The sequence below is a fragment of the Vombatus ursinus genome, unplaced genomic scaffold (assembly GCF_900497805.2).
Source record: "Vombatus ursinus unplaced genomic scaffold, bare-nosed wombat genome assembly UNPS02009770.1, whole genome shotgun sequence".
NCBI classification, from domain to species: Eukaryota; Metazoa; Chordata; class Mammalia; order Diprotodontia; family Vombatidae; genus Vombatus; species Vombatus ursinus.
Genome location: NW_020949548.1, coordinates 13,646,789 through 13,868,071, shown reverse-complemented (window position 1 = coordinate 13,868,071; position 221,283 = coordinate 13,646,789). Strand labels below are relative to the sequence as shown.

Below are 221,283 nucleotides of genomic sequence, written 5' to 3'. Positions count from 1 at the left end.
GATAGATAGATAGATAGATAGATAGATAGATAGATAGGAAGATAATGGTAATTTTTAAGCAACTGCTATGGGTTAGGCACTGTTCTCAGTGCTGAGGACACAAATACCAGGAAGCAAGATTGTCCCTGTCTTCAAAAAGCTTATATTCTATTGGGGAAAGACAACACAAAAAGGTGAGCTAAAAAGGGTTGGGGGAAGGCAGCACAGTATGGGGAAAGCACATGGAAGTTAAATTACCTGCCCAAAGTCACAATACCAGTATGTATCTGAGATGGAACTTAAATACCCCATTTTCTTGTCTTCAGATGCATCTCTTAATCTTCTGTGGCACCCTGCAGATAAAGAGGTCAATTCAATTCAGGAGACATTTATTGAGTGCCTTCTGCTCAATTTGACAAACATTTATGAAAATTATGAAAAGAGAATTAACAGCTTGGTAAAAAATGTAAAAAAAAAAAAGAAGAAGAAGAAAATAATATCTGAAAAAATAGAACTGGCCAAATGGTGAAAGAGGCACAAAAATCCACTGAAGGGAACTCCTTAAAAAGCAGAATTGGCCAATTGGAAAAGGAGATACAAAAATTCACTGAATAAAAGAACTCCTTAAAAAGTAGAATTGGCCAAATGGAAAAAGAAGTACAAAAATCTCACTGAAGAAAATAATTCTTTAAAAATTAGAACTGGGCAAGTGGAAACTAATGACTCCATGAGACATGAGGAAACAATAAAAAAACTCAAAAGAATGAAAAAATAGAAGAAAACATGAAATATCTCATCAGAAAAACAGATAGAAATATAAAGAAAATAGATTGAGAGATAAATTAAGAATTATTGGACTACCTGAAAGTCATAAACAAAGAAAGAACCTAACCATCATATTTCAAGAAATTACCAAAGAAAACTGCCATGATATCTTAGATCCAGAGGATGAAATAGAAATTGAAAGAATCCACTGATCACTTAGAAAGCAAAATGAAAACTCCCAGGAATATTAGAGCCAAATTCCAGAACTCCCAGGTCAAAAAGCAAATACTTCAAGCAGCCATAAAGAAACAATTCAAATATCATGAAGCCAGATCAGGACAACACAAGATTTAGCAGCTTCCACATTAAAGAAGCAGAGGGCGTGGAATATTCCAGAAGACAAAGTAGAGAAGATTACAACCAAAATTACCCAACAAAACTGAGTGTAACCCTTAAAGGGGGAAAAAAATGGATATGTAATGGAAATAGAGGACTTTCAGGCATTGCTGATGAAAAGACCAGAGGTGAAGAGAAAATCTGACATTCAAATACAAGACTCAGGAGAAGCATATAAAGGTAAACACGAAAGAGTATTCATAAGGCACTCAAAGTTAAACGGTTTACATTCCTACATGGGAAGCTGATCTGTGTAATTCTTAGGAATTTTATCATTATTAGGACAGTTAAAATGAGTTCACACAGAAAGAGGGTACAAGTGTGAGTTGACTCTTTTAGAATAATTTCCAAAAGAAAAAAAAATGAAGGGGTAAGAAAGAGGAATGTACTGAGAGAAAGGGGAAGGGAGAGATAGAATGGGAAAAATTTACTCACATAAAAACATACACGGAAGAGATTTTACAATGGAGAGGAAAATGGGAGTTGGTGGTCAATGCTTGACCTTCCCTTTCTTCAGAATTGGTTTAAAGATAGAAGAATATAACTACGTGTGTGTGTGTGTGTATACATCCTAAAAGGAAAAATGGAAATTGGTAAAGCCTGTAGGTGATGTTTGTGAACTGGTCCAGCCATTCTGGAAAGCAATTTGGAACTACACACTAAAAGGTCACTAAGATGCAAATACCCCATCACTAGACCTATACCCCAAAGATATCAGATAAAAAGGAAAAGGACCCATATGTACAAAAACATTTATACTAGCCATTTTTGTTGCAGCAAAGAACTAGAAACTAAGGGGGTATTCATCAATTGCAGAATTGCTAATCAAATTATGGAACAGGAATAATAATGGAATATTGTTATACCACGAGAAATAATGAAAGGGACAGTTTCAGAGACACCTGGGAGGACTTGTATGAATGAATGCAGAGTGAAATGAACAGAAGCAGGAGAACAATTTACACAATCACAATATTGTAAAGACAAATGACTCTGAAAGGCTTAAGAACTCTGATCCATGCAATGACCAACTAGGATTCCACAAGACTGATGATAAAACATGGTTACTCTCTTTCTGGCAGAAAGATGATTGACTTAGGATGCCAAATAAGAAATACATTTTCAGACAAGGCCAATTTCGGAATTTATTTTGCTTGACTATGTATATTTGCTACAAAGACTTTTCTTTTTCCCAATTTGGGGCTGAACGGGAGGGAAAGGGGGAGGGGGGAAGAGGGTAGTTGAAATATTTTTTTTAAATGACAGAAGAGAACAGAAAGAAAACCAGAAAGAATCACAGACAAGCAGGATAGCCTTGGAAGTTAAATGATGTATTTATTATATGTTTAAAAAGAAAAGCAGGCTGTATACAATAGAGATCCACATTATCATTATAATTCTCTTTTTCTGCTCTATTTAATATATGGAAATGCCCATTTTATTTGATGTTTGTTTAGTATAGAATTAAAAAAAATTTTTTTTAACAAATATGGACTTCTCCAAGTATGAGGGCAGAGGAAAACAGCAGACAGGTCCTCCATAAGAAAGGAAGAAGGCTAAAAAAAAAAAAAAAAAAAAAAGAAAGGAAGAAGGCTGACCTGGAGCTGGTAAAATCACTTTACCTCCATGCACCTCAGTTTACTCATCCATAAACCAGGATTTGGTCAGAGATCACATATTTAAAGCCGGAAGAGACTACAGAGGCCATGCGGTCTACTCCCCTCCATTTACTGGTGAGAAGACTGAGGCTGTGGGAGGTGAAGGGGCTCCCCTAAGTTGGAAGAGGTAAGAAGTATCAGGCACGGATTGGACCCCGAGTTCCTCCCTCACCTTAAAGTCTGTGTTCATCTAACTGTTCTGCTACATGAAGGCTTGCGGGGCGGGACGGTTTGGAGGTGTAGGGGGATGGTCTAGAAGAAGTGGGGAAACCAGGAGTAAGTGGACTCCTCCCCCAGGCTGTAGAAGGCCAGGAGTAAGCGGGGAAAGGTCCAGGAGAACCTCTTTGGGTTTCAGGGATGCCGTGCTCTCCTTAGGTTCCTTCTACTCCCTCTACGTGCTCCATTTCTGCCTCCTCTGTTTCTCTCTCTCCTCATCATCTTAACCTTGAAATCTCAGGGCGAGGTTCTTTTTTCTCCTCTTTCTGTAATCTCTCCCTTAGCAATGTCATTCACTCCCACAGCCAGATCCACATCTCAGCACTAGAAGGGACCCAGAGCCTTAGGCAGGCAGCACCCTCTGAACAATGACCACATTATCTGTTCTACCAGCTTGAGGCCTCCCATTGTTTGATGTTGGCTGATGCACGCTTGTCTTATCTCTGCAACTGTCTTGTTCTTTTGGAATTTCATAACATCACCCGTATGGTGCTGGAACAGGCCTCGAGGTGATTTAGTCAAACCTCTCCCCCACCCCTCCTCATTTTACAGATGAGGAAACTGAGACTCAACTAGGTTAAGTGACTTTACTCTTTCCCCTGCTGTGCTGTTCTCTCATGCGCACGCGCACACACACACACGCCAGAAGACCTACGCATGTGTCTGAGTCCCAACCCCCCCCTTCTCCCCTCCCCCAGCTTTGCCTCTTTCAGTTTAGACAAACAAATAGGTATCTACTTTCTGGCACCCACACGGCCCCCTCTCCGCACCCTCCACCTGTGACATTTCCGTTCTGTGAGGGCAGGGACTGTGACACCTTTTACACTGACTTTTGTAACCTCAGCTCCTCACATACACCATGCCTTTCATACAGCATACTTAAATGCTCACCGAAGTGGATTGAGTTGAGGAAATGAAAGCTCTTCAAAAATCTGGCTGCGTTTTGCTTTCTCCAGGTATGTTTCTTTGTCCTCTCCTTATGATGCTCATCTTCCAGCTCACCAAATTCAACATCACATCTGCCTACGTGCCTCTGCTCATGCGTGAAATGCATTTCTCTGTTTCACCCGGACGGGCTCCAGCTTGTCCACGACGTCCTTCCTAAAATGTGGTCCCCAAGAGTTAACATAAGAGTCCGGATGTGGTCCAGCTGGGTTAGGTTGCATAGAAGGGAAGGGGAAAGGAATGAGTCATTTATTGAGTACCTACTACGTGCTAGACACTGTGCTAAGCCCTTTACAAATATTATCTCATTGCATCCTCATAACAACCTTGGGGAGTAGATGCTATTATCATCCTCATTTTACAGTTGAAGAAACTGAGCTAGAGAGAAGTTAAGTGACTTGCCCAGGGTCACACAGCTAGTAAGTGTCTGAGGTTGGATTTTAAATCAGGTCTTCTTGACTCCAGGCCCAATGCTCTCTACCCACTGTGCTACCTACCTGCCTTCTTTCACAGGTTTTTTAAATATGCCTCAGTGGATGGGCACCCACTCTTTGCTACCACAAAGAGTAGCTGTTGTCAGTAATGGTCAATAAACATTTATTAAGCTCCTCCTATGTGGCAGGCACTGTGTACTGGGGGCACAAATATGAAAAAGAAAGACAGTCCCTTCCCTCAGGGAGCTTACAATCTAATGAGGGAAGACAACATGTGAAAGAAAGCTAAAAAGGAGGAGGGAGTAAGGTACTGAGAAGATGTCTGTCCTGTTCCCCTCCTTAGATGGAGGAGTAAAATGGCTCCACCCTCCAATCAGAGGGGCAGAGGCTGATTGGATGTTTCAAGATGTTGAGAGTTTCCAATGGTGAGTTTACTGGGGGTATGGTGGAGATATCTGAAATGTCCAATAGACTTCTAATGATGTAAGACTGGAGGTCAGAAGACAGAAGAGCGGGTAGGGATGGACAAATAAGTCTGAGAATTATTTGCATAGAGATAATAACAGTTGAAACCATGGGAGCTAAGACTTCTGTAATACTGAAAGGAAGTTGAGAGTTAAGTATGTTGGGTCACTTTGCCACATAGAAAGCGACCTAGCTTTAATTAAATATTTATTGAGAGACAGATCTGTGTAATAGGTTTAACCAGGGTTGGGAGGAATACAAAGATGGTGAATAGCAATGACTTGTATCTTGGACCACTTTTCTCACCATAAGCCCTTGAGGTGGCTTTTGCTGTTCAATCACTTTCCAGCCACATCCAACTCTTCATGACTCCATTTGATGTTTTTGTGATTTGTCCAGTGGTATAGTTAGTACTGTTTTTTTTGGCAAACACACTGGTGTTTTACCTTCTCCAGTGGATTAAGGCAAACAGAGGTTATATGACTATGGGGTGTCCAAGGAGGACTAGCACCTCTGATGTTCATCCAGCTTTGGTGTCCACCTGTCACCCAACTCTTACCTGTGGCTCTATGAAGCTGTAGCGTGGGCGGTGGCCACACCCTGGTAAAACCATCTCAGCAGACAGGCTAAACCAGGCTGAGGGTAAACAACAGGGGGATGTCTGCCCCAGCATGTGAAGACTTCCCCTGGCCGAATGGGGAATCTCAATCAACAGCCGTGAAGGTGGCTAAAGCAGGCATTGTGGAATGCTTAGAGCTTGGTCAGACATCAAAGATGCCCAGGTCATCCACTGTGTCCCCAGGCCAAGGTTGGTTGTCCTGACTTTTGTCTTGCCATTGCACTCTGATGACTCAGGAAAAGAGAGTGAGGCTAACAGCTTTGAGCAGCTCTGCATCACTTAAATCCAATTCACCCGAGAGTCAAGATATCACCCTGTGATGTCACTGGTCCTCTTCCAACATGAAGGAAAAACAAGAAAAAGAACAAGAACTATTAGAAATCAGGGAGGAATCACTTTCTGATCTGGAGATTAAGAAAAGCACAGAGGAAGTGGTATCCTAGCTGGGCCTTGAAGGATAGGTAAGAATTCAATAGGTAAAGGCAGTGACAAGATGAAAGGCAGAACATGGTTGGAGGCATGACCTTAAGTGGGGATAGATTTGGCTTGGATTTCAGATAAGTGAGGGGGAGTCTTGTGAGATAAGATCAGAGAGTTAGGTTGCAGCCAGACTGTGGATAACCTTGACTGTTGTTGTTTTCAGTTGTGTCCAACTCATAGTGACCTCTTTTGGGGTTTTCTTGGGAAAGGTTTGCCATCTTCTTTAGCTCATTTTACAGATGGAGAAACTGAGGCAAACAGGGTCAAGTGCCCTGCCCAGGGTCACATAGCTAGTAAGTGTCTGAGGCCACATTTGAACTCAGGTCTTTCTGACTCCAGGCCTGGCAAGCTATCCACTGTGCCACCTAGTCCTTGAATATTAGACCAACACATTTGGATTTTATCTTCTAGGCAACAAGAAGTCATTGTTTGTTTTCTTTCTTTTTTATAATTTTTTTCTAATTACACGTAAAAAACAAATTTTAACATTTTTTTAAAAAAATATTGAGTTTCAAATTCTCTCCCTGTTTCTCCTTTCCCCTCCCTGAGATGGCAAGCAATTTGATATAGGTTATATGTTGTAATCATGCAAAATATATTTCCATATTAGTCACATTGTTTGTTTTCAGCCGGAGTGACACTATCAGAATTGTGCATTAAAGTAGATCAATCTGGTAAGATGTGTAATGGGTATAATGGATTAGAAGAGAGAAGAGAGGACAGGAAGGGAGGGAGAGAAGTTGGAACTCAAAATTTAAAAAAAAAAGAATGTTAAAACTGTTTTTACATGAAATCAGGGGAAAATGAAATACTAAATTAATAATTTTTAAAAGTAATGGTTTGGGGGACAGCTAAATGGCGCAGTGAATAGAGCTCTGGCCTTGGAGTCAGGAGGACCTGAGCTCAAATCCAGTCTCAGACAATTAACACTTACTAGCTGTGTGACCCTGGGCAAGTCACTTAACCCCGATTGCCTCACCAAAAAGCAAAAAAAAAAAGGAATGGTTTGGAAGAAAGATGGAAGTCAGAGAGAGTGGTCAGATGGTGTTTCCAAGAGTCCAGATGGAGGACCTGAACCAATCAGCGTTTGAACTACAGTGGTAGAAGTGGGGATGTAGGGGGGTATAAAGAGGCTTTGTGGCTAGACAATCAATAGGATCTGGTGAATGGTGTTTTTTAAACTGATTTTGACGCAGAGAAAGAGGAGTAGAAAAGTTAAAGATGACATAGTATTGGACTTCTCTTCCTCACTAGCTACTTTCTCACCCTGCAGAGGCCTCCACCTTGAGGCCCACTCTACTGAAGGGTTAAGTCCTTAGCCTGGACTACCATGAAGGGCCCTAACCATGATCCCTCTACTCCTGGCTTGACTCACTCTATGGACTTCAGCACTTCACCAGACTCCCCAGACCAGATGTCTATCCTTCCTCCCCACCCCACCACTCCTACCCAGTTTCAGCTCTCCTGGAACCTGGAAAGTTATTCTACCCCTTCCTTCGTTCCTGGAAGTTTGCAAGCTGTCTCTCCTCATAACAATGTAAGTTCTTTAAGGCAGAGGTTGTCTTGTGCTTAGCAAAATGCCTGGCACATAGTAAATGGAAAATGATCATTCTATTTATCTATCTATCTAACCATTCAATAGCTCTTCAGCTACAACTTTCAAGGATTCTTCTTTCAGCCTGGTAGAAAGGGAACTCATGAGATACTTCTGTTGATTGAATTACCATATTTTTTCCTTCTCTCAGTCTGATCATTACCCTATTCTAGTCAAGGTATGGAGAAATTGGGTACTGCTCCTATGCAGTTAGAGGTCCCCTGCCCTTGTCTAGTCACTAACTTGAGACCTGGGAAAGACCTTAGCTTAAAAAGGCCTAGGTCTCCCACTGCATACTTCGCCATCACCAGTTGTCTTGACTTACATCTTACCACTGGACTCTGATGACTCTGGAGGAGAGAATGAGGCTGATGACTTTACTTAGCTCTGCCTCACTTAAACCCAATTCACGAGTCAAGACATCGCCCTCGTCATTGATCCTCTTTGAGAATGAAAGACAAACAAGAAGATATCATCTACATACCTAGTTAAAGTTATTAGGGATGAATGAGATTACCAGGGGAGAGATCAGAAAGAGAAGTGGGCCAAGGACAGAGTTTTAGGGGATCCCTACATTTAGTGGGTGACAGGAGAAACAGAAACTACCGAAGAAGGCAGAGAAGAGATAGAAGAAAAGACAGGAGAGTGCTGTTTTTCTGGAGCCTTCTCCAGTCCATCTCCTACTCAGCTATCAAGCTGACCTTCCTAAAGCACATCTGCCCCTGTCACTTCCTGCCTTCCCCATTCAATAAACTCCAGTTGCTTCCTATCACCTCCTCCAAGATTAAATATAAAAGCCTCTGTTTGGCATTCAAAGCCCTTAATCTGGCCTCGTCTTAGCTCTCCAGTCTTCTTATACCTTATGCATGCCCATTATGTACTCTTCCATCCCTGGCCTCTTTGCTGTTCCCCACACAAGACGGTCAGATCTCCCAACCCTGGTCTCCCATTTCTGTAAATCTCCCTCCTCATCTCTGTCTCTTGACTCCGCTAAAATCCCACCTTCTGCAAGAAGCCCTTCTACATTCCCCCTTAAGGCTACAGCCTTCCCTCTATTGATTATCTCTAATCTATTCATTCTAAAGCTTGTTTGTATATAGTTGTTTGTGTGTTATCTCTTCCATTAGACTGTGAGCTCCTTAAGGGCAGGAACCTTTTTTTTTCTTTTTCTTTCTTTTCCTTTCTTTTTTGCTTTTGGTATCCCTAGCATTTAGCACAATGTCTGGCACATAACAGGGACTTAATAAATGTTTGTTGACTGACTAAAGCCAAAAGAAAGGAGACTTTTAAGATTAACAATGTCAAACGACTGCAGAAGGTCAAAAGGGGGCCTTGTTTGAAGGGTACTTATGAATGTGGAGATACTAATTTTGGCCAAGTAGTTAAGGAGATTAAGCAAAGTTAGTAGTTAAGCAAACTTGCAAGAGAATGGAGAAGAAAGTTGATTCAGAAAAGTAGATGTTTCTAGCAGAGGTGACTCTTTCTCAAGGTCAGGCAATTGAAGAGAAAGAGGGAGATAGGCAGGTAGCTTGGGAGGGCAGGGGAGGGTTCTAGGGAAGGATTTTTTATTCGGTTAGGAAAAGGGAACCCTTATCCTAAAGTTTAAGGAGCCTGAAGGAAGGGAGAGGTTGAACATTCCTTAAAAGAAAGAGACAACTGATTGGGCTAACTCCTGGAGGAGGAAGGAAGGAGGCTCAAAGATACAAGAGGAGACACATTCCATTTGACTCCAGGACCCAGCACAGTCACTCAAATCCATTTGGAAAATGAAGCATTTCTTTATGGAAAATGTCTTTTCCCATCACTCACTGAAGGACTCAATGGATGGTTTTAATTTATGGGTCCTGGGACTATTTCCTCCATGTTTTGAGCATCCGGGCTAGAATGATGTTCAAATTCCAGAACGGCAAAGATACTTCTCATTCAAGCTTAATGCCACTCCTTCATATGACTTGGTTGTGGCTGGAGGAAGGCTTGAATGGCCAGCCACCTGTAAGAAGGGGGATTTCTGTACTGGACAGGAGGTTAGACTATCTGACCTATGAGGTCTTGCTGGCTCTGAGATTCTAGGATCCCATGAGAATGGACATGGCCCTTCCCCAATCTTACTGCCTTTCTGATGACTCATTGAAGGAGCAATTTTTTCCACATACTTTCCCAACCTTCACTGTGGAAACCCCCTAGCTGGGCCAGAAGTCCTTTTACAATCACACTAGAAGCAACTGTATTATTCTTTCCTTGAGAAATTCCTCCCAGAAACCCTGAGGTTCTTCCCTTCCCAAATTGATTTTTTTTTGACTAGGTAAAAGAGGTCATTCTCTGCCTCATTTCTTACCTAGCCTTAATCACTGAATGGGTGTTACCTCAGTCAAACTGAGACCTGGGAAAGACTTTAGCCTAAAAAGGTTAAGGCCTCCTACTACATCTGGGGCCCCCTCTAGTTGTCCTGATCTATATCTTGTCGCTGGGTCCAAATGGCTTTGGAGGAAAGAGTGAGGCTAATTAATGACTTTGCACAGCTCTCCCTCACTTAAATTCAATTCACTTGCAAGTCATGGCATCACCTTGCTGATGTCATTGGTCCTCTTGTAGAACTCAGGACAAACAACAACTTCCCAGTAACCAGTACAGACCTACTCTGATGAATATAAGCAACTAAATTCACATTTGGTTACTGCCAAGAGGATGGTGGTCTGGCTAATCGTTTCGGTTACCTTCTGGGTTTGGTAGGGCAAAAGTACCACCATTTCCACAAAATACATCAGACTAGCTCCCATAGGATTTCATAGGATAACAACAGCTTTTTGTTGTTAGTCGTTTCAGCTGTGTCTGACTCTCCCTGACCCCTTTTGGGGTTTTCTTGGCAAAGATACTGGAGTGGTTTGACATTTCCTTCTCCAGTTCATTTTACAGATGAGGAAACTGAGAGAAACAGGGTGAAGTGATTCGTCCAGTGGTACAGCTAGTACTGAATCTACCTCTAAACTGCATCAAAGCCAGATTTGAACTTAGATTTTACTCCAGGCCCAGTGCTCTACCCACTGAATCATTTGGCTGCTCTAATGAAGCTAGCATTTATATAGCACCTACTATGTGTCAGGCACTGTGCTGAGCACTTTACAAATATTATGTTATTTGATCCTCACAACAAATCTGGGAGGTAACTGCCATTATTATTTCCATTTTACAAATGAAGAAACTGAGGCAGACATTAAATGACTTGCCCAAAGTCATATTGTTGAGGTTTAGGGGTGCTGGGACCCCAAAATAGTGAGAGCAAGAGACTCTTGATTCTGCCCAAATGAATTCGACCCAAGCCTTCTTTCAGTCAAAGACAAGGTTTATTAGAACACTGATTGGGAGGGGCAGCTAGGAGGCGCAGTGGATACAGCACCGACCCTAGAGTCAGGAGGACTTGAGTTCAAATTCTGCTTCAGACACATGATACTCACTAGCTGTGTGACCCTGGGCAAGTCACTTAACCCTATTGCCTAGCAAAACAAACAAAAACAAAAAAGAGAACACTGATTGGGATGAACGAGATTCCTGGAGATTCTATGCTATTGGTCAGATTTTAAGAATTTGAGCACCTTAATGGAGACAAGATGGATCTTAGATATGGAAAGACTGTGGGAGGGACCTAGGAGTAGCCAAGTAGTTTGGGGTGACTGGAGGAGGGGTCTGAGAGAAGGGGTCTAGGGAGGATCTTGATGAGAGAGACTAGGAGGTAGCATGAGGTCTTCATAGGATCAAGGGTGGTAGCTGGAGGTGATTGGGAGGTAACAGACAATGAAGGTTGGGGCAGGGTCAAAGCCACCAATGCCAGGACAGTGCAAATGCCAGGGACCTGGGCCTGCTGGGAAAGTCCAGGGCTTTTCCTTTTTTGGGGTCCAGATCCCAAAGACATGGTCTTTTTCTTTCAGGGGTTCAGATTACATCCCCCTCATTATAGCATCTATGTGCCTACGGGCCAGATTTGGACCCAGGCCTTCCTGACTCCACAACCCCATCTAGCTAGAACTGAGCTAGGAATGAGTCTCAGGGGGTCATCTAGTCCAATTTCCTTTAACAGATGAGGAAACAATCTCAGAAAGGTGAAGTTACTCACCTAGATACAAGACACAGATGCTTTCCTGTCAATTGATCCATAAATCAACAAGCATTTATTATGCACCTGACGCATTCTCAGGACTATTCTAGGTGCTGGGACTATAAGAGTAAGAAGCTGAAACAGTCCCTGCTTTTTAAGGAGTTTATACTCTAAGGAGGTAAGACAAGGTACATCAAACGTCTTTGGCAGAGGCCGAACTGCAGCAGGGCCAGAGCCAGGCTGGGCTCCTTGGCTATTCCTGAATGACCAGAGGAGAAGCACAGCCTCTGGCCTGGTTTGCCAGAGCATGCTGCCTTTGAGGGAATACTTCTGACAGGGCAAATGCTGACGTAGAGAAATGCTCCCTGCAGAACCCCACTAAGTGCTTCAGGTTTTAATATTTTAAGGGTCACCCTCCTGGGAGGGTATAATAGAACTTCTAAGTTATGGCCTTTGTGAACGGGTGCTGGTCTTTTATGCTTTAAACATTTCTTTTGTATGGAAGAAATAAATAGCTGTTCTGAAATACCTGATCGTAGTTGTACACCGAGTACTTTTCTACTGCCTGTTTTCTGTGAAAACCTGAGACATGAGCCCAACTTGAGTTTGAAGTGATTTTTCTCCAGGGGTTCCAGAGTGGGAGTTTAAAGAGCTAGAAAATTTGAGAAAAAAGAACTTTACCCCTCCCTTTGTAGGGCAGACTCTCCCACGACTGAAATGGGTGCTCCCACAGGAGTTTAGAGCGAGGGGCCCTTTTAGAGGGAGAAGGCAAATATTTTACAGATTCCACCTGCCCAGCAACGGGTTTGTGGTGTTAAAGGGATGCAATTTGAGGAGGAAGTTACTAGCTGCTGGAGAGATCAGAAAAGACAAGGAATTTGAAGGAAAACAGGGAGAGAGAAAAAACCAGAAAAAATGGGGAGGAATGTCCTCCAATTTTCAATTATTTTTTTCCTAAGGGAGTTTCATATCTCTAGGGTTTCTCCCACCTGAGAAGTCCAAAGAGAATAGTTTTTCCTAAAACAAATACAGCCAGTAAATGATACAGCAGAATTGTTATAATTCATATTAATTAGTCTCTTGTCTCTTGTCTGACGCTTACTAGTAATGTTAACTACTGGCAAATCATTTTTATTCTTCACATGTCAGTTTTTTTCTCTGGACATAGTCATACTTTTATGTAGAAAGTAATCATTGTGCTTCTAGGTTTCTTGTTGTGAAACTGCCTATTGGACATGTCCAACCGGATATCTTATCCTTTGAAACATCTCCAACTCAAGGCATCTGAGACAGAACACATTATCCCACCTCTTCCTTCTTTCTATCTTCCTTATTTCTGAAAGCCAACACTTTCTTTCCCATCACCCAGGTTCACAATTTCCTCCCCTTCTCTTCTCCTTCACTCTTCACATCTAATCACCCTGTCCACTGATGTGTCAATTCTCCCTTCCCATCATATCACCCCACGCTAGCTCAAGCTCTCATCACCATTTGCAATAGCATTCTAGTTCTCTTCCTGACCCCAGCCTCTTCCTTCTCCAATCCATCCTCCACACAGCTACCAAACTGATTTCCCTAAAGCAAAAGTCCCTCTACTGCTCCCTAAGCTCCTGTGGCTAACTCTTATTTCTAAGAACAAGATTTGCTTGATTTTTAAATCCCTGCACAATCTACTCCCAGCCCACATTTCCAGGCTCATTGTACACTATTCTCCTTTAAGTATTCTATGTTGTAACCTGACTTGTCAACCTGCCCCATACATATTCTGTTGTCTGCCATCAAGCTATTCTCTAGGCTTTCCATTTTATCTCTATCTCTTAGAATTCTTTGCTTCTTCTAAAGCTTAGCTCAAATTCCAAGCTCCTTCAGGAAAACTATTCCTAGCTCCCACTTTGGCAATACACTCCGCGTGTGTGTGTGTGTGTGTGTGTGTGTGTGTGTGTGTGTGTTTTGTATTGAATTTTCTACTTACATCTTGTTTCTTCTCAAAGGAATGCAAGCTTCTGGAGGGGGCCATCTCCAATTGTCCTGGTCTATCTCTTGCCACTGAGGTCATTGGTCCTCTTCTAGAAGGAAGAACAAACAGTAACACCAAAAGCTTCCTGAGGTTCTGGGAAAGTTTTGCTTTGTCTTCCTATCCCCAACCCCTAGAAGAGGAAGATACAGAAGTAATGCTTAATAAATGATTGTCGATGGAAGCTATTCTCATGCTATTTCATTCAGATATTTCAACGTCCAGTTAACAAGCACTTAGTGGAGATGTGATTCTATTTACAGTTGTTTCCTTCACCTGAGCAAGTCAGTGTCTTTTCCCCGCTTTTCCATTTTCTAATATTTTCATCTATAATTTCCCCAAACATCTTCCACAGAGAATCCACACAAGGAACTTACAGGCCTTAGTATTGTTGAGGTGCTCTTAAAGATGAGTTATTATAGGGAGTCCAACAATGGTTGAGTGCTGATCTCCTTCTACCTGGAGGTGAGTCTTTTTTTCCTATATGAACAGAAGTTAAATATCTCTTTAAAAATTTTTGCTTGGCTGTCTGGAATTTCAAACTATACCAGGTGCTTTTGTGCCCTGATTTAAAAAAAAATTATCAGATTTGCTTCTGGTGTAGGGTAGACCCTTCTGGCTAATTGGGAAACTCTCGAGTGAGATAAAGGCAAAATGTCATAGTGTGGTCCATATTTATGGCTTGACCTAGGATGGTGGTTGTGTAAATGGACAGGACTGGTAGAACTGGTAAGACTTGAAACCTGATTGGAAGTGAGGGGTGGGAGGAAGTGAAGGGGATGGAGCTGTGAGCCTGGGTGACTGAGAGGAAGGTATTAGTTCTCAAAGAGAATAAAGTTTGGAAGAGGGGAGGGGAAAAGGATAAATGCCATCTATTTTGGACACCTTTAGCGTGAGATATCTATAGAAGATCCAGTTGGAGATGAGGAACAACAAACTTAAGAAGCTGGGTAGGAAGCATTGTCTCCACATAATAATAATATTATCTATAATTGTCAATGTAAAGATAATAATAATGATAGCATTGATGGAGTGGTTTAAGATTTGCAAAGTACTTGACGAACATTATTTCATTTGATCCTTACAACAACATTGGGAGGTAAGTGCTATTATTATTTCTAAATTACAGATGAGGAAACTGAGGCAGGCAAAGGTTAATCGACTTGCCCAGAGTTCGCACAGCTACACCGTGAGGCTACATTTGAACTCGGTTCTAAGTCTAGGTCCAGTACTCTCTCCATTTAGCCATTTAATTAAGAGGAGAATCAGGTATCTTTGAACACCCTATTATAGCCCGAAGGAAAAAGTGGGAGAGCGCGTGGCCTCCCCCATTATCCTCCAAGCAACCCTTCTTTCTCCGAGACAGGGCGCCCACCTACCCTAAAGGCGAGCTGCGCTCCTAAGCCACGTGGGTCGTCGCCTGGGGGAGCCGAGGGACTACAACTCCCAGGGCGCCGCGCGCGGGCGCGCCGAGCGGAAGTGGCCCGCGCGCCTCCCGCCTCCTCGCCTCGGAGAAGAGGCTCTATCCGGGGCCTTGGCGCTTCTCTTTCCTTTCGCGCCGGTTGCCCCTGCGGAGCGCGGCGGGTCCATGTGCGCAGCGAGCGGCGCTAGTCGCGGCCCAGCACGACCCCGAGCGCTCCCCCTGCCCCAGGCTCGCCGACCATGGACCCCAACACGATCATCGAGGCCCTGCGGGGCACCATGGACCCAGCCCTGCGGGAGGCCGCCGAGCGCCAGCTCAATGAGGTATGGAGCGGGCGGCCCCGCGGGGCCTGGCGGGGAGTCGGGCTGCGGGCTGCGGCCGAGGCACCGCCGGGAGGGCCGAGGGGGCGCCGGCGGCCCATGGCGGCGGCCGCAGGAGGGCCGAAGCCGGCGCGGACCGGAGAGGCGGCGCCTGGGCCCGCGCCGGGGCCTGGGGCCTGAGGCGGCGGCGGCGGCGGGGAGGCGGCCTCCGCGGGTAGGGCTCCCCCTGAGGCGGGGCCACTCGGGCCGCCGGACACATGGCCGGGACACTCCGAGGTCGGCCCGCGCCGGGCCTCGCCGCCCGCCGCCCCCGGCTCCTCCAGCCCGCCCGAGGTCCCGGGCCACGTTAGGCCACTTCTCCAGCGACGTCTCGGGGGAAGGGGTCGGGGCTGAGCAGGGGCACATTCCGCCCTGCCCCTGGCGGGGGATTGGGGCCGCCGAGACCCTGGCGGGCTGCATCCCTCCCCGGGATGCTTAGTAAGGATGGAGAGCGGGGCTAGGCACAGCCATCAGGCAGCAACTCTACAGGTGTGCGTTCTGTTGCTTCTGGATGGACCAGATGACCTCTGATCGGCCCTCCCCCCACCAGCTTCACCATCCTGGGATGCCGAGATGCGGGGCTTGGGAAACCTGGGTTCTGGTCATTAGCTCCACCATTGATTGGCTGCGTGACCTTGGGCAATGATTTTGTCTGTTTCTCCCATCAGTAGAATGGGGGTGATTCCTGCTTCACCTGATCTTCACGGTTGCTCGGGTCAAAGGGCTTTGAAAGATACTGCATTGGTTTTTTTGTCTCATAGACCCGTAGTTCCCTCTTTTGAAATGAATTAGCACCTGGAAATCATATTGGAGACATTCAGTAATACCTTTGTGTAGTACTAACGGGACCAGATTCGTGTGGCCAACCTTGTGAATTTTGATGCAACTGCTCTTAAATTGTACTCCTGTGGCTAAACTTCTGAACATTCTTAAACCAACATTTCTGTGTGTGGTGCATGTTTACTGTATTCGAAGAGTTTTATTTTGTTCTCTTTCACCCTTTATTTCAAAGGAATACTAAGTTAGATAGAATTTTTATTTTTACAATTGTATGGCCTTTGGTGAATCATTTGTACTGACTCCTCAGTGAGTACTGGAGTTTGAGATGACTATAGGACATCCAGTTGTAGATAACTAATAGGCAGCTGACAACAAACTTAGAAGGTAGGTGCACAGGTATTATCCTCACATAACAACAGGATTTTCAATATCTGTCAATGTTAATATGAGTCAAAGCATCTTTCAATCTCCTATTATACCCTGAAGAAATAAGACAGCAGCACTTCACATTGCCTTCCTTCAAACACATCTTTTTCTGAGGCAATGAATGCACTTGCCAACTCCAGAGGAAGCTGAGAGATTTATTGCATCTGTGATATACTAGATATCGGAGAGAACATTAGAGATTCTTGACCTCAAGAGGCATATCTTTCAAGCAAAGCATTTTAGTTTGCAGTGCTGAAGTAGTTTCTATTTTAATGTTAGATCCTAATGTTCATTTTCCAATCTTGTTAACTCGTGTGTATATGTTAGTTTGAATTAGACTGAATGCTGTCACACAAAGGCTCAGGATTGCTTCTTCATATTGAGTACCTCAAAGTCACCTTGGGCAAGCACAGATGTCACATGGAAGGAATTTTTGCTGTGAATATTATTATTAATTGATTTCCATTTTGTGATAATACAAATGCTGGGGTTAATATATTTCTTTTTCTACATCACCTTAGAGTACTATAAAAGTTTAAAGAACTGATTTTTCCCTTTAAAAAAACCCCTTTGGCTCAGTATTATACTATAATGGTTAAAAATCTACTTTGTTAGATCTACCAATTTAATAAGAAGATGGGGGAGGGGTAGACTAGATAGCCAATACAGTCTGTCAAATTTAATTTTTTTTTAACAGAAATATTGATTCCCTCAATCAGCCAACAAGCAGTAACCACACTCTGTGTCAGGCACTGAAGTATGCACTAGGCACAACAGGACAAGGAAAACGGTCCCTGCTTTCTATATATTGTTAGGGGAGACAACAAGCATATAGAGATGTATAAAACAAAGTAAATACAAAGTAACCTTGTGGGGGAAGGGAATAGCAATTGGAAGAACAGGGAAAGGCAACATGTAGAAGGTGGTGCTTGTGCAAGTTTTGGAAGAAACCAGAGATTTGAAGAGAAAGATGAGAGGGAGAGCATTCCAGGCATGGGGGGCAGCTAGTATGCAGATGTTTGGAGATAGCAGAACTGCAAGAAGGTAGGTATGACTGGATCTCAAAGAATGTGAATGGGGCTGGAAAGGTAGGCTGGAGCCAGCCTGTGAGGTAGACACTGAAGATGAAGTGGCACAGCAGACTGAGGGCTGGGTTTGAAGTCAGGTGACTCAGTTCAGATCATTTTGCTGTCCTCAGTTTCCTTATGTGTACAATAAAGGGGGTGAACTAGATGATCTTTGAGAGATCCTCTTTCAGCTCTAATTCTCTGGTCGGAGTAGAAGCTAACATTCCAGTTGTGTTTGGAAGTGAGGCAAATGATCTGCAGGAAAGCTTTATACAATGTAGTCATTCTGGCTGTTTTTTTTTATTAAGTGCCCACTAAGGGTCTGGCACTGAATTGGGGGTCAGGGATACTTGGACACAAATGGAAGTCTCTTGAGCTCCTCCTGGAGCTAACATTCTGTTGAACTCATAAATATTCAGTAAGATCCATTCACTTTTAGTTTGCACAAAACTCAGTCCTAGGAACTGCTGGCCAAACAAAGATAACTAACTGTGCTTAAGTGTAGTAATGACAACAGTTGACATTTACATGATACTTTGCAGTTTGTAAAGATTTTCTTCACATAATACTGTGAATGGGCAGGGGGGGTGGGGGGTGGGAGGGGAATTTGAAGGAGACCTCGGGGAGGCTAGTATAAAATTGGCTATAAAATGAGGAAATCTGAGGCTCCAGGAAGGGATTTGACTAGGATCATAGAACTGAGACCCTGGCCCTTTTTAAGTCTAGTCAGCTTTCCATTGTAATATGCTGCCTCTCAGTGGCTTTTGAATATTTTGAACACTGCTGAATCCTCATCTTTGTCAAAGAATTTTTGGCAGCCTGCCTGGATTTTGTGACCTAGTTGACATTTAAGGTTTGCATCTTTTTGAGAGTTTATGCCAATTTTTGCTTTTTTTTTTTTTTCACCTGGAAAACTTGGTAGAATGTGTTCTCTTATCTGTCAGAGCTTATCTACCAGTCCTACTCTTCAGCTTTTTAACCTTTTCTGGGCAGCTTCCCATGGTTTAGTTAATTAGTTCATCTACTGGAAAGATAATGATTTAGGAAGCACTTAGATAAATCTTAGAGGCTAGACTATAGTAAGAATGAGGAAGTGATATTTTGTTTTGGACAGATATGTTTTGGGAAAGGATAGAAACTGTCAACTGTAGCATAGTGTTAACATTCCATTGATGTCATTTTTCAATAATTTTGTTAAAAGAAAAAGGCAATTGCCATTTGACATTTTCTCTACAGGATAAAGCTATACTTAGTCATTGTCTATACCTATACTAAAATATTTTTAAAACCACTTTTACGATCATATATCTATTGGTGATAGAAGAGAACAAGACTGTAAGGCAGCAGTGGTTTGGTGGAAAGAACACTGAACAGGAAGCTGGTACATATAGGTTTCTAATCTCAGCCCTGCCTAATGCCTTACACCTAGTAAACACTTAATAAATATTTTTTTGGATTGAATTTTTAATTTGACGGTCTTTAAATCTGCCCCCAGACTGCCTGTCTTCTGATACCTCATCTCCCATCTCCATGCTTTGACTGGCTTTCTCCCCTGCCTGGAATGCACCTTCCCTTCACCACTCCCTTGTAAAATCCCTTGTTTCCTTCAAAATTCAGCTCCAGGAACACCTATTTCATGGAGCTTTATGTAATCTACCCCCTCCAGTTACTCTTTCCTAAAATACCTTGTGTTTCTTTTGTGTTTATTTATGTACATATGTACATTGTATGGTAAGCTTCTTGAGGACAGGGATAGTTTTGCTTTTATGTCTTTCTGTCCCCAGCATCTAGAAAATACCTGGCCAATAGTACTTAATAAATGTTTGTTGTCTGTGAGTCTACAAGAGGATTAAATAACTTTTGCATTTTTCCAAGTTAGTAGAAGGTTCAGTTAAACAGATTGATTTATTAAATACCTTCTTTGTGGAAGGCACTGCCCCCTCTTATAAAGCCAAAGTTCTAAGCCTTTTGGAACTTATCTGAAGGAATGAATGAAAATGCATTTGTTAAGCATTTACCAAAAAATTTCAAAATATCTTCATTTCACAGGTTAAGTGTAAAGAATAGATTTTGTTGTTGCTTAATTGTTTTCACTTGTCTGACTTCTTGACCCCGTTTGAAGTTTTCTTGGCAGAGATGCTGGATTGGTTTGCTATTTCCTTCTTCAGCTTATTTTACAGATGAGGTAAGCAAGGCAAAGAGTTAAGTGACTTTCCCAGGGTCACGCAGCTAGTAAGTGGCTGAGGCCAGATTTGAATTCAGGAAGGTGAGTCTTTGTGATTCCAGCCCTGGCACTCTATCCACTGCAACAACTAGCTGATTTTGTGAGCTCCTTAAAGGGCAGGGACTTTTTTATTTTTGTATCCCCTATGCCTAGCACATTTTCCCACACTTCACAGTGGCACTTAGTCGTTGAATGTTGCACTGTGCTAGTGTGATCAAATAGGAAGTGTTCTATTTGGTGTCCCAAAACTTGAGCTTAAATTCTGCTTTGATAGTTACGACTTTTGTGACCTGGGGCAAGTTACATAATCTCTGGGGTTCAGTTTCCTTATGTGTAAAATAAGAGGTCTGGACCACTTATCTGAGACTCCTTCTAGTTCTCAATCCTGTGATCCTTTGAAAGGCCAACTTAACAGCTGACTGGTTCATCATCTTAAGGTCTTTATTAATGTGCATGTAGTTTTCCTTTATAAGGACCAAATAGTAACATACTTAAATGCTAGCATATATAATGGTTTCTATATGCATACCTTAATATTTTTTGTTGTTGTTAGGTCATTGAGTTGTATCTGATTCTGTGACCCTGTGGACCATGCTGTCCAAGGGGTTTTCTTGGCAAAGATACTGGAATGGTTTCCTATTTCCTTCTCTAGTGGATTAAGGAAAATAGAAGTTAAGTGACTTGGCCAGGGTCACACAGCTAGTGAGTGTCTTGAGACCAAATTTGAACTCAGGTCTTCCTGACTCTAGGCCCAGCTCTCTATCTACTGAACCATTTAGCTGCTGACCTTGATATTTAAAAGTCCCTATTAATAAGCATTACATAAAGAACAGCTTTGTTTAAGTGGGAGTGATAAAAAGGGTAGGGGAAGAGGTTTACTGTCAGCTTTTTAATTCAGTCAGGTATAGGAGATACAAAAACAAAAATTAAATATTCCCTGCCCTTGAAGAGCTGATAGGTCTATTATTTACTCTTAGAAGAATAAGGAGGGTTAATCTGTGAAGTGACAATATTTTGCAACTTAGCCATCATCCCAAGTGCTGATGAAATCACAACTTAATGTGATTAGAAAGTAGGTGAGCATATCAGGAATTTTTTTCCTGCAGATTCTTATTTGGAGATACTGAAAAGCTGACATAGAGTGACTTGCTGGCTACTGTCTCTTGCACAGTGATGCTTTCTTCCTCCTTTAATGGTAATATTATGATGAGAGACAAATGTAGATATATTGTGGTAAACACTGGGTTCAGAAGGAAAGACCTACTAGACATTTAACTTCTGCACTTCAGGTTTTCCTTTCTTTCTCATATTGATGAAATCGCAGATTAAAAAAATTGGGCCAGTAATTGCATTATACCCATCTCACAGAACTCTTTGGTGAGGAGGGCTTTACAAGCATGAACTATTAAGTATACTTGCTGAGGGCAAGGCACTGTTTTTTTTTTTTTAATACAGAATTGAAGAAATTAATTTCTTCAGGGGATGGATAAAAAATTACTGATGTTTTAAAATAACATTCTTTGATCTCATTTGAACCTTAGAACAATCTTATGAGGTTGGTGGTATTATTATCGCCACTTTATAGAGGAAGAAACTGAAGCTCAGAGATTGTGAATAATCCATCGTCACATAACTAATATCAGAGGTGGCACTTGAATCCAGGTATTTTTGACTTCTGTGCCCAGCCTTCTAGCCACTCCTAACTGCCCTGAACCTTTTTGCCATCTATACGTTTAAGTAATTGATAAAAATGTTAAACAGGACAAGGCCAAACAAAGATCCCTGGGGCATTACACTCAAAGCAGTACAAGTTGAGATCTATCTGTCTATCCATAACCAGGAGGCAGCTTGGTCCAATGGAAGGAGCACTGGATTTGTGGTGAGGGGGCCTTGATTGAAAAGCCAAGGTCTTGTGTGCTGTTGGACACTTTCTGGGTCTCCTCAAGTTTTGTCATTTATAAAATAGGCTTGTACTAGATGCGTTCTGAGTTAACCTTACGATTCAGAATTTATGATTGGAGTTCAGCTATTTATTGGGTTCCAAATCCATGTAAATTACCCTACATCATAGAAGCAGCTAGGTGGCATAGTGGATAGAGTGCTGGATTTGGGAATCAGGAAAACCTAAATTCTCAACTTTGTCCCAGATGCTTATAAGCTGTGTATGGGTTGGTCACTAACCTTACAGTCTCAGTTTCTCCATGCGAAATGGGGATAATAATCTCACTGGTCGAGGAACAAATGAGGAGCAAGTTGAGAGTTTTGTTGTTGTTGTTGGTTGTTTTTTTTGGAGGGGGGAGGCAATTGGGGTTAAGTGACTTGTCCAAAGTCACACAGCTAGTAAGTAGTATGTGTCTGATGCCCAATTTGAACTTAAAGTGGTCCTCCTGACTACAGGGCCTGTGCTCTATCCATTGCACCATCTAGCTGCCCCAAATTTAGGTCTTAATAAAGCATTTGATCCCTGGTCAGAAAAACCTACCCTGATCCATTATCAAAAAATTAAATAAGTTTAGTATGTTCTGTTTTCAGTGAAGCTAGCAGAATGTCTGCTAAGTGCTTAATTTAATTTGAGTGTTTATTGATCAATTCCGTTGTCTTAAAACTTGAGGTGGTCTAGCTTATGCTCAATTTATCACCCAGTCTCTTTAGCACAATGCTAGTATGTATTTTGTAGGATTTGAAGCTGTAAGAAAACCCTTGGATCTTGTTTTCCGTCTCCCACATTTTACAGGGAGGGAACTAGGATCGGAAAGGACGTGCATGAGATTGTATAGCTAGTTAGTGGCAGAAGTAGAATTGGAACTCTGGGGTCCTCTAATTAAAGTGTTATTACTGAAAAATCTGCTGTAATTAAAAAAACCTAGGAACCCATATAAAATCACCCTCTCCCTGTCATTTTCTTCAATTAATGCATTTATATATATATGCATATATATATATATATATATATATATTTTTTTTTTTTAAGATAATTGGTATTAAGTGACTTGCCCAGAGTCACACAGCTAGTATGTGTCAAGTGTTTGGTCTGAGGCCGCATTTGAACTCAGGTGCTCCTGACTTCAGGGCCGGTGCTATATCCACTGTGCCTCCTAGCTGCCCCCAGTTAATGTATTAAAAGAGAATAATATTCTCCCACCCCAAAAAAAAAGGTAAACCAAAGAAGATAAAATGATAATTTCAAAGTGGAATTCATGGAGGTAATTATGACCTTTTATAAAAATTGTATCATAAACTTCTTAGCAGAGCTTTGTTTTGAATTAAACTTTTAATCTACACCCACCCCACCCTGGGACAGCATTTGGGTAATTTGACTTTGTGGTGCTAAATATTTACTAAGTAGTGTGATTTCTTCTGAAATAGACCAATTTTCTATTAGAAAAGCTAGTTTTATAGTAGGCTTGACTGGTGTTGGGTAAGGGGAGAATAATGAACATACCATGCATACTATAAAATGTTTTTGAAGGTAGAGTGTATTTTATAAGAAGAAAACATTCCTAATGTTGGAATATGGCATAGTGGATACTACTGAATTTGATAGATAAGCAAAGTCCTTGGATTCTTTGGCTGTTAAACAAAAAGGTCATCCGGTGACACAGCATGTTTAGGAGAATGCTTTGAGAAAGGTTTGCTTAAATACCAGATTAATATGCTCTAGAAAAAGAGGTGTTTCCAGTGTCATCGTGCCCCCTCACCCCCACCCTGTGGCAACAGGGTTTGGTGAAAAGATCATGGGGCTTGGAGTCACGCTTTGAGGTACAGTCTCAATTCTAACTTTGTAGTTACTTCAGGGCTAACATGGATAACCCTAACCTCCTTATCATATGTTAGCTTTGAGAATAAAATGAGATCAGATGTGAGAGTCTTTTGACAGAAAGTGCTGTGTAAATCTAAGGTCCTAATATTAGTTACAGTTCTCCCTTTCTAGTATTATGAGTTATGATTCTCTCTTGAAGGCTATGGTGACTTAAAGGCATTAGTTTTTTTCAGAGTTTTTGAATTAAATTTTAGCATGAAAAACTACTGCCTAAATAATTGATAAGAAACTCTCAATGGCTTGCACTTGATAAGATAATACCATGAAACAAAGAAATTCTGATAAAACATTAAAGATTTGTCCTTAGCAACTTGTAGTAGCTCTAGTTCATTTTTTATGTCCTGGGTTTTGTCATTCCCCTGAAGTAAATGGCTTGCTGAGTGTTTGGAGTTCTCCAGTCTTCTCCGCTTTTGAGGAGGGGGAGAAATCCTGATATTAAAAAAAGTGGTCTTTGAGAATCAGCTTCAAGGTGGCCAAGTCAGTTTTCTTTTCTCCCTCTAGTGCTTCATAGGATCATAGATTTAGAGCTGGAAGGGATGCCATCAAACCCAATTCTCTCATTTTACAAATGAAGAAAAAAGACTCAGATTGCTTAAGTGATTTTCCAGTGTCATACAGGTAGATTTTGTGGTGGAATTTTAACCCAGGCCTTCTTGACTCCCAGTCTAAATGCCCAGTTCACTCTTCGTCTTCATTTGAACCATTTATCTCGAGCTCTGAACACTCATCCTCCTATGACTCTGTGCAGTTCATTTGAACAAGTTCCTTATGTCCTTAGCAAACCTACTGCTTTCCCACCTTTCCTCCCCCTAGCTGAAATCTCAGGTGTTGTTGAACAAAACTGGATATGATGGCTGTGTCATTACAGATTTCTTATTTATCACCTAATACTCCAGCACAACAATCCTTTTATTATTCCCTGATTTCTCTTCAGTTACTCACTTTCTTGAAATGTCTCACACCATACTACCCCTTCCTAACCCACCCCCAACTAAAGACCTCACCTTATTCTTTACTGAGAAAATGGACATGATTCACTGTGAGCCCCCCCTTTTTTTTACCCTTTAACTCCCATGTGTTCCCTGATTTTCCCTACTTCTACTCCAGTCTAACATAAAGAGGTAACCCTTACTGCCAGGGTCTTCAATTTGCACATCTGATCCTATCCCCTGCTCTATCTTCAGTTTACACATCAGATCCCATCCCCTGCTCTTACCTTGTCCAGCAGATTTCCCCCATTATCATTTTATCAGTCTTTTTAATCATCTGGTCTTTTATGGACTAGTATCTTCCCTGATAGTTACAAAAGGGTCCCATTCTCGACCCTGTCATAACCCCAAGTTATCCTCTTATCTCACTTTCCTTTTTCTTTTTTCTTTTGGTAAATTTTTAAATTTTAAACTTAAATGAGGAAAGGGAAAAAAAGCATTGCCATGTACACAGCAGAACGGAAGAGAGGGTTCAATATAAAACAACAAATTTCCATTTCAAGAAAATCTATATAATAAATACTACATTGTTTTCAAAGCTACCCAGCTTGTCTTTGCTTCCTTGTTGGTTTTCGGTTGTTCTCTGCTGTGCACTTTTTACTTTATTTTTTTCCCTTCCTTCTTCCATCCTACCCTGAAGAAGGCTACAGTTAAGAGTGGATATATACATATATATTACATAGATACCTATAAACATATCCCTGTATACCCATATATACTCATCCATGTATGTAAGAGTGTGCTATGCTTATTTCCTCCTGTCCTCTATTTATCTGAATGTGGATAGCATCTTCCTTCACAAGTCCAAGTCATTCAGTGTTTTTCTGAATCATTCAGTTCATCATTTTCTAATTCCAACCCAATCATATCCTGTCTGAGATTATCTATGAAGGTTTTTTTCCCCCCAGTTTTCTGCATTTCTTCTGTTCTTGGCTATATAGATTTTATTTATACAAGAAATTTTTAGTTTAAAATAATCAAAATTATCCTTTTTACACTTCAACAATGCTCTTGCTTTATAATATAGTTTAAGGTCTGATACTGCTGAATCTACTTCCTTTACATCTTTTTTCTGTTTTCTTTGAAGTTCCTGACCTTTTGTTCTTCCATATGAATTTTTTTATTCTTTTTTTCTAACTCAGTAAAATAACTTTTTAGTAATTTAATTGGGATGACACTAAATAAACAGAATTAGGTAAAATTGTCATTTTAGAAATTATATTGGCGTTACCTACCCATGAACAGTAAATATTACTTCAATTATTTAGATCAGAATTTATTTGTATAAAAAGTGTTTTATGTTCCTGTGTCTCTTGTGGCAGGTGCTTGCTCAGGTTTGTTATACTGTCTAGGTATTTTAAATGATCTAAAACAGTATCAAATAATATTGCTGACATGTAGTGTAGTTTCTTTATTTTTCACTTTTGATTAAATCTCTTTTAACTTTGAGATCATGATTACTATCCCTTGTTTGTATTTTTTTTTTTTTTTACATACTAAATTCTACTCCTGGCCTTTATTTTATCTTTGTGTGTCTCTCATTTTTATAATGTTTCCTGAAAGCAAGATTGTTGAATTCAAATATTTAAATCTGTTATCTGTTTTATGGGTAAATTCATTCCATTCACATTCTAAGCTACAATTACTTGTTGTGTATGTTCCTCCTTCCTGTTTTTCCTAACCATCCTTATCACCCTATTTATCCTGTCCCTCCTCACTCCTCTACTTCACTCTACCTTGTCCTCCTATTCCTTAACCTACCTACCCCTCCAAGAGTCTCTCACTTATGCTCCCCCTCCTCTCCCCCCCATTCCCTTGCCCTCTTATTTTTTTCTGAATTTAGAAGACTTTTATACCCTTCTATATGTATCTATATCTGTCTATCTATTTCTCCCTCTTTAGCCCATTTCCAATGAGAGTAAGATTCCAGCCCTCCCCGCTCTCCTCCCTATTAGTTTCTTTTATGTCAGTTTTTCTTTTATGCCTTATTTGTATGACATTACTTTTTTATCTCTCCCTACAGTTTTATTTTTTTAGAATCACCCCATCTTACTTAGCTTAGCCCACACCTTTCTTTCAAACTACCCAAGTAATGATGACGATCATAAGAGTACTGCTAATATTTTCACATACGAAGTAAACAGTTTCCATATTGAGTCCTTATAATTGGCCTTTTATGTTTACCTCATATTTCTCTTGGATGTTATATATTGAATTTTCCCTTCAGTTCTGGGGTTTTTGTTACAAAAACCTGGAAGTCTTTGAGTTTGTTAAATGTCTTTTTTTTTTCTGTTCAGGATTATACTTTGCTGAGTAAGTTACCCTTGGTCATAACCCCAGCTGTTTTGCTCTATAAGGACCTACAGTCCTTCAATATAGTAGTTGCTAGGTCTTGTGTAATTCTTATTGTAGCTCCATGATATTTAAATTGTTATTTTTTTTCCTTTTTTGCTTGCAATATTTTTTCCTTAACCTAGGAGTTTTTTGGGCTATGGTTATTCCTGTAAGTTTTCCTTCTGGGATCTCTTTCAGGTGGTGATGAATGGATTTTTTTCTATTTCTACTTTGCCTTCTTGTTCTAGAACTTCAGGGCAATTTTCCTTGATAATTTCTTGTAATATTGTATCAAGATTCTTCTTTTATTGCAATTTTCAGGTAGTCTTGACTCCTTGATCTGTTCTCCAGATCAGTTTTTTGTTTTATGATTTATTGTCTTAATTTTGTTTTTTGGTGTCTTAGAATGTCATTAGCTTCCCTTGGCTAATTCTAGTTTTCAAGGACTTATTTTCTTACCTAAATTTTTGATTCTCTTATTTCCAGTTGGTTGACTTTCTTTTCATAATTTTCTTGATTTTCTTGAATTGCTTATTTTATTTTCCTAATTTTTTCTTGCTCTCTCTTATTTGATTTTGGGGGAGGGGGTAGGAAATGGGGTTAAGTGACTTGCCCAGGGTCACACAGCTAGTCAGTATCAAGTGTCTGAGGTCGGATTTAAACTCAGGTCCTCCTGACTCCCAGCTTGGCAGTGCTCTATTCACCGTGCCACCTAGCTACCCCTCTCATTGATTTTTAAAGTCCTCTTTAAGTTCTTCCAAGAACAACTTGCACCAAAATTATGAAGACCCAGAAAAGAAATTTCTTACCACCAAAGTCCTTGGTATTGTGAAATGATTTAACATGAGCAACTGATTACCAAGAGAAATTCATCTTTATTAAAGATGTTTTACCCTCTGCTTTGCTCATGGGACCTCTCCATCTGATGTGGAGCTAAAACCTTTTATACAAGTTATCTCTCCCCCATTAGAACATAAGATCCTTGAGGGCTTACTGACTTTTACTTTGCTATTTGTATTCTCAGTTTGTTACTTGTGCTTTACACATAGTAAGCCCTTAATCAATGCTCATTCATTCCTTTCAGCTTGTGCTCTATTTAATTAATTTAATATTTATATAGATATTTAATAATAATATGTTTGTTGCTGTTGATAGATGGAGATGGGAGGGAGTGAAAAAAATGATCCCTTGGTTTTATGCCTTTTACTGTTGGCAGAAATAGAGATAATTCAATAGGGAAGCTTGTTTGGGGGGAAAGACAGGTTGAATGTTAGGTATGGTTGCTTGAGAGGTGACTACCAGATTACCCTTAACTATTAGTTGAAGCTATGAGAATAGGGGAAAATAGTGACTGAACTTTGTGGGGGAACTGTGTATATTTTCCATTTTTAGGAGGTCTAAAGTAGAAATACAGCTAGCAATTTAAATGAATTTTTTTTTAAGGCAATTGGGGTTAAGTGACTTGCCCAGGGTCACACAGCTGGTAAGTGTCTGGATTTGAACCCAGGTCTTTCAGACTTCAGTGCCAGTGCCCTATCCACTGCACTGCCTAGCTGCCCCTCAGTGTTTTTGTTTTTGTTTTTTTACATGACACATATATATATATATATATATATATATATATAGCATAACCAATATTTATATGACTATTCCAGTATGTCCCTACTTACCCCCTCCATCCCAACATCCTTATAACAAAGAACAAAAGGGGATGGAGTTAAGCAAAACTAACCAACATATTGGAATGAAATAAAATACCTAGAGAACATTCAACCATTGACCACCCCTTGAGCTTCTCATTGAACCTTATTTTTGTTCTTGTATCTCTTTTTTGGGTCAAGTTTGGTTATTGTAATTTCACAGCATTTTGTTCAGATTTCTTCTAATTCTTTACATTTCTCTTTACTTGCTATATTCATTATATATGTTTTCCTGGTTCTGATCTCTTTGCATCATTTTGTGTAAGTCTTCCCATGCTTTTCTATATTCACCATATTCATCATTTGTTACAACACAATAAAATTTTGTTACATTTAATGTACCACAGCTTGTTTAGCCATTCCCCAGTCAGCAGGCATGTACTTTGTTTCCAGTTCTTTGCTACTGCAAAAAGTGCTGCAATAAGTATTTAAGTGTGGATAGGGCCTTTTTGTCATTTTTCCCCTTGTGATATTTTTGGTATTGGGAACTCTGGGTCAACACCTTAGTCACTTTAAACTAGCTTAATGGGAGAAATCTTAATGTTTTTGTGGGTAGAAGCTAAGTAAATATAAGAATGGGAGGAGGTTCATGAGCACATTTGGAGGCTTAGCCTTGGAAAGGAATATAGAAATTTTGAGGTGCTTAAAAAAGGTAAGGTGTTTTCCAAGTGGTAGATAGAGAGGGATTTGGGGCCTTGATTGTGGAAACCTTTATGGAGTGGCTGGGATGTAAGGAGTTGAAATGATTTTAAATTTAGCATGAATTTGTGACATGTTCCAGAAGTTCTCAAAGATCTGGGAGCAGAATTGATGAAGATAGATGACAGCTGACCCTGGGATTGGTGGAGCCAAAGGTCCAAAGTGTTGAAATGACTGACATAGAATTAAGTGAGTCAGGTAAAGCTAAGGGACTCTAGAAGTTGAGTGTTTTAATGGTAAGTGGTCTGATGAATGGGAGAAGTGGATGCTCTGGTGGCAATTGTTACTGAGCTGGAGCTCAGCTTTTGAAATGGAGTTAGAGTACTTTAAATGATGAGGAGAGCTTATGTAAATTAAAGATAAAAGTCTTTGCAGTTAATTGTGAGGCCAGGGTCTGGAACTGAAAGACATACTTAAGTCATCAGAATGGTTTCTTCCTTGATTTTCTCCACACTCCTGGCTGATTGGAAGGGATATCTGGCTTATTGGTAAGTGGTTCCAATGGAACGAAGGTCTTAAGACCTTAGTTCACACCTCACTTTTGCTGCCATTTATAAATCCCAGAGGACTGCTGGGCCTCTTTTATCTTATCTGTAAAATGAAAAGAGTTTGACTGGATGATCTTAACTCTAAAATCTATGTTCTGTTAAATACCTTGCTCAAGTATGCATTACCTTTGCCTTCCTCTCTGGCCTTGTATTTGGGAGCCAGTTTGAAGTGGGAACAGGACTTTATTCAGTGCCGTATTTGGAAGGGTATACTGAATCTAGTCTTAGACCTGCTGCTATGGCATGCTGCCATTATGACTTCCCTCGCTCGTAGCTACCATGATGTCTGGCTCCCAGTGACCTCCTCTTGAGGACATTGACCATATCCATATGAAATTTGCCTGCTTAAAAGAACATCTGAAAATATGCCTAATAAAGGAAGCAGTTTATTAATCTCTAAGTTTTGCTATTTAATTTTTTTAGTGCCCTCAGATGTAGGCTTATTTTTGTTTGAGTGGTGGAAATAGTGACATTAAGGAGGATTCAGTATGATGGATGATTTGGAAACTAAGACCTATGATCAGTATCCCCATTGGACTGAATGAGTTCTCTAGGACAAGTTGTGTTTATCTCTTTTGTTTTCAGATTTTCCACAAAGGGAATCTTGATATTGATAATCTATAATAAGATTTTAATAGGAGCAGGGGAAGTTAAACAGAAGTTTGCCTATTTACATTATTCTCTTATTACTGAATCCTTAGAGAATGAACCATTAACACTTTTCATTTCATTTGATTTCATTCATCTGGATATCTAAAGATTGCATCAATGTAGATTATTCATAAACATACAGGTCTCTTGAAATGTTTTTTTTTTCTTTTTAAATTGGCAATTCCATTTGGATGAATGGAAGTCTCAATTGCCTTTATGTATAGGTTGAAATTCATCACTAGGCTGTAGAGAGACCAACAATTTCCTGTCTCTGCTTTGCTAAAAATAGCATTCAGTTCAGACAGATCCAACTAAGAACTATGCCAGTACTGCAACTTTAAAACAGAATCATCCCCAAACCAGGACTCTAACCTTCACTGAATCTGGCATTTGCCAGTGGGTTTTAATCTGTCCCAGTTAGCTGGAGAAAGACTCTAGGTAATTGGTATTTTCAAAACAGCCACAGTAATCATAGAACAATTAACTAAAATACTTTTGTTTAAAATAAAGCTTCTAAGCTGGTGTTAGAAATATATAAAAACTCTTTTAAGATTTTCTTAGTTTCTCCTATGGTGCTTATAATTTTATTATCCAAAGTTTATGGCATTCTGTATACAGTGAGGCACAAGACCTCATTTGAATCAGCAATTAGGAGGATTTATTATTAATGATTTATCTTTTTAAAAAAGAAAACATTTCTTTTTTTGGGTGTAATGGGACTTAAGTCGTAGAGGAAATTTGAAAGTTAGGGGTGCCAAAGGCTTATTTCAATATCTATTTCTTATTTAATGTCAGGAACTTCCTTCTTCCTGCTATCAAAACTTTATCTAGGAAAGAATCTGTCCATTTTATGTGAATTGTGTAGGCACCTCACTTTTTGTCAAGGACATTTAAATTTTAAGCCTTCTTTCTAATTGTTTTCTGTTACAAAGACTTCAAGAATTAATGAGCAAGTTTGAAAGATAAATTTGTAGATTGCAGGAGACCCTTTGTCTAAAGTATATACACCTAAAACCCCACTGCCCCAAATAGTGGGCTTTGTAAGATACATTATAATTTAAAGTTGTGATATGTAGGTCACATGTAGAAATTTATCAGAACTTTTTGAATATTTTCCTGTACAAATTTTCTAATTCTGTTTGAGTTTATCATTTTATCAGATTCTTCTTGATCAACCCTACCCCTAATAACCCTACTAATATAGGAAGGAAGATGGATCAAGTGTTATTTTCTCATCTTAATGTATTAAAAATAATCCTTTCTGCTTAAGGAGAAAAACACCTTTTCTCCCAGCTCAGATAATTTGGATTCAGTGCTGCCCACCTCTCACTTATCAGTGTATGACTAGCCAAGTGATACAACTTCTGAGCCTCAATTTAATGCTTTTTAAAAGAAATCTTTTTTTTTTTTTTCCTTTTTTTGGAAGGCAATCAGGGTTAAGTGACTTGCCCAGGCTTAGACAGCCATAAAGTGTCTGAGGCCAGATTTGAACTCAGGTCCCCCAGACTCCTGGGCTGAAGTTCTATCCACTGTGCCACTTAGCTGCCCCATATGTTTTGTATTATAATTATAGAGCATTCAAGTTTTTATTGTTTTTTTTTTCTGTTTACATTGTGTGGTTTTTTTCCTGATTGTTCATTCTACATCAGTTCATATGTATTGTGCTTTTCTTTCAAAGCTGTTTTCATTATTGTAGTCCTTGTATGAGTTGCTCTCCTGGTTTTGCTCGCTTAGTTTTTCATTACTTCACATGTCTTTCCAGATTTCTCTGAATCCATGACTTTCATCATTGCTTAGAATAAGGAGATTCCAGTATAATTTGTATTTTATAATTTGTTCAGTCAATCCCTAATTGATGGACACCCACTTTGTTGCCAATTTTTTTGTTAAAACAACTGCTTCTATAAATATTTTTCCTCTTTGGGTTTTATACCTTACTGGGGGTGTGTGTGTGTGTGTGTGCTCGCGCGCGTGCATGCATGCATGTAGAGTACAGTTCCAGACTGTTTTCCAGAAGGGTCGAACCAGTTCATAGCTGCACCAGCAGTGCATTACTATGCCTGTCTCCTAGCCCTCCCAACAGCTTTTTCCTGTTTGATTATCTTTATCTGTCTGCTGGGTGATTAAGGCATAAAGCTTTTTTGTCATAACCATGCTATCAGTAATATTATCCCCATTTTATAGATGAAGAAGGTGAGGTACAGAGAAGTAATTTTCCTTTGGTTATTAAGTGAGTTTCAGAGCCAGGACTCGATTAGGTATCAGTCAGTAGTTATTTATCAAGTGCCTATTAGGCCAAAGGTGTTTGGTTTTTTGTTTTGTTTTTTTTTGTTTTTGTTTTTGTTTTGGCTAGGCAATGGGGTTAAGTGACTTGCCTAGGGTCACACAGCTAGTAAGTATCAAGTGTCTGAGGCCGGATTTGAACTCGGGTCCTCCTGACGCCAAGGCCAGAGCTCTATCTACTATGCCACCTAACTGCCCCTATGCCAAAGTCTTATGTGTGTTTCTTAAACCACCTATGCCTTTCATTACTACTGGAATCTGGGTGGGAAGGTGGGGGAGTGGATGCTCATTTTCACACATCTTTTTCATTTATATAGTATGTTACAGTTATAAAGCATTTTCGTGTGTTGGCAGGGGCTGGTAATTATACTGATTTTATAGCAAGAGAAGGCAGTAAGCATTTATATTTCCAGCTCAGCCTTTACAGTCATCCTTCCCAACTGCCGTATGCAGGGTGAGCTCACGGTACCCCAGGGGAGAGGTAGGAGGCAGCACGCACCAGTTGAATTCGATTATCATCTCCCCTCAGAACCCGATAAGGGCAGAGCTGGACCCTTAACTCAAGAACATTTGGAAAGGCAGTGCTTCTAACCCATTGTCAAATGGTTCAGTGTCAGAAACTGATAAATTTTATCTGTGGAAAGGACATTAAAGAAGAGATTCCCGTCTGCTTTCCGGATACACCCTGAGTACCATGAGAATTTCCCATCTTGACTTGCAGTGTAACCTTTCATATGTGTGTCGTCTCCCATATTAGAAGAGCTCCTTTTCAAATCCGGCCTCAGACATTTGACGCTTACCAGCTGTGTGACCCTTGGCAAGTCACTTAACCCCGATTGCCTCACAAAAAAGCAAAGTAGAGCTCTTTGACAGTAGGGACTGTCTTCATTTTCTGTTTGTGTACATGCTTTGCATGTAGTAAGTGCTTAATAAGTGCTTTATTCATTTATGAAGTAATTACTGTATTCCTGGCACTGTACTAAAGTATGGAGAGGGGAAAAGAACATAAGAAAAAGACAAGAGTCCTCTTCTCTTAAGGAACTTACACCCAAGGGAGCTGACGAACACGGTTGGGGAAGTGGAGGGAGAAGATACTTTCATGGGGACAGTTGTCTGGAAAGTCAGAAGCAGAGCTGGGACAAGGGAGTGAGGGACAGCTCGCCTGGGCGCCTCCCCTCATGGAAACTCTGCACCTCACTAGGAGGGAAAGATGCTGATATGGCAGGTTGTGTTTCCAGGATCGCTCCTTCAGGAGCCCCTGAAGACCTGGGGTGAAGCTCCGCACTCTGTGCCTTAGTTATTTCACAGCCACCAGGGCTCAGCTGTGACGCGCATGTAGATGGGTACCTAGGTAGAGAGGTAGGTTGCTTAGGTAGGTAAAGGCCCTGTTGGTATTTGGGCTGTAAGCTCTTCCAGTCTGTACTTATGGTGACTATTCCATTATGATTTCCTCCATGTATTTGAAGTGTACAGTACTACCAACAAAACACAAGGGGCATTCTGGTGGTTGGATAGAATGAACTGACAGTGACTGGGTTTCCCTGAGAAAAAGTCAATTAACTTCTCAGTACTTAGACTACAAATTATAGAAAATGTACTGACTTGCCTTGGTAGAAGAGTACTTACCTAGAGAGTTTCCTATACCAGTGAGATCACAATCTCTCTCCTTACTACCAATACAAGTCTAGGAGTTAACACCATAACTTGTACCAAAAATCCTTGATATATTTTGTTGGTGCATGTGGATGAAGTGCCTGGCTTGGAAATCTGAACTCAAATCTAGCTTCAGATGTTATTGAACTCTGACCCTGAACAAGTCATTTAACACATTTGCTTTGACTTCCTCATCTGTAAAATGGGGGTGATAATGATAGCGCTTACCTCCAAAGGTTGTTGTGAAGATTAAATTAAATTATTTTTAATATTCATTTTTAAAAATTGAGTTCTAAATTCTCTCTTTAGCCCCTTTCCCTCCACTGAGAAGGCAAGCTGTATCGATTATACATGTGAAATCATATAAAACATTTCTATATTAGCCATGTTACCCCCCCCCCAAAAAAAGGCAAGAAAAAGTGAAGATTATACTTCAATTTGCACTCATTTCATCAGTTCTCTCTAGAAGTGGATTGCTTTTTTTATCATGTGTTCTTTGGAGTTTTCTTGGATCATTGTCTTGATTAGAGTAGCTGCTTTTCATAGTTGATCGTTCTACGGTATTGCTGTTATTGTTTACAACGTTCTCTTGATTCTGTTTACTTCACTTTGTATCAGTTTGTATAAGTCTTCCCAGGTTTTCTAAAAATATTCCCCTCATTATAAAATAATACTTGTAAAAGCACTTGACACAGTGTCTGGCAAATAGTAAGAGCTATTTAAATTTTAGTTGTTACTGGTACTATTTTATATAACCTTCATTTCCCAGTCCCTTTTCTTCCTAGAAAACCATCCATGCTATGACAGAGGATGAAGAAAAAATAAATCATCAAAAATAACCAACATATCAATCAAATCCACTGATTTGTGTCCCACTCTCAAAATCTTATCACCTCTGCAAAGAAAGGAGGGAGAGGCCTTCTTACTCCACTCTTTTCCGGGGCCAGCTTAGTGTAATTTCACATCAGTCTTAGTGTTTTGTTGTTCTTTATGTTCACATTGATTTAGTCACACATTTTTCCTTGCTCTGCATCAGTTCAGTCTTCCTATGCCTCCTCATGTTCTTCATATTTCTTACATCAGTGCCATATTTTGCCACATTTATGTACCACAGTGTGTTTAGCTCTTCAACTGAAGGGCATCTACTTTGTTTCTAGTTCTTTGCCCCCCAAAAAAGGGTTAACTGTTTATTAGTTACATAATTAGTTATGTACATAATCATTCTTTCAATCCTCTGACTTTTTGCCTAGTAGCAGGGGATGTCCAGATAGATCAAAGGGTGCATAATAACTTTCAGACCATTCCTAACATTTTCCATATACTTTTTAATGGCTGTTAAATGTATCAGAATTTAATATCTAGAAAGTGATTACTTGTGTAACTGCTTTCGGTACAGCTTTCAATACAAACTGTAAATTAACTGTAAATGGTATGTGAGAGATGAACAGTTCCTTTCTGGGATCTCAGTTTAGGAATGTAAGACGTGGCCACATGTAAGTAGTATAGAAGTGCCAAAGGAACTAATTTTTCAGAGAAGGGAGAGATCATACCTGGATGGGTTCATCAAGGAAAGATCTAAGGAGTTTTTAAGCTGGGCCCTGAAACAAGCCATGCAGAGATTAGTGAGATAGATCCATTTTTGATGGAGCCAATGCTACGAGTAAATCATGAAGGTAGGAATACGTGAGGTGTGTTTTAAGATACAGTGAACACAACACAACAGCCCAGTTTGCCTTGAGTAGAGTGATGTTGGGAGAGGGAGAGGAGTGTTCTTTTCCAACAGTCTGGAAAGTGGGGTGCAGATTTTTAAAGGCTAAGAGTTACTTAATTGATGTTCCTTAACATTTATTTGGTTAAACTAACCACCATTAGTAGACTTAAATCTTACTCAGTTGTAGAAGCTTTAAAAATGTCATCATCTCCTTTGCTTTGTAGGCCCACAAGTCCGTGAACTTTGTTTCAACTCTGCTACAAATCACCATGTCCGAGCAGCTGGATTTACCAGTGAGACAGGCAGGCAAGTTTGCGGAGACCTTTTTCTTTTGAATGTGCAAATGTTATTTTAAATGTTCACAATTGAATTGATTTATCCAATGGCATGTCATTTAGTTGTTTTTCTGCCTATTGGACTAAGGTCCAATATCCTGGGTCATGAATGCCTATGTTATCAGGGGCCCAGTAGGAAGAACGTCACTTCAACTTAAATGTCTCAGTTTATGGCTAGAGACAATGGTCTAAAATTCCAAAAAATTAAAACATTTCCCCTTAGTAAAGATGAGCTTAAAATGTATTAATATAGTTTAGAAAGATGTGTCCAAGGAGTCTTTTCCTTTATATATGTTTTTGTTCTTGATTGCAGCCTGTGAAGGATGATTAATTTGAACATCCAAGGTTTAAGGACTAGACTGTTTACTTGTTGAAAAATATTTGGAGCTCTGAGTATAGAGTTTGCTGTTATTTTACCCATTTTTATTCTCAACTTTATTTTACAGATAAGAGCAGTTTAGAGTGGAAGAAGTATGAATTTGGTTCACAGTCTGTACATTTTCTTACAACATAAAGAATTGGAGCTTAGCCTTCTCAGCTGAGTTTTGGTGCTGCCTGTGGACTTTGTCACATTATTTATTCTTTTGCATGACTAATAAGGGTCATTTCAAATCCTAAGTAATGGAATGTAGGTCACAATTTTTGATGAAAGTAAGGATCTCCCTGGCTCTTCGGAAGATGTGACTAAATTTCAGAGACTTGAAACTACACTTGCAGCAAAATCTATTTATTTTATTTTATTATGAATCTATTTATGTCAGAAAATTAGTTTTAGGTGAAGGACACGAGAACACCTTGTCTGTTCTTTTTGACAGTTTGTTAAAATGTGCATAGTACTTGAGTTGCAAATAGAAGGAAAAGTAGCAATAATTAGCTTCAGTTGTATCACTTAGAATTAGAAGAATCAGAAGATGGTTTGGGTTTTGAATCTATTTTGAAACAGGTCAGGCCCCTGCATAAACACATTAATAAATTATAAATCATAGAACTAGTACTTTTCAGTAATCAGTATCTGATTCTTTTTTGCATTTGCAATAAAGGTCTTTTTTGCATGTCTTAAGAGCACCTCTAAGTCTCTATGTTCTGCTATATCGTCATTTTCAGTTAAGTTTGGTAACTGGCTGACAGGCAACTTCAGCATTCTGACTGCTAACAAGAAGGTGTGGTCTGTAATATACAGAATAGTGAAAACTACCCTTGAATCTGTTGGTATTCTAAGTGATGTTTGAACCAAGATTATACTTGGGATTGTAAAACATTATGGTGTAAAATGCTTTCTTAATGGGTTGAGTGAAATAATCTTGATTATCTAAGCCCTATGGCATGTGAAGTGATAGTTGTTTGGTACTGTGTTGTGTTGAAAGCATTGAAGAACACCTTATTTAACAAATTACCTATAATTTAGAGCAATCTTGCAAATTGCCATTTGCCCTTGGCAAGGAGAAATAATTTATTTTTTCTAATCCAGTACCTTGAAATCTTGATCTCCTTAAGAATTATGCATTCATAGCATTTTCTTTAGGCTATATCGTCAATATAGCAGAAAGTCAATATCTGAACTGTACTTAGTCAACTTCTGACATAGTGATAATAAGGCTTTTTTGTTCTTAAAAGGATCAGAGGTAGTCTGAAAGCACTTCTTTAGTTTCTTCATTGATATATAAACAACACATAAAGGGGCTGTTCGTGTACATAACTATCCTTTTTTCCAACTGTCCTGATATCTTTCAGGTGTTATCTATTTGAAAAATATGATAACTCAGTATTGGCCTGATAGGGACACCACACCAGGGGAAATACCTCCATATACAATTCCCGAGGAAGATCGACATTGTATCCGTGAAAATATTGTAGAAGCTATTATTCACTCTCCTGAACTTATCAGGTATTTTTAAAATGTTATTCATTGTTTCAGTAATATCATATTTGCTCTGTCTTGGTCTTTAAAAAAAAAAACCTTCGCATATTTTGACATTGAAGTAGCGGAGACCCTAGAAACCAGTACAGTGATAGTTCTTTTACTATTCAGCAAATGTATCTGTTAAATCATTCTTACTAAGAAATTCTGTGTATGGTCTTGTTTTCTCATCTTTAATGTTAGGTGGTTAATAGGTTTGGCGGGGATCGTTCTAAGGAATTATTAAGGAAGTTAACAGGTATCTGTTTCCCTTCACTGCCTCCATTGGAAAGAAAAAACTGCACAGCTTTGTAAAATAGGAGGGATCAAGCCAAACAGATTCTCAGGGTGTCAGTTAATTGTTTAGTGACAACTTCTTGATTGTAAAAGTATAGAGGAAGTCTGTACTATCCTGGGATGATCCTTCTCAGACACTAAGACCTATTAAGCACCACCAGGAAACCTAGTCCCACAGGTTCCATAATAAGAACACCTTTTTATAATGATTCTTTTCCTTGTACATTCCACTTAAGGATCCTAATGCTACTCCTTACTTTTCCTTTGCACTTAATCATGTTCTAAGTGTCTCTTTCCCTCAGTATTAGCTTTGAAGGTGAGGGATTGTGGCCTTTTACATCTTTGCATGCCTCAAAGTCTTACATGTACTTTCAGACATCACAGCATCCCTATGAAATAGTTTTATAGGCGAGGAAAGGGATTCCAAGAGTAGAAGTAACTTAGGTCAGACAGCTATTCCTTGATGGCCCAAGATTGTGACTGTCTTTGGCCCTGTCTCTATTTGCTGACTCATAAAAGGAAATGAGCTTTGGGTGACTGTTTCAGTTACCCACTGGATCTGCATCCCTCAAGACTTAATCATAATTTGAAATTACATATAAGTCAGATTAATAAAATGTATAATAATTGTATAATGCACTCTTCATAGCATTTTCCCTTATTTATGTATCTTATTTGACTTTTAGGGTACAGCTTACTACATGTATTCATCACATAATCAAACATGATTACCCAAGCCGCTGGACTGCAGTTGTAGACAAAATTGGTTTTTATCTCCAGTCTGATAACAGTGCTTGCTGGCTCGGAATCCTTCTGTGCCTATATCAGCTTGTGAAAAACTATGAGTAAGTATGTCATTCTCAAGTTGTGGGTATGTACTTGGAGAAAATCTGGGAGTATCTAGATAAGAGAATTCAAAGGGGAGATTTAAGCCTTAACAGCATTTCTTAAATACATTAAGACACATACTTTTGAATTACTGAATTAGGTGTTGAATGTGATTTAGCATTTTCCATTTGTAATCCTGTAACGCATAGCTCCTGATTCTTACCCCTTCCTTAGTAACTAAACTTGAACCTAGAACCATTTTGTTTGTTGTTGGCATTACTTCTATTCCACCTTTCAAACTATGACATAATCTTTTCCTCCTATTCCTATATTATTCAGTCCACCAGACTCCTTACTGTTCCTCCGGTGACACTTATCTCCTGTGTCCCTGCCTTTGCCCTACCTCCTCAGCATCACCTCTTAGAATCCTTGATTTCCTTTAAGACTTGCTCAGCTCAGTAGCCAACTTCAGTACAAACAAGCCCCCCTCCACCCACCCCCAAGCTGCTAAGGCTGTTCCCTCCCAGTATTTTTTCTGCCTAGATTCATACATATGTCTCCCCGTAGAATGTTCACTTTTGCTTTTGTGTCTCCAGTGCCTTGCACATAATAGCAATTTAATAAATTCAATTTGTGGTGTGAAGTTCAATTCCTAAGTGTGATAAGAGGTGAAAGAAGGCAGATACCAGTGTTGGATGAAGGGCTCATATAAAAATGGCCTCCAAAGAGAGATTCTCAGTAAATTATTGATTGATTGAAAAGGGGATAATATTTGATATTTAGATAAATAATACCAATCGGCACTGCCTGGCGGGAGAAATTGATAGTTGTATAGCAATGGGATAATTATTATATGTTTGTAAAATAGTTTATTATATGTTTGTAGGATAGTGAAAAAAAGGATTTAGTGATGAGTAGAGAAGCCTCTTATATTAGGAAAATTAGGGTTCAGATTATGGAGTCCCTTAAATGGAAAGAAGAGTAGGAGTCTGAAGAGGTTCACAGTTCTTAAAAATCACCTATAGTTTAGTTTAGGTCATGAGAATCAAACTATTCAAACAATTTGTTATTCATAAATTGTGAGCTTTCATAGAACTTAGAAATTTACAAGACTTGGAGGACATGTTTTCTGCTCTGAGTTAAAGAGAGCTTTATTTTATAGGCCCAAATGTATGACACAGTTACAGCATAGCATCTTGAAAACTATGTGAAATTTTACTAAAAATATTAGTATGTGACTATTAAAGTTATCCCTTCCACGTCACAGTGGTTAGGGGTGCAGTATGCAATCCCTGAGATCTGGAAAATCCACATAAAAATTTTCAGCCCTCCCTTCATACCGAGAAGAAGTATAAATTGTTCTTTTTCTTATATGGGGTATTTACAGTACCTTATTTTAAAATTTGGGGAAAATATTTAGTCATAAGCTCTGTATCATCTGCTGACTTTCAAGAGTCATCTTCAGCTTTCAAAATGCCCTCAAAATTCCCACTTAATTTCTTCTGCTGACTTGATCGAAGCCTTAATGGGGAAAAGTTGCTAGGTGAAAGGGATAACTGCATTTAAGTAACATAATTATTTACAAGTCATCTTATTAGCATAGGATACATCTTCATTGACTAGATTGTAAACATCAGTTCAATAATTTAATCAGTTTAAGGATTTCTCCATAGCCAGAATTTGCATTCGTGTAGTATAAAAAAGCAGCATCACCCAGAAATAGAAATGGCATCATTTTATAGGGCAGAGGAAATTTCAGTCCTTCATTGTGTTATAAGTTTTATCTGGTTTAAAGACTGATAATGTAGATCTATTTGTTATGTTCCTTTAGAATGTGAACTGTGAATTATAAAAATTGTATATTGACTTGGCAAAGAACGGTATTTTTCTGAGTAGTGTTGTCTCCAGGATCAACCTTACCGAATGTAATGAGGTGTACACATTAGCTAATTCAGTCTGCATACTTAAAATAGTCTCCATGCTGTTGGTCATGGCCCCAAGTTATTCCTCTTTACCAATTACCTTGATTTCAAAAATAACTTTCTTGAGTGCTGGTTTGGTAATCTTATGTACTAATTTTAATCTGTGTTTGGTACTGCCCAGAATTGTGTGGGATTTGTTTCAAAGCAGTTATCCTTAAATTAATTTTTTGAAAGAGAAGAACATAAGTACTTCTAGTGAGATAAGCCATCTAGTAACATGTGGCAATCACCAAATTTTATTAAAGTTCTTTTTTTTCTTTGTAAAGTTGAAAGATTGTATTTTACTGATGAGAAAGGGATTACCATGGCATTTTGGTGAACAGCTCTGAGTTTATGGTCAGAAGTGTTTTGAGATCTGGCTCTGCCAGATCCCTAGTCCTCCTTGGGCAGTCCCATTCACTTCTGGAGCCAGTGGTCTCATTTGGACAATAGAGTTGATGTCTCTATGTCTAAGGGTTTCTTCTAAGTGAGAACTTGTAACACCCAAATGACGTTGAATGAAATGTCTAAAGGGTAAAAATACACCCTAAATTTTTGTTTCACAGGTCAGCTACTATTGAAATTACATATCAGCATAGATGTGTCACTGCTGTTGCCCTTGTGTTTGAAATAACTTTGATTTTCCTTAGGCGTTCTCAAGGGTGGTGTTTCTATCTCATTGTATATGAAGTGTTTGTTGTTGTTGTTGTTTTTATATATAATTGTAACTTTGAATTGTTATGAATTCTTTTTGTATTTGAACCCAAAGATACAAGAAGCCAGAGGAACGGAGTCCATTGGTAGCAGCAATGCAGCACTTCCTACCAGTTTTGAAGGATCGTTTTATTCAACTTCTTCCTGATCAGTCTGATCAATCAGTCCTTATTCAGAAACAAATATTCAAGATCTTCTATGCCCTTGTTCAGGTACTCTGGACTCATTATTTCATGTCCTTCTTAGGTGGCTTGGCCATGATTTCCCATAAATCTTCTGTAAAGGATCTGTTCTTCCTTGGGCACCTTCTCAGGACCTGTTAGTACCTTGTTCACATTTTTATTCACAGAAAGACAGTCTGCAATCACTGTAAGAGCCACTTTCCCCAGATTAAGTTATGTGACAGGGCCAGTTACCTAAAATAAATTAGAAGATATGTCTTCTAATGAAACATGAACAAAGGTTGTTCTTGAGGTTTGTTTGTGTGTAATGAGAAGAAAAGATTGAGGTTGGTAATGAATGACTTTTTTTTTTTAAAGCTAGGCAGTGGGGTTAAATGACTTGCCCAGGGTCACACAGTTAGTGTTATGTGTCTGAGGCTGGATTTGAACTCAGGTCCTCCTGAATCCAGGGCCAGAGCTCTATTCACTGCCCCACCTAGCTGCCCCATGAATGACATTTTTACTAGTAGGAAGCAGAAAATACAGAAAAAGTAAAGTATTTTGATTGGTAATTGAACATTTTTGTGCAATTTAAAGAAAAGTTGGACTTTTTTTTTTCCTTTTAAAGTATACTCTTCCACTGGAGCTGATAAATCAAGCAAATTTGACTGAATGGATAGAAATTCTAAAGACGGTTGTGAACAGGGACGTCCCTCCTGTAAGTGTGTCTGTCTGGGGCATGGGGTGGGGAGCTGTCAGCTTGGGCTTTTGTTGGGGTTTGAACGCCAAGAAACATTCCATCAGCCTTTTCCCAAAATGCTCCCTAGGAAAGTTTGGAGCTGGGTGCTGTCCATATTGCTGGCATCTCTCTGCTTCATTGTGACTGGTTGAACCCTGAGATAGTAGTTTCTTTCCTCGTTGGTCTTGAGCCAGTTTAGGGCAATTAGGGGAAAGGAAGCTGGTTGGGCTCTGATTCAGATCTGTCCCCTTTCTATTGGTGGTTTCAACTTGATTAAATATTTTAATGTTCTGAATCAGCAATTAAGAGTATTTTTGTGGTCATTAACCACACACACCAGTTTTTTCCATCCCTCCACCTCATTAGTTTGTCACCAGCCACATGTGACATGTGAGAGAAGCTGTCTTAGAACCTAAGGTGTGTCCCATAGTCCTGTGTGACTCCAGGAAGTCATGCTAGTGGTTTTTCTTGTTGTTTCTTGGCTTTCCAGTGCTTTATGTGCTTGCTGCTCAATCTAGAAGATTAGACAAGAAATGTGCTCACAATTCTCAATATCAGACAAGTAAACTAGAGGTGATACCAGTGGGCATTGGTGGACCTCTGTCTTTACCTTTGTCAGGAGGGCCTCACTCTTATCTACTCATTCTAAGGAAAGGGGCATTTTGAGGAGAACTTGTAAAGGTCTTAGATTTTCATCAGTGTAGAGAACTCCTTATGGGGCTCACTGACAAAGATTCAAACGTCTGCCATTTTTCCTCTCAGAGGATTGTCTGGAGCACTAAGAAGTTAAGTGATTGTTTAGCTAGGATGTGTCTCAAGTGGGGCTTGATCAGGGCTTCCTAACTCTGAAGCAGCCTAGCCATCCTGTCCTTTTCAAGGAAAGGGCCCACAACATATTTTAGGTGGCGTATTTCTACAGTTATTGCTGTTTTGCTCTTTTGGTTCTGATATTTGCATGCTGTGGCAATTTGGATATTTTTAAAGAAGTAAAAATTCCAAGCATTATTTAAATTATTTATTGGTTTAATCAGAATTGGTTGAATTCAACCAATTGGTTCAATTAAATTGAATGGGTTAAATTGCATATGAAACCAAATGCAATTTCCAGTTTTAAACTGATTGTTAGTAATAGTTGGAGGGATGGTGTTTCTTCTTGGATTTACCTAAAGAGTAATTTTGACTCAAGCGGTCACCACCTTGTCTGTGAAAGTTTTATAGTACAAATCACTGTGATTTGCAAAAAGTATTGGAAATTTGTTCATATTGAAGATACTATTTATCATTCCTAGCTTGTTTTATTTAAATGAAAGATTTTTACATTGGGAGATCATTTTGGTTTCTACAGCTATGGTCATGGCGTAATAGAGCTTCTACTTAATGTAATTTCTAAAAAAATTATTATAGTCAATAAAATCTCTTCTAAAAGGAAACCCTTCAAGTTGAAGAGGATGATCGGCCAGAATTACCATGGTGGAAATGCAAGAAGTGGGCTTTACATATCTTGGCAAGGCTTTTTGAAAGGTAAGCTGCTTTCTTTGTGACCAGTAATTAAAAATGTTGTGCTGTCTCTGCCCTCCCCTGCCCCCCCCCCCCCAAGCTTCCTAAGATGGAACTATTTTAAAGCATAGCAAAAGATTATTGGAGATTCTTACTTTGTTTTAGGTATGGAAGCCCTGGCAATGTTTCCAAGGAGTATAATGAATTTGCTGAAGTCTTCCTAAAAGCATTTGCTGTTGGCGTCCAGCAGGTAAAAAGCCCTTGTGTTAGGTATTAGCAGAGTTAAACTATTCTGATGCCTCCTCATGGCATGATGGTGATCCCTAGATTTGAATGCAATGCTAACCAAGCTTCTGCTCTTGTGATAATTTGCAGGCTGGAAAGGCTTTGTGTTTGGACCTTGAAATAACAGTCTATCACTCAAACACTAATCTAATAAATATAGAGAGGTTCTGTAGTAGAAGGCTAGCCACCAGGTCTGACCAGGTCAGCCCTCTCCTTTGTACCCTTCAGGGCTTTCCTGTCACCTCAGATCAAATACAAGATGCTCTGTTTAGCATTCAGAGCCTTTCACAACCCAATCCCTCTTGCCTTTCCAGTCTTCTTCCACATTACTTACTACCATGTACTTTGTGATCTAGTGACACTGGTATCCTTACTATTCTTCACACAAGACAATCCAGCTCTTGATTCTGTGCATTTTTATTGACTATTCCCATACAGAGAACTCTTTCTCCTAATTTCTGTCTCCTGTCCTCCAAGTCCTAGCTAAAATCCCACCTTCTTTAAGATGCCTGTCCTGTTTCCTCTTTAATGATAATGCCTTCCTCTGTGGATTATCCTAATTTATCCAAGATGTAGCTTGATTGTACATAGTTGTTTGCATGTTGTCACTTCCTATGTAAGTGTGAGCTCCTTCAGAGTGGGGGCTATCTTTTTGTCTTTCTTTGTATCCCTGGAACTTGGCACAGTTCCTGGCACAGAGTAGGTAATTAATGACTGCTTCTTGACTACCAGGTCATGAATTCTTTTGGCCACAGCAGTTCATAGATATCATCCACTAAAGATTTGAAGGGGTTGCGTTGGTGAAGGGAATATTCACACTATGGAAATGAAGTATAGAAATATTTTGTAGTAGGAAATTCAGCATTTTTTGTAGTTTTATTTACATTATGCTTCTTTTAGTATTCTGATTTCCTTTGCTTAATTACCCCAATCTTGTTTTTAACCTTACTTTTCTCTAATTAATGTAATCACTTAAATATTTTACTTTGTTTATGTTTTGCAAACCAGTCTTTTGTTAACACTGTAGTGAAGAAATAAAAACTTTCCAGTAGCAGCCAGATTTAAACTTTATTCATAAATTTAGGCTCTGACTAATAAATGTTGTTTTTAAATAAAAGTATCTACTAAGCCCACTCTTTCCTCCTAACTTCATTATTTTTCTTTTTTTCTTTTAAATTTTTTAATCAACAGGAATTTTTTTCTCCTTACCTCTTCTGCTCTCCCAGTTGAGGGGGAAAAGTCCTTGAAAATATGCATCCAAACAAATTCCTTCTTTGGCTGCATCAAAATATATGTCTTCCTCTGAAAGATGTCATAATTTACGATATGAGGAATATCAGTATTTTAGCGTCTGTCTTTGGGGTTGTGCTTTTATTAGTAAATACTTCTGTCTTACTTGTTATCACATGTGTTGAGCTGTTAAATTATCACTCCATAGGTATTGCTGAAGGTGCTGTATCAATACAAAGAAAAACAATATATGGCTCCTCGAGTTCTACAGCAGACACTGAACTATATCAATCAAGGAGTGTCCCATGCTGTCACATGGAAGAACCTGAAACCTCATATACAAGTAAAGATTTCTCTTTCTGAAGAATGGCAGTTGTGGTTATTAGAAATATGAGGGGGGTGCTTGTGTGTTTGTGTATGCATATAGAAATAGAAAGGATACATATGGAGAAGGAAACAACAAAATAATCTGAGTATGGTTTTTTATTTGTTCAGCAATATTATGATTTAGTTACCTAGTTCTTGTGCTATGATGGAGATGGAAAACACGAATCTGATACCTAATCTGATGCCAAGATATACATGTCTTGAGTTGGGTTATTAAATTTTAGTTTTTATCTTACGAATACATTCTTCTCACTTAAAGTGGGAGGCAGTTGGGGATGGTGGAAAGCACTGGGATTAGAGAGCCTGAATTCAAAGCCTGCCTCTGATGATTCCGACTTGTATGACATTGAGAGTCCCATTAACTTCTCTAAGCTTCACCTCATCGGTAAAATCAAAGGGTTAGACTACATGGTTCCCAAGGTGTTCTCCAGCTTTGGATCTATGACCATAAGATGGTAACCAGTTATTTAATTATAATGACAGGAAATTAAGTATAATTTAATTATAATGCTGTAGGCAAAACTTCACATCAGATTAATTTCCCACTGTAATTGGCCAATATTTCTTTAACTAATCAGCTTGCTTTTGTATAGTACAACTCAAACTTGATGAATTTGGCTTAAAATTACACAGGAAAGTAGCACTGAGTTCTTGAAATATGCAATATATGCCTGCCACCCTCATAAATTCATAAGTTGAAGAAAGGATGAGGTTAAATAATTCATTGGGCAGATAACTAATGATTCATTGAGATAAATGCATTCTTTTTGTTTTTTTTTTTTTTTTGTTAGGCAGTAGGGTTATGTGACTTGCCCAGGGTCGCATAGCTAGTAAGTGTCAAGTGGTTGGTCTAAGACCGGATTTGAACTCAGGTCCTCCTGAATCCAGGGCCAGCACTCTATCCACCGTGCCACCTAGCTGCCCCTAAATGCATTCTTTTTAATAGTATTTACATATTATAGAGAGTTTAAAGAATAGTAGCCATAGAAGTCTAAAATGGTCACTTTTAACTTTTAAATTACAGGGCATTATCCAAGATGTTATTTTTCCATTGATGTGCTATACAGATGCTGATGAGGAGCTCTGGCAAGAAGATCCTTATGAATATATACGCATGAAGTTTGGTAAGGACTTGGATGTTTTTAAAAATTGCATTCCAGCTTTAGGTCAGTAGACTTGGAGTGTCAGATTTCTGCCTTTAGGTATGCTTTATTCCATGGGTTTGTCTCTCCTTTGAGCCTATATTAATTGCATATTTTATTTTGAACAAGCATGAATACATAATTAGTCATAAAGCACTACTAAGTGAATATGCTTGTACCTAGTGCAAAATCAGCATTATTTGAGGCCAATTCTGCTATCTTCACACGGTGCTCTTCTTGCACATGCTGTAGCATAAGCAATTGGCTCTTTTCCATAGAGCTGCACAGAAAGTTCAATGTCTGCATTTTAAGCTAGATCAGACATGTGAGGTTTCAGAAGAAGAAACCCTAGAACTGGGCCTCCAGGTCAGTGATAGGGTCATATTAATGGAAGAAATAAATTTAAAAGCTCCTAGGGTGCAATGGCAACATACTCTATGGCCAGGATTTTCTCAGCCAAGTATAGAGGTCCTTAGCTGAGAGGGTGGGGTAGGAAGAAGTATAGGAAGGTTAGAGAGGGAAGAGAAAATTGGGAGTAGATTCTGTGGGGAGTGAAATGTAGCAACATTTAAAGGGAAATAAAGGACTTCCTAGATGAAGTTTGATTAAAAAGGAATTCACAATGTGCCCAGTCAGTGAGACTGTGCCTCCACCTGTGTTCTTTTCCTGTGGGTAGGAGTAAAGATGGCAGTTGTTAGGATCACCGGGACAAGACAAAGGAGCAAGGAATTGGAGATTGGAGGATAGTGTAGCATTGAAATGCCTTCACTATTGGGTTGATTTGGCAGATAAAGAACAGGGAAAATGGCCTGAGAAACTCCTGAAGGTCACATGGAGGGTGACGAGCAGTTTTTGGAGGGAGGAGGAATAATCTGATTAGGGAAATAGAAAATTTTGGGGTAATGATGAACTCATTAACTCACGGTGTGACCATGCCTCTGGAGCAGAGGTGGAGTAAAGGAGTAGTTCATAGGATTGATTGAAGGAGGTTGAGGAATTGGTACATTTTAGAGTTTGGGGGAGCATCTATGTAGTATATCTGCTCTTATGTAGGTATAGAGAGAAATGGTAAACCAGGTTCTAAATTCAGTCATATTTTATAAAAGACATTCTTCATAAATTGTGTTAAATGCTGGGAATTATTGTAATTTAAGCTGTTCTTAGCCTTACAGTACCCTTTGTCCCATAGATGTGTTTGAAGACTTCATTTCCCCCACTACTGCTGCCCAGACACTCTTGTTTACAGCCTGTAGTAAGAGAAAAGAGGTAAGTTAATTCTTTGGGACAAAATACCCATTCACTACCATTGAATGATTGTTCTAAAATATGTCCAAAGACAACTGCTTTTCAAATTAAGTACTTTAAATCTGTTCCTGACTTATATTGTTGGTTGTCTATTGGATAGGTTAACATCATGAATTCTTTAAAATTTTTTCTGGTAGAAAATAAAGTCTTAGTTTTGAGTACTCAGCATGTTGGCCTTTGTTTTTAATCTAGGTCTTGCAGAAAACAATGGGATTTTGCTATCAGATTCTTACAGAGCCAAATGCTGATCCTCGGAAAAAAGATGGTGCTCTGCATATGATCGGTTCTTTGGCTGAAATCCTGCTAAAGGTATGGAGAGCTGGGGAGTGGGGGCAGGAACATGGCAGCTGTCTTCTTTGTGTGTCTAGTCATGCTGAATGATGTCTGGAACATCCACTTGATTTTAGTTAATTGATGCATCACGGACATATACATACGCCATTGGCATTCGAGGAAAATCAGACCTTTGTAACTGGTCCTGCTTTTAATTCAAACACAGAATAGCTGTGAGCTTACCAAACAGATATAAATTCCAGAGTGAATATTTGAATTACAAAATAATTCATTAAATTGTAAATTCTTCTGTGTTTAAAATGTTTTGATTTGAGAGAACACATTTTCATAGTAGACCTCTATTTTTTGTTGGGCCCATTTTACATCTTTTCTATTATGTTCTTAGAATATGTGGAATGAGAGTTAGCAGGATACTGATAAAAAGCAGGCCATGGAACAGGAGATTGGAGTTCATGCTAGCTGTGGACTTGTTGACCCTGAGCTTCTCAGTGCTGTTACTGGCTTGAAGCCTGTCTTTTCAGATAACCTCCTTCTGTGTATGGAGTTGCACATCTAGAGTTCTTTTCACAGATGAAATCAGAAGTCTTGACCAAAAAAATTTCAAAGTTAAACACTTAAAAGAAAAACACTCTTTGGTTTGCCTTAATAAGCCCAGGTAATTGATTTTGTGGGTGTACACACACACACCTACATATATACATATACATATGTAGAATACGTTTGGGTTTCAGGCTGTGGTTGGAGGAATGAGTTATCATAGGGTAAATGTTAACCCCAAGGAGTTAGATTTTAGTACCAAATCCAGTGGATGACTAGGAAGAGCAGTATAGGCTTTTTTCTGTCATGGTGATGTACAATTTTAGTTTTAGCCTTAGATTGGCTTTTTGAAAACAAAACAACTGATTAATTAAAGAGTAATGACTTCAGCAAGAAATAATCATCATTATGTATCAACAGAAAAAGATCTACAAAGATCAGATGGAGTTCATGTTGCAAAATCACGTATTCCCTCTCTTCAGCAGTGAACTGGGCTACATGAGAGCAAGGGTAAGGGTATTTTAAATCTTGCTTTTCTTCACATGCACTTTTGGCACTTAATTATGTGTTTTCTGTTTGGGTTTTCTGTTTAATATCGATTTCCTAAATGGCTGCAGCCTCGTGTGCATAGTTTCCATCTGTGTCTGGTAGCACTGTCTGTTTGCGTTTTGCATTCAGATGCTGCTGCCCACACATAATCCTTCAGCCAGAGAGAAACTTGGGATCATAGTACTGGCCTAGTGACGTCTTTTTGGACAAACCTACCACTGGTCAGCCTCCAAACTCCCAGACATATAAAACTTGGATGTTTAATAACACTTGATTATGATATGGCCTCTTTTTTTCCCCTTTCCTATTTATTGATAGAAAAAGAATCCTTCTGTATGGTTGAAATGAGGCATTTTTACTTGTTAACCACATATTTTAAAGGCTTGCTGGGTGCTTCATTATTTCTGCGAAGTGAAGTTTAAGAGTGACCAGAACCTGCAGACAGCTTTGGAACTGACCAGACGATGTCTGATTGATGACAGAGAGATGCCTGTGAAAGTGGAAGCTGCTATTGCCCTTCAAGTTCTGATTAGCAATCAGGAGAAAGGTAAAATCTTATCAAGTAAAATGTTGAAGAAATCTCTGCAAATTTAAATTTGTGCCTTAAATAATTTTTTATTGATACCTTTAAATGTGTATTTATTGCTTTAGTTTACATCCTCTTTATTTGACCTATACCCCCCCCCCCATCCCCAGAGGGTCATTCCTTTCTAGTACCAAAGTAAAAAAAGAAAGAGAATTTTAAAATTGTGTGAAACTAAATAGCACATTCGATGACATCTGATAGTCTCAGCCCCGTTCTACTTTCACAGTGTCTCCAGAGAAGAGAAGGTGCCTTTTCTTGTGTCCTTCTTAGGGGACAAGTTTGGTCATAAGTACACCTCAGTATTTCAGGGTTTTCTGTAGTTGTCCTTATATTTATCTTGTTGAAACTACACTTCATTTATGTTTTCCTTATTTGGTTTACCTCACTCCGTTTCATTTCATTCAGTTCTTACAGATCTTACTATACTTTTCTGTGTATGTCTATGTATAGGAAATTATACATAGAGATAGAGATGGAAGTCTTTGGTGCTTCCCTCCCAGGCATTCTAAAGCTAGGGCTCGAAGCCCTGGGGCCCCGAAGCAGGCTTCCGTTTGAAGGCTGCGTGCCGCGGTGGGAACGCCAGAGAGTTTGACATCAGTGAGCTGGGCAGCCCTTCCTCAGTGCCCCATCTTTAAGATAGCACTCCAAAAGTAGTGGGTAAGTAACGGCAACTTTTCTTCTTTATCTTGCAGCCAAGGAATATATTACGCCGTTCATTAGGCCTGTAATGCAGGCTCTTCTTCATATCATAAGGGAAACAGAAAATGACGATCTGACCAACGTGATTCAGAAAATGATTTGCGAGTACAGTGAAGAGGTTACCCCTATCGCTGTTGAAATGACACAACACTTGGTAAGTCATGCATTCTTGCATGCTTTAAACGTTTGGTCCAGCTTTGGTAGAAGATGAACTTGACTCAGTGATTCCCAAGAACCTTTCCACTTGTGAATTTCTCTGATTTTATTGTATATGGTGGTTACAGTTTGGGCATTTACCTGGAGATGTAAACTGTTGCCATAGGTATTATCTGCTATAGGGTTTCCCAACCATGTGTTTATAGGAAATCATACTTTTACAACCTAAGTAAGCTCCATACTTCAGAAAAGCTACAAATTAAAAACAAACAAAAAACCAACATGCCAAGATCCTTCTCCTTTTAACAATCTCTTCCTCGTTTTCCTAACCATGGACTTGTGTTTCTAAGAGCACTGATGTCCTGATATTTGCAAGGATAGAAGGATTTGCTTGGGAGAATTTAGATATTTGCCACTGAATATCTTACTGCTTAGTGGTGTTTTGAAACAGCAGTTCTTCAAATATTCTAGGCCTAGTAGCTGTTATTTGGTGTTAGGAGAGGAAATCTTATGTTTTTCAGATAGGAAGTAACTATGAATGTCTCCAAGTTGCAATATTTCAGTTACTGATAGTGATGACCATTAGTGACTTTTCTTTGAAAATGAATTTATCCTTCTCAAAATTCCCTATTGTTGGATGAATTAAGGCTGATTTCAAAAAGGTGTTTTGTTTTAATAGCCTTCCACAATTGAAGATATTATATCATTATGGGCAACTATTTTAGAAAGGTAATGTTGGTTAAGTTAATCAGACGTATTTTGCTCTTCCAGGCCATGACATTTAACCAGGTAATCCAGACTGGGCCAGATGAAGAAGGAAGTGATGATAAAGCAGTAACAGCTATGGGAATCTTAAATACAATCGATACACTTCTTAGTGTGGTGGAAGATCATAAAGAGGTAAGAAAACTGTTGTCCATGAGCACTTCTCCAAAGGTCACCATGTTCATCTTTCATGGTTTGAGAGAAAAGAATACGGGCAATTCTTCTAACTTTTCTGGTCTTTTACTTTTCCCCATTTATTTGTCCTTTTCTGGGATTTAGTTTATTTGGTCCACGCTCCTTGAATTTATCAAGCACAGTGTCTTCCTATATATGTTCCTATATGTAGAAGTCTCTACCAGCATTTAGGGAAGGAGCTAGTCTGACAAAACATTGAGAAGGAAAATAAACCAAGTAATATTCAATAGGTATCTGGATACCCAGAATGTTAAACATGAATCAGCAGCTTATGACAATGTGGTTTGTCATGTAGGTGCTTTTGTCCTGCTGGCAGATGCAGTTAGGAATCCTTCATATTATTATACCTAATGATGTGAACAGAGGTCTTGGGGCATCTCTTAAACTTCAACATTTGCAGACATTTTCTTTTCTCATTGTCTGTTAGGATTTAAATTTTAGACTGTGAAGTGGTGTAAAACTGAGTAGATATTTTCTAGTATTTTAAATATATTTCCTAATTCTGTGCTTATACGTTTTTACAATTTTTGGTGGTGTTCATATTACATTATACTTATGTATGTCACACATTCAGTCCCCTGTTGCAAAAGGTCATTGCTTATTGGGTGCAATCTCAGGATAAAGAGAGAATCTATTTGTTTTGAAATTGTGATATTCTAGATATTTTGGAGGCAGAAACTTAGTCATCTAGTGGGTTCTGATGTTGTAATTTCATCTATCTGTTCTCTTTCAGATCACGCAGCAGCTGGAGGGCATCTGTTTGCAAGTTATTGGTACTGTTTTACAACAGCATGTTTTAGGTACGTGTAACTATATATATGCCTTTGTATGGAGTAAGAGCTCTGATATCAGATAATTCCAATTTTACGTGAACAAAGACTAACACCTTCACAATTCACTCTATTTCAGAGTTTTATGAGGAAATCTTTTCCTTAGCTCACAGTTTGACCTGTCAGCAAGTGTCTCCACAAATGTGGCAGCTTTTGCCTCTTGTATTTGAAGTCTTTCAGCAGGATGGATTCGATTACTTTACAGGTAAGAAGTCAACTTTGAAATACTCTGCCTTTCTTGCTTCTTTGTAATATCAGTTGTCCCCAGCTCAGGTTTTCTTAGATGGGGAATACTGAGAAAAAAATGTATTATCTTCACTTAGAATCAGCACCCTGGGAAACTAAAATTTCTTTGTCCATGCATGCTTTGATTCCAATACATTTAGCCTGCTGGAGAATAGTTAATCCTAAGCAGAGTAACTTGGTTCAAGTAGTACATATTGCACAGGGTTGTTTTCATGAAATATTCCATTAGCATGAAGAGTTTTTATTAAACAAATTCCTCTAAGCTAGGCTGCTCTTGTTCCAACAGGGCTTAAGACTAAACCTTTGTACAGTGAAACAAATTACATGTATAACTGATGATCTTTATTTAACACAGATATGATGCCTCTTCTCCATAATTATGTCACCGTGGACACAGATACTCTTTTATCAGACACCAAATATCTTGAAATGATATATAGCATGTGCAAAAAGGTAGGTGTCCCTAACTTAGTGATAGTTGGTACCAGTTCACACAGAATCAGCGAAACAGTGCTTTGCTCTGGTCCTCCTTCATGATGAGCTGGTGTTCTGCATCATTCACTCATGATTCTATGGGACGTGGGTGGGCAGAGGTCTCAGCCCTTTAAGCTATTTCCTTTGAACTCTTGGAGTTGAGGCACATGGGACAAGTGCTAGGAGCATAGGTGTGGCATGAAGTGTTGGAAGAAAGCTGCTTGTTTACTGTTGGGTGCCCCGCCATTTTGAACCTCAGGTTCTTTAGTCATAAACGGAGAACAATAATATCTGCAGTGCCTACCACAGGATTGTTTAGGAAAATGCCTTTAAATTTTTAAAGGAGTTCCACACCTGTAGGTATTGGATATAGGAACATCAACTTCATAGTGACTCTTTTGAGAAGGTCTTTTTTTTTTTTTTTTTTTTTTTTGTGAGGCAATCAGGGGTTAAGTGACTTGCCCAGGGTCACACAGCTAGTAAGTGTTACGTGTCTGAGGCCGGATTTGAACTCAGGTCCTCCTGACTTCAATGCCGGTGCTTTATCCACTGCACCACCTAACTGCCCCCAAAGCTGTCTCTTTTCATGGAAAGAGTAATAAATGTGTAGTGGAGATCTTAAGCTTTCCAAGCATCTTGTGTGTCATATTGTGCTAGGCTCTAAATAACATCATTTTCAATTTTCTTGTGTAAAATTAGCAGGTGGGATTAGGTGACATTTGCCAAGTCTTTGATTGATTGATTGATTGATTGGCACCAGGTATAGGCACTGTCAAAAATCATTTCCCTGTTTATAGTGCAGGAAGGAACTTTTTAAACTGATACAGATACCTTTAGTATTCTAAATAGTATCTGATAACTAAATAGTACTGTCTTTTTCTGTGAATGTATTGCTAGTCTCCTTGGTTGCCCCAAGCCTTCACTCAGGGAAAGAGCAGCCACTAGGGCTGGGGGGAGTCCATCCAACTCTGACCTCATTTTAAGAAGCTTCATTCTAGTTTTATCTTGTTCTTTGATAGGTCTTGACAGGGGTAGCAGGAGAAGATGCAGAATGTCATGCAGCCAAGTTGTTGGAAGTGATCATTCTACAATGCAAAGGGCGTGGCATTGATCAGGTGAGTAATGTTATACCAACTGCAATTGGTTTTTGAGCATATCAGGGAGGAAATACCAGGCATATATTTACATTTTTGAAAAATTTCCATGCAATCACTCCCCCATCCTTTTGTAAAGTTTGAACATTATGTCAAGTCCAAAAAATTTTTTTCCCACCAAAATTGTTCCTTGCTTGTAGCACAATACTTCTGTCATTAATAGTGTGAGTTTTGGAACTCTTAGAATGTTGCAGGTTCCCTGTTAAAGACCTTACAAGATATGTCCTTATTAGGCATTGCCTTGAATATTGATATTCTCCTTATATTAATTGGGAACTGGTAAGGTGGGTAATTATTTTCCAAGTTAAAGTATCTAGTAAAAGTTGCAGGCAGTTAGCAAGGCATTGCATATAGTAAAATTTGGTCAGAAGCGTGTTACGTGAAATTGGTTTGGATGTGGTCCTTGCTGGCATTGTGAAATACATTGCTTTTTAATGCTTTGCAGTGTATTCCCTTGTTTGTGGAAGCTGCATTGGAGAGACTGACCAGAGAGGTCAAAACGAGCGAACTCAGAACAATGTGTCTTCAGGTTGCCATTGCAGCTCTTTATTATAATCCTCATCTGCTCCTCAACACCTTAGAAAACCTTCGGTTCCCCAACAATGTTGAACCTGTCACAAATCACTTTATTACACAGTGGCTTAATGATGTTGATTGCTTCTTGGGGTAAGTGACTTAATAAGGAGAATTGCATCTCATCTAAACTTTGTGAAGACCTTTTTCCCACTAAACTTCTGTTTTTGTTTTTAGGCTTCACGATAGAAAGATGTGTGTTCTAGGCTTGTGTGCTCTTATTGACTTGGAACAAATACCGCAAGTTTTAAATCAGGTTTCGGGACAAATTCTTCCAGCTTTTATCCTTTTATTTAATGGGTTAAAAAGAGCATATGCTTGTCATGCAGAGCATGAGAATGATAGTGATGAAGATGATGAAGCTGATGATGATGAAGAAACAGGTAAGGGGATTGAAATGGTGGAGTCCCCAACTTGCACCATGTTTACCTTATAGCAGGGAAAGAGTTGGAAATCAGAAGACCCAGGCTCCACATTCGGGCTGTCACATTTTTGTGTGGTCTAGTCTGTTAAATAATGGAAAGGGCACTGACAGTCACAGGTCCGGAACCTAACTCACTTATGACCTTTGAGTCCATATCCTGACCTCACCCTAACTTGTGGATGGAAATGTTCTCCAAGGTCACTTCCATCTTTAATGGTTTGTGGTTAATCACTCTGATGGGAAGATGATGGGCTTGGACAAAAGAGTCATAAATATATTTTTAGTGAATGGTTGTATAGCTTTAGGTTTCTGAGAAAATATGGCCCATATTTGGATCAATATAATATATTTTTTTTTAAAGGAGGAAGGTCAGAATATATTTTTGAGATGAAAATTAGGCACTTGGGGATTTAAATAAGCAAATTCAGTTACAAATAACCTAGCCAATTTTTACAAAATGAAATTTACAGTAAACTCTCTCTTATCTGGCATAGTTGGGTAGACTGGAATTTGGTTGTTTTCTCATTCATCAGATAGTCAGATAGATTAGCTGGGAGTTCTTCACATGCAGGGAAAGAATCTCCTTGGGCATATAAGGAGGCACTGGAAAGCTACCCCTTGCCATAGGATCATCATGCTCATGAACTTCCATAGTACTTGTCCTGAGCAAGGCCAGAAACACTAGTTGATATTTTTGATTCATCAAGTGCCGGATAACAGAGTATTTACTAAATGCATTTCCCTTCAGGTTGGATTAGTTGTAACAACCTCTCTCAGCAACCCTCCTCTATACTAACATTCCAGCACACCTGCCATGCAAAGGTAAATCAAGTGGACCATGGGTACTACTTTCCACCTCTTAGATGCACACATGTGCTGATAGTAGTATCCTGGATGGTGATAAAAGACTTACTGGAATTTTAGAAAAGACTATTTTAATGCCTCCATAAGGGAGGGACAGTAGGGGTCCTGCTTCAATAAAATGAGGGGCTTTACCTAGAACTGAGGTTCCTTATTTTTATTTAAATAAACTGTTGGCTCATCTTTTTTGTCAGATGTAAGTAAACTCCTTTTTTTTTTTTTTTTTTTTTTTTGATGAGCTGGATCTGCCACAGCCCACAAGCCTTAGTGATGAGATGTTAGCTTTTGTTCTCCCCATCCCTTGTGTCATTATAGGAATTTCTGAAGTACAACACTGAGTTAGGTGGTAATTTAGGGGAGGAAGAACGAGTAGGTTATAGAGAAGAAGTTATTTTTTGAAATTCAAATGTTTACAGAAGGAAGGGTTTTGTTTTGGGTTTTTTTTTTTTTGTTGTTTGTTTGTTTGTTTTTTTTTGTGGTAGTTGGGGAATTTTTGGCCTGGGAATAAAAATTTCCTGCTGGCTAATTCTGCTTCTTTGTATATCGGTGCTTGGGAAAACACTGCTTCCTGACCTCTTGTTGTTAATATCTGTGTGCCTTGGGTTTGTCACTTAATTTCTGACTCCTAATTTCCTCATTCGTAAAGATGACTTTATATGAGATCCTATATAACACTCCAATGTGCTATAACTATGATCTGAATGTCAGTTTTTGGCATAGTTATTTTTAGTTTCTAGTAATACTAGATAATACACAATATCATAGTGAAAAGAGTTGAATTTGAAATTAATGGTCTTTAACTATATAGTCTTTGTGTATGGGACCTTCCTTTACACTTGTTTTTTGGTTATTTTTTTTTTTTTGCTTTAATATAAAATGAAGGAAGAATCAAGAAGGGGTGTATGCGATGATCATTCAGTTCTAATAACCTGCTTCTAAAGTCTACTAAGTTTGCTTCTGAAATGGGCTTTCAGAACGATTAATGGTGCCATGAATACTCTTCCTGGAAATTCTTGAGTTGTGGAACTAACTGTATACTTATTACTGTGAACGTGTTGTCATTTTGTAATTTAAAATGATCTTCCCAAGTTTAAAAACATTCCTGTTCTTTGACAGAAGAGCTTGGAAGTGATGAAGATGATATTGATGAGGATGGGCAAGAATATTTAGAGATCCTGGCTAAGCAGGCAGGAGAAGATGGAGACGATGAAGAGTGGGAAGAAGATGATGCAGAAGAAACTGCCCTGGAAGGCTATTCCACAATCATTGATGATGAAGAGAACCCTGTTGATGAGTATCAGATATTTAAAGCTATATTTCAGAGTAAGTAATTGCAATATGACTCAAATTGTAACTTTTTAGATTTGTGCACACTGAGCATGCTTAATACATATCCTAAAAATCCATAAGTAACTAACCTAGAATTTCTGGACCTAACTGGAAATTTGTGAATTAGTTTTAAATTTTAATTAAACTTTTGGACTGTCTAGAGTTCAACAGGTATTTAATGTTTAGATAAATTTGGGCTTAATATAAAGACCTTTACTAGCTGTATGAAAATGTAATGGGCTTCCTCAGTAAGGTGTAACGTATATCATCACTGTGGGTGTTCAAGCAGATGGAAAATTGTTCCTGTTGAGCCAAAGCAGCTGAATCATAACTATTTCACTGAAATATAAATCACCATGTTCTGTACACGATACCAGTTATGCTGAAGGCTTAGAAAATACATGCCCAAAATCAGTATGTCCTGTGGTTTAAGGGAACAGGGGCCAGCGTGGCTTTTCCTTTTAATTACTCTCTGAAATGGTCTTTTATGTATTAATTACAGGTGACCATTCTGTATAGCTATGAATACTGAAGGTTTTATTGAAATGGGTTTTTTTTTGTTTTTGGAAGAGGAATGAGAAAAGTTATATAGGAGGAGCAAAATGGAACTCTTCCATCTTGCTCTCTTGAACAGCTCAGAACTTAATATTTTGAAAGCTTCCCCAAGATGAGGGCAGTTGTGAGAATTTTTTAATCTGCTACATGTAAAGCAGTTGGTAAAACTATACAGTAGTCTAAAAGAATCATCTCTACAGTATTTCCTGGAGAACAACAAGAATGCTTCAAACACTATGACTCCAACCTCAGTGCTTCTTGAAACCTCATTTAGTATGATTATGGTGATAATTTTTTATTTCTTTATCTTTTTTTTTTTTTTTGTTAGCTATTCAAAGTCGTAATCCTGTGTGGTACCAAGCTCTGACTCATGGACTTAATGAAGAGCAAAGGAAACAGTTACAAGACATAGCAACTCTGGCAGACCAGAGACGAGCAGCCCATGGTACTCCTATAAGTTTTATTCCTTTTTTAAGTGCCCGAGATAATTTTGCATATTTTTGAAGTTGAAAACCTGCTCCAAATGTGTAATTATGTTGTTTGTTACAGACCACATGGTCAATATAATTTATCACTGTTAATAGATTTGTAATGTTAAAGTAAATGTCCTTATCATTTCATTAGACATAGTTGAATTTACTGAGTTGTACAGTCACCAAATTGCTTTCTACTCATAGCTCTAAAGGGTGCCAAGTACAATCGTATGGAAGTGAACTATTAATTTTCAGTCACAGGCATAGGAGGATTGGTAGGACCTTGGGAAAATATATTAAAATCACAATATTAACATGTAACCTGATCCTATAATGACGACAATAGTAATAATAACAAATATACAGGCAACCTTTCAAATTTTACAAAGTATTTTGTTCACAGAAACCCTATATGGTAGATAATGCTATAATTATTTTGGTTTGTGCTATTCAGAATCTTTATCAGTACCCTTCTTCCCTCTCTCTCAAGATTGCCTCTGTCTCCTGTTTTAGTGAAATAATAGAGCCTCTCTGGTGGGTGCCTTCTCTCTTACTCTTCACCTCAGCTCCTCTGTATCTTCACCTAGCTTCTTCTGCCTTTCTTCCTATCTATGAAGTAGGCATTGCATGCCCTTCTTGCCAAGTTCAACTTCTTCACTTGGCCAAATTATTATTTCCTTTTATCTTCAGTCTCTACTGATTTTTCCCACTGGCTTCAGACAAACCTTTACCTAACTCAGAGAATTCCTATACTCACCCCACCACCACCCTCTCTTTTCTCATCCCTTCCAAATATGGCTTCTGAACTCACTGACAGTCAGCTATTTCCAAGGACTCCAGTGATCTCCTTATTGTTACATTAGGCACTTTCTGTGCAGTTGTCTTTGGTCTCTGCAACTTTTAATTATTATTCTTGTTCCATTGGCTTCTATGGATCCCACCTCCATGTTCCTCCTACCTGTTTGACCTTTCCTTTGAAGTCACGTTTACTTGCTTCACCTCCTGCCCCCTCATTTTGGATGTCCTCCAAAGACCTATCCTGGATATTTTCTTCTTTATATATACTTTTTTTCCTTTAAATATTTCTTCTGCTTCCATAGATTGAAAAAGTGTATCTATGGTGAAGAATTCCATATTTGTATTTATTTCCCTATTCTCTTTCTCCTGTATTCTAGTCATTGTCTCCTCTCTATCTCCTCTTCAGTGGCCCGTAAGAAAATCAAACTCACTATCCCCAAAACATAAGAAATTTTCTTATTCTTTAACCTCTGCCCCTCCTAAGTTTGTGCTTTTTTTGTTGAAGGGCATGCCCCTCCTCTCATTCACCAAGTTTTAAACCTTACAGTCACCTTGAATCCAGCTGCCCCTTCATCCCCAATATCTAAAATTGTACTGCTTCTGCCTCCACGTCTCTTCCATCTGTAACCTTTCTGCTTACACTGCCACTATCTTAGATTTAACAGCTTTGGCTCAGTCTATTGTAATAACCTTCTCATTGTGGTTTTTGCCTTTCTTCTCTAATGTATCTTATAAAATTTATTTTGATGCTTTTTGTTTTTCAACCAACTCCTTTTTTGTTCAGCTACCCGAGATAATTACTCTATCTTACGTTTCCTTCTCCTAAATTTATTAGTCAACATCTCTCCTTTCTTGAGGCTAGGAACTGTTCCATTTTTTCCTTGTGTCCCCAGTGCAAGGCAGCTAGATTTTGCTGTAATGCACAGAGCACTGGGCCTGGAGTCAGGAAGCCTCATCTTAGTTCAAATCTGGCCTCAAACACTTTATTAGCTTTGTGACCCTGGGCAAGTCATTTCACCCTGTTTGTCTCAGTTTCCTCATCTGTAAAATGAGCTGGAGAAGGAAATGGCAAACCACTCCAGTATCTTAGCCAAGAAAACCCCAAATAAGATCAGAAAGAGTTGGACATGACTGAAAAATGTCTGAACAACAACATCCCTAGAGCATCGGCATGGCACACTGAATGATTTGAACTTTTGCATAATTGAGTTGAACTAGTTGATTATGTATTTCCTGTTTGGTTTAGGGTGGTTAATACACTGGGTGAATGCCAGCCATGATTGGGCTCAGGTTCTAGAAGGCGGTTTCCAATTATGCCTGTAGCATTTTAATAATAGTCACTTAATTGTAGGCAAGTTGTCTCACCCCTCAAGGTTTTTGGAAAGGGAGTTTTCCCACAGCAATGACATCACTGGATAGGGCCTGAAATCAGTTATTAGTTGGTAGAGACACACTGGCATATTTCTGGAAGAGAACCAAAAAAGGGGGGGGAGTTTTGGCCCATCCCATTAAGTACAGACATTGAGTACTTACTGACAGTGGACTAGGGCAGTTAATTAAGAATCCTGAGGCCATGAGATGTCATACGATGATAAACGTCCCCCATTTTTATCAGAAATTACATCATTTGTTTCTAATGAAGAAAAAACCCTTTTTTCCGTCCTTCATACCACTTGCTCTACTTGGTATTTGCTACTGTAGGCTTTTATTGGGGTTATATGCTGTATGTTCCTTTTTCATACTAAGAAAGAAAGTTTTAAGATCTTATAAAAAGTAAAAACCAGAAAATCCAAAATAGGTTTTGAAGATCATTACCAACAAGATAAAGTACATAGAATTTAGCACAACCCTTTCATTTATTTATAGATGAGGAAACTGAGTCCCAGAGATTAGGTGTACCGTGTTCAAGGTTACACAGGCTGTAAGCAAGCATTTTCAACCAAGTGGCCTGTAACCCGAGGATGGCTGGAGCCAAGCAAAGCAGACTAGAGACAGGAGAGTCAGGAATCAAACAGAAGTGAAGGAAATGGCTTGCCAGCAAGGAAGCAGATTAGACACACGAGCCGGGGCCCTGCTCCTAGTGGGAGGACCTGAGGCAGTGTGGAGAGATCTCACTACTTACACCTCTGGCTCCACAGTGAGCTGTAGCCCTGACAATGAGGGGTAACAGCAGCAATGACACAAGTTTGATTCATACTTGACCAGAAACAATTCTGGAATTTTGCTGTGGCTGACATCATCCAGAGGGTGAGCACAAAGGATTGTTCTCAGGACACAACTTGCTCGCTAGGTCTTTGTGGTGTCTCCTGATACTTATAGCATCAGTATGTGCCCAGCTTTTGTGACTCTGTTGCCCTGTCTATTATGCCAAAGTGGCTTAAAATAAATTGGTTTTGTAATAGCACCAGCATGTTATGAGCTATGAGAAATATGTTGTCAAACTGAACGTACATATACATACACAATGTACGTATGTGCGTATGGTTGTATGTATTTGACAGCCAAAAGATAATTTTACTATATTGTCTCTGTATGTAGTAATGAATGCTTTCTTTTAAAAAATGTAGCCAAAGTAAATGTTTTGTCTTCCAGAATCCAAAATGATTGAGAAACATGGAGGATACAAATTCAACGCTCCAGTTGTGCCAAGTTCATTCAATTTTGGAGGTCCAGCCCCTGGGATGAATTGAATTATCCCTTTTTTTCCTGCTACCGTGTGATTGTAGTAAAGAGCTTGTGTTCCTCCCAGTAGTGGTTCCAGAACTGGTTTGTGTTCTCTACAGCTCACTCTAAACTAATTGATCAATAGATTGGACAGAAAACCCAGGAAGTGGGACCTGATCATGCAACCTGGCACTGGAAAGTAAACCAGAGGGATATTGGTTGGGGTGGGGGGGAGGGCTGGGTGGTTTTTGTTTTGTTTGGGGGTGGGAGGGTTGTTTCCTTTATTTTTTTTTTTTGGAAGAAAAGAAGAACCTGACTTTGGAGCTTCAAATGACACACTGTGGAGATCTGCAAACAAACGAGGGGATGTCATAAGGCAGCTTTTCTTTTTCTGAGGAAAAAATAGGCATGGGCTGCAGAACTATTTAAAATGTCTCATTTACAGTACAAGCTCAAAGGTAGATGTAATTTTTACACTTATGAATATTTTGCCCAGTTCCCTTTCCCATCCCCTCCCCCATTGGGTCTTTATTCTTTTAATGTAAATAAGGTAATCTGATAGCCTTACTTAATCTTCATCATTTCCATTTATCAAAGATTGTTCCTATATAGATTATTGGACACTTATTGTAGCACTACATAACTGATACAAATCTGTAAATGAATTAGCACTTTCATATTGAAACAAGCCTGCTAGCCTATGTATAAAATAGCAAAATGTTTGCTGTTTATAAAAAGAAGGGATGTAATGGGGCGGGGGGCTGGGGTAATTTCAAGTTATTAATTTAAAAATGAACTAGCAGTTTTGTACCTGGTGACTGTGGTGCACTCACCTCTGACAGTGACTTGAATTCGGTATGTAAAAAGGGGTTAGTGATACTTCATTGCTGCTAAAAAATGGCAACACCCTCTGTGTCCTTTGTTTTTTTCTTAAGGCTCTCAATGTACAAGTGGAAATTTGGATATAAGACCTTAATGTAAAAATGAGAAAGGTTATCTTCTCTGAAGCATGTAAATTGGACCTAAGTTCTGCTCTTAAAGAGTTGATTGAAGTGTGTGGATGAACATCTATATATGCAATCTATTAAAAGAACTTAATTCGGCTGATATGGCTTGATCTGATGCGGTTTTTTTCTAATTTCTAAAACTTCTGTTATATTGACTTAGTTTTCCCCCTGCACCTGGTAATAGTGCTAAGTGCTTGATTTCCTTTTGTTTTTGCATTTAAACTACCACGTGTGTCTCTGTGCCTATCACAGTATCTCTGTCTTTTAACTCAGTCAGTAGGCACAGCTCTCTCTGGGACCACTTTTGATACCACTCCCAAAACAAGCCAGCAGCAAGATGGTGCATAGAGGTTGGTTTGCCATCCCTCAACCTATTGACACCTCTAAAAGAAATCATTAGTTTCTTATCTTGAATTGATCTTAAATATTTGTCTAGTTAGTCATTGTTGATTTGGGTTGTTTTTATATATTAAATACACACACACATATTAACATGTATCAAAGTGTTGTGTTATTGAATTTTAAGCTATTTTAATTTAAATGCTGTTGGGTCTCAAAACAGTCTAGAGAATTGATTACATCTGTAAAAATGAAACCTGCACATATTGATACTCAAAATGCAAAACTTCGGAAAGTGATCTGTCTTTGTGTATTTCTTATATGTTAATAATTAAGTCAGCTTTTTGGAACATGTGGATTTCTTAAAGGGCAGGCAGTTAAACATTTATCCCCATGCATAGGTTGTCAGAAGACATCCCTAAATCCCGTTACTTACATTGGGGCATTTGACCTTCTAGTTTTTTGCCCAGGGTAAAAGACTCAGCTAGCCACCTAAAAATCAGTATAGTTGACACTGATTTATGTGTTTTCTCTTAATGTTTAAATCAAGTGTGTCACTATGCCACAGCTTTTATTTCTTATCAATTTGTATAGTTAACCATCCTCATGTGAATCTGGTAGCATCATCCAGGTGCTTGAATCTGTCATGGACCTATAATAGTTAAAATAAAACCTGAAACAGTTATATGTTTTTGGTGTTATATGTAGGAGTGGAAATACTTGAATGGGGTTATAGAAAAGCCACCTATTGCCACCTTATTCCCATCCCTCCAAATCTCCCCCCTCAATTCCAAATATTCTATTTTTGGCTTCCTGTTTTAGACTTCATTATTAAATAAATTGATAATTTTAATTTTCACATTACTAATCTGTCATTGGAAAAGGCCGTCTCTAATAAAGGTTTATTATTTTCATGTCATAGTATTAAAGTTCTCTTTTGCTAAGGTACTATAACTTGAAGAAATAAATGGGTGGTGTTTGAAAAATTGGGAAGCAAAGACGGAGACTTACTGTTAAATTCAGGGTAGTTTTTCAACACTAAACTGAACTTAAAATACAGTGTTATCCTATTCCCAGGGATTGTTTAGGAAGTAAATAGGAAGAGACATCATTTGGCAGTTTACTAAGACTGTATTTATTGTAAAATAGTGATGACCTCTAGTATTGTACTGAGTGAGTAGACATAGTTTACTTCAAGGAAAACTTCATTCTTAAGCATAACTATCACTAGTTTATATACCTTGTATCCATATTGCCATGTTTTTAAAAAGTTTGAGCCTTGTTTCTTAAAATCTTAAACTACAAATAGGTGGAATAACAGTTTTATTGTTATTTCATTTTTTTTTAATGGATGTACTAAAAATGTAGAGGCTTGACATTTTTATCTCGGATGGTATTAAATGTTCAGGCAGAAATACTACTCATACATCCTTGGGAACAAAAGTCATCCATTTTGTAGAAATGTATATTCCTAGTACTAAATAAAAGAAATAAATTTGTTTCTCTACAGGTTATAAATAAAATGTTGGCTGCTAATCTCCACAAGTTATCAAGATGGTGGCTTCTATGCTCACCTTATGAAGATCAGAACCCTAAAGCAATGGTGGCCAACTGTAGGCCTAGACATGGCTCTTTGGAGCTTCATGTGCTGGCCACCCATTGGAGCAAGCATGAAGAAAAGGCATTGGCAATTGTGTTTAATATTGAGGGTAAAAGAAATAATCATGTTCTCAGGAAGATACGGAAAAATGAATTATGTAAACATTTCTTGGTCTGTTCATTTAATTAGTTATTAAAAGTTTGGAGAAAAAAAATCCTATGACTCTTTGTTGATAAACCTGGTGAATTCTGGCTCCTACCCTTGCTATAGAGCTTCACTTGTTGGTAAAGGAGTCTTGAGTGCCAGGTAAGCTGTCCCTCTGTGACTCACCAAAGACTGACATTCCCTAAGGCCAGTCCCACCATCATCCTTGAGGGAATTTAAATAAACCAAGATATAGTTCTTATAATGTCTCCCTTGAACTTAAAGCTTGTTGTGTCTGCCCATAATCACAAACTTTTCCATTCTGTTTCTTCCAACAAGACAGTTTTAGGTGTGATTTGAATTCTTATAAAAGTTTACTTAAACCCATGGTACAGCCCAAGGATGCCCAGTGCCTCATTCTATTGTGGAGGCATCCCTTATCCTCTGACAATACAAATTCTGAGAGGTTCCAGCAAAAGGAACTTTTCAGATCAGATTGTTGCAGTTCTCTTATCCGCAGTCCAGCCAAGATCTGAGCAGGAAATGTAGAATTTTACTAGAACAGAACAGACCCATCTTACTAACAAGTTGTCATTGAATCAATTGCTCTTTTGAAGTCTAGCCCGACTGTTAAAAATTGGGGCCAAGAAAAAGCCATTCTTGGAATAATTAAAAACAATTTTTTTTGAATGCCAGAAATTGAGAAGAAAACATTTTAGAGGCAGTGTGGTATAATCAAGTGGAAGGAACACTGGCTTTGGAATCTGGACCTGTCATAACGTCAGTGACCCCAACTTCCTTCTTCTGAAAATTGAAGGTGTTAAGATTAGATGGCCCTTTGAAATCCATGAAATCTATGATCCTAAGCAAAATGGAGTAATAAAAGATAGTGATTGAATAGAAGACATTTTTTTCTGTGGAGTGCCATTTCTATCAAGAATGGTTTGTTATAAATGAAGTGACTAGTGGCACAGTGGAAAAAGTCAGAAAGACTTAATAAACTTATTAGCTGTGTAACAGTCAATTTGATCTCTCAGCTAAGAGGTACTTAACAGAGTTATGAGATTCAAATAAGGTACTGTGCTTTGCAAACTTTGCTTACCACATGACTGCCCCATTACCCCGACCTTCCCACACAACAAAGTACAAAAAATAACACACAACTGACTCATGATGAAACATGCTATCCATCTCCAGAAAGAGAACAGATGGACTTAGAGTGCACACTGAAGCATATTTTCTACTATTTTTCTTGGAATGTGGCTAATACAGAAATTTGTCCTGTATGTGTATATATACTTATAATGGGTTTTATTTTTCTTGCCTTCTCAGTGGGCTGGGATGGAGGGGATAACTTGGAATTGAAAATAAAATTGAATTTAAAAAATTAACATATTGCCGTCAAAACAACATGCCTCATTCCACACCAATGATATTTCTGACCCTCATCTTTATTCTGAGTTGAAGGAAGTTCCTGTTCATCATCAGTCCCTTGAGGTCAGTAGTCACTACATCACCCAGAGTTCTTTCAGTTTTCAAGTTTTCTTTCCAAGTTAGCACTGTGTAAATTGTTGTATTCCTGCTTATTTCACTGCCTTGGTTCACACACATCTAATGAACACCTATTACTGCATTTCTATGCCAGCTTATTTTTTCCCAATCCACTTTTCCAACTGTCTGCCACTCCAAAAAGTGATGCTATGGCTGCTTCAATGTTTGTATGAATTTTCCCTCTGCATATGACCTAATTGGAGTAAATACCTCCTAATTGTATAGCTGGGGTTAAGGGTATAATGTTGTTTTTTTTTAATTAATAAATTTATTTTTAGTTTTCTGTCACTGTGATAAGATTTTTCTCCCCATCTCCCCCTCCCCTCACCCCAAGATGGCATATGTAAATTAAAATAGGCTCAACATACAGATTCATATTACATCAATTTTCACATTAGTCATTCTGTAAAGAATTAGAATCAATGGGAGGAACCATGAGAAAGAAGGAAAAAAAGCAAATAATATGCTTCAATCTGCATTCAGACTTCATAGTTCTTTTTCTGGATGTGGACAGCATTTTCCATCATGAGTCTTTTGGAGCTGTCTTAAATCCTTGCATTGCTGAGAAGAGCTAAGTCTATCAAAGTTAGTCACCACTTAATGTGGCTGTTACTGTGTATACTGTTCTGGTTCTGCTCACTTCATTCAGCATCAGTTCATATAAGTCTTTACATATTTTTCTTAAGTCTACCTCCAATTTTTTGCCACTACAAAAAGAGCTGCTGTGAATATTTTTGTACATGTGGGTCCTTTTCCCATTTTTATGATCTTTTGGGAAACAGACCGAGGATTGGTATTGCTGGGTCAAGGGGTATGCACAGTCTTATAGTCCTTTGGGCATAGTTCCAAATGCATTAGTGTTCCAAATTTCCGACATCGTCTCCAACGTTTATCATTGTCCTGTTTTGTCATGTTAGCAGATCTGATAGGTGTGATGTGGTACCTCAGAGTTGTTTTGATTTGTATTTCTGTAATCTAGTGATTTAGAGCATTTTTTCATGACTATAGATAGCTTTAATTTCTTCCTCTGAAAACTGCCTGTTCATATCCTTTGACCATCTTATCAACTGGGGAATGACTTGTATTCTTACAAATTTGACTCAGTTATTTATATTTAGAAATGAGGCCTTCATCAGAGACATTGGCTGTAAAAATTCCTTCTCGGTTTTCTGCTTCCTTTCCAATCTTGGTTGCATTGGCCTTGTTTGCAAAAACTTTTCAATTTAATGTAATCAAAATTACCCATTTTGCATCCCATAATATTCTCTCATTTGGTCATAAATTCTTCCATTTTCCATAAATAGGACAGGTAAGCTATCCTTGTTCTCCCAGTTTGGTTATAGCATCAGTCTTTAGATAATAAATCATGTACATTTTTTGACTTTATTTTGGTATATGGCTAAATTGTTTTTTAGGACAGCTGTACCAGCATTCCATTAGTGTGCCTGCTACTCCCACAGTCTCTAAGACACACCCTTTCCTTGTCATCTGTCAATCCTGATGGAAATGAGATCAAATCTTAATGCTAATTGCAACTTTCATATAGCTTTTATTTGTATTTTGAAAATTGCATGTTCATATTCTTTGACCACTTTTCTCCTGGGTAATGTCTTTTTGCCCCTATTCTTTTTTATTTATTTTTATTCTGAACTTAAGCAGTTCCATAACAAAGTGGAATTGAAAAAAAAAAGATTGCATCAGAAACTACAGGTCTTATCATGTACAACTTGCTATTCCTTTTAAATTTACAAGAAAAATATCATTTAACTTCTTTCCCCTCCCTCCCACTCAGATTGCCACCATTAGACACAAATGTGTATATGTCAGTTCTTCCTTTAGATGCAGTTACTATCTTTATTCAGAAGACCTTTGATTTTGATTAATTTGGATATTTATAATAGAATGACTTAGTCACTCAAAGTTGTTCTTAAAACAATATTATTACTGTATACAGTGTTCTCTTAGTTCTGTTCATTTTGCTCTTCGATATTTTCAAGGTTTTTTTGAAATTGTCCTGGTTGTCATTTCTTATAGCAGAGTAGTATTCCATCACAGACATAATCCACAACTTGTTTCGCTGTTCCCCAATTAATGGGCATCCTCACAATTTCCAGTTCTTTGCCACCACAAATAGAGCTACAAATATTTTACAATATGTTTTTCTCCTTTTTGCCTAATCATCTTGTGAAATACACCTACTAGTGGCTGGGTCTATAGGCTGTTTAATAACTCTTTGGGCATAATTCCAAATCTCTTCAAAATTGCTGGATCACCTCACAGGTCCATCAACAATTATTGTCCCAATTTTTCCACATCCCTTCCAACATTTGTTGCATTCCCCTTCTACCATTTTAGCTAAGCTGATAGGTATAAAATGATATCTGAAGGTTGTTTTAGTTTGCATTTTTTCATTTGACTAAACTGTTTTGATTTCTTCATCAGAAAACTGCCTGTTTGTATCCTTTGACCATTTATCAATTGGGGAATGACTCAGATATAACAAAGTTCTTTATATATTTGAGATATGAGACCTTTATCTGAGGAACTACCTATAAAGCTTTCCGCCCAATTTTCTGCTCTCCTGATCCTGACTACATTTCATTTGTACAAAAACTTTTAATTTAATGTAATCAAAATTATCCATTTTATACCTTACAGTGCTCTATCTCATTTGTTCAAGGTATTTTTTTTTAATCACCTCTGTCTCTAATTGAGATTTCTACTGTTGGCCATAATTGAGATAGGCATCTCTGAACTTTCTCCATTCTGATGGGACATTTCAAAGTTACATGCATATTCATTTGTTACTTACTGTGGTGTGAATTGTCAAAAAATGGGGCTAAACCAGTTTTCTTCAAAATTCAGTTTTTCCTAGCAATTTCTGCTGAACAGGAAGTCTCAATACTTTTTGTTCTTGGCTTTATCGAGGTATAGTAGATAGAGCACCACGCCTTAAGTTAGGAAGATGACATCACATCCAGCCTTGGACATGAGCTTGGGGGACCCTGAGCAAATCACCAATCTGTTTGCCTCATTTCCTCATCTATAAAATGGGGTACCTGGAAAGGTGGTTGTGAGGATCAAATGAGAAAGAGGTGTTCTAGCATGTCCTTCCCTTTTTGTAAAACTGCAGGTTAGATGACTTTCTGGGAGGAATTTTTAGGTTACTGAAAGAGTTAAATATATTGGAAGAGGCTGAGAAAATGTTCGGATTAGGGGACAGTAGGCCAATCTAGCTTGAGCGACTGACTTATGTGGGGGATAAAAGTGGGATGTAGATAGGACCAGGTTTTAGAAGACCTGGACAGTAGGCCAAGCTGTTCAACTTAACTTTGAGGAAAAACTGGGACACTGAGTTAAGTCACCACATTTCAGTAGGGTTAGTATTTGAACCAGTGATAGCACTGTTAATTTGTGTAGAGGCCATTCTAAGAGCTGGGGATACAAAGAACGGCAAAAAAGAATGATTTTATGCTTTCAAACAGCTCACAGTCTAATGGGGGGGGCAAATAACGTGTAAACAAGATATTTAGAGGTTAAACTGAAAATAATCAACAGAGCATTAGGAGAAAAAAAGGTAAAAGGTGGAGTTTTAACTGCAGCTTGAAGAAAGTCAGGAAATAGGAATTTCAGGCATGGGGAGCAATGAAAATGCACAGCATCAGGAGTAGGGGTGGAGAGAAGCAAGAAGGCCATTTCTTCTGATTCTTTGCTTATCCTGTTCCACTGAACCTTTAAAAAAAATAAGCCAATAACTATCCTATATTTTCAGGTCTGGTAATGTTGTTATGACCTCTTTTTTTACTTTTTATTTCTTAAGATTCTATATTTTCTGTTCCTTCAAATGGATCTTACTATTTAGTCCACACTGTAGTATCCCCTGGTAATCTTATTTTTATAGTAGTAAATCTGTAAATTACTATTGGCATGGCCAAATCATAAACTATCTTTCCATTTATCTTTATTTCTGTTAATGAATGTTTTGTATTTGTGCTTATATAAATCTTACGTAGCCCTAGTAGGCAAAGTCCCAAATATTTTGCCCATTTTTAAAATATTGTATTAGAAATGCTTTTTGTGGATTTTGTATCCTGCTACTTGTTATTAATCATCTGCTCGATCCACCACCTTTTCCTCAATTAGATTTTAAAACTGCTCTACTTCTGCCTAACAATACCTTCATGTCTTCGTCCTAACTCCTTGACATAGATATTCTCCAAAGCAACACACTGTCCTAAGCCCTCCTCATGTGTCGCTTACTACCTCTCTGCAAACCTTTCTTTCCCTTGAGCCCTGATCTTTCTGCCAAACCTCAAATTCATACTTGCAGCTGCTCACTGGAGGGCAGCTGGCTGATGCAGTGGATTGAGCGTTGGCTCTGGTGTCAGGAGTCGTCATCTCCCTGAGTTCAAATCTGGCCTCAGACACTTGTAGCTGTGTGACCCGGAGTAAGTCACTTCACCCTATTTGTCTCAGTTTCCTCATCTGTAAAATGAGCTGGAGAAGGGAATGGCAAACCACTCTTTTGCCAAGAAAACCCCAAATGGGATCACAAAGGGTTGGATGCAACTGAAACGACTCAACTGCTTACGGGATAACTTCACTTTCGTGTCCTGGTGGTATCTTAAACTCAACATTTCCAATGCCAGATGTGAACATTTTCCTCCAAAAACGAGTTCTTGACTTCTCTATTTTTTCCATCAGTGGCATTACTATTCAGAGTCAAACCTGTTATCCTTTCCTTTTTCATCCTCCCTCCTTTTTTTGGGGGGGAGGGGGTGCTCGAGGCAATGAAGGTTAAGTGACATGCCCAGGGTCACACAGTTAAGTGTCTGAAGCTGGATTTGAACTCAGGTCTTCCTGATTCCAAGGCCTGTGTTCTATGCATTGCGCCACCCAACCTACTGATATCGTTGTTGCTCCATCATCTCTGATCCATGTTTGTTACTGTTTATCCTGCACCATTCCAGGTTCTCAGCATTTATTCCGACTGCCATCCCCTTCTAACTTTGTCTGATTTCTCCAACCCATCCTCCCTCAAGTCAGGACCTCTCCTCCTCTTCTTACCTCACCTGGTTTATTAGTTTGCTGGCCTCACCTCACCCTGCTCTGGTCCTTTCTCCAATTCTGCCAAAGCAACTTGTATTAGGCACAGATCTGACCTTGTCATACTGCCCTTCCTCAGTGAATTCCACTGCCAGGTCCTCCAATCTAAATTCCTCTTCTTAGAATCGGTTTTCCTTTGGACTTACGTTTGAGATGCCGTTAGGTAACGGACATCTTCAGAAGAGAAATTAGGATTGGAGCCCATGGGAAAGGAGCAGATCATCAACAGGGAGCCGAGTGAACAGAAGAGAGCTGGGGTGGGAGGCACCACGTGTGACACAAGTGGCAAGCGTGCTTTTGACCAAAGTCATTTCCAATGTAAGGTTTGTGCAAGACAATCCACTGAAGGAGAAAATAATTTCTATTTATATTCTTTTTACTTAAAACAAGAAAAACTGAGCAATACTTAGCATACAGGTCAACAATGGTACCTCCACTCTTTATGCTGGATGGTCACATCATGTATGTATAGTATGTGAGGTTCTCCAAGAGAAGAGTAGGGATTCCCTCAGGCAGGACAGTGTATGAATAGAGCCACGGACTGAAGAAAATTTGAGTATGATCCTTACCTTAGATACTAATTAGCTATGTGACCCTGGAGAAGTTACTTAACCCTTCTCAGCCTTGGTCTTCCCCTCTGTAAAATGGGGGGAATAGTACCTACATCATAAGGCTGTTGTGAAGCTCAAATGAGATATATATGTAACAAGTCTGCAAACAAGGCCCTATAATAAATGTAATTATTTGTCCACAACATAGATTGAAAATGGTACTCTAATTTGTTTTCAGTGTATCGTTAAGTATGTGTACATGTGCCCTGCTGATTTATGGATATTATTAAGTTTTAACTAAACTAAGTTACAAAATGAACAACTGGCTTATAAAGATTCATGCAAGAAATCACAAATTGAAGAAAATACTAATAAATGTGAATACAAATAAAAAAAGGTAGAGCTGGAAATTCTACTTTCAGTTTTTTGTCAACGACATTTTGGTAAGACAATTATAACTTACAAAAAGTTGGCCAAAAAAATTTAAATTATCAAGTAGCTTATTTTAATATGGATTTATCTTCATGAGTGCTGACAAACCTTACCCTCAGTGTATCTTGTACATTGGTGGTATTAGCTGATAGTATGAGGCAAAATATAATTTATAAGACACTTTCAAAATGTAGCTTTTATTGCCAAAAACAATGTGTCACCTATAAAAATCTCTTTATGCTTTAACTTTGGAAACAATTTCCCAGCTTGTTTAAAAAACTTCCAAGTTAAGCTTCAGTAGGTTTTGAACCATTTGTTCAAAATATAACAATACTTTTCAATTAGTATATAATAACTGATACCAAGTAAAATGCAACTTTATTAGACACATTTCAGTCAACATGTTGGTAAATGAATTTGAAAAATGAATACCAAGATTTATACGCAAAGTCAATAATGCACTTTTTCCACATGGAGCTACACATTAACCAACAAACATTTATTAAGGGCCTACTCTTCATGAGGCAATGTTCTGGGTACTGAGGATATTAAGACAATTCCTATTTTCAAGGAGCTTACAATCTACTGGTGGGGGTGGGGGTGGGGGTGGAGGAGGGGGAGACAACAAGCATAGATGAATGGTGGTACTGCAGCTCTAAGAGATGGTGGTGGGGAGACTGTGCATTCTGGGAATGGAGGATGGCCAGTACAAAGGCAGGTAGATGTATGTACCATGGGAAGGATAGTGGGGCAGCCAGTTTAGATGGACTCCAGAGTGTTTTGAGGAGGAATAATGCACAGTGAGGAGGAAAAGATCAGTTGAGGTCAAGCTGTGAGGGGTGTTAAAAGCTAGAGTTTATATTTGATCCTAGAGGCAACAGAGTTTATTGAGTAAGTAAGTGACTTGACCAAATCTATGTCTAAGGAAACTCACTTTGGCAAGCATGCAAGAGCAGGATGGATTGAAGTAAAGGCTAGGGGCACACTAATTAGTAAGCCATTGTAGCAATCTTTGCTACAGGTGATAAAGGACTGAACCAAGGTTTTACTTTGTTCCATCCAGTTGACATTAAGTATTTTTTTGTGATTTTTTTTTCAGCTATGGCAGTCATTAAAATACCAGAATAAGACCTCTGAATCAATGCATCACAGTATTAAAACAAGATTTCAAAAATAATGAAGCAATTAACTTGTTTTCACTAAAAATTATTGTAATGATAACTTAGTGAGTAAAAAGGTTTTTACACCATTGATGTACAAAATCACCTATTTTAAAAAAGATTCTTTTCAAATTTGTTTTATAGTGCACATATTAGTAGAGTGGTAAATGCATATAATTCATAAATTTTATACACACAGACATGCTCAAATAAAATAATGTCCTCCAACCTGCATAACAAAAATACAGGAGGTACCAATCTTAAGAGTCCTATCTGGAGTAGTGTTAGTTCACAGTCACATTATAGGAAGGGTAGTGACAAGTTGGAGTATGTCTCCAGGAAGGGGACCAGGGGAGCTGTGGGGCTACAGAATGACTTACGACTTACTGCTGAAGAGACTGAGAATATGTAGGTCTTATAAGAATGTGAAGGGCTCTTAATAGGCATTTATTAAGCTTCTATTTTCTTCATAGTTTGAGATGCTCAATTTCTAGAATTCATGCCCTAGGCATGAATATCCCCAACCACCAGGTAAGAGGGTGATAAATCAATATGATGCACCTGATCTTCCAAAACCCCACTGTTTTCCCTCTTCCTACTTTCAAGTCCTATCATCTTCATACATGCTTCCAAACCTCTGCAGGCACAAAGATTATTTCCCTTGTTTTAATTCCTGCATCACTGCAAGTCTTTTCACCAGGACCTCGCCCCTTTACATGGTTCTTCAACTGCTTCACGTATTAGTCTTCTCAACAAAGCTGTAAGCTGTTCCATTCAAGTTGGTCGCTGGGGACACAAAAAAGAACAAGATCTTGTCCCTGCCCTCCAGGAGCTGACATTCTAGTAAGAACTTCTCAGTCCAGTTACCTCTGGTTTCTCAAACATTCCACAGAACATACAGTGCAGAGGATTAAATACAACCATGGCGTACCTACACATTATGCCTGATTTGCCTAAAAAAATGAAGCCCTGGTGTACCATCTCTTCTTTTAAAGGCCAGTTTCTCCTTGTACAGGTAATTTAATGCTTTTTGTCTCAATGGAGATAAGGTGAGCCTCTCATTTAAGAAAATGGCATTTTCTCTAAGGTGGAATGCAGTCTGAAGGTTAACAAACCAGGATGTGTCCTGAATAACTTTTCCCCCGGAATAGTCAGCAGTTGATAATACTTGAAAGCTTGTGACTTACTTGAAGGTGAAGCAAAGTAACATTCCTCTAAATATTCAGGTATCTGTTGACATATATAGATCCTAAATGTCATTATTACTCAAAACTATTCCACTCCTGGAACTTACATTCTTTCCCGTTTAACCACAATTGCATTACTTTTCATTGATCATATTGCTTCACTCCTCTCTTCCCTCATCGCGACCATTTTTACTAGCCTTCTTCTAATTTTGTTTACCTTCCAGAATCCCTTTCACCTCTGACTTTTGCAGGAGTCTAGCTTACAAAACTTTGCTGGAGAAAGCCATACAATTGACAACATTTTTTGAATGACAAATCCATTCTATTTAATCTAAGCTATATCAACTGACTGTGGAGGCATAGTAAAAACCTCCCGTTTTATCTAAATTGGAAATATTAATAAATGTATTTCTCTAAAGACCCAGAAATTGGGATTACAGGTGGAAACCAAACTTTGAATAAAGAATACCCACTAGTCCAGTTAAGTGACTGGTCTGTAACCTACCCACCCACACTTTTTTTTGGTGAGGCAATCAGGGTTAAGTGACTTGCCCAAGATCACACAGCTAGTACCCGTCAAGTGTTTGGTCTGAGGCCAGATTTGAATTCAGGTCCTCCTGACTTAAGGGCCGGTGCTCTATCCACTGCACCACCTAGCTGCCCCTGTACCCACACTTTCATAGAGAAAAGATTAAGATATTGATCCTTTCAATACTCCAATTGAGTGATTCAGGAAGAAACTGAGTAGTTACCAGAAGATTAAATGGCCATCATTGTTAGACTGAGCTCCTCGAGGGCAGGGACTCTTGTCTTTCTTTCAGCTCTTAGCACAGTGCTTAGCACTGGCAGGAGCTTAAATGATTTAAATTTTACAAAATGTGAAAGGCTGTCAAAGGGAGGAAAGGATCACACTTGTTCTGTTTGGTCAAGGAGAGAATAACAAAGAGTAATGGGTACAAGTTGCAGAGCTCTGGCAGGTTCAAGGTGGATATAAAGAAAACTTAACAATTACCTATTAAAAAAATGCAATCAGATACATAAATTACCATAAGACCACCACTTTTAGTGGAGGTTGAATGACTCCACTGGTGTAAGAGTTCATTGATCGATGTTCTGGTGGGATTCAATGGCTTCTACGATCTCTTCCAACTCTGGGCTTCTGAGATCTTCTTAAATCTCAGACCTGTTCCCGGTTCTAGTTCTGACTTGACACAGTAACTGTTAAGTGACTTTAGGGAAATTACTTAACCCTTGAGCTTGTTTCCTTAACTACAAAACAGCTTCCCAATCACCAAAATGTCAGCTACCACAAGACTTTTTTTTTTTTTTAACCAATAGTCACTCCTGAAATGTGAAGAGCCATTTGTGGCATACCTGCAAATGAAAGTGGAGACCTTCAAAATAATCCTCCCTTCTACCAACTTTGGGGTTGAAGAGATGCAACAATTTAACATCAAACATCTTTGTCAAGTGCTTACGTAGGCTAGCAGAAGCACTAGGAAAGAGAAAAGTCCCTGCCCTCATGGAGCTTACAGTCTAACAGGCTATAATATATGCATGTAATATAAAAGTTATCAAGAGCAAAGTGCTATGTGAGGTCCTAGTATGGAAATGATATTACCAACTGGCAGGGGTCAGTAAAGACTTCCTGGAGAAGTGGATATGGGACCAAATGAGATCACATATCCAAAAAGGCTTTGTAAGCTGTACTGTTTTATAACTGGGTTAATTTCCCAAGTTATTTCTGAAAGTAAGTACCAAGTTTTACACTCCACCTTTCACAAATCCTTTAGCTGAAGTCATACTGCACAGTCCACAATGTCGTGCTTCTCTATCCCTACCATTCCCAGTTTCCTATGCCAGGATTATGTTCATCATCTGAAATCCTACATTCTCAGGGTCCACCTCAAATGCAACCTTCCCTTATCCTCAAGTACTCCTATCTTGATGGACTAAACTATAGGATACTTGGATTTAAAACTTTCTGTGTCACCCTAGGTGATTAACAAGGCCTCTTTAACAACTGTTTCCTTCTCTGTAAAACAGGGCAAAAAGGTACAACCTACCTCACAGAGTTGTACGGAAAAGGCTTGTAGACATTAAAATTCTAAAGAAATATAAGCCATTACTCTCTCAGACACCTTTCCTTCCTCTTGTGAATTCTCATAAAAACCCACTTTCCAAATATCCTTAAAAGTTCCCCCAAAACTCAGGTGTTATGTACCTTTGCTTCCTCTTGTGAGTTTTCCCAACAGTCCACTTTCTATACCCTATTAAAAGTTCCCAAAAGAACTTAGACACTTTTGCCTTCTTTAGTGAAGACTCATAATAGCTGACTTTCTATACCCACCTAAAAGTTCCAAAGAACTCAGAGAGACACCTTTGTTTGCTTCCTCTTGAGTTCTCAATAGTCCCTGTCCTATACCCTTTTAAGAGTTCCCAAAGCACTTTCCTAACACCCATCCCGGGAAGTAGGCAGGTCAAGCATCCTGTTTTACTTTTGGGTGTTTTTTTTGGTTCGTTTTTAGCAGAACAGCAAAGTAGGCTCAGGTTAAATGGCTCCCAAAGGAGCTCCTGATCCAAAGCATCAACTCCTGGCTCTCGCACCACAGAAGGGGATAATGCCATCAATAACATCAGAAACTGACATGATTTTATCAGAGGAAATGACATTAAAGAAGAGGCATTACCAAGGGGCTTTCTTAACTGACTCGAAGCTGAAACCTTGCCCAGGTGTGGTTTCCTCCATTAGACTGTGAATTCTACTAGCATCTCCAGTATTTTGGACAGTACTTTGCACCTAGTAAGCGCTTAATAAATGCTGCATTCATTCATTGTTCGTTCTTTGGCCTACCTCACAGGGGACCATGAGTAACTCAGGTAAAGGCCTTGAAGAATTTACAGACATTGACTAGGGCACTATTCCCCCCCCCCCCCCGGGGCCGCACGTTTGTGGACAGTCCCGCTCCTCGGGCTGCTACCTGGTTCGGTCACAGCCAACACTGTCCACCCCGCTGCCCCCAGCCTGGGGAAGGCGAACCCTCCTCCCTCCGGGTCACTGCCCCCCGCGGGGTCGCCTGGCGAGGGTCACCCACCGCTCGTGTCCAGAGGCAGGCGGTCCCGGGCCGAGACTCGAGCTCCGAGAAAAGCGGAGACGGGCCAGCGGGGAGGGAGCGGCCTCCGCTCAGCCAGGCTCGCCTCGGGCCAGAGCCCCCTGGGAGCTCCGGGGAGCTGTCGGCCCAGCTCCCCGCTCCTCTCCGCGCTCCGCTCGGCACGGTGCCATCTTCGCAAGAGCGCGGGCCCCTAGCGCTCAGCTCCCAAGAGGCAGAGAAGCCGCTCCCGGCAAGTCCACGGGGAAAATGGCGGCCGCCGCCGCTTCTCTCTTCCCCGCTAATCTCAAATGCCAGCCTCTCTCCCTCGCTACAAAATGGCGCCTCCCGCTGCGGCCCCAGAACCGGCATAATTCACACTCCGGAGAGGTGTAGTCCGACGGGAACAGACGGATCTCCCAGCCAATCAGCCTGTGGAGTCTGTGTTCCGCTCCGTTGGCCAGCCACTCATCGGCAAGCGCCCAAGCCTGGAAGTGTCTACGTCACGGGGAAGGGCACAGAAGAGGCCGCCTTCTTCCCGGTCCTAGGGGTTTTGGCCAATGACAATCACGAGTTGCTCCATGAATGACGAGGCGGTGACCCAATGGGGTTCGGGGGCGGGCCTCGGGGGCTCTATGCGTGTTGCGGGGCCCTGGGGCCGGGGCGGCTGTTTCCTGTCCTGGTGCATGGTGGTCGGACGAAGGAATTGTTGGAAAATTTTCTCGGAGGTTCGTATATAAATGTGTTTTTACCCAGTGTGCATTATTCTCCACCCGGCCGCCGCCCTCAGCGCAGTGCGCCGGCTAGGGCTCCGGCCTCGGCCCCCCGGCTCCGTAGCTGGGCCTTGGGGGCCGGGCGCTGAGGGCGGCGGCCTGGGGCAGAAGCGGAGTTTATTAATAACTCGCGGCGGCGGGTGCAGCTCGGTGGGACTCCCTCCTCGTCCACGGGCCGCTCTCTCGCCCTTCCCTTCGCCCCTCCCCCCGGCCTCGAGGGACGGCCGCCCGCCCGCCGGGGAGGGCGCGAGAGGGAGCGAGCGAGCGGGCGGGCGCGAGCCCCGGGGGGAGCCCGTGCCGAGCCGGAGCCGCGGAGCCGCAGCCGCCGCGGGAGCCCGAACGCCGCCCCGAGGCCTTTGGGCCGCGCTTCCCGCCCGCGGCGGCTGCCCATGCGGGCCGTGATCCCGGGCCTGCCGGCTCCGGGGCCCGGGCCCCCCGGTGGGTGGGGGGGCTTAGCCGCTGTCCGCAGTCGCTCTGCGCGCGCCCCGTGGGGCTGTTGATAATCACCGTCCTTACGGGGAGCGACACCGGGCGGGTGTCCCGGAGGCGTCAGCCGCCGGGCCCGCGGTTCTCTGGCCCCGGGAGCCGGGCCGGGTGCTCGGGGCGCCCTGCCGCCCCTCGCTGGGCTCTGCCCAAATAGCGTTTGCCAACTTTGCTGTGACCGTCCTGAGCCAGGGGTCGAGAGCCGGCCTCCGCCGAGCTCGCTTTTATTCCTGAACAAAAGGAACATTTGGAAGGAAGATGGGACACGAGGGTTGTCTTAAAACTTTACCCCTGCTCCGATGCTGCCGAGACTCGTTTTCTCAAATGTCGAGTAATTTGAAGTTTACGTTTTTGTTCTTAAGTTTGGAATACTTTGTTACATTTTAAAATAAGCTTTTCTTTTTGTGTGCTCGGCATTCGAGTTTGAAGTCTGGAGATGGTCTCGATGTTTTAACACAGTCGAGATCGTCAAAGTGAGAACATTTTGAAAAATCAATACACGTGGGAATAGGAGTCAGGCGATGAGGTCCCTTATTCCGGCTCGGCACCCTATCAGCTGTGTGATTTGGGGTCAGCCATTAACCACTCTCACCTTTTAGATTCTCATCAGAAGGTTTTTCCAGAAGCATAGTGTATATACCACAGGGCTGGAATTCAAGTCAGGATGCTTTGGTTCAGGTTCTCTTTTAGCTGTTTTTTTGTGGGCAATTTACTACTTTCTCTGTATTCTCATCTTTAAGATGGGCTTAATGTTATTTGGACTCCCTGCCTCAGGGTTTGCAAGGAAAACGATGTGAGTTTTTTTGGGAATGGTTAATATCCATGTGTTCCTACCTTTTGGTTGAGGTGAGGATCTAATGAGAACTATAAATGTGGATTATACTAGTCAACGTAAACCGCCTTGCATCTTACATTATACCTTTTGATCCTTACTACAACCCTGTGAGACGGGTAGTACCAAGCCTATCCCAGTTTTACAGATGTGGATAGACTCAAGTGGTTAGAATTGACCAGAGGTCGAAGCTAGTAATTAATCAAGTGGGACTCGACTCAAGTCTTCCATCTTCAAATCCACCACACCGCGGCAGCCTCTATAAAACTTTAAATGTGAGATATTTTATATTATGTAGTGATAATTTAATACTTGTATTGGGTACCTAGTATGTGTTAGATGCTGAGGGATTCAAAGATAGGAACTGGCTCTGGATAAGCTTATGTTCTAGTTAAAGGGATAGTACATGCACATAAGGAAAATCGTTATATAAGAGAGTGCAAAATGATACAGAAAAAAAATGGCTAAAGAGTTGACATTGATCCAGGGATTAGATTGTGAGCAGGGTTGTGACAAAAAAATGTAAAGGAGAAACGTTATACTAAGCTGGGAGAATAGGAAAGGTTAACTGTGATTGAAACAGAAAAACAGTAAAGAGCAAGGTAAGGGGCAGGACTGACAGATTTCAGTTGCAAGCCTACTAAAAATTTTGGACTTGGCTCCAATACTGTATCTTTTAAAAGGACTTTACTGATTCTCCAATTACCTCCAATTTATTTTTATTATGTATGTTTTTTGCATCGACCTATTCATCTGTGTATATAAAACTCCCTAAGTAAAATGTAAAGGAGGGTAGGAGTGTGTGTGGTTTTTTGATTTGTAAATGAGGATTGGGAGTGGTTTTTGGTTTTTTTTTTCCCTCTCCCTTTGTTTCGCCAGTGCTCTTGGCTCTTTTTGGGCTGGGGAAAGGGGTGTTTAAAACTGTGTTAATCAGATAAACATCTACTATGTGGGAAGAATGGGAATCATTCATCTTTGATAAGAACGGAAGAGTGGAGAACTAGAACCAGGGAGGCGGGTTAGGAAACCCAGTGGTACAAGAAAACAAAGTGTTTTCTTGTAAACAAGTAAACTGTTCTTGTAACAAGTAAACTGTTAGCCAGGAGTATGCTTTATTTAATGAAGGAAAAACCAAAACAGGAGAGGGAGGTTCTGATTTTTATTCTAAAGAGATGAAAGAATTTAGTAATCTTGAGGGTATAACATGGGACATCAGAGGATCAAGAAAACTTTGAAATTACAAAAGTTGGAAAGTTTTAGTAATCATCTAGTCCAATACCCTCCAAGTTTTAAATAACCTGGGGCCTAGAAAAATTATTGTCTTGCCAGAGACAGCATAGCTAGTTAGTGATATCAGAGACTAGACCCTGTCCAGATCCAATCCATTCATCCAAAGTGTTGCGGATGTAAAAACAGCATTTGGAGATGATGGGAGGGTGGAGGCTACCTGATCAAATAACATTGATTTGGCTTTTTCTTGTAAAGGTGACTTCACAGTGTCGCTACCAACTCTTGTTCCAGTGGTATTTCTTCATTGTATTTGTTTTTATAGTTTTATGTACATTGAAGAGTACCCTACAAATTTCCTATTTCCAATAAAATGTAAGCTCTTTGAGGATAGAAATTATCTTGGTTTTTTTTTCTTGATTTCCCTATATATAGCACAATGCCAGTGCTGTATATGTTCTGGGGATAGTATCCATGGATTCAATGTATAGAGAATCTATTTCTACCTTCCCTGCAACTTATAGAGAGTGATCTAGAGCAGTAGGGTCAAACTCAAATAAAACAGGAATTTGCTGGCCACATTAACTTAGAAAACTACAAATCAACATTATGTTGTTTTGTATTTTTGTTGATTTTTGCTAATTTTGTTGAATTTGCTAAAAATTTCCTAATTACTTTTTAATGTGATTTGAGGGCACACTCCTTAGTTTTGCTGGTGCCTGGGGGGAAGGGGCAAGTGTGGCAAGTGTGACACCTCTGGTCTACAGCACAGAGAAGTCAAGTGACTTGTCCAGGGTCATGTAGTAGAACTTGCATTTGGGTCTGCTCTCTCTGCCTACCATACCGTGCTGCTTCTCCAGTGAGACAGGAACCTGTCCAAGTCTACACCTGTGACTTCACTGGTATAGACGACTTTCGGTGAGAAAACTCCCATCACCAATGAAGATCAGCATTTGTTCCACAGCTTCTAGTCCTACAGAGTTGCCTGGGCACTGAGGTGAAACCACATGTCTCCTGTGTGTCAAGAGGCAAGACTTGGACCCAACTCTTCCCAGCATCTTGATCCAGGCCATCTCTCCACCATGCTTAGTGTTTCTTGAATTGAGCAGAATTTAATGTGAGCCATAGAAAGGTTTTTGTGTCAGCAGGATGGGCATTCTGTGGCCAAGCTATTTTTGAGAGTACTAACTTGGTGAGTTTTACAAGCAAGCAGATAAAGGCATTCATTTTCTCTTCTGGACAGTGATGGGCTTGGTTTGGATGACCAGAAAAAGGCCATTTCAGCTCCACACATCTGTGACTTGGGTTGTGATCTTATTGAAGGGCAGCATGTGCTAGATTACTTCTTCCCCAAAACTCAAAGACCTGATGCCCATGTATGGGCCACAGTCTTGAAGGCATTTGCCTTAATAGAATGAGAAGTCCCTGGACTGAGGAGTTGGGGAGCTCATGATTCTCATCCAAGCTCTGCTACTACGTTGCTGGGACTTTTGGACAGTTATTTCCATTCTCTACTGTTTTGCCTGTAAAAAAATAAGGTTGGATTACATTATCTTTGTGTTCCATGTTGATTGAAAAGACCCAAGGAAATGTGCTGAGAAATATATTATTTAATAACAACCTGTTTTTTAAAAATTCTTGTTGGAACAGTAAGGCTAAAATTAAAGGAGAAGCATTTTAATGAAGTCATTTTTTTTTTTACACGTCTGTAATGGAATCCCTAGCTCAGGGACCAGTTTATAGATTCAGGGTTACAGGAGGCTTGAGAAGCCATCTACTACAATGTGAACCTAACTTTTCCTCTACAACATCCCCCTGAAAGTGGACATTTGGCCTGCTCTTGAAGATCGCAAGTGAAGGGGCTACCAACTGCCTCCTAAGATAGCCCATTCCACTTTTGATAGCTCAAATTGGTACAAATTTTTTTTTTCGGGGGGGGGGGGGGAGATTTAGCCTAGATCTTTCTCTGCAACCTTTTTGCCCTTTGCTCAGTCTTATCCTTTGGGGCCAAGTGGAAAAATCTCATCCCTTTTCCTTGTGGCAGTTCTTCATATAATTAATGATTGTTGTTATGTCCTTTCTGTGGTTTCACTTCTCCAGGTTAACTACTGCCAGGGCCTTTAACTGTTTTTTGTATGACGTTGTCCAGGCCCTCTCATAATAGCCATCCTCCCGATGCTATCCATCTTGTCGATGACTTTCCTAAAGTGGGATGGCTATAATCAAGCACAAAAATACAGATGTAGTCCAACTGGGACTCTCACCTCCCTAGATCTGGAACCTGCCTCTTAGTAAAGCCCAATTATCTCATTAGCATTTTTGACCATCAGTTATTGACTCCTAGTAAACTTGCAGCACCCCAGGAGAAGGGGTCTGCTGATGACTTCAAGGCTCCTATTCCAGCATTTCCTCTTTCCCTTCTCAGGGAAAGCTTCAGCTTCGACCCCTCTAGGGATTGGATTTGGAACCCTCCTCCCCTGGAGTCTGCTGCCATCTGTGGAGGGATGTGGAGGGAGTACCTTCATTACCCTTGAGTGCCGTGATGGGTGGCAGTAGGCTACTCCATTTGTCTTTGGACCCTAATCTGCTGTAGAGCCTTCCTTTGCTATTATTAAAGAAAACAGTGCCTCAGACATCACTACTCTAATATTTGTAAGAAGACCTTAACTATTGCCATAGGACCCTGGAGGATGTAGTCAACTGCTAATTGTCATCGCATGGCTAGCAGATTTTATATTCATCTCATCTATTAGTCTTAGCTATTCAGTGGTTTTTTGCTGTCATGAGATATAAATTCCATTCTGCTACCAGGTACTTCTCTCTCATTCTCCATCCACTTAATCACTGTTCTGCCTTAGTCCCTGTCTTCCCTTCCATTTTGCTTTCTCATCTGTTACAAACTTCCTTTCACCCTAGATCTGATCCTCTCGTGCTTCCTTCGTCTTGCATTCACTTGACTTACTCTAGGAGATATTGTAGCCTTGGGTCACCTTCTGTAGTAACAGTGGGCCTCACACTGGATCAGGAGGAGGAGGAGCTTTACTCTTAATGTCACTGCACCCCTTCCTCTGCTGCTGTCACTCAAAATCCTCTGCTTTTGAGGTTCACTGTCATTCCTGAGGTTATTTTGGGAAGTTAATACCTTTATAAGTTTACCCTCATTGGGACTCAGTTTCCTTATCTAAGAAATGAGTTGGTTGGACTGGATAAACTCTGTGGTCCTTTCCAGTTCTGAAGTTGGTCTTAGGATTGATCCGTAAAGGAATTCAGTACAGTCTTCATCTCCATTCCAAAACCCCCCAGTATTGAGGTTGATGGTCTCCTGAACAACTGGCTGCCCAGTTAATTAGCAGCTGACTCCCATAACCTATTCATTTTCATTCTACCTCAGATACCCACAGACAGGGATGGTCGTACTTTGGATCTCATTACCACAAGTTGTGTTACTTTGGTGATGCTGAATTCTGAAATTCCCCTGTTGATCATAATTCCCTGTCATTCCATATCTCTGTTGTCTTCTAAAAATGCCCTTTGTCCTCACCTAGGTCCATCTACCCTGCCTTATGGTCCCAGGCCATACTCCCCATTTTGGCTTTATTTTCTTTAGGTTTGTACATTGGGAGGCAGTATGTACAGGGGAAAGAGCATTGACTGAAGTCAGATGATCTGCCTCTGTACAACCTTGGGCAAATCACTTCATTCCCCATCCAAGGCGTCCTGGTTATAGTTTTTCTTTTGATCTGAATCAATCAATAAGCTTTTATTAAGAGCCAGGCACCATGCTAAGTTTTGGGGATAGGAAGAAAAAACAAACAGTTCTTACTGTCGAGTTTATATTTTAACAGAGAAGACAACATTTATACATCAGAACATACAAGATTAGTATAGAGTAAATAATTATAATAAGCGTTTATATAGCACTTTAAGGTTTGCAAAGTACATAGGCTAAATTTATAGGTAACCTTGAGGGGGTGGCACTATTGGGAAGACCCGGAAAAGCTCTGCGGAGCAGATGGCATTTCAGTCAAGCCTCCAAGGAGGGCAGAGATTCTAAAAATCAGAGGTTAGGAGGGTGAGCATTCCAGACATAGGGAATAGTCCATGCAAAGACATGGATATCAGAGATGGAATGTGCTGTGCAAGAATAGCAAGTAGACCCATGTGACTGAATTGTAGAGTACATGTAGGGGAACAGAAGGTAAGATGACAAAGAAGTTTTGAGTGCCCCCAAAAGAAGGACTTTATATTTGATCCTGGAAGTAGTAGGGAGCCACTGGTGTCTATTGAGATGGGAAGGGATGACTTGATGGTTAGGCCATTGCCTTTGGCAGTGGAGGATGGATTGGAGAAAGGAGGGACTGGAGACAATTAGAAAGCCATTGTAGAAGTGTAGTATGGGTGAGAAGTGGTGCAACCTAAACTAGGGTGGCAGTTGTATGTACAAGTGTAGAGAAAGGAACTTAGGAGAGAAATGTAGAGAAAGAACTATAAGATTTGTCAGCTGATTGGATTTGTGGAGTGATCAAGAGTAATTGAGGCTGCCAACCTGCGTGACTGAAAGAATGGGGTCTTCTCAACAGTAATAGACTAGTTCAAAAGAGGGTAGGGTGTTGGGGGGGGGGAGGAATGTGTTTTAGACTTGTTGAGTTTGAGATGCCTGTGGGATATCCATTTCAAAATGTCCAAAAGTCATTTGGTGATATGGGACTGGCACTCAGAAGAGAGACTAAGGCTGGATATAAATACCAGAGAATCATCTGCTTAGAGATGATTGATAATTGAACCCATCGGAGCTGATGAGATTATCTAGTGAATAGAGAGAACTAGAGAGAAAAAAAGGGCTTAGGGCAAAGACTTTGGAGGCACCAATGGTTAGTGGGTGTGGCATGGATGGAAGACACTGGGAAAGAGCAATTAGACAAGTGGCAGGAGAATCAAGGAAAGAGTAAAGTCAATGAAAACCGAGAGGAGAGAATGTCCAGGAAGAGAAAGTGGTCAGTATTGTTATATGCTACAGAGAGATCAAGAAGAATGAAGATAAAGAGGAGGCCATAAGATTTGACAAGTAAGAGATTGTTGGCAACTTTGGACAGCACAGTTTCAGTTGAAGGATGAAGTTGGAAGCAAGGTTGTGAGGGTTAAAAGAGTGAGAGGAGAGGGAAGGGCAACACTGATTGAAAAGTGGAGACTTTTCAAGCAAAGAGTTTAGCTGAGAAGGGAGGACAAGGTATAGGACTAATAGCTGTTAGGCATGATAGGATCAAGAAAGATAATTAAGAATGGGCGATACAAGAGCATATTTATAAGTGGTAGGAAAGGAGCCAGTAGGCAGGGGAAAAAACTGAATTAGAGAATGAAGGAATGAATGAAGATGGGTGCAATCTACTAGAGAGGAAGAGATCAAGGGGACACATAAAGGGGTTGGCTTTGGCAAGCAGAAGATCAACCTTGTCATCAGAAACAGGAATGAAGGGATAGTGAAGGTTGAAGTCAGTGGAGAGAAGATGGAGCTTTTGGTGAATATGGCTTCAGTTTTTTCTGTAAAGGATGTGATAAAGTCTTCAGCAAAGTCAGCAAGCAGGGGAGTCTTAAGAGAAGGTTTGAAATATCTACCTAGGTGAGTGGGATAGAGGATCAGTGAGGAGTAGGATTGTCCATCCTATGCCAAAGTAATTTTCCTTATGTACAGATCTAACCATGCAGTTTCCCTATTCATCCGACTCTAGTGGGTTCCTGTTGCATCTGGGATCAAATATAAACTCCTTCATTCAGCTTTTAGAGCCCCATACAAACTGTCCCCAGCTTACCTTTCTAGGCATTACTCCCTCTCTGCCATTCCGCCAAATCTGACTTTCTCTGTGCCTTTCACTCATAGCACTCCATCTCCTAGCCAAACACCATGCCTCGAATGTACTTCTTCCTTACCTTCACCTCCAAGAGCACCGCTCTTAACCTTTAAGATGCAGCTCATCTTATGCATGAAGACTTCCCTGATTCCCAACTGCTATTGTTTTCCCTCCCAAACTACCTTATGTTTAACTACTTTGTATATATTATATTCACTATATATTTATGTTGCATGTATTTTTGTATATACTTGTCACCTCCATTAGAATGTAAGCTCTTCGTGAGCAGGGGTTGTTTCTTTCTTAGTACTTGTATCCCCAGCACCTGGCCCATAGGTGCTTACTAAGTGCTTATAGATTGATTGGTTAACTATAAGGAGTTATGTGGTGATTTAAGCTGTCACATAGCTCAGTTGAGATGAGCTCCCATATATGGTAGTATGTGCCAGACACTGACAAAAAGATCAAGAGGGTAGAGTTTGGGGGGGAGGGGGAATGTGTTTTAGTCTTGTCTCTGCCTTTAAGGAACTTGATGTTCTACATAGAGAAGTACATACCAAGTAAGCAGTAGGGTAGTTGGGAGAGTGGGTTCAGGAAGGGAGGTGGTCACTCAGTCACTAGCTTTATTTAAGCACCTACTCTGTTGGAAGCACTGTGCTGAGTGCCAAGAAAGTCAAAAGACAGTCACCTCTGCCCTCAAGGAGCTCACGATCTAATGGGGGAAACAGCATGCAAGCAAGTATGTACAGAAAAGCACTATACATGGGAAAGAATCACCAGAGGAGAAGTAAAAGGCACCTAGAGGGATTGGGACAGGCTTCCTGTGGAAGAGACGATTTTAGAGGGACCTTGACGTGGCACTTGAGCTAAGTCTGGAAGGGAGAGAGCTAGTTACCTCATCTACAAAATAGGAATAATAGTAATAATAAGTATTACCTAGCTCACAGGGTTGTCCTGAGGAAGCGCACATCGTAATTATTAAAGAATTGTGGAAATGTGAGTCATTAATACACATTTTATGTTTAAAAAAAAAAAGACCAATTACCACGTTGTCAGGTGTAGTTATCTACCATTATCTACCTTTCATTTAGAAATTCCTATTCTTCCTCCTTACCTCCCTTCTTTTTTGGGCAATGGGTCATTTTATCATTTACATTTTATCAACTCCTTTGAGCTTTGGAGCTAGCCTGCTGTGCTCTCCACCCACCCACCCACCCACCCATTTTAGTGATGGGGTTATTGTAGGTATCTGATCAGCATAGCCTGCTACAGCTTAGAACTTCAGAGCTCAAGAAATCCATCCCTTCAGCCTCCCAGGTAGCCGGGATTTACTGGCATGTTCCACCACACCCAACATTTTAAAATATCTTAGACTTCAAGTATCTTAGCACACGAACCTCCCTGTTTAAGGTCCTGTGTGAATACTGCTTTGAGGAGAATGAAGTATCTTAACTATTGGATACTAGGAGCTATGTGTAAAGTGCTGGGGAGAAGACCCTCTCCTCTGTTCCTTCCATTGTCAGTGTGCCCAGGGTTGGCCCCTGAGACAGAGTACAGTAGCACTGTTCCCAAAGCACGAAGCCCAGTGGGAACATTCATCGGAGCTGGAGAGTATCATGGATGACAAGGGTGATAATTAAAAAAAAAAAATTAACATATAACATGAAATGCCTTTTGGAGAAAGTAACACCTAAGCTTTGAATTTTCATTAAGACGTGAAATAGTGCACATTTAAATTGATGTGACCATCCTCTTCCTCCTCATCTCAATGAAAGAAAGCCAGAGCACATTACTTACCTTCACTCTCCTCTCTTGTCCTCCTCATTTTTCCTAATTCTGGTTTTTGACATATACTCACCAACTTGCTCATTATAGAATTTTGCCTTCAAAGCCCAGGGTTTCTTCTCTTGCCTTGTGGTCCAGGATATTCCTTTCTCACCCATCAGCAGTTGTCTTTAAGCTCCTTGATCCAAAATTGTTCCCCTGATGGGAGCTCGGAGCTCAGTCCCCAGGTGTCAGCTCCTCCCGCCACTTCTCCTCCCAGGCTGTCTTTCAGGTCCCAACTGCCATTCCCAGGCAGCAGATTTCAGCTTCCCATTTCTAACTGCCAGCTTGCGTCAAGCGTCCCATTTCTGAAGGGTCCTAGAATCTTACACAACCTTCTGGTTCTAATATTTCATTCTCCAGTTAAAGGGCCCCACCCCAGATAAATAAATAAACATGCTGTCTACCTGAAAATTAGATACATGGTTCTTTTCCTACAACTTATTCTCTGGTGTCAGAATCTAGTAAAGTCTATGGAAACTTTCTACTACTTCTGCTAATGTATTCTCCTTTGCTCCTTTGAGTTAAATTTCATCAGTGTGATGGAAGAACTTCCACTGTGTACCTGCATATATTTAAATGTACTTAAAGATTTTTCCTAACGCTGTCATGGGATCAGCAGTTGCTCCCAAATAAATGAATTTATCCTTGTCCTTGTTTCACCGTATTAAGAAACTGATTCCTCAGTTCCTGTGTAAGGAAAAACATCTGCAGTGCTGTACTCGCAATTAAATTATCACGATTAAGTTAAATAGAAGAGAGGATTTGCCAGTAGTACAAGCTGTAAAACATTGAAGTGAGTAACTAACAGGTTGTGGAAAGATGCACTCTGGCTCTCGACTGTGTGAGGTGGATAGCCAAGATGCCAGAGGACCAATGATGAAGCATTTCACCCATCTCTGCACCTACAAGTGATGCACTCAGGCTACAGAATGAGACATAGTTTTTTGGGGCTGTGACTGATGCAGAAATTTGTTTTGCTCAGCAATGTGTATTTGTTACAAAGGCTCGGGTACTTCTTTTTTCTTTTTTTTTTTTTTTTCTTTTTCAGCTGGGGAGTGGGTTGGAAATGAGAGAGAGAAAACAGATTTTTGTTCACTGAAAAAAATGAAATGAAAAAATTTTAATAGAACTGTTATAGAATTAAAATATGATTGTTAACATTTTTAAATTGTTGTTTAAAAAGTTGTTAAGCCTACCTGGTGTCGTGGATCTGCACATGACCCCTCAATATTTTTCTAATTTTATGAGTTAAGAAAGAGAGAGGACATGCACAAGAATGACCCAAGATGAGATGTTAGCCAGTTGTGATTCCTGTTTGAGAGGATGCCCTAGATGAGGTGGCAGAGTAGTGGCATGGAGAGACTTTTCATCCAAAGGAAGACCTTCCTTCAGGCTCTGGCTTTGCTGCTAATGAGATGAGTGATCTTTGGGTATTGCTCTGGATTCCCCTCTGAAAAAAGGATATGAATATTGACAGGGCTGTTAGGAGGAAGGCACTTTGTAAGTGGTCAGTCTATTTATAGACATAAGCTATTAATATATGTAACATATTGTAACAGAATAATACTGTAAGGGGGCCAAAGGCGCTGTTGGAATGGCCGGGATGCTAGCTGAGGATTTGTTAGTCATGCTTAACTGGCGGTGTTTTATCACCTTCATGAGGTTTATCAGAACTTCAAAATAATTTTTTATGGCAGACAAATGAAGAGGATCGTGTGTGTTTATCCCAAGCCTCAGAAAACCACAGCATGAGTTCTCAGAGGGAGGCAGGGAAATCATGAAAGTCCTTCCCCCTGACTCAGACTGGAGTAAGGGCTAGAGACTCTCCCTCCTGGCAGAGGGGTGAAGTTCTTCAGGCAAGCTCACTGTCTGTGGGGCCCTTCTGGGTCTGCTTGAAAAAGGCCCCAGATTGGAATGCTCCTCTGCCCATATCCCTAGCCTGGCTGCTCTAGCTCTACCCCTCCTGCAGGCTGGAGCCTGAGCTGCTTAGGCTTGGGAGTAACACCTGCTGGAGGCGGAGCCTGGCAGTGATGACAGAGGCCCAGGCCAGCTCTGCTGAAGGACACCTGAGGATAGGAGACAAGGGAGGCCTGTAGAAATACTCTAGTAGCAACATGGGGCAGCCCACCCTCCTTCCAGGGGCGGTCCTCAGAGCCTGGGAGTCAATAGTTTTCCATTGGTTTATGAGGGATTAAGAAAGATTTTTTCATGCCTTTCTGTTGTTTGGTTCAAGTAGGTGCTTTGTAACTGAATGCAAGTGGTTTGCCATGTCAGTACTACATGGGATCTTCAACCAAGAATGGCCTTTCCACAGACGTGTCAATCATCAGGGAGAAGTGAGAGGATCCGGGTTTTATAACAATAATTTAAAAATTATCTCAGTGAACCAATCACAGTGAAAATGAGTAGGACTCTGCTAGGAATCTACACTGGCAGTATTGGATTAACAGTAGGCCATAATAAGTCTCTCTTCGTAAACCAACACAGACCAAATAAAAATGATCACTTTCTCCGAAATAGTGTTTTCATCAATTAGATACTTAGATGCATGATCCCCCTACCTCCAGGAGCACAGATCAAAACTTTTATCCTTGCTCTTTCATCCTGTATGATTTTCTTCCGTCTTTGCATAAATTCTCCATAGGGAATTCCTCCATATCGACCTTAGTTATGTTTCTGCTTCAGGGGTAAGGCGCAGTCCTTAGCCATGTCCTCAGACTACAGGACGTTCATTTCTAGTCATGTGTGTCTATGATGATTTTATATTCCTAATAACGTTTAAAAGCAGAAATCCTTCCATTTTTATTTTCTATTATTCTGTTTTAGGAACAGTCTGTTTCCTAGTTCGCTTGAATTGAGTTGTTGGTCTGAACCATAAATTCTCTGGTACAAACCAAACCAAACTAACTTCATGAAGGAGTCATTGTTCTCTTGACTTTTCTCATCAGTCTTCATGCCAGTCCAGACAATACTTTGATAACAGTGTAGCTTAATATTGAGCTGTGGTTGGAGAGAGATGTTTCATCTATTAAATTAAAACCGTTACCATTTTTGCTATGGTTCAGTTACTAGGGATATAAACCAAATACTCCATTGGTGTGATTGCAGGCTAGTAGTTTTAGGACAATTTGCTGAAAATAACTGCAAATGAATTTGAAATTGATTTTAAAACCAGTGTTATAAACAATATTCTTAAAAGTCTAGTCATTTGATGGGGCAGCTAGGTGGCACAGTAGATAGAGCACTGACCCTGAAGTCAGGAGGACCTGAGTTCAAATCTAGACTCAGACCAAACACTTGACATTTACTAGCTGTGTGACCCTGGGCAAGTCACTTAACCCCAGTTGCCTAAAAAAACAAACAAAAAAAAAAAAGTCTATTTGGGATTGGGCCCTAGCAGCCATCCTGGCCACCAAATGGCTACCACAGATACTTTTTTTTGTGGGGTATATGTCCCTTAAAATACTCAAAATATATTTAAAATTGAAATGCATCAAATCTCACTGCAAATGAGCAATTTATTTTCTATAACTCATTGCTTAGATTTGCTCTAAAATAAAGGTTTAAGTAGAAATGTACTTGCTAGTAAATACCTCCACCTTATTTTTGTCTTCATCTCACTTCTGCCGCTTTTCCTACAAAAGTGAACACAAAGCCCCTCAAGAAGAGGAAAATTACTGGAAGTCACCAGATGTCTCCTCCCTGCCTTTCATTTTCCCCGACATTTGTTGGGAGAGAGCTTAAATCGGAGAATGTATGCTTGTTGAGGTTTCATACTAGATAGGACAGTCATACAAACAGTTGAGGTCTTGTGGCTGACAAGACATAAACAGTTGCACAATATTTCCATTTTAGCTTGTTTTTACTTAGTCGTTCATTCAACAAACATTTGCTGAGGCCTAGTACTTTGCTGTGGAAGGACTTGCCTTTTTTTTTTTTTTTTTTTAAGGTAGTTGGGGTTAAGTGACTTGCCCGCAGTCGCACAGTGTGCTAAGTGTCAAGTGTTTGGTCTGAGGCCGGATTTGAGCTCAGGTCCTCCTGACTTCAGGGCCAGTGTTCTATCCACTGCACCACCTAGCTACCCCTCTGCTTTTCAGTCTTGGCTCTGCTCCCTATTTCTTGCCAAGTTCTGGTGGGTGAGTGACTTAAACTTGCCTGAGCCTTACTTAGATAGTCTGTGACAAGGTCAGAGAGATGACCTCTGAGATCCATTTCATCTAAATTTGAAATCCTCCAATCGGTCAATTAATTTATTTTATTTAATTAATTTATTTAATTTTATTTATTTAATTTAGTTTTGTTTTTCCATTTATATTGTTGTACTTACTATGTTATCCTTCTGGCTTACTTGACTCAATTACTGCAATTTATTAAGCCCTGCCAGATACCAGGCTAAAGCTGGAGGGAGGGGAGGAAGAAAAGCATAAATAGTCTTTGCCCTCAAGGAGCTTACATTCCAAGGGGGAGATAAGTACGGGAAGAAGAACTTCAAGATATTTGTAGAATAGATAGGAAAAAACCTTAGCTGGAAGGCACTAGCACCTGGGGAGACTTGGAAAAGCTTTCCTGAAGAAGGTGGGGTTTGATTTGAGTCTTGAACACCAGGGATTCTGTGAGAAGAGAGGGCATTCCAGGCATGAGGTACAGCCAGGGCAAAGGTACAGAGATGGGAGATGAGGCATAGTGTGTGAGGAACAATAAGTAGGTCAGTATGGCTGGGCTTTGGAGGACAGTAACACGTAAGAAGCCTGGAAAGATAGGAATGGGCCACATTGTAAAGAGCTTTAAATGCCAAATAGAGTTTACATTTAATTCTTGAAATAATGAGCCTCTGGAGTTCACTGAGGATGAGAATGCCATGGTCAGAACTTTGGCAGCTTTGTGGAGGATGGACTGGAGTCGGGGGGAGACTTGAGGCAAGAGACCAACCAGAAGGCAATTGCACTACTCCCAGGTGTAAGGTAACAAGGGCTTGTACCAGAGGAGCACCTGAGTGAGTGGAGGGAAAGGGGCTCCCACTTGAGATGTTCTGGATAAAGAAACCACAAGAGTCGGCAACTAATGAATGTGGGGCATGAGGGGTATGTGGGCGAGGGTGCAGGCTGGCACTAAGGTTGTCTGATCAGGCTCAGTCCCACAGGGTGGTGGGGAGGGGTGGATCTGGAGATGGATGGATGGGTGGATGAATAGATAAATAGATAGATGAAAACAAGGTAAAATGGAGTAATTTCAAAGGATTGGTTCAAAGTACTGTTCAGAAGAGGAAAAGTTCACTTTTGGCTTGGAGTGAGGAAGGATGCCAGCAGGGAAAAGGATGCTTAAAAGAAGCATCTGAGATGAGTCTTGAAAGACAGGTAGAGTTTGAGCAGAATAGATGGGAGAAAGGCATTTTGATTGTGGGAACTGTATTCCCTTTCCTTTCCTTTATTTTTTTTTTCCTTCCCTTTACCATAAAAAGAATGTTTAACAGTTTTTAATTTTATTAAAAGGGTCAACTAGGTGGCACGATGCATCAAGTGTCCAGTCTGGAATCAGGAAGACCTAAGTTCAAATCTATCCTCAGACACTTTATTTGCAGAAAAAAACTGTGTGTGTGATTAGCTGTGTGACCCTGGGCAAGTCACTTAACCCTATTTGCCTCAGTTTCCACATATGCAAAATGAGCTGGAGAAGGAAATGGCAAAACTCTCCAGTATCTTTGTCTAGAGAATCAGACACAACTGAAACTACTGAAAAACAACAATCTTATTAAAATAAGTAGCTTCGGGGCAGCTAGATTGTGCAGTGGATAGAACACCGGCCTTGAAGTCAGGAGGACCTGAGTTCAAATTCAGCCTCAGACCAAACACTTGACATGTTCTAGCTGTGTGACCCTGGGCAAGTCACTTAACCCCAATTACCTAAAAAAAAGCCAAAAAAATAAAATAAGTAGCTTGTACTTGGTAAATACTCTTTTTTTTTTTTTTACTGTATTAAATAAATAAGTTAAGACACAGGCCTCCTCTTCACTGTCATGGAACTTTTCCAGTAACAAAGAAAAATAGTTAAAGCAAAACCAACCAGCAGAATAGCCACATTTGAGTGAAGGCAGTCAGCATTCTGTCCCCATAGTTCCCCTCCTTTCTCCTGAGAGGAGGAAGGTGTGATTCATTATCTGTCCTTTGAGATTAAATGAGGTTATTACAATTACTTAGAGTTTAGTTTAGTTTTGTTTTTCCATTTATATTTTTGTACTCACTATGTTATCCTTCTGGCTTACTTCACTCCACATTAGCTAATGGGATTGTCGGGTCATAGAGACCTCACATACAGGTCTTCTCATATTTCTTTGAGTTCCTCTTATTTCCTACAATCCAACAATAAGCATTATTAGATGCCTGTTCAGTACCAAGTACTGTTAGATACTATGGATGCAGAAACAAAAATGAAACCATCCCTGTTCACAGAAAGTTTTTATTGCATCGTGAAGACAGTGTTTAATAAGTATGTACAAAATAAATACAAGCCAACGTATATGGGGAGGGGAGGTACTAGAAGTTGGAGGAGGGAGGTTTAGGAAGGCTTCATGTAGACAGTGGAACTTGAGGTGAACTTGGAAGAAAACTGGTTTTAAGTGGTGGAGGTGAGGGAGGGAGTTCATTCCAAGGGTGAAGAGTAGACAGCCAACGAAAAGGTGGGAGATGGAGTGTCATCTGTGAGGAAGAATAGGAAAGCCAGTTTGGTCGAACTGGAGAATTCATGAAAGGGGGTGTAAGTAATAACCCTGGACATGTGAATTGGGACCAGTTGATGAAGAGGTTTGAATGCTAAACAGAGGAGTTTCTATTTGACTCTGGAGGTGACAGAAACCACTAGAGCCCATGGGCACACTCTGTGATGGGTGGATTGGAACAGAAAGAGACTTGATGATTGGGAAAGGCATCATGGAGGCGGACCCAACAGGTTCTGGAAAAGGAGAGAAGGGTTCAAGATGAGCCAGGGTTTCAGACCAGACTGGTCACCTAGGCGGGGCGGGTGCCATTAATGGAAATATGAGACTTGGGAAGTTTAGAGGAGAAATTCTGTTTTTGACCATTATGTTCAACATCATTGTTATTGTAATTGTTATTTACCATGATCCCTTCCAAGTTTCTTCTCCAGTTCTGGAGCTGCAGTAGTGGTAAGGAAGAGTGGAAAAGGTGGCCAGGCCCAGCAGCTCTGCCTCTCCTCAGACCCTAAGTTAGCCAGGTGCGCCAATCCTCTAAGCCAAGGGAGCACCGTCTGTTTGACCAAAGACCAGGGAAGCTTTTGGGGGATTCTTTAATTCTCTTAAGTGCATAGGAATGACTGATTCTACCAGGGTGAATCCAGGCATAGGAGCAGGCTGGCGAGGAAGATTTGGGGGGATAATTCTTGGGATCTCTCCAAGTCATCCTATAGAAGAGGATTCTGAAGACTTAGCCCTGGCTTGCTAACCTAGTGAGTGTGAAAGGGATGATGAAAATCTCTGTAAACTATTGTGTTTAGAATTTTATTTACAAGATCACTGGGTTTTGTTTGAATGCTCCAAAAGAACATGACTTGGGATTTGGGGCTCATCCACTTAGCTTTGCATATTAAGCAAAATTGTGAGTGAGGTAAGAATCTTCTTAGACTTTCCTTGACAGTTTTATAAATCTGGAGGAAAGACGTGTTAGTGTATATACTTTCCTCTCGTGTACTCTCCTTTTGTTTCTCAGGTGATTCTGTTTTTATTTCAGGGTAAACCATGTTATTAGCCCAGATAAATCGAGATTCTCAGGGAATGACTGAGTTTCCTGGAGGGGGAATGGAGGCTCAGCATGTCACTCTTTGCCTGACAGAGGCAGTAACTGTGGCAGGTGAGTAAGCTCACTATTTAACATCTAAAGCAGTTCAATAACACGGCCAGAAACGTAGACCTAGAGCAAAGGGATTTGCAGTTTGATCAGCAAAGCATAGAATAAGAATATGGAGAACTGAACACATTGCCAGATATAGTTGGGGTTTTTTTGGGGGGGGAGGGAAGGAAGATTCTGAATACTTACTCCAATACTTATTCTGAATTAGTTGTTTAAAATGTTATACACCTAGTCCTCAGCACCTCCAAGTTGCAGTGCGTTCTACGAGGCCCCCGATTGTTAGAGTGTTTTAAGTCATGTCCATGCAGCATTGCAGGTTGTTTAGGGGAGCTCTCCCCTGACTGTTGAGAGATACTTTTTTAAGTGGATGAAGATTGCAGAGTGTAATTTCTGGTCGGTCCTTACGTGAGAGCTGTCATTATTTACCCAGAGGTGTACAACTCGGTGGATCCTCAAGTTTCAGAGCAAACTTAAGCCTTTTAAAGTGATTTTCCGTGGTTCCAGACAGGAACATCCCAGGAATCTTCCTGGAGCTCTGCCCACTGTAATCAGACATTGAATTGAGCTCAACAGCCTGGGCCTGGTCCATTTAGTTTTTGTGTCCTTGGTGAGATCTGTAGACCTAGTTTTCCTGTTCTCCAAAATGAAATGACTGGATATTTTGGGGGTTTGTTTATTTTTTTAAAGAATTGTGGGGGGGGTTAAATTTTTTCTCAATTACATGTAAAAACTAATTTTTCACATTCATTTTTTATAATTATTGAGTTCTAAATTCTCTCCCTCACCCCTTTTTAAGATGGCAAGCACTTTGACATGGATGTTGTTTTTCATAGATGGGGACAATCTGGAAAACATGGAAGGTGTCAGCTTGCAAGCAGTGACCCTGGCAGATGGCTCCACAGCTTACATCCAGCACAATCCCAAAGGTAGGGACAGCCTCTGTGGCTGAGTAACCACCACTGCTGGTTGGCCTCTGTCAGGGAGTGCTGCTGCTCTCGTGGTTTCATTGCCCTTTTGGTGGGAGCTTGGTTTCTCAGAGGCAGCTAGAGAGCCCAGCGGCGAGAGTGCTGAACTAGCTTTGTGACCCTGGACAAGTCACTCACCTTCTGTCTGCCTCAGCTTCCACATCTGGAAAATGTATACAATAACACCACCTACCACAAAGGGTGATTTTTTTTTTGCAGATCAAATGTAATAATATGTAAAGTACTAAACAAATCTTAAATTATTATATAAACATTAGCTTTTATTGTTGTCATTGATGTTGTTATTAATATTTTCATGCACACATCTCTTGCTCCCCAGTGGTACTGCATGGCATATGCTTATGTTTTAAACTGAAGTGGATTAAAAATAAATTTTGTTTTGAGAAATGTTGTTACAACTTGAAGACATGCTGGGATATCACAAAACCAGATTTCAGGAACTCTTTGCCAGCTAGACATTTATGGAGGGTAAGGCAGGGTAATCTCTCAGGTCCCTTCCTACCCTCAAAGCCCTGGGTATCTCTCACATATCTCAGATTGTAGGATTTTTTTTTAAAGATTATCCCTAAAAATATGACAGGCAAACTTGAGCATAAAAGTATGTACTTTAATTTTTTTATGGTCCTGGAGACTAAAGGCGCTGTCTATTTTGTGCCTCCCAGATAGTGAGAGCCCAGCCCCTCTCAGATCCTCTATCCATGGAGGGAAGCTTCTTCAGCTTGTTACCTGTGGGTCGATAGTGTTCCGATAGCCCCAGCAGGGTCACTGGGGACTGGCTTCTTCCAGCCCAGGGGCTGCTCACAAGTGTAGTGGTTCCTGCCTCTGAAGGCCTCATGGAGCCACAGATTGGAGAAGAAGTGAATCAGTAGAGGAGAAGCTTGGTCCTTTCTGCCTTTCCACAAGCTTCATCACTTCTTTAAAATTTCATGTATTTCAATGAACAAAAATCCTTTTCTCTCCTTCCCACGTATTCCCCCCACATAGCCACACCCACTGAACAGAAAACAAACAAAAACAACAGACAGCATAGTCTAGCAAAGCAGATTACTGCTGTGGCCGTGTCCCCCAGTCTCTCATTCTGCACCCCCACCAAATGTATTGTGGACTGCCTCAGAACTGGGGAGAAGAATAGCTAGTGTATGGCCATATAAGTTTAGTGTGCATTTGTTTATTGGTATCTGAATCTTGTGTTTCAGATGGAAAACTCATGGATGGCCAGGTCATTCAACTAGAGGATGGTTCTGCTGCCTATGTCCAACATCTTCCCATACCTAAGGGTAGTAAGTGTTTAAAAAACAATCATGGGACTCTCCTGATGGTCAGATTACTCTTCTAGGCTCTCTCCTGCCGTGCCTGCATGAGCCAAGGTCACCCTGTCCTTATTGTTAACAAAAGGAGTAGGTGTGAATACCACGCCCATTGGGCAATCCCAGATTGGGACCTCCCTCATTGCTGGTTGAACAAAATAGATGGCACTTCCTGGCTCTGGAGAGAAAGTGAATAGCTGTTCTAAACACGTTTTGTCCAGAATAAAGGCTTAGATATTTGTCTGTTTCGGAGGGTTTCCATGACTTAGCCCCTACCATTGGGTGGATGGCTTTTGTGTAATTATGTCATGATGCCAATTTGCTTTAATTAATTCACCCTGACATTTACTAACATAATTTAAATATGAAAGGGCTTGCAAGTAGAGTGTGTTATTTGTTCAGGTTTTTAATGCCCCAGTGGGATTCTTTTCCGTTTTTTTTTTTAATTAATTTATTTTGATTTATCAATAATCATTTCCATATGCTTTTGAGTTTAAAATTTTTCTCCCCCTTCCTCCCCACCACCCTCCCCAAGATGGCGCACAATCTGATATAGGCTATACATTTACATTCATATTAAACATATTTTCACATTAGTGATGTTGTAAGTAGAAATTAAAACCAATAGGAAGAACCATCAGAAAGAGGAAACAAAACTCAACAGAAGAGAAAAAAATTAGCGATTCGGCTTCCATAGTTCTTTCTTTGGGTGTGGATAGCATTTTCCATCACAGGGCCTCTGGGGATCCTTGTCTTAGATCCTTGTATTGCCAGGAAGGGTTAAGTTTATCAATATTAGTCATCATGCAACGTGGCTGTTACTGTGTACAACGTTCTCTTGGTTCTTCTCACTTCACTCAGCATCAGACCATACAAGTCTTTCCAGTTTTTTCTGAAGTCAGCCTGTTCATCATTTCTTATAGCACAATAGTATTCCATCACATTCATATACCACAGCTTGCTCAGCTATTCCCCAGTTGATGGGCATTCTCTCAATTTCCAATTCTTTGCCACCACAAAAAGAGCTGCTATGAATATTTTTGTACATGTAGGTTCTTTTCCCATTTGTGTGATCTCTTTGGGATATAGCCCTAGAAGTGCTATTGCTGGGTGGGATTCTTTTCTCAAGAAGATTATCAGAATGGGAAAATTGAAATCTAACTTTAAATATTTCTTCTGGAGCAGGGGACAGTTTGCGTTTAGAAGATGGACAGGCAGTTCAGTTGGAAGATGGAACCACGGCTTTTATTCATCATACCTCCAAAGGTAAAATAGTTTTTGGAACATGTGGGGGATACAACTAAAGGAGAAGGGGAAACTTGGGATAGACTTAGTATTTGAGTGAATAATTTGAAGGGCTGTTGTATTGAAGGAGGCCAGCTCATTGTGTGCAGCTTCAGGGAATGGGCCTTAGAAAGGGGCGGGTTTCCATTCTGTGTAAGGAAGAACTTTTTTTAACAATCAGAGCTTTCCTGCAGTGGAATGGGCTGATGAGCTCAGGATCCCTAGAAGTGTTCAAGCAGAGGCTGAATGTGAAATAAGTCTGAAAAAACAGGTTGGCACTAGATGTTGGTGGCTCAGAATAAGGAGTTTGTGTTTTATCTTTATAAATAATTAAATGTGGGGATTCTCATCTCCAACCAAAAACTTGGCTCCTGCCCCCAAGAAACTTATATTCTACTGGGGAACAGTAGCAAATAGAAGAGAATTTGAAGAGAAGGAGAACAATAACAACTGGGGGGCTCAGGAATGCTTCCCATAGTTTGGGGCACCTAAGTTAAGTTTTGAAGAAAGCTAAGAGTTCCAAAGGTCGTTGGTAAGGAAGGACCTTCCAGGCACTCTATAGCGCCGCCAAAGGCGAGCTCCTAGAAGAGATGGGAGGAGACAAACACTGAGCTCGGAGAAGAGCTGGTAGTCTGCCTTCAGAGTGTAGCAAAGGTCATCTGGAGATTGTGAAAGCCAACCTAAGGAGTGTGCTCTTTATCCTAGAGGCACAGTGGGAGGTTTTGAGGGAGGCTTTTGAGCATAAGAGAACATGGCAGGCCTGTGCCTTGGCAGGGTTATTTCGGCATTGATATGGCTTTTAAAGCATTTGTTTGTCAATTAAACTTAAGAAATGTTCATTAATTACTTACAATGCGAAGGGCACCTGCTTAGTACTGGCAACACAAAAGAGAAAAACGTTCTAGCTCCTGCCATCAAGTAGCTTACAATCTGGTGATGTTCTAGTTTGTATAATAATTGTGTTCGGCAGGGACTCTGTATTAGACTGTAAGCAACATGAGAACACGATGGGCTCATCATTATGTACTCCAAAACACTTAAGCCAGTGCTATACACATAGTAGGTACTCACCAAACAGGATTGCAGAGTTATAAGAGCCTTATGGCCATTTAATTCTCATACCTGAAAAACAATCCCTACTGCAACGTACTCCATAAGGTCGTCCACCTTTTGTTTGAAGATATCCAAAGAGGGGAACCCAAACACCTCTTCAGGCAGAACACTTTGACTTTTGGGTAGCTCTAATTGGTAAGAATTTTTTTTTAATATCAAGCCTAAATTTGTCTGTATGTATATTCCTCCCATTGTCCTCTTTCTGGACTCTGGAGCCCAGGAGAACAAGCCTGATCCCACTTGCACATAAAAACCTTTCAAATACTCGAGGACAGTTATCCTGTCCCTGAGTCTTTCCCGGGTTTTTCATCCACTTTTTATATGACATAGAGTGGAGGCCTTTCACCGTGCTGCTTGCCTTGGACACTCTCCAGGTTATCAGTGTCCTCCCAAAACTGTGGTTCCCAGTACCTGAGCATAATGTTCCATATATGGCCTGACTGGGGCAGGGTACGGGGAGTCCCTTACCTCCTTGCTTGTTGAATGAATTAATGAATGGTTCGGAATTAAAGTTACCACATACCTTTTTAAAGATAGAAATTGTGATTTGAGAAATAACTTGATTTTTCCACTTTATCATCATTTTTTCCTCTATCTTTGCCACTTTTATAGTGTTCTCCCTTCATTTGAAATAAATTCAGTTATAAAACATAATTCTGGAAGGTCACTTAGGTATTGTGTAACCCAAAGGAATAGCTGAAATTATTTATGCCTGTGCATAAATTAAATAATGTTAGTAAGATTTGCTTGATTACAGGTAGAAAGGTCAACAGATTGTGTGTGTGTGTGTGTGTGTGTGTGTGTGTGTGTGTGTGTGTGTGTATTCTTTTAGTAGTAAAAGCTAGGTCCTCTCCATGTTATTGTGATCTGCGTGTTCACGTTCCATCACTGTCTTATGTTTCTCTAAGATGCAGTGGTTATCATTTATTGTTTGCCAGATTCTTGTCATCTCTTCTAACAGTATTTTAACCTTGTATCTCAGACAGTTATGACCAGAGTGCACTACAGGCTGTCCAGTTGGAGGACGGCACCACTGCCTATATTCACCACACTGTACAAGTTCCCCAATCGGATACCATCTTGGCTATTCAGTCAGATGGTACCGTGGCGGGCCTGCACACAGGGGACGCCACCATTGACCCTGATACCATAAGTGCTTTGGAACAGTATGCTGCAAAGGTATGGGATTGGTTTGAAATGTGGTGGCTGTCAACTTCATCACATTATTATTAGCACCTCTGAGTAACCCCTGCGCCCCTAAAATGAAATTCTTTGAGAAGAAAAAAAAATAAGAGCTTATACTGAAAATTAACACAGATTTATAGGCTGCTCTCAGGTTTTATACAAGCCAGATATGGGAGATGTGATCTATGCCAAGACTAGTAGGTTAGGAAAACTTGCTGTCTCCCCTTTTCAGGGTTTTTTATTTTGTTTTGTTTTCTAAATAAGAACCTGCCTCCACAAACCATGTCTGTGCTCCCATTCCAGCTTTATCTCGCCTCACCCTCCTCTCCACACTCTTATGTGTTATCCAAACAAGTCTCCAGACATACTGGGTTCACACTGTACCCTGTACCTGGAAAACCCTCCTTCACCACCTTCATCCAATGAATTCCTATTCATTCTTTAAAATCCAAATCACTACCTCAAGAAAAATTTCCCAGATGCCCCTTCAGGTTTCAAATAGTACTCCAATTTGTAACTTCTCTATCATCTGCTTACCTCCATTTTGTAACTCTTTCATTCACTTACTGTGATTAGGCAGGCTAGTTTTGTCAGTATTTTTTTTCCCTCTCTACTAGACAGTAAACTCCCTAAGGACCAAAAAGGCACTGGATTTAGATCCTGAGAATCTGGGTTCAGATTCTAGCTCTGATTTTCAACACTTGTGGGACTTTAGGATCTCTGCCCCATGAGCATATGACCATGTATAATCTCAGCTTTGTTGCTCTCCAGAATATAGGGCTCTGCACACCATAGATATTTAATAAGTATTTATTATATTTAACTATTTAAATTAAAAATCAATGTCCAAGGGACATCATTCGTAGTGACTAAATAAAATAAGTGAGTATGAGAATGATTAGAAAGAGGGTAAGCAGATAGGGATACACAGAGGGGAAACTTAAAATCCTTGCAGGACTCCAGTTTGGCCTTCCTTGATGCCTCTGTACTGAAGTGATTTTTCCCTTTTCTTCCCTCCATGGTGCTTTCTTCCTCTTGGGCATTTTATATTATATTTTAATACTTTATATTGTGTTCATTTATGCCTGTTCCATAAGCTTTGTAAGGTCAGGGACTATTTTATTTTATCTTGGGGTTTCACATACCTCCCAGAACAGGGCCTTACATGTAGTAGGAACTCAGTAAATACTTGCTTAATTGAGATAATATGATTTGAACCCTGTTATGGATTATGAAACATAGGACCCACAAAATGTGCATCTTAGAAGTTGCCTTGTTTTCTTTTTGGTGACGCAATTGGGGTTAAATGACTTGCCCAGGGTCACACAGTTAGTAAGTGTCAAGTGTCTGAGGCCGCATTTGAACTCAGGTCCTCCTGACTCCAAGGCCGGAACTGTACCCACTGTGCCACCTAGCTGCCCCTGCTTTGTTTTCTTAATTAAAAAACACCTATTTTCTTTCCTTTATTTCTAGGTGTCTATTGATGGAAGTGACAGTGTAACTGGTGCTGGGATAATTGGTGAAAATGAGCAGGAAAAGAAAATGCAGGTATGGAAATTTGCAGTGATCTTGGCTTGAGTTCTTTTGACCCCTCTTGCCAGTGTGCCCACTTCTTCTTGCCCTGCCCAGCGCTATGAAAAAGTGGTTTCTTTGTTTTTCCAAGGCTTTAGCGGGCCCTGTGAGTGCATGGAGAATGTCCCTGGTTAAATTGCAGAACTGGAACTTTTAGATTGATGATACACTTCTGGCCTGCCCTCATACCTTACAGGAGCTAGTCTATGACTGGGCCCAGCAATCACATTGAAGAAACTCTTAATTTCTTGGACCTTCCTGAAAGCGTTACTGTTTTTAGAACAGTTCCCCTTGTTAATGACTTCTACGATTGTCCTTTTTCTGTTTAGCATTATTTATCAGAGATACAAACCAAATGGCATACTTAACACATTTATACATCTCCCAAAGCTAGAAAGGACAGCTTAACGATCATATGACTGAGTTAGGATTTTGAAACATTTAGACAGGCTCTATAGAACATTGGGACAAATCAAGTCCAACAAAATTAAATAGATATAAATGTAAAGTCTTATGCTTAGGTTTAAAAAATCAACTTCACAAGTACTAGATGTGGGAAGCATAGCTGGAAAGCAGTTTATTCTGGGACTTTTAGTAGGCTGCAGATGCTATGATATTGGAGCTAAGAAATTTAGTTCAATCTTACACCACCATGAGAAAGACTTGGCATCTAGGATTATGGTATGAGGTAGTCCTCTCCCCAGTCAGACCACATTTGGAGTATTATTCTCAGTTCTAGATGCTACATTTTTAAAAGGACGTTGATAAGTCAGAAAGTCTGCAGAAGAAGGCAACTATTATGGTGAAGGGCCTCCAATTCATGCCATGTAAAAATCAGTCAAAGGAACTGGGGATATTTAGCCAGAGAAGAGATGAGTTACAGTGCCATGTATTGAATTATGTGTCTTCTAGTAATTCAAGGGCTCTCTAGGGTGGGAGGGTTCAGACTTGCTCCCCTTTGCCCCAGAGAGTAGAACCAGGAGTAAACCAGTAGAAGCTGCAGAGAAACAAATTTATGCTACACAGGAGGCAAAAAACTCACTAGCAGTTAGAGCTGTTTAAAAGTGGATTGGGCAGCTGGTCCCTCTCCATGGAGGTCCTCTAGCAAAGGCGCTTTGACTTCTGATGCAGCGTGTGACGTACAAGAACTGCCTGTCCAGAGGTGGGCTGGATTCATCCTTTCCAGCTAAGATGTTGTGAATATGTTGTGCCACCCTGGGCTCTTGGGTTTCAAGGCCTGGAATTTTTTCATTCCTCCAACACGTACAGAGGGTACAACTGTTTGTGGCTTTACACTGGATAAGAGAGAACAGATATTGCAAAGCTCAGTTTATCTTGGCCCCCTGAGATGTAGCCACCCCAAAGCCACCCACTTAAATATATCTGTATGCTCCAAGTGTTGGTGATAGATCGCAGGGGAGGAATTTTTAAAATTATTTTTTCACTTAAACTTCTTTTAAAGTAGAGGTTCATAATATAGCAAAGTATAATTGTTACTATACTATACAATACTATACTATGCCATACTATACAAAGTATAACCTGTTACCATCAGCATTTTTGGAGCATAGCGGGGAGTCGGCCACAGAAATTTTCCAAAAGTAGGCCTTACCAAGATTGGCTACTTTTTCCATGTTGATCTGAAAGTTGGTTTGCCTAATTTGGCTCATAAATATTAGAGTAGGGATATGGTTTCTGTGAATGAGGACCTTGACTCCTCAATGAATTAGAAGTCAATATACAGAATTGGGGTTGGACTAGAAGGCCTCTCAGTCTCCTTCCAGCTTTCCATGTACAAAAGGAAGAAAGAAGGAAGGAAAGAAACAAAAGAAAAGAGAGAAAAGAAAGAACAAAAGGAAAAGAGAGCATTTATTAGATACTTACTATGTGCCAGGTACTATGCTAAGCTCTACACGATACAAAAATTTATAAAGAGACAGTCCCAAGCCTCAAGTTGCTTATCATCTATTAAAGACAATACATATATTTCAGTTGTGACCAAGGAAGGGAGTTTTGTTTTGAGTAGGGACGAGAAGGGAAGGGAAGGGGATCTCCCTGGCCACTTATCTGGCCACCCTTGTGCCTGGTACCCCTGGGACCAATTGTAGAATTGTTAGCTTAAGACTGGGCCAAGGAATAGAGCAAAATCAAAGAGGCCGTAGGTGGATTGGATCCATTGCCTTCTCCTCCTTTGCACAGTGCTTTAACTAACAGAGCCTAACTAGTGAAAGGCAGTAGAGGATGAAGAGTTGGCCTTGGGACACCTGGTTCAGCTCCTTTCCCTGGCCCGAGCTGGCTGCGTGACCCCAAGCAGATCACTTACTCTCTCAGTGTGCCCAGCAGGTATCAGATTATAAGCAACAGATGAGCTGCCCATCTGGATGTGGGGGAGACCATTCCCTCCAGTGATGAAATCATGTGTTCAGACATCCCCCAAAATCTTAACATTAACTTTATTTATCGTGTGACTGAATCAGAATCTGAAGCCACTTTTTGTTTTTTACTTCAGAAATTGTTGCTTCAATCATTCCTGTGATGTCTTTTCCTCCAGATTGTGTTACACGGACATGGGACAAGAGTCACTGCTAAATCACAACAAAGTGGAGAAAAGGCCTTTCGGTGTAACTACGATGGGTGTGGAAAACTCTACACAACGGCTCATCACCTGAAGGTGACCTTGCCCTTGGCTTTCAGACTCTTCCCCTGATGTCCTTAGCTCTGATGGCATACCCAGTGGTGGCCCGCTGCCCAGCAGACCTCTCCCTTATAACGACGTTTAGTCCAGTCTCTGTCCCCACCCTTCGTAGGTGGCCACTTCTCGACCTGAGATGCTTCTGGCACCTTTCAGGGATGTTCTCCATTTTTGTGGTCGTGGCCCAAGTGGTTGTCCAGGTCCTCAGTTTGTGTGACTCTTTTCTAGTTGCCCGGAACCCTCCTTATTTGTTGTACCACCCTCCATAATTAAATCCGACTGTTCCATAATGGACTGGCACCTGCTGTCTCCACTTCTTGGCTCCCACAGAAAGGTGCTGCTGCTGTGCTTACTTTCTGCCTAGCAGCAGCATTTTGACTGGGTGCACGCATGTGTATTGCATAAAATAAAGACAGAGGCGCGATGGTGCCATAATCCTTGCAGATGCAAGATGGTCACGTTGCAGTTCACTTTTACTGTAGGAGACTTTGGGGATGACCCTTCTGACCTCATGTGGAGGGATCTTTCCTGAGTACATGTGAAGTCTCTACAAGTGGTTCTACCAGGGGATGAGTCTTTGTCAGCCACAGTAACTCATAGTGACCTGCAAAGGGGGAGAGGGCTTGTGGTCTCCACCAGTGTTGGGGAATACCCCCAGTGAAAAAAATCAGCACTATCAAGGTGGCACAGGAGATAGAACACCCCGACCTGGAGGCAGGAAGACCTGAATTAAAACACAGCCTCAGATACTTACTAGCTGTGGGACCCTGGGCAAGTCACTTAACCTCTGTTTGCCTGAGTTTCCTCATTGGTAAAATGGGGATAATAATAACATCTACCCCTCAGGGTTCTTGTAAGGACCAAATGAAATAATAGTTGTAAAACACTTACCACAGTGCCTGGCACATAGTAGGCTCTTTGTAAATGTTACTTATTATTATTAATTTGATTGTTATATTAATTTATTTTTATTATTATTATTATATATTTGATTATAAGTTATGTTCCTACCCAGAAACCTTCATTCGCACCTTGTCACCCATCTAATAAAGACCAAACCCAAGGTCCTGCACAATTTGGTGCCAATATTGCCCCAATCCTGTAGTGCTCCAACCAAACCAGACCCTTTGCCATCCCTGGATATGCCATGCACTTTCCCACCTCCTAGACTTTTTTTTTTTAAACTTTTTTTTTGGTGAGACAATCAGGGTTAAGTGACTTGCCCAGGGTCACACAGCTAATGTCAAGTGTCTGAGGCCAGATTTGAACTCAGGTCCTCCTGACTCCAAGGCTGGAGCTCTATCTACTGCGCCACCTAGCTGCTCCCCACCTCCTAGACTTGATGCTGTTCTCTATATCTGGCATGCCCTAGGCCCTCTCTTCCTGTCCCCCAGTTCTCTGCCCATTGAAACACCACCTGTCTTTGAAGGCCAAGGTCTGCAGCCTTGAGATTCTGCAGGCAGCAGTGATCTCGGCCTCCTGTGTTCTGGCTGCCCCATTTTTTCTTGTATTATTTGTGACTACATTTTATCTTCCCTAAGTTTGTGAACTCCAGGACTGCATCTTATCTGTATTTGCCCTTCCCCTGGGGTCCCCAGGAGGCACTTCAAGGCTTAAATGAAAAAATCAATCCCCCTCCAGAGCTCCCATTGATTCCATACTTTTCTTACTATTTTATCACATTCAGTCATACATTAGACTTGTCTTTTTTTGTTTTATCTCCCCCGATAACTTGTAAGGGCAAGGACTGAGCCTTAATGCATCTTTGTATCACCACCCCCCATAGTGCTTTGAGCCTGAAAACACACAGTATTTCTTGGGACGAATAGCAAAAACAGGATGAAAACTCATGCCGGGAACCTAAGTCAATGTGTGTTTCTTACTAGATGAATCGTGAAGTACATGTTGAGAGGTGTGGGGGCGAAGGGGTAGAGTGGTTTCTGTTTTTAAAAAAACCCAAATCTGAAGTGAGGGGAAATGCTGCTGGTTTCGTAGTGGGAATGTCCATGGGGACTGACAGCCCTATTTTAACAGGTCCATGAAAGGTCACACACAGGGGACCGGCCGTACCAGTGTGAACATCGTGGCTGTGGGAAGGCCTTTGCCACAGGTGAAAACACAACACTTTTTGTCATCCACCCACTTGTGTGGGCAGAGGCAGGCCTTGGGGCACCCAGCAGTTGTGCTTTTAATTTCTTCTACATAAAAGAGGAGTAAAAATCCTCATCTTAAGTGGCTGGTTGACCCCTCTGCCCTGTCCCGTTTCTCTGTCCCTTGTTCTCTTTAGCCCCTTCCCCCTGTTCCATTTTCTGCTGTCCTTCATTCCCCCATTGCTTTGCCTGCCTCCTCTTAGATAAGGAGAGAAAATGAAAACTTGAAAAAAAATTTTTTTTTACCCAACTCCTCTTCCTATATGCATGCACAAATGTCTCTTTCTTATCTGTGATGTGAGCTCTTTGAATGGGAAAGGTCACCTTGTGCTGTCACAAATAGAATCTAACACATTAAGAATGCTAATTTTAAAACTTTAAAATTTTCTATGAGAAGATTATTCCAGTAACCCTCTCTCAGTCAGATATGCATTTCAGGAGTCTATTGAGCTATTCACATGCTAATAAAAATTAAATGGCTTTACATCTGTTTTATTCAGTGATTGAATCCTGAAGGTTTGTGTTTAAATTTCTTTTTTTCAAGGTTACGGATTAAAAAGTCATTTCAGAACCCACACAGGAGAAAAGCCATATCGGTGTTCAGAAGATAATTGTACGAAGTCTTTTAAAACATCGGGCGACCTACAGAAACACATTCGAACTCATACAGGTACTGGCATTGTGGATAAGCTCATAGGATATTAGATCATAAAATCCAGCCCCTTCTTCTTATGCATGGGCAGACTTGGCCTTAGGTCAAACAGCTCATTAGTGCCAGGGGCACTAAACAGCCTGAACCACTTCAGATTCCAAACCTGTTCTCCTTCTACCTATACCCTGGTGCCTCTGCAGCGGATGGGAGGACTGGACAATACAGTGCCCCTTGGTTACCTCAGCTCTCCCTTCCTTCACCTTACCCACAGGGGCCTGTGCCTTACCCCCTCTCCTCCTCCTCACTCTTGATTTATCCTTCATCAACTTTGTTGAACCAGAAGTCAAAAGATAGCTGTTTACCCTGGGCCTCAGCTCCAGGAGTCTCAGAAGTTTCTGATAACTGGTGTTGTTATGAGCTGTTGCCTCAGTCACACAGTACAAGCCCTCATTTCATTTATACTGTGCATGTAAGCAGGGATGTTGTAAATACCATGTGACAGGTTTTGTTTTAATTTATTTATTTTTAGTTTTCAACATTCACTTCCACAAGATTTTGAGTTCCAAAGTTTCTCCCCATCTTGTCCCTCCCCCCACCCCAAGATGGCGTGTATTCTGAGTACCCCTTCTTCTAGTCTGCCCTCCCTTCTATCTCTCCCCCCCTTCTTTTATCCCGTTCCCCTTCAGTTTTCCTGTAGGGCAGGATAGATTTCTATATCCCATTTCCTGTATATCTTATTTCCCAGGTGCATGTGAAGACAATTTTTTTTTAACTTTTGTTTTTAAAATTTTGGGTTCCAAATTTTCTCCTTTCCTCCCACCCTCATTGAGAAGGCAAGCAACTCGATACAGGTTATACATGTACAGTTATACAAAACACTTTGTAGTAATCATGTTGTGAAAAACTAAGTATATTTCCCTTCATCCTATCCCGCTCCGATTTATTCTATTCTCTCTTTTGACCCTGTCCCTCCTTAGAAGTGTTTGCTTTTGATTACCCACTCCCCCAATCTGCCCTCCCCTCTATCATCCTCCTGCTCTCTTGTCCCCTTCCCCCCCTATTTTCCTGTAGGGTAAGATAGATTTCCATACCCAATTGAGTGTGTATGTTATTCTCTCCTTAAGCCAAATCCAATCAGAATAAGATTCACTCATTCCCTCTCACCTCCCCCCTTTCCCCTCCACTATAAAAGCCTTTTCTTGTTTGTTTTATGTGAGATAATATACCCCATTCTACCTCTCCCTTTCTCCTTCTCCCAGTCCCCTTAATTTTATTCTCCAGATATCACCCCTTCATCTTCAACTCACCCTATGCCCTCTATCTATCTATCTGTCTATCTATCTGTCTATATCTATCTGTCTATCTGTGTGTGTGTATATATATATATGTATATATATATATATATACACACACACATACATGGTAATTTTTTTTCCCTCCAGCTACTCTAATACTGACAAAGGACTCGTGAGTTACAAATGTCATCTTTCCATGCAGAATGTAAACAGTTCAACCTTAATAAGTCTCTTATGATTTCTCTTTCCTGTTTACCTCTTCATGCTTCTCTTGAGTCTTGTATCTGAAAGTCAAATTTTCTATTCAGCTCTGTCTTTTCATCAAGAATGCTTGAAAGTCCTCTATTTCACTGAATGTCCACTTTTACCCTGAAGGATTATGCTCAGTTTTGCTGGGTCATGTGACAGTTTTACCCACAGGCATTGAGATTTCCATTGCCTCTAATGGGTTTTCTAAAGTAGCTCAATAGAGGATTCACTGGCCATCAAAAATTGAATATTTCCCCTCAAGATAATCCCAGCTCTTTGAAGAGAACATGTGAGCCATCCTACCACTTAGTGTAATTTACTTAAGGGTTAACCTTTTTTTGGATCGTGGACTCTATGGGCGATCTGGGGAAGCCTATCCCTTCCCAGAGTAATATTTTTAAATGCATAAAACAAAATACATAGTATTACAAAGGAAACAAATTATATTGAAATACAGTTGAGGTAAGGTAAGGTTAATGTTTATGTGCACTCTCACTTGGAGGTCCCTGTGCCCACTGGCATGAATTTGCAGCCCCTGACCCTAAATGTATGACTCAGGAAAGCTATAACTCCCCCTTCTTCCTAAAAACCTTCATGGTTCACATGAAGATTTAAAATCTGAAAGGATTTTCGGTGTACATGAAGCTGTTTTCAGCCTCACAGAGGGCCTTAATTCCAATTCTCCAGGATGCTTTCTGAAATGTAGTGTAAATAGAGAAGCAGTGTCTTACTGTGGGGGAAAAGCCCCAGAGCTTAGAGCCAGAAGCCCTAGCCTGGAGTCCTGACCTTGTCAATTGCTTTTTAGGTGACTTTGGGCAAATCACTTCTCCTCTGAGTTTGCTCATCTCTAAAATGGGAATGATAATAATAATTCCAGGCCTGCTGAACTCATGGGTTATGAATGAGAAATGCACTTTGTAAATTGAAAGTGCTATATGAATGTGAACAACTGTTTTTATTATTACAAATGCAGTCAAGGTAATAGGTACACTATAAAGAAACCAGGCTCATGTAGTCAAACCCTAGATGTGGAGGGGTTGTTTTTGTTTCTTGTTTTTTACATATATGCATCATCAGAATAAGGTGATTTGGTCAAAAAGGCAGACCTCAGAAATCTTCTCGTGGTTTTCCAGTCTATGAAGTTATTTTGCCTTTAACCCAAGGGAAAATGGCCAAGATCTTTTGATCTCTTTTCCAGGATCTTTTTTTTTTCCACCCTAAAATTTCTTGTGATACTTGAACTGATCTCTTCTCTTTTCTGGAACTGCATCTCAAACATTTGAAAATTAAAAGCGAAGCCTCGTTTCCTTTTCATTTTTGGAAGAAAATTGACACATTCCTTTTGCCTGTCCTTGGTGCTGAGGAATATTCAAGAGACAAGCAGACTGAGCAGTTTTTCTTGTAGTTAATGTCAGCCTAATGAAGAAAGGATCATTCTTTTTTCTGTATGATAACACCACAAAACAGAAGGAGACTCATTTTCCTAATCAACCAAAATTTCCATGATTGATAAAAGGTGGTCCTAAGAAGGTTCTGACTTAGGGCCTTATCATTCTCAAATCTGTCTTACTCAATTATCTCTCCCTTCCAGTCTATCATTAAAATGTGCACACTTGATAATTCCTTCTGAGACTTTCATGTAATTAGCTTTGTGAGTTCTTATTTCAGAAACTTTTCTGTGTCCCTTTAAACTTGGAGAGAAAAATAAACTTTACTTAGAAAGTTTTGCTCAAGTAAGAGAAATCTGAGTAGCAAAGCCGCAAATCATGGATTTTGATTCTGCTTTTTATTTTTAAAAAATGTTTTATTGATGCCTTTTGTTTTATGTCAATCATTTCCAACTTTACTGCACTCCCTCTCACCCAGTGAACCTTCTGTTGGAACAAGGGAAAAAGCAATTTGAACAAAACAACTCTGTCTGACAGCACCTTCCTGACCATTTAATTTACCCTCCTCTGTGTTTGCAGGTGAACGACCCTTCAAGTGTACCTTTGAGGGATGCGGCAGGTCCTTTACTACATCAAACATCAGAAAAGTGCACATTAGGACACATACAGGAGAAAGACCCTATTACTGTACAGAGCCAGGATGTGGGAGGGCCTTTGCCAGTGCAACAAATTATAAGAATCATGTGAGGATACACACAGGTAATCAGTCTCTGGGGTTGGGGTCTTTGTTTCTTCTAGTCCTCCTTTGAAGCTCAGTTCATCAGCTTCTTTTCCCAGGAAGCCCTCCTTGCCTACTCCATCCCTCCCTCCCTCTAATGCCCATGGCTTCATGTGTATAAATCTTACCTCCCAACAAGAGGGTACAAGCAATGTGTTAGCCTTTTTTTAATGTCCCTTACAGTTCTGGGTATGCAGTGTATGCTCAGAGTTTTTGAGTGGTCACAGAAGGTCTGAGGTGAGGTCACTAAAGACATCTGTCCTCGATTCCTTGCCCTTGAAGTGGCCAGCTATATTAAAGAATATTTTATTATCCTTTCCTACATTTTAGTGAGCTGATTTTTTGGTGGGGTTCAGACCTGTGATTCATCTGCATAGGGCAGTGGTATCAAACTCAGATGGAAATGGGGAGCTCTAACCATATGTAAGGAGTAGCTTAGTGGTTAAATAGCCATTTACTTTGGAAATAATGGGGAAGGTGCCGAAGTAGGTAGAATCCTAGCTGGAAAGGCAGAGGACTGAGCTAGACCCATCTGGAATAGGAGAATGTGGGCTTTTCCCATCATTCTTATTGTTGTCCCTGGTGGGAAGGTTATTGCTTTCCATCCCCATCCTTTTAACTTTTATAACCTAATGTGTGACATGTTGACTTTGTGTGTGTGTGTGTGTGTGTGTGTTGTCTTTTCCTTAGGGGAGAAGCCATATGTTTGTACAGTCCCTGGGTGTGATAAACGATTCACAGAATATTCCAGTTTGTACAAACACCACGTTGTTCATACTCACTCCAAACCATACAACTGCAATCACTGTGGGAAAACATATAAGCAAATCTCCACCTTAGCAATGCACAAGCGAACAGCTCACAACGACACAGAGCCAATTGAGGAAGAACAAGAGGCCTTCTTCGAGCCCCCACCAGGTGGGTAGCTGGTGGGGAGTCGGGCACTGCGCAGGAGAGGGACCTGAAGGGTCAGATTCCTTTCCAGCTTTTGTTTGGAGTCATCTTAGATGCCTTTCCTGACTCACCGGGGCGCTTGGAAGCGCTCTGGTCTAAAGCCTTCTTGGTATTGGTTTTCCTTTCTGACTGCACCTGTGACTTTGGTTGGCCAGCTCAGCCATTTAGAGACTCAGAGATTGGCATTCCATGAGTGTGAGTTACTGGATTCATTCTTGAAGAAATATGAGGAAACCATTGACTAATAATAATAACACACATTTATAGTGCTTACGGGTCACAGAGCACTTTCTTCATACAGCAATCCTGAATCCGCATTGTACAGATGAGGAAACTGAAATTCAAAGGGGCTCTGACTTTCCCAGGGTGGCTCCTAAGAGTCTGAGCCAGGATAAGGACTCACGTGTGTCTCTCCTTTCTGTTGAAATACTCTTTCCGGTGTGCGAAGCTGTGACTTTTTTAACGTTCTGAAAAGGCAGTTCTCTGATCCTCTGTAATAGGGAAGCAATAAGGATGGCATTGTGGAGAGAGCACTGGATTAAGAGACAGCGTGGGTTTGGGGAAGGGGCAAGGCAGCACAATAGAGTGGAAAGTGAACTCGGCAGACTTGCATTCGAATCTCGGCTCTCTCACTTCCTAGTTGTGTCTTCTTGGGCAAGTCACTTAACCCTTCTGAGGGTCAGTGTCTTCATTTGTCAGATGGGAAGAAGGATACTTGTTCTATGAACTTCACAGGGTTGTTGAAAGTACCTTGTAACCTTGGAGAGTTGTGTAATTGGGAGCTATTACTATTGAAGTTTACAAAGCACCTCTGGGTCAAGATGAGAAGCAGTGGATTAATGGGTTACCAACTATTCAGACTTTTTTTTTGGACACAGTAGACTTTTCAGAGGTTACACATGGGAAAATGCTGTGGGAACCCCTCCTCCTTACTTCCCCAAATCTCATACCATATTCCTCAGTGATTTCTAGCTTTAAATATCCAGATTTAAATGTTTAGAAAAAGCCAAAACCCTTTAAAAATAAGAAAGTGAATGGAACGGTGTATTTATTTTAGTTGTGGAAGGGAAATGAGGTAAACATCGTTAACGTTATGTACACTCACTGGAAGCCCTTGTGACCATGGGCATACATTTCCAAGAAGTTGATAGAAAGGAGAAAGGTTAATGGTGCCCCTAGAGATTAAATTGATGACCTGGGCCTTCTCAGCCCAGTACTCACCATCCACAGTCTTCAGGCAACAGTGTATAACATTGTAGGTTACCTTCAATTTCCTTTTTAAATTGGAATAAAGATCTTACTTGCCCTTTTTCTGCCTTTCATGAGAGATAGAGAATGGAGAATGGGAAAAGAGAAGAATCTGATGTAATTGCCAAATGTGGCTCATCCTGAGTGGTATAATTACAGCAGGGACACTTGGAGTGCACTATGGTTATTTAAGAAAAAGAATAAGAGCCTCTTTGGCTTATTAAATGGTACACCTTTACACAATGATGAGTGTGCTTTCCTGAGGGCCAGAGGTCACTTATATTTTTTTTTTCTTTTTTTTTTTTTCAGAGGTCACTTATGTTAATGAATACTTGTTAGTACCACTTTATGGTATTTACAAACCATTCAGGTTTGCTGGTTGGTATTGTTAACCTGGTGAATCATTATCTCTGGGCATTTTTTTTTTAGCCAGTAGAACAAATAAAGTGAATATATAACTAAGTTCATATTTACTTTGGGTTATTTTTGGAAGCTCTATTTACATATGTCTTCTTCACCTCCCCCAAAACACACACTCTTTAACAATGAGGAAAAAATAGACCCAAGACCTTGGAACAATTTGTTGGATTTGATGGTGTTAAATTTGGGGGATGGGGATGGGATGTTGTAAAGAATCCCTAAGAAAGGGCTCTTTATGGTTAGTAATTTAATAAATAACACAAAATCTTTTGTCTTTTTCCCCCATAATTTTAATTTGTATATATTTTTCTTGAACAGGTCAAGGCGAGGATGTCCTCAAAGGTCCACAGATAACCTATGTTACAGGTGTAGAAGGGGAGGATGTGGTGTCTGCACACGTAGCTACCGTAACTCAATCTGGATTGAGCCAGCAGGTCACTCTCATATCCCAGGATGGGACCCAACATGTAAGTGTCCACCGTACACAAGTCAGGTGAAAATCCTGGAGGATATTCTGTCAGGGAATGGTGGGAGATGGGGCTGGAATTGTAAGTTTGGGCCAGACTGGAAGCCCCTGATTATCAAGTAAGGAAATTTGACGATTGTCCTGTGGGCAGCAGGGAGCCTCTGAACGTTGTTGAACTGCTGAGTGACTAGATAAAAACGAAGTTTTAGAAACATTAATGTGGAAGTGACCCACAAAGTGGAGAGACTTTTAGGAAGCTGTTACTGTAGTACAAATATGGGATGCGTAGGGCCTGAACTGGGGTGGTAATGGAATAAGAAGGAGGGATGAAGGCGAGAGGTGCCACTCAGGGTCAACAGCGCTTGATGATGGGGAAGTTGGGGAATGGCTGATGAGAAGGAGGAAGAGTCCAAGATGACTCCAGGGTTCTAAGCCATGTGCAGAATCAGGAAAGGGAGCACACGGAGCCTCTAAAGAGTCCCTGCCTGTTTGCATCACAGCTCATGACTCTGCCTCCTAAACATTCTCAACTGCTTTTTGCTTCTCATCTCCTTGGATGACACACAAAGATCAGCTGCCACTTTATTTTGTTTGCTTCGAAATGGGGTTAAGTGACTTGCCCAGGGTCACACAGCTGGTAAGTATTATGTATCTGAGGCAGGATTTGAACTAGGGTCCTCCTGACTCTGGAGCTGGTGCTCTATCCACTGCACCACCTAGCTGCCCCCAGCTGCCACTTTTTGTGATGTGCCTCTGGAGGTATGATTGTAAAGCAGGTTAAGTGGATTGTCCCAAAGCAGATTGTTTCCCTGTAGGGGGAGTATAATAATTAAGGACTGCATGGTTCATAAAAGATGCAGAATCAGAGACATCTATGCCAAACATGTAACAGTTATTTAAAGTAGTAAAATGGTGTTACAGCTTCTGTAAAACGGATATAAATGTACCTCGGTGATACAAATAGGACTAAGAAGTGTGATACAGAACATAAACAGTGATAATAATAGTTCACATTTGTGTAGCGCTTTTAGGTCTGCAAGTGCTTTACATAATTTGATTCTCACAACAAGGGGTAGGAGACAGGGTCACGCAGCATGTCGGCATGTGAGGCTGGATTTGAACTCATATTCCTGACTCCAGACTCGGTTCTCCATCCACTATCCTACCTGGCTGCCTCAGCATTAACAAACCATTGTATTATGAATTTGATATCAGTGAAACTAGCCTTCTCACTGCATTAAATAAACAATAATTATGTTTGTCTTCTTAGGATTTAGAATGAATTTTTTTTAAGGCAATTGGGGTTAAATGACTTGCCCAGGGTCACACAGCTAGTAAGTGTCAAGTGTTTGGTCAGAGACCAGATTTGAACTTAGGTCCTCCTGACTCCAGGGCTGGTGCTCTATCCAGCGTGCCACCTAGCTGCCCCGTGAATAATTTTTTTAAAAAATTCATTCTAGGGGCAGCTAGGTGGCACGCTGGATAGAGCACCAGCCCTGGAGTCAGGAGGACCTGAATTTAAATGTGGCCTCAGACACTTGGCACTTACTAGCTGTGTGACCCTGGGCAAGTCACTTAACCCTGATTGCCTCGCATCCAAAAAAAAAAGATTATTCCGATGACTTTATTATTCAGGTCGCTTTCAAAAAGCTATCCTTGGAAGCTTGAACTGAAGCTTTTTTCCCTCTCTCAGTAAATTTATCATAACCAGAAAAATTCAGAACCATTCCACTGACATTAGAGCTCTGCTCCAAGTAATAAATGTTCAGTAAATGTTACTACTAATAATGGTGATATTTGTCCTACTAAGAAACTTTTATTTTTTTAAGAGAGGACTTATCCACAATTAATCCTCATTGTCCTTTATTATGCTTTCATTTTATTCAAAGCTACAAGTGTATCAAGTGTCTGAACCAGTCAGGGACACCAAGAAATAATAAAGGTTGTTACATCACTCTTTATACTTCACTATCACAGCCAACCTTGACAGGATGGTTCTCTCAAACTGGTGACCCAGCCAAAGGTTTGATCAGCTCCTGCTATAAACTGGACTAAAGATGTTCTCAGACACCTGAATCCAGAAACCTTGCTCCTTTTACTACAAATTACTTTCTACCCTTTCCTCCAAGTTTAAGCTGAGTGTGATGGCTTTTAGCACTCCAGGAATACCTTCCATGGAGAAAACTCACCTCTTGGTACAATGCCTAAAAGTGCAGTTTGGAACAGAGAGCTCTGTTCCACAAGTATTTGACACTTTTATCCAAGCCTACATTACATTTGACTTGAAAAGCTCCCAAAGCAGATTTCATAATATGACTTCACAAAGAACTGCTGAGGCAAATTTGAGATGGTATTTAATCATGCATGCATTGTGACCTGTAAGATATCTGCAAGGTATGGTTGAGGAACCCAGTGAGCTCTAGGCCCAGAGATTTCGATGGAAACAAAAGAAAGAAAATCAGAGAGGAAGGTTCGCCCTTGCCCCTCCTGCTAATACTGAGCCGTTCTTCTAAGTCTGACTCAATTTCTACCCCTCCAAGAAACCTCACAAAACCTTAATTTTCTTCCTGTCCAAAACACCTGTAGCCTTTATAATCCATATCACGCCTTTCAGATCAAGTATCATGTTGGCTTTAAGACTGTAGCACTCCTGTTTTTGTGCTACTGCCGTCCTTTTTTTTTCTTTATATGTATTTAAATTTATATATTTTATATAATATAAAAATTATATCAACAAATTATATTGTAGATATATAATTATATGTTTAAATTTACATATTTAAATATATATTTGTTTTCTTTATAAAGACATGATTATCTGTTTTATATCTTCGTCTGACCCAGAGGGCAAGAAGCTACACAATGTGACTGGCGGTACCTGGGAGGGGTCTACCATGAACTTTGGGATCCCTGGTGGATAATGAGCACTCCAGCCCTAGAGGGTCGTTTCATGTTTTATACTGTTCACTAATTGGCGATTGAATATTTGTCATGGACTCTCCAAATTGGACGAGACCTTGGAGCTAGTTCATCTAGTCCATCTCGTATCCAAATTATGAATTCTGTCTTCAGTGACAAGTAGTTAAACACTGTTTCAACACTTCTGGTGACAAAAACCTCACCACTCATCTTCGCAGTCCATTCCTTTTTCAGATATCACTAAATATTAGAAAGTGTTTGTTAAGTTGAAATATGTCTGCCTACAATTTCCACCCATTGGGCCTAATTGTTGGGTCAATCAGTACAAGTCTAACCCTTCTTCCCCAGGCTAAACATTCTTAATTCCTTCAACCAAGCTTTATCTGGCATGGTTAAAAGACCCTTATTCCCTCACTGTCCTGGTCACCCTTCCCTGGACACATTCCAACTTGTCAGTGGTCCTTCTAAAATGTGGTACCCAAGAACTGTACATCATACTCCGGATGTGGTCAGCTATCTTGTCTTCACTGCTCGGTCATGAGCTCTCAGAGCCAGTGTCTCTCATATCCCTTGGCGTACCTGGAACATAGTAGATGCCCACTGCATATTTGTTTGGTTTATGTTATCTTAAAAACATGTATTTGTGACAAGGGTTTTGATTTGTGGAAGGGGTAGGTTTGAGAAGGAGAGAAAATAGATTTTTTTTTATGTTTAGTTGGAAAAATTAAATTTAATTTTAAAAATTAAAAAAGGAGCAGCTAGGTGGCACAGTGGATAGAGCACCGGCCCTGAAGTCAGGAGAACCTGAATTCAAATCCAGCCTCAGACCAAACACTTGACACTTACTACCTGTGTGACCCTGGGCAAGTCACTTAACCTCAATTGCCTTAAAAAATTTTTTTTTTTTTAAATTAAAAAAAAAGATAAGGCTACTGCAAGTTTTTGTGGATGGAAGAACTGAACCCTGGAAGGGCTGGCTTGGCCAATAGTTATACCATTCTTGGTTTCTCTCTTTCCTTATCAGCCCAGCAGTTGAATTTTTTTCTCAATACGTTTTATTCTGATGCAACGGAAACTTTCACACAAACACCCTTACCAGTTATATTCCTTGGAAAATATTTATCAGTGGTAAACAGAAAGGAGGGGTGTGCCCTCTCATTTTGATAGTATGGTATGGTTAACCCTCAGTCATTCAATTACCATGCATTTATTAAGTACCTATTGTATGCCAGGCACTAAGAATACAGAGACCAAGATAAAACAGTACCTGCCCTGAAGGTGCTTACAGTCTAGCTGAGGGAGGGAACATGTGTGCAGGATATGCAATATCCATAGAAGATAATCTAGTGGGAGGGAGGGATAGCCATGAGGGGAACAGAAGAGGTTTCTGTCGAAAGAAGGGAGCATGTGAGCTGGGCTTTCAAGGAAACTAGAGATGCTGAAGTGGGGATGATGAGGGAGTGCATTCCAAACATGGGGCACAGCCAGTGCAAAAATTTAGAGAGAGGAGATGGGGTATTGTATATGAGGCACAGTAAAGAGATTATTTGGCTTGACTTGTAGAGTGTGTATTTCTCTCTCTGCCACTGACTTCCTTTCTTTCTCTCTTGGTGTGTGTAAGGGAACAGGGCACCAAGATGAAGAGAAAGCAGGTTGGGGCAGTCCCCAAAAGGAACGGTTCTGATTCTGGCTCTGTCCTGTGGCCTTCCAGCAAGTCACTTTCCCTCTTAGGCGGGAGATTGGGCTCCATGATATCTTAGGTCCCTCCCAGTTCCAAGTCAGTGGCTTAAGTTAATATTTACTTACAGATGGTTGGGGGCTTTACCAACCCATCGTGATTCTGTTAGGGAGAAGTATGCTGTTGCTGTCCCCTGGCGATAGTTCACGTTTACCTTAGCAGTGTGTGCTTGTAGCAGGTACCAGTGAGGGTCTTTCATGAACCTAAAATGTTTTTTCTATATATTTTTTCTAACATAAAATATTTTTCAGTTTTCTGAACCAGGCTTGCTAGGTAAACAAACTACCCTTAGATCTAGTGTCCAAGCAAAGTGTGTTTGAATTTACTGGCCATAGGCTATTGTTCAAGTCGGGTTTCTTGGCAGCCTAAAAGCATTTCTTAAGTGTCCAGCGGAAGATTCAATTCACTGGTTGTCAATTTATTCACTGAAGGGTTGGGCTCAAATGAACAAATGTACTTGAAGCATTTCTGATTTGTTTGGTTTTTTTTTTTAATGTTTCATTTCAGGTCAACATATCTCAGGCAGACATGCAGGCCATTGGAAATACCATCACAATGGTGACGCAAGATGGCACTCCAATCACAGTCCCCACTCATGATGCAGTTATCTCTTCAGCGGGAACACACTCTGTAGCCATGGTTACTGCTGAGGGTACAGAAGGACAGCAGGTAAATGCCTTTGTATGCATATGTGTGACACTGAAAAAAAAATGTCCAGAGCCAGCTTGGGAGAAAGTATAGCATCATGGGAAAAATAGTGCATTGGGAGTCAGATGATACAGGTTCTAATCCTGGCTCTGCCCCTTTCTAGCTGGGTAATAACTTTAGACTAGGCTCTTCCCCTCTCTGGGGCTCAGTTTCCTGTCTGTAAAATGAACAGTAGGACTGGCTGCCTTCCAAGGCCCTGTGTAGCCCTGACATTCTATAGTCTAAGCTGTCAATTTCTGAGGCATCGATGCCATGCAACATTGCTCTCAGCGGTCACTCACTCAGCGGTCATCCGGCAGTAGCAGATTCAACTGGAGCTCTCTGAAGGGAGTTTGTGCTCTAGCTTATTGCAAGTCTCCCAGCCCATTTAATGATGGAGTCGATCCAGAGGAAGAAGGTTATCTCTTCCCTCTGGCTGACTTTAGAGTGGCCCCAACCAACCTCTCATCTTTCCCATGGTCCCTGGATGCTTTTCCCATGGGTACCCTACAGCAGGCAGAGATGCAGAAATTCCAGCAGGTCTTGTGACCATTAACTGACACCCCATAGTAGACACTCTCTAAAATCTTGTTTCAAGAAGCATGGGCCACAGAATCCTGAACTTAGAGTTACAGGAACCTCCAGCCATTTACTCCAGTCTTCTCATTTTATCGATAAGGGAGCTGAGGTCCAGAGACTTATCATGATTTACCCACAGTCACAGGGGTGGTAAGTGGCAGAACCTGACTCCTAACTCCAAATCCAGTGTGCTTTCTTGGTTAGAGCATCTGGAAGAAAAAATGCCAGGGATCAGTAATGTCATTGGGAGTGTCATTTAAGATTTGGTGACTCCCTTTTCTCTTCCTCTGCCCCTACCACTGCTATATATCCACTTCCATATTCAAAAATTCAACTCTGCATTGACCCTATCATTAGATAGCCTGAAATAGTTTCAGTAAACTCTCAACAGAATCGTAAGCACAGAAGCAGATATCCACTGGGGAAATGTTGAAATTTCCCCTGGAGTGCTCTGATCTTATCTGCACTGAGGCCTTCCTGGAACACCTGCCACTTCAGGGCTGAGCTCTCCTGTAGACAGCTTTCCATGTGCCCAGAGAGGGGGGTCGTCTGGGTCTTCCTGATTCCTCCTTTTAAAAAGAGGCCAAGGCAACCTGGTTTCAGACACACTCTCTAGTGGAAGCTTTGGAAAACATGGCCACTCAGCATGGTTTTTCATTCTACTTCATGTTATAGAACCTGTGAATATCCCATCTTGAATTTTCTGGTGGGTTAAAAAACCAGGGTTTGTTAGTGGAATGAAGCCCAGGTTATCGAGCAGTGGCAGCTGAGCTCTGACTCCTCTGCGTTTGATTGAATGAGTTCTTTCTTACCCAGCCTCTCCTCGGGTTGCTACAGGACAAAGGGTCGATGCCTTTTGTCCACCCACCAGCTATGTAGGAAAGGCAGTCTTGTGACTCCTGGGACAAGCACATTCAATACCCTTTCCTTGACATTTGGAGGAGAAAAGTAAAGTGGATGTATGGTATCTAAACTTGAGCATTATATTAGATATCACACTATAATATATTGGTCCAATAAAGTGTCCTAATTGTACAAAAATGTGATTTTAAATAATTATGGGTTTGAATGGAAGAAATGATGTTGCCCAGCACTTACCCAGACCCAGGAATAAAGAGATGTTTAGGAATATTGACTCTTTGTGTTTGTGGGCCAACCTGGCTGCCTCTGAACTAGCCACTTGGGGGCAGCAAAATTTAGGGGCAGAGAAGGCTTGCCAGCAACTGAAGACAGGAAATGAGCTATTCTGTTAAATTGGCCTGAGCGCCCTGAGGTCTGAGAATGAACCTCACGCTGACTGTCTCTGGCCTCTGTGTTGCAGGTTGCAATAGTGGCCCAGGACTTAGCAGCATTCCACACGGCCTCCTCAGAAATGGGGCACCAGCCACACGGGCATCATTTGGTGGCGACAGAAGCTCGACCGCTGACGTTAGTGGCCACATCCAACGGAACACAAATCGCAGTGCAGGTGAGCGTAAGCATGTAGCAAGTGTGGCCACCCTCGACTCCCCACTCTGTCTGTTGTACCCGAGGGGCTGTTTCTGGTCCTCATGGCAAACAGGCAGCACAGAGATGTACACACGTCGGCTAACCCAACGCTAAGCACCCATGGAGCCATTGGCACAGATACCAATATCTCTATCTCTAATTTCTGCGCTTGCTACAGAGGAATATATAGAAAAAGAACGGGCAGGACATTCACTGCTGCGTATCCCAAAAGGCCATCACATGACTCCCAGTTTTCCTAAAAGTCTCCCTGCATAGGTGCCTGTCAACCTGTCCCTTCCAGATTCTGTGATCTGGTGAATAAGAGCATCTCCTCACCTTTTGCTTTACAGCAAGACAAATAAAGGACATGGATCCGTCTGAGTCAAAACTAGGTAGGAGTGACAGTATCGGTCAGCTGCAGGTTAGACTGGATAGCATTGGTGATTCCTTCTCAGCCTGTGATTCCATGCTTCCTTGGCTAAGACCATTGTGTCCTGTGCTCCAAGACTGTTTTAGATGTTAGGTGCCGGTTCCTCTGTGGCCTGCTTAATTTTTGTAAACTGTGGAGAGGATGGCTGATTGGGCATGGTGCTCTTGGCTTGGAACCAGGCCTCTTCCATGTTTGTTTCTGAGGGAAAATATGCTTCAATTTAAGAGAGCCTTTCCCAGGGGCATAACCTGCTGCCTGTACGAGTAGACACCTGCCTGGATACACTTCTTCCCACAGGCCACCATGGTCTCGAAAGTCTCTTAAATGTCTCTCGGAGGCCTTTGTAAAATAAATGTATAAAATCTACCTCATCAGTAGACCATGGTACAGGGTCATGAAAAGACCACCCACCAGATCTGAAGCAAAAGACTCAGGGTCTTATCTCGGCTGTCATCTGCCGGTGGTAGCGTCATGGGCAAGGGGCTTCGGAATACTAAAGAGAGGCTTGAGTTTCCCTCTCTATCAAAATGAGAGGCCGACATGGATTATTGTGAAGACCTCTTCCAGCTTTTCTGTCTATGGTCTTGGGAGGGTCACATGAATCCTGAAAGTAACCAGCAACATTGATGAAAGGAGATGCTTATAAACCTGAGAAAGAAGCAGACCGAGATAGAGGGAGACAGACTGAGTGATTGAGGGATAAAAAAAATAAACGCAGCTTCCTGGTAGGACTGGCCTTTTGACTTTGCCGTGTATGTATGTATGTGTGTGTGTGTGTGTGTGTGTGTGTATACATGTTAAGAGCTTAACACTCATAAATAAGCATGAACATTTCAATATACAAAGAAGAACAAAAAGAATTGCATCTGAAACCATGAATTTCCATTTTGTGGACTTTTTAACAAGTGTATATTAAATTTAACATGGTGGTAACAAAATTGCTCAGTTTGTATTCCCTTATCAACTCTTGTATTTCTTCTTATAGTGTGTTTTTATTAATGTTATATTGATGCCTCTCTCTCTCTCTCTTTCTCTTTTTCTCTCTCTCTCTCCCTCCCAGTGCCCCCTCTGTCTCTGTCAGTCTCTCTTTCTCTCCCCCCCTTCCCTCTGTCTCTCTCTTCCCCCCTCCCCACCAAAACATTCCCTTTTCTCCTTCCCTTAAGCCTTTCTTTGCCTTTCACCATTGCTAAGCAATTTTACAGGCACACGTTCCACTGTGTGCCTTCAGCTGGTCATCACCACTCTTTTTTTTTTTTTTTTTTTTGGCCAGTTGGGGTTAAGTGACTTGCCCAGGGTCATACAGCTAGTAAGTGTCAAGGCTGACTTCAAGGCTGGTGCTCTATCCATTGCGCCACCTAGCTGCCCCTTGTCACCACTCTTAAAATAAAAGCTTAACAATACTGCCATTTTGTAATAAAATAAAATTTTACGTTTATAGATCGTTTTATGGTCACAAAGCACTTTGAATACATCTCATTTTGTTCTCACAATAGCCCTATGAGGTAGATAATGCAGGTAATAATCTTTTCCATTTTATAGATGAGGAAACTGAGGCTCAGAAAAGAGAAGTGACTTGCCCCAGGTTACTGTAGCTAGACTCACCTCTTGGAAGAGATGTACCCTTTCAACATGGAGAGCTGATTGATTAATCCTCAAAGACTCATTACACAATCCCAGTCAATTCAGCAAACAATTTGTTGAAGCCTAATGTTTTTACAGAAGTTCCTGTGGTGGATGTAGAAATTAGGGCCACGCCAAGGCCCCCTACCCAGAAGGAATAAATAGTTGAGTGAGGAGTTAAGACAGATACACAGTTGAACTGTGCTGCGACGCAGAACGTAGTCATTGCCCCCAAGAGAGGCACCGGCCTCTTCTCTTAGAGTTGGCAATGCTAGGAAACCCTTTGGCTTGCTGGGAATCATAGAGGTGTAGAAGGGCTCCTAGGGTGAATGGTCGGCAGCGTGCCCCATATTGGAGAGATGTGAAACAAAGATGCCTTAAAAAAATGCTTTTATAGGTGCTTAACTTGAAAAGAATGTGAAGGCCATGTCTTGGTGTGGATAACTCCTTAGGAAAAAAGGCCTATGGACTGTCTTTATCTTGGACTTCCAAAATAAGGAATTTCTTTTGGCCCCTTTGCTGTGAAGACTTTTATCAAATACCTAAAGAAACTATACTTAATCTCTTCCCACCTTCTTTTCCCCTCACATCACTTAGGCAGATATCTCCGGCTGTGCCCCTTCATTCAAAGTCAAATACTGAGAACATTTATTAAGTACTTAATATGCTCTGGGAGCTGGGGAGCCATGGGCAAAAAGTGAACATACCTGCCCTCTGGCAGCCTGCATTCTTCTTGGGGAACACAGATAAGAGGGCACAAATTAGTCAATAAAAAGTACATACAAATTGTTATCATATTGTGCTTACCTTCTCAATGGGTAAGGGAAGGTTGGGAGGGAGAGAATATAGAACTCAACTTTTTTTTACTTTTTAAAATATTCTTAATTATTTAGGATTTTATTTTTCTCCCAATTACATGTAAAAACAGTTTTAAACATTTAAAAATTTTGAGCGAAACTCAAATTTTTAAAAAATGAATGATAAAATAGTGTATATATTTTAAAAAATTAAATAAAAAGTATATACAAAGGAGTGTAAGAGGGAGAGCATATTAGATTCCACCAAGCCAAGTTTTCCAAGTGAGTGGGAAAGATTTGGCTCCTGGCCTATGATGTTTATTTTATTGAAAACTTTTGTTGAGTGAAAACTCTTTTATCTTTCTCACATTCATGTTGCAGCTTGGAGAACAGCAGTCTTTGGAAGAAGCCATCAGAATAGCCTCCAGAATCCAGCAAGGAGAGACGCCAGGCTTGGACGATTAACCCGGACCTTGGAACCATCCGGCGGAGAATCTTTTCTTTTCAGACAACAGAGACCCCTGCAGCCAGAGTCCAAGAACACTTGGAACTTTCCCATTCCCTGATCCTCTGCACACATTTTTATGCACAAATGGACACCGTCTCACTGGTTGGACTGGGTGACCTCCAGGGTCCCTTCCAACTCTGCAGATCAGCAGCTCTCAATTTCCAACCTGACCCCTTGTGTATGCAGAAATATGAAATTAGGACTAGATGGTAGGTGTTCCTGTTGTTAGCCTCTATCAGCTCTCAGACTACTGAAGTCTACCTGCATGGCCGGTGCAGCTGTAGAATTCTGCCCCAGGATGAATTTTAACTTTAAATACATGATCAAAGCTGTTCAGACACTTTCAGATGTCTGAAAGGTCCTTACAATCATAATTCCAGAAGCCATTTCAAATGACAAAAGGATGCAAAACCTTTAAATATGTTCTTCAATTAGTAGGGACCCTGCGATGTTGGTCCTACGTTTCTCCATTTTGATTTCTGTCCCAGGTAACTGGTTGTCTTTCCCTGTCCCTGTCAAGTACAGCCTATTCAGCTAATTCCATTAGCTTTAATTAGATTATGTAAACATTGAAAAGCTTTGGTTGTTCAGAATTAAAAGGTTAAACCCAATACTTTGGTTTCCTTAAAGGTTTTACCTTACGAGTTTTGTTTTTGGTTTGGTTTTGTTTTTAATAATTCCAATTATGATCTAGGAAAATGTGACCACAGTGTCCAGGGAAGAAGGCAGGGCCATGATCTGAAGTGAATTGACTCTGGGATGAGTTCAGTGTAACCTATTTATTTTTGTTTAACATGTGTTATATCCTTGTTCCAAAGTTTATTTAACCTGTAGCTCATTTTTAATTGAATCTAGTAGTTCAATAAATGATAATTTACTTTTATTAAATTGGGTGAATAAATTGCTGAGGAAAAACAGACCAGAAACCTAATGGAGACAACCACTTTGGAGGCCTCTTGTGACAGAATGAAACTCAGCCTTGAGAAGATTTTTTTTTTTTTTACAGATCAATGGTTCAGATTCTGCTTTAGTAGAAATTCAGGCCCAAAGAGCATTGCCTCCTCACCCCCTATTTCCAGCATTATATTGTTCTTTGTACAGTTGAGAAGCCAGTTGTGGGAATGTTTCATTTCAATTTGTATAGTTAAAAAGAAAACTTTCCTGGTTTGTTTTTATTATTATTGAATATAAATGCTGTTTCTTACCTGTTTTTCTTTGAAGTCTCTACCAAAAGGAAACATTTAAAATAAAATAGCATTTTAGGCGGAATTCCTACCAAAACCGGGACCACTATTGCTCAAGTCCTTGCTCTAACGGGAAATCCTAGGATTCACAAACCCGTTCCTCTTCCTATACTGGACACTGGGGCTGAAGGGTGGACTCTTCAGGGAGAAAAGAAGGGTGCTGAGACACAGGAGACCCCCACCCATCTTCCTTTGTGGAAGCTTGTGGCTGCACCAGCTCAGGCCCCTGGCCCTGCCCAGGGTCACTCCAAATGGCGTATGGCAGGTCTTGCCCTTAGATCGTGGGGAGGGGGAGAGAGGCCACAGGCACTGTGCCGAAGGAAGCTGTCATGGATCACTTGGAATTCACTCTTCTCCAGCCCCAAGGTCGCCTCCTCTTAATGTGTCACCAGATCCCACAGTTGACAAGCCTTCTCTTGGGTAGCTGCCTCTTGACAAATTTTTCACGGCCAGTATTTCTGGATGCTTTCCTATACGGGTCTGGTGAGCCCCAGGAAGGAGATCTTTGTCAGCATTCTAGAAGGAAACCATTTGCACTGATTTTTAGGGGTTGTTTAAAACAGAAATGAACAGAGAGGAGGGGGCTTGCAAGTTCTAACTGCTTGGAGTAGTGAGTCCCCTGTAATGTATTTGGGCACCAAAAGGTTGTTTTCTTTCCTTTTGCCATTGGGCTTATGACTTGCCCCTAGGGAAGGAGAAATATGACTTGCTAATACTGATCTGACATTCCTGGGAGCTGTTAAAGCCAGAAGTTCCCGATTCCTTTTCAGGAGGAAGGTGGAACTTGGCTGAGCTGGAGGGAGATCTAATATGATGGATTTTGTAAGGCCAGACTGAAAACTCAGCCACTAGTTTTTGGTAGAGAAACCCTTTCAATCCAAGAAAATTAGTTCTACTTGCCCCCTACCCTTTTATACCTCTGTTATCTCCTTCCATCCCCTTTTGTCTTTCTCCTCTACCTTTCCATCCCTTCCCCTACACATTACTGCCCCAGACCCCTCAGAGAACAGCTAAGAGATGTCCCTGGACCCAGGAACTCTATGAACACAATTACAAAACACTTTTCACACAAATAAAGTCAGATCTAAATAATTGGAAAAACATCAGTTGCTCATGGGTAGGCTGAGCTAATATAATAAAAATGACAATTCTGACTAAGCTAATTTACTTATTCAGTATCATACCAATCAAACTACCAAAAATTATTTTATAGAGTTAGAAAATATAAAACAAGATTCATTTGGAAGAACAACAGGTCCAGAATATCAAGGGAACTAATGAAAAGAAATGCAGGGGAAGGTGGCCTAGCCATTCCAGATCTTAAATGGTATTATAAAGCAGCAATCATCAAAACTGCTTGGTACTGGCTGAAAAAATAGAGTGGTGGATCAGTGGAATAGGTTAAATGTGCAAGACACAGTAGTCAATGACTATAGTAATCTATTATTTGATATACCCAAAGACCCCAGCTTCTGGGATAAGAGCCCACTCTTTGAAAAAAAAAAACTGCTGGGAAAACTGGAAAAGAATATGGCAGAAACTAGGCATAGACCAAAATCTCACACCATATACCAAAATAAAGTCAAAATGGGTTCATGATTTAGATACAAAGGCTGATACTGTAAGCAAAGTGGGAGAGCAAGGAATAGTTTACCTATCAGATTTATGGAGAACAGAAGAATTCATGACCAGACAGGAGATAGAGAACATTACAAAATGCTAAATGGATAATTTCAATTACATTAAATTGAAAAGTTTTTGCACAAACAAAGCCAATGCAACTAAGATTAGAAGGAAGGTAGAAAATTGGGAAAGAATTTTTACAACCAGTCTCTCTGATAAGGGCCTCATTTCTAAAATATATAGAGAATTAAGTCAAATTTATAAGAATACAACTCATTCCCCAATTGATAAATGGTCAAAGGATATGAACAGGTAGTTATCAGATGAAGAAATTAACACCATCTATAGTCATAAAAAAATGCTCTAAATCACTATTGATTAGAGAAATGCAAATCAAAACAACTCTGAGGTACCACATCACACCTATCAGATTGGTCAACATGACAAAACAGGAAAATGATAAATGTTGGAGAAGATGTGGGAAAATTGGAACACTAATGCATTGTTGGTGGAATTGTGAAATGATCTAAACATTTTGGAGAGCAATTTGGAACTATGCCCAAAGGGCTATAAAAAATGTGCATACCCTTTGACCCAGAAATAGCACTTCTAGGGCTATATCCCAAAGACACCATGCAAATGGGAAAAGGACCCACATGTACAAAAATATTCATAGCAGCTCTTTTTGTGGTGGCAAAGAATTGGAAATTGAGGGGATGCCCATCAATTGGGGAATGGCTGAGCAAGTTGTGGTATATGAATGTAATGGAATACTATTGTGCAATAAGAAATGATGAACAGGCTGACTTCAGAAAAACCTGGAAAGACTTGTATGGTCTGATGCTGAGTGAAGTGAGCAGAACCAGGAGAACGTTGTACACAATAACAGCCACGTTGTGCAATGACTAGTAGACTTAACCCTTCCCAGCAATACAAGGATTTAAGACATCTCCAAAGGCCTCGTGATGGAAAATGCTATCCAAATCCAAAGAAAGAACTATGCAATCTGAATACAGATCGAAGCATACTGTTTGCTATTTTTTTTTTCTGTTGTGTTTTGTTTCCTCTTTCTGGTGGTTGCTCCTATTGGTTCTGATTCTTCCTTACAACATCACCAATGTGAAAATATGTTTAATAGGAATGTATATGTATAGCCCGTATCAGATTGTGCGCCGTCTTGGGGAGGGTGGTGGGGAGGAAGAGGGAGAAAAATGTTAAACTCAAAAGCTTTTGGAAGTGATTGTTGATAAATCAAAATAAATTAATAAAAAAAAAAAGAGATGTCCCTGGTTTCCCCCGTGGGAGGTGTTAAGTCTGCCCTGCACTGCCCAGAATACTGACAGTCCAAAGGTCCGGTAACCCAGCTTGAACCTGTCCTACTGTATACAAAGCAGGTGTCTGACAACTGATGAGAATAACTCTTGTCAACAAGCTCGGTTGGAGAAAGGATCCAGGAGTCCTAGGCTTCAGAGTTTCTGCTACGATGCCACTGGGTGGCCTTGGACACTGGGACACTTCCTGCGCCTCACAAAAGCATCGATTTAGAGCCAGCAGCAACTTTAGAAATCACCTCATCCAACCACTTCATTTTCTGTAACTGAGGGGAAGGGACTTACCCAAAGCCATACAGTTATTAGCAAGTGGAAGAACTGGGATTTGAACCCAGAACCCCAGACTCAGGCCCCAATCCAGCTTTTTTCCCCCAAATCCACTTCCAATTTCATTGGCCTTAAAATGAAGGAATAGATGCTCCCATCAAACTTCAATATTGCATGGCTCATCGAGGTCAGCTGTGGGCCTAAAAAGTTAGTACATTGAAGGTATTGTGGATACTGTGGTAAGCTAATGGATTGGAGGTTCCACCATCTTGTTTGTGTCCCTTCCCCTCTCTGGGGTTCAGTTTCCCCATTTGTAAAATGAACCAGATAACCTCTGAGGTCCCTTCCATCTCTAAAACTCCAATTAGGTGTGGCTAATGAGTCCTAAGACTCATTTACCTCCTAGGTCACAAGGGAAAGGATAGATTTCCTCAAAGCAGCAGCTGACCTTTTCCCTTAGTAATCCCTTGAGAATTCACCTAGATGTCAGTTCGGGGCTCGAGGCTCGGGGGCAGGCAGTCTCATTTGGTCACTTGTGTTCTCCTCCTTTGGTCCTGGGCCTTTTTTTGGAAGCATCATGTTTCTATCTGCAATTGAACTCAACTGGACTGTGGGTAGGGAGAGAGATGGCGTCCCAGAATGTCAGAGACAAATGAGTGGATCATCTAGCATTTATTAAGTGCCTGCTGTGTTCCTGGCACCATGCTAAGTGCTGGGGATTCAAAGAAAGGCAAAAGACAATCCCTGCCCTCCAGGAGCTTAGCCTCCTTTGGCCAGTCCCAAAGGGAGTGTCGGCAGCTCTCATCACTATTCGCAGGACCATAGATTTAAAACTGGCCGGAACCTTAGAGGCCATGTGGTAGAATGAGGTTTCCTCAAGGACAAATAGCAGCATATCATCTGTATCCCCACCATCTACCACAGGGGCTGGCACAGGGGGCAGCTAGGTGGCAAAGGGAATAGAGCACTACATCTGGAGTCAGGAGGTCCTGAATTCAAATGTGACCCTTACATACTTACTAGCTGTGTGACCCTGGGCAAGTCACTTAACCCTTGTTTGTCTCAGTTTCCTCCTCTATAAAATGGGAGGGGGGTAATAATAGCACCTACCTCTGAGGGTTGTTGTGAGGATCAAATGAGATAATAATTGTAAAGCATTTAACACGGTTGCCCTGTACATAGGAAGCACTATATAAATATTAGCTATTATTATTAATAAATGCTTAGTAAGTGAATGAATATACCCCAACCCTCTCATTTTACAGATGAGGAAACTGAAGCCCAGAGAGCTTGAGGGACTTGCCCAATTCAATTGCAGAAGAGGAAGCAACAGTAGATACTACCCTGGACGCTCTGTAGGGGATTGGCACCTGGGATAAGACTTTGAGTTTCGTGCCTTTCTATCTTTCTGCAGGGGAACTATTCCTAGCTTGCTTTGCCAGCCACACTTCTCCAGGGCATCTCCCAGGGCTTACAGTGCTTTTTTTTTTCCTCCCTAAAATAGGGGTTAGACTGGAAATAAAATAGCTCCTCTTCTCTAGAAGACAGAAGCATCATCTAATTTTGCTGGGGAGGAAAAGCTGAGTTTAGAAGCAGAAGGTCACTCCAATCTGTTAGGAGATGTTACCTGAGGACCAGTCTTGGCTATGAAACTGATTCCTCTTTGTATTCTTGATTTAGGAGAAAATGTGAGCTCTTCCTTTGGAGTCAGGAATCAATCACAGAGTCTTAGATGTGGACCTCAGAAAGCCATCTAGTCTGACCCTCTCATTTGTTTTTTTTTTAGATGAGGAAACAGGTCCAGGGAGTTTAAATGCCTCAAGAGATAGGATTTGATCAAGTCAGGTCCCCTGACTTGAGAGCTCTTCCCCATTTCATTGTATTACTTCTCTTTTTTTTCTTTTTAGGTAATTGGGTTAAGTGACTTGCCCAGGGTTACACAGTTAGTGTCAAGTGTTTGGTCTGAGGCTGGATTTGAACTCAGATCCTCCTGACTTCAGGGCCGGTGCTCTATCCACTGTGCCACCTAGCTGCCTCCCATCATGCTACTTGTGCTCCCAATCAATCAGGCAAACAATCTAAAGAGCATTTATTAAGTAATTACTATGAGTTAGGCAGGCAGCGGAGCTAAAAAGACATAAATGAAGCTGCTTACCGTCTCAAATTCCCCCTCAAGTGCATGGTAGCCAGACCCTCACTAGCCGTGTGACCCTATGCAAGTCACAGCCTTCCTGCCCCTCACTTACCTCATTTGTTAAATTAGGACATTGCACTTGATTGCCTCTGAGGTCCCTTCCAGCTCTCAATAAAGGATCCTAATTAGATCCTATAGGATCCTAAGGTTCTGACCTTAAATAGGTCACTTAACCACCGTGGGGCCCAGTCTTTTCATCTGTGAAACGAGGGCACTGAATTTTTTCCTCTTCCTTTCTGCCCTAAATCCTGAGGACTCTAGATATGTGACAACTCATCTAATTTCTTTGTACCTGTTTCCTCATTTTTCCCACATGGGGGGAAGGAAATAAGCATTTATGTAGCACCTACTATGTGCCAGGCACTGCACAAATAAGTGCTTTACAAATATTATCCCATTTGATCCTCACAGCAACCCTGAGAGGTAGGGCTATTATTACCCTCATTTTACAGTTGAGGAAACTGAGGAAAACAGAGGTTAAGTGACTTGTCCAGGGTCACACAGCTAGTAAGTGTGTGACACTGGATTTGAACTCAGGTCTGTGAAAAATGTCCAGTTACACAGTTGTAAACCTTTATGTCAGCTGAGTGCTCTCTATGAGACTTTATCTCCATTTAGTCCCCAACACAACCCTGTGAGGTGGGTTATTATTCCTATTTTGTGGATGAAGAAATAGATCAGAGAGTCAAAGCAACTTATTCAGGAATGCACAGCTCAGAAGCAGCTGCAAGTTTCATCATTAATTTTTATTTTATTTTATTTTTATTTTTTCTTTTTAGGCAATTGGGGTTAAGTGACTTGCCCAGGGTCACACAGCTAGTGTCAAGTGTTTGGTCTAGGCCGGATTTGAACTCAGGTTCTTCTGACTTCAGGGCAGGCGCTCTATCCACTGCGCCACCTCGCTGCCCCCCATCATCAGTTTTAAAGGGCATGTTTACCCCAAGTCCCACTCCGCCCCAACCATCTGGTGGTCATAGCTTCTTAGATTTAGAGGTGGAAGGGACCTTGCAGGCCACCGAGTTCACCTCTTCATTGCAGAGCCTCCTACCACATCCCTCCTTGGAATCAAGAAGACCTGATTTCAAACCCTACCTCAGACATTTAGCTGCAAGATGAGGATAACTGAGGTGTAAAATGAGGTTCGGAGGACCACCTGAGATAAAATCCATCAAAGTAATTTGTAAATGCCAAAGCATTATGTAAATGTTGGCTATGACTGTGATTTTACAGATGAGGAAACTGAGGCCCAGAGGCGGGAATGGACTTGCCCAAAATCACACGTAGTAGTAAGTGGCAGAGTCAGATTTGGAAAGAAGGGGCTCTGCTTCCAAATTCTTCACTCTTTCCCCTCCCTACTCTGTTTCCCACCCGTTCTGAGGTAGACACATCCCTAGATAGGAAGCGCAAGGGTTCCTTGGTCGGGCAGGTCCATCCCTGGGAGAGGGTCCCTCTCAGGACTCCAGGACCGGCCAACATTCTCCCACAAGAGCTCTGAGATGGGTGCCTTCTCCCCGATACAGGGCGTCCCAAAAGTCTTAGAGCAGTTGGGCTTTTGGGAAACTCTATAATCCTACAGGGTGACATCTCCAGTCCCCATGCCTTCACATCGGCTATCACCCGTGCCTAGAATGTTACACCTCCTCAATCTTGCCTCTTCTAATCCTTCAAGACTGAGTTCAAATCCTATCTTTTTCAAGAGACCTTTCCCTCCCTTCCACCCTTCTCCCCCTTTACGATCACCTTCCATCTCCTCTGTATATACCTTTCATGTGCCTATTTAGATACATATGGCTCCTTGCATTAGAATATAAGCTCCCTGAGGGCAGGGACTGTTTTTGTTTTTTCTTTATCTCCCTGCTGCCTGGCACATCATGAGTGATTAATAAACAGCATGCTGTTTGATTGATTGATTGAGCATTGTGTCAGGTGCTGTGTTTGAGACCAGGATTTTCTCCCTGGTAAAGCTGAATGCAGGCGAGCAAGACTGAAGTCTCTTGCAAAGCCGGGAAAAACATTTTGGGAATTCACATGCTAATCAGGCAATGTGGCCTGTTCCATCTGCAAATCAAAAACCCAGCAGGGTATCGAAACACTGGAAATTTTCCTTCAGAGGAGCTCAGGCTTCACGTCGTAGATTCAGATCTGGAAGGAGCGTCATAGAAATCATTTGCTCCAACCCCCTTATATTACAGAGAAAGAAACTGAGCCCCAGAGAAGGGCAGTGATTTGCCTAAGGTCACACAGGTAGGAAGAAGCAGAATCCAGATGTGAATCCTGACCCTTTGACTTCGACCTTAGGGCTTTAATACTTTTTTGTGTTTTTAAAGGGAGCCTTTGGAGGTTGACATTATTGACATTCTTTTTGCCAGAGGAGGGAGGCATGTGTCACCACTGGACCTCGATATTCTGATTAGCATCAGCATTGATCAACATTCTGAAATTTGAGACATTTTATGTGGATCTTCTACAATGTTCAGGAGCCTCTCAGAAGCAGGGAGTCCTATTTAAAAGCCTATGTCCGTAGAACTCTCATCCTTGTACTATGAGTCAAATTATTTTTTCCCATAGGCACAAATATTATAATAGAGAGTTGGACTTCTCTTTTTAATTTTATTTTTTCATTTGGAACTCAAATCTCCCCCAAAAAGAGCATTTCTACAAACTTTTGTCGTTGCTCAGTCGTGTCAGACTCTTCATGACCCCATTTGGGGTTTTCTTGGCAAAGATACTGGAGAGGTTTGCCATTACCTTCTCCAGCTCATTTTACAGATGAGGAAAGTGAGGCAAACAGGGTGAAGTGACTTATCCAGGGTCACACAGCTACTAGGTGTCTGAAGCCAGATTTGGACTCAGGAACATGAGTCTTCCTGACCCCAGACCCAGCACTCTATCCGCTGTGTCACCTAGTTGCCCTATCTACCACACACAGAGAACATAAAAAGGGGATTCTATATGGAACCATGAACCTCCATTTCACATGGCTTGCCTTTTTTTTTTAAATACAGATTGCTGTATAATAAATTCTAAATGTCACTTTCAAAACTTTTCTGCTTGTCTGCGTTTCCTTCCAGACTTCTTGTTCTGTTACGTGCATTTAAAAAAATGTTTCAATGGTCCTCTTTATTTTCAGCATCACCATTAACTAACTCCTGCTCTCCTCTGACTTCTCACCCCTCCCATAACCCATTAACCATTAGAAAGAAAGGAAAAAGAAAAACATAACAAATTTGCAGTCGGACAAAACGAGTTGGCATAGTGGTCATGTTCAAAAATACATATATCTCCTGCATCTTGTGTCCACTATCTCTCTGCCAGGAGGTGGTTCATATGCTTTATTAGAGGTCCTCTGGTTTGTTGTTAATGGGCTTTTCTTTCTTTCTTTTTTTTTCTCTCTACTTAATAGTATTTTATTTTTTTCCAATTGCATGTAAAGATAGTTTTCAACATTCACTTTTTTTTTTTTGGTGAGGCAATGGGGGGGTAAGTGACTTGCCCAGGGTCACACAGCTAGTGTCAAGTGTCTGAATTTGAACTCAGGTCCTCCTGACTCCAGGGCCAGTGCTCTATCCACTGTGCCACCTAGCTGCCCCCAGAACATTCACGTTTATAAGATTTTGAATTCCAAATTTTTTTTCTCCTTCCCTCCCCTCCATCTTCCCCAAGATGTCATGCAATCTGATATAGGTTATACATGTACAACCACATTAATCATATTTCCACATTAGTCATGTTGTGAAAGAAGAATCAGAACAAAAGGGAAAAACCATGAAAAAAAAAAAGAGAAAATAGTATGCATCCATCTGCATTCAGACTCCTTAGTTCTTTCTCTAGATGAGTGTAGCATTTTCCATCATGAGTCTTTTGGAGATGTCTTAGGTCCTTGTATTGCTGGGAAGGGTTAAGTTTATCAATATTAGTCACTGCACAACATGGCTGTCACTGTGTACGACGTTCTCCTGGTTCTGCTCATTTCACTCAGCATCAATCTACACAAGTCTTTGCAGGTTTTTCTGAAGTCAACCTGCTCATCATTTCTTACGGTACAATAGTATTCCATCACATTCATATACCACAACTTGTTCAGCCATTCCCCAATTGATGGGCATCCCCTCAATTTCCAATTCTTTGCCACCACAGAAAGAGCTGCTATGAATATTTTTGTGTATGTGGGTCCTTTTCTCATTTTTATGATCTCTTTGGGATAGAGCCCTAGAAGTGCTATTTCTGGGTCAAAAATAATTTTATAGCCCTTTGGGCATAGTTCCAAATTGCTCTCCAGAATGGTTGGATCAGTTCACAACTCCACCAACAATGCATCAGTATTCCAATTTTCTCCCATCCTCTCCAACACTTGCCATTTTCCTGTTTCGTCATGTTGGCCAGTCTGATGGGTGTGAGGTGGGACTTCAGAGTCACTTTGATTTGCATTTCTCTGATCAACAGTGATTTAGAGCACTTTTTCATATGACTCTAGATGACTTTAGTTCCTCCATCTCAAAGCTGTCTACCCCATCCTTAAGAATCCTTCCCTGGACCTTGCATCCCCTAAAGCTATCATTCTCTCTTCCTTGTTCCTTGAACTCTGGAATGCTTCCCTTCAGTTCCTCCTCTTCGCTCACAAGACCGCCACCCCTAGTGCAGATTCTTCTCATCTCCTGCCTACACTACTGCCATAGCTCTTTGCTGGTCTCCCTGACCCTAATATGTCCCTTCTTTAGGGCTTCTTTCAAAAATAATCTTCCTAGGGCACAGGTCCAACCCTTGCTCCGAACATTTAAATGCTCCATGTTGCCTAAATAATAAATGCATTATTTTCTTTTTTTGGCTAGGCAATGGGGTTAAGTGACTTGCCCAGGGTCACACAGCTAGTAAGTGTTATGTGTCTGAGGCCACATCTGAACGCAGGTCCTCCTGAATTCAGGGCTGGTGCTCTATCCACTTCACCACCTAACTGCCCCTAAACCATCATTTTCAAAGCCAGTAACCAAAAGCCAAAGCTTAACACACAGGCTTCAGTAAACAGGAATTAGTTAAAGAATGCTTAGTTCAGTGCATCTAGGACCCATGATCCACATGTTCTGCCCATTGCCTCCACTGATCAGTTTTTGTATGCCTTCAATCAATAATCAATCAGTCAATCAATAAACATTTGTTAAGTGCCTATTATGTGTGTGCCTATACTGTCTTGCTGGGCCCTGAGAATATAAGGACCAAAAAAAACACCCACAAATGGTCCCTGCCCTCAAGGAACTTCTATTCTATTGGGGGAGATAACACATTTATGTATGTGTGTATGTATATATGTATACATATATGTATATACATATATGTGTATACATGTACATATAAACACATATGCACACATTTATATAAAATTCTACATAGAATAAATACAAAGGTAGTCAGGGAGGAAAGTGGGGATGGGGGGATAAGGAAAGGCTTCATGTAAAAGGTGGGACACCAGCTGACTTCTTTGAGCTGGAGAGGAGGAGGAGTGCATCCAGGTAGACAGGAGAAAGAATGCCAAAGATAGGAACAGTGAGAAGGCCACTCTAAACTTGGCAAAGGTGAGCCTCGAATGACATACATAGCATTCCAAAAGTCTTAGTACAGCCTTAAGCTATTAAAATTTTAGTAGCTTAAAAACTGCACAAGGACTTTTGGGATTCCATGTGCATTAAAATAAACCTAAATGAAAACCGAGGTTTTTAGATTGAAACACTCACAGGGAGAATTTGCTTCTGTAAGGAGTGCATTGCTCTGGACTTTGGGAACTCTTTACCAACAAAAAAATATTTCTAAGATTCTGTTCAGATTCTAAATTGAGTTTTCATTTCACACCTGTTATATTTGACTTCTGTTTGCATTATCTCCAGACTTAACCTTTAGTCATTGTAGCAAATCAAAACCCAAAGTTCACCATCTTGCTTTCCTTTCAAGAGACACTTTAGTAATATAAATTGCCACCCCTCACTGGCTATGAGGCCTTGTACTTTTAGGTGTCCGTTGTGCTGATCCCCAGTTATCGCACAATTTCAAAGTTTGAGCAAGGTCCAACTCTGAGCTTGGACAAATACTGTGACTTGACTAGTTTCTATTTATCTTCCATCATCCTGAAAATTCCCAGGTTGAAAATAAGTGAGGAGTGACCTCTGTTTACTGTGTAGGTGATAAAATATATCATAATTAAGAGTTTTTGGAGGAAGGGGTGTGGGATTAGCTATGGAAGCTAAAGATTGTATAACATTTTGAATGGTGTCCAACTAGGCAGCTGGATAAACTAAGTTTTACAATGAGACACAATTTGCTATCAAGTTTCTTGCAGCTGTCCCTCTGAGGCTGTAATCCTCCGAGATCAAAGTGGGCAGATAAGGACTAGAGCTTGGGCAGTATTAGGCAAAAGAGACATGTTGGGTAGAATTGTGCAAAAGAAAAAAAAAATCAGAACTGCGTGCTGTTTAAAGTCTATGTTGAAGAAGGATGGGATATTTTCCACCATTTTGCAGGGCTGCACTGAAGTTTGAATTGGAGGTGGCCAAAGGCTAGAAGCTGATGAGAGATTGCATAGGTTAGCTCAGAGTCAAATCAATCAATCAATCAATCAACAAGCATTTATTAAACACTTACTACATGCCAGACATATTAGCACATGGCACTGTGAGGGAAAGACAAAAAAAACCAAACAAATGAAAAAACAGTCTCTGTACTAAGGAATTTTCTATTGGAATGTTGGGAAATGAAAGTGATAGGGATGAGGACAATTTTTGAGAACTCCCATATGAGGAAGCTCCCTCTATCAAAGCAACCTCTTTACAACTTAGAGTCTTGAAGTAAGTAATAGAAAAAAAAAGATATCAATTTTTTTTCAAAGTTAATCTTTTTTTTTCAATTAACCTTCATTGACTTTTAATTGGCAGAGCCAGGATGATGACTCCCAGTGATTACTATTTCTCTCTCTCTCTCTTTTTTCTTTTTGGGTGAGGCAATGGGGGTTAAGTGACTTGCCCAGGGTCACACAGCTAGTAAGTGTCAAGTATCTGAGGTAAGATTTGAACTCAGGTCCTTCTGACTGCAAGGCTGGAGCTCTATCCACTGTACCACCTAGCTGCCCCGGGAATACTATTTCTTTTACGTTTTTCTGTCTTCTAAATTGTTGTTTTAAGAGTCAAAGGATGGTAGAGCTCGGGGATCTAAGCTGATCAAGTACAGATAGATAAGGGTATCCTTTGTGTGTATGTGTATGTGTGTGTGTGTGTGTGTGTGTGTGAGAGAGAGAGAGAGAGAATCAGCTTAATAGAGGCTGTCTTCTTATCTCCTCAGAGTGGTGTGGAGATGGAAGGCCCCCAACATCAACCCTGAAGAATACTGAGTTTGATTGTTTTAATTGATAGTGCTGGGCACACAAGACAGTTCAGAGCAAAGGCCTGGAGATGGTCAATGGAACACCAAGTTTAGGGAACCATGTACAGTATAGCTGAACCATAGGGTAAATGAAGGGGAGAAATATGAAAATGTTAGAAAGGTAGTTTTGAGAGGCTGTTTAGATCCTAAGCTAAGTTTGTATTTTATTCTAGAGGCCAAAGGGAGGTAGCTCCTCCCTGGGTTTCCATGACACTGCTGTTTCCTAGTTCTCCTCCAGACTCGTCTGCCTGTTCTTCCTCAGTCTCCTTTGCTGGTTCTCTCATCCTCTTAATTATAGGTGTTCCTTGAAGGTCTTTCCTGAGCCCTTTTCTTTTCCCTCTCTATGCATTCTCTTTTGGTGACCTCATCAGCTCACATGGGTTTAATTATAATCTCCATGAAGATGACTCAGAGATCTATATATGCATCTGCAGCCTCTCTATGAATTTCAATCCTACATCAAACCAACTGCCTATTGGACTGAATATCCCAGACACATCTTAATCTCAACATATCTATAACAAAACTTTTGGGGCAGAGTAGCAAATTACTTTCCAGGATGGCTGAAACAGCTCACTGCTCCACCAACAGGACATTAACATACCAGTTTTTCCAAAGCCCATCCCTCCAACATTTGTCATTTTTCTTTTTTGATCTCTGCCAATCTGAGGGGTGTGAGTTGGAACCTCAGAGTTGTCTAGGTTTCCCTTGGCCCAGAGGAGAAGGCATTGTTTCTGGGAAGAAGCAGTTTTGGGGTGGGAGGGAGAAAGGCAGGAAGAGAAGGAAGGGCTTGAAGAGCTGGGCCTTAGTGACTGCTGGCAGGTGGGAGTGGGCAGAAATAAGCTGCTCAGTTGGAAGGGATCAGAGACTCAATAACCGCAAAAGTCGCTGTCACAGAATCTAACCCCTCCACTCATGACTCAGGGCCGCAGGAGTCACAAAGCCTTAGATCTGGAAGGTATCTCAGAAGGCAGAAGGCTTACGCTGGAAGGACTCGTGGAAAAGCGGAACATGGAAAAACAGAGATGGAGGCCGGATGGAAGAAGAGGAAGAACACGGAATTGGGAATCAGAAGATCTAGGTTTGAGACCTGTGTGATCCTGGTCAAGTCACCTAATTTCTCTGGGGTTCTGCAAAATGAAGATGTTGCACTGATCATTGGAAGTCCTCTTCTAACTCTGCATCCTAGGAGCCCCAGAGAAGGGACCTGAGAATACAGACTATTAGAAATCAAAGGGACCACGTAGTCTAACTCCATAATTTTACAGAGAAGGAAACTGAGGTCCAGAAAGAAGAGAACGTGGCTAAATCCACAGAACAAGATCTGGGCCCCAGACTCAGATCTCCTTACTCCGAGTTCAAGGCTGTAACCCCAGTCATCAAACATCTTGAGGGGTTCTGGTGTCAGAGCATCTGGGTTCCAATCCTGCCTCTGCTACGAACTACTTTTGTGACCATGACTAGCCACTTAGCTTCCCTGGGCCTCAGTTTCCCCATCTGAAAAGGAAGTGGTTGGGTGAATTAGGATCATAGAGTTGGAAGGGTCCTTGTTCACTTGTTTCAGTCGTGGCCAACTCTTTATGACCCCATTTGGGGTTTTCTTGGCAAAGATACTGGAGTGGTTTGTCATTTTCTTCTCCAGCTCACTTACAGATGAGGAAACTGAGGCAAACAGGGTGAAGTGACTTGCCTGGGGTCACGCAGTTACTGAGTGCCTAAGGCTGACCTCAGGTGAATTCAGGTTTTCCTAACTCCAAGCTCGGCTGCATCCACTGTGCCCCGTTGGTTGCCCTAATTCCCTCATTCTACAGATGGGAAAACAGGTAAAATGACTTGACCAGGGCCACACAGCTAATACATAGGAGATAGGGTTTGAATTTAGGTCTTCCTGACTCTACTGCAGTCCTTTAATCTTAAAGGCAAGGACTGTCTTTAGCCTCTTTTTACACCCCCAGTACTTAATGCCTGGCCCATAGTAGGTGCTCAATAAACTTATTAATTGACTACACCACTCCACTCCCTGCCAGCTTTATATTTATGATCCTATCCAGAGTCAGCAATCTTCTGTCCCTCACCCTTGCTAGCTTCACTCTTCTTTTCTTCCTCCCTCCTCCACCCACCAAACTGTCTGCCACCTCATTCCCAAACAACACTTGCTTCCTGTGAAGGTTTTCTTTTATAGGCCAAACAAAAGAAAGATGTCCCTTTAGTAATGTGCTCCTCACAAGTAAAAGATGACCTGTCCCTTTGCTCCCTGAGAGAGTGGGGAGAGGAGTGGCAAGAGACATGACAGAAACACAGAGAGAAAGAGACAGAGGGGGAGAGGAGAGACAGATAAAAGGAAAGGGTGTGTATATATGAAAGACAGAAAGAGATAAGGAGGGAGAGAAAGAGAAAAGAGAGAGAGAGAAAGAGAGAGAAGAGAAGAGAAGAGAGAGGAGAGGAGAGGAGAGAGAATTTGTAGCAGCCAACTTGACAGACAGAGACAGGGAGGGAGGAAGGGAGGGAGAGGAAGCGCCTTGCCTTCTCTAGGAAAGAGCAATCACCAGGGGAAGATTGGTAGTGACAGAGGGAGACAGCTCTATGTATGAATGCATGGGGAGAAGGAATCACATAAAATTGGGTCAAACCACCCTGGAGAGTGGTTTGAAACTATGCCCCCCAAAGTCACCAAACTGTTCATACTTTTTGACTCAGTGGTACCATTATTAAGGCTGTTCGCTTAAAGAGATCAAAGAAATAGGAAAAAGGAGGAATAGGAGAAATATATAATTATAGCAACTCTATTTATAGTGTTTTAAACTATTAAGACTTAAAACTGCACTAGGACTTTTGGGACGCCCTGTATTTTATTTTATGCATTTAAAAACATGATTCTGAGGAGGGGTCCCTTGGTCCTCTTTGAGAACAAAGGACAAATAGTAGCAGCAGCAGTAACAACAAGCCTTTACTAGTTGGCCGAAAGGGCCCAGGCCACAAGGAAGGTGGAGAACCCCTGTTCTAAAGTCCTTCCTAAGACTTTGATAGGCCAGGAAAGAACACAGAAGATTCTACACTGGGGACCACTCAGGAGGGATCTCTTCTCGTTGAAGAGAGGCCGGGTCACAGAAAGGATCTAGCTCACAATTGTATCTGCCTACAACCAGTTTTAGATACACAAGCTCCAAGTTTCTTACTGTTGTTTTTTTTTTTTTTTCATCAAGTTCTCCATCCTCTACTACTAAATTAGAAATATTCAACTGAGTATAGGACCTGACATTTACTCAAACACTTCATTCTCATTAGTGTTGCCATTCCTTTGGCAAATTTACAGGAGGACATTTGGACAAGAGTTGTTGCAGGATGGTGAGGTGTGGGCAACTTGTAATCTGAATCATTGGAGGGAATACCCACATTGATGAGGTGGAGATCCATTGGAAGTTTCTGAATGAAGGCCAAATCCTACCCTGGGCAGAATTGATTTGAATTGAATAGAAGAACTCACATTCTATTTTGTACCACCTTTCCCCAAAAGGTGGCTCTCTCTGTCAAAGTGGGAAGTCCCAAATCTTCCTCTGGTCCAAGGCTTCTCAAAGTGTGGTCTGGAGACCCTTGAGGATCCCAGAGACTCTTTTAGTGGGTCCATGAGGTCAAAACCATCTTCAAAAGAATACTAAGATGTTTTCATTTCTAGTATGGTGAATATTAACAGAGAGAACCCACATAAACAAAAGTCTTTGGTGTCCTCAATTTTTAAGAGTATAAAGGGGTCCTGAGAGGAAAATTTTTGAGAACCATTGCTCTGATCAATGAGGCTCTCTTTCCTCTACCCTCCCCACCACCACCCCCAGCAGTGATTGCCTTGCAGGGACCCAATGAAAGATGAGCCGATTCTATGTTGACCCACCACCAGAAAGCTGTATTCTGAACCAGCTAACTGTTTTTATCTAAAGCCCACAAGGCATGATTGATTCTCTTCAAACAATCCCAATACATTTCCTTTGTTCACACCTGGCTTACACCTTTGATGGTGGGATAGAGGTCTAAGCCTTTGTCACACTTTGTTTGATTGATTCAGGGAGAAGTCCAGGCAGTGTTTATTGGAATGAGGTAGGCTTCCATCCCTACACCCCAAAGCTCTGAGAAAAGCTTTTTTCACTTGGCTTGGGGGTGGAAGAATTGACAATCTGCAAACCTGATCTAGAGAGAAAAACGAGGTTACTTGACTCAATTCAACAAATGTTTGTTAAAGACTTCCAAAGTACAAGGTGGGGCAGCTAAGTGGCACAGACGGATAGAGCACTGGGCTTGAAATCAAGAAGACTCATCTTCATGAGTTCAAATCCAGCCTCAGGCACTTATTAGCTGTGTGACCCTGGGCAAGTCACTCAATCCAGTTTGCCTCAGTTTCCTCATCAGTAAAACAAGCTGGAGAAGGAAATGGCAAACCACTCCAGTATCTTTGCCAAGGAAACCCCAAATGGAGTCACAAAGAATCAGACATGACTGAAACAACTGAACAACAACATGTTAAAGGTCCATACTCATGCATGACTCCTCACTGAATCCAGTGCTGGATCTTAATGATTATGGCTTCCCATCTTAAGTGCTTAATAACTAAATCTGTTGTAGATCTTTCCTAGCAAGAGAGCTCGAGGCCATTGGTCTATAGTCTGCAGAATTTTCCTTTTCCTTCTTTAGAGATTTGGGACTCCACAATAATACAAAGGTCATAGCTGCAGGTCCCTTCAATACTGACATTCCAGATGTATAAGAAGTGATATAGAGTAACAGGAGCAGAACCAGGAGAACAATTTATTAAAATTATTATTAATTTATTCAAAAACACTGTGAAAACAAACAACTTTGAAAGACTTAAGGACTGACATCAACACAGTGACCAATCATGATTTCAGAGAACCAAAGACAATCATACTGCCAGAGAGGTGAGGGGCTCAAGAATCAGAATGAAATATACATTTCTGGACATGGCCGAGATAGGAATCTGTTTGACCCAACTGTGCATATTTGTTACGAGAGCTTTCTTTTTTTATTATTCTTTTTATTGAGGGTGGAAGTAATAGAAAATAAGTGCTTATAAAAATTAAAAGAAAATAAGAAAATTTAATTTAAAAGAAGTAAGGACAAGCAGGAGTGAAGCCTCTGACCTGGCACCAATGTTCTTATATGCATCTTGGTTCACAACTCAGATGACCAGACAACTTTAAAATAGGGGAGCACAGGAAAGATCAATTCCCTCAGCTGTGAAATGGAAACAATAATCCCTTGTAGAAGAAGTTTGTAAATTGTACACCACTATCGTTAGGGGATCCATTAGTACAATTTCAACAGAAAATGACTTATCTGGTTGATATTAAGCCAGGTGGATGGATTACAAATCAAGTCCAAAAAGACCTGTTGAATGGAGGAACTGGGAAGGGCTCTCGGAGACCATCCAGTCTCATTCTACCCTCATTTCACAGATGAGAAACCAGTCCCAGAATGTGAAGGGACTTGCCCAAGGTTATCATTGCTCAATACAAAATTATTTGATTGCTGTTTACTGAGAACTGACTGATAATTAGGGTTACAGGCTTTTCTCTTTCACCGCTGATAACAGGAAGATGTGAATTTACCAGTTGAGTTTAACTCTGACCTAACAATTCTGCTGTGATGGAAAGCTCACTTGTTTAGAAGTCAAGAGGCTAACTTTAGCTCCCCTTGCTTACTAGCTGTGTGATTAATTAGGGAAATCACTTCATCTGGATGAGCCCCAGTTTCCCCCTCTATAAAATGAATATAACCATTCCTGCTCTGCCTTTCTCACAAGGCTTCTGTAGCTATCAAGCAAGTTGACAAATGGGAAAATTCCAAAGAGATCATTTTTCTCATTGATATCTGAACTTTCTGACTCAAATCTGGAGTCCTTGGAGAGTTGAAATCGTTCTACATTTGTGCTCTCTTCCTCCCCCTCCCCCCCCTCCACCGCCATGCTTTAAGGATTGGTGATTTCATTGATGTGAATGTTCCCTTTATAGATACACATTGCAACTTTTCTAAGATTGAGTAGTTTCTGGGGCTGAAATATTCAACACTGTGTAGCCAATCTGGAGACGAACCTTTCCAAATCTAAGGAGGCTGATCCTTGAACTAGATCCATGGCTAGGTCTGACCTTGAAGTCCTTTATCTTGGTAGGACCTGCCAGAATTAGCCCTTAATATGGGTCCGGCAAGAACTTGAACACAGCTTTTGCTATTAGCCCTGAGCCTTCTATTCTCCAGTTGTCTTCTCTCAGGAAGTTTGGAATGAGGGGAGAGGTGATCTGTAGGCACTGAGAGAGGACATATTGTAGTGAACATTCCATTTGTAAAAGATCATCCCCATAACCAAGTCCCTGGCTTGAAACTAGAATATCAGAAGATCTGGGAGTTTAGGCAGACAAGAAATTCAACTTTGAAAGACTTAAGAACTCTGATCAGCACAAGGCTAGACCAGGATTCCACAGGATGGATGTTGAAACATGCTACCCACCTCTTGCCCCCAAGGGGTGATGAACTTGAAGTGTATAATTTGACGAACATTTCTGAACATAGCACTGAGCCACATTATAAAACAGGACCTTGATAATCTGGAGAGTGAGCAGAGGAGGGGTATCCAGAATGATGAAGGGATATGAGATCAGGCCAAAATAGGACCCACTGGAAGAAGGGATGCCCATCCTTTAGACAAGATGTTGCAGACTTGTCTGCTGTGTTGTAGTGGGGATTTCTTTTGTATCTAGGTTGAAACTTTATGGCTGCTATAGAAGACCTTTCCAACCCTCAAGTTCTGTGATTCTGTAAAATTCTCCAGTTGGATACACAAGCTCTCTTCAAGTATTTCAAGAGCTGTTCTATGAAAGAGAGATTAGATTTGTGCTGTTTGGCCCCAGAGGGAGGAAATAGCAAGGAGGGGAGCAAGTTCCAGAGAAGCACTTTTGGGCTTCCTGGACTTCCTAATGGAAAGGAAAAACTTCCAGAGGACTAGAGCTTTGGGGGTTTGAGCTGCCTCTGGATAAGAGCTCGCCTTTACTAGAGTCATTCAAGTGGGAGCTAGATGACCGGTCGTTGGTAATATATCCTAAATCAAGTACAGACAGGTTGAATTACATGACTTTTGGGTGATTCCTTCTCCTCTCACATCCCCCCAACCCACCCACCATATGGCTGCCTCCAGGAGTCACTGCTAACCCTTCTAGAGCTACTCAAAATCTATTCCCGGTGTTTGCTTTTGTTTCCCCTCAACTATAAAATAGGGTCAATAATCCTGCCCTGTCTCTCCTCCCTGGGCTGTCATGAGGATCTAAAGGGATAATGGATGGGAAAGCACTTTCTCAAATGTAAAGAGTTGTCAGCACCCATCTGAGAAGTTATTATTATTTCCCTGAAGCTTCAGTCTTCCCTAAGAAAGAGGAAGGAGGAAAGAGTTGGGAAGGGATGAGTAATTCTGTGCTGGCAAGACCTTCTTGCCAACTCTGAGTTTCTGGGATTGTGTAGCTTTGAGCTATCACTCTTCTCTTTGAAAACCTAAGTTTAATTTTTTGTCAATATTTTGTTTTTACATTACCTTTTTGCCAAATATTTCCCTTACACCTCCCCTACCCAAAGAGCCTTCTCCCTATAATTAAGATTTTTTAAAAGGGAGAGAACTAAAAAATGAATAGTACCGACGAGGAAGTGATTTGTCTAACGTTATATAGTAAGGGGCAGAGCTAATATTTGAACCCAGGTCAGTTCTCCAGAGGCCCCTTTCCCATCCCTCCTCTCCTTTTTTAAAATAGATTTTATAGTGAGTTGTGCTTTGAAAACCCAAAAGGCTGCCCTGTACTTATATCCAGTTGGTGTCTGTGGCTGTCCCAATCCCTTTCCTCCTCCATAGTCACAAATCTGAGCTTCTTTTAATATGCTACTGAATTTGCAGGGTAGCTCAGTCTCTGTCTCTGACTCTTGTTTCTTCCTGTCTGTCTCTCTGTTTCTGTTTCTCTCTGCTTCTGCTTCTGTCTGTCTTTCGGTCTCAGTCTCTCTGTCTCTATCTCTGCTCCCGTCTCTGTCTCTTGTCTCTCACTCTTTTCAAGGGTAGAGGTGCAGACAGCCCTGCTCTACATCCCAGACACTGGGCTTCCTCCCCTCCCCCAGTCTGCTCCAGGATGAGATCACCTCTAAACAACAGGGCTGCTGTTTACAGTACTTTTAAACTGGCTTAGCCTGAGTCATCAAAACTTAGCCAGGCTCGAACACAAAAGGCAAGCTTGAGATGGATGACTGACTAACCCCTTCCCCCATCCCCCTCTCCTCTCCTGGGGCCTTTTATAGCATTCTGACTCATCCAAGAGGAGTCATTAGGACTTTTTGTGCTAAGATAAACTGAACAAACCTGATTTAAATAGACAATTGCTTTTTACTGTGTTGGGTTTTAAGTAGGAAATTCCCCTGCTTCTCCGATTAATTTCCTATGCATGGATGATGATCTTTAAAACGACCAAGATTAATTCTGATTTGCAAAGACCTTTCTAACACTTCACTTTCTATAATTCTAAAGCTTGCTTTTCCTATTGCTGAGACTCTGGACTTTCCCTACCCTCATCAAAACTGAACTCTGTCATCGAATCAGATCCTAAAGTATAGTATTTGAAGGAACCAGTTCAGACCTAGATTCAGAAGTCAAGGAGACAGTTCATAAACCTGGCTCTGGGACTCACCACCAGTGTGACTTTAAGCAAAGTATTTAACTTTTCTCGTCTACAATTCATTTACGTAAAACCAAGGGATTGGACTCGATGATCTCAAAGCTTCCTTCCTGATTTAAATTTTATGATCTTCTGGCTTCCAAGACTTTGTTCTTCCCTGGTTCTCCTATCTGCCTGTTTTTCAATCTCCCTTGCTAATTCAATATCCTCCTTTTGCCTCCTAAATCTGGGTGTCTCCCAAGGCTCTGTCCTGGGCCTTCTCTCCCTTTGGTGATCTCATTGGCTTGCATTGGTTCAATTTTTAACTCAATGCAGGTGATTTGCAAATTGACCTAGCCAGCCCTAACTCCTAGGGAACACCAATCATAGGTCTCCCCCTGCCTACAGTGCAGCTCAATCTGAATGTCTTGCCAACTCCTCAAACTCAACATATCCAAATCTAGATTCATCATTTTGTCTGCCGCTCTTCCCAACCTCCCTATTTCTGTTAATGACATCTGGCTAAATTACCCAGGTTCAGAACTTGGCAGCTATTTGTGGTTCTTCCTTCTCCTTCACATCCAGTGGATTCATTGCCAGGTCTCCACAATGGCATCTCTTCAATCCATCCCTTTTTCTCTATTAACCCTAACACCAGCTCATTCCTTTGGACTACTGTAATAGCCTCCTAACTGGTATCTCTACCTGTAGTCTCTCCCTTCTTCCATTCATCCTTCCTGCCAAAATAATATTACTAATAAAAAAAATTGCTATATTACAAATAAAATAACATTACTATATTATATATGATATTACTAATAAAATAATATTACTAAGGTATAATAAGAATAGCTAACATTTACATCGTGCTTTGAGGCTTGTAAAGTATGTACTTTGCAAATATTATCTCATGATCCTCACAACACCCCTGGGAAGTAGGTGCTATTATTATCCCCATTTTACAGATGAGGAAACTGAGGCAGAATAGAGCTGAGTAAGTTGTGATATATGATTGTGATGGAATACTACTGTGCCGTAAGAAATGATAAGCTGGTTGATTTTAGAAAAACATAGAAAGACTTGCATGAAACCAGAAGAACCAAGAGAATGTTGTATACAGTAACAACAATATTGTTGGAAGAGTAACTGTGAATGACTAAGCTATTCTGAGTAATGTAAATATTCAAATCAACCACCAAGGACCTAGGAAGGAAGATGCTATTCCTCTCCAGAGAAAAAAACTGATATAAGGAATGATTTATTTTATGGTTTTCACACACATATCTGTGTCAAATGTTGGCCTTCTCTAGTGGGGGGTTGGGAGGGAAGGAGGGAGATAGCTTGGAACTCAAAAATGTAACAAAAATAAATAAATGAAATGTTTTTTTTAAAAAAGGAAACTGAGACTGAAAAAGGGAAGTGACTTAAGCAGGGTCACATAGTAAGTATGTTTGAAGAAGGATTTGAACTCAGGGCTTCCTTACTCCCAGTTCAGTGTTCATTGTATCACCCAGTTGCCCTATGTTATGCTTCATCAGAGGCTTCCTATTGTCTCTGGGGAAAATACAGAGTCTTCAGTCTAGCATTTAAGGCCCACGTGGTATCACAAGGAGTCATTTTGTTAATTATTTTTCTTTGTTATTGAGGAAGATTCAACGTGGAAGTGGAGAGGTATCAGAAAATGACTGTGAGATAAAAGACAAAAAGAGTCAAAGCCCTTTAAATATGAATGAATGAAATGCTGGTTGGGCTGCAGATCTCCTCAGCTAATTCTTTTCAGAGACCTGGACTTTGCAATCTGTCTGACCAGCTCTCACCTCCTTATCTAAGTATGACATGGTCAGAATTTTCTCTTGGGAAAAGTTCTAGATTCAGGATTATAGTCCATTGGTCTGAGCTGTTGCAGTGATGGTCTAACAAGTCGGTCAAGATAAGGAGCCTATGTAATCCCCTAGGAAGCGCAGATAGCTGAGAAACAAGTCAGAGGGCTACTCTGAACAACTGTGACCTCATCTGGACCTGTTTTGTCTCCCCACATCCATGACAACTTTTAAACATCCTCCAAGGGTGTGTCTCACAGCTGCTAGTCCTAGACCAAAACAGAAATGGAATGACTTTGTTGTGGCAACTACTGGTGTTAGAAACCTGATTTAAATCCCAAGTCATCTGCTTACCATTGACTATGTGATGCTGGACAAGTCAGATGAGAACATACGTAAATCATAGATACAGAACTGGGAGGGAGCTTCCAGGCCATCCGACCCCGTCCCTTCATGTTACAGATGAGGGAGCTAAGGCTCTGAGGGGTAAGCGATTTGTCCAAGGACACACGAATAGCCAGGAAAGGGTGAAGAAATATAAGATGAGAGCTAGAAGTCATGCTAATCAAGTAAGCATCTCTAGGACTGTAGCTTGATATGTCTGTCAATAAGCATTGATAAATGAAAGGCTTTGTAATCACAGAGTGCTACTTAACTGTGAGTCATCTTATAATACATGCCATGTGGGTTTTGCTTTTCTATTCCCTAAAAAGGCATTCACTTTAATCCAACATTCATCACGTACCTGCAGTGAGTGGCTGGTTTTGCCTCCTTCCTCTGGCAGGAGAGGGGGCTGTGGCCGCAGATCCTGGTTTCCTTTCTCCTGTTCTAGAGCCTCCCAGAGGCTCCCCCCACCTCACCCCCCTTACCCACCAGCCACTAGCCCTGAGAAGGGCCTCTGAGTCACTTCCTGCTTCAGCCAGTTCCAGCATGGAGATACCACAGGAAGGGTTCTGGATTTGACTCAGCAGACCTGGGTTTGAAACCTAGCGATGCCTCTAGGTGACTTTGGGCCAATCTGAGCTGATAATGCTTGCATTACCTGCTACCCATGTTGTGGTGATGAACAAAATTTGGGCAGAATATAAGCTCTTTGAAAATAAATTTTTACTGATATCTTGTTTTTCCATCACTTACATTTCTCAGCTGCCAGGTGTTGGGAATACAAAGACAAAAATGAAAGTCTTTGCCCTCAAGGTGCTTACATTCTACTTAGGGAAAACAACACATACACAAAAAAATACATACAAATATATGCAAAACGAAGGGCTCTCTGTCAGAGGAGGCTTTTGAGGCTTTCGCTCCCCTGAAGGGAGTTAGGGGTTTCAAGAGGGAGAGCATTCCAGGCACATAAGATAATTTGTGCAAAGACACAGATAAAGCAGGTAAGATGATTTGTATAGAGAATGTATTTTGCTTAACATAATACCTAAGGTAAAATAATGTACAGTCAACCTGGAAAGGTTGGCTGGAGCCAGACTGTGAACTGCTTTAAATGCCAAACAGAGGAGCCTACTTTTTAAGCTATATACAATAGGAAACCACTGAGATGGAGGCAGAGCCAAGATGGCAGAATAAGGCAGAAACTCCCTGACCTCTCCCGAATTTCCCTCTAAACAACTTTAAATAAAGCCCTCAAAATGAATTCTGGAGTGGTAGAACCAACAAAAGGTCGAGGTGAAATAATTTTCCAGTCCAAGACAACTTAGAAGGTCAACAGGAAAGGTCTCTCTCTGGACAAGACAGCAGCAAGGGTCTCCCGCTTTTCCACCACCCCCAGGCAAACCAGAAGTCAACACAGGCTTTGAGGGCAACTGAATCAGCAGCAGTGATTTCCAGAGCTCTCAGCCCACAGACAGTAACGGGGTCAGACAACTGGTCAGAAGGAGATTACAAGGCACACTTTGCTGGCACTGGATGCAGGACTCTATCGCATTGCTTATAAAGAGATCTAGGTCACAGGCACAGATTGCAGTCCCAGGGTGAGGAGGAGCACTAGCCCATTAGAGCCACAGCAGAGAGGGATCCTGGTCATCGGTCCAGGGTAGAAAAGAGTAGTTATGGTTGCTCACTGGCAAAAGTTCAGGCTAGGATATTAGTGAACACACCTCTCCTTAGATCATAATACCTTTGAAGAACTGGAACCTTACAGATCCCCAGAGCTACTTCTGAAAACAACTACACAAAAACCTGAAGTTTGGGGTAGTGCCTCTTCCACCCCAGGAGCAGAAGACAGATTTAACACGAAGTTAAAAGTTACAAAATAAACTGAGAAAAAGTGAGCAAAAAAAAAAAAAAAAGGGAAAGAAAAAAGAACCTGACCATAGAAAGTTACTATGGTGACAGGGAAGATCAAAACACAAATTCAGAATAGTACAACAATGTCAAAACGGCTATAGGCAAAGCCTCAAAAAAATGTGAATTGATCTCAGGCCAAAAAAGAAAAAAAAAAGGATTTTAAAAATCAAAGAACAGTTAGGTGGTGCAATAAATAGAGCACTGGCCCTGGAGTCAGGAGGACCTGAGTTCGAATACAACTTCAGATACTAGCTAGGTGACCCTGGGCAAATCATTTAACACCAACTGCCTCAAAAAAAAAAAAAAAAATCAAATGAGAGAGGTAGAGGAAAAATTGTGAAAAGAAATGAGAACGATGCAAGAGAATCATGAAAAAAAGGCAATGGCTTGGTAAAGGAAGGACAAAAAATGGAATAAGATGTATAAAAAAAAAGTTGTTTTCACTGAAGAAAACAACTCCTTAAAAAGGAGAACTGGCCAAATGGAGAAGGAGGTACAAAAGCTCATTGAAGAAAATAATTCCTTAAAAATTAGGTGTGGGCAAGTGGGAACCACTGAAGCTTCTTCAAGGGAATACCAGGGTCAGAATTAACCTAGAAGAGAAGAATTGGAACTTTTTCATTGGTTGAAGGGCTATGTGCTCCCCCCGGGAAGGGCCAGTCACGGATGGAGCTAGACGGATCAACTGGACTTAAGATTGGTGCTGGGTAAAAGGTGAATTGTTTTGGGACCTTGGAGGGATAAAATGTATTTGACTCAGTATCACTCCCATCCATCTAGATCAGAGGTGTCAGAGTGCATGTAACTTGGAAATGTTTAACAAAATAAATAAAAATACAATAGAACATAGAAGTGTTACTATGTGGTTTTCTAAGACAATATGCTGACCGCTGGGATGAACAATGTCAGGGCCCTTTTGAATTTGACATCATAAATCTAGATAAAAGAATCTTAACCTGGAGTCTATGAACTTGAAAAAACACATATTTTGATAGTTGTGTTGTTTGGTCATTGAGTCACAACTGACCATGGGGTTTTCTTGGCAAAGACATTGGAGTGGTTTGCCATTTCCCTCTCCAGTGTGTCCCCATTTTGCAGATGAGGAACTGAGGCAAATAGCGATTAAGTGGCTTGCTAAGGGTCTGAGCCCAGGTTTGAACTCAGATCTTCCTGACTCCAGGCTTGATGCTCTATCCACTGTACCACCTAGCTGCCCCTTGATAATTGTGTTTCAATATAATTATCTTCTTTGTGATGCTATGTATTTAATTTTATGCATTTAAAAACATCATTCTGAGAAGGGGTACATAGGCTTTACCAGATTGCTGAAAGGGTCCATGAAAAAAGGTTAAGAATCCCTGACTACACATAAGTCAGATTCTCCATAATCTAAATGGTACAGTAGATAAAGACTTGAGTCCAAATCCCTCCTTGCCAGTGGGTATGGCTTGGGGTAAGTCACTTAACCTTTTGTTTAGCCTCAGGTTCCTCATCTGTAAAATGGGCATCATAATGGCACCTACCTCTCAAAGTCGTGGTAAGAAACAGATAAATTAATATGTGTAAAAGCATTTTGCAAACTTTAAAGCCCAACAAAGATAAGAGTGCTTACTATTATCCAGAATACCTCCAAGATCATAAATGCCAGTGATGTATGGAGCAAACCATGGATCTGAGAGTTTGAGAAACTCTGGGCAAAGAGAGGCTCAGAGCAGTCTGAACTGCCAGTGAGATCACAAATGAGCAGGGCGGTGCTCGGGGGTGTGTGTGAAAGCTGGGGCACCTGCTGTTGGGTGGCACGTGCCTAGAGAGGCAGTGCTGAGGAACTGGGGGATTCATCTGGTGGGAAAAACAGAAATAGACAGAAGTCAAAATTGCATGTGATAGTATGGCCAGCAGGCTGGGACAGGCTTGGGCTAAGGTCAGGGGTGGCAGCAGGTCTTTGCGGTCTGAGGACTTGATTTCTAATCACACCTCTGCTATTGATCTACCTGCTATGGCCTTGGACAAGCTGAGTTCCCATGGGGAGCCTATCCATCCAGCCCGGAACCTGTCTGTTCTCCACAACAGCTAGTGCTTTCTCTCTCTCCTCAAATTATCTTGTATTCCCCAGCTGATCAAAGGATATGAATAGCAAGTTTTCAGAGAAAGAAATCCAACCTGTCAATAGATATAGGAGCAACTGCTCCAGTCAGGTTCGGGGACGTGTTTACAATTCCTGCTGCTGGGGAGGCTGAGGCTGGTGGATGACTTGAATTCAAGAGCTACAGCAGGGCTAAAGCTGATCAGCTACCTACATGAAGTCTGGCACCAATACAGTGAGCCCTGAGGAGCAGAGGGCCACCAAGGTTGCTTAAGGCGGGACCAATGAGCCCAGGTAGGGAAAATGAAGCAGGTTAAAACTTCTATGCCGAGGAGTGGGTGCTGCACTTCTAGCCCTGGAAAGATAGGGAGACCCAGGTCTTTCTTTCTTTCTTTTTTAAAATAATAAACAGTATTTTAGTTTTTCAATTACACATAAAGACAATTTTTAACATTCATTTAAAAATATTTTTGAGTTCCAAATTTTTCTCTCTCCTCCCTTCCCTCCTTAAAATGGTAAGCAATTTGATATAGATTATATATGTGCAATCACGTAAAACATATTTCCATATTAGTCATGTTGTGAAAAAAGAAACAGACCAAAAGAAAAAAAATAAAGAAAGTGAAAATAGTATGCTTCCATCTGCATTCAGACTCCATCAATTCTTTCTCTGGATGTGGATAGCATTTTTCATCATGAGTCCTTTGGAATTGTCTTGGATCATTCATTGGATTGCTGAGAAGAGCTAAGACATTCACAGTCATCATAACAGTTGCTGTTGCTTACTACGTACAATGTTCTCACTTCACTTTGTATAACTGCATGTAAGTCTTTCCAGGTTTTTCTGAAATCAGCCTGCTCATCATTTCTTACAGCATAATAGTATTCTACTATAATCATATTCCACAAGTTGTTCAGCCATTCCCCAATTGATAGGCATCCCCTCAATTTCCAATTCTTTGCCACCACAAAAAAGAGTTGCTATAAATATTTTTGTACAAACAGGTCCTTTTCTCTTTTTTAAAAAAAATGTCTTTAAGATACAGACCTAGTAGTGGTACTGCTGGGTCAAAAGGTATTCACAATTTGACTGCCCTTTCAAATTCCAAATTGCAAATTTCAAATTGCAGGAAAGCTAGTTCTTGCTCATATATCTAACGAGCTTCCCAGAATTAAAAGTACAGCTAGAAAAGAGTCCTTACTTGAGGTTCGAATCTAGCCCCCTTTTCTTTTCCACATTTCTTCCTTTAGAAAGTGAAGGCATTGAATGAAAGAATGGAAGATCTTTAAGGCATTTTCCAACTCCAGCATTCTGTGAGTCTGTGACTTAGAGCACTGGGAGAGGCTAGGGAGTTAAACCTCTGAATCAGGATGAACAAGGTTCAAGTGCTGTCTCTGACACATCCTGACTATATAACCCTAGCTGAGTCATTTAGCTTTTCATGGTCCCAAACAACTCTCTAAGGCGTTGGACAGCCCCCCTAAAGTGTAGAGGGACTGCTAATCTTTATTGGTAGAGACCTCTCCCTCAGGAGGATACTCGCCGGACCAGTGAACTCACAGGTCCAGAATAAAATAATAATAATAAAAATAAAACACCAGAAAAGGGGGAAGCCAAGCCTTAGAGGTACTGCCACTCTCAAAGTGAAGTTTGAGAAAGACATGAACAGAAACTCACTATCTGTTTAAAAAAAAACCACCCTAAAACAAAAAACTTCAAAACCAGAAGTTGACTTGGCTTATGAATCTGAGACTGTTAAGTCTACCACGCAAGAATCCACTTCTGTTGGGAACAGAGGAATTTCTGGCCCCACAAAAGGTCTTTTCACTCTTTCAGTCCTGTTTCTTAAAGGAGACAAACAGGTTAAGTCTGCTTTCCCAACCACTAGCAGCAAGAAACTTGCCCTCTTTTCGGTTATTGCAACATTATCAAAAGTGTATGGATTTGGCAAAAATCGCCTAGCAACACCATTGAGCAACATCAGTGGGTGGGGAAGGGAACTAGGAGCTGGTAGGTTTTCCAGGCCCTGGGGCTGGTGGGTGTGAACTGTTCTTTCTAGCTTTGGGAGGCTGTGTGAGACGCCCTGTTGTTCCCTTTAAACAGCCAAAGGCAGAGGAAGCCGGGAATGGCCATTTAAAAGGTTAACTGTAGTCTGCTGCCTATTAAGCTACAATACCCTCCTGTCGCCTCAGCCTGCACACAGGATGCGCTGTATTCTCGGGAATAGATTCTCCTTATCTGAGCACTTTTACTTAGGGGAAAAAAAAGGCAACTTCACTGCTGTAGTCTCAAGGCAGACAAAGGGCAGACCTCACACACTAGATATGATGCAGAATGGAAAAAAGACTGGATACATTTGGGTATTCAGAAGACCTGGGTTCCAGTTCTCTTGCCACCATTAGTAATTATGGGACCCTGGATAAAACCATTTTATTTCTTTTTCTTGAGCTTTATTTTCCTCATCTCTGGAATAGGGATAATACTATCTATCATAGTTTCAGCTAGGTATATTTTGACCTGGGGTGAAAAAGAGTTAGGAATGGGCACTGAGAGTCAGTTTGGTTCTGACCTGAGAGAAATGGGAGGTTTAATGTTTTTGCCTGGTAGAAAATGCTCTCTGGAATCTCGCCCCTGCAATGGGCTCCAAGAGGAAGGCAGTCTGGAAGGGGCAGGTGGTACCCTGATCCCATTCATTTGCCTGGCACTTCTCAACTATTATTATTATTATTATTATTATCATTAATAGCTAGCATTTATAGAGCTCATGAAGATTTGCAAAGTGCTTGATAAATATTACCTCTGGGAGGAAGATGCTATTTTTATCCCCATTTTATTGATGAAGAAACTGAGGCAGACAGCTCAGTGGATCCACAAAGTGTCTGATGATGGATTTGAACTTAATTACACTTCTCTGCAGCTAGGTGACACATTGATAAATCTCAGGGGGGCTGGAATCAGGAAGACGACTTGTCCTGAGTTCAAATGTGGTTTTAGACACTAGCTGTGTGACCTTGGGCAAATCATTAACCCTGTCTACCTCAGTTTCCTCATCTGTAAAATGAACTGGAGAAGGAAATGGCAAAGCACTCCAGTATCTTTCCTAAGAAAACCTCAAATGGGGTCACAAAGAGTCAGACACAATTGAACAACAGCAACACTCCCTTGCAATCTACCTGGTAGGATTGTGGTGAGGCTCAAATAAGAGGAAAAGTGTGAATTATTGCTAGTTACCTATCAGCAATTTTTTGAGCATCAGCCTATGTATAAGACACTAAATATAAGACAGAGAATTCCTGCCCTGCTGGAGCTTATAGTCTAATTGGGAAGACAAGACACACCCACATTCAATTTATTAGGGATTTATTAAATTCTGCTGCCGCGCGGGGCTTTGCTCAACACCAAGTGAGAAAGAAGAATGAAAAACAGCATTATCCATGTTGTCAAGGAGCTGACAATTAATATGGGAGATGAGATGAACCTAACTAAATATGCTACAAAGTTTACTGTGATAGGAGGAAAGCTGAGATCCAGAGGACTAGGAGAAATTCGAGGAAGGAAAGAGAGGTCACTTTGACCCTAGTGCAGAAGAGGCAAACATAGGGTCAATATTTCTGAGTACTGTCCAGATCAGATCAAAATGTTATTGTGGTATATTTAATAAGATTAATAAAATATAATAAAACATAGATAACATTTTAAAAGTAAGTCAATATTCAGTCTGCAGGGTTCCTTATGTATGGATTAGTGGGCCCTTTGTTCCAGTTTGACCTGCTGCTTAGGGGTGTGTGCGTCTGTGTGTGGGGGTGGAACTTACAGAAGTCTTCATGGAAATGGCACCTGAGCTGGTCAAGGAAGGGAAATTATTCAAATAGGGGTGAGGAGGAACTGCATTCCAGTGGGCACAGTCTGTGTGAATGCAGAAAAATCTGAGAGGTCAGGACAAAATTAGGAAAGAGCTAGTGGGAATACAGAAAGGATCAAAGCCTGGAAATTGGTTGGAGCCATAATGTGAAGGGTCTTCCATACCAAGAGCTTAGACTGGCAAGGAAGGAAGGGTGGTGATAGAGCTGGGGGAGCTGTGCACCTGCTGGAACATTTGTGACCTTGGCAGAGTCACAGTCTCAGTTTCCTCCTTTGTAAAAGGAGGTGAGAGTAGATGGCTTCTGGGCTCTCTCCCTTCCCTACATCTGAGAAACTGTGGTTTTTATCTTGCAGGAAGCCATTGAAAGTTTTTGGGTATGGGAATGACATGGTCTCTAACCTGTGAATTAGGGAAGATTATTTCAACATTGTGCCATGGATGGATTTGAAAGAGAAGCCATCTATGACCACTGGAGAGGTTATTACTTGAAAGAGATTATGAGGGCCCCCCCCCCAACCAGAGAGAGGCAGGTGGGGGTAAAAGAAAAAAAAAAGGATGGATGGGTGGGATTCTATAAAGTTGGGGATGAGGAAGAGGGAAGAGTTCAAGATGATTCAAAAGTTTGGATCCTGGTGACTGCAGGATAGTCATACCTTTTAACAGAAATAGGGAATTACATACTTCACGTGTCTAAAGGGTAGCATTTTATGCCTTCTCAATGTGGGGATGGGGTAGAAAGAGGAAGAGAATTTGGAACTAGAAGTTAAAATTTAACAAAATTAAATAGAAAGTTGGAAGGAAAGTTCGGTGTTTTTTGTTGTTGTTTTTAGGGATGAGAAGACGATTTCTGTCTAGACGTGTTAGATTTGAGGCAGGGGAATAGACTACTATGTGGATATGTCTCGAAGTCAGTTGGATGAGGGACTGGAGCTCAGGGAGAGAAATAATTCGGGGCTGGGGATATATTTGGGAGACATCTGCAGAGAATTGATAACTGAAACAGCGGGAGTGGAAAGGAAAAGATTACTAACGGACAACAAAGGGTAGTAGATAAGTGAAATAAGGCAATGATTACTAGGTTCATCTTTCATTCTGTTAACCCCCTCCCTCTCTGAGCCTTTAAGATGGGATTGTACTCGGGAGGTAAGAATTGTTTCCTGGGGGTGGACATCTCTCAAACTGGAAACTTAATTTGACGGTGTCTCCTCTGGAAAGTAACAAAAGGACGGCATACGTGTGGGGCCCGTTGAACTCGTGCTGTCCCCTAGAAGGAGCCTGCAGTCCGGGCTCTAGTTCTACCTCGTCTGTCTGAATACACTCCTGCAGACCGAAGTGCGTCTGCTTTCGGCCCTTTGGGACATTCTGTCTGCAGCCCCCCTGCCATCCACCGGCCTGTGGCGCCTGCTTGACCCGCAAGTGGCCGGGATCGGGCTTTGCCAAAGGTCAGGGTCAGGGTCCTGAAGAGCCCATACGTGACCTGACCGTAGAGATAACCCCACTCATCCCCATTTGGGGGCCCAGCAGGCACGTTCTCGGTGGGATTCCCGGCTGGCCGCCCCACCCCCTGCAAGTTTTGCCCGGACGTGGACTTTAGATTCGCGTGTTTACTCAGCTGCTAGACGGAGTTTTTCCTGCCTGCCTGCAGCAAGGGGCCCTATGGTGACTGCTCTCCCCAGGGGGGCTGCGGGTCTCCCCGCCCCCAAGCTTCCGCAGAGCCAGCCCCCCCCCCCCCAAGGCTGTGCAGGGTCCAGCAGCAGCAGCAGCAGGCGGCAAACCTTGGGCGCCCAGCCCCGAGCGGTGCTCGCTTCTTCCCCTGTCAAAGTTCAGGGAAAGCACCCGAGGGGAAAACCCTTACTCAGTGACCCCAAGAATTCTAGTCTGCGCCTCGCCCCCCTTTCCCCTTTCTCATTCTCCCCCCACGCTTTCCCCCTTCTCCCCCTCCTTCCCACTCTTCTCCTCCTTCCCTCCCATTCTCTTCCCCTCCCACTTTCCTCCTCCTCCTCTTCTGTTCTCTCCCATTATCTTTCTAGGCCCCGATACGCTCCCACTCCTCCCTTTGGCCGTCCTTCTTCTCACCTACCAATTCTTTTCCCCTCCTCCCCCTCCCACCTTCTCCTTCTCTCCCCTTCCCCCATTCTTTCTCTTTCCCCTTTCCCCCCCCTTTCGTGGGGAGGGACCCTCAACAAGCCCTTGCAGTCTCTCTCCCCTATTGGCCAGCATCCCTAGCCACGCCCTCTCTCCTCCCCGGCGGCTGTGTGTGTTTGTGTGTCTCCAACTGCGTGTGTGGAGAGGAGGGGTGCAGATGGGGGGGCGGAGAAGGGCGGAGTCGCAAATTTCGCGCCAAAATCGCGTAGCACGTACCCTCCCTCCGCGGGTAACGTAGCGCCCTCCTTTTTTTCAAACCCCAAACTGGGCGGGGATTGGTGGGTTGGGCGTTCACGTGACTAACGGTCGCGGGAAGCCGCGGAGCCCGAACCTCGCAGCCGATCCTCCCGGAGCGCAGCAGCTCGGATCAGCCGCCGCCGCCGCCGCCGCATCGCAGCAGAGACCCCGGTTCTCGCCCCCTACCCCGGCCAGCGCCGGTGCCCGCCGTGACGCCCCGCCGAGGCGCGGGAGCCGAAGCTGCCTGCGCCGCCGCCGCCGCCCCTGCGGAGCTCCCCGGGCCGCACGTGGCGGTCCCGCCCCCTCGGCCCCCGCTCCCGCTCCCGGCCCCCATGAGCTTCCAGAGCCGGCACCAGGCGCCGCCGCTCCGCGGCCGGCCCGGAGGCTCCTGCGCGCTGCGGCAGAAGCTCATCTTCTCCCCGGGCAGCGACTGCGAGGAGGAGGAGGAGGAGGAAGAGGAGGAGGAGGAGGACGAGGGCAGCGGCCACAGCACCGGGGAGGACTCGGCCTTCCAGGAGCCCGACTCGCCGCTGCCGCCCGCCCGCAGCCCCGCGGCCCCGGGGCCGGCCGCCGAGCCCGAGAGCGAGCCCGGCAGCCGCCGGCGCGCCCCGGACCGGCCCCCGGTCCCGGGCCCGCGGGAGGAGGAGATGCCGCTGGTCGACGGAGGCGGCCCGGGCGACGGGGACGCGGGCGGCGCCGAGGGCGACTCGTGGGAGGAGGAGGGCTTCGGCTCGTCGTCCCCGGTCAAGTCCCCGGCCGCCGCCGCCCCCTACTACCTGAGCAGCCCCTTGTCGCCGCTCCGCGGGGACCGCTCCCCGCGCGGCCGCCAGCGCCGGGACGGCTCCTGCTCGCCGGTGCCCGACTACCCGGGCACGCCGCCGCACAAGACCTTCCGCAAGCTGCGGCTGTTCGACACGCCGCACACCCCGAAGGTGAGGCCCGGAGGGGCGCGACCCCCGCGGCGGAGGGGGCCGCGTTTAAAGGGGGCCCCTACGGGCGCTGCCGCCGCTGCTGCTGAGGCCCTGGGCGCGGGGCCAGGCCCCAGCCCCCGGGCGGGGGCGGGGCGGGGGGCCGGCGCAGCCCTCGGGACAGTTACATAACCTCCCAACCGCATCTCCGGACCCGCGGCCCAGGCTTGGCACCCTGTTCCCCGGCCTGCCCTCGCAAGTGTCCGTTACGGTTATGTAACCGAGCCACGAGCCTCCCCGGATCGGCCTGTGCTTCCCCCGAGGGGCTGCCTCTCTGGGCTCTGGGGAGGTGGGCAGTGGTTCCTGGGAACGCCAGCCCCCTGGGTGCCGTCTGTGGGAATGCTGACCCATCCTGAAGACGTGGGGCTTAAAAAAAAGGAAGAAAGTTTGCCTTTGTAAAGTTTCGGAAGGATGGGCAGCGGGTCTTGATTTCTATAAACCCCCAGCGTACTGCCATGTGTCGTGGGAGCGGACCCAGGCCCAGACCCCTACGTTTTGTCAGTTGGAGTGGAGTACTGAAGACTTGGAGTTTTAAATTAAAAAGTTTTACCTATATGTCTTTTTAGCTTTCATTTCATAAGTTGTGTTAGATTCTGCAGTTGTAAGTTTAGGGTACACAGGGATACTTTGTAACAATATCCAAATTTTTGTGTTTTTTAAAAATGCGTTTTGTTGAAGATGGCTTTTGTCTTCACATCAGTCATTTCGACCTTCCCCATCTCCCATTGAACCCTGCCTTGTGACAGAAAAAATTAAGACATTTAGGCAAAAACTTTTACACGTTGAGTTGGCAGAATCCTTTCAGGCCTATGGGACAAAACCTGTTTTGTGTTTACTTTTTAAGACAGAGATGACATCATTTATGTATCAGAGCATAAAATATGTGTATACATATACAATATATATTTGAAGATTCATGCATGTATGTGTATGTATGTATGCACACAGAATGTCAAGGCTTCCAAACTTCAGTCTACATAATGATGTCTTCTAACTTAAAAAGCTTTATTTTAACACCCTAGTATTTCTCTTTCACCTTGTGCGTTCAGGCGGTATGATAACTATAATAAGCATTGAGTACACATTTGTTGAATGAATGAACGTCTCCTCTGTCAAACCAGTGTGAAAGTTAGTCTTTTGAAATTTTAAGTGATTTCAGGAAGAAGTTAGCAGAAATATTTAACTTTATAAAAGCTAAACATACAGTCCTCTTTGGGTTTGTTTCCTTGTTTATTCAGCCATGAAGATGGTGGTTGTATGACCCTCCAAGTTGTCCTTGTTATTGGCTAGCTTGGCCCATCCCACATCTCCTGGAGTCAGTTTGAGTAGGGTGGGGGAGGGAGGCAGCCGCGGGAGAAGGAGGTTTCTGACTGCCAGCCCCTCCTATCGATTGGTTTAGGCATTGAAAGGGTTTGTTTAGGAGCTCTAGCCTGCTGGATTTCTTCTTTTGAGCTCAATTTTTACTGAAAAAGGAAAGGCTCATTTCAGCTTTTTTTTTTGTATTACTTTACTTTTTAAAAAAGTAGACCAAACTTGAGAAATCATCCTGAACCAGGTATATAGCTTTGTTTGTCTAGGAACTAGACAGAGGCTTATGGGGGGGGGAGGGTGTGTGTGTGGGGGGTGTTTGCTTGCTTGTTTGTTTTTTTTGTTTGTTTTGCTGTCTGATAGCTGATTTCCTGATATAAACTAATTCTTACTCTTCAAGAGACCAGATTAAATTAGCCAGGTGGGAGTGTGGGGAGAGGACTTTGTTGATCATCTTAGATGCTAACAAAAATTTCCTTGTTACAATCTAGAGTTTGCTATCCAAAGCTCGAGGAATAGATTCCAGCTCTGTTAAACTCCGAGGTGGTTCTCTGTTTATGAGCTCAGGAAGATCAGAAAAACAAGGATTATCTGACATGAGACAAACCCCTCAAGTGAATATTAATCCCTTCACTCCAGATTCAATGTTGCTTCATTCTTCCGGACAGTGTCGTCGAAGGAAGAGAACACACTGGAATGAGTATGTCATTTGATAATTGTTTCTAATATTAGTTTCAAGTCTTGCTTTTATACATATGATTGAAATGGTCCTATTTACAGTTAGTTTCTAGACTATGCTGTAAATTATGAGGGTGCTATTTCCTCTACCTTTGTAGAGTAGGAAGAAATAAAAGGTTGCCCGAACATCTTGGAGGAAGGCGTTAAGAGCTTGGAAATAAGAATTGCTACCGAATACTGTTATAATAGGGGAAAGTTAGAAAGATGGAGTGCTGTTGATGATACAGACTGCTTCATGAAGTAGTGAGACCTTTATCATTGGAAATATTCAGGCAGAGTTGAGACACTTCAAGGAAGTGTTTTTTATCAAGTGAAGGGGTTATAGCTGTTAGATAAGAGGGCTTCTTCCAACTCAGAGGTTCTATTAATTAAATTTTAGGTTGGGAGAATTAACTTGGAAGGGCTTTGGGACATGTTTGTGGTAGGGTTAGGGAATTACTGTCCAGGTCATTGGACTGAGACAAATATAATATTTTATTTGAGAGTCATAGAATCCAGAAAATAAATGTGGGGTCAAGGTCTCCACCCTAAACTAAGCTGATTAGTAATCTTACCTTAAAAACCCTGGAGAGAGAGAGAGAGGGGGAGGGAGGGAGGGAGGGAGGGAGAGAGACAGAGAGGGAGGGAGGGAGGGAGAGAAACAGAGAGAGAGATACTTGGTGAATTTCTCAAAAGCTCTGTCTTCACCGAATCCTCCTATTAAAATTCCATTAGTAATCTGCATGTACTTGCCAGATAAAGTTCAGAGGTTGGAATATGTCTTCAAGTATATTTGATGAAGAGAGCACCAATTCTTGTTTCAGTTCCTGTGATGAAGACATGGAAGCGAGTGATGGGGAGCTTGAAGATGAGACCACCCGACCTGCCAAGGTGGGTTGTTAGTAGCCTCCTCCTTTCTTGTGCCATCTTCTGTTGATTTGGCTTTTATAGGTTTGAAACAGCCAAATTTTTCGTTGTTACAGAGAATTACAATTACAGAAAGTAATATGAAATCAAGATATGAAAGTGAATTTCATGAACTGGAGAAGATTGGGTCAGGAGAATTTGGTTCAGTCTTTAAGTGTGTAAAGAGGCTGGATGGATGTATCTATGCCATAAAGCGATCAAAGAAGCCATTGGCTGGTTCTGTCGATGAGTGAGTATTTTTTTTTAATCTTGGGCTTTGTTTCTATGCTCCTTTGTCAGAGGTAGTTTGTTAAACTCTTTGAGTTTTAGTTACATTCAAGTTCTAAACTTAAAAGGTATTGAAATTGGAAAGGTTCTTTAAAGTTGGAAAAATGTTGTTCTGGTCAGTTTTGCTTTCTTTTTGGACCTGGGAATATTTGACATCTAGTCTGAATTTGGGGACATAACTGTACTGCCCTTACCTTTAAAAAATATATTTCTGTGTTTTTACCCAGTCCACATTTCCTTCATCCCTTCTCCTTCCCTTCCCAGAGAGCCATCTCTTATAACAATTTTTGTAAAAGAAGATGAGAAAAAAACTGATCAAACAAATCAACACACAAATCTAAGTAGATGCATTAGATGCTGTTTCAAACTATGGACCTCCCATCTCAGCAACGGAATTGGAGGATGTGTCTTTTCTTTGAGGCCATGCTTATTCTTTGTAATTCTGCAAAGTTCACTTTCATTTGTTTTATGAAGTTCTCTCCATTTACTTTGTTGTAGTCACTGTATGTGTTGTTTTCCTGGCTTGGCTCGCTTCTCTCTGCATCTGTTCATACAGTTCTTTCATGTGTCTCAGTATTCAATACACACATGGTTTCTTAAAGCACAGAGATATTCCGTTACACTCATATGTCACAGTTTGCTTAGCTATTCACCACCTGATGGGCATCTACTTTGTTTCTAATTCTTTGCTACCATAAAAAGTACTGCCATAAATTTTTTTTGCATGTGGAGAGAGTGTGTGTGTGTGTGTGTATTCTGGGTCAAGTGGTATGTCCAGTTTATTTTAGCAGTTTTATTTACATAATTCCAAATTACTTTCCAGAATTGTATTAGTGCATAGCTCTACTAACTAGGCCATTAGTGAGTCTGTCTTTGCACAACCCATTCAGCATTGACTATTCCCATCTTTTATCATGTTTATCAATTTGCTGGAGGTGAGGTGAAACCCTCAGGGTTGTTTGGATTTGCATTTCTTTTGTTACTTTCAAGTGATTTAGAAATTCTTTCATATGGTTATTAACAGTTTGCAACACTCTTGAGAGCTGTCTTGGTCTTATATGTTTTTATTAGTTCTTTTTATGTCTTGGATATCAAACCCTTCTCAGAGGTATTTATGCCCTTACCTCTTAATCAAGTTCACAGTTAAACTTTTCTGCATCATAGGACTCGAAGTGGCTATTGTCCCTTAACCAAACCTCTGTCCCATAGAAAGGGTCTCTGAAGGAGTAGAGACCGATAGAATTTATCAGAGTATCTATAATAATAGAGTGAAGTTGCCTGGTTTATGTTGGTACTGATCTCAAACTTCTTATAAACAGACAGAATGCTTTAAGAGAAGTCTATGCCCACGCAGTACTTGGACAGCATTCTCATGTGGTTCGATACTTCTCTGCATGGGCAGAAGATGATCACATGCTGATACAGAATGAGTATTGTAACGGTAAGCTGGACTTTTTTGGGGGGGGGGGTTGTTTAAAATATTTTGTTTTCCTATTTCTTCCCAGATGAGTGAAGCAGGAAAAGACTTTTGAATTCAACACCAGCATTCTAGTCCTAACTGCTATTTACTGAGTCACTTGGGGTGTCTCAGTTTCTATACAGCATGGAATATCCTCCTTGTGCCACTTACCTCTTGCTGTTCTTTCTAGAATTAAGAAATTATGATTGTGAAAGTCTTTGTTGTAAACGGTAAAGCACTGAATGAGTGTCAGCTGTTGATATTGTTGTTCTAAACAAAGTGAATACTGAAAGTAATTATTCCCAATGTTGCTTAAAGTCTTAACTTTATTGATGTGTTTTCTATATCAATTGAGTTTAACAAGCATTTATCATCAGTTGCCTGTTTAAAGAGAAACTAACAAGGCCATGAAAAATCCATTTTCCTTCCAGCTAGAATGCTGCACTGAGTTTCTGTTTTTGTTTTTGTTTTTAATAAGTTGAGTATATTTCCATCCAGCTGCCCTTTCAGGTTCACATGGCCATTGAGCTGCAGGTGCAGAATGGTGCCTGCTTATGGTCTTTTCTTTGTCTTGCGTCATTAAATAGAAAGCACCACAGCAATTTTCTAATTAAAGTAAGGAAAGTAACAGGCATCACAGTCACCTTTTCAATACAGACAAACCCTACATCATGCTTTTTTGGACTGTGCAGCATAGCTAGCACAAAATAGCAATTTTTTTTTTGTAGGGAAAAATATTTGAGAAATCTCCTGAAGGAAAGTCATTATATTACTAGAGAAAACTGTCTATACATATTTATTCCACTTTCTCACTGTTTGCTTGCACCTCAGACTTGTGCAATCTAGTTTCTAATTCCACTGGCCTGAAATGGCTCTCTCTGAAGTTATCAGAATCTCTTAATTATGAAAGCCGATTGCTGGGTTTTGGTCCTCCTTTCTTAACCTCTTTGTAATTTGTGATACCGTCGACCGTTCCCTCCTAGTTAGTCTCTCTTTCTTCTGCTTATCTTACATTACTTTCTGTGTTTTTCGTTCTACCTATCTGATACTTCCTATTCCATCTCTGTTGGTGAATCATTATGCTCAGTCCCGCCTCTTAACTGAACATACCCTAACACTCTTTCCTGGGGCCTTTCTTCTTCTTGATGGCTCCTTGGTGAACTCTTCAGCTCCTGTGGGTTCATGTCTCACCTCTTTGCCAGATGACTCATAAGTTTATATATCCAAACCTCAACTTTTTTGAACTCCATTCCTGTATTGCCACCTATCTAGCAGTCATCTCTTCTAGGAAGTCCCATAGGCATCTCCAACTGGACATGTCCAAAGTGGACTCATAACTCCCCCCACACACCCACCCCTGCCTCCCAGAATTCACTACTTCTGTTAAGGCCATGGTCATCTTTCCAGTTAGCCAGGTGCACAGACTCAAGAGTTATTCTTGACCCTTCCCTCCCTTACCCCATCTTCCCTATGTCTGGTCAGTTGTCCATGGTTATACGTTTTACCTTTACAACATCTGCAACTGCCTTTTCTCTCTATTCACATGGCCACTACCCTAGTTCAGTACTTGATCACATCCTCCCATGGACCATTGTAATAGTTTCCTAACTGGTCTCCATGCTTCCAGGATCTCTCTTCTCCAATGTATCTTCCTCAGAGCTGCCAAAATAATCTATATAAAATAGAAATCTGACTGTATTTTTCCTTGCCTGTGAATTTTCAATGGCTTTCTATTGCCTACAGGATAAAATATTTGGCATTTAAAGCCCTTTGCAGTCTGGCTCCATCCAACCTTTCCAGATTTATTTCATATTGTACCCCTTTCCACATTCTGTGTTTCAACCAAACTAGCTTACTTGTTCCCTGAACTTCTCATTTCCAGCCTCCATTCCTTTGCATAAGCTATACCCTGTGCCTGGAGTGTGCCTTGGATACTCCCTCTTCGCTTCTGCATAGGAGAATTCTTAGCTTCCTTCAAAGTGAGGTACTTGGCTGGCTATAGGAAGCCTTTCCTGATATCTTTAGGTGGGGTGCTCTCCGTCCTCACATTCTCTCTCATGCATCCTCCCCAAGCAGACTATGAGTTTCTTGAGGAGAGGGGCTGTTTTTCAATTTGTTCTTGTATCCCCAACACTTAGCAATAAGGCCTTGAACATGATATAAATTAAAAGTTTATTGAATTAAGTTAACCTTGGGGTCGAGCTATGTGAGCCAAGAGTTTTCCTCGATCCATTTGAGAAGGCCTCCCTTTCCACTTAGTCTTTAGAAGAAAAGAATTCAATTGTCTTGGCTCCTTTTCATGACTAAACTCCTGTATAAAGCTATCTGCAATTGGTGCCTCACCTTCTTCTTCTCTTATTCTTTTGTAAACCCTCTGCAGTCTGGCTTCTGGCCTCATGCTACTTGAACCTGCTCTTTCCAAAGTTCCCATTGATCTTCTGATGGCCAAATCTAATGGTGTGTTCTTGATCCTCATCCTCCTTAGCCTCTTTGCAACTCGTGACACTGTAGATGACGCTCTTCTTGGTACTTCTTGGCACTGCTCTGTCCTGGTTCTTCTTCCACCTGTCTGACTGCTCCTTCTGGCTCTCCTTGCTGGATATTCCTCCAGGCCATGCCTGCCAAAGTGGGAGTCACCCAGAGACTCTGACCTGGGCTTTTTTCCCCTTCTCCTTCACCATTATCGTACTTGGTGATCTTATTGGCTACTTTGAGTTCAATTATTTCTAATCAGATGGTGGTCAGATCTGTTTATCCAGCCTTAATCTCTCCCTGACCCTCCAGTCTTACCTCACCTACTGCCTGTCACCCTCCTCAGACTGGATGCCCGTAGGCATCTCAAACACAATTCATTATTCCCACCAAATGTAGGCCCTTATCACCTCATGCTTGACCTGTGGTAATAATCTTCTGATGGGGCTCCCTGCATCAGGTCTGTCCCCATTCCAGTCCATCCTCCATTCACTTGTCACATCTAAAACCTAGTTCTGACCATATCACCACCCTAGGTGATAAATCGAAGTAGTATCTTACTACTTTAAGATCAAAGATAAAATCCTCTCTTTGGCTTTTAAAGTCCTTCATAATCTCCCTTCCTTTCCATTTTTCTTGTGCTTTACTTCCTTCCATATACTCTGTGATCTCTTGACACTGGCCTCCTTGCTACTCATTGAACAAGACCCTCCATCTCCCAAATCCATGCCATTTCACTGGCTGTCCCATGTGCCTGGAATGCTCTCCCTTTTCACCTTAGCCTTCTGGCTTCCTTCGAATTTCACCTTAAATCCTACTTTCTGCAAAAGTCCTGTCCTTATTCTCCCCTAATGTTAGTGCCTTCCTTCAGATATTCCATCTCATTTACACTGCATGTATATCGATGTAAATGGTTGTTTGCGTGTTGTTTCCCCCTTTAGGATGTGAGGGGCTTTTGAAGGCAAGGACTGTATCCCCAACACTTAGCCCAGATCCTACCACATGGTAGCTGCCACTTAATAAATATTTGTTGAATGAGTACAATAAATGTAAATTCTGAATGTGCAGTGTACTAGGGGAGAAGCCAGGGACACAGAATTGAAGAAAAACATGATTCTTGATCTCCTGAAGCTTTTTTGGGGGGGGTGGGTGAGGCAGTGGGGGTTAAGTGACTTGCCCAGGGTCACACAGCTAGTGTCACGTGTCTGAGGCTGGATTTGAACTCAGGTCCTCCTGACTCCAGGGCTGGTGCTCTATCCACTGCGCCACCTCGCTGCCCCTTGAAGCTTTTAATCTAATAGGAGTGATAAGATGTGAACAGCTAACCCATGATACGAAGTAGAACAGGGTAAGTGCATAGAGCAAGTACTAATAGAATTTTGCAGGAATGGTGAAAGATCATTGCTGACTGAAGGTGTCAGGCAGAGGCGTTGCTGGCCTGTGTAACGCATTTACGTGGCTTTGGAATAAATATCTGTAAAGGGCGAGTGCTAAGTAGGCCAGGAAACAGTGAGCATAGTCGATCATGTAGGCTCCCTAGAACAGAAGGAACTGGCCAGATAGTTGAAGGGGCTAGCTAAGAGGAACTGAGGATTCTGATGGGAGAGCTGGCCTCTGTCCCAGCCATCGAGAACATGGAAAAGGTACTCTGTTAGGTTGGATCTCATGAAGGCCGGCAACTAAGGCTGGGTAGTGTTATCCTGTTTTTCTTTGGTCTGAGTTGAATGATTCTGTGAGAGTTAATTACAAGGAAGAAGTTCTGAAAAAATCTTTGTGCTTTGTTCCCAGAGAGAACCTCTTTGGGGCTAATTAAATAAGCACAACTTCCATCTGAAATCAAGGGATTTGATTCAAAATATTTCAGAAGGGAAAAGCTAATTTGTCTTGTCTTTGTCAGGTGGAAGCTTAGGGGATGCCATAAGTGAAAACTACAGAAGCATGAATTATTTTTCGGAAACAGAACTTAAAGATCTACTCATACAAGTTGCTCGTGGCTTGAAATATATTCACTCGATGTCATTGGTACACATGGATATTAAACCTAGTAAGTACAATATAAAAGTTTTGCTCTGTTGGAGGCTACATTATCTGATCTTAGATGAAAGGGCTATGTAGCTTCATAGTAAATTTTCTTTGGTTATCTTTGAGTGCCTGGCTTTTGATGGGTCGTCCTCTAAGCATCATGGTGTGGAGGTGACCCTACATTCTCAAAAACTATGCTAGCAGGTCCTAACAAACTAGGAAGATTTCAGTTAATGGCATTTGACTAAAGGAAGATAGACTCATCATCAGAGGGTTGGCCACTAGGCAATGAATTTTTTCACCTGCAGCAACTCCCACGGATGTCTATTTAGGGGTGGAGAGCACTGCCCACGCTAGCGAAGTCACAGGTGCACACTGGTGATTTCACCAATCCTTAAAATATTGCTGTTGAATAGCTTTGTATGTTCTTTATTATCTAACATTTATGTAGTACTTTAAAGTTTGCAAAGTGCCTTATAAATTATTACATTTATTTAAAAGTTTGAACAACTTATTCTATTAAAAATTGGGACAGTGTTGGTGAGTTCGAAATATCTTACAGTTCTCGACTCAGATTATAGGTTATTTTAGAAATTAGAGTACTGGGAGCCCCTAGTTTTGGGACAGCCTGTGCTTATTTTCATAAAACCTACATAAGGTTTTTTTTGAGTATTTTATTGAATGTTTTTAAGAACTTTATAATAAACTTATACATCAAGACATCAATGGCAATTTAAAATGAATATGTAACTTTTGCCAGTCCTTATGGTGTCTGAGATACTGAGAGAAACGAATATTCATGGAGAAACATGGTAATGTAGTTCAGTGGCAGTCTGTGGTCCTTTAAGACATTGCTTTAAAGACTTAGAAGGTAGTTTTAGTTTGACTGCTGTGGCTAGAAATACTGCTTGGGGTTTGCTTCTCAAGATGAGATTAGGAGGAGCAGAGATTGTCTCCATCCTTTTTCTAGAACAGTATGAGTTATTATAGAATTACAGCTGAAAGAGACCCTTAAAGGTCATGTAGGCCAATAGTTTGATTTTACAGACACGGAAATAGGTCCTGAAAAGGGGCACATCAGGCCAAACAGGTGATGACAGAGTTGGGACCCAAAGGATTCTGCCCCAGTCTTGTGCTTTATTGCTCTTTGCATGACAGCAGGCTGGGTGGACCAACAGACAGGGTATTCTTGGCTTCCTTTACCAGTATAAGCAAGTGTATGTCTCTATTGATTAGATAATTCTCAGAACCCATGCCTTACCTTGTGGCATTATTGTTGTTGTTCAGTCGTGTCTGACTCTATGTGACCCCATGGACTGTCCATGGATTTTCTTGGCAGAGATACTGGAGCAGTTTACCATTTCCTTACCCATTTTATATATGAGGAATTGAGGCAGATAGGGGTTAAGTGACTTACCCATGATTACACAGGTAATCAAGTGTCTTGAGTCCGGATTTGAACGCAGTTCTTCCTGCCCAGTTCACTATCCGCTGTGGCACACAAGTAGGTAATTCAGCTTTAGAGACTCAAGCTTTTTGGGGAGCTGTGATCAAAGAGCAAGGAAGGAGGTGTCTCTTTGGCCAGGTCTGGAAAGTGTGCATCTTGTGTATCTGTGTGTTTATGCCTGTCGATCTTGCATTTCTGGAAATAATATTAACATCCTTAAAGGGACGTTTATAATAAATCACCTTAGTTTAGACTTCTAATTTGAATTTACCTTTTGTTTCCATAAACAATAGTAAACTAGTCCTCTGCAAGGGTCAACCTGCCACTTAGAGCTGTGTGACCTTGAGTAAGTCACTTAACACCTAAACCTTGCTCAGGTCCCCCATCATCTGCAAAGTGGGATGGTAGTATTTTAACTAAGTACTTCACACAGTTGTTGTAGGTCTCAAACAAGGGTCTGTTTAATAATAATAAGTTAATAAAGTCCCTGATGAAGCTCTATGCCAATTGTAGGCTGTCCTTAATTCAAGTTTAGCATCACTATTCCAGTTAGTCTGAAATTAATGGAGTTTGTCTAAACTTTAAAACTTGTGTTATGTAATTTTTTAAAATGGAATTTTTATTTCTACTCACAGTTTTTTTTTCTCCTTCGGCAGGTAATATTTTCATATCTAGGGTGTCAATCCCAGGTGCAGCTGAGGAAGGGGACGAAGATGACTGGACAGCCAATAAAGTTATTTTTAAAATAGGTAAGAAATCTAGATCATCAGAAGATTATTATTTGTATTAATGTAATAAAACAAGCTTCTAGTTTGTTTGACTCGGCTTTTGTTTTCCTTAGGTGATCTTGGACATGTAACTAGGATATCTAGTCCTCAGGTAGAAGAAGGTGATAGCCGCTTCCTTGCCAATGAAGTTTTACAAGAGGTAACGAGCTGCCAGTGCTGAATCAGGCTAAGTTACATCATGGGCCTTTGTGGTTTCTTACAGGGCATCTCCTAGTAAAACGAAAATTCCTCAAGTGTAGAGACCATTTTGCATTTTTGTCTTTGTTCTTCCCTTGCATATGATAGGTGCTTAATAATGTTTGTTTACTTAAATTCAATAAACCAGCCTGTGCCAACTATGTGAAAGACCCTGTGGCTTAGACAGTGTTGCCTCCGCCGTGTCAACCTTGTAGTAATATCATTTATGACACTATAACCAAACCCTAGAGTAACATTGTAGACCTTGAGAGAACTAGCTGCCCACCAGTGTTCTACGTAATGCTGGGTTTCTCTGAAACCAATGACTAATATTAAATTAGGTATGTCTATATTAAAATGCCTGGAGATTAGAAGACTTAGGAAGTGATCTTATCAGTTGTAAAATATGTGAGAGTTTTCACAAGGAAGAACAGGTTAGACTTGTGATTGGCCTCAGCAGGGAGAAGTACCACGGGGAGGCAGGTTTTGGCTCAGTTACCATGTAAGGAAAAGTTTCTCAGAAATTAGTATTGTTTAAGGAATAATGAAAGGACTGTTGAGCTCTCTCCTTTCTGCCCTTTGTTATTTATATTTTTATGATGTATTTCAGGAATACATTCATTGTTTCTCCTTTCCCATTGCCATAAGAAATAATAAAATAATTTTTTAAAAAGCTGTTAGAGCAAATATGCATAGTCCAAGAGAACATGTAACCTCAAAAAAGTGTGTCTCGTTCTTCATTTTTAATTCATCACTTCCCTGGCAGGAGGTAAAATGGCACGTTTGATCTTCATTTCTCCAGATTTGTGGTTTTATCTTTGTGTCGATCAGAGCACTAAAGTCTTTGAGAGTTATCTTTCCTTAGAATGCTGTTGTTATGGTATAAATAGTTCTCACTTCACTCTGCGTCAGCTCATAGGAGTCTTCACAGTTTCCTCTGAAACTGTCCATTTAATAATTTTTCACGGTACAGTAATATATTCCATTACGTTCATATGCCATAATTTGTTTAACCATTCCCTAATAGGTAGACACCTCTTCAGTTTCTTTCTTTCTTCTTTCCTTTCTGCTACTATGAAAAAAGCTACTAAAATATTTTTGTAAATATTCTGTTTTTTTGACCTCTGTGATCATGTGTTGGGCCTAAGGTTCTGGCCAATTTCTTGTTGCTTAGAGGCTAGTCCAGCTTAAGTCTGAATCCCTGCTGTAACACTGGGAACCCATGGCCTCTAGCAGCATTTTTATTGTGTCCCATATGTAAACAAGGCTGGTATTGATTTGAGTCAAGACCATTCCCTTCTGAGACCATATCCTTCTCTGCCTTTTAGAACTACACTCACTTGCCAAAGGCAGATATTTTTGCCCTGTCCCTCACCGTGGTTTGTGCTGCTGGCGCTGAACCGCTCCCTACAAACGGAGACCAGTGGCATGAAATTCGACAAGGAAAGCTGCCCCGGATACCTCAAGTCCTTTCACAAGAACTGACAGATTTGTTAAAAGTGAGTGTTGGATATTCTCGATAGCTCTGCCTTGTCCTACTCTGTTCACCAGGGTGATTGCCAAGGGGCCTTCCATTTTCTGAGTGTCATTCAGTTGGGCATCTCTTCCTTTTCTTTCAAAAAGGTCATGATTCACCCTGACCCAGAGAGGAGACCAACAGCGGTGGCGCTGGTCAAGCACTCAGTGCTACTTTCTGCGTCCAGGAAGAGTGCGGAGCAGTTACGCATAGAGCTGAATGCAGAAAAATTCAAGAATTCCCTCCTGCAGAAGTAAGTCCTTGGGTGTTGTCAATGGATCCCTCAACATTCCTTGTAACAGATTTTAAAGAAGGAGAAAAGTTCATCCAGTTCAGCAGAACCAGCCACATTGTTGATGGAGACTGGCAGTGCAGCCAGTGCTCTGCAGCTGTGGTCTCCCAACTCTACCAAGAGGAGAGATGCTTTGTCTCTTATCTTTTCTGGGGCCAACCTTGGCCCTTACAATTGCACAGATCCTTTTTGGTCTTCCCACTTAGATGACTGTGATCATTGTGTAATTGTTGTCCTAACTGTGCTTACTTTATCTCTGGATAAATTCATTTAATTTTTCCCAAGCTTCTTTGAATTGTTCATAGTAATTGTTTTTGTTTTTGTTTTTTTATAGTGTACTAGTATTCTGTTACATTCATGACCATAATTTATTTAGCCATTCCGCCCTCGAATGAGCACTGCTTCATTTATAGTTCTTTGCTGCTATGAATATTTTGGTGTATATGAGACATTTGTTTGTTTCATCTCCATAATACTGTGTTACAGGGCACCTTTAAAGAAATAGAACTTGTTTAAAGAACTCCCTAGGTCCAAATATAGGCTGCATCTCTCCAATGTTCTCTTTAAAAAATAAAAAAATGGGTAGGTGCTGAAAGACACCTTGATGGGTAGGTTGTGCTCAGATTGTATAAGAAAAGCTAGGTTGGTGGGAAAAGTACAGCCTGTATGAAAACCAAACACAGTACCATTGGTCTGAGCTCTGTACTATGGGTGTATAATCTAGACTTCATGGCCATCATTCTAAACTGGTTTCAGTGGGAGAGAGCTTTGCCATCATACTACGTTCTTGGCTCGTAGGTGTTGGTGTCCTACCCACTGAAACACATCCCAGCACCTTCTTTCATGCTTTCTCATGATCGTCCCTTTCCATAAATCTACAGAGGAGCCTCCCAACATCCCAGAGGTCTTCCTCTGGTTCTGTAAAGGGACTAATGTTTAATCACTCAAGTGGTTGACCTGCTGTCTCTTTGTCCTTCTGTTTCTAGCACCCCCTTCTCTCTTTTCAGTAATAGCTGTGCTTCAGCTCCTCTGGATGAGGATAGTAACTTGATGGTTGTTGGGTAAGGAACATGAATGTCAGAGAACAGTATGGTTCTGAAAGGGCCCTTTCCCTGCTTTGCCTCCTTGACAACAGAAGTAGGGAGAGACTTTGAAGGACTAGCTGAAGACTGTTGGTGTCTTTGTCAGTTTTGTGGGTCTCTGGCTGAAAAGATTTCATGGAAGTTAACCTTTGGCAATGACTCTTTCACCTTGGCTAAGCTGCCTCTCAAACAGCAGGCCACAGGAGCCATACTCAAAGCTGGAAGACCCTCTGTGACTTGTCGGTATCCTCTGGCCCAGCCTTTGAGAACTGGAGGTCACCCCTATGCTGTGTCAAGGCATCGAAGGAGGCATTTTGTAAAGATAGATATAGGGAGACATGCTTTCCGTGAGAGAAGTAGGAGCAAAACCACTCAGCGGTATTGCCTTAACGACTCTCTGTTTACCTAGGAGAGACTGGGTTTGGCGATCACCATGAACTAGCTCTCGGGCCTTGAGGCCACATGTGGCCTTCTCGGTCCTTGGGTGCGGCCTTTTGACTGAGTCCATGTTTTACAGAACAAATCCTTTGATGAAGGGGATTTATTCTGCGAAGTTTGGATTCAGTCAAAGGGCCGCACTCGAGGACCTAGAGGGTCACATGTGGCCCCGAGGCCACAGATTCCCCAACTTCTGGAGCTAACCTTTGTCTCACAGTAATTGTGTTCTTTTAAAGGGAATTGATTTGTCCTGAGTTAGTTCACTTTGATATATACAGGGTGTGAGCCTGTTCTAGGTTCACTGTCAGGTCAGTAAGCAGGATGCCTGTGAAAGCTATGGCAACAGATTTCAGGCTGTGAATCACCCAGAGCACAGTATGTTTTGCATGTCCTTGGTTGAGACCGGAATCATTGCAGGCATCTTTAGGATTTATCCAAAGAGATGATGCAGGCGAATACTTGTTGGAAGTGTTTTAAAAGGAAGCCCTTGCGATAAGTAGGTGGTGCAGTGGATAGAGCTCCGGCCTTGGTGTCCGGAGGACCTGAGTTCAAATCTGGCCTCAGATACTTGACATTTACTAGCTGTGTGACTGGGCAAGTCACTTAACCCCAATTGCCTCACCAAAAAGCAAAAAAAGCCCTAAATTGGGCAGGGATTGGGATTATTTGATTGCTAAAGTGCATTTCCAACTCTGAAATTCCAAAGTTCTGTCAAGAAGTGCTTGAATTTCTGGGGGTAGCTAGGTGGCTCAGTGGTTAGAGCACTGGCCTTGAAGTCAGGAGGACCTGAGTTCAAGTCCTGCCTCAGACCAAATAGACTCAGACAGCTAATATGTGTCAAATGACCCTGGGCAAGTCACTTAACCCCAATTGCCTTAAAAAAAAAAAAAACCCAAAACCAAAAAGTGCTTGAATTTCTGGAGGCTAAAATTTTACATTTTAATGTTTATCTTGTTTTCACCTAAGGATAATAGTGGTCAATTGAGACCTGCCTTTTCTGCCATTTGTTCCTCAGAATTTTGTCCTCGCTTGAATGAATTTGCTAAGTCTAGCATAGCTATTGAATTCCTGCTTCCTAATTCGTTCTTTCTCCTCTTAGAGAACTCAAGAAAGCGCAGATGGCCAAAGCAGCTGCAGAGGAGCGAGCCCTTTTCACAGATAGAATGGCCACGCGGTCCAGCACACAGAGTAACAGAACCTCAAGGCTCATAGGGAAGAAGATGAACCGCTCCGTTAGCCTGACCATCTATTGACCTCAGCCACGGGCCTCTCGCTGAAACCTGTGACAAGAAGCTGCAAAGATGACGTCTCCATCTTCCATGTCTATGGTTTTGCTGAAATCCCTTTTGTGGTTTTGCTGGTGAATCACATTTGGAAGCTGTATGACCATTGGTATTTATCTTCGACTTAGTACCTGGTCTTGTGGTCTGTTTACCGAGACCCACCGCCTGCTCCATGTTTCACCAGCTGTCCCAGGGTCAACCACTATTGTGGTGTGCTGCTTTGAGATTGCTGTCTCATTGTATGATAGAAGGCATTGATCTCTCCCTTTCACCAATCAGGAGGACTGTATGGCCTTACTGCAAATCAGAGTCTGCCTTTTTAAAAAGGAAAATAAGTGCTGGGTAACTCTGCACTAACCACCCTTAATGTACCTGGTGTCAAACTTTTTTGTTTAATTGTGAATTTTACTTGTATATCCAACTGGGAGCACTTTGTAGGCATTACAGAAACCATGGGAGGATGGTCCCATGGGAGTATTTGCCTTGTGAATTTGCTGCTATCTTAGTTTTGTCTTTGCTGTAAAATTGTAGCATTAAAACAATCATTGTTAATAGGCTTTCTGTTGAAACAATTATGTGACATATAAGCTGCTTAGGAAAAAGCAGCTTTTTTTCCTTTTTTTTCTTGGAAGCTAGTGCATTAGAAAGATGCACCTTTGTCTCTTTTTGGAACTCTGTATTAATGTAGTATAATTATTACTGGTTTTGTAATTCTTCCCAATAATGGCCTTCCTGTCCTACCCTTTCCAATTTTTAAAATGTTTGCTTCTTTTCCTTTTCCCTACTCCCAAGTATTTGTACTGGGCTGTACTGTTAGTCTGTTTTTAAATGTTTTGCCTGTTTTTTCTTTGATATTCATGTATATAAATTGATTTTTGCTGATACTGTACAGACCTACAATCTGAAATAGCTGAATGGCTTCTCACTATTCCAAGTTCTTCATGAAACATACCTTGACTGTAAATTAGCCTTTTGAACTAATAATACAGACTGTTAGTGGATTTAGTGGATCTTGCCCCAAATAGAATTGACTATTACTGGTTTGTTTGTCATTAATTTTGGTTTAAACGTTTACATTTGTCTGGGTTCAACTTATATTTTTATTAGTGTTGTTGAGCATATTAAAAGTCATTCAGAGCTTACCTCACTGTCTCTGAATGCCTTTGTGCTCTCTTGAGTTGGGTCTTGCATTTTGTATAGCCAGAGTATGGTATCATTTGAAGGAGTACTATACTAGAGGGAGAAAATGTGGATTTGTGTTCTAGAACCTTCATTTAATGATGTCTGTGTAACCCTGGGCAGATCATTTTACCTTTGCCCCAGTTTCCTGTAAAAGCATAAAATCTCTATTTGTAAATATTAATTACATTATCCCTAACCACAAAATAGAGGTGACACTTGTACTTTATCCTTTTCACAGAGATTTTGGGTGGCAAGCACTTTGTAAATTGTTAAATGCCGTAATTAATGATCTGTGCCATGCCACAACAAATTTGAAGACCGTTGCTATGCGGGAAATATTGATGGGGACAGAGATGATTAGCATTTTGATTTCACTAGGCAGTTTGTCAGTTCATAAAGGGTTTGATGCTAACTGTAGAATAATTTTTGTTGACCAGAATAATTTCAGCCATTCGGTTTATGGTCCTTAATTCAGAAATTCTAGAAATCTTAGGTTTTCAGGATTCTTGAGAACCAAGAGAATTTTTAATCACAACTCTAAATGTTTGAAATGTAGTGTTTTCATGTGGTTTTGATATACTACACATTTGACTTTTGGCCAACTGAAGAGATTGCAATTCTTTTCTGTAGCTTCAATTTGGGAACATTCTAGTTACCATTGTTTACTTTCTCGTTGCATCCAAATCATTAGAGATCTGTTAGGTTGGAAAAAGGCTGGACTGGATATCAGACTTAGTGGTTTCAGAATTTGGGTATGCAAACTGAAATGCTGATCAAAAGTGAGGTAGGTGGAAAGAAATTCTCCACAGTCAGGGAAAATGGATTTAAAACAAGAAAAAGGAATCTGGTCCTCAAATACTTTTAAAGAAATGTTTCTTTGAGTTACATTGGTTTTCTCTTGAGGTTATTTCATCCATGGAATAATAGGCCTGGAGTTGGACAAGCCAAAAAGAACCTGATTCAGCCTCACTTTACAGATTAAGAAATTCAGTCTCCAGGAGCTTGTGATCGCTGACGTGGCTAAATTGAAGCTCGTACTCAAAGACTCTTGACAATCCTAGCATCTCTCTATTACTTTCCCAGCTACTTTTTCAGTTAGTGTAGATTCGAATACATTTGGCCTGGGTCTGATCATCTGAACCTCAAACTTTTGCAAATGTGATATTGCTCTTCTGAAATTTCCATCAAAGATTGCTGGGTATATTTGATAGTCAAGTGGCCTTTTCTCAGTCTTGATGTTTGATAGTTATTATGTAGCTTTTGGTACTGTTGGTAACTGCCCTTTGGATGGTTGTTCTCCATGATTCCTTGGGCCATCATCTCTTCTTGTTCATCTAAACCTCTTCCCCTGGCCTTAATTATGACCTCTACAAAGAGACACCTAAATCTCTATGTCTAGCCCTAATCTCTTTTTTTATCTTTTTTGTTTTTTTTTTTTTAAACTCCAGGCCTACATCGTCAGCTTCCTTGTTGGATATTACCCCCAAAATCCTGTCACTTCAAATGTCTAAAACTAAACTCATCTGCTTCCCATTAAACCTGTCCCTCCCAACTTTCTTATTCCTTTTTTAAAAAAATCTAATTTATTTATTTTGTTGCATTCTGAGTTACAAACTGTTTCCCTCCCTCCGTCCCCACCATGCACTCGTGAAGGCCACTATTTAACATAGATTTATAAATATATGTAAAAACATACTATGCATACTTCTGTTTGTTGATTCTTTTTCTGGAGGTGGGTAGCGTCTTCCTTCATAAGTCCTTTCTAATTGATTTGAGTATGATACTCAGAATAACTTCAGTTCACAATTACTCTTTGAACAATATAGCTATTGCTGTATACAGTATTCTCTTGGTTCCACTCATTTTACTTTTCATTATTTCATGCAAATCTTATCATGTTTTTCTAAAATTGTCCCTTACAACACAGTAGTATTCCATCACAATCACATACCACAGCTTGTTTGGCCATTCCCCAATTGGTGGGCATCCTCTCGATTTCCAGATCTTTGCCACCAACTTTCTTATTCCTGTTGCACCACCATCTTGCTAATTGCTTCAGGTTAATAACCTTTGAATCATTTTTCAAGCTCCTCGCTCAGTCCTCATCTCCTTTCTCTCCCCACATCAAATGAATTGCCACATCCCGGCAGTCCTGCCTTTATAACGTTTCTCAATTCTGTTCCCTTTTCCACTCACCCTAGTTTAGGCCCTCTTAACCTCTTGTCTGAACTAATATAATAGCCTTCCCATTGCTTTCCTTCTGTCTCTTTTCTACTCATCTTCCATAAGGCTACCAAAATAAATAGGTCTGATTGTACCAGATGGTAGCACATCAATCAGTTGTTCCAGACTTCTGTGACCCCTTTTAGGGGTTTCTTGGCTAAATACTGCAGTGGTTTACCATTTCTTTCTCCAGCTCATTTTATAGATGAGGAAACTGAGGCAAACAGGGTTAAGTGACTTGTCTAGGGTCACGCAGTGTGTCTGAGGCCAGATTTGAACTCAGGAAGATGAGTCTTCCTGACTTCAGGCTGAGTGTTTTATCCACTGTGACACCTAGCTGCCCTGTGACCTGTAGTTCTACCTTTATAAAAACCAGGGTGATCTACCTATGATCTATCCTTGATGAAAATATGAGAAGGAAGCAACCCTCAACTCTCAACCAACCAGCCAACTAACAATCATTTATTAAGTACTGAGTCTTAGGTACTGTGTTTAAGCCCTGCTTGAATCATAAACTATTATCACCCTAAAGGTGCTTTTTTTTTTTAAAGGACCACTCAGTTATTGAGCTGGAATGGTCATAGACACTTTAATGGGTATTTTAAACTATTTTGAAATTCAGGTCTTTGATCTTATAGCTTTAAGTCAGAGGATCATAGATTTAGAGCTGAAAGGGAATTTTAATTAGCAATCTAAATCCATTTTACAAAGGGGAAGAAAATAAGATTTATTAAACCTCTACTATGTGGCAGTCACTTTACAAATATCATTACCCCCATTTTACAGTTGAGGAAATTGAGGCAGACTAAGGTTAAGTGACTTGCTTGGGGTCATACCGCTAGTGAGATTTCAAATTCAAGTCTTCCTGACTCCAGGCCCAGGGCAAGGTCACACAGTTAGTAGATAATAGAACCAGGATTTGAACCCAGTTCTGATTCCAAAGCCTGAGCTCTTTCCATTACCTCTGCTACAACTCCATGTACATCCCAACCCATTCATGACTTGCTGTGCCATTTTCTTTTTTGTGCTTTTGTCAATGGAGATACAGCCTGGGGTAATGGAGAAAGGACTAGATCTGGAGACAGAAGACTTGAATTTGAATCTGTTACTGAACCTGTGTGACTTTGGGCTCCACAAGTCCTGGCCTGCAAAATGAAGCTTTTGGACTGAATGACCTTGAAGGTCCTATCTGGCTCTAAGTTGTATTACCTAACCCAATGCACTAGAGGCCTCCGGTTCTTTCAAAACAGCTGTGATCTCATCAGTTTGGCAACCTTCTGTGCCTTCACATTCTATACAAAGAAAGTAAGGATTCATTGAAAAATAAATTGGAATCCAACAATTAAATGTGCACAAAGTTATGTGATTCACAGATGATACTTAAGTGGGAATGGCTGTACAAACTTGCATATGAATATAATGAGATACTGTCATGCCATGAGACATGGTGAGTATGAAGAATTCAGGGAAGCCGTGTTAAAACGAAGACTGAGCAAAGTAGGCAGGGCAGCAGGAAGATTTACATACTGACCTCAACGTTGCAAAAGAAAACAACACTGAAAGACTGATCAGTTTGGTGACCAATCATGACTTCAGAGGACTGATGATGAAACAAACTACCTATTGGCAGGTGGCAAAATAAGGGCTCAAAATGAGATGCATATTTGAGACAAGTTTAACGTTGATTTGTTTGGACTGTTCTTTGTTGCAAGTGAAGGGTTCTTTTACTAGTGGGGGACAGGAAAGTGAGAGCAATGTAAAAAACAAAAAAATTATAAACCATTTTATTTTTTAGGAGAAAGGAAAATTTTCCACGTTAATCCCAGAGAGTATTCTATCGAGAGTCAACAATCCTGGGGACCACTGCCCAAATCCATTCATATCTGACTCCTGGCACAGCTAAGCAAATCAGTGAAAGTAATTTACAGGAAACATGGGGACTACTACAGAAGGTCTCAACTTCCTGCACAGATGTGATTCCAGTCCCGTCTTCAGTGTATAAACAATCAATCATGGTGAAAGAGGCTTGTTTCTACAATAGATTGCAAGTTTCTGTGCACAGTCATGCCAAGAAAATAACCATAGAATCACAGATTTTCGGAATGAGAAGGGAGCTCAGAAGCTTCCTAATCCAACTCAAACCTAAGTCAGATTCCTTAACTGCCACACACCTGACATTAATCTGTCTTGGTTTGATGACATCCAGGGAGGAGGGACCAACTATTTCCAGAAGCAGCCTATTTTACCTTTGAACAGCTCTACATGGCAGGAAGTTTTTCCTTTCATCAAACCTCAACTTCCATTTTTTTCATGCCCTGCAAGGCCAAGCAGAACCAAAAAAGTCTAATTGATTTTTTTATGTGACAACCTTACAAATACTTGACATTGACAAATACATATCCCTACTCTTCTCCAGGAGAACATCTGCAGTTTCTTCATTGCCATGCAGCATGATCTTGAGGTCCTTCACCGTCCTCTTACCCATGTGCTTCCAAAAATGTGGTACTTAGAGCTGGACACAATACTCTGTGTGCTCTGATGATGGCAAGGGCATAGCAATGCTGCCAACTTCTTAATTCTGAATTCTCATTCCAGCCAAAGATTGCATAAGCTTTCTTCATTATTACATCACACTGATGGTGCATATTGAGACTTACAGTCCACTCAGACCCTCAGATTGTTTTCAGATGAGCTACCATAAGGGGAGACCTTATTTGAGATCAGACTGAATGACCACTTGCCAAATACACTGTAGAAAGGATTTTTTTTTTCAGTTAAAGACAGTAGAGGTCCCTTCCAAATCTGAAATTCTGTAATTCTATTGTCATGCCTCCCTCATTTTGTACTTATGTACTCTGGGGGAAGTAACCAATTCATCTTGGAATTTGTGATAGAGAAGGAGAGAAAATCTGGGCATAGCCTGACAGACTTCCTAGATTTGGGGAGAGTTGTTTCCGAAGGATTCAGAAAAAAGATAGGTAGAAAACCATGACTTAAGATTCTACAAGAAGAAGCCATCCCAAGAGGGATGGTGAGTTCTCAGGAATGAAACTGAGAAACAATTCTAAGAAAAAAGGATAAGTGGTCTGGAGCGAAGATGTCAACCATGTGGCCTGAACCAGATTAAACTGTAATTGGGAAAGAGCTAATAAAATAAATAAAAAATATAATGAAACATAGACGATACTACATTTTAAAAGTAAACCAATACATTGCCCTCAAGGACACTTCCATAGCGTTTAGTGACCCCTTTTCCATTTGACTTTGACACCAGTGGTCTAGAGAGAGACCCTTGTGGGTGCATAGAGAATTTAGCAACTAACTTAAATTTTTAAGACATGTACAATAGATGGCAGAGATGCCAATGCCAAGTCCAGAGTAATTGGAAAACATGTCACAATTTATGGATGCTTTAGATAAAATTGTTCAGGAAAGAGAAGATACTCTGAGACTTCTTCAGACAGGTCAAGAAAATCCAAAACCAAGTGTCTGCAGAAAATAGACATTGGTGATAGGGTGCTTGGGTACCTGTACTTGGACCCCAATTCCAAGACCATATTTCTCCCTAGCCTCGAAACATTATTGCTGACAGTTTTCTCCCCAACCCAAAGACCTTATCTCTGGTAATAACTCATGAGTGAGCCCAGTGAGGTAAACTATCTCACTATTTCTCCCTGTTACAAGAACAAGCTGACCTCTGTAGAATTGCCCTTGTATGAACGACATGATCTTGTAGCAACAAAAGTATCATGTACTAATTCCCACAATTATTATACAGATCCAGAGGTCCAAGTTACAGACATCAACTCTCAAAGTTATCTTGTCACAGACATAACAGACCAAAAATACACCCCTTAGAACACCCAGTTTCCAGTAGTAAATAACCCCTGTGACTAAGGTATGTTATCACCTAATTAGCAGACTTTGCACACAATCAACTACTTTTGTTTTATAAGCTTTAGCATCATTCCTGTTAGGTTGCAAGTTCCCTAAGGAGCTCTGCCCACCACAGCAGAATCCCTTAAGGAGCTCTGACCGCCATATTAGCGTTACAATAAACCTTTGCCAACTTGACTTAAAGAATGCTTGACTCTGTAAGTTCATTCCAGACTGCCCTGTTCTGTACTTTGGTCCTTGGGGGGGAGGGTCCCTGAACCCCTCTAGTAGAATCATTGGGACATATTATCTGGCATAAGTACAAGCAATGACCAATGCCTTGGCACCTAAACAAAAGAGACCATGAAAAGAAGATCCTTGCACTGCCGTAGGTGAAGTAGTTCATCAGACTGAGGCTCAGAAAGTACCTACTTGGGGAAGCCCAAAAGAAAATTTTTTAAAAGAAAGAAGGAGAAAAATTTTCAAAGTTTCCACACATCTGCTGAAGCCCCAAACTGAGGTCTAACCAAGGACACCGTGAACTTTTTCTTTCCCTAGTTCTATTTCACCCTTGTAACATTAGACTTCTTAACTTAAATTGTCATTTCTAACATGGGAAAAAATTACACATTTATTTTCACTAACCTCCAACTGAAATTTTGGCGTTTCCTTCAATTATTCAAAAACATTATTTTGAGAAGGGGTCCAAAGATTTGGCCAGACTGTCTAAGGGGTCTATGACACCAAAAAATAAAAATAAAAAAAGATTAAGAAATACTGTACTAGGCATATTATTATCATCCCCATTTTATAGATGTATAAGCTGAAGTTCAAAGAGTTTAATGTCACACAACTAGCAAGTGCCAGGAGCAGGATATGAATCCAGAACTTCTGCATTCCCTAGCCAGGTTGCCCTTTCCCTCTCCTTCCCAACTCTGTCATGTTTTTCTCCTCACCCACCTCCTTGGGATGCTGAGTTCTCTCCAATTCCTCGGACTCTTTTTTCCTTTCTTTCCTTCTGATGGTATTCTTTCTTCTGTATAGAGTCCTGAACTTGGAATCAGGAAGACCTAGGCTTGAGTCTTACCTCTGACTTTAGCTGTGTCTCCATAAGCAAGACTTCCCTTTGCATTTTAGGAGCCTCATGCTTATCTGGGTAATAATTAATAATAACAGCTAACATTTATATAGCACTTTCTATGTAACAAGCACTGAGCTAAGTAAGTTTACAAATATCATCTCATTTAATCCTCACAACAACCCTAGGAAATAGATGCTATTATTATTCCCATTTTACAGATAAAAAACTGAGGCAAATAGAGGTTAAGTGACTTGTGCACAGTTACACAGCTAGTAAATGTCTGAGGCTGGATTTGAACTCAAGTCTTCCTAAGGCTAATAATATTTATTGTAACCAACTAATCAATCAATCAATCAATCAAAAATACTTATTAAGGGGCAGCTAGGCGGCACAGTGGATAGAGCACCAGTCCTGCAGTCAGGAGGACCTGAGTTCAAATTTGACCTCAGACCAAATACTTTACTTACTAGCTGTGTGACCCTGGGCAAGTCACTTAATCCCAATTGCCTGAAAAAAAAATACTTAAGTGCTTACTATGTTCTAGACACTAGGTTAAGGGCTGGGGATACTAATTAAAAGCAAAAATAATCCCTTCTGTCCAAGCTTTCATTGTAATAGGCGAGACAACACATACACAAAGGTGTGGCATATGGAAGGCGATCTTAGTGGTGAAGGTCCTAACAGCTGTGCTTACCTCATGGATGGTAACTCATGTACGTCAAGGACTCTGAAAACTTTGAAAAGTTAGAGAAACACCAGTTATTAGTCACTGTTATCCTAGAGAACAGGGGGGTCCTCATGCTTTTTTCCCCCTTCTTTTCCAGCAGGAAGAACAGCTCGTACCTGCCACAAACCACTGACCGGGAGGCTATCAATTATCCTTGTGCTGGAACACACCCATCATAGAACTGGAACAGGAAAGTGCCTCATACATTATTAGGTCATTTCTTCAAGCAGGAAAAAAAAAAGTGCATCCTCAGTAGGGCCCTGCCACGGTTTTCTGTGTGCCAATAATTCTGGGATCTCTAGATAAATTCACAATAATGGCGTTGTTGGGCAGCTAGGTGGTGCAGTGGATAGAGTGCCAGGCCTGGAATCAGGAGGACCTGAGTTCAAATCCAGCTTCACACACTTGCTAGCTGTGGGACCCTGAACAAGTCACTTAACTCTGTTTGTCTCTGTTTACTCATCTGCAAAATAAACTGGAGAAGGAAATGGCAAACCACTCCAGTATCTCCGCCAAGAAAAGCCCACATGGGGTCATGAAGAGCTGGACACGATTGGAATGACCAAACAACAATAAATGTGATTGTCAGATCATAGATTTCGGATTGGAAGCCCGAGTGTGCTGATAAATGTATAACAATCCAGATCTTGGGCTAGGGGTGGGTGGGAATGTATATACTAATACCTTTAAGTTTAATTTGCATTTATTCTTTCTTAAATCCAGATCATCAATAATTAGGTGGGTGACACAGAGGACAGAGTCCAGGGCCTGGAGTCAGGAAGACCTGAGTTCAAATTCAGCTTCAGATACTTACTAGTTATGTCACTTTGGTCAAGTCACTTAACCTCTATCTGCCTCATTCTCTTTAGCTGTGATGGGCATAATAATAGCACCAGGGTTGTTGAGGGGATCAAACGAGATATTTTAAGGTGCTTAGCACAGTTCCTGGTATATAATAAGCACTTAATAAATGCTTATTTCCTTTCCCTTGTTACCCAAAACAACAAACCAAACCCTGATTTGTAGCATTTTTCTTGGTGATTTCTGAGGTATAACAGGCTCACACTGAAAATTTAAATCAGTTGTTACAAGGTGAAAGGACCTAAGAGGTCATTTAATCCAAACCCTTTATTCTTCATAGAAGAACAAGCCAAGGGCCTGAAAGGAAATTGGATTTGTCCAAGATCACAAAGATGCAGAGCTGGGATTGGGTCTCTGTGTGACCTTGGATGAGGCAACCTCCCTGGGCTTCAGTTTCACCATCTGCAGAATGAAAGAGGGCGACGGGATGGCTCCTGAGGGCTCTGTGAGGCTAAGCCTGGCTTTACTCTTCCCTACCCGTCTGATTCCCCCTCACCCCAACAGAACATTCACTTAGAAGCAAGAACACGGGTTATATACATGCCCCCCCCTTTACTGGGGAGCATGATCTTGGGCAAATCTCCTCTGTGGGCCTCACTTTCCTCCTCTCTACAATGAAGGTGTTGGAGCAGATGACCCCCAACCAGCTCTAAATACGGAGTCCTCTGAATCCCCACACATTTGCTAAGCAAGCAAAAAGGAGCTAACTCGAGTTACAGTTTATTCCTGATTAATCTCCTGGCATCTGTAACTTGACAGCCTACTTGGGACCATGAGCAATCAGTAAGTTATTAACCAATTCCTCTGGAATTTCCTCACACACATAAAAGAGTCTAGGACAGAAAGTGTCCCTTCCACTCACAGCCCCCCTAGCAAAATTCAACAAGAGATATTCCAAACACTTACTTTAATGTTTGAAGGATCCTTGGTTTCATGAGGTGGGGGCTGGGGATAGGGGAGAGAGTTTCCCTCTTTTTCCCTGAAAATCACTGCCCCTCAATGTCTTGGCAGACAATCTTTATAAGTTGCTGTGTCCATAAAAATAAAACTTAAAAAAAAAAAAAACCCAAACAAATTCCTCCCCAGGTGATCAAGTCTCCAATGACGAATTTCAGCCCGGTTTTCAGAGAGTGGACCATTGCCAGGCCTTCATTCCTCGGAGCCCTGGCACCTTGTATAGATAGATGGGTAAAGGTGCTGAAGCTTGGGCTCCCCTGGCAGAGCCACTGAGGTCCTGGGGTCTGCTCCCCTCCCCACAACGATCAGAGGCATACGGGATCTATCCCCCACTCCTGTTTGTTTGGGTCCTTCTTGAGTTACCAAGTCTACAAAACACATCAAGGAACTCGGGTCCCCTGGAAACCAAAAATCAACTTCAGTTTTGCTTTCTGGTCTGGTTACTATTGCAGCTTGTAGCAACACCTGCTGGCCAAAAGAATCCAAGTCTTTAAAAAGAAAAGAATAGTATAAGGGGTCTGAGAAAAGTACCGGGGAATTCGAGTTGGCCTCTGGGTTTAGATGGAGCATTTAGTGTGTCTGTGCATATTGGGGAGTGGGAGAGGGAAGCTGGCTCATGTCTCTCTGCCTAATCCCCTTACAAACTCATGGCCTTCTTAAAATTCTTTCCCTCCTCTTCTTTGTCCAATTAGGCTCCCAGAGCCCATGATAGACTGTCCCCAGCTCTTCAAGCTATTCAGAGGAGAGGAGATGCGGGCAGTCGATGCTGCTTTGGTCAGAGCAGGTCAGAGCATCCCAATTGATCCCCAGGGACCTGGTGGTGGGAGGGGGGAACAGTAAACGCACTTCTGGAAAATCCAGCCAGAGTGGTAACCTCAAGGCCCAACCGTAAATAGCATTTTATATAAACGCTCTGTGAGCAGGCTCATGACGGCATTTCCCTTTCAACAAAGGTGAGAAATCATGCTCTGTTCTTTTGTAGTTCCTCTCATTCAGAGATGCCAAGACCGGCCACAAATACTAAAGTATTCTTTCTCACAAGGCTCACCCCTCCCCAGGGTCATGAGCACTTAGTGAATTTGTGGGTAGAAATTCTAGAGAAAGCTTGGGATTCCGGCAGAAAGACTTGCTTCCATTTATCCTAGGACTGAGTGAGGCTCAGTCCTTTGCTGGGCTGTGCTCTGGGGGATAAAGAGAAGAATGAGGTTTAGTCCCTGGCCTCAGGAGCTCCCGGTCTTGTTGGAGAGCTAGGACAAACCCAGAAACATTCATTAAACATGAATGCATTTCCTTAATTTCCTTATAGCTAGTGAGATCATTCAGATATTCCTTATTAGATTGTGAGCTTCTTGAAGGCAGAGACTGTCTTTTGCCTCCCAGTACTTGTCACTGATTAATAAATGTTTATTGACTGACTGACTTTGTGGAAAACATTGTGCTGGTTGCATCAAGCCATAGAATATTACAGAGCTTTCTAAATGAGGTAAAAAGTGTCACTCAAACCAATCATCCACACAGGAAAATCCAAGTGGATTAAGAATGATTATCATCCAGGCTTTGATATGCTCTGGATGATCAGCCCAGAGACCTCATCCACTGGCTAAGTGGCATGGCGGATAGGCTTTGGGACTTGGAGTAGGGAAAACCTGAGCTCGAACCTGCCCCAGCCACCAGTACTAGCTGTGTGATACAGGGTGAGTCACTCAACTTCTTTCAGGCTCACTTTCCTCATCTGTAAATTGGGAATAATAACAGTACCTCCCTCCCAGAGTCGTTATGAGGACCACATGAGATAAGATAGGTACAGCAAAGTGTTTTCAAGCCTCAAAGTGATATATAAATGCTAATTATTATTATTAACTATTATTATAATCGTATATCTTGAATAGACTTTGCAAGGAGAGAGTGAGCAGAACCCAGACTTAAACAGGAAGAAAAAGGTTGAATTAGCCCTTTGAGAAATTGCTTAGGGGTTTAAACGACCCCATGTTTCTCCTTGAAACAAAGGCTCATCTTTAAAAGCAAACAAAAAAATTTTTTTTTTTAGTGAACAAAAACAAATTTTCTGTCCCGTCTCTCTGCCCCACACACTTAAAAGAAAAGAAAGACGAGACCCGGGTAACAAATACGCATTGTGAAACAAAACAATTCCTGCATTGGCCGTGTCCAAAAAAGATATGTCTGCCGGCAAAGAAGTGTGTCCTAGTGAGGCCTACGGGGAAGAGGCAGACCGAGGGTAAGGCCCCAAAACTGGGACAAAGCAAATGTAGAATGAATGTGGTTGGCTCACTGGGGCTTGATGTGGGGAACCGGGAACCCAGCCCAGAACTCATTCATCCCTCTGGTCCTGAGTCACCCCCACCCCCACCAAGAGATGAGACAGACCCAGAGGGCTGTTTTAGGCTACCTCTTCCCTTTGCCACTCAATGGTTAGAATTCGGGCATCAATATTTGCATATCTGGTATTAATTTCTTTCTTTCTTTCTTTTTTTTGGGGGGGGTGTGAGGCAATTGGGGTTAAATGACTTGCCCAGGGTCACACAGCTAGTGAGTGTTGTGTGTCTGAGGCTAGGTTTTGAACTCGGGTCCTCCTGACTCTAGGGTCGGTGCTGTAGCCACTGTGCCACCTAGCTGCCCCTTAACTTATTTCTGTACATAGGATCATGTTGTTTCTCCCTGCAGAATGTAAGCTCCTCGAGGGCAGACACTGTTTTGTTTTTGTCTTTGTAGTCAGTTTTAATTTCTAGTACAGTGCCTGCAATAGGCCTAGGTGTTTAATAGATACTTAATCAATTATCATAATAGCTAGCATTTATATAATGCATTACGACTGGTAAAGAACTTTAGACATGTCATCTTATTTGATAATAGGTGCTATTATTATCTCCGTTTTACAGATGAGGAAACTGAGACTCATTCACATTAAGTGACTTACCCCTGGTCACACAGCTAGTAATAATCATAATGATGATAATGATGATAACAACAGCTACAACAATATAATAACTGCTATGCACCAGGCACTGTGCTGAATGCTTTACAATCATTGTGTCATTTGATTGTCACAACAACCTTGGGAGGTAGGCGCCATTATTATCCTCATTTTTACAGTTGGGGACACTGAGGCAGGCAAAGGCTAAGTGACTTGCCCAGGATCACACAGGTAGTAAGTGTCTGAGGTTGAATTTGAACTCAAAGCATCCTATATCCAGTAAGTGTCTGAAGGACAGTGAGTATACCAGTAGTTTGGCTGATATGTGGGTGAGGCATCCTTGGAAGGGTAGGATAGGGCTGAATCCTGACTCCAACATTTAGCAGTCACTCCAGAGTGACTTAACACCAATCAGCCCATTTTTCTGAACCTCCTCCATTTCCACATCTGTCAACTAGGAACAGTGTGTGCATTATCAGTCTCATAGGGTTGTTGTGAGGAAAGTACTCTGAAAACTTTAAATTACTATAGAATATGAATTTTTTTTGTTTCAGTGGGGGCCTTGAATGCCAGGCTAAGGACCTTGGATTTTATCCCATAGGTAGCAGAGATCCTTCTAAGGCGGACCAATGTCATAACAATGACAAGCGGCATTTCTAAATGACTAGGAGTCATTCAAAGCACTTTACCTGGGTCATCTCATTTGACCCATAGGAGATCCCTGTAATGTAGGTGCTTTCCCTATTTCCTTTTTACAGATGAGGAAACTGAGGTTTCCAGAAATAAGTGGTCACCCAGTTCATAAGTGTTAGCATCTTGCCTCACTCCAGGATGTCTAGTGTTCTATCCACTATTCCACACCGTCTTTTGAACTAGGACAAGAGTCTTGAGATGAGAAATCTTAGAGGTGATATGAGATCTGGGACGGGAGAGTGGTAAGGGGTTCCCACAATGAGGAAATCACAGCTCATTTCTAAGTATCCAAGGGAGGAACTCTTTTCTGAGTAGGTGTTGCCCTGACAAAGCTGATCAAAACTGGGTTTTAGGAAGACTGGTGAGACTGCAGGTGTCCTGGGTGTAATGGAGAGGGGAGAGGCTGGAGGCAGAGAGGCCAGTCCGGAGGCTATTCCAATAGTCTGGGTGAGATAAAGGTGAGAAAGGTCTGAACTAGAACAGGGGCAGCAGGAACACAGAGGAGTGGATAGATATGAGGGGGAGTAGGAAAGAAGAATCAGCAGGGTCTAGTAACTGACTGAATATGGAGTACTCTTTCCTCTGCTCTCCCAAAGACCTACCTTGTCTCAAGGGGGATGGACAGGTCTTCAGCTTCACTTCCCAGAAAGGTAGACCGCATTCCGGTCCAGCAATGTCCATGGCTAAAAGTCTGTCCTGTGACATTGATTCAGACAGGTATTGGGATCATAAAAGGCCCAAGTTGGAGGGTTCATTTCATCAAAAGCCCCTCATTTTGTAGATGGCAATATAGCTTCAAAGATGGGACGGACTTTGGCCTTGGCTCACGGACAGTAACAGAGTTGTGGCTCTCCAGTTAAATGCTTCCTTTCCCCTATAACTCTTCTTAAAGGTGCTGATATTATTGGATGCTCTGCTTTTCCTGGCTCAGTGGAAGGTAAGCTCCTTGAGGGCAGATTTTTTTTGCCTTTGCATTCCCAGCTCTCCCAACTCCCTCTGTCTCTTCACCCTCTGTCCCCCATGCCCAGAATGCCCTCTCTCTGACTCCTAACTTCCTTCAAGCCTCATTTCAAATCCTATCTTCTTTCTTTCTTTGGTAAGGCAATTGGGGTTAAGTGACTTGCCCAGGGTCACACAGCTAGTAAGTGTCAAGTGTCTGAGGTTGGATTTGAACTCAGGTCCTCCTGACTCCAAAGCCTGAGCTCTATCCACTACGCCACCTACCTGCCCCCCACCATCTTCTTTTTTTTCTTCCACTTCATAGTATTTTATTTTTTCCAATTACATGTAAAGATGAACCAACATTCACTTTTATAAGATTTTTGAGTCCTAAGATTTTTTTTCCCTCCTTCCCCCTTTCCCAAGATGGCAAACAATCTGATATAGGCTATACATGTCCAATCATATTAAACATATTTCCACATTAGTCATGTTGTGAAAAGAATAATCAGAACAAAAGGGAAAAACCACAAGAAAGAAAAAAAAAGAGTAAATAGTATGCTTCAATCTGCATTCAGATTCCATGGTTCTTTCTCCGAATGCGGCAAATCCCATATTCTACAAAAGGTCTTTCCCTCCCTCCCACAGCTAGTGCTTTCTCCTCTGAAATTCCCTTCCATTTAAACACTATGTATTTAGTATGGATAATTTTTTTTTTTGCATGCTGTCTCCCCCATTAGACCGTGAGCTTCTTGTGATCAGGGAATGTATTTTTATCTTTCTTTGTATCCTTAATGCTTAGCATAGTGCCTGACACTTAGTAGGGACTCAATAAATGCTTGTTGAATTGAATGTAATTAACTGCCAGGAGTAAAGGAAATGAAATAATAATAATTAATAATAATAATACATTTATATAGTACTTTGTAAACTTAGGAGGTGGGTAGCTTGCATCTGATTTTCTTCCAGACCTGTGATTTCAGTAATAGAGGGGATTTCCTCACTGTGTAGTGCAAACATTCTTATCTTCACTGTAGGGAGGAAGAAACTGAGGGTCAGAGAAATTAAGTGACTTGGTCATGAAGTCCCACAGCTGTCAGAGTCAAGAATGAAACTCAAGTCTCCTGATTAGGAGGCTAATGCTCTTTCCACCACATTACACAGGAAGTATTGGCTGTAAGAGAGTAAAGAAGCCTCTTAGGGCTTTTAGTGATTCCAAACTTTTTGAAACAAAGGCTCATCTTTTTATTTTTAAAAAACTTCTTGTTCAATAATCAGCATTTATTTTTCTCTCTCTCTGCCAAATTGGAAACAAAACAACAAACCCTTGTAACAAATATACATAGGCAAGCAAAACAAATTCTAGTATTAGCCTTGTCTTGGAATGCACACGCAGATCTAGCTGTCAGAATGTCAGATGAGTGGGGGCTCAGAAGCATCTGAAGGCTTCTGATTGGCTGGCTTCCACTGGGTCTGTGGGCATTTTCCTGGTGTGACTCGGGAATGTGTCACACCTCCCCTGGTGAGGCTGGACAAATAATCTTCAAGGAGACATGGTGCTAAAGACCCTGGGAGTTGTTTTTCTTCCAAGCAGGAGAAGAGAGGACCCTTACTGAGGAATTAGGACTGAAGGGTGTTGATTCTGGGGCAGAAGGAGTTTTAAAAACTCTCTGGAGACAAAGAAGAGAATTGGAGATAGATCTTGGCAGTGCCAATCAATCAATAAATATTTATTAAGTGGCTGCTATGTGATGGGCACTGTATTAAGAGGAGGCATAGTGCTAAAGGGAGTGCAGACGGATGGAAAACTCTTCTTAGAAACCTCTTAGCCATTTTTTTCTCTTTGACTCAAGCCTGGCTTAATAAAACTTTCCATCAGAGAATGACTATTCTGGCTTCTTGGAGAAATCACAGGAACGTGAATCTCCTCCACTCTCAGTTTCTCTTATTGTGTTTTTGACTGAAGCAGTGAGTGACAAGGGTTAATCATTATAGATTGCTTTGATAGTCAAACATTTTGCCCAGGAATTGTTTACTTTTTCTAATAATGCTTCAATGAAGATAATTAGTGGCATCCTGACTTTGTGTTTTGCCTTAGGAAGTGTGAGTGGGAAAGAAACCTCGGGATATTTGATTTTGCTAAATCCAGCTGACTGGGAGATCACCAGCAAGGTTTAGCAATTGACAGATTGCCTGGGAGCTCAAAATATCTGAAGAATTCTATTTGCAATTTGCATTTTAAAGGTTTTTTTTTAGCTTTGCAGAGAAAGTAAGCCAAGTAGAACTGTGACCAGCTCGCAAAACCCCCAAGTACTAATCCCATTACCACCATTCTGGGGTTTGTGCCTGAAGTCTTAGGGGTAGATAGAAGGGGAAGAGGGTGGGGTAAGAGACCTTTAGAAGGTTGTGGTCTGAGCCTGTCCCACTGACTCTTTGCTGGGCAGCTAGGTGGGGCAGTGTATAGAGCCTGGAACTGGAGTGAGGAACAGCTGACTCAAATCCAGCCTCAGAATTGCTAGTTGTGTGACCCTGGTCAAGTCACTCAACCACTATCTGCCTCAGTTTCCTTATCTGTAAAATGGAGATAATTTTGTGTGACTTGGGGCAAGTCACTTAACCTCTATCTGCCTCAGTTTCCTCATCTGTAAATTGGGGATAATAATAGCTAGCATCTGCCTCCCAAGATTGTTGTGAGGATTAAATGTGATAACAATTGTAGGGGCAGCTAGGTGGCGCAGCGGATAGAGTACCGGCCCTGAAGTCAGAAGGACCTGAGTTCAAATCCGGCCTCAGATCAACCACTTGACACTTAGTAGCTGTGTGACCCTGTGCAAGTCACTTAACCCCAATTGCCTAAAAAAAAAGATAATAATTGTAAAGTGTTTAGCAATAGATAGTAGGCACTATAGTTAGATATTTTTATTTATTCGATGTCTGTGTGCGGGAGCTCCCATAGTGTTCCTATAGTAAGAACTTGGGGGAGATTCTCCGTGGTCCCTCAGCTTTCTCATTCTCAAGAAAACTCTAACAGCACAAGCAAATTTTCTTGTGAAATCTGTTCCAATACAAGCAGGGGCACTTCTTCATTTCATGACACTTACCCAAGGTGGCTATTTTTTTCCACATTACTCATGCAAATTCTTCATGCCTCACTCCCCACCAGACTTCGTTCTGAGTCTGCCTACACACCTGCACATTCAGAGAGGTGCACGAGGCTTCCCCCCATAGATGGCTGCATCTGCGGGTAGTTCTGGAAGGGTCTATTTCAGTAGTCTGGGAGTTTCCTCTGCAGCCTCGGAATTTTGAAGACTTTGATGCTGGACTCTGTCGAGACCCTGGGACCTTCTCTTTTTACTTTTCTTAAAATATTTTATTGATGCTCTTTAAAAAAAAATCTTAGTCATTTCCCAATGATTTTCCCCTTCCTAATGGTCCCCACCTTGTAACAAATAAGTACAATCAAGCAAAACATACGAGTACATTAGTCATGTCTGAAATGTATACCCCATTCCCCCACAACTACCATTAAGGGGAGAAATTCTTGTGGAGGAGGGGCCCACCTTCCTCATCATTGCCATGGCCGACTTTTACTGTCTCTACTATCTTCTACCATCTCTTTGCTATCTAACTACCACCAAAGAGCAGAGAGGTTCAAGAGCCCTGGGGGTGGCAGCACCCTCCTTCTGCCCCCCTGCCCAACCCCTTCAGGCCACTGTTACCTGCTGCTAGCCCAGCCCTTATAGCCATTATCTGGGGAGGCAGCACCTGTGGAGAAGGAGTCAGCCTTCCCCACTAATTGCTTCTTATAGGAAAGGCAAGCCAACCTAGTCGGAGCATCAAGGAAGCCTGAGGGAGAGAGAGACAGGAGGCAACGTGAGTCAGGTAGGTCACACCATGAACATCTCCCCAGTGACTGCCGTCTTGCCTCCCATCCTGATGGATAAAACCCAAAACTCTAAGTCCAAGAGCCTTGGGAATAACAGTCCTTCCAGCCCAGTGTCAGATGGTTCAGTATCAGAAGTCAGTGTGACTTAAATGACTCAACAACAAATGCTATTATTCAATTCATTCCACACCTTTCTGCCAAGAGGAGGGAGACATGTCTCATTATCAGTCTTCTGGAGTCAAAATTGGTCAATGGGTTGATCAAAGTTCTAAAGTCTCTCAGTGTAGTTTAAAAATATTTAATAGTATTTTAATAATAATATTTTAATTGAAATAGTAAATATTTAATTTTTACTATTAATTTAATTTGCTATTAATTGAATAGAAAATTAATTTTACTATTTAATTTAATTTAAATAGCATTTAATAATAGTATTTTATTTTTTCCAATTACATGTAAAGACAATTTTCAACATTCAATTTTTGGAAAGATTTTGAGTTCCAAATTCTGCCCCCCCCCTTCTTCTCCCCCTCCCCTCCGCCCAAGATGGTGAGCAATCATGTAAAACATATTTCCACATTAGTCATCTCGTTGTAGTTTTATATTTTTGTGGTTCTTATGAGATCGTTCTACTTATTCTCCTCCGTAGTTCAAACAAATCTTCACAAGTTTCAATGATTTCTTCATATTTGTCATTTCTTACAAGGCAGTAATACCCTTGGACACTTTCTACTGTCCCAGTTGACCCGGAGCTCAAGGAAGGTCATGTGGAACCATGGGAGCCGGTCACTGGGTGGTGTGTTGCCTTGCCCTTGGGTCAAATTTAGCATAAGGATTTCCCCTACTCTAATTTGCATGTATTTGTCTGTCTTCCATGAGTCTTAACTTCCCCTGCAAGACAGAGCTCTGATGTCATGAGAAGAGCCCTGGATGTGGGGGTTGGGAGCCCTGGGTCTTAGTTCTACCCTTCGTTATTTGGGTGGCCTTGGACAAGTCTCTTCACCATTCAGAGCCTCAGTTTCCTCATCTGTAAAATGGGGATAATAATACTTTGTCCAGATATATATACTAATGCGGTCCTGATCCTGAATTCCCACTTCCGTAGTGTCCGGTGAGATCGTTACCCACCCCAGAAACCCACCCACGGCTGAGATGACAAGCACCTACCTGTGAAATAAGATTTAAGCTGGGGGTGGGGATGGGGTGGGAGAGGAGTGAGGAGGAACAACAGATCTCACTTGCAGGAAGATCCTCTGGTGATCTTTTTGGGGAGCTGGCCTCGTTTCTGCCTTTCAGAACCCCAGTCTTCCTTCAAGGCTGAACTCAGAAGTCTGTCACCACCTCCTTGGAGTCCTTCCTGATCACCTATGTGCTCTCTCTCTTCAAGTTGTCTCCAGGCGCTTTGTCTCTTCTTTCCCTTGTCCTGTTCACCCTCTCTCTTTTATTATCTCTGTACATATACTCTGGACATACCCCAAGAATGTAAGCTCATTGAAGGCAGGAACTGTTTGGTATTTGTCTTTGCATGTTAGGAACTAGTACAATGCTTGGCATATAGTAGGCATCTAATAAAAGCTTGTTGAATTAAATTAATGGGAATGTTTGGGATGCTCAGAACACAAAGGGAGGAGACCTTGAATTCACCGATGCTGAGCGAGAAGGGGCCTCAGAGGCCTTCTGGTCCAAACCCTTCATTTTACAGATGAAGAAACTGAGGCCCAGGGGCTTCCACTGAGTCATACAGGTAGTAAGCTTCAGTAGTTGAATTTGAACTCAGGTTCTTCCGACTACAGCATTTGGTCTCTACAGATCAACTTTCAAACGCCCAAGGCCAGGACAAGTCGAATGAGATTATCAGTCAACAAATATTTGCCAAGCACCTACTGTGCGCCTGATACTGAGCTAGGTGCTGGAGCACCAGTACAGAGAATGAACAAATTCCTGTATGTAATGAACTTACTTTCTAATGGGGAAGACCAATAAAAGCATGTAAAAATATATTGGATGAATATACACTTAGACAAAGCAGTCAAGGAAGTTTGGGGGGAAGGGCACCAGCAGTCAGAGGCATCAGAAAAGACTCGTTAAGAAGGCAGTGCCTGAAAAAGCTGCATCTTAAAGGAACAGAGGGGCTCTGTGAGGCAGAGGGAGGGAAGGAGGGCGTTCTAGGCGTGTGTGCCTGTCAGAGCAAGTGCACAGAGATGGGAAATAGAATGTCACATGTGAAAAATGGAGAGGACAGTTTGCCTGGATCACAGAGGGAGTGCTCGGAGAAGAAAATGGATGATGGATGTATGTGCCCAAGGTGAAAAGTTCCTATTAGATTTGGAATGAATGAAACTAACTGAGAAACCCATGAAGTTTCATCCACCCACTCTGTGGTTTTTATAGGCTTTGTACTCTTCTTCTTTCTGCTCCTTTATTTCTGCCATGGTATTAGTCCCAGGGTGTGCTGAGGAAATGAATGGGTCATAAGGTGGGGGAGGGGGGAGAGGTAGGGGAGGGGGGAGGGGGGAGGGGAAGAGGCAGGAGAGAGAGAGAATGTGAGAAAGAGGAAAGAGACACACAGAAAGAGAGACAGAGAAAGACAGAGAGACACACAGAGAGACAGAGAAAGAGGAGAGAAGAGAGGGAGAGAAAGGGAGAGAAAGAGAGAGGAGACAGAAACAGGGACAGACACAGAAAGAGAGACAGAGAGACAGAGACAGATATAGGGAGAGACAGGGAGACAGAGAGAGACAGAGAGAGACAGAGAGAGACAGAGAAAGAAACAGAGAGAGACACAATGAGAGGAGAGAAGAGAGAGGGAAGGAAAGGGAGAGACAGAGAAAGGAGAAAGAGACAGGGAGAGACACAGAGAGAGACAGAGACAAGGAGAGACAGGGAGACAGACAGAGAAAGAGAGAGACCGAGAAAGAGACACAGAGAAAGAAAGACACGATGAGAGGAGAGAAGAGAGAGGGAGAGAAAGGGAGAGCCAGAGAGAGAGGAGACAGAGAAGGTAATTTTATTGAGGGGAGACAACAGCAGCGGGGAAGATCAGAAAAGGCTTTTGGCAGCTGAATTGAACTTTGAAAGACACTAGAGATTCTAGAAGGTGGAGGTAAGGAGGGAGAATGGGGCAGCTAGAGGTTGCATTGAATAGAGTGTCAGGCCTGGAGTCAGAGAGACCTGAGTTCAAATGTGACCTCAGACACTTACTAGCTGTGTTGATCCTGGGTAAGTCACTTAACCTCTGTTAACCTTTATCTACTGGAGAAGGAAATGTCAAATCATTCCAGGATCTTTGCTAAGGAAACCCCAAGAACAGTATTGGTGTTTTGTTGTCTACAAGGTCACCAAGAGTCAGACATGACTGAACAACAACAGTAAAAACTCCTCTCCTATCACATGTGTTCTATCCACTGAGCCACACAGCTGCCTAAAATAGGATTAAAAGGCTCATATGGTAGGAGAGCTGGGCTGAGAGTCAGGAGATTCTGACCCGTGCTGGCTATGTGACGGTGTGGCTTAATTCCTTTGAGCCTCAGTTTCCTTTTCTGTATACATGGGGATAATCATGCTTACACCGACCATGGTTTTTGTGGATAAAGAGTTTTAGAAATAGGCTGCCTATCTATAACACTGTCAGGCCTAAAACCAGAGAAATGTGAACTATATTGATAGATCCCAAGTGGGAGGGAGAAGTAGAATCCAATTAAGGGGAGAGGAAACACTTTGAGCACCAGGGAAGAATTCCTGAAGAGTTGTGAATATCAAAAGAGACAGTGTATGAAAAAACTGAATCAGGGCTGGGGAACCTGTGGTCTCGAGGCCACACTTGAGGACCTAGAGAGCCACATGTGGCCTCGAGGCCACAGGTTCCCCACCCCTGATAAACCCAAAGCTCAAATTGCTATAAAACTATCAGCTGGTACTATTACTGTTATTATTAAGAGCATGTTGGTTAGGCTGGAGGTAGAAGACTATGGGTTGAGATCGGGGAAGAGCTAATAAATAGTCTCCTTTGGCTGGAATGTAGAGTATTTGAAAATAATAATGGCAAAGTAGGTTGCAATTGCACTGGGAAGGGCCTTAAATTCATGCTGACGAGTTTATATTTTACCTAAGGTTTGGAGCAGGTGAGGCCTGCTACATTTCCCAGGATGCTTGAGTTAAGAGTGTGACCATTCTTTGGGAGAATAAGAACTTCAAAGAATGGGTGTTAGCACCCTAGATGGATTATGTTGGGGGGGATGAAGAAGGGGACTATGGATTGGAGAATTAATTGGGGTGTCTTTGTCAGCATGGCATAGATGGCTAAATTTTCAGTGTGAGGAAATCAGGGTTTAATTTATTATTTTTTGATCCTTTAGACTGAAGAAAGCAATGGAGAAAATATTGTTAATGCAAATTAAACTTAAAAATGTGTCAATTTTTTTTTTTTCATTTCAGAAAGTGAGTTGTTAAATATTTACCAGCACATCCCTGCTGATGGAGCTCTCCAATACTGGCCTGGGGCCATACAGGGTAGGAAGACAAACCAGAAACTGTGTGGAGACCAGCAAGCAGTGGGCAACAGATACTATCAGGAACAGTTTCCCGGCAAGGAGGCCAAGGCTGCCAAGACTGAAGGTTTCAACTCTCTTATTCCAGCTGTAGAGAGAAATCTTGCATATACCTTCTGCATTGGGGTGGCGGTGGAGAAGTTCATTTCCCAAACTACTTTGGGGAAAAGGGGATGAAATTATACTTGTTTGGGAACATGGGCTGTTGTTATGTTTTATTATTCATATCAGTCCCCATGAAATACTCCAGTATTCTGGTGCTGTTCCTTGCCGGTTCTGATAGCAATTTCAGCAACTGAACACTTTTTTTCAAATTTTTATTTTCAGTTCTAAATTCTGTTCCTCCCTCCAGTCTCTCCTCCACCCATTGAGAAGGCAAACAATACCTAAAATCATACGTGAAACTGAATATTTATACTCAAGTCACTTAACCCTAATTGCCTAGCCAAAATAAAATAAAATAAAATAAAATATATCCTGAACATTTATTTATACCCAAGTGAAGTAAGTCTTTTAAATTGGGTGGGAGCAAAAGTGAACAAGAGAGATAAAATACTATTGAAAATGCCTCAAGATTTGAACTTGACTCTGAAGGTCCAGAACCATTGGAACTTGGGCTATAGGTTTTTTTTATTTTTGTTTGCTTAATTAAAAACAAACAAAAGAACAAAAGAAAACTTTAGTGAAAATGAAAATGGGCAAGGGGCCAAAACACTTGGAATTCCCAAAAGTTTCTCTGATGCTTCTCTGGGCCAGAATCTCAGAGGACATAGGTGACCTTTGGACATAATTTCCTGCTTTGGGGGAACCACTTCCTTTTATTACTTAACCTACCCAATTTGCAGCAGATCTTGTAAAATAGGAGGAAAGAATGAAATCTAAGGGTTCTAGGCCTTACAGCTGGAAGGGACCTCCATAGTTATCTAGTTCCAAACCCTCATTTTAGAAAGATGGAACCTGAGGATGTGAGAAGTAAAGCAGGAAAAAGTGGGTTTTGTGCCTTGGTTCCTTGACCTTGTAACCCAAGAGCATGAAGTACCAGTGGTTGGTGAAGAAAGGGCAATTAAAAATGAATTAATGGTTTGTTTTCCCTTTCAAGGTCTCATCACCCATTCTCCTGCTAGGGGAAAGCTGCCAGTGTAATGAAATAAACTTCCAGACCATTGGCCTGCCTAGCAGGTCTAATGGATTTAATAAACATGTCTAAGTGGATGGCTCTCATCACTAGTCTTTCTCCTGAGCTCCAATCCCATGTCACAGTTTATTAGACATTCTGAACTGGATGTCATAAAGATATCTTTTGTTCGCCATATCTCAAACATTGTGTCTCAAACAGAACTCATTGTCTTTCCCCTAAACTCCACCCTTCCTTTCAAACTTTATGATTTCTGTCCCTTCCAGTCACCCAGGTTTGTAATGTCAGTGTCATTCCTGGCTCTTACCATGTACGGCTCCATCATCCCACATATCCAATCCATTGTCAAATCTTGTTTCTACCTCCACAACATCCGAAGTATCTCTCCCCTTCTCTCTATTTGATTTTTTATTTTTTAGGCAATTGGGGTTAAGTGACTTGTGTCAAGCATTTGGTCTGAGGTCAGATTTGAACTCAGGTCCTCCTGACTGCAGGGCCAGTGCTCTATCCACTGTGCCACCTAGTTGACCCCCTTCTCTCTATTTGAACCCCTAGTTCAGACTCTCATCACATGATATATTACTATAACCTAACTGGCCAAATCTCTCCCTATTCCAATCTATCTTCCACACAGCCTCTACAGTAATTTTCCTAAAGCAAGGCTTGACCATGTCACTTCTCTACTCAAGAAACTCCAGTGATTTCCTATTTATTATCTCCAGAATAAAATATAAACTTCTCTGTTTGGCATTTAAAATCTTTTGCAATTTGGCCTCAACTTACCTTTCCAGACTTACAATACACTAATCTCCTTCATGTTGTACCCTATGATTTAGTCAAACTGGGTTTCTTACTGTTCCTACTACATGATGTTCCATTTCTCTTCTTACTTCCACATCTTAGAAACCCTAATCTCCTGTAGGTCTCAACTCAAGAGTTATATATATATATATCTACATCTACATCTACACCTATACCTACACCTACACCTACATCTACATCTATATCTATCTATCTATCTATCTATCATCTATCTATCTATCTATATATATATAAAGTTCTATGGGAGAACTTTTGTGATCTCATCAGCTTCTAGTACCCTCCTTCCCCAAATTGCCTTGTATCTATTTTGTATTTACCTATATGTGTATGTACATGTTGTCTCCCCCATAGAATGTTAGCTTCTTGAGGGTAAGGACTATTATACTTTTTGTCTTTGTATCCTCAGGCTTTGAATTAAAAGAACCTGGTAGAGTCCATTCTCCTCCAAGGAATAGGCACTAGCACAGTATTGTAAATACCAAATAAACGCTTTTTGGTTGTTTGCTTGACTATGGCCCCAAATCAGTGTAGTTTATCTCTGTCTCCTAAAATATTAGGCTGAACAGGACCAATGAATCATCTCATATACCTCTGTTTCCAGGTAAGAGCATTGTAGATCTGTGACATTTGGGTCCATCCCATTACCCCACACCCTGCATAGGGTAGGTTCCTCAGAGAAGGCTACCCCAGGTTCAAGGTATTCTGAGGGCTTATACTCACCAAAACCATAGTACATGAGTCCCTACACAAAAAATACAAACACCACTGATGGGAAGAGTGGACATATGTTGTTGTTTGGTTGTTTCAGTCATGTCTGACTCTTCGTGATACTATTTGGGTGTTTTTGGGCAAAGATACTGGAGTGGTTTGGCATTTTCTTCTCCAGCTCATTTTTTTCTTCTTTTTTAAAATTAATTTATTTTGATTTATCAACAATCACTTCCATAAACTTTTGAGTTTAAAATTTCTCTCTCTCTCTCTCCCTCCCCTCCTTCCCCAAGACAGTGTGCAATCTGATAAAGGCTATACATACACATTCCTATTAAATATATTTTCACATTAGTGATGTTGTAAGTAGGAATTAGAACCAATAGAAGAAACCACAAGAAGGAGGAAACAAAACAAAACAGAAGGAAAAAAAAATGCTTCCATCTGCATTCAAACTCCACAGTTCTTTCTTTGGGTATGGATAGCATTTTCCATCATGAGACTTTTGGAGATGTCTTAGATCCTTGCATTGCTGAGAAGGGCTAAGTCTATCAAAGATAGTCATCACACAACGTGGCTGTTACTGTGTATAACATTCTCCTGGTACTTTTCACTTCACTCAGCATCAGTCCACATAAGTCTTTTCAGGTTTTTCTGAAGTCTGCCTGCTCATCATTTCTTATAGCACAATAGTATTCCATTACATTCATATACCACAACTTGCTCAGCCATTCCCCAATCGATGGGCATCCCTTCAATTTCCAATTCTTGGCCACCACAAAGAGAGCTGCTATAAATATTTTTGTACATGTGGGTTTCTCCAGCTCATTTTACAGAAGAGGAAATTGAGGCAAACAGGGTGAAGTGACTTGCCCAGGGTCACACAGCTAGTAAGTATCTAAGGCCTGATTTGAACTCCGGAAGATGAGTCTTCCTGACTCCAGGACTGGTGCTCTTTCCACTGTACCACTCAGCTGCCCTCATGGACCTATGTAGGGAACATTAAAAGAAAGGCGCACACCTAGGGAACACTTGCCTTGGGCACAGAAAGGAAAGGGAAACTTATGTTTTGAAGCTGTAGGGCTGCTGTTGTCTTCTAATGATGTCAGTGTGCTGTGGAGTAGATGGTGAAATCTCTTCCTTTAGAGGAGAATGGACTCTATTATGCTCTTTTAGAGCTAAGCCTGAAGGATTTACTTATTTTTTGCTGTTCTTTTAGAAAAGGAGCAATCCTCCATACAATTAGCAATAGCCCCATTCCTAGGTGGGATTGGTGGGTGGAATCCTTCTGGCTTTTTTCCTTTACAGAATGACCAGTTTTCTTCTTTTCAGTTTTGTCTAAAAGTCTTTCCTATTCCCATCAGGAGATTCTTTGGCCCAGGCACCAAGCTCATCAGAATACTGAGCAGGGTCATCCAAGCTAGTGAATGCCCTCAGGAGAAATATTTTCTTTGGATTAAACTTCCTAATGCCTGGGCTTACATCTTTGTGCAGGATCTCACTCTAACTCATGGTAAGCATTCACTGCGAATTTCACTTTTAACCTCTGAAGGCTAGCCTACGGTAGTTGTCATCCATTTAAGGCCTATTGTAGTTTATAGACTCCAAACCCTTTTCATTTTCCCATGCATATAGTCAGGAGGGAAGGAAAACTCAGAAACAAAGTTAAACCCAAAGGCCAAGGTAATTTTCTCTTGTACCTTTCTAGTCATAATAATCTTGACCTTTTAAAGAATATATGGCCAGCCAAATGCCTAAAGAGTTCACTTTTAACTACTCTGTGCTAAAAAGTCTGCCTAGAAAGATATTCCCACATTCTCATTAGTAATCTGTTCCAAAAGTCTCACAGACTCTAGAGTCTGGAAGTTTCCTGACATTGAGCTTTTGACAATTCAGGGTCTGTCCTCTGCTTCCTAACATGTCCACATTCATACCTCGCTAGGCTTCACTCCTTGCCTTCCTATTCTCTTTCTGCCTGTCTAGCTGTCTGTCTGTCTCTGTCTTTTTCTGTCTCTCTCCTTCCACTCTACTTTCCTTCCTTCCCCCACCTTGTTCTCCCCCTTTTCTTTCCTTCATTAGTCTGATGTTCCTATTCAGTTTTGGGCTCAGGTCATTCCCTTATCACTGTCCAAGATACATATATTGATGGATAATCTCATTTATCCATCCATCCAATTGCATATCATCATCTGGGCAATCCTTTAATTAACCTATAACAGTGTGCCACTGTTCTTCTGAAAGAGCTGTTTAGAAGAAAGATCTCATCATTTAGATGGATTGTACTGGGCAAAATCTCCTTTTCCACCTTTTAACATAACTCACTTTGCAGAGGAAGATGCTGAAGTAGAGAGCACTGGTCACAGCCATGTACACACTGCAGTGGTACTGAGGGTCCTCACTGCTGCACTCACCTGTTATCCCTCACTTTTATAACCAACATACTGCAAGGAGAAAAGGAATTATATTTGGAATTATGTAGTAGACAGGTAGCTTATCTCTGTGAAGAGTAATCAGCTACTAGATGTAATAGATCCCCAGAAGCGGGATCATCTAGTGATAATCAGGGGGATAATAATAATAACAATAACAGTAACTAGCTTTTATATAGCACTTTAAAGTTTACAAAGCTCTTTACGAGTAGCATCTCATTTTACCCTCACATGAACCCTGGGAAAGAGGGACATGCTATTATTATCCCCTTTTTACAGATGAGGAAACTGAGGTTCAGAGAAAGAAGGTAAGTGACTTGCACCGGGTCATATAGTTAGTTTTCATCTGAGGCAATATTTGAACTTAAGTCTTTCTGACTCCAAGTCCAGTGCTCTTATCTACAACAAAACCTAGCTGTTTCTAAAAAGAGAGATACCTAGTATTAGGGGAGTCCTTGTAAAAATGTATCGAGGCAGTTATTTGTCAATGTAGCAGTAATAAGTCTGTTGTCTTTCTCTTGCTTTTGTCTGTCACAGGAAGCTTCTAAACTTGTTAAACCTGATTACTTCTCCCTACTTCTGGTGATTCATGTAGAGACAAATAATATTGCCAGAAGGAATCTAAAAATTATTGCTGAGGACATTGAAGTCCTAGGCAAGAAACTGAAGACCTTAAAGGCACTAAAAAGAGAGTCAGTCAGCTTTCCCTTGTCAGGGAGAGGCTTTCTAGCTACAGCACCTTAGTAGATGGGGCACAGAATCTAGAAGGTAGCCCTGAAGAGACAATGCCCTGCAGATGGAAACAAAAAGCAGCAGAGGGTCCACAAGACTCCCAGAGAACATAATATGGCAATCAGTAGAGTGTCACCAGAAGACATTTGTACCTCTGCATGATCAGAGGCATAAAGCACACATGGCTACACATGCACCCAAACTCAAGCACATGTATGTGCTCTCCAGATTTATACTCTGACTAAATGGGTTCCTGGCATGTGTCCTTTCATATATATATTCCCTGTTCATAGGTGTTTCTTATTTGTATACCTTCCATGTATATTCCATGGCCACACATGTTCTCTAGATGTTTTATCTTTCTCCAACATGATATCGCCACCTTTGGTAGGGCATACTGCTATGTATGAGGAATATTTTCATGTTACTTTATTTGCTATCCTGTTTGATTAAATAGATATGTATAAATAATTGAACTAATGTGTCTTTTGGGTGCTAAAAATAAATGCATTAGTGGGACTTATTTAAAAGTAAAAGCATGAAAGGAACAAATGATTCAAGTATTTGCTGTACCACATGGTGCCGAGAATCTAGGGTAACTTGGGGAGGTGCTATATGTTTGAGAGAATATCTAGAGGCTACATATTGGAGTAAGGGGCACTCAGTGATGGACTCTATCTAATAAGTGCTGATGAAAATATATTTCCCTGGAGTTTTACAAATCTAATCAAAAAGGTCTTAATTGAAAAAGGAGAGGGAAAATCCTTTACATAGATCTACCCAGCTAGGTGGCTTAGTGGATGGAAGGTTGGGACTGAAATCAGGAAGACCTGAGTTCAAATCTAGCCTCAGCTGTGTCATCCAGAGTAAGTCACATAAACTTTTTTTTTTTGTGTCTTAATCCACTGGAGAAGGAAATGGCAAACCACTCCAGAATCTTTGCCAAGAAAACCCGATGAACAGCATTGATGTGCTATGGTCCACAGGGTCAGAAGGGTCGTTCATGGTTGAATGACTCAACAACAACAACAATCCAAATAGACACCAGGGAGGGTAGCTACAATCTGAAGAATGGTAGTAGAGACACCCAGTAATTCACAGGAGTCAAAAATCCAAGAACGGAAAGACCTCAAAGGCACAGATACAAAGGCCTATGTACAGACACACAAAGTAATGAGTAAAGTGACCTAGAGGTCATAATTCAGGGAGGCAAATTTGATCTTTTAGGTATCACTTAGAATTGATGGTTTGATGAGATCCATCACTGGAATATGGGGTTAGAAGGGTATAAAAATCAAAAGGAACAAAATATATAAGGATGATGAGTAGTAGAGTAGCATTGTATATTGATAAGATATATTCACATGAGGAAGTCTGGGAACCAGAGGGGGAAACATGATGGAGAACCTTTGGATAAAGATCAACAGAGGGTGATAGAGAAGCCATATTTTCATGGTGGCATATTGCAGATCATCTGGACAGAAAGAGGAAAGAAACGGAGAGTTTGGCAACTAGATCACAAATCCAGAGCAAAGTCAATCAACGAACATTTATCAGAGAGGGAATTTGGAAGTGAAAATTTTAAAAAAGTATAAAAAAGAAGAAAGAAACTGTGTAAGCCACAGGAGACTCTCACTATGGGTCAGCCTTTTTTTTTTTTCTTTTTTGTCTTCCCAATAAAGATGAGTAGAAAGTAAGAAAAATAAAGACTATATACTCCATGAAGGCAGAAATTGGGTCTTATCTAAACTTGGTATTAACCCTAGTCTCTAGCTTACAATGCAAAATGCACTAGGCTAAGTGCTAAGGACGCAAAAGCAAAAGTGAAAAAATCCCTACCCTCAAGGAGTTTGCATTTTAGAGTATATGTATGAATATATTCAAAATATATACAAAATAAATACAAAGTTGGGGGTGGGGACAAGGGAAGGCATTAGCACCCCGTGGCTGGTAGCATCAATAAAAGCTTTCATTCTCTCTTTTTAAAAATTATTTATTTAATTTTTAATTTATAGGAAAAAAAACAAGTACTTCCATAACATAGTGTAATTTTAAAAAGATTGCACATGAAATTGCAAATCTATTATGTACAACTTGCTACTCTTTTTCAATATATAATAAAGTTATTTAAATATCTTTTTTTTCTTTTTTCTCTCCCCCGCCCCAGAAATGGCTACCATTAGGCACATCTATTTATCTATTATCTATCTATCTACTATCTATCTATCTATCTATCTACCTATCTATATGTGTGTGTGTGTGTGTGTGTGTGTGTGTTAAAAAAAGGAAGGCATTAGCACCTCATGGTGGGTAGCATCAATAAAAGCCTTCATTCTCACTTGAGTTGAGTAGGAATTCTCAAGGACATGGAGGAGTAGGGGTAGTAACCCAGGCACGGAAGGCAGCCAATGCAAAGACACTGGAGAAGGAGTGTTATGTGAATAGCAACAGGCCAATTTGGCTAGATCATAGAGTACATGAAGGGAGTAAGCTGTAATATTTCCAGAAAGGTAGGGTGAGGCCAGGTTGTGAAGAACTTTCAGTGCCATATAGAGGAATTAATTTTTGATCCTATAGGGAATAAAGGGCCACTGGAGTTTATTGAGAAGGGATAAGTGACATGGTCAGAACCGTGCTTTAGGAAAATCACTTTGTCAACTGTGTGATGGACAGGTTGGAGCTGGGAGACCCTTAAGGCAAGGCAGTCATAATATAATGTGATGGGGCACTTTAGTTACCTAGATATCCCCTGGAACAAACTCTCTACTGAAAAAAGAGAGCAACCGATAATTTGGCTTTTGCCTTAATGACTATTTTGTTCTACAAAAGGTGGAGGAAGCAATGAGGGAGAGTTGTTAACACCACCAGGAGGAATATCCGACACGGAAAAACTTATTGCTGAGGTACAGGAGCAATGGTGGGATTTTTTTTTGGGGGGGGGGGCATCTTGGAGTGACTCCATCTTGGAGTTTGTGACAGAGACAAGGATCGTGAAAGTCCTTGAGATCATGCCATGCAAGGGTACGTGAAAGGAGCTGAGGACATTTAGGAAAGAGAGATGTAAGGGGGACTGTCTGCCCCCCAGTTCCTGATATGTCTATTGTTCTCCTTTCCCGAGATCCCCCTGTGCAGTAACTGAGCTCCCCTTCAGCCAAGGCTCCATCCAGTGTTCCCTGATGCTGGGACCATCCTGGGCCCTAGAGGTCTGTCATAAAAAAAGTATGTGTACATGTTTTCCTTACAAGGCTATGTACTCTATTTTTTCCATTTTATTTTTCTTCCTTTTTTTTTTTTTTTTTGCAATATGGCTAATATGGAAATATGTTTTACATGACTTCACATATACACTGGGTATCATTGCCTGCCTCCTGAATGGGTGGGGGAGGGGCTAGAAGGAGAGAGAATTTGGAACTGAAAATTTTTAAAAAAGTGTAAAAAAAAGAAAGAAACTATAAGCCACAGGAGACTGTCACTTTCGGTCAACCTTTTTTTTTTCTTCCTCCCAATAAAGAAGAAAAGAAAGTAGGAAAAATAAAGACTATATACTCCATGAAGGGAGAAATTGGATCTTATCTAAACTTTGTATTAACCCTAGTCTCCAGCACTGGGCTCTAAATACAGTAGGCCCTAAATACTGACGGTAAAGTAGACAGCATGTTGCCAGCCCTCAGAAAGCACTAAACAGCTAAGAAGCTAGGACCCATATACATCAATCCTAGGGCTCCAAATCAGATGGGTTTTGGGCTCACACAGATTCAGGTTCACTCAGGGGGAGGGGTCTAGAAAAGACACTCAAGATCGATGGGTTCAAGGAAGAGAGAGCCTCATGCTTCTCAGTTGCATGGGTGGAGGTCCCTTCTTTTTGACAAGAGTCTATGCTGCTGACCTTCCTTCAGTCATTCACCATTTTGAACTGGGGAGCTGTCATGAGATCACTCTAACCTCCTGGCTGAGGTCATGGCATAGGCCTGGCTCCATGGGCTGGCTCCCTTTTTTGATAAAGATCCCTGCCCTGTGATCTCATCAGAATGGCTAGGGAGGTGGCAACTCAGATTTCAATCTCTCACTACACACACAAAAAGAAGAGTGAGGGATAGAGAAGCAAAAACATGTAATTAATTTATTAAACTTCACAACGATGAAGGCAATTGCAAAGTGTAATGAACCATTTTGAGGTAGTGGGCACACCCTGGTTCCAGGGTTCTTAACCTGGGGACCTGGGGATGGATTTCAGGAGGTTCATGAATTTGGATGGGTCTTGATTTTCACCGACTTCTAACCAAAACTTAACATTTCCTTCCATCATCAATGTAGGCATCAAACATTATTTTGAGAAGATGCCCATAGGCTCCACCAGGCTGCCAAAGGGGTTCGTGACTCACGAAAAGCTAGGAAGCTCTACCCTAATTAGAAGTCTTTGAGAGAAAGCTGGATGACCACTTGTTGGGGATTTCTTAGAGGGGATTCTTAGGCAGGTATGAGTCAGATGGGAAAGACTAAGTAGGTACTTTCTACCTCTGACTCTGTGACTCAGAACCCTAATTTTTAATTCTCTTTCTAGTTTGGGGAGCCTCCCTTAATGATCATCATACTCCCTTACCTCTATATAGCAATTAACATACATCATCTCATTTAAACCTCACAACAGACAGCCTTGTCCTGGAGCAGAATTATTACTCTGTTTTTACTGATGGAGAACCTGAGGGCCAGAGAACTTACCGAGGTGGCAAATAATTTGAACCAGGATGTAAATGTTTGGAAATTCCTGGGCCAGTCCTGCTTCTTCCACTGAGTTTCCAGTTTCCCTGTCTACTATAATCTCAGTCACGTGTCAATTCAGGACAAGAATGTAGAGCGTGCCACCATCTACCGGACCCTTTTAATGTTCATTCATAGTCATTCTGTTTGCTTCCCCAGGGACTGGAACACAAAGATGGTAGTCTGGAACTCAACCAATCATTGGTTGCTAGGCACAAGATTACCCCAAGGTCACACTGTTAATAAGTTTTAGAGCTAAGAATCCCTCAGGTGTCCTGACTTCAACCGATACCAAAAATCACCCAAATGTATATGTAGTAATAATAATAAGTACTTCAACCAATACCAACAATCACCCAAATGTATATATAATAATAATAACTATTAATAACAATCGCGATAAACAAAACAATCACCAAAAGAGGTGAACGTGGAGTATTTCTATATGTGGTCACAAGAAGTCCCATATGATGAAAAAGAAAGTTGGGTTAAACAAGAAACAGAAAATTTGCACATCATTGATGTAATTAACAACTGAACAGTTATGTTAAGGAAGATTCACTGAAACTCTAGTCTTTTTGCACAGTGGCCAGGCTGGATAGGGTCCAGTGATTATTGGCTCAAATGTTTTACAGTGAATTATTATGTGAATTATTAGCAACACTCTCCACAAGCTTCCTCTCAGAAGGAAGCCTGACCCCAACTTTCTTAACAGAAGGGCTCACATATCTATTTCCAAAGGCTGAGAACATCAGGGGCCCCTTCAGATATGTTTATAGACTTTATGCAAAGCATTGACATTGTATTTCTAAAGAAAAAAAATTGTGGCACAGTGGATAGAGCTCTGGCCTTGGGGGAGTTCAAATCTGGCTCAGACACTTGACACTTACTAACTGTGTGACCCTGGGCAAGTCACTTAACCCCAAATGCTTCACCAAAATCAAAAAAATAAAGAAAAAAAAATCTATAAACACAAGAAAAGAATATCTTGGTTGAAGAGTAAAAAAGGATGTGCCAAAAAAGTCCTAGGAATATATATATTACGATCAGTTCATTAATTATTGACCAATAATATGTCACCTGCTGATGTTATTCATTTGTTCAGATGTGTCTGACTCTGTGACCCCCAGACCACAGCATGCCAGGGCCTTCTATCCTCCTTCTATGCTTCACCATTGCTTTAAGTCTATCTAGGGTCATGTTCAACGTTTCCATGACACTATCTAACCATCTCATCCTCTGCCATCCCTTTCTCCTTTTGCCTTCAATCTTTCCCAATATCAAGGTCTTTTCCAATGAGTTCTGTCTTTTCATTACATGGTCAAAGTATTTAAGCTTCAACTTCAGTATTTGACCTTCCAGTGACTATCTGTATTAATTTCTTTAAATATTGACTGATTTGATCTACTTGCTGTCTGAGGGATTCTCAACAGTCTTCTCCAGCACCACAATTCGGAAAGTGTAGATTCTGTGGCACTCAGCTTTCCTGACTGTCCAACTCTCCCAGCCACATGTTACTACTGGAAAAACTATAGCTTTGACTTCATTGGCAAGGTGATGTTTCTGATTTTTAGTATGCTGCCCAGATTTGCCATAGCTTTCCTTCCAAGAAGCAAGCATCTTTTACAAAGAAGGATAATATTATTTATACTATATTACTTGTTTGTATACTACACAAGCTTAACTATTTGTATACTTTAAAGTGTGATAGACGTGACTTATTTTATGTCACTTATTTTAATTGTCCTTCATATTCAACATGTTGATGATTCTTGTTTTTTATACCATATTCATTTCCAATTATCACTTCATCCCACCTTCCACCCTACCCCCTTAGAATCCTCCCTTATAAGCAAAGAAAAACAAACAATTGTGCACAACCAATCAACATAATTAGTGTATCTGATGGCTTAGTTGACAATTCTACACCTGTAGTTCACAACCTCTCTTCTAAGATGAAATCTCTTTCATCACCAGTCCTCTGGAATCAAGGCTGGTAATTGCATTTAATCTAGGTTCTGATGTCCTTTAGGGTAGCTAGGTGGTACAGTGGATAGAGTGCATGGCCTGGAGTTAGGAAGCGTCATCTTCCAGAGTTCAAATCTGGCCTCAGACACTTACTAGCTGTGTGACCCTGGGAAAGTCACTTAACCCTGTTTGCCTCAGTTCCTCATCTATAAAATGAGCTGGAGAAAGAAATGGCAAACCACTCCAGTATCTCTGCCAAGAAAACCCCAAATGGGGTCACGAAGAGTCAGACAATACTGAACAAAAATGATGTCCTTTGGTGTTGTTTTCATTTGTATTGTGCCTATTCCTTTCTGCTTCTACACCCTGCATCAGTTGCTGCAAGTCTTCCCATGCTTCTCTAATTATTAATAATTAGGCAATTAAAATGTCCTCATATTTGTTTTTTTTTCCAGTACAATAATATTCCGTTATATTCACATTCCACAATTGGTTCTGCTATTCCATAGTGTATGGGAACATACTTTGTTTCTAGTTGTTTGCTACCACAAAAAGAGATGCTATGAATATTTTGGTACATATGGGATCTTCATTTTCTACCTTTGACTTCCCTGGGATAGATGTCCAGTGGTGGCATTACTGGGTCAAAAGGCAAAAAAAATTTAGTCATTTCCTAAGGTTCGAGTCTGACCATATCACCCTCACTACTCAATAACTTCAGGGGCTCCCTCTTAAACCTCTGGGATCAAATATAAAATCCTCTGACTTTTAAATCCCTTTTTAATCTGGACCTTTCTTACTTTTCTAGTCTTTTTTTTTTTCTAGTCTTCTTACAACTTACTCTCCTCCATCTATTCTGAGATCCAGTAATGCTGGCTTCCAGCCTGCTCCTCACTCAAGATACTCCATCTCCTGACTCAGGACATTTTCACTGACTGTCCAAGATGCCTAGGAACACTTCCCCTCTCCCCTAGCTTCCCTGGTTTCTTTCATGACTCAGTTAAAATCCCACCTTTTATAAGAAGTCTTTCTAAGTCGTCTTTAATCTTAGTGTCTTCCCTTGAGAGTATTTCTGATGTATCCTGTATAGATTTTGTTTTCACATAGGTGTTTGCATGTTGTCTCTCCCTGTAGAATTCCAGCTCCTTGAGATGAGGGACTGTTTTTGTCTATCTTTGCATCTCCAGCATTTAACCCAGTGCCTAGCACATATTGGAGCTTAATAAATGCTTGTTGACTTGACTTGACTTTCTAAACAGTTTTTTATAAAGGTTATCTTCACCCTGATTCAGAAAAGCCATTTCATTCAGCTTACTTGGTCAAGCCAAAGTTGGGGATTCATGCTTCAATAAGTTTGTTAAATTAAATTAATTGAATTCAGGTGATGGAGGTAGGCGTATGCATTTTTTTCTCCCTCTTCAGAGCTTTGTTATTCAGTCCACAAATGTTTTTACCTGTGTTTGTTGATAAAAGAAGATGTTGGGGTGGGTAGGGTGAGGGAGGAGGGTGTTGGGATCTTTGCCAAGACAGTTAAGCAGTCCTACAGCAGCCCTAGCTTCCTGTTGCCAGATCAGAAGCAATGATTAGGGACAGCAATGACCTTTTAGGAAGATAAAGACTCAAGAATTAACTGAAATGTTTGGCAAGCCTAACTTGCCTGGGTTGCTAGACTGTGTGGATTGTGAAAGTGGTGGGACAGAGGTGGCTCTGGACACTCTGGTCATCTCCCCTGGTCATCTGAGCACAGGCCTTGGAATACCTCCTTAGAGCCTCCAGAGACAGGGAAGGAGAAGGAGGGTCATCTGGTGGTTAGAGCCAGAAGGAATCTTAGCCATCACTGAGACCAGCAATCATAAAGGTAGCTGACATTTCTATAACGTTTTACATAAATGATCTCATTTGATTCTCATAGCACCCAGCAAGAGGAATAATGTAGGTTCAGATGAAGAAAAACATTCAGAGGTGAGAAATCAGTGATTAGTCTAAGGTCACACCTGCTGTGAATGAGAGCTCTAGCCTTCAACCTTGGTCTTTTGATTCCAAATTTAGGTTTCTTTCCATTGTCTCCCAGCTCCCTCTATTCCTCCCATCCTATTTTTCAGACTGGGAATTTGCTATTAATTGTGACCATGAACACTGGTGTTGGCAAGCAAGAGTAAGAGTTGAAAAATGTTTGTTTCTTCTAATTTGCTGACTTGTGAAGGAGCTGAAGTGGCACAAGGATGGGTATTGAATTCCATTCAACAAAACTGATATTTATTAAAACTTTCCCTTAGGAAATTTCTAAGGTGAACTGGAGTGGGGGCTCTGACCTTAATTGACTGATAGTGAGACAGGTTTAAATTTTAGCAATTTATGAAGAAATATCCAAACATACTCCTGGATTACCCTAGAATTTTAGAACTCTTGTATGATGATGAGACTAAATGTGGTAATGAGTTAACTAGCAGGCTGGGGGGAGAACTGCAAGTGAGTTTGGTTGACCCAAGGAATTTCCTTAGGAATTAGGAGTTAAGGGAGATGTGTAAGGCACTGGGAAAACAAAGATGAAAATACACACAGTCCCCACCCTCAAGGAGCTTAGAATCCAATGGGGGAGAAGTAACATATATGTAAATAATTATAAGTTATCATGTAAAATTAATGTATTGATGTGTACATAATGTGGTAAGTTCACAGGTGAGGGCAAAGCCAGAGGAGTGAGGGATTTGAAGAGGGAAGGATCACTAGTCTGATAGTAAAAGAAATATTAAAACTTGGCAGATTGGCAGTGGTCTCCTGGGCCATGTAATGAAAACAAAATGCTTTCCTCCAGCCCCCCTCCCCCCCTTTCTCTTTCATCCCCAACTCCCACTCATCTTTCTCATCTTCTTCCCAGCTCTTCATTTTACCTGACACTTTCCTATCACTGTTTTCTTCTTTCCTTCCTTCCCTCTGTCTTGTTCCCATTCTTATTCTTGCCTTTTGAGGGTACCCTCCTCCACCTTTTCCACTCTTCCTTTCTCATTTTCATACCTTTTTTCCTCATGCCTTTTCTTTGAAAGAGTTAAGGAATTTAATGAGGGCATTGCCTTTAAGAAACAATTCCAAAAGAAAACCAGGCATTACGTCTTTGGAAATCAGTGATGTTGGCTATTTTCTGCCCATTATTCAGAGTTTCTAGGCTCAGTTCAGAGAAGACAGCAATTGTACTTCATTGGGTTATTCTCACCTTATCTATGTGTAGTGAGTGCACTCTGGCTTGCTTTCCCAAAGCTGTGTTGGAGACATCAGCCTCTCAGAATTGTAGGGTACCCTGAGGAGTCTGGGGTTCTCTCTTTTCTATTGCCACAGTCTTGAAAGCCCACTGCTTATGGGGAATTTTTTTCTCCAGTTTATTAAATAAATCTGTTAATCTTTTCCATGTCTGGACTAGGTGAGGTTGCCTGGGGCTGGAGTAGAATTATGGGATGGTGGACAGAGAGTCCAAATGATCTGGGCTGAAGTCCTATCTCTGCCCTGTATTAGCTCTATGACCCCGGGCACATTAATTAACCTCTCAATACTCTAGGCAACTTTCTAAGACTTTAACTGGAAGAAAAGGTATTGATCTGTATTGGTAGAGGGATTTTCCTCACCCATGTCCTATCTTCACTGAATAAATATCTGGTGAACTGGAGTGGGGGCTCTGACCTTAATTGACTGATAGTGAGAC

General features: G+C 41.1%; 3 protein-coding genes, 2 long non-coding RNA genes and 1 other non-coding gene across 11 annotated transcripts; 4 read left to right on the top strand and 2 right to left on the bottom strand.

Moving 5' to 3' along the window:
- The first annotated feature begins 15,296 nt into the window (after window positions 1-15,296).
- IPO7 (importin 7) lies at window positions 15,297-63,346 on the top strand. Of its 2 annotated transcripts, none has more exons than XM_027852633.1 (25): window positions 15,297-15,401; window positions 36,547-36,628; window positions 38,389-38,542; window positions 39,538-39,696; window positions 42,410-42,566; window positions 43,144-43,233; window positions 44,681-44,775; window positions 44,917-45,001; window positions 46,475-46,609; window positions 47,678-47,777; window positions 48,985-49,061; window positions 49,293-49,409; window positions 50,352-50,441; window positions 50,862-51,027; window positions 51,759-51,919; window positions 52,693-52,821; window positions 53,615-53,681; window positions 53,791-53,916; window positions 54,313-54,410; window positions 55,451-55,546; window positions 56,031-56,251; window positions 56,336-56,541; window positions 58,563-58,766; window positions 59,656-59,772; window positions 63,191-63,346. In XM_027852633.1, exons 1-25 carry the CDS (start codon window positions 15,318-15,320, stop codon window positions 63,286-63,288), a joined length of 3,114 nt encoding a protein of 1,037 aa, XP_027708434.1. In that variant the 5' UTR covers window positions 15,297-15,317; the 3' UTR covers window positions 63,289-63,346. The 2 variants fall into 2 exon arrangements, with proteins under 2 accessions (XP_027708434.1, XP_027708433.1); XM_027852632.1 differs by having other exon boundaries at window positions 15,298-15,401; window positions 58,560-58,766.
- LOC114036256 lies at window positions 50,545-50,727 on the top strand. The gene has a single exon (XR_003568317.1). It is a non-coding gene; the product is annotated as a small nucleolar RNA SNORA23 (small nucleolar RNA).
- Window positions 63,347-74,353: 11,007 nt separating the features above from the next.
- LOC114036170 lies at window positions 74,354-79,546 on the bottom strand. The gene is made up of 2 exons (XR_003568306.1): window positions 79,435-79,546; window positions 74,354-75,938 (listed from the first exon to the last, which is right to left on the bottom strand). It is a non-coding gene; the product is annotated as an uncharacterized LOC114036170 (long non-coding RNA).
- A 527-nt stretch (window positions 79,547-80,073) lies between these two features.
- On the top strand, window positions 80,074-129,663 carry ZNF143 (zinc finger protein 143). 4 transcript variants are annotated; one of them, XM_027852574.1, is made up of 16 exons: window positions 80,074-80,156; window positions 98,156-98,275; window positions 99,109-99,201; window positions 100,458-100,538; window positions 101,754-101,834; window positions 103,948-104,144; window positions 105,624-105,698; window positions 108,274-108,393; window positions 110,449-110,524; window positions 111,109-111,234; window positions 114,728-114,907; window positions 115,617-115,844; window positions 117,867-118,015; window positions 123,179-123,340; window positions 125,259-125,405; window positions 128,654-129,663. In XM_027852574.1, the coding sequence occupies exons 2-16, from the start codon at window positions 98,164-98,166 to the stop codon at window positions 128,735-128,737; spliced, it is 1,911 nt and encodes a 636-aa protein (XP_027708375.1). In that variant the 5' UTR covers window positions 80,074-80,156; window positions 98,156-98,163; the 3' UTR covers window positions 128,738-129,663. The 4 variants fall into 4 exon arrangements, with proteins under 4 accessions (XP_027708375.1, XP_027708374.1, XP_027708372.1 ...); XM_027852573.1 differs by having other exon boundaries at window positions 100,458-100,541; XM_027852571.1 differs by having other exon boundaries at window positions 100,458-100,541; window positions 101,751-101,834.
- LOC114036165 lies at window positions 82,662-90,709 on the bottom strand. Its single transcript, XR_003568305.1, has 2 exons — window positions 90,448-90,709; window positions 82,662-84,266 (listed from the first exon to the last, which is right to left on the bottom strand). It is a non-coding gene; the product is annotated as an uncharacterized LOC114036165 (long non-coding RNA).
- Window positions 129,664-164,302: 34,639 nt separating the features above from the next.
- WEE1 (WEE1 G2 checkpoint kinase) lies at window positions 164,303-182,176 on the top strand. 2 transcript variants are annotated; one of them, XM_027852693.1, is made up of 11 exons: window positions 164,303-164,902; window positions 166,738-166,946; window positions 167,788-167,854; window positions 167,947-168,119; window positions 169,477-169,598; window positions 173,986-174,132; window positions 176,214-176,306; window positions 176,399-176,484; window positions 177,851-178,021; window positions 178,146-178,291; window positions 180,950-182,176. In XM_027852693.1, exons 1-11 carry the CDS (start codon window positions 164,303-164,305, stop codon window positions 181,101-181,103), a joined length of 1,968 nt encoding a protein of 655 aa, XP_027708494.1. In that variant the 3' UTR covers window positions 181,104-182,176. The 2 variants fall into 2 exon arrangements, with proteins under 2 accessions (XP_027708494.1, XP_027708495.1); XM_027852694.1 differs by lacking the exon at window positions 164,303-164,902 and adding an exon at window positions 166,477-166,493.
- The last annotated feature ends 39,107 nt before the right edge of the window (window positions 182,177-221,283 follow it).

Excerpts from the sequence above, each read along its gene's own strand:
- WEE1 (XM_027852693.1), top strand. The coding sequence starts at position 164,303 with ATGAGCTTCCAGAGCCGGCACCAGGCGCCGCCGCTCCGCGGCCGGCCC. Across the intron at positions 164,903-166,737 it reads ACACGCCGCACACCCCGAAG|AGTTTGCTATCCAAAGCTCG; the intron begins GTGAGGCCCGGA and ends GTTACAATCTAG. Across the intron at positions 176,485-177,850 it reads CCAATGAAGTTTTACAAGAG|AACTACACTCACTTGCCAAA; the intron begins GTAACGAGCTGC and ends TCTGCCTTTTAG.
- IPO7 (XM_027852632.1), top strand. The coding sequence starts at position 15,318 with ATGGACCCCAACACGATCATCGAGGCCCTGCGGGGCACCATGGACCCA. Across the intron at positions 50,442-50,861 it reads TGGGCTACATGAGAGCAAGG|GCTTGCTGGGTGCTTCATTA; the intron begins GTAAGGGTATTT and ends CATATTTTAAAG. Across the intron at positions 55,547-56,030 it reads AAGGGCGTGGCATTGATCAG|TGTATTCCCTTGTTTGTGGA; the intron begins GTGAGTAATGTT and ends AATGCTTTGCAG.
- ZNF143 (XM_027852571.1), top strand. The coding sequence starts at position 98,164 with ATGTTATTAGCCCAGATAAATCGAGATTCTCAGGGAATGACTGAGTTT. Across the intron at positions 104,145-105,623 it reads TGGAACAGTATGCTGCAAAG|GTGTCTATTGATGGAAGTGA; the intron begins GTATGGGATTGG and ends CTTTATTTCTAG. Across the intron at positions 125,406-128,653 it reads GAACACAAATCGCAGTGCAG|CTTGGAGAACAGCAGTCTTT; the intron begins GTGAGCGTAAGC and ends TTCATGTTGCAG.